General features: G+C 52.9%; 90 protein-coding genes across 90 annotated transcripts in view; 42 read left to right on the forward strand and 48 right to left on the reverse strand.

Annotated features, from left to right (window-relative positions):
• Positions 1 to 135: 135 nt before the first annotated feature.
• A1O5_04523 (uncharacterized protein) lies at positions 136 to 2595 on the reverse strand (the record flags this gene model as incomplete). The annotated part of the gene is made up of 1 exon (XM_007745128.1): positions 136 to 2595. The coding sequence occupies one exon, from the start codon at positions 2593 to 2595 to the stop codon at positions 136 to 138; it is 2460 nt and encodes an 819-aa protein (XP_007743318.1).
• Positions 2596 to 9805: 7210 nt separating this feature from the next.
• On the reverse strand, positions 9806 to 10291 carry A1O5_04524 (uncharacterized protein; the record flags this gene model as incomplete). The annotated part of the gene is made up of 3 exons (XM_007745129.1): positions 9806 to 10028; positions 10080 to 10149; positions 10225 to 10291. The coding sequence occupies 3 exons, from the start codon at positions 10289 to 10291 to the stop codon at positions 9806 to 9808; spliced, it is 360 nt and encodes a 119-aa protein (XP_007743319.1).
• Positions 10292 to 10698: 407 nt separating this feature from the next.
• A1O5_04525 (uncharacterized protein) lies at positions 10699 to 12084 on the reverse strand (the record flags this gene model as incomplete). The annotated part of the gene is made up of 2 exons (XM_007745130.1): positions 10699 to 11648; positions 11697 to 12084. The coding sequence occupies 2 exons, from the start codon at positions 12082 to 12084 to the stop codon at positions 10699 to 10701; spliced, it is 1338 nt and encodes a 445-aa protein (XP_007743320.1).
• Positions 12085 to 14174: 2090 nt separating this feature from the next.
• On the reverse strand, positions 14175 to 14414 carry A1O5_04526 (uncharacterized protein; the record flags this gene model as incomplete). The annotated part of the gene is made up of 1 exon (XM_007745131.1): positions 14175 to 14414. One exon carries the CDS (start codon positions 14412 to 14414, stop codon positions 14175 to 14177), a length of 240 nt encoding a protein of 79 aa, XP_007743321.1.
• A 281-nt stretch (positions 14415 to 14695) lies between these two features.
• Positions 14696 to 15208, reverse strand: A1O5_04527 (uncharacterized protein; the record flags this gene model as incomplete). Its single annotated transcript, XM_007745132.1, has 2 exons — positions 14696 to 15123; positions 15187 to 15208. 2 exons carry the CDS (start codon positions 15206 to 15208, stop codon positions 14696 to 14698), a joined length of 450 nt encoding a protein of 149 aa, XP_007743322.1.
• A 1281-nt stretch (positions 15209 to 16489) lies between these two features.
• On the reverse strand, positions 16490 to 17860 carry A1O5_04528 (uncharacterized protein; the record flags this gene model as incomplete). The annotated part of the gene is made up of 1 exon (XM_007745133.1): positions 16490 to 17860. One exon carries the CDS (start codon positions 17858 to 17860, stop codon positions 16490 to 16492), a length of 1371 nt encoding a protein of 456 aa, XP_007743323.1.
• A 2009-nt stretch (positions 17861 to 19869) lies between these two features.
• Positions 19870 to 20296, forward strand: A1O5_04529 (ubiquitin-like modifier 1; the record flags this gene model as incomplete). Its single annotated transcript, XM_007745134.1, has 3 exons — positions 19870 to 19904; positions 19958 to 20122; positions 20179 to 20296. 3 exons carry the CDS (start codon positions 19870 to 19872, stop codon positions 20294 to 20296), a joined length of 318 nt encoding a protein of 105 aa, XP_007743324.1.
• Positions 20297 to 20445: 149 nt separating this feature from the next.
• Positions 20446 to 22163, reverse strand: A1O5_04530 (elongator complex protein 2; the record flags this gene model as incomplete). The annotated part of the gene is made up of 3 exons (XM_007745135.1): positions 20446 to 20697; positions 20747 to 20923; positions 20973 to 22163. The coding sequence occupies 3 exons, from the start codon at positions 22161 to 22163 to the stop codon at positions 20446 to 20448; spliced, it is 1620 nt and encodes a 539-aa protein (XP_007743325.1).
• Positions 22164 to 22919: 756 nt separating this feature from the next.
• Positions 22920 to 24139, forward strand: A1O5_04531 (mitochondrial import receptor subunit TOM40; the record flags this gene model as incomplete). Its single annotated transcript, XM_007745136.1, has 3 exons — positions 22920 to 23249; positions 23314 to 23961; positions 24032 to 24139. The coding sequence occupies 3 exons, from the start codon at positions 22920 to 22922 to the stop codon at positions 24137 to 24139; spliced, it is 1086 nt and encodes a 361-aa protein (XP_007743326.1).
• Positions 24140 to 29292: 5153 nt separating this feature from the next.
• Positions 29293 to 30807, forward strand: A1O5_04532 (CMGC/GSK protein kinase; the record flags this gene model as incomplete). Its single annotated transcript, XM_007745137.1, has 6 exons — positions 29293 to 29341; positions 29421 to 29593; positions 29655 to 29738; positions 29805 to 30153; positions 30210 to 30611; positions 30674 to 30807. 6 exons carry the CDS (start codon positions 29293 to 29295, stop codon positions 30805 to 30807), a joined length of 1191 nt encoding a protein of 396 aa, XP_007743327.1.
• Positions 30808 to 31673: 866 nt separating this feature from the next.
• A1O5_04533 (uncharacterized protein) lies at positions 31674 to 34464 on the forward strand (the record flags this gene model as incomplete). Its single annotated transcript, XM_007745138.1, has 6 exons — positions 31674 to 31758; positions 31811 to 31905; positions 31959 to 32065; positions 32117 to 32384; positions 32436 to 33328; positions 33375 to 34464. The coding sequence occupies 6 exons, from the start codon at positions 31674 to 31676 to the stop codon at positions 34462 to 34464; spliced, it is 2538 nt and encodes an 845-aa protein (XP_007743328.1).
• A 3216-nt stretch (positions 34465 to 37680) lies between these two features.
• A1O5_04534 (uncharacterized protein) lies at positions 37681 to 38743 on the reverse strand (the record flags this gene model as incomplete). Its single annotated transcript, XM_007745139.1, has 2 exons — positions 37681 to 38292; positions 38348 to 38743. 2 exons carry the CDS (start codon positions 38741 to 38743, stop codon positions 37681 to 37683), a joined length of 1008 nt encoding a protein of 335 aa, XP_007743329.1.
• A 418-nt stretch (positions 38744 to 39161) lies between these two features.
• A1O5_04535 (uncharacterized protein) lies at positions 39162 to 39426 on the forward strand (the record flags this gene model as incomplete). Its single annotated transcript, XM_007745140.1, has 3 exons — positions 39162 to 39264; positions 39314 to 39350; positions 39402 to 39426. Coding segments are annotated over 3 exons (165 nt in total), but the record flags the coding sequence as incomplete, so codon positions are not given.
• A 1991-nt stretch (positions 39427 to 41417) lies between these two features.
• On the forward strand, positions 41418 to 43354 carry A1O5_04536 (glucose repression regulatory protein TUP1; the record flags this gene model as incomplete). Its single annotated transcript, XM_007745141.1, has 2 exons — positions 41418 to 43043; positions 43109 to 43354. 2 exons carry the CDS (start codon positions 41418 to 41420, stop codon positions 43352 to 43354), a joined length of 1872 nt encoding a protein of 623 aa, XP_007743331.1.
• Positions 43355 to 46710: 3356 nt separating this feature from the next.
• On the forward strand, positions 46711 to 47778 carry A1O5_04537 (uncharacterized protein; the record flags this gene model as incomplete). The annotated part of the gene is made up of 1 exon (XM_007745142.1): positions 46711 to 47778. One exon carries the CDS (start codon positions 46711 to 46713, stop codon positions 47776 to 47778), a length of 1068 nt encoding a protein of 355 aa, XP_007743332.1.
• A 5607-nt stretch (positions 47779 to 53385) lies between these two features.
• Positions 53386 to 54422, reverse strand: A1O5_04538 (uncharacterized protein; the record flags this gene model as incomplete). The annotated part of the gene is made up of 2 exons (XM_007745143.1): positions 53386 to 54242; positions 54299 to 54422. 2 exons carry the CDS (start codon positions 54420 to 54422, stop codon positions 53386 to 53388), a joined length of 981 nt encoding a protein of 326 aa, XP_007743333.1.
• An 858-nt stretch (positions 54423 to 55280) lies between these two features.
• Positions 55281 to 56415, forward strand: A1O5_04539 (C-5 sterol desaturase; the record flags this gene model as incomplete). The annotated part of the gene is made up of 2 exons (XM_007745144.1): positions 55281 to 55564; positions 55629 to 56415. 2 exons carry the CDS (start codon positions 55281 to 55283, stop codon positions 56413 to 56415), a joined length of 1071 nt encoding a protein of 356 aa, XP_007743334.1.
• A 752-nt stretch (positions 56416 to 57167) lies between these two features.
• Positions 57168 to 59018, reverse strand: A1O5_04540 (uncharacterized protein; the record flags this gene model as incomplete). Its single annotated transcript, XM_007745145.1, has 5 exons — positions 57168 to 57536; positions 57607 to 57981; positions 58049 to 58415; positions 58469 to 58887; positions 58986 to 59018. The coding sequence occupies 5 exons, from the start codon at positions 59016 to 59018 to the stop codon at positions 57168 to 57170; spliced, it is 1563 nt and encodes a 520-aa protein (XP_007743335.1).
• A 2926-nt stretch (positions 59019 to 61944) lies between these two features.
• On the reverse strand, positions 61945 to 62415 carry A1O5_04541 (uncharacterized protein; the record flags this gene model as incomplete). Its single annotated transcript, XM_007745146.1, has 2 exons — positions 61945 to 62291; positions 62364 to 62415. The coding sequence occupies 2 exons, from the start codon at positions 62413 to 62415 to the stop codon at positions 61945 to 61947; spliced, it is 399 nt and encodes a 132-aa protein (XP_007743336.1).
• A 450-nt stretch (positions 62416 to 62865) lies between these two features.
• A1O5_04542 (ribosomal protein L28e) lies at positions 62866 to 63442 on the forward strand (the record flags this gene model as incomplete). Its single annotated transcript, XM_007745147.1, has 3 exons — positions 62866 to 62914; positions 62972 to 63215; positions 63277 to 63442. The coding sequence occupies 3 exons, from the start codon at positions 62866 to 62868 to the stop codon at positions 63440 to 63442; spliced, it is 459 nt and encodes a 152-aa protein (XP_007743337.1).
• A 1063-nt stretch (positions 63443 to 64505) lies between these two features.
• Positions 64506 to 65762, forward strand: A1O5_04543 (malate dehydrogenase, NAD-dependent; the record flags this gene model as incomplete). The annotated part of the gene is made up of 5 exons (XM_007745148.1): positions 64506 to 64550; positions 64610 to 64720; positions 64780 to 64900; positions 64954 to 65561; positions 65625 to 65762. The coding sequence occupies 5 exons, from the start codon at positions 64506 to 64508 to the stop codon at positions 65760 to 65762; spliced, it is 1023 nt and encodes a 340-aa protein (XP_007743338.1).
• A 514-nt stretch (positions 65763 to 66276) lies between these two features.
• On the reverse strand, positions 66277 to 67289 carry A1O5_04544 (uncharacterized protein; the record flags this gene model as incomplete). The annotated part of the gene is made up of 2 exons (XM_007745149.1): positions 66277 to 66504; positions 66663 to 67289. The coding sequence occupies 2 exons, from the start codon at positions 67287 to 67289 to the stop codon at positions 66277 to 66279; spliced, it is 855 nt and encodes a 284-aa protein (XP_007743339.1).
• Positions 67290 to 68094: 805 nt separating this feature from the next.
• Positions 68095 to 73761, reverse strand: A1O5_04545 (uncharacterized protein; the record flags this gene model as incomplete). Its single annotated transcript, XM_007745150.1, has 1 exon — positions 68095 to 73761. One exon carries the CDS (start codon positions 73759 to 73761, stop codon positions 68095 to 68097), a length of 5667 nt encoding a protein of 1888 aa, XP_007743340.1.
• A 715-nt stretch (positions 73762 to 74476) lies between these two features.
• On the forward strand, positions 74477 to 78184 carry A1O5_04546 (phospholipid-translocating ATPase; the record flags this gene model as incomplete). Its single annotated transcript, XM_007745151.1, has 1 exon — positions 74477 to 78184. One exon carries the CDS (start codon positions 74477 to 74479, stop codon positions 78182 to 78184), a length of 3708 nt encoding a protein of 1235 aa, XP_007743341.1.
• A 366-nt stretch (positions 78185 to 78550) lies between these two features.
• A1O5_04547 (uncharacterized protein) lies at positions 78551 to 79471 on the forward strand (the record flags this gene model as incomplete). The annotated part of the gene is made up of 1 exon (XM_007745152.1): positions 78551 to 79471. The coding sequence occupies one exon, from the start codon at positions 78551 to 78553 to the stop codon at positions 79469 to 79471; it is 921 nt and encodes a 306-aa protein (XP_007743342.1).
• Positions 79472 to 81834: 2363 nt separating this feature from the next.
• Positions 81835 to 82715, forward strand: A1O5_04548 (uncharacterized protein; the record flags this gene model as incomplete). The annotated part of the gene is made up of 3 exons (XM_007745153.1): positions 81835 to 81942; positions 82178 to 82479; positions 82538 to 82715. The coding sequence occupies 3 exons, from the start codon at positions 81835 to 81837 to the stop codon at positions 82713 to 82715; spliced, it is 588 nt and encodes a 195-aa protein (XP_007743343.1).
• An 8843-nt stretch (positions 82716 to 91558) lies between these two features.
• A1O5_04549 (uncharacterized protein) lies at positions 91559 to 92796 on the reverse strand (the record flags this gene model as incomplete). Its single annotated transcript, XM_007745154.1, has 3 exons — positions 91559 to 91780; positions 91832 to 92395; positions 92497 to 92796. The coding sequence occupies 3 exons, from the start codon at positions 92794 to 92796 to the stop codon at positions 91559 to 91561; spliced, it is 1086 nt and encodes a 361-aa protein (XP_007743344.1).
• A 687-nt stretch (positions 92797 to 93483) lies between these two features.
• A1O5_04550 (uncharacterized protein) lies at positions 93484 to 96984 on the reverse strand (the record flags this gene model as incomplete). The annotated part of the gene is made up of 1 exon (XM_007745155.1): positions 93484 to 96984. One exon carries the CDS (start codon positions 96982 to 96984, stop codon positions 93484 to 93486), a length of 3501 nt encoding a protein of 1166 aa, XP_007743345.1.
• Positions 96985 to 98910: 1926 nt separating this feature from the next.
• A1O5_04551 (uncharacterized protein) lies at positions 98911 to 99633 on the forward strand (the record flags this gene model as incomplete). Its single annotated transcript, XM_007745156.1, has 3 exons — positions 98911 to 99097; positions 99152 to 99252; positions 99385 to 99633. 3 exons carry the CDS (start codon positions 98911 to 98913, stop codon positions 99631 to 99633), a joined length of 537 nt encoding a protein of 178 aa, XP_007743346.1.
• An 871-nt stretch (positions 99634 to 100504) lies between these two features.
• On the forward strand, positions 100505 to 101979 carry A1O5_04552 (uncharacterized protein; the record flags this gene model as incomplete). Its single annotated transcript, XM_007745157.1, has 3 exons — positions 100505 to 100847; positions 100990 to 101253; positions 101339 to 101979. The coding sequence occupies 3 exons, from the start codon at positions 100505 to 100507 to the stop codon at positions 101977 to 101979; spliced, it is 1248 nt and encodes a 415-aa protein (XP_007743347.1).
• Positions 101980 to 102091: 112 nt separating this feature from the next.
• On the reverse strand, positions 102092 to 102646 carry A1O5_04553 (uncharacterized protein; the record flags this gene model as incomplete). Its single annotated transcript, XM_007745158.1, has 2 exons — positions 102092 to 102142; positions 102209 to 102646. 2 exons carry the CDS (start codon positions 102644 to 102646, stop codon positions 102092 to 102094), a joined length of 489 nt encoding a protein of 162 aa, XP_007743348.1.
• A 1642-nt stretch (positions 102647 to 104288) lies between these two features.
• On the forward strand, positions 104289 to 106040 carry A1O5_04554 (succinate-semialdehyde dehydrogenase (NADP+); the record flags this gene model as incomplete). Its single annotated transcript, XM_007745159.1, has 4 exons — positions 104289 to 104324; positions 104395 to 104482; positions 104555 to 105295; positions 105394 to 106040. 4 exons carry the CDS (start codon positions 104289 to 104291, stop codon positions 106038 to 106040), a joined length of 1512 nt encoding a protein of 503 aa, XP_007743349.1.
• Positions 106041 to 106337: 297 nt separating this feature from the next.
• On the reverse strand, positions 106338 to 107894 carry A1O5_04555 (uncharacterized protein; the record flags this gene model as incomplete). The annotated part of the gene is made up of 1 exon (XM_007745160.1): positions 106338 to 107894. One exon carries the CDS (start codon positions 107892 to 107894, stop codon positions 106338 to 106340), a length of 1557 nt encoding a protein of 518 aa, XP_007743350.1.
• Positions 107895 to 108408: 514 nt separating this feature from the next.
• Positions 108409 to 109307, forward strand: A1O5_04556 (3-oxoacyl-[acyl-carrier protein] reductase; the record flags this gene model as incomplete). Its single annotated transcript, XM_007745161.1, has 2 exons — positions 108409 to 108969; positions 109038 to 109307. The coding sequence occupies 2 exons, from the start codon at positions 108409 to 108411 to the stop codon at positions 109305 to 109307; spliced, it is 831 nt and encodes a 276-aa protein (XP_007743351.1).
• A 1868-nt stretch (positions 109308 to 111175) lies between these two features.
• Positions 111176 to 112469, forward strand: A1O5_04557 (uncharacterized protein; the record flags this gene model as incomplete). The annotated part of the gene is made up of 2 exons (XM_007745162.1): positions 111176 to 111223; positions 111291 to 112469. The coding sequence occupies 2 exons, from the start codon at positions 111176 to 111178 to the stop codon at positions 112467 to 112469; spliced, it is 1227 nt and encodes a 408-aa protein (XP_007743352.1).
• A 309-nt stretch (positions 112470 to 112778) lies between these two features.
• On the reverse strand, positions 112779 to 113913 carry A1O5_04558 (uncharacterized protein; the record flags this gene model as incomplete). Its single annotated transcript, XM_007745163.1, has 3 exons — positions 112779 to 112879; positions 112953 to 113619; positions 113698 to 113913. The coding sequence occupies 3 exons, from the start codon at positions 113911 to 113913 to the stop codon at positions 112779 to 112781; spliced, it is 984 nt and encodes a 327-aa protein (XP_007743353.1).
• Positions 113914 to 114757: 844 nt separating this feature from the next.
• On the forward strand, positions 114758 to 115671 carry A1O5_04559 (uncharacterized protein; the record flags this gene model as incomplete). Its single annotated transcript, XM_007745164.1, has 2 exons — positions 114758 to 114829; positions 114922 to 115671. The coding sequence occupies 2 exons, from the start codon at positions 114758 to 114760 to the stop codon at positions 115669 to 115671; spliced, it is 822 nt and encodes a 273-aa protein (XP_007743354.1).
• A 278-nt stretch (positions 115672 to 115949) lies between these two features.
• On the forward strand, positions 115950 to 117599 carry A1O5_04560 (uncharacterized protein; the record flags this gene model as incomplete). Its single annotated transcript, XM_007745165.1, has 2 exons — positions 115950 to 116446; positions 116585 to 117599. The coding sequence occupies 2 exons, from the start codon at positions 115950 to 115952 to the stop codon at positions 117597 to 117599; spliced, it is 1512 nt and encodes a 503-aa protein (XP_007743355.1).
• A 1263-nt stretch (positions 117600 to 118862) lies between these two features.
• Positions 118863 to 120408, reverse strand: A1O5_04561 (catalase; the record flags this gene model as incomplete). The annotated part of the gene is made up of 2 exons (XM_007745166.1): positions 118863 to 120122; positions 120184 to 120408. 2 exons carry the CDS (start codon positions 120406 to 120408, stop codon positions 118863 to 118865), a joined length of 1485 nt encoding a protein of 494 aa, XP_007743356.1.
• A 954-nt stretch (positions 120409 to 121362) lies between these two features.
• On the forward strand, positions 121363 to 122574 carry A1O5_04562 (uncharacterized protein; the record flags this gene model as incomplete). The annotated part of the gene is made up of 2 exons (XM_007745167.1): positions 121363 to 121497; positions 121552 to 122574. 2 exons carry the CDS (start codon positions 121363 to 121365, stop codon positions 122572 to 122574), a joined length of 1158 nt encoding a protein of 385 aa, XP_007743357.1.
• Positions 122575 to 122933: 359 nt separating this feature from the next.
• On the forward strand, positions 122934 to 124317 carry A1O5_04563 (uncharacterized protein; the record flags this gene model as incomplete). Its single annotated transcript, XM_007745168.1, has 2 exons — positions 122934 to 123270; positions 123320 to 124317. 2 exons carry the CDS (start codon positions 122934 to 122936, stop codon positions 124315 to 124317), a joined length of 1335 nt encoding a protein of 444 aa, XP_007743358.1.
• A 496-nt stretch (positions 124318 to 124813) lies between these two features.
• Positions 124814 to 125593, reverse strand: A1O5_04564 (uncharacterized protein; the record flags this gene model as incomplete). Its single annotated transcript, XM_007745169.1, has 1 exon — positions 124814 to 125593. One exon carries the CDS (start codon positions 125591 to 125593, stop codon positions 124814 to 124816), a length of 780 nt encoding a protein of 259 aa, XP_007743359.1.
• Positions 125594 to 127400: 1807 nt separating this feature from the next.
• Positions 127401 to 130085, forward strand: A1O5_04565 (uncharacterized protein; the record flags this gene model as incomplete). The annotated part of the gene is made up of 3 exons (XM_007745170.1): positions 127401 to 127569; positions 127623 to 129092; positions 129151 to 130085. The coding sequence occupies 3 exons, from the start codon at positions 127401 to 127403 to the stop codon at positions 130083 to 130085; spliced, it is 2574 nt and encodes an 857-aa protein (XP_007743360.1).
• A 567-nt stretch (positions 130086 to 130652) lies between these two features.
• A1O5_04566 (uncharacterized protein) lies at positions 130653 to 131270 on the reverse strand (the record flags this gene model as incomplete). The annotated part of the gene is made up of 1 exon (XM_007745171.1): positions 130653 to 131270. One exon carries the CDS (start codon positions 131268 to 131270, stop codon positions 130653 to 130655), a length of 618 nt encoding a protein of 205 aa, XP_007743361.1.
• Positions 131271 to 131681: 411 nt separating this feature from the next.
• Positions 131682 to 132126, reverse strand: A1O5_04567 (uncharacterized protein; the record flags this gene model as incomplete). Its single annotated transcript, XM_007745172.1, has 2 exons — positions 131682 to 131857; positions 131910 to 132126. The coding sequence occupies 2 exons, from the start codon at positions 132124 to 132126 to the stop codon at positions 131682 to 131684; spliced, it is 393 nt and encodes a 130-aa protein (XP_007743362.1).
• Positions 132127 to 132712: 586 nt separating this feature from the next.
• Positions 132713 to 134658, forward strand: A1O5_04568 (uncharacterized protein; the record flags this gene model as incomplete). Its single annotated transcript, XM_007745173.1, has 6 exons — positions 132713 to 132869; positions 132946 to 133155; positions 133204 to 133275; positions 133327 to 133649; positions 133756 to 133861; positions 133910 to 134658. The coding sequence occupies 6 exons, from the start codon at positions 132713 to 132715 to the stop codon at positions 134656 to 134658; spliced, it is 1617 nt and encodes a 538-aa protein (XP_007743363.1).
• Positions 134659 to 135392: 734 nt separating this feature from the next.
• Positions 135393 to 136593, reverse strand: A1O5_04569 (uncharacterized protein; the record flags this gene model as incomplete). The annotated part of the gene is made up of 3 exons (XM_007745174.1): positions 135393 to 135545; positions 135666 to 136129; positions 136215 to 136593. 3 exons carry the CDS (start codon positions 136591 to 136593, stop codon positions 135393 to 135395), a joined length of 996 nt encoding a protein of 331 aa, XP_007743364.1.
• A 340-nt stretch (positions 136594 to 136933) lies between these two features.
• Positions 136934 to 137939, forward strand: A1O5_04570 (uncharacterized protein; the record flags this gene model as incomplete). Its single annotated transcript, XM_007745175.1, has 2 exons — positions 136934 to 136995; positions 137063 to 137939. 2 exons carry the CDS (start codon positions 136934 to 136936, stop codon positions 137937 to 137939), a joined length of 939 nt encoding a protein of 312 aa, XP_007743365.1.
• Positions 137940 to 138256: 317 nt separating this feature from the next.
• On the reverse strand, positions 138257 to 140236 carry A1O5_04571 (fused signal recognition particle receptor; the record flags this gene model as incomplete). Its single annotated transcript, XM_007745176.1, has 1 exon — positions 138257 to 140236. The coding sequence occupies one exon, from the start codon at positions 140234 to 140236 to the stop codon at positions 138257 to 138259; it is 1980 nt and encodes a 659-aa protein (XP_007743366.1).
• A 522-nt stretch (positions 140237 to 140758) lies between these two features.
• On the reverse strand, positions 140759 to 141815 carry A1O5_04572 (uncharacterized protein; the record flags this gene model as incomplete). The annotated part of the gene is made up of 3 exons (XM_007745177.1): positions 140759 to 140974; positions 141072 to 141700; positions 141755 to 141815. The coding sequence occupies 3 exons, from the start codon at positions 141813 to 141815 to the stop codon at positions 140759 to 140761; spliced, it is 906 nt and encodes a 301-aa protein (XP_007743367.1).
• A 1711-nt stretch (positions 141816 to 143526) lies between these two features.
• Positions 143527 to 145574, forward strand: A1O5_04573 (uncharacterized protein; the record flags this gene model as incomplete). The annotated part of the gene is made up of 4 exons (XM_007745178.1): positions 143527 to 143611; positions 143664 to 143687; positions 143767 to 144812; positions 144870 to 145574. The coding sequence occupies 4 exons, from the start codon at positions 143527 to 143529 to the stop codon at positions 145572 to 145574; spliced, it is 1860 nt and encodes a 619-aa protein (XP_007743368.1).
• A 2315-nt stretch (positions 145575 to 147889) lies between these two features.
• On the forward strand, positions 147890 to 148685 carry A1O5_04574 (uncharacterized protein; the record flags this gene model as incomplete). Its single annotated transcript, XM_007745179.1, has 2 exons — positions 147890 to 147937; positions 148068 to 148685. The coding sequence occupies 2 exons, from the start codon at positions 147890 to 147892 to the stop codon at positions 148683 to 148685; spliced, it is 666 nt and encodes a 221-aa protein (XP_007743369.1).
• Positions 148686 to 150762: 2077 nt separating this feature from the next.
• On the forward strand, positions 150763 to 152200 carry A1O5_04575 (uncharacterized protein; the record flags this gene model as incomplete). The annotated part of the gene is made up of 2 exons (XM_007745180.1): positions 150763 to 150846; positions 150875 to 152200. 2 exons carry the CDS (start codon positions 150763 to 150765, stop codon positions 152198 to 152200), a joined length of 1410 nt encoding a protein of 469 aa, XP_007743370.1.
• A 1783-nt stretch (positions 152201 to 153983) lies between these two features.
• Positions 153984 to 156003, reverse strand: A1O5_04576 (uncharacterized protein; the record flags this gene model as incomplete). The annotated part of the gene is made up of 2 exons (XM_007745181.1): positions 153984 to 155704; positions 155760 to 156003. The coding sequence occupies 2 exons, from the start codon at positions 156001 to 156003 to the stop codon at positions 153984 to 153986; spliced, it is 1965 nt and encodes a 654-aa protein (XP_007743371.1).
• Positions 156004 to 162859: 6856 nt separating this feature from the next.
• On the reverse strand, positions 162860 to 164400 carry A1O5_04577 (uncharacterized protein; the record flags this gene model as incomplete). Its single annotated transcript, XM_007745182.1, has 3 exons — positions 162860 to 163180; positions 163261 to 164103; positions 164158 to 164400. The coding sequence occupies 3 exons, from the start codon at positions 164398 to 164400 to the stop codon at positions 162860 to 162862; spliced, it is 1407 nt and encodes a 468-aa protein (XP_007743372.1).
• A 512-nt stretch (positions 164401 to 164912) lies between these two features.
• A1O5_04578 (3-hydroxybutyrate dehydrogenase) lies at positions 164913 to 165940 on the forward strand (the record flags this gene model as incomplete). The annotated part of the gene is made up of 2 exons (XM_007745183.1): positions 164913 to 164964; positions 165027 to 165940. The coding sequence occupies 2 exons, from the start codon at positions 164913 to 164915 to the stop codon at positions 165938 to 165940; spliced, it is 966 nt and encodes a 321-aa protein (XP_007743373.1).
• Positions 165941 to 166346: 406 nt separating this feature from the next.
• A1O5_04579 (uncharacterized protein) lies at positions 166347 to 168014 on the forward strand (the record flags this gene model as incomplete). Its single annotated transcript, XM_007745184.1, has 2 exons — positions 166347 to 166399; positions 166460 to 168014. The coding sequence occupies 2 exons, from the start codon at positions 166347 to 166349 to the stop codon at positions 168012 to 168014; spliced, it is 1608 nt and encodes a 535-aa protein (XP_007743374.1).
• A 1274-nt stretch (positions 168015 to 169288) lies between these two features.
• Positions 169289 to 170180, reverse strand: A1O5_04580 (uncharacterized protein; the record flags this gene model as incomplete). The annotated part of the gene is made up of 2 exons (XM_007745185.1): positions 169289 to 169957; positions 170016 to 170180. 2 exons carry the CDS (start codon positions 170178 to 170180, stop codon positions 169289 to 169291), a joined length of 834 nt encoding a protein of 277 aa, XP_007743375.1.
• A 1044-nt stretch (positions 170181 to 171224) lies between these two features.
• Positions 171225 to 172672, reverse strand: A1O5_04582 (saccharopine dehydrogenase [NADP+, L-glutamate-forming]; the record flags this gene model as incomplete). The annotated part of the gene is made up of 2 exons (XM_007745186.1): positions 171225 to 172489; positions 172540 to 172672. 2 exons carry the CDS (start codon positions 172670 to 172672, stop codon positions 171225 to 171227), a joined length of 1398 nt encoding a protein of 465 aa, XP_007743376.1.
• Positions 172673 to 173208: 536 nt separating this feature from the next.
• On the forward strand, positions 173209 to 174072 carry A1O5_04583 (uncharacterized protein; the record flags this gene model as incomplete). The annotated part of the gene is made up of 1 exon (XM_007745187.1): positions 173209 to 174072. The coding sequence occupies one exon, from the start codon at positions 173209 to 173211 to the stop codon at positions 174070 to 174072; it is 864 nt and encodes a 287-aa protein (XP_007743377.1).
• Positions 174073 to 174444: 372 nt separating this feature from the next.
• A1O5_04584 (uncharacterized protein) lies at positions 174445 to 175489 on the reverse strand (the record flags this gene model as incomplete). The annotated part of the gene is made up of 2 exons (XM_007745188.1): positions 174445 to 175363; positions 175428 to 175489. 2 exons carry the CDS (start codon positions 175487 to 175489, stop codon positions 174445 to 174447), a joined length of 981 nt encoding a protein of 326 aa, XP_007743378.1.
• A 730-nt stretch (positions 175490 to 176219) lies between these two features.
• Positions 176220 to 178063, reverse strand: A1O5_04585 (uncharacterized protein; the record flags this gene model as incomplete). The annotated part of the gene is made up of 4 exons (XM_007745189.1): positions 176220 to 176560; positions 176754 to 177758; positions 177807 to 177925; positions 177990 to 178063. 4 exons carry the CDS (start codon positions 178061 to 178063, stop codon positions 176220 to 176222), a joined length of 1539 nt encoding a protein of 512 aa, XP_007743379.1.
• Positions 178064 to 179486: 1423 nt separating this feature from the next.
• A1O5_04586 (alpha-ketoglutarate-dependent 2,4-dichlorophenoxyacetate dioxygenase) lies at positions 179487 to 180657 on the forward strand (the record flags this gene model as incomplete). Its single annotated transcript, XM_007745190.1, has 3 exons — positions 179487 to 179630; positions 179749 to 179958; positions 180013 to 180657. 3 exons carry the CDS (start codon positions 179487 to 179489, stop codon positions 180655 to 180657), a joined length of 999 nt encoding a protein of 332 aa, XP_007743380.1.
• A 969-nt stretch (positions 180658 to 181626) lies between these two features.
• A1O5_04587 (uncharacterized protein) lies at positions 181627 to 182409 on the forward strand (the record flags this gene model as incomplete). The annotated part of the gene is made up of 1 exon (XM_007745191.1): positions 181627 to 182409. One exon carries the CDS (start codon positions 181627 to 181629, stop codon positions 182407 to 182409), a length of 783 nt encoding a protein of 260 aa, XP_007743381.1.
• Positions 182410 to 183312: 903 nt separating this feature from the next.
• On the reverse strand, positions 183313 to 184272 carry A1O5_04588 (uncharacterized protein; the record flags this gene model as incomplete). The annotated part of the gene is made up of 1 exon (XM_007745192.1): positions 183313 to 184272. One exon carries the CDS (start codon positions 184270 to 184272, stop codon positions 183313 to 183315), a length of 960 nt encoding a protein of 319 aa, XP_007743382.1.
• A 3059-nt stretch (positions 184273 to 187331) lies between these two features.
• A1O5_04589 (uncharacterized protein) lies at positions 187332 to 188059 on the reverse strand (the record flags this gene model as incomplete). Its single annotated transcript, XM_007745193.1, has 2 exons — positions 187332 to 187873; positions 187930 to 188059. The coding sequence occupies 2 exons, from the start codon at positions 188057 to 188059 to the stop codon at positions 187332 to 187334; spliced, it is 672 nt and encodes a 223-aa protein (XP_007743383.1).
• Positions 188060 to 196593: 8534 nt separating this feature from the next.
• Positions 196594 to 200155, reverse strand: A1O5_04590 (uncharacterized protein; the record flags this gene model as incomplete). The annotated part of the gene is made up of 3 exons (XM_007745194.1): positions 196594 to 199556; positions 199607 to 199850; positions 199943 to 200155. 3 exons carry the CDS (start codon positions 200153 to 200155, stop codon positions 196594 to 196596), a joined length of 3420 nt encoding a protein of 1139 aa, XP_007743384.1.
• Positions 200156 to 201000: 845 nt separating this feature from the next.
• On the reverse strand, positions 201001 to 202812 carry A1O5_04591 (uncharacterized protein; the record flags this gene model as incomplete). The annotated part of the gene is made up of 1 exon (XM_007745195.1): positions 201001 to 202812. The coding sequence occupies one exon, from the start codon at positions 202810 to 202812 to the stop codon at positions 201001 to 201003; it is 1812 nt and encodes a 603-aa protein (XP_007743385.1).
• Positions 202813 to 205132: 2320 nt separating this feature from the next.
• A1O5_04592 (uncharacterized protein) lies at positions 205133 to 208015 on the reverse strand (the record flags this gene model as incomplete). Its single annotated transcript, XM_007745196.1, has 2 exons — positions 205133 to 207648; positions 207706 to 208015. 2 exons carry the CDS (start codon positions 208013 to 208015, stop codon positions 205133 to 205135), a joined length of 2826 nt encoding a protein of 941 aa, XP_007743386.1.
• A 1860-nt stretch (positions 208016 to 209875) lies between these two features.
• Positions 209876 to 210844, reverse strand: A1O5_04593 (uncharacterized protein; the record flags this gene model as incomplete). The annotated part of the gene is made up of 1 exon (XM_007745197.1): positions 209876 to 210844. One exon carries the CDS (start codon positions 210842 to 210844, stop codon positions 209876 to 209878), a length of 969 nt encoding a protein of 322 aa, XP_007743387.1.
• A 1221-nt stretch (positions 210845 to 212065) lies between these two features.
• On the forward strand, positions 212066 to 213488 carry A1O5_04594 (uncharacterized protein; the record flags this gene model as incomplete). The annotated part of the gene is made up of 4 exons (XM_007745198.1): positions 212066 to 212068; positions 212131 to 212176; positions 212230 to 212754; positions 212854 to 213488. The coding sequence occupies 4 exons, from the start codon at positions 212066 to 212068 to the stop codon at positions 213486 to 213488; spliced, it is 1209 nt and encodes a 402-aa protein (XP_007743388.1).
• Positions 213489 to 214081: 593 nt separating this feature from the next.
• On the forward strand, positions 214082 to 215092 carry A1O5_04595 (glucosamine-phosphate N-acetyltransferase; the record flags this gene model as incomplete). Its single annotated transcript, XM_007745199.1, has 2 exons — positions 214082 to 214553; positions 214668 to 215092. The coding sequence occupies 2 exons, from the start codon at positions 214082 to 214084 to the stop codon at positions 215090 to 215092; spliced, it is 897 nt and encodes a 298-aa protein (XP_007743389.1).
• A 5070-nt stretch (positions 215093 to 220162) lies between these two features.
• Positions 220163 to 222408, forward strand: A1O5_04596 (uncharacterized protein; the record flags this gene model as incomplete). Its single annotated transcript, XM_007745200.1, has 2 exons — positions 220163 to 221804; positions 221957 to 222408. The coding sequence occupies 2 exons, from the start codon at positions 220163 to 220165 to the stop codon at positions 222406 to 222408; spliced, it is 2094 nt and encodes a 697-aa protein (XP_007743390.1).
• A 1772-nt stretch (positions 222409 to 224180) lies between these two features.
• A1O5_04597 (uncharacterized protein) lies at positions 224181 to 225212 on the forward strand (the record flags this gene model as incomplete). The annotated part of the gene is made up of 1 exon (XM_007745201.1): positions 224181 to 225212. The coding sequence occupies one exon, from the start codon at positions 224181 to 224183 to the stop codon at positions 225210 to 225212; it is 1032 nt and encodes a 343-aa protein (XP_007743391.1).
• Positions 225213 to 225569: 357 nt separating this feature from the next.
• A1O5_04598 (uncharacterized protein) lies at positions 225570 to 226222 on the reverse strand (the record flags this gene model as incomplete). The annotated part of the gene is made up of 4 exons (XM_007745202.1): positions 225570 to 225604; positions 225658 to 225975; positions 226030 to 226134; positions 226189 to 226222. 4 exons carry the CDS (start codon positions 226220 to 226222, stop codon positions 225570 to 225572), a joined length of 492 nt encoding a protein of 163 aa, XP_007743392.1.
• Positions 226223 to 226972: 750 nt separating this feature from the next.
• A1O5_04599 (uncharacterized protein) lies at positions 226973 to 228158 on the reverse strand (the record flags this gene model as incomplete). The annotated part of the gene is made up of 3 exons (XM_007745203.1): positions 226973 to 227465; positions 227533 to 227981; positions 228039 to 228158. The coding sequence occupies 3 exons, from the start codon at positions 228156 to 228158 to the stop codon at positions 226973 to 226975; spliced, it is 1062 nt and encodes a 353-aa protein (XP_007743393.1).
• Positions 228159 to 229546: 1388 nt separating this feature from the next.
• Positions 229547 to 232495, reverse strand: A1O5_04600 (uncharacterized protein; the record flags this gene model as incomplete). The annotated part of the gene is made up of 2 exons (XM_007745204.1): positions 229547 to 231427; positions 231485 to 232495. The coding sequence occupies 2 exons, from the start codon at positions 232493 to 232495 to the stop codon at positions 229547 to 229549; spliced, it is 2892 nt and encodes a 963-aa protein (XP_007743394.1).
• Positions 232496 to 240135: 7640 nt separating this feature from the next.
• Positions 240136 to 240805, reverse strand: A1O5_04601 (uncharacterized protein; the record flags this gene model as incomplete). Its single annotated transcript, XM_007745205.1, has 2 exons — positions 240136 to 240732; positions 240788 to 240805. The coding sequence occupies 2 exons, from the start codon at positions 240803 to 240805 to the stop codon at positions 240136 to 240138; spliced, it is 615 nt and encodes a 204-aa protein (XP_007743395.1).
• Positions 240806 to 241262: 457 nt separating this feature from the next.
• A1O5_04602 (uncharacterized protein) lies at positions 241263 to 242360 on the forward strand (the record flags this gene model as incomplete). Its single annotated transcript, XM_007745206.1, has 3 exons — positions 241263 to 241310; positions 241367 to 241439; positions 241489 to 242360. 3 exons carry the CDS (start codon positions 241263 to 241265, stop codon positions 242358 to 242360), a joined length of 993 nt encoding a protein of 330 aa, XP_007743396.1.
• Positions 242361 to 243382: 1022 nt separating this feature from the next.
• A1O5_04603 (uncharacterized protein) lies at positions 243383 to 244996 on the reverse strand (the record flags this gene model as incomplete). Its single annotated transcript, XM_007745207.1, has 4 exons — positions 243383 to 244224; positions 244277 to 244523; positions 244591 to 244603; positions 244680 to 244996. 4 exons carry the CDS (start codon positions 244994 to 244996, stop codon positions 243383 to 243385), a joined length of 1419 nt encoding a protein of 472 aa, XP_007743397.1.
• A 1124-nt stretch (positions 244997 to 246120) lies between these two features.
• On the forward strand, positions 246121 to 248077 carry A1O5_04604 (uncharacterized protein; the record flags this gene model as incomplete). The annotated part of the gene is made up of 2 exons (XM_007745208.1): positions 246121 to 246620; positions 246670 to 248077. 2 exons carry the CDS (start codon positions 246121 to 246123, stop codon positions 248075 to 248077), a joined length of 1908 nt encoding a protein of 635 aa, XP_007743398.1.
• A 1830-nt stretch (positions 248078 to 249907) lies between these two features.
• A1O5_04605 (uncharacterized protein) lies at positions 249908 to 250946 on the forward strand (the record flags this gene model as incomplete). The annotated part of the gene is made up of 3 exons (XM_007745209.1): positions 249908 to 250409; positions 250468 to 250624; positions 250688 to 250946. 3 exons carry the CDS (start codon positions 249908 to 249910, stop codon positions 250944 to 250946), a joined length of 918 nt encoding a protein of 305 aa, XP_007743399.1.
• A 1434-nt stretch (positions 250947 to 252380) lies between these two features.
• Positions 252381 to 253037, forward strand: A1O5_04606 (uncharacterized protein; the record flags this gene model as incomplete). The annotated part of the gene is made up of 1 exon (XM_007745210.1): positions 252381 to 253037. The coding sequence occupies one exon, from the start codon at positions 252381 to 252383 to the stop codon at positions 253035 to 253037; it is 657 nt and encodes a 218-aa protein (XP_007743400.1).
• Positions 253038 to 253976: 939 nt separating this feature from the next.
• On the reverse strand, positions 253977 to 256649 carry A1O5_04607 (uncharacterized protein; the record flags this gene model as incomplete). The annotated part of the gene is made up of 1 exon (XM_007745211.1): positions 253977 to 256649. One exon carries the CDS (start codon positions 256647 to 256649, stop codon positions 253977 to 253979), a length of 2673 nt encoding a protein of 890 aa, XP_007743401.1.
• A 686-nt stretch (positions 256650 to 257335) lies between these two features.
• Positions 257336 to 259050, reverse strand: A1O5_04608 (uncharacterized protein; the record flags this gene model as incomplete). Its single annotated transcript, XM_007745212.1, has 3 exons — positions 257336 to 258674; positions 258726 to 258942; positions 258999 to 259050. 3 exons carry the CDS (start codon positions 259048 to 259050, stop codon positions 257336 to 257338), a joined length of 1608 nt encoding a protein of 535 aa, XP_007743402.1.
• A 756-nt stretch (positions 259051 to 259806) lies between these two features.
• A1O5_04609 (GTP-binding protein rhoC) lies at positions 259807 to 260742 on the forward strand (the record flags this gene model as incomplete). The annotated part of the gene is made up of 3 exons (XM_007745213.1): positions 259807 to 260109; positions 260157 to 260360; positions 260413 to 260742. The coding sequence occupies 3 exons, from the start codon at positions 259807 to 259809 to the stop codon at positions 260740 to 260742; spliced, it is 837 nt and encodes a 278-aa protein (XP_007743403.1).
• Positions 260743 to 261249: 507 nt separating this feature from the next.
• A1O5_04610 (uncharacterized protein) lies at positions 261250 to 261872 on the reverse strand (the record flags this gene model as incomplete). The annotated part of the gene is made up of 3 exons (XM_007745214.1): positions 261250 to 261411; positions 261520 to 261582; positions 261762 to 261872. 3 exons carry the CDS (start codon positions 261870 to 261872, stop codon positions 261250 to 261252), a joined length of 336 nt encoding a protein of 111 aa, XP_007743404.1.
• Positions 261873 to 263738: 1866 nt separating this feature from the next.
• A1O5_04611 (uncharacterized protein) lies at positions 263739 to 263969 on the reverse strand (the record flags this gene model as incomplete). The annotated part of the gene is made up of 1 exon (XM_007745215.1): positions 263739 to 263969. One exon carries the CDS (start codon positions 263967 to 263969, stop codon positions 263739 to 263741), a length of 231 nt encoding a protein of 76 aa, XP_007743405.1.
• Positions 263970 to 265796: 1827 nt separating this feature from the next.
• A1O5_04612 (small nuclear ribonucleoprotein F) lies at positions 265797 to 266297 on the reverse strand (the record flags this gene model as incomplete). The annotated part of the gene is made up of 4 exons (XM_007745216.1): positions 265797 to 265878; positions 265947 to 266102; positions 266203 to 266240; positions 266292 to 266297. The coding sequence occupies 4 exons, from the start codon at positions 266295 to 266297 to the stop codon at positions 265797 to 265799; spliced, it is 282 nt and encodes a 93-aa protein (XP_007743406.1).
• A 294-nt stretch (positions 266298 to 266591) lies between these two features.
• The window catches only part of A1O5_04613 (uncharacterized protein), a gene marked incomplete at both ends in the record, with an annotated part of 825 nt that continues 364 nt past the window's right edge, over positions 266592 to 267052 (reverse strand). The window contains 3 exons of the mRNA XM_007745217.1: positions 266592 to 266735; positions 266782 to 266904; positions 266991 to 267052. The exon at positions 266991 to 267052 is cut by the window's right edge and continues 4 nt beyond it. Of these exons, the coding sequence (XP_007743407.1) occupies positions 266592 to 266735; positions 266782 to 266904; positions 266991 to 267052 (329 nt within the window). The remainder of the gene's footprint in view (positions 266736 to 266781; positions 266905 to 266990) is intronic.

Genomic DNA, 267052 nt, shown 5'->3' on the forward strand with positions numbered 1-267052 from the left:
ACACCCGGATCTCAATCACGCTGTCTTGGAGGGAAGGATGCCCTCTGTTTTCAAAGTCCTCCTTCACCACACATACCAGGGGGCACCAAGGAAATGAACTCTCTGGAGGAGCCCAGTTGAGAATTTCGACTCCCGTCACGTCATTGATTTGTCGATTTCTGCCCAGTTTATCCTCAGTATCCGCACTGTTCCGTCAGCCGAGGCCACTGCTAATTGGCCTTGTTCTTTGTGATCACGTCCGTCATCGTTGGTGGTTGGTCGCCAGGCGAGCCGATTGACGGTCTTCGAGGGACAGAGGTGTCTGGGGACCTCAATAGTCCGCAATATCTTGAGGTCGCTGTTTACGTCGATAGTATGCAGCGAGATGCTGCCGTCGTCCTCGCCCACGGCGAGCACGCCACTCATCTTGCAGGAGGTGGAAGAGACAGCCGTAACCGGGGATTTTCGCGCGATCGAGAATCGCATTGCGAAGGTGTTCTCATTCTCGCTGTTGTCGGGATCCCGTGACCATATCTTGATAAGCTTGTCCCTGCCAGCGGTGGCGAAGCTCGGATTCGCGTTGGTAGTACTCGTGAGCCACGTGGCGTCGAGAATCATCCTCGTGTGCGCCTTTGCATTCAAGGCGACGCGGATCCAGCTCTTGGGACTGTCGCTTGATCTCTTAAACACTGCCCACTGCCGATCTCGTCCTACACTCAGTAGGTATCCCGCATTCTGTGAGGAGAACGCAAGTCTCGTGACGGTCAGAGAATGCGCCGACAGAGGCGGTTTGATCTCGTTCCAGTCCTTGGTGTCGTACAGGCGGATCACCGCGTGGTCGAGGGAACTCGCCTTGCATGCTGTGGCGAGGACACTGCCGTCCGGGGCCGTCGCTACCTCGGAGATTTCCGAACCGTGGCCGTATAGTTTCTCGTGCTCGGGCCATAGAGTGTGGCGCGCTAGCAGGTCCTCCGTCGGTGGTTCTTGGATGTTAAGCAGTGAAAGCCCGAGTCTGGTTGAAATAGGGGTCGAACTAAGGGCCTCATTCGCAGTACCGTCTCCAGTCTCCTCACTATTCTCCATGGCCTTGTTCGACAGGCCCAGCACAGGGATGGCAGCGGTGTCGGGCATGTGCGCTAATTCCGGAGGCGATGGAATCTCGCACAGTCGATGGAGCATGTTCGCGATATCCTTTGGTTCGTTGAACACGCGCAACAGCTTCTCGTCTGCCCCCGAGGAGAACTGATACGGCGTCGTGCTCGCGATGCAATTGAGGTCGTATCCGTGAATCTGAGGCCGCGAGAACTCATGCCAGCTCCGCTGCTGACCTCTTTTCCATTCTGCATGAAGCCTGGTCGTCTGATCGGAACTTGTGGAGAGAAGGTAGCTCCCGTCCGGGGTCCAACAGATGCCGTTGACGGAGTTGGTGTGGCCGCTGATGCCAAATCTCTGTGTCCAAAACTGTGAGGCCTCGTCATACTGCCACAGTCGCCAGCTGCCCGTGCGGCCGAGACAAGTGACGGTCTTGCCGTCAGGACCCCATAATCCTGTCCAGAACCCTCCCGCTGAACCTGTCGCAGTGGTGGCCCCTTTTGCTCCACTGATCTCTCCCAAGCGAGACATACTGATCCATATTCCCGACGACGGGTCCGGTTTCCATATCGAAAGAGAACCGTCGGCTGAGGCGGTGAGGAGTTGTGAGCTAGTGGGACTCCACGCCGCCGAATAGATCCAATCTTCGTGGCCGACAAGGAGTGCCTCGAATGTAATAGAGTATTTGTACTCCCCGGCCGACACGGTCTGGACCTTTGCTGATAGGGTTCGGCTTACGGCAGATACTGCGTCCAGCTCGGCGTGTTGCTGTGTGGGTTTGCTGTCACTCGGTTGAAAGCGCCAGATCCGGACATACTTGTCCTGGCTCGCAGAAGCTAGCAGGGCACCTCCGTCTGGAAATTGTGCAAGTGCCAGAGATCGCACCCATGCTTCGTGTCCAGTGAGAGTGACGCAATGATGGAACACTGGGGCCGATAATAGACCCTCGATGGCGCACACTTGGATATCATTCCGAGTGCCTCCGGCGACCAAGTAAGCATGGTCAGGAGGAGATGGAGATGGAAAGGGGCTGACAGCTAGAGCCAGCGGAATGAATCTGGGTTTGAGGGCGAGTGTAGCCAAGGCTCGGATTTCTGTTTCACAGACTTTCCAAAGTTTCACATTCGCGTCGGCTCCTCCGGTCACCAGGATGTTGCTCTGACTTAAACAGGTGATGGCGTTGACAGCGCCCTCATGGGCCATTGTCTTAACTAGGCATACCCAGTGCAGGTTTGGAGCGTCTTGTCTCCATACCGCGATCTCTCCATTTGCACTGGCCGAGGCCAACAGCTCAGTAGATCCATTCTGGGCTGTGCTCAGAAATTTCACACTTGTCACTTTCCCAGTGTGTCCAGAGAGCAAGGCGGATATGCCGTGTCCCGAGTCATTCCCCGGCGACCATACCCCCACATTTTGATCGGCGCCAAAGGCGAGGATGCCTGACGTTCTTGACCAGTCGGCTGCTGCGCTGTGTCTGTTTCCGCCGACGCTGAGGTACTCGTCTTGAACGAGAGGAGGAGACATTGATCGAGAAGACCGGAGCGGAATGAGGCAGAAATTGAGGTTGATCAATATGGAAAAACGACGCCAAGGGGTTGAAAATTCCCGGCAGGCTCAGCCTTGTTTAGGTAAAAGAGCGACGCCGCCCTACCCAGTATGCCCTTGGGACATGGGCCTCAGACGGCAGAGAGAAACGTGCGACTCATAGGGAACCCATCTGGTTGCCGCGGGACGCGGACATGGCTACGACTATTGAGAGGGAGTTCAAGGCGTAATTAGAAAAATACATGGCATCCCGTGTGCGAAAGGGCATGGACAACAGTAGCTCTATAGACGATCGTCTCGAGGAAATCGTCCTCGCTCAGCCAGGGGGTTTGGTCGTTCAGCGAGACTGCAGAATCCTGGGAGCACAGTACCAAGTATTTGATTAATGCCGGCTAAGTCCTCAAGCTTACCAGCGAGCACTCCAAGGATACCGCACCAGGTCCGTCACACATTGCTCATCTCAGGAGTTGCGTAAAGACCGCAAACTGGACCACTGAAGGCGAGGATCTTGGTTTCGTGTACTCCGCTTTCGAACATAAGAGATTCATCAATGTCGACAATCCTGCCAACACGTTGGACTATATTCCTCTGGGAATATTCGATAGCTTCTTCTTGGCAGGCACGCAAAGACGAGGTAAATCGACACCGAGCTCATGTGGGCGCTGGCCAGCCCGACGCCGCTTTTAAACGCCGCTCACTTCCTGCTCGCCTCGACTCACCCTCCATCACCCTCCTCACCCTTGGCCATCCCTCCCCACCTTTGTTCTCGACGATGGCATTTTCGCTTCTGCGCCAAACCAGGATCCCGCGTGCGCCGGACGGGCTGGGCGATGGCCACAATTCTGTTGGCTTGTTCCCGACCCCGAAAATTCCACTTTGTAGCATCTGCTGCGTACGTGCCTGATTTTGGGCATCCTGGAAGCGGGTCGCCATTCCTCTCCCTTCGACCCCCTCTCCTCATCCCTCTCTGAAGAAAGGTCTTCTCGGTGTATTAGATGGCCCCCCTCCCGGTTCAAGGGCTGCGAAGCCCTCAGGATTGTCCCCTCTTTTCACGGCCCAACGGTACTCTAAATAGCGGCTTACTGGGACTTTCGCCCACGTTCGGGGTTTGGAAAACCAGCTCTCCAAAAACAGATTCCACAAGATTCTTTGTTTCTAGACTGGAGCACCAGTAGGTCCGCACCTTGCCAGATCGCTCTTCCAATATTAGAGAGGAACCACAATGTTAGAAGGGACTTACAATATTGAAGGGGGGGCTAGAATCTTGAAGAGGGGGAGGAGAACGATATCGGATCCCCTCCAATCTTGGGTCAATCACCAGCGGTACGCAATCGCCAGCAGCGTGTAAGACGGGCGATGACATCTTCGAAGAGCTGTCGTAGTAAACCTTGACGTAACTGGCAGCTTCATATTCATGTGGTGTCTGCCTTGGAAAAGCGCCGCAGATTGATGCGGATGTTTTTATCGGACGATCAAGTGAAGTGCGACAGCGCGAAATCTGCTCATACCGAATGCGAAGGATGAAACTGGCTGGAGATAAAGTATGCCACACTTGGTACAGTGATTGATCGCGAGTCTACGACTACAGCAGTACAAAACGCGGATGACGAGACGGTCCAGGGTCGAGCGCGAGCGGCGATAGTTATCCGAGCCTAGGAACTAGTTGGGGCTGTTGATCTTCGACAATTACGATGATCCATAGTTGCCTGGGATACCGTCGTCGACAGGGTACGATATTCGACCATTCTTCCCTCCTTGCTCTCAGAGCCACATTATCATCAACAGTAGGTTCGCGAGGCTGGCTTGCCAAAGGCTGTGGAAAGCATTGAAGAGTGCAGCGACTGTGTGAGGGCGAGACGGCGCGCTGATCTTGTCACAGCGATCAGGCCAATATTTCTCCCAATGTAAAATAGAGAATTTGTAACATATTATTCATTTCTACTAACGAAGTACTGGATGTGATAGGCACCGATCTTGCGAAACACCTGGATAGCTCCCCTTTGGCCTGGCGATGGCAGGCACCTATCTGAGACGGACGGGGCATCACCCGTTACGAAGAGCTCGAGGCATATGAGTCGGCATGGACGGAGCTGGTCGGAGTGGACGCTGAAGAGCTGTCTGAGCATGAAGCATGCACGATGACTTCCACCTGGACGATAACGCTCGAGCAAACAAAAAGACAGGACGCAGACGCCGGGGAGGTGTTGTCATTCTGGGCCTATCTCAGTAACCATGATACACGGTATGAGCTTATCAAATCACGCGCAAATGGGGAGGTGCCATAGATGCGTCGTGTCAAGGAGTGTTAGACTGACTCAATTGTATTGATATTGTGTTCATCGGAACTATTGAGGAAGAGCACAAAAAGGCCGTGTGCCTGTGAGCGTGCCGCAGAAAACCCTACGATTTTATTGGTCAGATCCATTGGCACGTGACTGTCATCTGTCGAAACCTGCCTACCCACAGACGTGGGAAGTGCCTGGCTCCCGCGGGGGTTTTGTGCGGATTCAACGTGCTGCCTCTGCCCGCATTAGCCGGGCTGTTCCGGCCGTGGTTAGGGGCAACCTGAGCCGCACACTTTCTGGGGGGCGGCACCCTGCTCTAGCTGGTGCAGATCTTGTCAGAACAAGCCTCGAGATATTTGATTCTCCATTAGACGCGACTTCTCCTGTCCGAAGTGTTCATGGCATGTGGGAACGCGCCGACCGCCGTGTCTCCTCAGCCATGCGCGCCTGCAGTGGCAACCAGCTCCATGGCCCATTTGTACTCTGCGCTGCGCGCTGCAGTACTTTGGGCTCCTGTCTTCGATGATCTTACCGACTTTCTTCGAGCTCAAAAGCGATAAACCCAGACGCGGAGGGTAGATCGGACGTGGCGTGGTGCCACTTCGAGTGTGAGGTGTCACGAAGATCGCGATGCCTCCGCAGCGTTCCAACCCATTCGGTGTCATTGAAATCGGCTCCCTCGGCTGAAATATGGGTTAAAAGAGTTGGATGATCGAACACAGGATGAAATGATACCCACTGGACCGGTTCTGATTGGAAACGAGAGACATACTATGCGAGATGATGTGCGGTGTTGGTGAGAGGGAGGGGAAAGAGAAATGGAACCCCAAACCCAGGGCGCGGGAAACGTCCTACAACTGGCGTTGGATCTGTTGATTTTGGCATGATCGGAATGGCACTAACAAATGTACTGTACGCTGATCCAGATGCAGGAGAAGGAATTATTGTGCGTGAAGAGAGGTACGGGTAACAGTGATGAGATGCGATCAAGGTGCGAAGGTGTTCACTTGCGGACCGCAGGGAGACTTGGGGACCAGATACCTTCCACCCACTTCGACATCAACCCATCTCAACCCCTACCCCCACTAGACCTCCATTATCGCCATGAGCGAGTATCCTGATTTGGATGAAGTATTTCGTGTTGCAATGGCCATCTCAGCTGCTTCACAAGGTCATTCACAATTGCCAGGTACCGTCACGACCTATGGAGACGGCGACTCACCCTCCCCCCTTCCTGAACCCGTCGTCCCTCGCAGGAGACCGAACGAAACTCCACACGCGCGGAGCCAGCATCCATCTTCACATCCAGAGAAATTGTCATTTTTGGAAGAGAAGGATTAGGACCCACAGAAGACATATGACGAGGACCGTTTCCATTACTTAATCGAGTGGAAGGTGAGATTGAACAACAAGGCGGTCGCTACCCAGTCTGAGCCCGACGTGGCGGTTTCTCTCAGCGGCTACCGGAGGTTGGCCTTGCAAGACCGGCTCAAGCAATTGGTGAACCGAAGGTTCCCTGGAAGCCGACGACTACGGCACGACGACACCAAGGTAGTGGTCTCCGTCATAGAGCGTTCGCAATCAGACTTCACTAGGGGATATGACGGAACTGAGATTGATTGAGTCGCACAGACAAGCAACTGCTCGACCGGAGCCCGTATTTCTAGAAGGGCAAGAGAGTCCAAGTCAAACTCTTCTTCTACTATGTGGAAACTAATTCACAGTCAGCCAGTCAGTCCAAGAGAAGAGTTGGTAAGCGAGGACCGAGATCAGCCAGTAGTTATACGCTGGCGAAACGGGACCGAGAGATCGCCCCCAGAGCAAGAAGAGTCGGGGCGACCGCGCATTTGGTGGCAGGATGTGTACGTACTCATGCGCTGTCCGAACGTCATGAGAGTCGGGTTCGCACTGCTGGATTGACTCCGAGGGGAATCATCACAAGTGGAGAAAGGAATACTTCAAAATCGTTGAAGCACACGTTGCGCAGCACGGAATGCCGACCACGGATAATGACGTGCCCCTCAACCTTCAGCGACAATTGATTGCGGACCGGCAAAAAAAAGTGACCGAAGAGGAAAACAGGCTTCGATCTCTAACCCTGGCATACTCCCCATCAGCATCACTCACGTGTTGCCTAGCCAGTCTCAGGAAATGTCACAGGCCGAAGGTGAGAAACGGTCGCTTGACTCCAGGGCATCATTCGGACGCAGCCAGACTCCAGCCACTGGAATTTCCTGGTCTTCGCGATGATGCTCTGCGAGAATACGCCACCTGGCAGTAGTCGAGGGTCCGGGATCCTTTAGTAAGCCCGCTCCGAAAAAGCTTACGTTGTATCGTTGAAAGAAGGGGGTTTTCCTAGAATCGATCTACGAAGATCCGAATCCCTGGTATATTTACAGATACGTCCGTTTCCTGGCTTTTCAATACTTTTGTTATCTCGACTATAAGTTAGTCCGACCTCGATGCGCTTTCACGTTTCCGCTAGAAGGTGGATTAAGACGCTGTCCGCGAGTCTAGGAAACGTCCCATCCTTCACAGGACCGCGAGCCTCCCAGCTAGACCGATGCTATCGAAGCCGGAGGCTCCTCTGAAAGTCGAGAGGGTGATAACCATGGAGCCGCAAAATTTTGTGACAATATCTAAAAGTGAACATTGCACTCCGCAGTAGCTCGAATCTAGTCCGACACAGGCAGAATAGTCATGAGCACAGAAGCCAGGACATCGAGTAGAACTGGCGCAGATAAATCGAAGGGGAGCGAGCAGGTGGGCAGAGACTTGTGGGGTGCAGGAGTTCACGGGACGTGGTCGGTCAGACTTGCGTAGGTTCGAGTGATTCTTTCCAATGACTGATGAATACCCAGTACACGAGGGTTAGCTTTGTTGAACAGGAAACCGAAGGTGAGAGCGGAAGGGTGACGGCGATAGGATATCTTTGAACATGGACCCAAGTGAAGGCTGCGAGGCGTTTTCGCATCCTGCGCCCAAGGGGACTCGGTAGTATTGCTCGAATAAGCGTAACGAAGGAGCAGCCCCTTACCAATCTAGCGCGAAGCTTCAGTACCTGCGACCCTTCTTCACTTTCGCCATGATGGCATTGATTGATTCTTACAAGGAGATGGGCGAGGCGACGACACTCTTTGGCAGACTTTTTCTTGTTCCCGGCCCTGCATCTCCTTTCTGCATTCTCGACACGGATACCTCGTTTGGGGCCACCTCGAAGCAGACCATGGTTTCGCTGTTGCCCTAACAAGTCTGGACAGTTCCCTTTCCTTTGTACAAGGAAAAGAAAGTTCTCTGGACTTTTGGTCCTTTTATCTTATTGCCTTTGGTCTAATCTGTGCTCTAGCTATCTCGTCCCTTTTCCGTCCCGGCAGTTAAGCTGTCCCTCTCCTTTACTTGGTCAACCTCGTTTTGTACGGGCTGCCCATTAATGTCTGCCCGCGTCCAATACTCTCGCAATCGACCTTGAGCCTGAGGCTGCGAGTTTCGCCATCTTGGCTCGTGCTGCGCTGTCCTCTAGCGCGTCACTCGCTCTTAAGCGCGGTTGCAAGATGCCTCCTTATGGACTCAGACAAATTGGTTGGGCAGATGGCCGAGAGATTGTTATTCGATGAATCAGAGATATTGGAGGCACTGGGCAGAGGTGGGAGATCCTCGATCACTTTGAGAGCCCTGGCAAGAGCTGAGAGAAGGAGTCGGGCGTACAAATACAATGTCGGATGTAGAAAAGGAATACTCTTTGTACAATACTAGGTGTCGTCCCGACATTTTTGTGTCATGCTCAAATGTTTGAGCAAGGGGACGATCTCTGCTGCCGACCGTCACGTCTAACTTCATTCCTATTACGTGGTAGTCCATAAAACCTGCAGGACTTTTAGGAGTAGCACTGACGGTATGTCCATGTCTCGCTCGTTGCAGGACACCAATGGCTCATTTTTGGGCCTCCTATAATGCAGTCAGATTTGCAGTGATACGAACAGCTTGACTGCCGACTAGCTAGATCCCTTAAATCGGAACGAAACGAAAACGTGAAGTCAGCGATGGGGCAGCTACAGCAGCTGGCAGAGCAATAGACACGGATCAGCCCTCATGCCGGCACACTGTCGAATGGCTATCGTCAAGCAAGAGAGGACGGCGATGAGGACGGACCAGGGAAAGCGACCATTGATTCCATGCGTCCGGGCATGATCGCTCCTCCCGTCGTAGGCGGTGTGCGTCCAAGATAGAAAAGCAATGACGAAACATTCTTGGGATTAATCATTACGCCGGTTGATTTGATCGGCACGCAGATTGTCCGATCCACGTCTTCGAAGCTGACGGAAAGTAGCTCAGTTTGGTTTTGGCGTGCCTCAAGCAAGTCAGTGTAGGCGCGTGCTTTCCTAACCCCCATTGCGCTATTCCCATCACGCAAACGAGCCTAGTCGTTCGATCATCGCTCTCGTGAACCGTTTCGAACGATGAAGCCGTGAGTTACGTGCAGGTGTTATAACCGTCCCATGACGAAGTCCGTCCTCCGTAGAAGGGCGTTGGACTGCTGAGCAGCTGTTCACTGAGTGTAGGCATGGCGCAGCTGAGTTTGAATACACATCAGAGTGATGGCCGTGCCGTCCGCGGCCAAGACCTTGCCGTCGTCGGATCCTCTGTCAGGTCGTACGGTAGGGAGTGATCGAACGCTTCAAACTCACCTTAATGGACCAACAGAGGCCCAATAGTATAAAAACAGGGCCAGAGATGGCCGGCAATGAACATCGAGGAAAAAGGCCATGTGGATTGTCTATAGATGTCCTATCTAAGTAGGTTTGAGTAGACAATGATTTTTCCTCGTGGATTTTATTGTTTCAATTTCCCAATGCCGCTCAACTCGACTTGACTGCCCTCCTATTGCGACCGATACCAAACACATTTTAGGGTTTTGTTGCGTCGCCGTGATGGTTCGGGGTGCCGGCGAGATTGCCGTCGTGGTTGCCAGGGTAGTTGGCAACATTCTTGCCGTGGTGGGGAGCGTCGATGCTCGCCTTAGCCTGCATGACGCTGAACATCCTCGTTTGCAATGCCATTAGATGGGATTGTTGCTTCACCATGTAGTCCCAGCTGCGGAACGACATCTCTTCCGGAGTGAGGGCGTGCCTGTCCGACTCTGGTAAAACGTTTGTTCCGCGTCAACATAGTTGCACATACCTCTGCGGTTCAGATCGAGGGGCACTCTCATCATGTGGTGCCGATTTGGGAACGGCGTTCGGATCGTCGACTGTGCAACAGTATCCAGTAGTTAGCATTTCGCCGTCAAGCGGTAGGGATTAACACGGACTCCTTGGGTGCGTACCGCCATGTTGACTCATCGCGTCACCACCAGCGGCTTGTGGAACGTGAGAAACTCCACTGTTGGCCATTTTTCCTTTTTCCGCTCCGATCAATGGAATGAAGGCGAACTTGGGCTTAAATGTTGACGGAATAGATGATATATAGGCAAGAAGAGTGTTGAATAGGAGGAAAGAAGCTCAGTATAGCGAGATGGGTTATTTATAGGGGGGGTTTTCTGTAACGGTCGACGCGCTTCGGCTAGGCTGCCGTCCATCGGGCAACAGGATTTTATGCACCGCCGTCGGCTTTCAACCGACGCTGACGTAATTAAGTCGGGCTACAAATCCTCCTCACTCGAACAATTTCGATCCCGCTAGTGATCTGCTCGACGGAATATAGGATTCTTAACTTGAACATGGCTAGTAGAAACATGATCCCTGAGGGCTCCAGAGAACAGCGGACACCTCATAACTACAGCGGTTTCTTTTTATAATGCCTAATAATTCAACTGAGCTCCTACCCGAAGACCTTCCCCCTGCAAAGCGTTCAGCATCTCCCGGAGCGCGAAGAAACTGCTTCGAGCTGATAGTCGATCCTCCGCTGTCAGGCCGTCGCGCATTTTCTGGCGATTCTGAATTATATTATCCTCACAGTGTTTCAACAAGAACCGTAAGAGCCCCGGCACCTTGTGGAGATCAACTGAATAGTTGTTCTGAAATATGTCGTACGAGATGCTCTCGGCTTGCTCATCTGCCCGGAGCTCCTGATCTGATGGCTCATTTTGCCTCGCTTGGGACGCATTTTGGTAACGATTTGTTGCCGCAGGATAGCCAATACCGTTGTCGGGTGGTGAGGATGGGTAACTGATTGCAACACCATTGCCATGAATCAATCTATGCGTATCATCTGTCGTCCTGGGATTTCGTTCTAAGAGAGTGTTTTGTCCGATTGGCCCGAGTTTGTGGGATTCTCCAGCACTCAACCTTTTAGACTGACTCTGTGTTGAGTTCGGGCCAGGAGACTTATCTTCAACCGTAGGGCGTTTATGGTTTGATCTTGCCTCCTTCCCTGCAGGTAGTGCCAGAAATGCATTTTCCGGTACCAGTCTCTTGTAGCTTGTTGCATGTTGGGTAGTGGCGGTTGGTACAGCAGGAGAAACATCGGCCGACATCTCTTCGAAGCCACGTTTTTGTGGGTTGACGGCCGGAGCTGAGTGGGCTCGAGAAGATTGAGCTTGTACAGTGTCCGGAGCATCGGTACGCTTTGCTAGATAAACAACTCGGACACCTGGCTGGTGGAATGGATTAGATGTTGATGTAGGCTGAGCCGAAGATGATGCTACAGTGGGAGGAGTGGTGTCGGCTTCATTGTCATTCAACTCTCGTCGACCTTCTACGGCTCTTTCCGCCGGATTCACGGTCGATGCTCGATCATCCTCCGGATAGTCTACTATGAGTTAGCTGGAAGTTTTGCATCTGCCATTCATGAGCTCACCACCATCATCATCCTCCCCGGGAGGCTCCTCAGAGTCAACAGTCTGTCGGCGATCTCTCTTCATGCGTACATCTAATTGATTTCGACGCTGGCGTTTCAGGATCTCGAATATTTTTGGCTTGATGTCCTTGTCCTTGTCATCGGGATAGACAGGGCCTCGGCCTCTGACGGACCATAGGTCGCTTCCTTTCTTTTCGAGAAAGTCGTCCGCCAACTTTGCGAGTTGTTCATCAGTGGCATCAGCCAAACGGCCGTGCGGGAAAATTGGCGACCAGAAGTCGAAGAGCACCTTGGGAAGTACTTTCGTGTCGGTGAACCCCAACATCTGTGAGAGATTGGAGATGTTCGGCCCGCGGCCTCGCTCCAGTGTCCGACGCGGTCGAGGCATTTCCAGAACGAAACAACGACGGATGAAATACACTTCACAGTTTCAGATTAGAAACCGTGTTGATGAGAAGAAATGGGTTGAGTGTCGGTAGCTTTTGGAGAGACCGATCAGTATTTGCCAACGGGAATTTGAAAATTGCTTCAGACACCAGCAGGCAACGGCTTCGGAAGTTCTGCGGCAGTTTCGGGGCTGACGAGCAGGGGCAATGCTGTCAACTAAATACCCTGGAACAACGGCGCAACGGGGTCCCACACACACAGGGTTGACACGGGCTTGGCGCCGACTCAGCCTTGGAACGGACAGTCTAAAGTGTGCATGTGACCGCGTCGGTAAGGAATCCATAGTCGGGAATTGCCACCCGACAAAAACCCAACAAACGCCAACTCTCGAGCTCACTTGCTCACTTGCTCTCGCAGAAAGTGTCTAGCGAAATCCAAAAGACCATCTTAGGTGAAGCCAACCCACTGAACGGATGTAAAAGTTTTGGTTCTATCAGCAGAGTAGAACAGGGACAAATCGCACCATCCGTCAATTGCCGACAATACCACGGCGGGAAACTCCGTCACTTCGCGGCGACGGCTGATTGACGGACACTTCACCATTATAATCAAAGGACCGAGCACGGCAGAGTCAAAAGCAAAGAGAGCAACGTGGAAGGACGGGGGCGTCATTGCTATGATCCACCCCGATTCCGCTCACCGTGGACTAATCATGGGTGGCACTGACGTCGTTTTAGTACCACCAATGTTCTAGATTGATCGATCGGAGGCAGTTTTGGACGGATTTTCCCGCAAGGCGATTACTACTTTTGGCGCCCCGGTACCGACCAAGCTGCCGGTCAATTCAGGCTGATGCTGACACGGACGGTGGATATTTCAGAGTTCGACATAAATAAGATCTCTGAAATCTCGGCTGAAAGAGCCTTTGAGATCGTTGGGAAGCATAATTATAATGATTTGTGCAAGAAGGTCTGCTTCTGGAGCCGGTTGACGCATCGTGGACGACTCTCTCCAGTTTCAAACAGAGGCCGGCCCATAGTCAGAGCATCTCGACATCCTCCTGTGCCGACCCAAGGGGATTGCTCCAAGAATTGGCTGGACGGAGACAATCGACCCAAGAGGTAGAGGGTGAGCTCGGTGTTAACTTACCTTGTCTTGGCCGCGGGAATGATGGATTGCCAGGCGCATTCCACGTGATATGCAATCTCACCTTCCACAACGACTGGGAGGTGTTGACTGACGACGAAATATACGGCGACCCCGACGTCTTGATACTCTGTGAGAGCGGGCCGCCATTTACCGTGGCGCAAGTTGAAGGCTGAGGTCCTGATCTGCTAGATTCCTCGTGGGACAAAGTACGAGAGGAGAACAAACAGATCCGATTGACGGTGCTCTCAGATCGTATACCCCAGATTATGGAAACAGACTGGAAATACGACGGCGGCGGCGAGAGATTATTCGGTCTATTTCGAGACCTGAAAGGACAGCTGGGGTGAAAGAAAAGCAGCATTTTGGGCCTCTTCAACCCCATATTTCGCGACCCTATGTCAACATGCAGGGTTCCTCGTGGCATTCATGACAACCATTACTGGCCTTCCGCACCCCATCATGTCGCAAACGGTGTAAATCGACGATATGTTCGGTGTCATTCGAATAAAGGCCGAAAGCCTCGGGGGTTTACCACTGGGGTCTTGCCAGCCTTCTCTAGACCAACATTTACCAGCAACGACACGTCAAACTTGCGATTCATGAGTCGCGATATCTGCTCTCGCGAAGGCTTGATCCTTACACTTGATTTTGGTCGATATTGAGACAGAGCTTCGTGGTAGGCTGCCAAGTTGAAAAAGGACGTCTAATGCCCGCCGGCCATTTTGATGACATTGACTTCTATACGGAGTATTGGCTTATTTTGCAGACGCACATATGAAATAGACTTCTGGGATATAGGGGGTGCCCAAGCTCGGTAGCTTAAGAGAGAAGCTTTCTGATCCGGTTTCTGGCGTCTAGAGCCTCGACAAATTCCGCCAAACTTTCAATGTCGAACGCCGTCGTTGTCTTGCTACCCCTCGAGAACAAAACTCATATATCTATTCAGCACTCGTTCAAGGGAACTGCAAATGCATCAATGTTCCCCGTGGAAAGCACGTTTCCGGGATGGAATATATTCACAACCAACAAGGCGAAGAACATTGGCGCGGCGTCAAAGACAGACACGCACCACTCGTGGTTGTTAATGTATGTGTTCAAGCTACTGCCTGAACCGGAAGCGAACTCGACGATGCGGTACACGATGCAGTACTGTGCGGCAGTCTTAGTCGTCGACTCGAACATGTCAAAGAATCATGATGACACATACAGTGATTTAACAGCAATGAGATCTGCACAGCGTGGATTCGTGTTTTGGCGGCCTTGGAAATCCGGCAACGAGGCATGACCCAGTCAATCTTCTGCGTCGTCTGGACGGTCAAGGCAAAGAAGAAGACAATCAATGCTTGCTGGAATACCACGCCAAATGTCACGATGTGGACCCCTGTCTTGGCCGTGTTCGGTGTGCTGCTCAGAGTCAAGAGACCGCCGCCGATCTAGACGACGAATGATCTGAAGACAAAATGTCAGCCGGGGGCTGTTCTCATTGCCTTTGCAATATGGAGGTTCCCAAACATTATGTCACGGCAGACAAAGATCTTTCCCATGACGTTGCCTCCCAAGCCAAAGACCTTGGTCTTCTGCAGGAAACATCTGACCAGTCGAGAGATAACCATGTAATCAAAGGCGTTGACAAAGATCGGTGCCAGGAGAACCAGCAGGAACGGCGCATCATATGGTTCCTTGTCGGTAGGGATTCTAGCCGACTGGAATCGGAAAGCAAAGGAAGCCGTCTCCATAATCACACCGATGATGACGACCAGACAGAAGAGTTGTCGGTGGCGGAAGGCTTGGTATATGTGTGCGACCGTCGTGGCAAGGAAGAGGGCGGTAAAAATCAGCGCCGCGGCGACAGAGGGGCAGTATGGCCAAAGGTTCGAAGGGTCGTTCAGAGCTAAAGGAGTTTCATTGGTTCAGTCAAGCGTGCAAGATCGGTTGCGCGCTGATCACCACTTACGGAGACATTTGGAGGACACCATCTCGAAAGGGCCTGGTACACTGCAGAGAGTCTGGGAGGCTGGCAGGTGTGGGAGTCAGGTAGGTAGGCGTTTATTGATATGGCTGTTGTTCAGATCAAAGTTCATGATTCCCAGCATCGGTGAGGTTCTCTTATATGGAGGAGCTGGTTTCCATTTCTTCTTCTGAAACACGGCCACGGCCACAACTAGGCCATTGGAAGGAAGCGGCGTCAGCCTCTTGTCTGCCCTATCAACCAATGAACGAGTGGATAAGTGAGTGAGTGAGTGAGTGAGTGAGTGAGTGAGTGACAACCGATAAAGGCTGAGCAACCAAACCTCGACCCCGTCAGAGAATATGCCCACGCGAACGCCCAGGTAGGTCCAGGTCCATCATGCCACAGCAGGCGCACAGCAACAACATAGGTAGGCTGGTAGGCTGTGCGACAACAAAAAGCAGAAAGGGAGGAAGAAGCCAGCCTGTTGAGGAATCCCCCCTGAGATCAGCCTGTCTCGGATTTTGCATGTTTAGACGGTCAAGACAAAGGGGGGTGCGGGTAATAAATGGGGGAAGGAGGAATTGTCGAGTTCGAGTAATGATCATAATAATAATATCCATTCGAGATGCATTCCTCTTTTGGGTAGCTGCTGGCTGGCTGGGTCCGCAAAGGGCCTTTTTTTCCCATCCGGAAGCGGTTCATTTTGCGATAGGGATCCTCATCCGGTTCGGTACGCAAAGGGGTCTGTGGGTGCCCTCCGGTCGTCGTAGCAGTGCTGTATTCCGCATGTACCTTTTTGAGGGCCGTCAATGCCTAGTATGTACCTAGTTCATATCACATCGAAATACTTCTGTAGATCGATAGCGTCTTGGTTCTCTGGCGCGCTCTTGCATCATTCTCAAGGCTCTGAAGCATGAGATCAATTGAAATCTTTCTTTCCTGCGGTAGACGATGATGTCCCCCGGTTCTCTCCGTCGGCGCGTGTTGACACAAGTATCTGGTCCTTGACGGGGCGCTTCTTTGAGAGAAGGAAAGCTCCCACCGTAATGCCTTTCAAAAAAGATGGAGTCGAATTCAAGCAAGCTCACAAAGGTTGAGGAAGGAATTCTGATCAGCTTTTGTTTCCTTCCGGTTTTATGTTATTGTAGGTTTCATTGACCGACGACCATTATTGACCATTATTGACCATTATTGACCATTATTGACCATTATTGGAAGAGGGCTTCAGGAACTACATACCGTGGACGCGCATCTGCGTCTTCGTTCTCCCCCTTCTGGTCTTTTGCCAGGATAGTCGAGAATCCCCCTAAAGAGCTGAGGTTGGCCGCAAAGAGATTGCCTCCTCTGCGATATTTGAACGGGTCGTTTTGTTGGTGATCCAAAGACCGCCTCCATCCGAAGCGGTCCCAAAATGCCAGTGCTTCAGATCACCAGTTTTGACCTCCACAGACCGGGGCCTCTGAGACTCTCTCACAGCCTGCGCCATCCACTCGAAGTTCCCGATCGGCGTGTTGTCTTCGATCCACCTCGCATCGTCTGGACTCGTTCGACCGCTCAATATCCTCAATCTCATTGCCATTCCAAGCCAGAAGAAAAATAGGAAACCCAAGAGAAGGAGGGTCAAGCCAGAGAGCATGATGAGCTCCCATAAAATGTGTGTGCGTTGGGTGATGCACCCTTGTGTATCTTCCGACTGGCTGGTGTCCAGTAGGTAGTTGCCCCCTCCTGCAACCATGGTCATTGAGTTGAGAATTTGTTCCAATATACCTCCAGTACTGTTGGATGCAGGTGTGCCTGTGCCCTCGTATACGGCGCCTTGAAAGACTTCAGCCCAGTTTTGGAGAGTTTCGAGTGAGTGTATTCCCTTTTGCACGGCTTGAAGCTCTCCGTATGTGTCGTTAAGACTGCATTCGTAATTTTCCATGTGCTTCGTCTCGTTTCCAAATGCAGTGGTGTCGACAGAGAATCGCACGTCGAAGACCGTGTCAACATTCTGCCCAGCGGACGTATCGATGATCACGAGATGTGATATGTTGCCGATCGCGGCGGAGATGGCGTACGGAGTGTCATAGAGAACACCATGTTGCTGTAGACTGGCTACTATATCGTCGACTGATACATCCCATGGGTAATCTAGTTCAAGGGGATTTCTGAGACAGTGCCACTCGCCAAGCATGTCAGCAGCATCAGCGCTGAAGTCGATGGCACGGTTTGCCTTTTTGTATACTCCCTTCAAGCCATAGTTGAGCAAACTTGTCGTTTGCGCCTGTGAGACGACCGTGTATGGCGCTCCATTCCAGGGGATCTGTCCATTGAGCGTCGTTGAGACGACCAGACCGGTCCCGAATTTGCAACGGTCATGAACAGGTACCGACTGGAGGAGGGCTGATGTAAAATCCGAGCCTAGGTTCAGGAGATAGGCAAAGATCATAAGCAAGCTGAGCCACCCTCCCGGCAGTGTCTTCACCATCTGCAAAGCGTACAAGGAGTCGAAGCTGGCCAGCCAAGAAGTCATGTACGGCAGTGGAACAGTGTGTCCTTGGACAAGCCTGAGTTTTGCGCGCCCAGCGAGACATTTGGTTCCCAAAAGGTTAATGAGGATGAAAGCAGCAACAAAGAAGATCCGAAAGAATAGTCGAACATCGGAGGCAGAATAATCGAGAAGAATTCTTGCCATCTGAACTGTGAGACCATGCGTAAACAGCCACGGGAAGGCTGATTGAAAAAGATTCAGTCAGGACGAAGGCAGGTGCACGGCATTTTCTAGAGAGTCGGCACGACTTCCAGGAGGCTCTGCGGACATAAATCAGGATGGGGTGGATAAATCTCTCACCATCGTGGAATCTCCAGGATGCACCAAAAGTCCATCCCGTGTCTGGAACCAGTGTGGCTGCCTGAAGTGTTGGTTCTGGCATCTTATTTTAAGCGAGAATCGCCCGATTTGGCGAGTCGCGTGGTGTTCGGTTGAGCTAATTAGTGAATAGTGACTTACCATTAGTACAAATCCGGTCGAAGCTTGCAGGCAATCACCTCTAGTCGCCCACGCCGCATGTCTCACTGTGGAAGGCTTGCGAAAAGCTTGCGTGGACAAGAGGTCCAGATGCGTATCCACAACCAATATTGTTTTGGGCTTTTGTGCTCGCTTGGGACAAAAGTGCCGAGGGGGGGCATAAATGTTGAGGGCCTCCCTCTATCGTGGCTCAGCCTGATCTTAGATGCGATCGTCCTGTTGCCTTGATTTCCTTGCAAACCTAACCATGACTCTTGCTCTCTTGTCGAGTGTTCTTTTGAGCGGGCTCGTGAGATCTGCTGCAGCCGACACGAATGTTTTCCGTGCAAGACAGGAGGCACAGACCACGTCGGATCTCTCCTATTCGGCCTTGTATACATCCTGCACCAACTATGCAGCCACATGCCCTCCCATTCTGAGCTGTAAGCGCCTTCCCGATGTGTTCCTTTTCGAAAACCTCTCTCGGACGCTGACTGTGGGATAGCTTGCGTCGACAATTTCTGTACTTCCTGTGCTTCTTTGGGGGGCAGCCAATTCATCTCGTGTTGCGGCCAAACCACAGCAGCCAATTGCTTTTCATCCTTGTTGCTTGCTACCACGACCACGGATGAGACCACTTCTTCAGGAGCTGGGACCGCGTCAATCACAGGCGCGGCGTCAATGCCCACGGACTCGTACTCGGCCAGTTGTCTCAATGCCTTTTCAATGATCAGCTCGTGTGCTGCCGAAACTTCAGGATTCACCACGCTGGATGATGGCGGTCAAGCCAGTTGCCTGTGTTACTCGGGCGCAACTTATGACCCAGGGCCGTTCGACCAGCTGCAGAGTGCGTGTATTCCTTGGGCATCCACTGCTGATCCAGGCGGTGTTTCAGTGTATCAAGCCGCTGCGGGGCTCTGTACCCGGGTTGGGAATGTGAGGAACGCAACGGCAACAATCAGCATCACGGAGCCGCCAGCCCCAGCCCCAACCACATCAATTCCTGTGGCCACTCATACGCTGCCTTCGGTTACCACAAGTGCTCCATCGACCTCAATCCCGGCTGCAAGCGGTGCTTCCTCTAGACAAAATGTGAGTACTGTTTGGGAGAGACCAACCGTCCGCTAACTGAGCTAACAGGTTCGGACCGGCTGGCTCTTGCTTCAATTACTCTGGTTCTTCTGAAGCCCTTCTAAGCCTGCGGCTGCTTCGACTTAGGTGGATGAACTGATTGTGGGATTGGGTTGGAAGAGTGGGCTGAACCGAATGGTTACACACCCGCGGCAAGCTGATACGCAATCGTGTGACGAATTGAACCCTCACTTGGTGAACGTCCTGCCTAAAGATGTAATATTTCAAAGTAGCCCGTTGGAACAAAACCTGAGATAAACAGAATGGATTGATGACCCATTCTCGTTGATCAGTCAAATGAGCCTCGACCTTTTGACTTTGGAAGAGAGACAAGCGAGTATTAAGAGCGTGGTAAAACCAAAAGTAACACCGATGGCAGCGACACTCACGTGACATCACGTGACATGATGACTAAGATTACCGAAAATATATCTCCCGCGATCTCGAAGTGGAGGCGAGGAGGCCAGAGAGGGGTGAAAACATGGTACGGAGCAAATCTCATCCCCAGCTACTCTGATTAAGACTTGGGGATCTTGAATACCACGGCGTGGGCCAATCTCCGCAACATGTCCGGCAAGATCGATGTCACGGTTGAGTTCACGTGGGTTTGACCCCCTTCGTGCCTACGGATTGCTTTGACTGATGAAACACAAGTGGTGGCTTAGAAATACTCTTTGACAATGTTTCGAAGCACTCATTGTCGCTTGCCAATGACGCCGACGAGGGAAAGCCTCCCACCGTTAGGTACCTGGTCAAGTACCTCTGCAGCCATCTGATGAAAGATTCGAGAAAAGAGTTGTTTGTGCTCGACGGCAATGTGTAAGTAAAGACCGGACGTGTTCGTTCGGCCACAGTACTAACGCTGCGGCTGGAAGTCGACCAGGCATTCTGGTCTTGATCAACGACTCCGATTGGGAGCTCGAGGGCGAAGACAAATACGAACTCGTCAATAAAGATACTATTCTATTCGTGTCTACTCTCCACGGCGGCTGAGCATGGATAGAGCCAGGACCGGATACCACTGCCGACAATGTTGAATCTACATGTGACAGTCGGATAGACACCCTACATTGAATGATATGACCGCGAACCTTTCGAGGCTCCCATGCGACGTTGCCTCATTGCCACACCCGCCGACCATATCACACCACGTCGTGCATCCTCACCGACAGATTCTCAGAGTCTTCTGGGGTCTTGTATCCAGAACCTGGCTCCGGCGTGCTTCTCCCGGTTCTGGGGCTGGCGAGGCCACTACCCAGGCCAGGCACAGGAGTTGCAAATCCGCTGGGCGGAGCGGCCGCCTTGATTCCCTCTGGTGAGGCGGGGATGATCTCTGGAGGGAGGTTTGGAATCTTTATCCGCTTCGCCTCATTGTTGTAACTGGCGGGAATGATCTGGACTGGTGTCAGTGTCGGTTTGCGATTGACGACTTTTGGGAATTACCTCGATTATCTCGTCTCGTGGGAACGATAGGAAGGGTATGTCGGCAGCATTGCAGGCCATTAGGTACCCGTACAGCACACGGAGGACGCTCTCGTGGGCAATGATGAGAAGATCATTCTGTTCCCTTTCCAATTCGAGAATGATGGGCTCCAATCGAACTGCAACATCATGATAGGACTGCCATTGTCAGCGCCAGTAAACAGCATCTAGATGAAATTGTCCTCACCTCTGCTCTGGGGAAGCGGTGGTGGTATGGATCAAGGTCATGCTTCACCACCTCCTCGGGATATTCCTGTCGAATTCTGCGCTCCGATTTCTTTTCACACACGCCGGGATTGAGCTGACTCATCTGAGATCTCTGCCTCACTTTGAAACCTCTGGCTTCTAAGAATGCCGCAGTTTCTACAGTCCTCCGTCTCGTTGATGTCCATACGATGAGTGGTTTCAGCGGAGTGTCAATCCCTCCCTTTTCGATCAGAGCCCGTCTCTCTTCCTCTCGATGCTTGAGCAATGTCTCACTCATCTTCTTTGCATAGTCCTTGCCTTGAGGAGACAGACGTGCATCGGCCTTGAAGGACTCCTCTTCCAAAGTCGTGCCCGCACGAGCAAAATAAGTATGCCGAGATTTGATGTGTAGATTTAACAGATAGAACACAATCCGGTGCGACAGATAACCGAAGCTCGTGTTGTTGACCACTAGTCTCTCTCCTGCATTGATCATCTTGATCCAGTCGAGGTCTGGCTCCTCCATTGTCTCGAAGTGCGGGATTTTGGCAGTTACTCTGTTCAGGTAATGCTTTACTGCATCTGTCTCGGGCCATCCAATGTAGTCGGGCGAGGAGATTTTGACGCTGCGGACATTCTCCTCGATTATCCGCTGATCATCACAACTTGATTCGATAAACAGACACTTGATGTCGTGCTTCGCGAATTCCTTGGCCAGTGACCTTCGACCGGCAGACAGAGGGTTGACTGCATCGTAGATTGCAATTTGGCCGTTCTCATGGTTGAGGAAGTTGTAAATATCCTCTCTGCACTTCTTGAGGATCTTCTGTCGTAGCAGTACCGACGACGCCGAGGCGTTGACGAAGAAATAATCATCAGGGACATCCTTCCCTGGACCTACGATAGCTCTGCGATAGTCACCAAGGTGAAAAATCCTGGTTTTAACCCCGAGCCATCGTAGATACCGAGCCAACGCCACCGAGATGTGGGTCTTGCCGCGAGCAGGTAGTCCTACTGTGGTAATGGCAATCCGACCAGCATGGAACAGTCGTCCTGACTCAGTACTGTAGAGCTGAGCTGGTGCCATCTCGGTTTTCTCCGGGAGGTCATGGATTGCGTCGATAAAGGTGCTCGACTTCCGTCGGTAGCGAGGCGAATTGACCGCCGACTCGGCGGTTAGCAGAGTATCCATGGTGAACGATGAGCTTTGCGAAGGAGGTCTAAGAGAAATGGTAATTGCCAACCAGGCTCAGGCGTATTAATGCTGACCAGACGATTATGGAGTCTCAACTGCTCGTCCGCACGGGCCTACGGAACTCGTTGATTTTGCTCAATGTTCGGTTCCAGCTCGGTCCCGTTTGTTGGCAAGCTGTTAGCGGGAAGCGCGATATCTTTCTTCCTGTATCTATACACCCACAACAGACATTAGCTGGATATCGTCATAAGTATCGAGACTCGATCTAACAAGCTCTTTATGAAGGATGAATGACTGTCGAGGCACCGGGGCAACCGAAGCAAGTCGTGCGGGTCATTTGATAAGGCAAAAAGTATGGACAGCATGAAGACCGCCGAGGTACTGGGTAGTTGCCGCCTGGTCTCGAATTTCCACTCTCTTCCTCCCATTGGCCATGGTCTAGCGTGTGAGTTCAAAGCGGCGATCAATCTGCCAATTGGTCCCATTTGCATGCTTGGCACGGGCTGCCCGCGGACGACTTGCCTTCTACGGAGTTACAGGCTCATTTCTTCATGGATTTCCCTGCGCCTGCAAAAAGTCAAGCTCCAACAGACAGCAAATCATTGCGGTCACGGGAGCATCTTTCAGCTCATCAATTCTCTTCCTTTTCTTCCTTCCCGATTTTGATCGATCCCTCAATCCTTCCACGGCCGAGAGTCCCCTTCTCAGACGGTTGGTAGCACTTGCAGAAGTGCTGCACTCCCAGCCTCAAACATGTCGGTCGCGGTCGAGGAGAAGTCATCATCGACGTCTACATGGTCCTTCTTAACAGACAATGCCATCGCCGCAACCATCGCAGACTCTTACTCTAATCTTTCGGCGAAAAGGAAGCTCTTAGGCCTCGAGAATCCCGGAACGGTCGATAATATCGCGCGCGAAGTTCAGAAGGATGTTCTCCTGTCGAATTTCATGTTCTCCGGCTTGCGCTGCGACTTACAGAAGGTCTTCAGCATAAATCCTCTATTTCGCCTACAACATGGCTTCGCAATGGGTTCCCAAGCTCTACCGCCGTGGCAACTAATGGCCTTGTATGGCACTTCTGATGTACGTGTCCCTTTCTTTCGATTTCGCGATGAGGAGCACCTAATCCGACTGACCGTTATGATAGATTTTCATGCAAGCCGCCTACTCGAGCGACCGATCTTTGACGGCCTGGGGAAACCTCAGATGGACTCCACGATTCGTGACCAAGACGCAGACCTCGATTGACCCACGACAGACCCAGACCATGGTGCAAATCGAGAACGAATACACGGGTGATGATTTTTCGGCATCGATCAAGGCCCTCAGCCCATCTGTCATGGAAGGTGGCCTCACCGGCATCTTCATCGGAAGTTACCTGCAATCAATTACACCAAAGCTGGCATTGGGTCTTGAGGGTGTGTGGCAGCGACCCGCATTGAACAGCAAACCGGAGACTGCGTTGTCGTACTGTGCGAGATACAAGAGTACAGACTGGATTGCCAGTGCACAATGGCTGAGCCAAGGCTCATTGGGAGTTACATACTGGAGACGATTGACCGACAAGGTCGAGGCCGGCGTTGATTGTCAACTGCAATTTGCTCCCGGCATGGGTGCCAGCATGTTTGGAGGCGTTCGACGAGAAGGCACTACAACTGTTGGTCTCAAATACAGCTTTACCAACTCGGTCTACCGTGCGCAAGTCGACAGCACTGGAAAATTTGGCGTTGTGCTAGAGAGGCGGGTTGCACCTCCGGTGACATTGACTTTCGCCGCCGAGATCGATCAGTGGAAGGTAAGTTTTGATTGATCTCTGATCAAATTATTCCCCATGTCATGCCGGACAGTAACTGAGTTCCATGCAGAACACCCACAAGCTTGGCGTCGCTGTCTCACTCGAAGGTGCTCCGGAAGAATTGCAGGAAATCATGGAACGTCCAGAGAATCAGAGCGCCATTCCGCCGCCTATTTAGTGAGCTTTGCGGCATAGCTTCAACACGCTCTTCGAAAATGTTTTACTACCTCTCCTCTTCACTCTCAAGCCAGTACCTTCGACAAGATTTGACGCCTCAGGGGTTTCATACATTGGTGCAGTGAGCAGATCATGAAGACATGGCAAAGACCCACCCTCATTCATGCCAGACCTGTTCACGACTGGCGACTCTGCCAGTTTTGGAATCTTTCCTCCCGTTCAAGGCGACATCAAAGGAGGAGTGTTGAAATAGCTCACTTGTCTCTGTGTATCTGTATGTATGGGCAGAAAGATCATGCCGAAGTTGGGTGAGCGAAACGTGTTTGGTCTGGGATGGCCACCCTCGCAAGATGAGACTCGACCACGAAATCTAACAATACTGCATCATAGAAAAAAGAAGGCCTGTATCAATAAAACCAGCTGCTGGAGTTTTGTGACTGCTTTTGGACAGAACCTCTTCGCCAGTGACCAAACATCTTCTGTTGTGCATGTTGGTACAGACAGTGATTAAGTGAATGCTTTTGCCCGCTGAATTCGATAAGTGTGCTCGTTTGTGAACTCCATGATTTCCCTTAACGATGCATTACGTTTCGGTTTCTACCATAGAAGTGATTTTGAGCCAGATGATTTCTGACAATAGCACAGCCTCTCCTTACGGTCCGTAGTTGGGTCGTGCTTTCGGATGTTCTTGCCAGCGCCGGCTGATTGTGGCCGCTGCAGGGCCACCGTCGCTATTGAGAAGAGAAGAAGAAGCTGAGGCAAGAGGACCTGGGCCATTCTCGATTCAACTGCCACCGATTCGACTTCTCCCTTAGATCGAGCGCAGAGGCACCGGCACCAGTGTCCCTGAGCACGACAGCAGCGGGAAAACAGTGGTGTGAATGATACAGACCACCTTTCTCATCGACGGCAGACACTACAGCCTAGCGACGCAGTCGTCAGTGCGAAGAATGATCGGGGAGCCTGGTAAATCGAATTCCGTCACGTCTTGATGCGGGACATTTTCGTGGCCGAGCTACAAGTACTTGTAAATAGGACACGAAGCCCCGGATGCCTTCCGATCTAGACTCATGCCAATAATACATTCATGGGGATTTGGATTATTTGGATGAGGTGGAAGAACGAGTGGGCCACCCACATAGATGCCTCGAGTCGTCATTCTTTTCCGGAGTTCAACTCCACTGGCTGCTGGTTGGCGTAGCCGGAGCGAAAAGGCGAATGACGGATGCATCAAGTGCAGACGGGGTTGCATGCATGGCTGGCCAGAGGGCAGGGCGACATCTGACACTCATCCACAATTGGGCTCTTGCATAGAGCGCTAAACAGGACAGAATGGTTGCTGGTTCCCACTGGTCTCGAAGACGCCTCCTTGCTTCAGTAGCCCCCTTTTGCCCCCTTCAACAAATTCTGCTGCAGCTTATGTTCGACTTGAATGGATGGGCCGGGCTGTGGGTGATGCATCGTGAAGATTGAGGGTCTTGTGTTCTCTGGCCAGTATAACTATGGTTGGCGGATCTGGATCAAGCGCCGGGAGCAAATACGAGATGTTCCTTGGTGAGTTTTGTATCCTATTGCACGAGATATCAGATCCTGGTTTGCAGGATCATTTGTTCAGCGGACAATTGATGTTCGACAGCCTTGTGGGAAAGACCAAGTACCCTGTCTATTGGCGGTCCAGTCAGGCTGAGAAGGAGTCGAGTCAACTTTGGCTTAGACGGACTGATCCTGCGAAAGTCGAACTGTCGAACCCACACAAGATGTCGATACGACCTCATGTGTGGCCAAAACAAGTTACGAAGAATATGCACGGGTGAAAATGAGGCGAGATGACAGCTGGGGGCATGCACGGCGCATGTGGTGACCGAAACGAACTTAGAATTTGACTCCCCAAAGCTGGCAAGCAGGCGAGCAGGTTACTGGACCCCTGTTCAGCCTTCCCCTTGGAATGTAATTGAAGTCGAAAGCGGAAAGTCTGGCTGATGGTGTAACACAGCATGCGAGTACTCGTAGCTAGCTACGGAGTAGAGGTAAGGTAATTTTGTTCATGCACATCATCTTTGGGTAGGTGGACGCGGGAGGTAAAAGAGTTGGTGCCCTCTACCGACCATGATTAGTCTATCCGGATCCCAGATCGACAAGAGGGATCATGTGTGCAACTCGGTCTTTCCAGTCTCGCAATAGGAAATAGGGGCAATACTGGATGGCAACGCGGCTGTGCACGTAAATGGATAGATTTTCGATGGAAGGCCTTGGTCAGCCTACGAGGTAGTTTGAGCCCAGCCGCTGTACTTGTATTTGGTTCGCATCGAAAGTTTTCTGACCTCGCACTGTCTCGTGCTTTCATCGTTTCGGATGCTGATCTTGCCCTTGATGCCTGTTGGTGTGTTGAAAATTGGCCACTCTCGGACAGGTCATGTTGGTGGTGGCAAGGCTCGGACCTGAGCGTGCTGATATTGTTTAATCTCACCAGACAATTGCTCGCCTGCAGCAACCACGACGTTCCCGTTGGATGGGTCGTGGTGCCTTGAGCTCCAATTTGGCGGCAGTTACTCGAATTCACGTCCGCTAAGGACCGGATTGTTTTGAATTCTAGGAACTAGTACAAAGCATACCTAAAGGGACGTATCCCTCCTCCAGAGTCAGGGATGGTCATGGCTCCTGTCTCCGTACCTTACAAGTACTTGCATACGTGACAGCTATGGTCGAGTCTCGCTTGCGAGCTGAAGCGCAGTTCAGTAGTCAAGGCCCTTTTTTTTTAGAGTTCCGGAATGCTCTAAGCGTATGCTGGATGACGTTTTGGCATGTGTGGGCGCCGCAAATTAGTCCTTGGCCTGGGATCAACCATGCTACCCAGTACTGTACATGGGACAGGTTTGTCGAGCGCGAGCCGTTGCACCCCTGCCCACCGCGAGACTGGTAGATTGCTTGCCCCGTGCGATGCCTGCCACCATTTCGATCATCATGACCAGTGCCACTCAAGCTTCTCTGTGGTGAACTGGAGGTGGTCAATCGGCAGGATCTAGCAGCACAGGGCAACAAGAGCCGTGACCTTGATCGTGTATTTGGACGCAGGGCCTGGTCGCCCCGAACTTGCATGAAGAATATGTCGTGTCACTCTGATGAGAAGAGATTCCGGGAAGCACACAGGCGCCGGCGAGGGCGGGTGGTGAGACCACAAGTCAGAGATCAACAAGCGAGAACGGTGATTCATTGGCCGTCCCGCCGGGGAGTTGATCAGAGACCACACAGCTTGTAGGAGCACGTGGAGGGGGGGCGTCTTTTGTCCAACCTCCCTGTTTGAGGAAGGAGATGGGGAGCCCTTGGCAACAAAATAAATATCACAGTCAAGCACAGTCCAGGGAAGCCTTCAAAAGAAGTGGTATAAGTTGAGATCTGGCTGGTGGATTCTGCCGTGAGGTCTAGGGCCTGGTGGCTTGCTGCAATAATAATACTCGGAGCTTAGCTGGAGGGGCAAGTTGACGGCAAGCCGGGGGGGGAGTCGAGTGGATCTGGATCCTTTGCGGGCGAGCCTAACAGGCGATTTGTGCAAGGTGAATGGGCCCCCAGTTAGCATGCAGAGTTAATGGAGATGGAGCTCCAGCGCAATGGAGACATGATGCAGTATAGCCGGCGGCAGGGCCTTTCACAAGGCATCATCTGACCTGCAACCTCTTCTTTCTTCATGGCTTTATTGAATGTCAATGGCCTTTTCTGGGTTTTGATGCCCGCTCTGGGTCTCGCCTATTCCGTCCCAACCTCAGTGTGTCTTTGCTGCTCTTGATCCCACTGGCCGTGCCATTGTCCAGGGGAGTTTCGAGACCCGTCCAAAGTCGACCCCTTGCCCCGGGTGCCGAACCAGCGGCCAAGGAAAAGGTGGAAAGAGGCGAGGGATCTCGTGGTCAGCATCATCGGACATGTGACGGAAAAAGTTCTTTGCGGACGGTGGTGACATGAATGACATGGAGATTGCTCTTTGGATCTGATTATCTGAAACGAGGTGAAGCAGGCAGGGGCAGGATGACAGTGCTCACATACCAAGGTGATCAACTCTTGACAGCGCAGTCAAAGGCGTGAGTGCATGGGTTGAATGAGTGAGTGCAAGGTGAGTCGTGAGTGAATGGAGGGATGGAGGTGGATGGCAGGATGAATAATTGGCCCCCTCTGTTTCCCTGCTCGCCTGCCCCTCGCCGCCCTCGCCGCCCTTCGCCCTCTGCAGTCTGCAGGCTCTGCTGCTCGTGGTGCTTTTAGGGGTCCTGGGTTCTGGCGCTGCGCCTGCATCTGAACTCACGCGGCACCTACGCCTTAAGTTAGATGCGCTAAGCTCGCCCAAGTAATAATGCAAAGTGCTACGGCAACCTGACCTGTGAACCGCTGGTGAACTTGAACCTAACCAGTTAACAGATTCTTATTATTATTCCTGGTTCTCCTGCGCTGCACTTTCCTCCTCCTCGACCTCATTTCTGGCTGACCCGAACGTGAAGTCGCCGCTGCAAAACTGCAAAAGTTCCCTTTGCCTGGCCTCCATCTCCATCTCAATCTCGACCTCTTCTTCGCCTCTGCTTCCTCTTTCCCCGTCTTCCCCTAGACTCATCCATTTGGCCCTTTCAACCATCCTATTTTCCTCACCAACACGCCCTATTTTCTCATCCTTAACTCGCCTGCTGTACACTCCCACCTCGACACGAGTGTTTCCTCCTTTCTCTCCCTATCCCACGGTACTTGTCCCTCCCTCTTCGTCCACTGATCTACTGGCCTAATCAACGCCTCCAGCAACCCCAGTTTCATCATAGCGGCGCAAGTTTCCACACCTCATTTCGAAAGCCTCACCAACTACGCAAAGTGGGGAAATTAGCGCTTCGTCCGCCAAACCCAGCCCAACCCTCCTCCCTCCTCCTCCTCACCTGCATCGCATACCTATCCCTCGTCTTCGTCCCCTCGACCATCTCTCCTCTCGAGTCTCGATATCGGCTGTCCTCGTGGTCGTTGCCATTTTGACGCCCTTCGAACTCAAGGCGTTGTCCGACGTTCCTTTTGCTCTCATTCTCTTGCATTACACCTCTCCCTCCTCGCGCCTGTCGTGGAACAGTGTTGCTGTCCTCCCCTTCCAACGACACCGTCGCCAAAGTGGATTCCAGATACCCTTAATCCTCGACTATGTCACAAAACAGGCCCGGTGGAGTGTTCTCTGGCTTGCGCATGGGTGGTACGTTTCCTTGTGCTACTTGACACAATCACGAGAGTAGCAGCCTTCGCAGAGCACGTGCGCTGACACATTTTTTCAGAGGTGGTGCGTGAAAAGGTGCAGGATGGCCTCACCGGAGAAACAAGAGAGATGCAATATACCCAGTGCAAGATTGTCGGCAACGGTTCCTTCGGTGTGGTCTTCCAGACAAAGTTGTCGCCCAGCGGAGAGGATGCTGCGATCAAGCGGGTGCTTCAAGACAAGCGGTTCAAGGTAACATCCCTACTCCATTTTGCGGTCCCTTCTCTCCCCAGCAAGCACTGACTGTCGCCAGAATCGCGAGCTGCAGATCATGCGGATTGTCCGACACCCCAACATTGTCGAATTGAAGGCGTTTTACTACTCGAACGGTGAACGGGTATGGGACACTCACAGCCCTCCACTTGGCCCTTGATCGTAATCCTAACCAAAGCTGTGGTAATAGAAAGACGAAGTCTACCTCAACTTAGTCCTCGAGTACGTCCCCGAGACCGTGTATAGAGCCTCTCGATACTTCAACAAGATGAAGACTACGATGCCCATCTTGGAGGTCAAACTCTACATCTACCAGCTATTCCGCTCGCTGGCATACATCCACTCTCAAGGCATATGTCACCGGGACATCAAGCCACAAAACTTGTTACTCGATCCAGCCACCGGAGTGCTGAAGCTGTGCGATTTTGGGAGTGCAAAGATCTTGGTGGAAAACGAGCCAAATGTCTCGTATATTTGCTCTCGATATTACCGCGCCCCCGAGCTGATCTTCGGCGCCACGAATTACACAACCAAGATTGGTATGTACACATTGGCGGTAGCTGTGCCTTTGCATACCTCGCGTACTGATCAGAAGTAGATGTCTGGTCCACCGGTTGCGTCATGGCAGAGTTGATGTTGGGTCAACCCCTCTTTCCTGGCGAGTCGGGCATCGACCAACTTGTTGAGATCATCAAGGTCCTCGGCACGCCCACCAGAGATCAAATCCGCACCATGAATCCAAATTACATGGAGCACAAGTTCCCTCAGATCAAGCCTCATCCCTTCAACAAAGTCTTCCGGAAAGCATCTCCCGATGCGATTGACCTAATTTCGGCGCTTTTGGAATACACGCCAACTCAGCGATTGTCCGCCATCGATGCGATGTGCCAGCCGTTCTTTGACGAATTGAGAGACCCGAACACTCGTCTCCCCGACTCACGCCATGCCGGTGGTGCTTCGCGCGAGCTTCCACCCCTCTTTGATTTCTCTCGACACGGTTCGTACCCGACCAATGTCTTTTCACTTTGCCTGGTTACACGAGACTAACTGACGCAACAGAGTTGTCGATTGCACCTCACCTCAACAGCAAGCTTGTCCCACCGCATGCGCGAACACTTCTAGCATCCCGAGGGATTGACTTGGATAACTTCACCCCAATGACAAAAGAAGAGATGATGGCACGACTTGATTGATTTGAGGCGCTGCCCCCAACTTGTAACGACGTGACGCTGAGGAGGATTTTGTGCGTTGATATGTCCATCATTGCATACATGTTTCGTTTGGCGTCCGCGCCAACATGCGCCGAGAGACTCCTACAGGTAGCATTCCAGTCATCATGTGTCTACATGGATATCTTAGCGTGGGAGCAAAGATATCGGTCACGAAAAGGCAACGGCTTTTTGCATGCAGGTCAGCAAAATGGGCTGGGCTGGCGGTTCGCTGGTTGACGACCCTGAAAAAAGGGATGAGGATGAGCTGAGCGTTTTACAAAAATTGGACCTCTTTGTGGCCTGGCAGGGAAAGTGTGCTCTGGCCATAGGGTCCATCATGTCTGAGCTTATGAAACGAACTGGGCGGGTTGAAACTGAAGGGGCTGGGAGGCTCACACGACTTTGGCAGCTGGCTATTGTGCTCAGAATATGCGTGCAAGCTGTGCCTCTATTGCTACTGCGTCCGCGTACACCACCACAAGGAAGAGGAGGCAATGCCTTCTAGACAATTTGGACCACAGAAACTCGAGGGCTGGGTTTGGTCCTCACCTCAGTCTGTAATTGTTTCCAAAAGATAGAAATTGTGCTCTACCCATTAACTCTATATACCCAATACCCTTTTAACATTTCCCGCTTTTCCCAGCATTCACATGAAAGTTAGACAGCCCATGCGGGTGCGGAGAAGTCGCCAAGCCTTCGATGGTCTAGCTGCGCGACCGAATCCAAGTTTCACATCATCTCCAACGCGTCTCCTATGACTTCTCTGCGGTCCGTCTCCGTGTAATCACAAACATCATCAACCTTGCAATCCCCTTCACGACCTGTTCAGTGTGCAGTCAACGCCCTTCATGGCAGATTATGACCGGCGACGGAGAGGCGGTGGTGGTGGAGGTGGAGGAGGTCATTTCACCAACCGCAAAAGAAGATACAGAGGTAGGTATCCTTTCAGCCCGCTCCACAACCATTCTAGTCTGACGATTCGTAGAGGATGACTACGAAGATCGCCGACCGCAGCGCCGTCGTTATGAGGAGCCGCTGGCCCTGACTCTACGCAAACAAGTTCTCTCCATCGCAGAAAGTGTACGCCGTGGGTGCAGCTGATTTGATCAATTACCGGGCTGACGCAGTGTTAGCCTGTGCGAAGAGCAGAAGATGAAGTCGCAACTATCGCAAAGACTCTGGCCGAGAACTATTTTGACACCGATCTCACCTCGGGATTCCTAGATCTCGTTGTGCAGCTGTAAGAGCGGCTCCAGCCTGTTCTCGTTTACAGTCCATCTAACGAGTACAGCCCCGTCGAACAACCCCTCAAGATCCCCTTTGTTGCGGCTATTCTGCTTCTGGCAAATGTCCAGAAGCCTGAATTTACATCTGAAGTCTTGGTCAAAGTCGGAGAAGCTCTCCAAAAGCAATTGGACGTTGGGGCGTGGCGAGAAGTCAAACTATACTTGCGCCTTCTGGGTTGTCTTCAGGGCATGTTTGAGGGCGATGGGATTTTTCCACTGCTCGAAGAACTCTTCTCGCGCGCGGCTGACTTGCAAATGAAGTCGTCCGAAGACGTAAGTTCCCGTGTGAAGCTCAATCTGAATTCCGCACTAATTCTGCCACAGTCTCTGGGCCTCGAGCTCGTCAAAGTCATCTTGATGACGCTTCCTTACGCTATGGCATCCTCGGCAACCGGCTTTGAGACTCAGGCTATTGCCCTGTTGGACAAGACGGACATCATTGCCTCTACAGCACATCCTCTGGAGTCGTTGGTCGATCCATTTCCGAGCCGCGAAGTCGGCGCATCTACCGGGTCAGAGAGCGCACTTGCACTTCTCCAAAGACACATGCAAGAGGAGTCGAAAAATTCTTGGGAGTTGGCCTGCCTACCTCGCCCATGGAAAGGAAATCGCTCATCTGAAGAAGGGGATCCATTGGATGGGGCACAAAAGCATCAGTTCCCTAAAGTGACCGTTCCGGAGACCGTTAAGACTGGTCCGCGGCCACTGTTCCCCGAGATCTACTTCTCCGTCTATCGCGAACAAGAAATTGAGACGGTCCCTCCGGTCTCGGATCCCGCTGCTTTACTAGTTCGAGATGCCTTGTCTGATACCATCAACGTGCTCGATTTCAATCGAGCGGTAGCCGCCAAATTTCTCATCGACGTCGATTGTTACTTTGCCCCAGGTACTTTTGTGAAGAGAGCCACACCATTTGACAAGTTGCGGGAGGTCGCTGGGGACAAAGCAACCTGGAAACCAGAGGATGTTGTTGTTGATGCGGCATTTTCTCAGCTGCTGCAGTTGCCTGCTCCCGAGCATAAGTTGGTGTACTATCATTCGGTGCTGACTGAAGCGTGCAAGCTAGCTCCTGCAGCTGTTGCGCCTAGCCTGGGCCGAGCAATTCGATTCCTGTACAGGAACGTGGATAAGATGGATTTGGAACTTTCTCAGCGCTTCTTGGACTGGTTTGCCCATCATCTCAGCAATTTTGGATTTACATGGAAGTGGACTGAATGGTACGTCGTTCCTCCTACCACGGCCGGAAATTTCCTAACTCTATAGGGTCGATGATGTCAATCTGCCTGACGTACACCCAAGAAAGGCATTTATTATTGATGCCTTGGACAAAGAGATCCGACTGAGCTTTTCCAAACGGATCAAGGGCACCTTGCCCGAACCCTATCAAGCCCTCATCTCCGAAGCGAAAGAAAAGGAAGTACCAGATTTCAAGTACAATAACGACTCCACGCCGTTTGCCGCCGAAGGAAAAGAAGTTGCCCAGATGGTCCGGCGGAAGGCAACTAGCGAGGAATTTGCTCCCATTTTGGAAAAGATCGAGCAAGAAGTTGCAGCTTCAGGATTGCCCGACCCTTCTCTTGCATCAACAGATGTCTTTGTCACTTCGATGTGCTGGACGGGATCAAAATCGTTGTCTCACGCGTTGGCCTGCATTGAACGGTGCAAGGAACGTCTCTTGGCGATAAGCGCTTCTAGTCCCGCATGCAGAAAACAAATAATCACCTCCGTGGTGGACTACTGGCGTGATCAACGTGGCGTCGGAGTTGTCCTCGTCGACAAGCTACTCAACTACCAAATTCTGACCCCTGACAGCGTTGTTGAATGGGCGCTCATCGATCATGTCTCGCGCGGCACGCTCCTTGCCACGACTTGGTGCTACGAACTCATCAGCAACACAACTCGCAAAGTTGCAGGGCGAGTTCGAAGCATCGTTGGTGCAATTCGCTCGCCTGGTCTCTCGGAAGAACAGAGGCTAGAACTTCAGCAAACATTAAACCGTGAACTGGAAGGAATGAAGTCCCTTTTTGCCATCATTGAAGATGCGGTTGTGAGCATTAGGGACGGGAATCAAGATGAGATGATGGAGAGCTCTGATGCGTTGCGCGCCGAAGAGGAGGAACTATTGAAGTCGTGGGGAGGACGATGGGCAAGAGTATTTCAACGCAGGTACGCAGTTGAAGAGAGCTGGGTGAGGGAGGAGCTGGTGAAGCCATTGCCGGTGGTGGAAGAGAAGGCTGCGGAGGACGAGGTGATGAAGATGGATGACAGCAAGGGCGGAGTGAATGGTAACGGAGCGGTGGGATTGACCGGCGATAATGGAGAAGAAGCCGATGCCATTGACGGGATTGAATAGTTGTGACACAGAAGGTTTCAAGAGATGCATCTCAGCAAGTGGCAAGTCCCAACAGGTCCTTGGGAATGCAGATTTCTTTCGGCATTTCTCGAGGGCGCGGCATTCTCGTCTCGATATTCAGCAACTCAAGGCATCAAAAGTCGATAGCTGTTGCGGCGCGTGGATAAAGCCGGTAAGCTTGGAAGACATATGTACCACAACTACTCCCATCCCTCGTCTCGAATCGCATCAAGACCTCGCTTCATGGACTCTCGGTGAGAGAGAAGGTGTATGTACACTACGGCTCGTTTCTGGTGAAGCTTACAGCTTATTTTATTTTACAATAACAACTTACGGAGAAATACCATATATACATAATCATCATCGTCCACATTATGTGGGCTTCAATGAACCTTTGCCGCCACCATCACCATCACCAACACCACCGTCAGTAGTGGCGGCGGCAGGCTCGCGGTAACAAATGCCTCATGAGTGCCCATCCTGCCCACATTCTCAACCGAAAGAACAGTGGCGGGTATTTTTTGTTTTTGTTTGTTTGGTTTGTTTGTTTTCGGGGCTTGGATGTGCATAACCAACAGTGTCCCGCAGGACGATGTTGATGTGAAAGAACAATGGTCGATGACCCGGCGATGGGGATGAGGATGCTGACGACGTCGGGACTCGACCAGGGTAGAACAGCGGGTGTAGGGGCACAGCTTCCGCTATGCGCTGAACGCTGAACGCGACCATGGACAGACACCTCGACGAAAAAGAAGGCATTGACATTGCTTTCCATGTGCCATCCGGTCAGCCTGTCAGCCTGTCAGCGGGAAAGTCAGTCTTGGTTCTTCTTGCGACCCTTCGTTCCGCATCTCCTTCCCTCTCCGTGCGTTTCCTCTTCCACAACGCCCACTGCTTTCAAATCTAGGTTCCGCTGCTCTGCTCTAGTCTCGTTCGTGCATTTAAGTTCAACCAATTCGGACTCTAGCTCGAGTCTATTGGCGTCCGCCTGGAAAAGCAGCCAGCCCAGATAGGCGATGCGATTGTCTCTGTAGATGATGGTTTGGGTGATGGCTCTGTCCTCTCGAATACTCTTTGGCATCCCGCCTCATCGCGCTATTGGTGCCTCCTGGACACTCGCGGTTTCCAACAACGTCTGCCGGGCCTCCGACGCTTGCATCCGAAAGTCAGAACGGTGACCACTCCACGAGGGGTTTTCTTCTCCCTGTGTCACATCCGCAGCTTGCTCTGAGGCCGCGGTTGCGGTGCTCGACGCCGCGCCTCCATTGTCCTTCATCTTAAGAGGTCTTAGAAAGGTTTTGGCCCGCAGATCCTGGGTGTTGTCGTCCTCAAAGAATATTGTCAATGTAGGTGCGCGTCTTCGACTTCCTCTTCGTCTCCAGTCCCATTCACGAAGTAGATTAAGAGGAATTTCGAGTGGTGAGGTGCCTCTCATCTTCACTAGAAGCCTGCGACAGGCTGTTGCTGAGTTACCATAGGTAAGCATGTAATGGACATTGGCGGAAAGGAATCATAGAATGCACTTGCCTCCACCTGGAGGTGAGGGGATCACAGCTGTTGCAATAGTCGCCATGGTGTTTGATGTTTTTTCTGGTGTTGTGGTAGAGACTCGGGTGCCAGTTGTCCCTATGCTCAAAGTTAGTGGCTCTCTCTATACCACGACCGATCCTGCTAATAGCGGGCACTCACCGTTGTCGGGCGTTTCTGCCCTTGAAGAGTTCAGGGTCACAGGAATTGGGAGGCTGCTCGTGTCTCTCTCTGATGAAGGCAAAGAGGTAGTAGCTGTTGGCATATTGTGTGAATTGGACGTAAAGAGGCGACTTTCACCTGGTCGTTCTCGGTCGTGCGGTTGTGTATCAACATTCTCGTTTTCAGTATCGGTGTCAGAATCTCCTGCAGGCGACACAGGACTCGACATCTTGACAGTCCAAAGGAGACTGGGAGACGGCTGGTCGAAGACGGGAAACACAATGCTTACAAGTCATCCACGGATTCATGGATGTAGGATTGACATGTCGAGGAGAAAAGAAAAAGAAAAGTACCGCCAAACGTCTTGATTGTGTGTTTTATTGTTTGTCCGCTGCCTTGTAAGCGGCGATGTGTCAACGACATCATACACAGTGATTCAAACGTTCCGAAACGTCATGTCGTACCGCCACGTGAAGGAGGTTGATAGACCTTGCAACAAGACCGTCCTGGGGATTCGGTGCTCATTGCCCAGTGCCTGTTAACCGTATAAGCAGACCCAGGGGCAGAAGAATTAGTGATAGAACCCATAAATAATGTTGAAGTAAATTGTCTGTTGTCGCTTCTGCCAACTCAATCTTTCTGTCGCAAGCTGTGTTTCTCATAGACCGGATCCGGATGCTCACATAAACGGTATGAATCGTAATACGGACTTTCATCTGCCACGGGGGAAGTTCTTCGTCTGCGGTAATGCTGATAATTGCCCCGTATTGGTCACGTTGACTTAAATATCCAATATGGGCGTCTCCAAGGGAGACACTCCAGGAAGGCAAGTGCTTGAGTCTGGAGGACATGAAGTTCACCATACTCAACAGATCCTCATTGTCCTTTGACCTGCAACCTCCAACAAAGCATGGCTTCCCAATCTCCGATGTTGCAATCCTCGTTTCCTGTTCCTGATAATACGGTATGCATCCAACATGTTTGGACATAGGCCAACTCTTTGAAAAGCACTGTTGCAACGCAACTGTCAAATCCCCCAAATGGCTGGCTGCTGACTTATGTGCCAGATGTTGATTGCTTTACCGGCACATTCTACTTCTGGTTCTTGCTGGGCAGCACTGGAACTCAAGAGTCCTGCTCCCCGTTCTCCAATGGTATCATCGGATGCATCTCTCTCTGTGTCCGGAGGCTGTGTTGGCCAGGGTCTTCTAGATTGTACGACAGCGTTTGTAATAGATCCGGTCGACCAGGCGCAATGGCGTCATTGACCACGACAACAACAGTTTCAGGTCAGACCCTCGTTGAAAGCACTCAGGCCCCGCCAGGAGGAGATGCCAGACAGAGGTCTAAGAAAAAGGCGAGATTCGAGAATATGAAGAGGGAGCTAGGCAAGAACCAGGAAGATACGTGACCGTGGTTGTGGAAGATATTATCGCATGGCACTGACTACTCAATCGTGTGATAGCCATGATCCTTGGAGGCACTCGCTGCTGATAATTATCATAGCCCTTGGATTTGTTGTCGCTCTCATTTACGGATACCATATCCAGAAAATCCGCCCGGCGGCATAACCGGTGCAGATGGTATGGTACCAGCTTGTGGACCGGCAAAGCCCGGAGGGGGGGCAAACCCAGCAGGCAAGACATTCGGCTGTGGGAAACCTGCAGGTACTTGATTGAACCCTGGTGGCATGAATCCTTGTGGCCCGCCATATCCCGCCTGGCTTGGAGGTGGTCTCGCCGGAAGACCACTTGGTGGAGCCGTGAGTGGCGCACTGGGTGGAGGAGGTGGTCTTGCTTGTACTGGTGGTGGCACAGCCTGATATTGACCGCCTGGTTGTGCAAAGCCAACAGGAGGTACAGGAGTCTGCGGCACGCCTCCAAATACTGGTCCGCCCATCGGAATTGTAGCAGGAGTGGGTTGAACACCATGAGCCTTTGCTTGAGCTGCAAGCATTCTTTCGGCTTGGTCACCATGCCTTTCGCCTTTGCCGTCCTTTTTATAGGCGTATTGGACTGAGACCTCCTTGTTCATGAGGTATTGACCGTTCATGTTGGCAATGGCATCATCCGAGGATTCAAAGTTGGCAAAGGAGACAAACCCGTAGCCTTTTGATAAGTTGTTTTCATCACGAGCAATCTGACTGGTGTTAATAGAGTTCCAAAGGCAAAAAGAAAGAGGAAATAAAACATACCTTTGGAGCAGCCACCAACGTACCAAACCGTCCGAATGTGTCGTAGAGCATTCTTTCGTCGACCATTGGGTCCAGATTACCAATGAACAACTCTGCACCAACTTCGACAGATTTCTGCTTATCAGCACTAGCTTTGTTGACACGGATAGGCTTGCCGTAAAGCCTGACTTGGTTCATGACCCTGGCCGCATATTCGGCATCTTCTTCTGAGTTGAATTCGACGAAGCCATAGCCTTGATGTGATTGAGTGACCCGATCCTTTGGCAGATGGACATTCACGATGCGACCTGCTTGCAGAAACAACTCCCAGACGAGGGCGTCTGTGACACGCTCATCGAGATTACCGATGTAGATCGTGGAGTCCTTGTCTTGCTCCCAATGTCTTGCGCCAGACATGATGCCGAGGAGTGCTCACAGGGCCTTATGGGTTATATTCAATGCTTCAAGCTTGCCAAAGTCGGCTTGGAGAATGTGAGTGACAGATCTGTAGAATGGTTTGTGTCGTTGATGGCAAAATTGGTTGCAAACGTGCAAGGCTGTTGAAAAGGTGCGCCTTCCCTCTTTGAGACTAGTCCAAGAAAAGATCACGTGCTGCTCATGGGCGTCGTCAAATTGTTCCGCAGCTTCATCTCGCATTTTTGTTTGCGTCAAAGCACAAAGTACAGAGTATCTCACCCAAAGACGAATCTCGCACCTCAAATCAAGCACTCATTCTTACATTCTCTTTCACAGAGCACCATTTTCTATCAATCCAACAAGATGATTCAGTTCTCAGAAGAGACCAAGGTCCGTCAACGCATGAAGAAAAGCAAAGATCATCTTTTTGACTTTACTCTCTCAGGAGCGCATTGGGAAGATTCTCGACATCACCCGTGAAGTCGTCCATTATGGATATCTCCCGTTAATATTGTATCTGGGTATGAGCCAACAGATCAGTGCAACTGGAGTGAAGACTAACTGTCACAGGATATACTCGGAGTGAACCCAAACCTGCGTTGATTAGGTGCAGTATTCCTCGCTGACAGCGACTTTGCCATATGTTGATCGGTTCTAGCTTAATCTCTCCTTTCGCAAACTAAGAGTCCTCTGCAACGCCTTTGTACAACAGATGAATGGCCGCTACATGCAGTTACAAAACACCGAAATAGTCCGCTGCTGCGAGGCGATAGGGGTTCCGGGCAATGCCTGGAGCAGTCCAAGTGAAAAGAGAGCACGACCAGGCTGCCTTCGGGGAGTCTCGTGACATGATGATACAAGAGATGGACCAGGCGGATCGATACTCAATTGCGAGCCTCTTGTCTCGCGCAACCTTGTACAACAGTTCTTGTTGGTGTCTTAGTGACATCTGCTACATATCTCGACTCTACAACCACGGCGAATGTGGCAGGGACGGTTTGACAAAAGACTCAAGCCAACCCCCGAGGTCGACATAGCACATTCCCAGCAGATTATGTGACAGGCTCAAATGGAATCTACCGAGTGGTATTCAGTCCGACTTTGCAACTCTTATTTCCCATTCTAGATTCGCCGATCGGTGATCACTCTTGCCATGTTCCACGTAACAGCATCGCGAACAAGTCGGTGTTGATCCCCTGCGAACCCTTGTGAGCCTTCCTGTCCGTTCCAGAGGCCTATCCGATTTATCACATCCGCGCTCGGGGACAAGAGTCTTCCAAATTCTGATCGTGTGAAACTACCTCTATCCTCTGCGTCAACCAGTTGGACAAGACCCACTGCGCCGGAGCAGAGCCCAGAGTACCGAGTGTATTCTGTACCGAGTAACTGTGCCAGCAGAGTATGACTGGCCCGTGCTCCCGGGAAAATCCATTCGGCCCAACAGTGGAGATGGCCGCCTGCTGAAGCGAAAGGCAGACCGTAGCCTAACCCAGGACCTGCTCGTGTGTTACGATGTAGCACAAATTAACCCCTACTGTTCCTCCTCCGGACTTTCGACCCGGGCCTTTGATAGTTGGAGAGTATGATGGCATCGATGGCTGGCCATGGTGGTTGCGCAGTCTGGTTTCAGAGGGATTTGACGTCCACGTACTGGGTACTCCTCGTACGAATCTGCTTGTACTTAAGTATAACAGTGGAATGCCCACCAGCCCCGTCATCTGAGCGCGAGCCTAGCCTAACCTAGCCTATGAGTCGACCGCCAATCGTGTTAGCAGGGTTCCCTAGTGGCCTGTTTTAGCGGCTGCTTCTACAAGTACTTAGGTAGGTGACCCGTGCTTCCCGCTTATTGCCTGCATGCCCATGCCCATGCCCATGCCCATGCCCATGCCCAGGATGCCTAACAAGTACCCAGTACGAAGTACCCAGTGCTTACTTACCGTGTGCCCCATGCCCACGGCCCTCTTTATTTGGCTTCTCCTCGCGGCGCCATCCACATCTGCCATCCGGGGCCTGGTGCATCATGGTTCGGGCGGCGGCGGATACGAGGTGCCTTGCCCGTACGGAGTACTTGGTCGGTAGACGCTCCAGCCATCCACCCATCAGACATCAGCCATCAGCCATCAGCCCGCAACCCGCAGCCCGCAGCCCGCAGCCCGCAGCCCGCAGCAGAGCTCGCCCCCCATCCTTCTAGTTCGTCGCGCATCGGCCCCATTCTTCTCGTGTCTTGCTTCCCGCAACCGCTGCTCCTCCTGTGTTTGCCCTGCGCACCCTCCACCGCCAACACAACACATTTCTCTCCTTTCCTCTACCCTTCGCGTCCAACACCTCTCGGCCCCCTCCTTTCCCCCTTCACCCTCTTCACTTGCGCACCGACTCTCTCCTTTGCCAAGCTCCATCAGTCGATCGCATCGATATCCAGCACGAACCTGTGCTCCGCCCCTGCCTCGATTGTGCCTTGGGCGGTTGCCCGAGGCTTCTGTGTGAGCTTATCCGCAATTTTTCTACCCTTACCACTAGCGCCTTTTGCGCTTCACCTTCGCCAAATAACAGGTACCTGCGCCCGTGGCAACCCTCATCTCTCTTCTTTCCTCCCTTTACTCACTTCCTGTGCAGTCAACCATCGTCAAATTTCCATTGTTGCACGCCGTCGACAGTATTTGACTGTACATCCATCATGTTCAACGCTACCCAACACCGCGGCAACCCCAACCTGGGGCCTGCTCCTCCCGGCCAGCCCAATCACCGGCTGAACGAGATTATGGATCAACTGCGAGCCGAGTTCGATAACCAGTCCAGGTCGTCAGAGCAATTCGAAAGCCAGGTCGCGCAACAGATTCAAGAGATGGAGTTGATCCGTAACAAGGTCTATCAGCTCGAACAGAATCAACTCAAGATGAAGCAAGACTACGAGGCGGAGATTCGTATGCTGCGACATGAACTGGAGATGCGTGGAGGTCCCCAAGTGCAATCCCATCTGGGTGGCCCTCCTCAACATGCCGGTCCAGCGCAGGCACCTCCGGCTCTTGGACATGGCCAGGGTGGGTTGTTCAGCGGAATTATGGCCAACCAAGGTCAAGGGGGCCCAGGACTGGCTCCTCCGCCTGAGCAACCTCCTCCTCAGCAACACCCTCTGCAGCCTCCTCCCCCAGCCGCACAGCCCCAAGGGCCGCCACAACCACCCAACTCCTTTCCAGGCTATCAGCAGGGCCCTACGTTGAACGGTTATGGACCGCAACCACAGCCTCAGACGAATTCTCCAGGTCTTGGAAAGAATCGGTCCATGACGACCAGAGGTGCGCCCGGACCTGGACCTGCGACTCCCCAGCAACATCCCAACCAACCACAGGCAATGCCCTATCAGAATGATCCGAGAGCATCACCCCAAATCCCTCGGCCGACGCCTCCAGGCACCGACATGCAGCTTGGTCCTCGTCATCAAATGCCGGGCCAAAGCCAGTATCCCAATGTCGGCAATGTTCTTGCGGACCTCAACCCGGACGATCTACCAGATCATCTCAAACGAACTAGCGCCGACGGCGAGTGGCATGCTGTCTTTAATCCAAATGTTCCTCGTGTGCTTGATATTACTCTCTTGCACAATCTTCAGCATACTTCGGTCGTGTGCTGTGTGCGCTTCTCGAGCGATGGCAAGTATGTCGCAACAGGGTGCAACCGCAGTGCTCAGATCTTTGACGCGCGGGATGGCCAAAAGGTGTGTGAACTGCTGGACGAAAATGTCCAGGACAAGGATGGTGACTTGTACATCCGATCCGTCTGCTTCTCTCCCGACGGCAAATTGTTAGCCACAGGCGCCGAAGACAAGAGAATCCGCGTGTGGGACATCGCAAGCAAGCGCATCCGCACCACATTCGACGGACATGAGCAAGACATTTATTCCTTGGACTTCTCGCGGACCGGGCGACTCATCGCTTCAGGCTCGGGCGACAAGACCGTGCGCCTGTGGGATATTGAGTCGAATCAACAAGTCATGGTTCTCTCTATCGAAGACGGAGTGACTACTGTGGCCATGTCTCCCGATGGACGATTTGTTGCGGCGGGTTCGTTGGACAAGAGTGTTCGAGTTTGGGACTGCTCGAGTGGGTATCTGATCGAGCGGTTGGAAGGGCCACAAGGTCATAAAGACAGTGTCTACTCGGTCGCTTTCTCTCCTAGTGGGCGGGAACTTGTCAGCGGTAGTTTGGACAAGACGATCAAGATGTGGGAACTCACACCACAACGAGGACTTATTCCCGCTGCAGCAAAGGACGGCAAATGCATCCGCACCTTTGAGGGACACAAGGTGGGTTTAATTTTCCTCCTTTCTTTGATCTTATTCCATGAGAGACACTAACGTGGTGTGCGCAGGACTATGTGCTCTCAGTCTGCCTCACACCTGGAGGCGAATGGGTCATGTCTGGGTCGAAAGACCGGGGAGTTCAATTCTGGGACCCCAACACCGGTAATGCGCAGATGATGCTTCAAGGTCACAAGAACTCTGTAATCTCTGTGGCACCATGTCCGACAGGCCACCTCTTCGCTACGGGATCAGGAGATATGAAGGCTCGCATTTGGCAGTATACCACGTGGCGGGGAGCCCACCAAGGGCTCTGAGCCCGATGGAACGCGCCAATTGTTCTAGAAGCATAAAGACGGCGACATGGATGGGGTGAGACCAGGACAGGGAAGGTTGGCGGATTACGCAGTTACATGTGTGTTTTTCTGGCTTTGGAGATTTCTGCGCTCCCAAACCCGTTGCTTGCAGTGATTTTGAACAGACAGGCACTCGAAGGGTATCCGGCAATAACGGCAAAGGCATGAGGACTCGAATGCAGGAGCCAGGACATGTGGCTATGGGGCTTTTTCTCCTAGCTTGACGGTCGGCGGGCTCTGGGAATGGCTGGGCTTCTTACGGGCGTGGGAGGCTCGCATTAGTGGATGTTTGGGGGGTGTGTCTGGCGGGTGGTTTGTGTTTGACCTCAATCAGGCGGATCAGGCGAGTTGGGAGTGAGGTTGGTTGGAGCGACCGTCAGCAGTCAATCCTTTTGCTTTTCTTTGGGCTATACTTTTGAACCAAAAATTGCTCACGTTGCGTATTGCTTTGAGGATGTTGGCACCCAAGAATGAAATGGCGGCGCAGGGAAGAAGTGGTTGGAAAGGAGGCATGGTCGTTGCCTTCGCCGTCGTCGTCGAGTTGAGCACTGGGAACACCTCGCCATCGTCTTTCCTCCATCTTTCTTTCCTGGGACCTGGCCGAGCAAGCCAGTCAAAGGCGTGAATCCATTGATGATCAACCAAGAATAGTTTTTTAAGTCAGGGATACAGGGCAGGGTCCAGTCAATGCCATTTGAGAGTTTGCCGTCGTCCAAGTCCGCAGGCGTGGTGGGCAATGGACATGGATTTCTGTGTCGCCGTCCCTGACGTAACATGCAGGGCGAGATTTACAGGTGTCACCGCAGCCATCAAAGTCGCAGTTGCGGTCATGGACAATATGCTTTTTTTTTTTCCCCCCTGACCCGTCACTGTTTCCTGTTAGCTCAGGGCTTCATTAGCTTCTCCGGCAGCAGAGAGCTCGGACGATACCAAGCATCAAGTCCCCAGGTATGCAGTACAGTACCCAGCATCCAGTACCCAGCGAGCCAGCACCTAGTCCCCCAGTCAAAGTGCCTCAGCAGTGAGCACCTTCTCTCACTTCACTTTCACTTTCGGAGGCGGCCGACTGTATCCAGAGCGGGCGTACCCGTTTTCCCCTTTCCTCCTCCTCCATCGTCAATCATTCCCAGACCGACGGGATCAATGTTATCTCTGATCATCACCATCGATCGCTGGCAGCACTGGCGCCGCTGAGACCCGGCTCATTCGTCGCTCCAAGCGTCTGCTACCCTCCGAAACAAGAAGCCACCCTTGCTCACTCCCTACCCATCCATGTGACTGGCTCCCCGTCTCCCTCTCAAAACAGCTTAACCCTCAGTGACTAAATCCAGGATCTGTCTTGATCGGGTCAAGAGGGGGGGAGGTTTTCTTCACTGAAGCATTTGCGTAAAAGACGATTCTGGGGCCAGACGCAGCAGTCTGGTCCACTGGACAGCCAATTTGAGGGGAAGCCGCGTGGGATGGACGGTACAATCCACCACTACGAAGCCCTATGTCTCTTGCTTCTTCTCCTGATCATGTGCCAAAAAACCACGAAACTGCTTGGCCAGGTCCATTGTCCTCGACTGCAGGCCTCCCGCAGGACTCCAATTCCAACTCAGAGAAACGCCCTGCAGCTTGGGGGGGAAAATTTTTTTCATGCTCAGCCCAAGATAACTTGGATGCATGCCAAACAAGAGAGAAAAATCCCGATAGGAAAATCCTCAGTTGCTGCAAGACACCACCAAGGTACCCAGTACTGGGCGCGGGAAAGGTAGCTAACAGTAGCCGAATCTTGTTCCTGGCTCGTCCTTCTTCCCAAACTGGCCCAAGAGCCCATCTAAGCCTCACCGCACCCACCTCCCCAGCAAAGGTCAGGGCTGGTTTGACCTCCAAAGATTCCATGGAAGACGCCGGGAGGAACGAACGCGCAGCATGCAGGACCCAGGGTAAACCGACCACACACAGCACACATCAGCCTGGGCGTTCGCTTATTCGCAGCTTAACGCCACGAGTGTCTAATGCGTGGAGTCTCCTGTACCGGTATAGCCCTCGAGATCCTGGTCGGGCCAGCAGCCCAAATCCCTCCTCCGACTCCACCCAGCAGCTTTTTCCATCCGAACTTTTTCACGGTCTGCGACTGTACCAGCGCCGACCTGGTCACTACGGAAGAACTACTCGACTTAGCGACTTGATGCCCCCAAACTCCTCCTCCTCATGCAGGATCCCGTTCTTTGCTTCTTGCGTCTCTAGTGAGGGCCCCCAAATCGCACGATCGCTGCGGGCTATCGGTCCTGCCCTGCCCTGGTCGTCATTCTCTTCCACCTCCCCCTCCGGCCCACCCTAGGGTAACGACGACATCACCTCAGGCTCGAACTCTCCGCCCCGGCCTGAGTAAGTTTCCTCCCTTGCAGCCCTAATCGCTCTCCTTATGCATCCCCATGTCCACTCGCATCTGCGCTGTCCGAAATCATCTAGAGCCCTCTGACTGGCCTGAGGCCTTTCCTCTCCCTCTACCGGCCACTGAGGTGATCCCGGATCTCGAAAAATTTTTCACCTTGTGTGTCATCTGGCTCGCCCAAAGTGGAAAGCAGAGGCGCCAGAAGGCTTTGTCGCACCCACGCTGGAATTGGCTGAGAGGCAAGGCTGCACCCTTTCGATGCCTTGGCCTCGACGACACCAGATACGTCCGATGGGGACTCCAATCTCTTCCGCTTGCCGCATAATCCCTGACGGCTCATGCTAGCAAGCTTGTCCCATTTGGCAATGCCCACGCCCGATGACTGGTTGTACCAGCACACCATGGAGTTTGGTCGAGGGAAAAGGTATAATACCCAGTTTGATCTCGTCACCCGAACTATACACTGTCTACCCATCCGTAGACCACATTAGACCGGCTTACGTCTCCAAGCTCTAGGCCTGTTCCTTTCTCAAAAGTTGCTTTCTCGAGTGTCCATTGTCTATTCATCCTGGCCATCCTCGAGACCGCCCCGACCGTCTTCCAGCCACTGGTGAATCAACCCCCCACACCTCGCTCTCCCGTACCCGTCCTCGGCGTCTCTTGTTTGAGCAGCTGCCAATCCAGTCTGTGGACCAGTATCCGAGTGCGATGTAGGCGTCTCGTTGGCTCTTCCTTGCTTAAAGTGTTGCTCTATAGCCACGATCCATTTCGAGCGTCGCACCGGAGCCAAACCTTCACGCTGTCCAGAGAACCTTCGGTCGTATTCTTGAACTCTTCCTGATTTACTCCAAAGTAAGATTGCTCCGAGAGGGGATATCTATTGGTGTGCTATACTTTATACTTGACGTTGGCGACGGAATCCTCCCCAATGTGCGACATGGCCTTCAATCCCACCGCCGACCAGATTGAGTGGCATATGCATCAATTGAGGCAGTGGATGGTGCCCACGTCGGTGCCGGCTTCCTCCAAGCCTCCTACGACGACGCAACCGCGAACATTTCCCCAGGAATTCTATTTGCAGAACGTCCCTTCGAATGACATGTACGACTATGACGCCCTCGGTGCCAGTACCCCGGGCTCTGCGCCGCCGACAGCCCTTCCTCGTGCTCATACCTTTGCCAGCTTGTCCGAATATGATTTCTCTCCCATGGACTACTTCACTCCGGGCCAGGGCCCGGCGACGCCAGGGAGTTGGGCAGGAGAAGAGCGGGGCAATTTCGACGATGGACTCTCCATCTACTCGGAGGCGCCGTCGAGCTATCTGTCCTCTGATCTCTCAGAACAGAACCGGCTTGAATCCCTCATCTCGTCGAGCCGCACTACTCCTCCTCTCCTTGCACAATCGTCTGCCCTAGATACTACCTCGGAAGTCGACTCGCTCATGAAGACCTTGCAACCTCCCCAGCCCCATCTACCGGCGAGCAGTTCCAGTGGCAAGCCCAAGAAGCACCTGTGCCCCTACCCAGACTGTTTCAAGTCCTTCTCTCAGCCAACACACCTCAAGATCCACCTTCGTTCCCATACTGGAGAGAAACCTTACACTTGCTCGGTTCCAACGTGCAGGCAGACGTTTTCGCAATTGGGCAACCTTCGAACTCACGAACGACGACACGTTGGCCAACGACCGAACCGAAAGAGATCCTCGTCCGATCCCGGTGCCCGGGCTCGGAAATACGAATGTAAACTTGACGGTTGCAGGGGCGTGGACAGCAACCATGGAGGCAAAGTCTTCACTCAACTGGGAAATCTCAAAGCACACATGAATAAGTTCCACAAAGAGACTTTGGCAAAACTCTCCGAAGAGTTTGCACACAATGAGGCAGACCCTGCAAAGGCTGAGCTTCGTGCCTATTTCCAGGATCTCTACAAGCATAGCAACAAGGGCATAAAAGGAAGGGGCAAAGGCCGGAAAGTCGAGGTCATCGTTACGCCTGATGAACCTTGAAGAGATTTCACCTCTCCACCAAAGGAAAAGCAAACGCCCATTAGGCAAATCCAGCGTGGATATCAACCGCATGTCCGCAAGCTTGAGCCAGCGGACGAGAATGTTCCGCAATTCACCCCGAACTTCGAACAGCTCGAAACGTCGCGAATTGATCTCAAGAGTGAATTTCCCCCCAAACAGTCACTACCGGACGAGGGAGCCCAATCCTGCATTGAACGAGCCCGAAGGAGATCGCAGCTCGCGCGAAAACGAAGAGCAATGGTCGAGCGAGAACTTTTTCGTTCGGCATTGATGGCTTCATTGACCATCACCCACCCAACCAGTCATTTCCGCTTGTTACTTCAATTTCTCAACCTAAGGGGGTATTTTTTTTTTTTAGTGGGGGATGCAAAACAACGAAATTTTGTAAGAGTATCTGGGCGTGCTGGGGAAGCAAACGAGGGCAGGAAAGCGGCTCAGGGTTCATTTCACGCAGAAAAGGTGACGGTAGGATGTTTATTCGTATGTATCGTCTGCTATCTGTCATGGTTTGGTGCCTTTTTGGGGGGGGTTCGCTTTTACCCATTTACATAGCATGCCAAAGCCACGTTGAAAGTTTTCATTCTTAAGGAGGGCCTGTCACTACCGAGATACACCATCTATCAGATACGATTACGACTCAAATGAACGATGATATGACGAACGGAGACGAAGCTTATTAGGGTCAAGATACCGATACCAAAACTCCATATATTATCCCTCTTTTACATTTGTTCTCCCTTTTTCAACTCCTGCTTTGCAAAGTTTCCCAGTTTGGTGCGAGGTTCAGAGACAGACACTTTTCTTTTGGCCTTCGAGAAGGCAATGGGACCACGACGAGGCTGACTTTCCCGACGATCGAGGGGTGGCTTGTGGTATCATGATGCTACCCTGGCGACGTCAACCTGTGGATTTGGGGCTCTTGTGCTTCTGGAAGTTTGCCTTTCCTCCAGCAGCGGATTGAGTTTGGCAATATTGGTCCACACTCTTGAGTCTTGACTTGTTTACCGCCCTCTACTCATCCCCTTTTTCGACACACGCTGTGCCGCCGCTGCTCGCCTTACAGGGAAAGAGGCACGGACCCAAGGAAAAGGAGACGACCATGCACGAGAGATTAGACGCTTCGGACCTGTGGGGTCGCAGAGAGCGGCAAGACATATTACATACTGGAGCCTGGAGGCTTGCTTGGAGGCCTAGAGTGAGAGGAGCGTTACAGCCAGCGAGACGGGCAGGACAGGACAGGAACGCTCGATCCGCTTCGAATCGTACCGTGGCAGGCGACTGAGGAAGGGCGGCCCGACCAGCGTTTCGTCTGTCCTTCTATCCAGAAGAGGAGAAGGAGCCTGGCCTAAAGGGATCAACGATCAATCTCGTCACAACCTGCAAAAAGGCGCCCAAAGCATCCCTTCCCCCAGGAGGCGATTCCCGTTGCATGTGGGCCATGGGGGAAGCGCACCACATACCGCCCTGGCCCTCGGAGTGGCGAGGGAGAGGGGGGACTGAATTGCTTTTGGCGCACGCAGAGAGATGCTCGGTCTGGGCTGGTTGGCAAAAATGCCTATAGGGGCCGCCACTCTATGTGTGTGAGTGTGTGTGTGTGTGTGTGTGCGGGACGGGGGCGCGTGACAGGGCGATCTTTGCGTTCCTTGCTGCTTGCCTTGCCTTGCCTTGCCATGCCTTGCCTTGCCTTGCTATTTTTCGATGTGTCTTCAATCAATCAATCGAACAAAGTGGGAGAAACTTTACGTCAAAAGCACAATTCCATTTGGACCTTGGCCGGTGTCGAAAGCGATCAGCGCTCTCTCACTCACTCACACACTCACTGGTTCGTTCATTCAGTCAAAATTTGGGTTACGATCTCCAAGCCGAGAGTGGTGGATTGTTGGTTTCATTTCCGTCATCCCTTTCCTTTTTTTTCTTCTTTCCTTTCTATCTCTTTTTGGGCTTTCTTTTTTGTGTGTGTGTGTGTCTTTTCTTGTCGCCTGCGAGGGAGGGGGGGCAGGGGGTTGCACGAGGCTGAATGAACTCCGCCCAAGGCTGGCTGTCCCCCTGGCTTTGGCTTTGACTCTAGCTCTGACTTGGTGTACGGAGGAAATATGTCTACAGGCCGCTGCGGTTCAACTATTTTCCTCTCTTTCACTCGCCCGTGCTATGCAAGGCTGATAGATGTCCAGGACATGGTGGTAGGTAAGCAGGCCGACGGACAGGCAGACAGCTAGGCAGGCAGGCGGGTTACGGAGGGGTCTTCAGACTTGATGCAAGTCACTCAATGTCGCACAGCAGACAGGTGCTGCAGGACTATGCAAGGCAAGGCCGGACAAGGCGAGACAAGGTCATGGATGACAGGGTTTTCTAGGAGGTCCTTTTGACGAACGTCCTCTGACGCAGTGGTTTTCTCGAAGAGATTTCGGTCAGCAAAAGAAGGGGCGGGGTCTCGGAGCCTGATCAGGGTAAAACCACGACCATGTCTTCTGTGAGATCCCGGAAGGCCTCGTATCTAGGATACGGCATGGCATTGCTAAAAGAGACACAGATGGTATTGCATTGCACTTCACGAGGCACGACTATGACCGGTGGGATGGATCCGCGTTCTCCATAGAGAGGACGTAGGACAAGCTGCGCTTTCTGGCGAGAATGGAAGCGGAGTTATTAAAAAAAAAAAAGCCCGTGAATCATGAATGATCTCAGTCTGTCTAGAACCCACGGAACGACTTTCTCAACGGTGACGAGGCAGACTCACATCTCCTTCGAGAAGGTAATTCTCACAGAAGCTCGGTAACCGGCCAGTCTTCTCTGCCCTCTGTTGGGTGGCCCTTGTGTGCGTGCCTCGTAGCACAAGCGGCCTAGAAAGCCGAGACCGTTAGGAAGGCCTGAAAGGAGATAGAGAAGAGGGAAACCCCCTGGAGCAAGCCTTTGCATCATTCGTGTTACCTACCGACCTTCCCCCCTTCTCTCCTAGGGACTGGACAAGTTGAGAACTGGACTAATAGTTCAACAAGGTTCTTTGCTCCAACATCCGGCGAGGCTGCCACCTTTTGAAGTGGACTAAGCAATTAGTCATTGCGTGGTTGGGGCCGAGTAGTAGCGCTGACGATCGTTTCTTTCTCCTTGGTAAGGATGAGTAACAAGTGCTAGAGACTGGCATCCATTTGGGTCGACCGCGGGGGATGATGTGTTTGAGTCAAGATCAGGTCGAAATCGGGCGGTCACAATACATACCCGCATCGTCGGTCAACATTCAGCCTTCCTGCCGTGTAACCAACGCTCGCTGCTTGGTCCCGTCGACCAGGTTATCATCGCCGTAACGATGATTTGGAATGTAGTAGACCTTGGCCAGGGCGGACTGCACCTGTGCTAGAGGGATGGGGTTGTTTGCATGCCCCCCCCCCAGGAGACGCAGGGAGTAGAATGTCCCTCATTTCCCAATGCTGAGAGATGCAGTCACGCTAGATCGATTGCAGTACGTACCTACCTGTCTCATGTAACCTTGCGTTGATATTATCCCTGGGTTAGCTAGCGTAAGCCACGAAAATATCTCTGGCGCCTTCTTCTTGTTCTTCTTGTTCTACTTCTTCTTCTTTCCCAGTCCGTCTCCGCCATGAGAATGGCACAGTTATGCAACGCGGAGCAGACGGGGTTTGACCGGCACGGTTTTCCGGGTCGGCCTTTTCCATTCTGAAGGAGCCATGCAAATAAGCAAGATAGGATCAACTAGTGCCCATCGGTGCAGCATCAAGACAGTGAGCACCTGCCAACAGAGATGTGGCGACACGATTCATGTCTTAGTCAATAGGGGTGTGGCGACAAGCGGCACGCAGGAAGAAGAAGAAAGATGACAATAATGATGATGAAGGCTGGCTGATTGACGCTCCATGGAAGATTGCACGTCGTCGATGGACTTGGGAGGGGCCTTCGGGCTGGACAGCCGCAGGCAATGACAAGCGGAATGGGCTAGACTACCGAGCGATTGACAAGATGAGTTCGCTCAAGGTCTAAGATAGGACGAGACCCGATATCAAATGCGAGCAAAGGATTTTGGAAACCACGCAGGCCGTATTCAGTAGTGGCCCCCCAATTACGGGATTCCAAGTGATTAGTATCCGAGGCCACTCTCTTCGATCTAAGAGTGGAGGCCCATGTCGTGGACGTGGGATTGCGTTTATTCCAGGAATCGACAGCGAGGGGAAGCAAGAGAAGACAGAGCGAGCGAATTCCATGTCGGCTCGGGCGGTTTGCTCAGAGTTGCAAGGCTCCACCCAGGCCCCACTTTCTCCCAGCCACCTTCAGCCACCACTGGGTATGGCCTAGCGTATACCGTACTTGGTAGGATGGAGATAGCCGCTAGCGCCACTAATGCCACCAGAGGCCCGCTAGAAGAGCGCTAGAAGCGCGCTAGAAATAGCTTCTAGAATATCGGTAGAAGGTGTTATTGGCACTAGCAAAGTCAAGTCCGACCGCCACCGACAAGGATCTAATACACCAATCACAATGCCCGATCGGAGCAGGCGTTCAACTGCTACTTGCTCAGTAGCGAGTTCGCTGAGAGCAACGGCATATCATCGAATCCTCCCCCCGCTAAGAAAACCTCTCTTTTCGGCCCATGCGTTGGCCGTGTCCCGTGTAGGAACTGGTAGCTGCAGCATCCCAGGTACCAAGTAAGCTTTACACTTTCCCAAACGAGACGGCTGATTTCATCGCGGCCACGATCAGGTCATGTCCATAACCATGGCATGACAGGCTGGGAAGTTTCTTTTTCTGCTCGGCCCACCAAGGCTCGAGAGACTCTCGCAACTCGTGCTTCGATGGTCTGGTGGTTTGATGCACTGACGCAGGAACACACATGAGATCCGTCTCGCACCCGCACTTTCGCAATGGATATCGGACCGCTCCAACGCGAACCCGCCACACTTGCCCCCTTCCGCCCAAGGTTACGCTCGGCAATCTTGTCCCTGTCCCCAGGACAGACCTCTTTCGTCTCGCGGGCTTGTCGTTGGACCTAGAATGGATGCGGTTAAAGGCGGCTGTCTGCTCCAATGCAATGCAGGTACAGGGTTGTCGGCATGCACATCCACTTAGTCTTGCAAATCCAGTGGGAAGACCTAACAAGTAGTATTCAAGAGCGGGAATATGCAAATGCTGCCTAGCTGATCTGCTGACAACCCTGATGATTGGTTTCTCCCATCAGAGTTGCGCTCCGTATTCGCCTCCTTGATGTCTCTTCTCGCACTGTGACGTTCCAGGAAGCGAATGATTGACCCTTATTCATTCCATCCCGCCTCAGAGGCCGCCGCCACCGACCTCGACTACTCATTTCAGTTTCGTAAGACCCGCAAAATCTTTTGTGATTGACCAAATCGTGGGCCCCAGCCGGCAATGTGTCGTAAGTCCCCCGGGGGGGAGGAGAGACTCTTACCATGACAGTAATCTTGAGACATCACCTGTCGCCTGCTTCCAAGGCCACATGACCGCTGATCATGGATCCCTGGTGGCGTGGGATGCTGCAGGAGCCAATCTTATGCAGGAAAGCCCGGCGTTTGATGAGATGAGCCAAAGCCCCCTTCCCAAACGATCTGACCGCATCTTTCCTCCTTACAAGGGCCTCTCCCCTTTCCGCGCCACCCCCGTTCCCAGAGCAGGGTCTTCCTCCACATTCCCAAATATCCTTGGCAAAGCCCATCGAGTGTTCTCATACACCAGGAAAGTGACACACGTGCTAGGGACAACGCGCAGGAGGTTGGGAAAAAGACCTTTGTAATAGCCCACGAAGCCTTCGTGGCGCCAAATCTGGTTGATCAAGGCAACGACACCTGGGCCCGGCACATGGGTGGTGGCACTCGGATTGTATGTCTGCAGCCGAGCCCGCACCAGTTGATGGGGATATGTCACGGTCCCGGCGAAGACCTTTGACAATGAGGAAGCCATGATGGTATCTAGATTCGAGAGTGGCCTGTCTCTCTTGGACATTTTACGCCGTAATTTGAGCTTTTCGTACGCCACAAAATACAGCGAGCCATGACTGACGCCGACTAGCGTTGGGGTCAGACCATGGAAGAAACCACGGACTCCTTCTGTTTTGTATATTGCGCGCAACCCGTATATCAGGCCCGGATATGCACCCCTTTGGGAGGCGGAGGTTGAAAGCATCCGCGTCTTGACCACCCAGATTGGATTCGTGAGGACCGCAGCGAGAAGGCCGGAAGCAGAAGAGGCCGTCAGGTAATCGACCGCTGTGAGCTGTTGACCAGGAGAATAGCCTCGAAGGTTTCGGATGACCTCTTGAGCTTCACGGTACCACAAGAAGTACAAAGCCCAGCCAGCAGAATTACCCACCAGATTGGGACTTAGGCCGCGATACAGTGCGGCCAGCCGGCTGGGGCCTTCATTTCGCAAAATGTCTCGAAGAACGGCTCGAGAGGAATTCAGGAGCGGGTGGGCAGAAGTGTCGACTAAAGAAAAATCATCGTCAGACGGTCTCTTGACGTGTCGGAGCAGCAACCCTAACCTTGCAACCTCGTTTTGATGATATCCAAAGGGTGGACGATCACGGTGGAGATGAGGCCGGCAGACAAGCCTGCAATGGTCTCAATGGAAGCCGGGGAGAGACCATGGCTGCGCTGAGACGTCATGAGCCCAAGAGGCGGGAAAGGAGCGAATTACTCCAAGGTTTAGAGGGTCGAGGAACCGAGGAACCGACTGTAGGTAGTTGCACCGAGCTGGAACATCATGTCCAGGTAAGGCGAGATGAGGCAATGGAGAGAGAGAGGCTAGAGCGGCATGACTGCGGTTGCAGCGGTTGCAGCGGTTGCAGCGGCAGGCGAAGGAGGAGCAAGAGAAGGCGAGAAGGCGAGAAGGCGAGAAGGCTGTTGGACAATGACTACAAGTCTGTGTTCATCGCCGTACCTGGTCGAGATGGAATTCGAGGGTCTCACAAATTCTCGGAGCATGACGCAGGAAGCGACCGAACGAGCCGGGGAGCGAGTCGGTCTGGGAAAGTCACCTGACCAATCACGTGATAAAACAGGCGATTCCGGTGAAGCACACCACTTCTCAAATGTTGTGTGTTTCTCTCTGCGTGTTGTGGGTGTCTCCCTCCACTTGACGCTCCCATTCTTCAATGCCCTTTTAAACGACCTCCACAAGCTGCGCAGGCGACTCGGAAAAAGGGTCTTGAGCCAGTCCCCGCCCATCCCAGAGCCAATTGTCACGCCGCATCGAAGCATATGCTCTCCACCTTTTTGAATAAATAATTTCAAACTGCTGCAGCTCTCGGGACTTCGGATCATTCAGATGCCATTTCACGCCACTTCTTGTCCTCCTTATGTAGTGAACTGTTGACGGTCCTGACAACTCTTCGAACCCAGATCCCATCCGAGCCTCAACCACCTTCCTTTCGAATTACTTTTCCGCGTCGTCGATTGGCGTCTTCCGGTGCCTGAGCGAACAGCAGCGCAGCATTCCGGCCCAGGGGCGACACGACCCTCAGCATGGATATCATCCTAGAAATCGTCGACACCCTGTTACTCGACCGCATCTACGCGACGTTGTTACCTGCCAGTCCATCGTCCTACCTCCAACAGAAGTTCAATCATGCCACAACCTCCACATTCTCTAGTATGCAGGAAACCGCGACCCCTGCGCCGCAATATACATACATCTATGAGCCCGCTTCGCGGCTTGTCAGTTTGGACCCGACGGAATGGACCTACAGAAGCTCATGGCCTCGCGACAACATTTTCAGACAGGGCATTAGTCTGTTTGCAATAGTTTGGTGGGTTTGAATCAACCAGCTTGCCGTTTGGCACCGAGGCGACTGCTAACCATCGCTGTTCCAGGTTCTTCGGACTCATTCTTTACTTCCTCTGCGCCTCGCTCTCCTACGTCTTTATCTTCGACAAAACCACTTTTCAACATCCCAAGTTCCTAAAGAACCAAATCCGCATGGAGATCAGCCAAGCCGTCCGCGCGATGCCTCTCATGTCCGTCTTGACCGCACTCTGCATGCTCGCCGAAGTGCGTGGCTACTCTAAACTCTACGACCTTCCTAGTGAAGCCCCTTTCGAATGGTACAGCGTCGTGCAATTCCCTTTCTTCGTTCTCTTCACCGATCTCTGCATCTACTGGATCCACCGCGGCCTACACCAGCCGCTGGTCTACAAAACCCTCCACAAGCCGCACCACAAATGGATTGTGCCAACGCCCTACGCATCGCATGCTTTTCACCCTCTCGACGGCTTTGCGCAATCCACACCCTACCATATCTTCCCTTTCCTGTTCCCGTTGCAAAAGTTCGCCTATATTGCTCTCTTCGTCTTCATCAACGTCTGGACCATCTTCATCCACGACGGGGAATACTATGCCAATTCACCCTGGATCAATGGCGCTGCTTGCCATACTCTTCACCATCTGATGTTTAACTTCAACTACGGCCAGTTCACCACGTTGTGGGATCGGTTGGGTGGAAGTTATCGGAAGCCGAATGAAGAGTTGTTTAGGAGGGAGACCAAAATGGCGAAGGAGGAGTGGGAGAAACAGAGTCGAGAAATGGAAAAGTTTCTGAAGGAGGTCGAGGGGGAGGACGATAGGGGATACTTGAACGCGGACACGAAAAAGGAACAGTGAATCAGGAGACATTGGTCGACCACGCAAGACTGATCATGATGAAATTTGGTGCACAATCCTGAGGAAGCAAGATTGTCTCTGGCCACCGCTCTGCGAGTGATGAGAGCAATCTGTCATTTCAGATGTGACATTTCACCACAGGCCGAAATGGAGCCTTTGCCAAAGCAAGCGACAGCGAACAGAGTCATTCGTTGGTGAAGCTTTGTATATAGACTTGTGTCCCATGAGTGGATAAAGCTAATATCTGAATTTTCGAGGACCGCTCTAATCAAAATGGCGGCCACCTCGTCAGATTCCATACTTTTCTTTCGGAAAGGACAGCGTGCTTTTCACTATCAGACTGCCTCAATTTTCTTTTCGTCAGAGACAGGGAGCTTTTTGGAATATTATGTTTTGGCTGCCATTCAGGGGGTCAGTCCCTTCACCTGACTGCTCAGTGCTCAAATGAATCCATGCTCTAAGTCTGCTGAGGCCCGACTTTGGATTGCTTGCCGTGGAGCCATGTACTTTTCAAGGATCTGGTCGAGACGCCATCATGAACGTCCTCGATGATAAGGGATTCCAACTCACATGGGAATGGAGCCCACAGGGGCTATTACTTGCCGCCATGGGGCTTTGCAGGGTTTGCGTGCACAGTACCAGCGAGCAGGTCCTCTTAGACCGTAGAGTATTTGCATCCCACGGGTGCAGGCTCGTACAGCAAAGTCCGTCTCCCGGACAATGTGCACCAGTTTGGGTGAATTTCGCAGGCGTCAATCAAAAATCGCACTGTGAGACCAAGTTCCATCATGAAGCCAGTACTCCGTCATGGCGCCGCCGACGCCATACACCAGAAGCTGGTTGGCTTGGCCATTCTCATCAATCCATCCAATACACGCAATGGCACCTCCGACGTCGTCAGCGCGAGCCCAAGCCCCTGACACGGCGTCCGCGCTGGCTTCCGTAGCCCAATCTTGTCCCGAAGCTTCTTTCCAAGCTTCAGCCACGGAGCCGTCTTCCACGATCTGCTTGGCCGTCAAGTAGGATTTGGACAGGTCCGGACTCGGATACAAGCACGTGGCGAGGTTGTAGAGCGCAGGTTTGTATGCGGTGTTCGTAAACCAGACATCCGTAACGATCGGCTGGTCAGACTCAGTGCTCCCCTAACAGATCCCAAAACACATGGTACATACGAGCGAAAGCGTAGCCAACGTTGCGCCTCAAAGCCTTGAAATTGCCATTCGGGTCGGTATAGAACAATCGCTCAAGAGTGTCGGTGTTGTTGTCTGCTATGGCAGCAAGGCCACTGTCTTGGCCAATGGTCTGTCCCGGCGCGAATGGATCTTGCCAGCCACCGTCGTAGTCCAATTCTTGCAGATAGTGATCCTGGTCGACATAGAAGAGATGAAGCTGGATCCCGGCTGCGCTGGTAGTGTTGCCCCATTGCGAAATAGTCAGGCCGGTGGTGTTGGAGGCGCCATCACGGACGAGACTTTTCTCTCCATTCCAATCACACTCGATCTCATTTTGGCATCGGGCGGCGAGTTCTACTAGCTCAGCATTCGCGTCAAGGTAATAGAGGCGAAGCTGCGCGGCCCCCAGCGTCAGTGTAGTTCTGATGCCAGGCGAAGGTTCAAGTTCGGTTCAAACTTACCTGGTCATAATCGCCATCTGTCCAGGATGCCGCAGCCAAAGAGGAGCCTTTGAAGGGAGGAATGGTCAAAGAAACCCGGCCCCACGCTCGCCACCCAGAAGAATTAGATCCCTTAATATGGAGGGTAACGCTGTGGTTGGAACTGTGAAGCGTAAACAGAAACAGCTTGGTGAGTCGTGGCAATCCAGAGCCCGTGATGGCGATGCTGGGAAATTTGAAATCTGCCTTCTCGGCTGTCCCTGGAGCGTTTGTGGGAGAAGACGTCGGCAAGCTCGAGCCCGTCGAAACAGAGGGGACTGAGCTGACTGATGGGCGAGTCGCCGAAGGTGTCAATGTCGCGGAAGTACTAGTACTCGCGGTGAGGCCACTGTTCACGTACAGGCGATATTGGGTCCGCTTTCACTGAAGAACAGCACTCACCTTGCTTGCGCGCTGTCTGGATCGTGCGATGCTCGACTTCCCAACACGCCTCCCAACCCTGCACCGACAATGACCAAAATAAGAATAATGAAGCTGATGAGAAGGGACCGCCGTCGAAGCCCCAGAATCCTGGGTCTCCGGTTGCCTGTAGCCGCGGCACCATGGTCATGCTGTGTATGGTCAGGGTTATAAATAATGTAGTGTTCCTTCTCCTGCTCTGGCTTAACCTCTTTGCCAGTCTCGTGGTAGACCTCAGGTGCGTCTCTCCCACCGTCACCGTCACCGTCACCGTCACCGTCACCGTCACCGCCACCGTCGTCGATGACGGGCTGGACGGGCTGCAGCCATCCGTCTTCCGTGTGTGGCACGGGCGGATCTCGTGGTCCTGGAGCTCGAGGATGAGGATGGGGGTTCTGATCCTGATTGTTTGTACCTCGTAAGAATCCAGACTCCTTTCCGACATGGGAAGTGGGGGGTATGGGGGTAATTATGTCGCTCAACGAGACTGGTCACTGACCATATTGCGTTTCGGGCCTAGACTTCCGGCCATCAGCCGTTGTAGTGTCTGTAACCTAGCCCAAAAACGCTGTGTGTATTCCACGTCTGACGGTTGTAGTCTCTCATACTCGAAGAGACAACATCATTGCGCTTCGCTCTGACCTCCTGTCTCAATATATGACGAGCACAATTGCGGAACAGATGTCCAAACAGATTACAGCATAAATCTATGAAGATATCGAGCAGACTATATAGCATAGCGCCAACAGCGAGGTATGGCACTAGCTACCTCAATAGTCCTGTGCGAGTCGCACGAGGAGTACTATCACACTTGTTGAAGTGTAGTGTGCTGTTCGTCGTGTCGGTAGTGTTCGAAGTCCCGCACGGGACGGCGCCGCATACCCTCCTACGGCTCTAGCAATTGAGGCGGGAGGCCTCGTATTTTAACGATCTACTTGTTATTGCAGCTACCGGGTCATTTACCTCGTACCCAAGACCCTTGTTAATTCTGGCGCCGACGAGACCCTTTCAATCGACCCCGTTGAATAAGAATCACCTTCATCCGCCAAGCACCAGCATGTTCAACTCAGGGGAACCCCGGCTAGACCTTGCTCAACTTCACATGTCGAGCCACGGCATTTCTGAGATTGAGCTCCTGACAGTCCTGTTTCATCTCTCTCTTGTTCCTTTGCCAGACTCCAAGGGAACACACAAACTTCTGTGTCTGATGCACGTCTGGTGGGAGCTATATAAATGGTCATACTACGTCCTCTGGCGCTTGGCACAATGACTACGAAGAGTGTCAATCAGAAAACACGGCTTGGGTTACATTGCACCGTGTTGATGAAGAAGCAGCTCCAAATGGACAAAGCCATGGCAAGTTCGCTCGTCCAGGCGCGAGAGCGTGGGTGCTTGTTGTATAAGTGGCTTCACCCCAACATCACTTTCGCGTCAACTCAACACCCATCATCTGATATTCACTCTCCCCCGTGTTTCTGCAGCACATGCGGCATGTTGAGGTAAAAGAGCACCCATTTCCCCAGCGCGTTCCAGGATCATGGGTTCTCGATTTCCACCCTCTTCAAAGTCTATTCTACACCCGCAAATGCTAAGTATATGACTAAAATGTCAGGAGCCTTTCAGTCCACTCAACCCGCTCCCGAACAGAGTATAACGGGCACCAGCGGCCTTGTATCCACGACACCACCGACTGGGAGTAGGTCCGTGACGCAACAGGACGTACGTGCCGGAAAGGAAGAAAAAGTCGAGCACGGGGATGCCATCGTCAATGTCGACACAAACGCCAACCCCGATTCTGAAAACCAGGTCGAGATCCTCTGAAGGCAAAAGAGAAATAGAGCCTTCCTCTGCAAATCTCCCGTCTGCTACCGACTTTGTGAACAAGGCCTTCTACTTCGTGTCACAAGCAAGCAGCTCAAAAACAGGGAGTAGAATGTTTGGGGAAAAGTGGTGAAACACTGGAAGCGGAGCTGAAAGAAAGTCTACGACAACGCCTATAACCGAAGAGATGGTGGGATACACCCTGGCGCATGCCGCTGTGCTTGTCGTCTTCCTCGGGACTATGAACACTGAAACATGATATTGTGATTACGACGGAGCTGTGGGCACCTGGTAGAGCCTTTTGCAGATGGACCTGGCACACAATCCTTCGCTCAGGGGGGTTTGGCAGTTCCTATTCCCCAGGGCTATTTGCTGGGTTTATGATGTATAAGCAACATATGATTGCACTAAGCTCTTGCCTTTTGTGAGGCCTTTGTGATCTCTCTCTATCGATGTACCCAAGGACACCGAGAATACAGCAAAAAGGGACAGAGGAAAGGAACAGGGCCTTGCAGATATCTTCCTCCCCATTGGGGGGAGAAGGATAGAGACCTACCCTCATTTTCAGGCAGAGGCAGAGGCAGAGGCAGAGGCAGAGACAGAAACAGACGCGAACCTTGCACTTGAAGGAAGGCCACATACAGGAGCCGCCGCCCACGAACCATGACCCCAGAACAAGCCAAAATTGGAAATTCCAATCTCATTCCCGAGCTATTCTACCGGATAGAGGACATCCAGAATGAGAGTGTCGTATTTGTGGGTGACTTGAGAATAAGACGGGCACACGCATGCACGACACAGCCGGTTCAGCATCCGAGGACACTCAATACCTGCCTAGGACGTAGCAATAAACGGGTCCACTGAGCTGACAGGAATGACTTGCACAACGGGGAGATGGAATGGCACTGGATTTCAAGACAAAAGGTAACTTCCGCTGCAAGAGAAGCGCTCCATGTGCGTAGGATATAGTAACGAATATGCGGACTACCTCTCAAGTCACAACCGTGGGGAAACAAAATAGCCTTGTCGGACTCTATGCCGTACGTAGTTGTCCCCCCATCCTGGGCGAGGGGGAGTGGGAGTGGGAGAGCTGATCCTAGTCTGTGACCCAACGAGGTATGAGCCGTTCCCTGGACATGCTGCGAGGGAAGAAATGGACTCGATGCATGCTCCTGTGGCTGATATCGCTTTTTGTCGTTTCGAAAGTGTGGTCGGATACGAGGCCTCTCAATACCAAGAGCCGGCTTCATCCATCGACACAGAGTCGGGCCTCCGAAGCTGAAAGGTCGATCAAAGCCAACTCCTGGCTCCCATCGGGGCTCGAACCTTTCTTATCCTGGGAAGGGGTCATGTTTCTTGAGTCCCAAGTGACGAGATAGAATAGACAGCAGAGGCGACAGAAGGTTGTAACATAGAACGGGTCCCATGGGAAGGTGATCTCGCATAGGGAGCTTGCGTCCCAAAACATACCTGGAGACAAGGCTCTAGACAAACCTGCAAGGGAAAAAAAAACATTAATTTTGAACCTCTGTAACACATCCGATACATTAGGCACCTGCGCTCAGTTGTCCCCGTCAAGCCCAAGCCTTCTCACGCAACGCCGACCCAAAGCAAAAGCCCTTGTCGTTCAATTTGCATTACGAGAACGACACGAACTTGGGATCTTTCGGGATTCCATCCTCTCCAATCCCATGCTTTTTGAACCGTTGTTCCATGTACACCCGTCTGGCTTCATCAAAATTGATGCCTCTGATCTTCATCAACCTCTGAATCTCTCGTTTCGCCTTCTGGTCCAGTCCGCCTCGGCTGTCGCCTTCCATGATGTTGGAGCTGAGATCGAAGTCCGCGGAGGTGAAGCCCGATTCGACATCGCCCATGAATGAAGTCGGAACGCGGCTATACGTGGATGGATTTAGCCGGGAGAGGAGGTCTTGCACAGTGGTGGGAAGGTATGGTGTCCAGCGGCTGCGGGTGAAGTACAGGACTAGACGGCAAGGGATCGATCAGTCAGGCTTGTCGAACGGGAGGATTTGCAGGGTCAGGGAGGTTAGCATACCTGTTGAGATCGCGATGGAGAAGAAGAGAACCGAGTAGAGGATATATGCCATGATGGCGCTGCTATTCTCTATCTCCAAGATCGACCTGGACAGATGTTATGCGGGGTCCTGAATGATTTGAATTAGATCTCAGATAAATGTCAGGTGTCGTATGGCAATGATCATAGCCTGGTGCCCATTTTGAGGCTTACGCAATGTCGCTGCTTGCGGCAAGTTCAGCGTGAAGCTTTGTGGTCAAGTTGAGGCATTTGGGGTTGGCCTGTTTCTGGGGGCCTCTGGGCTCGTTGTCGTCAGCCTGCGGCGGCGGCGTCGGACGTGTTCGGGACTCTCGCCAGTACTCAATACTTCACCGTACAAGAACGCCAAGCCAGAGGAGGCCTCGACCAATGGCGTGCCTGCGCACAGAAAGCCATTGCCCATCAGATACAAATCAACCAAAAAGTTCGAGCAAGTTCAATCTGCCGAAGCTCGACAACTGCGACCAGTTCTCTCCCCATCACCATGTCTGAACGCTCAAACGTCTCCGGAGACCTCATCTGGGAGGTTGTCCGTAAGTTCAACTACGCGAACCAATCCGTGTCCGAGGGCCTATACTGATCGACCGCAGGAAACAACAATGCGTTCCTGGTTAAGAGGAAATCCGCTGGTGGTGTCCAATTCTCCCGAGATCCCTTCAACCTCGCCAGCAAGCACTCGAGAAAACATGCCGGCTTCGTGAACGACAAGGCTGTGTCCGTCCAGCCCAACGAGAAGGGCGGAGTCACGTTGGTGACCAAGAAGTCCGGGTCCGCAAACAAGCCTGCGTCGCACTACAACACCCACGCGTATGGCAAGACCACCTCCAGCCGGAAGTGAGTTTCTCGCACACATGTACAGGGACACCAAGAAGGATGACAGCTGACCCGACTACAGGATTTACAAGAATGTGGCGGATGCAGTTGGCAAGAGATCATATCGTAGCGACTTGAACAAAGACGCTGTTGCCCGTGCCAGTGCCATCAGAGACTCCCAGCGACCGAAGAAGGATCTTCCGGCGAAGAAGCCTCGTGGGCTCAAGGCGAGAAAGACAGAGGCATAAAGATGCGCAGGGCGGTTGACAATTTCTTCTGAACGTTCTGGCTTGCGGGAAAGGGCTTCATCAGCTAGAGGGCAGGATCCGACCAAGCTGGGTAGATGGACACCCGAGAGATTTCTTCGGGATGCGGCATCTGGGACGGAGGAGCAATCTGTGTCCTGGCAGTGCAGGACGGGGGTTATTCCCTCAAAGGAAAACCTAGGCTAGGGACTGCAAATGCACCCGATGGAGGATAAGATCATTGATGAGGAGAGTAATGATTGCACACACATCAGTACTCCGTAGAAGCCAACGACCGAGCCTGGCCGAACCAAAACAGAAGGTCTCAGCCTGATCCGAGCAATTCTCGTTGAGACGAAAAAGCAGGATTCAACCCTAAGTGACGGTCTGACAAGAGTAAGAGTGTATCACTGTTGGGTCGAAGATGGCCTTCATTCGCCATAAGTAGGTTTGCTTAGCTTTAGGAATAGTGGCCCTCTGCCATCCATCCATCCTATACTGTCAATTATATTCGATGTAGCGGCCACTTCGACGTTGCTGAGCATTCTTGAGGGACATATATCTCGAGTCAGACTGTGCCACCTATTTTTGAATCCAGCTTACAGCCTTGCCCCCTCCCCCTCCCCCTCTCCCCCCCCTTTCATTGATGGAGACTTCCATGCCAGACAGGCATTGGGCACCACCGGAGGGCAAAAAAGCCCGCAGACGCGAAAATGTCGGAGCTGCGGATTGACGCGGGGCATTCAGGGCACTTCAAGCCAGTCCGTTGCCGCTGGATCGATATTTGGGCTTGGCGGCCAGTAGGTGCTTCCCCTCGCTTGTTCTCGCCATGTGTCCCGCGTCACTCTCGCTGCCCATGAAAGTCTGACCGCCCCAACTTTTTCTTGAACTCTTCCAGTCCTCAATCTTCTTGCAACGTCGTCTCCTTAACCTCGAAACACCTTGACGCATCCTTCTCAGTGAGTTCCCCAAGTGTCTTCCAGGCAAATACGACGCTCTAGTCTCTACAAAGCAGGAATCCTAACCTGTCGTCACAGTTCAATCTTCCCCCCACCCAACACTCAACATGGTCAAAGCTGTCGTTCTCGGTGCCTCTGGCGGCATTGGTCAGGTATGGATCTCTCCTTCACGTGGGTACGGCAGATTGAGTCCAGTCTAACTTGTTGCCAGCCATTGTCTCTCCTCTGCAAGATCTCTCCTGTCATCGACGAGCTCGCCCTGTTCGATGTGGTCAACACTCCCGGTGTCGCAGCCGATCTGTCGCACATTTCCTCTGTCGCTGTACGTCTGCTGAAATCCTTCTGACCAATCTCAGAATGCCACGAGTCTAACATGCACAGTCCATTGCTGGCTATGTCGCAGCTCCAGGTGACTTCAAGGGAGAGAAACCCGAGACAGAAGAGGCAAAAAAGGCGGCTTTGACTGGTGCAGACATTGTCATCATCCCCGCTGGTGTTCCTCGTATGTATTTCGTTCACCGCCAGCCGCTTGGTGCGACTGATAATCGTTCTCAGGCAAACCTGGCATGACTCGGGACGACCTCTTCAAGATCAATGCAGGAATTGTCAAAGGCCTCATTGAAGCCTGCGCCAAATACTGCCCCAAGGCATACATCTGTGTCATCTCGAATCCCGTCAACTCCACCGTCCCAATCGCCGCCGAGGTCCTGAAGGCAGCGGGCGTCTTTGACCCGAGGAGACTCTTTGGTGTCACCACTCTGGATGTCGTCCGTGCTCAGACCTTTGTGGGAGAGATCATTGGTGAGAAGGACCCAAGAAAGTTGACGATTCCTGTTATTGGTGGCCATTCTGGCAACACCATTGTGCCACTGTTCAGCCAAGCCAAGCCTCCCGTCAACATCCCATCAGACAAGCTCGATGCTTTAGTGAATCGTGTCCAGTTCGGTGGCGACGAGGTTGTCAAGGCCAAGGACGGTGCCGGTTCCGCAACTCTTTCTATGGCATATGCCGGTTTTAGATTCGCCGAAGCCCTCATTAAGGCTGCAAAGGGCGAAAAAGGGGTCATTGAGCCAACCTTTGTCTATCTTCCTGGTGTCCCTGGTGGTGATGCTATTGCAAAGGCAACCGGCTGTGATTATTTCTCCGTTCCTGTAGAGCTCGGGGTAAGTCTCTTCATCTAATCGATCCCCTTCCTCTCCCTTGTTTTATGTTGACACTGGTAATAGCCCGACGGCGCAGAAAAGGCTATCGACATCCTGGGTAGCGCCAATGACTACGAGAAGAAGCACCTCGAAGAAGCTATCAAAGGTCTCAAGACCAACATCGAGACTGGTATCAGCTTCGTGAAGAACCCACCCAAGTAGGTTTGATCTTCTCTTTCTTTGTAACATTACCTGACTGTTTTGTAGGTAGGATGTGAGCGACTTCTAATCCCCCAGAACGAGCCTGCCTGCCACGCAGTAGTTCGATATTTGGAAAGTGTTGAAAGCGCAAATATGTGAGCCGGCCACGGAGACTGACATGGAGTCATCGGAGCAGGTTGTGAAAGCATGTCTTGACGGAAAACAAAGACTCCCCTTCCTTAGGGCGAAGATGATTGTCATCGCTATGACATAGCTTTTCAGGCTGTATGTGTTTTTGCAGCTTGGAGATCGCGTAGACAAAATTCACTTGTCCTACTCCTTCCGCTTGTTGTAACCACCTCTCTGCGCCTTTTAGATCTTAAACTTCGACTCTCGACTCTCCCAACCACGTTTGAGGGCCTCACGGATGGATCGTAGAGGGCGTTCATGCCTGAACCGAGAAATAGACTTCATCATATGAGCTGAGAGTCCTTCCTCATATCATACCAAGTCATTCATTGCTCATCATCTCAAGTCATGGCTTTACTTGAGGCAGCACCGTCGTGATCTGAAAAATAGCACTGGGCAAGTCTATCGTCTCAGCCTGTACGGTGGCTTTGATCCCCAAGCTGCTCAAGACACCGCGAATGATACCGCAGGGGAAGAAAAGGTGAGGTCGAGCTCGCTGTAGGGCTTCAGCGTGGTTGGCCATGGACATGCGGGTGAGTGGGCGGAATTTGTTGTCTGTAAGGACGAAGACGCCCTAATATGCAACATTGTCAGCAGACTGCTCCTCGGCCTTTTTTTATGTCCGCGGCCTTCAAAAAAAAAAGGAAGACCTAGAAACCGCCAGGATTGTATATATGTAGCCCTTTTCGACTCCGACTCTTGTGAAAGGGAGGTGTGGGAGGGGAAACGTACCCGATGATTCGTCTTCAAGTTGTCGACCTGCTTCCTCCACACCACGCCCCAGATATCCTTGCAGACGAACTTGATCACGTCCAGGTGATGATCATTCACGTTTCCCACATTGCCCCCGTTGATCCCAGCCGGGTTGAAGCGCGGCCTGTCGCGCGAGATCCGTTCGCTGAGACCTTCTCCGACGCGGAAACCAAGGCGTTCGAGACGGATGTAGACAGAATCGGCAAAGATCGTGGTCGTGGGTAGGCCGTCTGCGGCGAGCAGGGCGGTGTGTGAGGGCTGCGAAGATGCGGCGGTTGTGTTCGCTCCCGTGACCGTTATGCTTGGTGCCGAGATCGAAGAAGGTGTGGTGGTGGTGGTGGTGGTGGTGGTGGTCGTCGTCGTCTTCGCAGTCGTGCTTGTGCTGATGGCATTATTGGGCCCCGTCGCAGGGGGGCCCTTTGATGTCCTTTTCGTAGCTGTCGAGCTCGTAGAAGAGGGTGTGGGACGGTCGAGAGACGCCTCGTAGGCTCGGGCCATACGCTCGGCCAGCGGGACGAGCTCAATCAACAGAAGATCGAAACAGGAGATATTGACGAGTCGGGAGTCGGCGTCGACAGACGAGTCGTTGAGAGGTGGTGCGGCCATCTCCTCCGCATGCCTCAAGAGTATCAGTATTTGCGAGCGGTCACCACGCAGGAGGCCCACTAAGTCGGAGTACTTGCGGAGTCTGGGGGAGTTTGTTGTGTTCGACGGACTCTCATAGTTTGACGTGTCGGTCTATTGGGTGACTTTCGACAGGAAACACGTTACCAAGAAGGAGGAGCGGGTGTTATCATCCTCGATGTTTGTTTCATGGCTGTGGAATGGTGATTGAGCAAGACAAGAGATTCGCAGAAGTTCATCAGGAGATTTAGGTCGGAGATGGTCACGTGGTATCAGAGTCGCAAGGCTGAGAAGCACACTGGACGCCGACTGACGCCTGCCCGTCACTGAACACACCACGCGCAACACGGCTAAAGAGCATTCGACGGCGAAGCAGCCGGACCCTCAGATGCAGCTAACCTTGCTGGCAAAGATCCTGGTACCACTGGTTTTATAGGCAACCTTAACCTCTACTGTAGGCGAAGCGATACGTCCTTATTCAACGCTCTTTAAGACCAGGCGAAAGGAATCATTTATCATCGTGGAGCCCGGAAAAAAAGTACAAGTCACAATATTAAGCTATAAGTGGTATATCACCGGAGCCATAGCTGACTCTTGTATCCATATCGCCAATGATGGCGTGCAGTCATAACTGCATCCGCTCGAATTTTCAAACCCACATATACACATCAACAGACCAAAGAATTATTGTACAATCGGGTTCAACCATATCATCTCTTTCATGGGTGCTCGGCCACTTGGGCCCGGAGCCTCCACTCACATTTCACACATTTCAAACGGTGGAAATCTATTGCGCCATAACATCCACATATCGGCCGGACTTGGCTCCTTTTTTACCGGGCTTCGCAGACTTTCGTCCCGTTGCTGGACCGATCAGATCATCAATGCTGCTAGCATTGCTCATTGCTGTAGCAGGACGTGGTGGTGGAGCAAGACCAGAAGTTGTAGGATGGCCGAGGGGGGGCGTACTTGTGGCGCTGGGAGGACCAGAAACACCAATTTGTGGTGACGGTCTTGCTGACACTCCAGCTCCATCAGCGGGGGTAGCGGCGCGACTTGATGGTGCTGACGGCGGGCCTATACCTAGGCCTGGTATACTTGGGTGCGAGGTAGGAGGTGCAGATCCCATCGGTGGCCTCGGAGGCCCTCCAGAGCTCATAGGTGGTGCAGGGGTACCACCCATTCGTGGAGGTGGAGGCGTTGCTGTCTTCTTTGCGGCATCCGGATTGTCGGGATTCACCCATTTTCCAAGTTCCTTATCAAAATACAGTTTCATCTTCGATTCGCCCAGGTTGGCTCTGTAGACTTTATGTTCGCCGCCTTTGGTTGGACCCGCATCCAAGCTATCAGTCTTCTTTCCTCCCAACCATCCACCAAACCACGACGAAGATCTCTTTGATTCTTTTTTCTCCTTCTCGCGAGCAGCATCTGCTTCTGCTGCAGCACGGAAGGCGGCATCCGCTGCAGCGTCATTGGCCCGTTTACGTGCAGTCTCATCATCGTCCACTGAAGCCTTCGGTCCAGAATCCTGCGGCTGGTGCGATATCCGAGGAAAATCGTCATCATCGTCGTCCATGAATGATTTCTTCTTGGGTTTTGCTTCATTGGTCTCTTCCTCTGGTGAATCTGGCTCTGGAACATATGGGACATAACCGGCGCCAGTGGGAGGCACGTAGCCATAAGACTGTGTCGGGGCATCAAAGCCCATGCCGGCACCTTCATCCTGTTGAGGTGTGTCCAAGTCACCGGGTTTGGGTGGCTCATAGCCACCATACGATATTGTTTCTTCGGGGATGTGGGATCCTGCAGCCTGCTCGGGAGTGGATCCATATGATTGTCGGATGAGGTCTTCAGCCGGCGGGGTTGGCGCATAGGTGTTGGGGCGCATGGGAGACGAGTTTGATGGCGCTGACTGAGCAATATTGTTCGGCATGTACGAAGTCCTCGGAGGGCTCTGCGGGAAAGAAGTTGGAGGCGAAGCTGTGGCAAAAGTTTGATAAGGATTCGCTGCAGGCAGTCCTTGTGTATGCTGAAACATGTTCATCGGTTCGTATTGATGATTGTGCTGGGAGTGAGAAGTCGATGGAGGCGATCTTTGAGAATCCAAAGATGGTCGACCACGGGTAATTTCCGCAGAAGATCGTGCAGATTGCATGCCGTTGGGTGCGTATCTGGATCCGGCAACTGTTGTGGGAACAGATTGTGGGTATGGCCCATGCATGTCCGACTGAGATGCGGTTCTGCTGATCGATGGCGTGCCGGCAATGTTCGCAAATGGACCAGCTTCGACCGCGTCCTTTCCCGAGCCTTTGGATTCCGCATCACTGTCCTCACCTGCAACAAAACTGCTGAACTTGTTCCACATGGAGCCTCCGACCTTTTCTAAGCTGGGCTTTGCAATCCAGGATGACGAGCCTTGAATCGGCGTTTGTTTGAGCCGATTCGACAGATCATCGAGCTCGGATAGGAATAATGAATGATAATATGTTGACATCTTGGTGCTCGATTTGAATGTGGACGCAATTGCATCACAATAAGATTGCGCCTCCGCTCGCAGTCCGGCTTCCGCCATGGTTGTTGCTCGCTGCAGCTTGAAAACCGAGAGATGTGGCATGAATGACAAGGATGCCCCTGATGCTAGAATGCTCGTCGCAAACTCATAGATTTCAGTGAGCAATATAGCATCTTGATCGCGGCCAAAGTCGAACGGGTGAGCTTTGTGGTTCGCACCGAGCAAGACGATAGCCGCATGCTCTTCATCGAGACCTCCAAACAGAGCCGGCCTCTGAGGGTTTCTAGAGAAGAGATAGCAAACATGAGCCGCCTCGATGCGATTGTAGTCCTCCAGTAACCCCCCAAGGACTGCTAAGGCTTGATGATCGCCTTGGCATCGATTATTCAGCACGAGGCTTAGAGTTTCCTTCCACCGGTTCAGACCGTCGAGCGCATTCTTTGCTGGTTCTCCAGTGTCGACTTTACTCACCATTTGGAGCCCAGCTCGAGCAGATGGCGGAACCAGCTCGTCTATGCTTTCCTCAAGGTTACCCCCGAAGATTTCATATAGAGCAGAGAGCGATTCAGTGTTCACTCCAGTAGTCTTCACCTCCTGACGAACGAACTCTCTTACCACTTGACTCCATACTGAACGGTCCATCGTTGAGGCAATGATGAGAGCATGAGACCACAAGCGACTATCCATGGCATGAAACACAGCCGCCTGGCGGTCACCGCCAAGCAAGCGTTTTCGTAAAGTCTCGACTGCCATGGGATCCACTGAGTCTGGACGGACATTCACACCAGGAGGTCGGTAGATGCCCGAAGACGGCTCACCCTCGCGATATTGGATTGGACTTGACAGGTCCACGTTGTGGACCTCCGGGGAAAGGAGGAGATTAATTGCCTTCAACGCTGGCCCGTCAAGAGATCCGTCGTGTTCGACCAGAGTACGGATAATCTTCCAGAGTAACACCTTTTCATGATGACGTCTAGCCGGATCATCATGAGATTGAGTGTGGAGGAAATTTGGCGCGTTCATCTCCATACCATTTATGTAAGTTGTCATCCAAGACAATACATCTTTCTTCTTCGACTTGGAACGCAGCGGACCAGGAAACTGACTCCAAAATTCCGCCAGCGGAAACATGTCTTTTGCATTATGAATGGCAACTGCTCCAGCAGTCGGCTTGATCTGAGGTCGTGGCGCACCCGTTGCATATCTGGGGACAAGTTTTGGAAACGTGCTGATGACAGTGCCGCCAAACCCAAACCTGAACAAGGGAGCACCCTTCCACCGCTCTAAAGGGTCGAATTGCGTGTCATCTTGAGGCCGTACAAATTCCAATTCCGGGACCAATCCTCGAGCTTGGACACTAGGCCTTGCGGGTGGAACAGCCTCGAGCGGGGCTACGGTTTTGCTTGGTGGCGGCTGCCCATACGCAGAAGCCGGGCGGTTAATGAAGTCGGTTGGGTAAGAAGGGAATGCCCCTTGGGAGCGTTGTTTGGATGGAGATTGAGTTTGCGATCGGCGCGGAGGGGGTAATTGTTCAACATTGGGACGTTTGGTAGCTGATATCAGATTAGAGTCTACCAAACCACCCCGGTCAGGAGACGTCATTGAATACGGAGCTGAGGTGCCAGGAGGTGAAAGCTGATTTACAAGTGCATGGGTCCCTGGAGACTGCATAATTGAGGCCGGCACGCCGTTGACACTTTCATCAACCGAACTTTTGTGATATGCAAGTGGACTTGACGTCCGGGGTTGAAAGGGCAGGATTGTGGGCCCAGGATGTGGATGTTGTGATGTGGTTTGGGTTGGCACTGCTGTCATGCTATGAGTCGTGCTATGAGATGGAGCCGGGGGGGTCGGTTGCGCTGCGTATCTCGCAGCATTTGCAGCTGCAGTTTGTGTTGGAGGTGCTGGAGAATATCGAGGAGAAGGCCCGGGTCGAGGGCCTAGGTTTGATGTGACAGGCGCAGGTGAATACCTGGTAGTTGTAGCCGGGGGTACAGGAGGAGGCTGTAGCGGGACATTTGCATAAGGATCCATGCGTTCAGGAGGTCGCAATTGATACTGAGTATAGGGATCGGAGGGACCAGGAGGTGAAAGCTGCTGTTGTGGAGGTGGAGGAGCAACGGGCGGGCTCTGTGCTGACAACGGTGGGGGAGGAGTGACCATGGTATGCTGTGGAGTGTGGCGGCCAGTATGTCGTGGCCTCGAGGCCAGCGGTAATTCTTCAAAGAAGCTTGAAGATGACCCAGATGTTGATGGTTCGGTCTTGCTCGGCGCAAAGGCAGAGACACTTCGTGGCGGCATAGCAGGGGATGGTGCTGGGGGTGGCATAACAGTAGGTCCTACCGTTGTAGACACGTTCGGATGGAAAGGTGATTGCAAGGGCTTTTCGGACAAACTGCTGCTCCTCGGGGGCGGCGCCACAGACCTTGCTATCTGGACGGGGTGAGGGACATGGGCTCTCTTCCTCGACTTGCTGAGTTCCAGAGGCAGATCATATGGCGACTTGTAACCGTCTTTTGCCTGATCCACAAAGCTCTTTACGCTTTGAGGATGCGGCTCCTGTTGTAAATGGGCTTGGAAGGAACCCATCGGAGCCAGTTCGGGTCGCGATAGACCCACATTGTTGTGTGTGGTACGGGCTGTGGGAGACAGCTGGAGCATATCAGAAGTAGATGGTTGATGGGGCGTGTAGGGGTTGATCGAGCTCTGTATTTGAGGCTGTACCTGTTGCTGGGACAGTGTGCTGGGTTTCGGTTGTTTGCCCGTTCCATCGGGTACGGCTGATGATTCCTGCAGAGATGCAATGAAAGAGGATGGCGAGCCGGGTTCTGAATCAGGAAGCAGATCGTCAGCATCTTCTACCAGGAACTCCTCATCGCCAAGTGCTGCTGCCCACATAGCGTCAACATCTTCGGTCTCTGGGATGACGGGGATCTTATTGTCCGCATCAGACGCTGTGCCTGCAGCCAACTCGTCGAAGAAAGAGGTCTCGGCGGGTGCTGAGACCGGCGGAGACTCTGGTATGTCCCGATCCGACAGATTTAGCGCGTCCAGAACTTGAGTAGTGGACTTTCTGTCAAGCGCAGGGCTTTGGGAAGCCGGAGCCGGAGTCCCGTTGATGTTCGAAAAGAAGGTGGATTCTTCGTCACCTTGTGCCGCTTTGAAAGGATTTTGTCGTAGCCCTTGATTCCAAGCTTCATGATCAGTTGGAGTTGGCTCCCCCGCCTGAATAAGCGGTACACCTTCTTCAAAGCGCAGAGCCTCCTCATCCATGGGCTCTCCTTGCGCTGGAATTGTCCACGACCGCGTATCACGCGTCCCCTCATGATCATCATCCATCCAAGAGACACTTTGGGGTCCGAGGTCACCGTTTTCTTGTCGTGCCATCTCACCAGCTTCTGTAGTGCCGTTGACGGTCTCGGATTCCAGTTCGTTCTTTTCATTCTTCGCCGAGTCGACCTCGGGTTGGGGATTCGTGGTTTCGGGCGAATGAAACTCAGGAAACGTTGTGGAGCGGTGAACTTGGTCAAGAATATGGGTGCTGTCTAGGCGCTTGATCCCCCAGGCAGGATCAAGTCTTTCATTATCGTCGTCCGACGGGAGTTCGTCACTCCCATGAATTCCGCCTGAAGGTTGAGAAGACCATGTAGTATGTGTTCCCGGCCCGTGAGCCAGGGCAGCGCCCGTTGCGGGTTTATCTTGAATGTGCGGCTGTGCAAACGTGTCTTCCGTCGACAAGCCGACATCTCCGTTGTGTTGGGAAATAGGAGTTGGAGGAATCACAGTCATCGACGTATCGCCATTTGGATTCGAATCGACGGGTTTCGGATCGGCATAGAATTCATCGATGGTGTCTGGGCGCAGGGCTGGGAGCCAGTGACCTGACTGCATAGCTTCTGGCGGCTCTCGAGAGCCCTCTTCGCCGTGGATGGCTGTCGCCATTGCGACTCCCAAAGGAAAAGACGATACTAGGTCTAGTCAGCAAGGAAGAGCAGGGGGTTAGTTGACGTTATCCCTGATACACACATATACAACTGATTAGCAACGCCTCCGATACATGTCGATAAGAGACAATCTATTCATGGGCGGAATGATATTTCGACACCGTGAAAGAATCTGTCGAGGGTTCGATGGGTGGTGAGTGATGGGCGAGATGTAAAGCGAAGGCCAGATTGTTTCTTCAGACACGAATCGAGATGCGGATGCGAGGTGCGGATACGGATGAGGACCAGGAGGACCTAGTGATACCACTGGTACCACCGAGGCCGTCGCTGGCTGGTGACTTGATGGCCTGCGCTAACCCAGAGAGCAGCTAAAAGCGGCGACCCTGGGGCCAGGGCACCCAGGGCACCAAGGGCACCAAGGGGCGAGGGGGACTTGGACTCTTGGGGGTGTCCCTTGGGGGTCCTTTCGGCCCTCAGCAAGAACGCGGCTCGGCACGCGTCTTCATCACCTGCTTGGGTCAGAATGTCATGTCTTGCCTCGACAAGGCATCCGTATTATTTCTCCTCTCCGGCCAGGACTGGTCTACGTTGATCGAAGTCCGCTCCGTCTGATAAGTGCGCAGAAGTATGCACCAAAGTTAAATATCGCGCAGCCAACATTCCGAGTCCCTCCTGTCACTGAACGATACTGCTGATGATGACCGGCGAAGAGCATGCCTCCTCCCAACCCCATGCAAACGACCGGAGATGCAGACTCTGCCTCCGATGATGATCTCGATCTCGACGAACTAGATCCCATTGTCAACTCTCCCCGTCGCTCGAAAGCCAACGCCTCATCTGAATCGGGTGCTCGCCGCCCAGCAAATGCCTCCACAAATATTCCGCTGCACAGACTGCAGAAGTACGGCAGCAGTCGCTTATGGCCATCAACAGGCAAGCGCAGCAGAATAGACGGCGGCACAGAAGACACGGATGGGCTGTTAGGCGGCTGGTCCGGAGACACAAATGGCAATGGGCATGTAAGACTGTGGTCGGAAGACCAAATAGGCTGGAATGTCAGACCGCAAAGATACCAGAGGGTGAATGGACAAGAGAGCATCTCTCAGGGTCGGGACGCTCCCTCACGCCGCTCCAGTGTTCGTCAGAGTATGCAAATATCGGACTTTGTCAGACAAGAGTTGGCAGATATGCGCGAAAACGAGGACCGATTCAGCAGCCAGGAATCCCGCGAGGTCAGCGTCGGCCATGCTCAGAAGAAGAGATTCCCCACGAACGTCGTGTCCAACGCCAAATATACGGCCTGGTCCTTCTTACCACGAACGCTGTACAACGAATTTTCCTTCTTCCTAAACGTCTATTTCCTCCTGGTCGCTTTGTCTCAAATTATACCCTTTTTGCGAATCGGTTACATGTCGACATATATTGTGCCTTTGGCGGTGGTTCTGACGATTTCAATCGGGAAGGAAGCGGTGGATGACATCGTGCGGCGACGACGAGACGCAGAAGCAAATGCCGAACTATTTACTGTGTTGTCATTCCCCGATACAGCTCGGAACGGCGCGGTCGAAGTCCAGAAGCGGTCGCGAGATATCAAAGTTGGTGACATTCTGAAGCTTGAGAAGAACCACAGAGTCCCCGCAGATCTTGTTATCCTTCAGAGTCATCTGACAGAACTCACACTAGATGCAAAGGGTGATTCCACGGCAGCTCCTTCGGCCCAGGCCGCTGGTGAGACCTTTATTAGGACAGACCAGCTGGACGGGGAGACTGACTGGAAACTGCGACTCCCAAGCCCGTTGAGTCAGAATCTCAACTTAAAAGATCTACAACGTCTCAAGGTCACGGCTGGTGCTCCCGACAAGAGAGTCAATGAATTCGTTGGGACCTTGGAGCTTCAACCAAGTCTGGCGCCCGCTTATGATCCCCATGTGCTCAAAGACGATCCGGCAGAAGACGGACCAAGCTCGAGTGACCTCGATCGGTCTGCGGTCAATAGACAAACCTCGGCGCCTCTGACCATTGATAACACGGCTTGGGCCAATACCGTGTTAGCCTCCAGCACCATAACTTATGGTGTGGTCATCTACACCGGCAGGCAAACTCGATCCGCTCTGTCCACATCACCATCAAGGTCAAAAACTGGCCTTTTAGAATTGGAAATCAACAACTTGACCAAAATCCTTTGCATCATGACCCTCACCCTTTCTATCATTCTCGTTGCACTCGAAGGATTCGAACCATCCAACAAGAAGCCATGGTATGTGGCGATCACGATCTACCTAATTCTATTTTCTACAATCATTCCAATCAGCCTCCGTGTGAATCTTGACATGGCCAAAACGGTCTATGCTTATTTCATCCACCAGGACAAAGGGATTCCAGGCACAGTTGTCCGCACTAGCACTATCCCTGAAGACCTAGGGCGAATTGAATACCTACTGTCCGACAAAACTGGAACACTCACCCAGAATGAGATGCAACTTCGAAAGATCCACGTGGGTACGGTTGCATATGCAGGAGAGGCAATGGAAGAAGTTGCCGCTTACATTGACCAAGCATTTGCAGCTGATGGAAATGAGGACATGGGCGTCTCAGAACTGGGTACGACGACAAAGACTCGCCGAGAGATAGGCGTCCGTGTCCGCGATCTCGTACTCGCCCTTGCGCTGTGCCACAATGTCACGCCTACTGCGGACGAAGTTGATGGGGAAAGAGTAGTATCTTATCAGGCATCGTCGCCTGATGAGATTGCCATCGTCGAGTTTACCGAAAGTGTTGGGCTACGTGTCCTTCAGCGAGACAGGGAGAACATTGTCCTGCAATGCGTCTCTACGAAGCAGGTGGTCATCCGAGCCGAGATCAAAGACATCTTCCCTTTCACCTCTGAAAGCAAGCGCATGGGCATCATCGTACACCTCACCTCAGAACTACCCGGCCTGACACATATAGACGAGTTGTGGTTCTTCCAAAAGGGTGCGGACACAGTAATGAGCTCCATTGTGGCAGCGAATGATTGGCTTGATGAGGAAACGGCCAACATGGCCCGTGAAGGGCTTCGCACGCTCGTCGTTGGCCGCAAAAAGCTCTCACTAGAGCAATACGAAGACTTCTCTTCCGAATATGCAGATGCGTCGTTGGCATTACATGAGCGAGATGCAGGGATGGCTGCTGTTGTGAAGAAGCACCTTGAGCATGACCTAGAGCTTTTAGGCGTTACGGGAGTGGAAGACCGTCTGCAAAAGGATGTCAAGCCATCTCTCGAACTCCTCCGCAATGCCGGCGTCAAAATATGGATGTTGACAGGTGACAAGATCGAGACGGCACGTTGTGTGGCAGTTTCAGCTCGCTTGGTTGCACGCGGCCAGCATATCCAGACTATGGCCAAGCTGAAAACCAAGGCGCAGGGCAAGGATGCGTTAGATGTGATGCGCAATCAGACTGAATCATGCCTACTGATTGATGGCGAGTCACTGGCACTCATGCTCAGCCAATTCCGGCATGAATTCATCACGGTAGCAGTTCAGCTACCCGCAGTGATTGCCTGTCGCTGTTCGCCAACACAAAAAGCCGACGTGGCGCACTTGATTCGCAAACATACCAAGAAGCGTGTCTGCTGCATTGGGGATGGCGGCAACGACGTCAGCATGATCCAAGCTGCGGACGTGGGCATTGGTATTGTCGGCAAAGAAGGACGGCAGGCCTCGCTGGCAGCCGATTTCAGCATTGAGCAGTTCTGCTATCTCACGAAATTGCTCGTCTGGCACGGCCGCAACAGCTACAAGCGGTCCGCGAAGTTGGCGCAATTCATCATACACCGTGGGTTGATCATCAGCGTATGTCAAACGATGTATAATATCGCTGGACATTTCGACCCCAAGGGCCTTTTCAAGGATTGGTTGATGGTGGGCTACGCCACGGTTTACACCATGGCACCCGTTTTCTCCCTGGTGCTCGATCGAGATGTGGACGAGCATCTAGCCAATCTCTACCCCGAACTATACAAGGAACTCAAATCAGGCAAGAGCCTGAGCTATCAGACCTTCTTTACCTGGGTTTTGGTGTCGGTATATCAAGGGGTCATTATCCAAGGTCTGTCGCAACTCTTGGTCGGGGAGGTCGACGGGCCTCGCATGCTCAGTGTCAGTTTCACCGTCCTCATCCTGAACGAGCTCATCATGGTGGCTGTGTCGGTTACGACCTGGCACCCCATCATGATTGTCTGCATTGTCGGGACTGCGGTATTTTATGCGGCCAGCGTGCCCTTTCTCGGGGACTATTTCAACTTGGCATACGTGGCGAGCTGGAGTTGGGCCTGGAGAGTGGTTGCCGTGGGAGCGATCAGTCTTGTGCCCGTCTGGGGCGGGAAGGTCATCAGAAGGACGTGGAAACCGCCCAATTATCGTAAAGTGCAAGGCATATAGCGCAATGAGAGACGACTTTTGGATGTTATTCATATGATCATGAATCGGGCCTCGGATCAGAGATTGGGAGCATTTGGAACAATGTGCGAAGGACTCCATAGAGGTTGCTTCAACCAGGAGATACCTAGGTCGGGACGTCGAAGCCTGACAAGGCTGTAATTACCTCGCTCGCTCGCTCATACGTTTTAAACAGAGTTTCGCAAGGTTCTCGGCCGAGTTTCCGAAAGTGGGGGAGGGAGGGCAAGGCAGTAACCACAGACACAGCGTGCCGAGTGATCAACTCACAATCCCAACACTGTGAGTGCGCTCACAACCAGCTGCCGCAGGCTTGACACCCCCTGCTTGAAGCCTAGATCTCGTCAAACCATGGCGTCCTATTTCTCCTACCTCACCTCCAACTCGGCGTCAACTGCACGACCATCGTCACAGGGTGCAGGCACCCCCGGCGCCACTTCGACGTGGTCGAGCACCCTTTCCTCACGGTTTGCGACGCTGCGGAAGGCTCTGACAACCAGAGACTCGGAAGAAGACGATCCGGACAACGAAGATTGCTCACACATTTCGAACGTCTTGCGCGCATATTACACAGAAAAAGGACGCCCCTTTCCCGAGTGGCTGCCACCTGATCCCAAAAAGCCCGTAGCCGCACCTCCTCTTCAGCCGCAGGGCTCCTATGGGCAGTATGCCAATGCATATGGCTCGCAGTACGATAACCCGCAAACACACTCAAGAGGGCCGTCTGGGGGCCGCGGCGGAGGACTTTCGGATCTGTGGGATCCTGCTCCTGCGCCTGTTGCTCCTCCGGCTCAGAGTCTTCGAGCTGGTCGACCAACGCCACACTCTTTGCGTTCGAATGATTCTGCGCGATCGCCGTCAACCAGCAGTGGCGGAACGACGCCTTTGACACAACCCGGCCCCAGTGCCCGGCCTCTCCCAAGCCAGAGGGCTGGAAGCTACCAAACCAACCCCGCTACAAATGCCGGGGCCCTAGGGTCCCGTGATCGACTCCGCGCTCGGTTGCAGGGCGGCGGCAGTGGACGAAACAGTCCATCGGGTGGTTTGAGCAGTGGGGGAAGTGGCAGCCAGGCGTCTTATGGTCCGTCGGGCGGAAATCTAACCCATCATCCGCCTCCTCGTACCGGGTCTTCTCAGCCCTATATTTCAGCCTCAGAGCCTTGGGCGACGGGCGGAGATGATCCTTATGCGTACAACTACAGTAGCGGTGGAGGAGGTTCGAACCCGTATGGCACCCAGGACTACCGCCAGCGCCCCGGAGGCCCCAGGTGAAGCAACCATAGTTTGGCCAACTTGGTCCCAGGATGCACACCACACCACACCACTGCCGGTCGATGCTACCGACATAGCCCGGAACGAGCAAGCCCCAAATTGATTTACCAAGGATTCGTCTGAACAACGTTGGCAAGCCACAAGGAAAAGTCCAAGCCCTTGGACGGGCACTTTCGCAAGCCTCACGGTCTCGTTTTCCGCAGAGGGTAATCTTCGGAGAGCTTGGCTCAAGATGCAACTACAGTCACGTCGTTGTTGACGTGAAGTCAGATCTTGATCGGGCCGTGCCAAGTTCGATTAACGAATCGGTCTCCCCTTGGCGATGTGAAGGTCGGCAATCTGATCTTCCTGTATACGAGGCCTAAAAGCAGGGAGATGGGTGGCTGATCTGAGTGTCAGCCTCTTGGCCAGTGGCTAGTGGGCACGACCCAGGCACTGAGACAGGGGACTATTTGGAGGGGGCCAGATATAGGGCTACGAGAGAGCGGGAATAGGGCAGAATGGGGATCCACGCACTGGCCCAGATGCCAAATGGGGCGACGGATAGCGAGGATTCAGGAAAAGTAGATCCACCGAAGCTCAGCAGCACAGCCGCAACGATGAAGAGGCTGAGGAAATGATTACTCCGTACCAGGCTAGGCTCGGCATGATCGGTGTGTGCCACTGTGGTGAAGCTGCCCTTAGTCAGCTCGCTGGTGGCTTCTGCTAACAGGTTACGATGCCAATGGAATGGACTTTTGGATATGATCAGAAACCGAAGTCGGTGGTGTTTTGCGGTTGACTAGCATTCTGTTTGGACCCAACTGCCCCGACGTACTAGGTACATACCTCGACTATCTGAAGGCGAGGGAAAGAGTTACGGTTACCTTCGTTCTCACCACCGCCCTGCCCTGCCCTGCCCTGCCCTGCCCTGCCCTGCCCTGCCCTACTGTCTTGTCACCTCACCTCCACCTTGACTAACGTCTTCTTTGCTCTGTTACAACTTACCAGGTACCACGTACCACGTACCACTTACCACTTACCACTACCATCGTAGCGCCCTGGTGGCCCCTCTTCCGCCGTCCCGCGCTTAGTGACGTCCGCGTTCTTCCCTTCCTTTCTTTCTTTCTTCTTTCTTTCTGCTAGCTGTTTGGAGCTCACCTCAACCCGCCCTCTCTCCTTGCGAACTCACTGCGACTCCGGCCTTCACACCAAATGACGGCCGATGCTCTCTCTAGGTAGTCCGTACAATCTGGCCCCCATTGCCTCCTCCCGTTACGTCCATCCCATCCCCCATCCCAACCATCCCTCTGCTCTCCAATGCCTGTCCTCGTCTTCCTCCTCCTCCTCCTCCTCCTCCTCCTCCTCCCCCCCCCTTCCTCCCTCGCTCCCTCCTTAACCGGCCCATCGTCAGATCTCGGCGCCCGGCACGTGGTCAAATCCAATGACTCTTGCAACCTTGCCCCGATGACGCCAAAAAGTCTCCCACCCTCTTAACCCCCAGACACTGAACGCCTGAGGCTGAGGGTACGGAGCGAGGAGCAATCGTGCCTTCCCTTCCCATCACGTTAGATTTGGATGGGAGCTGTAGCAGCTGTCGTTCGGGTGATGACCGTACCGTACCTTGGTGTGTGGCGGCGAGCAGCGACAATACAGCCGCAAGCAATTCCAAGTGGTCATCATTCCTATACCGACTGATTGTCGATGGAGAAGATTACCGGACTTTGCTAACTCTTTTGCTCGGCACATCACGCATCACGCTTCTGCCAGAAAGTCATAATACCTCTGCGGGCACTCGCACTCGCACTCGCACTCCATGTGTCTCCATGTGTCAGCCTCTCTCCCTGTCGTGGTCTGTCCCATTCGCTTTGAGTCCAAGTGAGCAGCTACACTGCGCACCGCTTCCTCCTACGGTCTCTCCTCATCATCGTCCAATGCTGCGTTCTGACTAAGTTTGCGTCGCCCACACACATTCACCTTATACATACTCACATACACACCACCACTCCCCTTTCCTGCCCGAACGAGTCGTGTTGCACCCCCCTTGGGTTATATCATCAACGATTACTCAAGGCCGCCAAAACTCTTCTGCCGGGTTCAGAGCCATTGTTTACTGCATCTTGCTATCTATGGACAATTACTCCGGAGAGGCCTCGAGGAGCGACCGGAATACAAATACGTCCAGGAGACCTCAACCTCGTCAGCAAGGAGAGTCTTCCACGTCAGGACGCATTGCTTTGCCCTCTCATCCTGCTGGACGGAGCTCCCAGAGTCCCTCGTACCTCTCTCCGGGACGGCAACCCACGACGCTTGATTCATTCTCAGAGCAGTCACCATCCCGACCCGCATCATATCAGTCTCCCGCTTCTCCCTTCGAAGACGCCATGTCTCGTTCCGCAGGTCCTGGACCGACCACGGTCTCGACGACTCGACCGCAGCAGTATCAGCTTGTTTCTCCTGGCACACCAGCTGATCCTCGGTCAATGAGCCAAGTCAGTCCAGGCTTTATTTTTGTAATATTTCCTATGTTTGCGAGTTCTTGTTTGTTGATTTCCTGATATCTTTCCTTTTTGCCCTTATGTCTCTCTCTCTCTCTCTCTCTCTCTCTCTCTTTTCTCTTTTCCTTTCCCCCTTATCTCTCTTTTTCCAGCATATTTCTTCAAATATCCTGGTTCTTTTCGCGCACTCCAACCTTGCCAGAATCTGAGAGCTGACTGAGAAATGTAGAACAACAAGGATCAATTGGTCCAGTCTCTTCGAACTCATCGAGTCAACACCATCACCGAGCTACGTCGTATCGAAAAGATCTTTGCGTTTCTGGATTCTGCCGAAGTAACTGAGCCAATGACCACGGCATGGGCTCATTATGTGAACTCGAACAACCTGCTGAATGAACTTCGGGGCTTGACTAGGACCTACCCATTCAGTTCCGAGTGTCTTGATGAAGCAAAGGCGATGGTGGTACGCGACCCGAGCAGCACTCGGAGCTGGAACTACTGCTGGTTAGTGCTGGTGAAGATGGAAAAGGAGTAAGCAATTAATTCTCGTTTCGGGGCCCGTGCTGTAGAAGCTGACTTTGCCCCTCAGAAATCTCATTATGAAACACGCTCGTGCGCTGGCCTCCAAGGCAAGCACCTGGGGAGGTCGTCGGCCTACAAAAGAAGAGTTCGACCGCCTTGTCAATGCCTGTGTGGCGGAATGGACTCGAGCCCTCCGGCAAATGCTCAAGCACTGGGACAAGCCCCCGAGCACGACTGGAAATTAAACGTGGGATGAGTGGGCTGTCGGCATGGACCGAGAGGCAAAAAAAAAAAAGAGAGTTCAGGGTTCTCATTCTTGCCACCCCCTCCAAGTGCCTATGCAAGTCAATAGTCTTTGTCTTTTCTCTTTTCCTTACCTTTAATTCCAGATTTTACCGGGGACTATGGTATGGACATGCAGCAGGGCCTACAAGACCTCTTTCGAATCGGGACATTTTGGGGAGACGTCGGAATGCGGCAGAGCGGAGACTGGCTCTCGGCTGTTGTACACCACGGACAAATTTTGGTCACACGGAACAGTTGAAATCCTTTTATTTTTTTTTTTTTTTCGTCCTTCCTTTTTTCGAGGGTGCATTGCTACTGGAGGATCAGCAACGCTTTTCACTGTTTTTTGGGCCAGGATCATGTTGGGACTAGATAGCGGCCTGCGGGCAGAGACATAACGGATCTCAGAGTGTACCATCATCTGGATGAAACTGTACGAAGCTCTGTACGAGATTTCTGAATGCTACTACATGTGTTTTCGCCGGATTGTGCTCTATATGTGCATCTTCTACTTTTACGTTTGCCGAGAGAGTCCTCCAGCCTCTCCAATAATCCGTAGTCGAAGCTCCGCAACAAGGGTATTCTGTTTGTCCTTTCGATGATTATCAACGGCGCACAGCTATGGGAATACGATATCCGGAAAGTGCTCGGGGGCCAAGGAACGGTGCGGCTCCGCGGGCAGTGGCATTATCCTGCACACAAGCCACGAATTGCCTAGAATACTCAAGTCAAGAGGGAGAGAGAAAAAAAAGAGTCTGAGAGACCGTGAAAGAGGATATACGAAAAGCCGGCTTTGACCGAGGAAAAATGGTGGTTTACCAGGGAGGAGATTGTTATCTTCCTATTCCGGTGTGCGCATCCACCCACCACCCCGGCCGGTGGATGCGAATTGAAGTGCATTCCGGGCTCGATGCCAAGGGTCTTGAGGCCATGGACGGGCCTTTCATTGCAAATCCCAGCTCGCCAGATCAGACCGGGGGTAGCAGGGGGGGGGGAGCCCGTCCATCCTGGACAGGTGAGCAGGGATGACAGAACAAGGATAGGCAAGGAGGATCATGACATCACCTTGTCTTGTTGCAGTCCTGGGTAAAATATCTTGTGCCCTTTTTTTGGAGTTGGGACATGTTCGTGTAATTCGTAGCCCAAGGGCCGATCGCGAGGGTCATGGAGCCAAACAAAGAGCGCGCGATGGTCGCTTCTCTTCTGCACACGTCTGACAAATGGTTTCTGAGGGGAACTGGATGCCTCTAGGTTTTCTCCGTCGGTAAACTCTAAACCCTCGGGGCTTCCATTCTCCCTTCTGATGAATGCGCAATTCGGCGAGGTCATCACAGAAGGAAAGAAAGAACAAACAAACAAACAACTCGTGGGATGGACACACGAAGACGGGAGGGAAGAGGTGTCGACGAAAACTAAAACCGGCGAAACGGCGTCGGTGGGTTGGTTTGGGTGGGTATCGGTAGAGCACAGACATGGACATGGGCGTGGGCATGATCAAGCGACGACTCGGCCAAGTGCCTCAGACCTCCTCACCTCAATCGACTACATCTACTTCAGGATGAACATTTGATATGTCAGGCTCTGCAGAGTCATTCACAAAGACACGACGATCGCCCAGGGTGGTGGCCGAATAGATCGAAAGTGCTTCCAAAGTTGGCAACCTGCCACACGCTTCAACCCGCGCGCCGCATAGCGCTGACGGTACCTGCTTTGAAGGCCACCATCGAGAACCTGTTGAAACAGGGTCGTACGATGGATGATGCACTCGTTGGGACCAGACAGCATTCCTGGTTCGAGCTTCGGCTAGGTTCCTGGATGACGAGAGAAAGTCGAGCCGGTTCTTTTGGGGGGGGGGGGGGAGGGGGGAGTGGGATTTTTTTGGACTGCAGGCCAAAAGAGGCACCGGTAGGATGGGTTGCAGGCCCTTGGAAACCCTTGGGAAAATAGGCGAGGGCTTGCCAACCCAACGATCGACTGGCTCTGTGTGGTCTTCTCACCTCACCTCACAGCGGAACGATTATGTAACCAAATTCTACTGGTCAGATCCGATCTGTGGGAGCCGGATAGAGCGCAGGATAGGAGTATACGAGTATAATCAATTGTCGCGCTCAGCGTACTTGGAGAAGAAGATGACGTCGACCCATGGCAGGGACAAGGCAGAGAGTTGTTTTGCTTGCATGCTTTCCTTGCTGGCTCCTTGCTGGCTCCTTGCTGGCTTCTTGCTGGCTTGGTGGCTCACTGACTAACTGAGTGAATGATGGGCCGATCTCGGTTGGTCTTCCTGATTGCGGAGGGGATGTGTGCCTGAAACCACGGCAAGAACTCAAAGGAACAAGTCATGAAACAGCAAACAGTAAGTGCTCGGCTGGGCAAATGTGAGGGGCCCAAGAAAGACGCTGGTGGTGATGGGCTCGGGGTATTCACTGTTGGTGGTGCTGGCGCTGATTAATGATATGCTGGTTAAGGGAACAAGGCTATGGCTCTGATTGGCTTCCGGCACCCCTACCTTTTGCCCGAAATAGCAAATAGGGTTCCACTCTTGGCACCTTGGCACCCCTGCACATCCACATCCACATCCACATCCACATCCACATCCACCTGCGCCTCAGGCTTTGGCTTCTTCTCGTCTTCCTCGTCCTTCCTCTCGTCTTCCCCCATTTCTTCTCTACTTACGCACTGGTGGCACTACACTTTACCCTATACCCCACCTCACCCACCTCTTGGATCCAACCTGGTCTGGTCGACTGATGCATTCGTATGCTATTACCGAGTACTCAATTCCTCAAACCGTCCATGCCTGTCCGTTTCCAATCTCCATCACTCTGCTTCTTCTAGAAGATCTTCCCCAGTCCAAACATCCGCTGCTATCCAATCTCGTATTCGGAACGAGCTGAAAGACGCACACTCACAGACAAAAGCGTCCTCTGCCATGGACGCCACAGGAGAAAATCCTCGGAATCGTGCCACCGCTACCTGTTCAAACAACAACCTTGATACCAGGGCTTGCCAGAATCAGGAAGTGGTCCAATGTAACTTGATTCATCATACGATTGTTATCCACATATGGCTTGCAGCTTGGAGGAACAGGACAATGCTTACAGGGGAAGAGATAGGTGGAAGGACAGCCCACGAGGTAACAATAGGACAGCCAGCCTTGTGACACTGCAGAATTGACCATGCCCCACGTGACGACCAACCCCCATAAACCACCAATCTGGCACGGCCACTTGCAAAGCTTCGGTATTATGCCTCGACGCAACCTTCAGTCTCACCTGTTACTTCCCCTCCCCGAAAGTGTTGCAAAAGTCCGTTCCAGAAAAGGGGGCCAAAAATAAGATCGACCACACTTCGGGCTTAGAGCAGCTCTCGCTGCAGACCATACTACTCCTTACCATCGATGCTGATCCACCGTCTCCCACCGTCTTGAACACTTCCAGCAGGCTGCATTCAGGCCGACATACTTTACCGAGCTGCTCATAGGTGTTGTTGTATCGGTCAACAGGGATGAATCCGGCATTGAGCTGCGTCGCCCTGAAATCTTAAATGGCCACGTTGCGCTGTTCGGCCCAATTGCGGCCGACAATCTCTGTGGGAACCACTTTGCACTACGGAGTACATATTCAATTTCACTTTCATCAAGTTTTATCCCACTGCAGTCATCATCGCCAAACCAAAACAAGGAGGTGCTTTGAGGTGCATCATCAAATGAAGGATTCTCCGTATGGTCGCTGTGGAGAGCTAGATGTCGTCGATCTGGGCCTGATCTATGACAAGTCCTCTTGCATCAGACGTGATGGCCCCCCCTTCCCCCCCACTAACATCACCCCTATGAGCCTGGTCACCCTCCTATTCTTACACCACGGAGCTCTCCAGCGGCATCCACGCTCGGGGCCCTACCAGGCTTCTGGTTCTGACAACAATTCACCAATCATGGTTTATGGATCCGCCTGACTTCGGCATGGTTATTCGAGACTGCATGGTCATCGCTTCGCCAAACTGCGCAACTTAGATCCTTCGATCCAGTCCGCAAGGAGAGGATACGCATTCACTCATAATCAAAAGCAAACAGATCGGCGATGGATCCGTCCTCGCATCATTCCGATTCTCGTCTCTCGCCGAATCCGCGTCATGCGGGCGTATTCCACGAGTAGAGGCTAGCCGCGAACTTTTGGTTCTTACCGGCTTTCCGCCCTTCACCAGCCTGTTGAGACACAGTCCTCCCTCACAACGCCCCAAAACTTCACTGCTCCTCGGCCTGGAACAGGTCGTTCACTACCTAGGTGGGCGAAGTCTTCTGAGCATCATTGACAGCAATGTTCACACCGCTCGGCTCGAGAGGGGGTAAGGTTGGAAGGATGGCGGACAGCTGCTCCGTGTCGGGCACGAGCTTGATACGTTCCTTGGAAACTTGCATTAAACCTCACGCGCCATCTGCAGGATCCTAGTCTTCATAGGTAAAATCGCAGCACGGTGGCCCCATGCCGAAGAAATTCCCTGCTTACATATGCAGGAAAACTTTTCGAGGGATTGCTGAGCTAACAGACCCCACCTAAGCCTCGGACAGGGATCCTTCGAAGGTCAAGATGATTGTTGGCCGGTAGATTGTTTTCAGAGCTCGCGGAGGCATTATTCCACAGACCCTTCCCGCGGCTTTAGATTCCGATCTAGCGCTGGAAGAACTGCCCAAGCGGACGGGCCCAAGTCCATCTTTTCACCGTGTTTGGGCTGGATTATGTGGTGGTCGCGTCGAGGGCGCAGAATTCTTTCGAGAACTCTGCATTCTGCGATCTAGACCGAGGGATGAAAACAACATGCCCCCTCTCTATAGGCAGGTTTATGACAAACGCCACATTGAGGTGAGCAACAGTAAGTCATAATGCATTGATTTGTTGGTTAAGATCATCAACAGGTGCTCTCTGGTCAAGTTACTGGCCAGGACGTCTGTCCTATTTGTCAGTTCTTGGGCAGCTGTGACTAGCTTTCCCGAGCAACTCGGGGGACGAGGGCTCTCCCAGTTCTAAGCCTGGGTTTACACATCACTAGGGAGGACCTCGAGACCTTTGCCCTTACCCTGGCTGGCCCCACGAGTCCGGTACCTTGATTACGGTGCGACTGCCGAAGGCTTATCACGGCCGTCTGAATGATCTGACAAATGTTCCTGGAGCCGTCTATCCGCATAAATCCTGGGACCCAACACATGCGCAAAGGACAAGAACGCTCCTCTAGCTTTTTTCGATTTCACCCTTGAGTATCAGCCACATTGCTCCTTCCCGCAGATCGTCCCGTGAGTTTGAGCAAGATTTTCGTGATCGCTTACCAGAAATCTAACATTCTCTGGTGTGAAGGCTGGCCCAGAGGATGCTCCGGGGAGCATAAACGGCCTTGATCCGGCCCGCGAAGGGGTCAAAATTCTGTCAAAATTCTCTCTCGCGCTGAGCCTTTCCAAGTTAGGGCTACTTGAACTTCACCTGATAGCACCAGTCGATCAAGTCTTTTGTCATCGAATCGCTTCCTATCAGCCAGTCGGTCTATCTATTATTGGTGCCCGTGAGCCATCAAGTTTTTCTCACCAAACTGGCGTGTGGTTCGCTCTCGACATCCCTGCTGCTCTCTTCGGAGTGACTGGCTTAGTTCGCCTCGCCGGGACACTGACACCTAACGGAATCACGTCACGCTCTCTTCATGGCTCTTGGAGCAGTGGTGAATTTTTGAGACGGCCCCAAAAAATCACACAACGATTCTCGAGATCCCAACGAGCTTTGACGGCATTCATGATTCAGCAGCCCTCGCTATTGGTGGTCTCCATATCCGGGCCTGGTACCGTAAACATACAAGGTCCGTGTTTTGCGTTAGAGTGTCGAAAAGCTTGGTTTTGTTTGTGGCGATAAGTCTCGTCCTCGGCTGTCAACAGCTGTGAGTCAGGGCAAACTTCCGGCTATTTTTGACGGCAAGGAGTGAGCATGCTTTGTCGGTGAGCAGATTTGACACGTGAATTCTGGCTAAAGACCTGCGTCAAACAACGCTCGCCATGTTAAAAAGGGGATCGTCAAGCCTCGTGGATCTTCGCTGTCATAGGCCCTGCTTTGGGCATTTCCCTGGAGCCTACAGTATGTATCAAACACGGAGAAATACGGGCTGACTGTTCCACAAGCACAGGTGCATTTGTTGGGTCTCAGCGAAGCGAGAGGGCCAGGATCTCATGGGTGCCGACCGTATTCGGCAAGCTTATCAGCGATGGTCCCCCTGACGTCTTGGGAGGATGATTTGGTGAAGAACTCGCCAGCGAGTTTCATGTACCCTTGCTCGACACCCCTCGATCAGAATGGATACATGGTCGTCATCTCTTTGTGACTGATTGACGTTGCGATCGTTGGATCCGATGTACGGCGTCGTAGAATACGTATCGGGTGCCGGGCTTTCATACTTCCATACTGGACTTGAGTTCTCAATATCCGCCACTCCTGGACGATCCTTGACCTCATCGTGGACGGGAGAAAGCAGGAAGATCAGAGCCTCAAGTGGTACACGTACCCTTTGCAAGGGCGACGCGACCGGTCTGTCGGGGTATACAGTATTTCTCGCCATGATTTGCCTTGACCGAGAAAGTCCTCTTCTCGTATTTTGGTTGAATATTTATCCTCAGCCGCCTGAAATCACAGCCTCGCGCAACCCGGCCGACTCGCCCGCTTGGTCTCGGGAACCTAAAACGGGGACGAATTGTTTTCTCCCTTTTCCTCTCTCTTCCTTTGTGACTGGAGGTTGCGTATTCCCCTTCCACCGGACAAGGAGGTGGGTAGGTAAGTCGTTACCCCCTTTAGTTTACTTGACGTTACTTCCCAACCAAGAAAAGTCGTTCGTTGTTTGCGTGTAAGCACACATCTCGACGACTCAACACTCTATTAATTTGAAATCGCAGACGGAGACGGACCGATCCAACCAGAGCGAGAGCCAGCCAAAGCATGAATGACTCTCTACTCCTGTAGGTGTGTAAGGGAACTAACTAGAACCCTCGGCCCTGGTTCCGCCTCGAGACCGCACTTGGAATCAAAAGCCTTCCTTCGCTCCAGCGTTACCTGCTGCAGGAGTCGGTCTGCGTACCTACCGAGCACCCGTCAAGCAAGCTGGCTCCCTAAAATCCTCAGCCTCGCCAAGCAACAGGGTCGTGCATGGGCTCCGTGTAGAGTCCTCAGACTCGGCACTACTATTACTACCTTGGCAGCCTGCATGGTAGAATGGTAGGGAGTATATACAAATCCACTGTGCAAGTAGACTCATACTAACTAGTATACATTCATTCCCAACTCTCCATGAGCCTAGAACGTGGAGGATCCGTTTTTACCTACTGATACGGAGGAACCTAGTGTTTAGGAGATTAGGATCGATCACACCAGCACCTTTACTTGGATTGCATGGCGCGCTCTCTCCTTGAAGACTTACTCCCATTCACTGACGCACACACCGACACAACACACATCTCTCTTCAAATGGTCTTGATTATCTACACAGCGCTCTTATTCTACACAACTCTATGTGATGATCATAATTCGAAATGTGCTCGTTCCCAAACCGTCAGAAAGCGAGATCTCTCATGACCCATCCCTCGCACTGACTCGCTGATGGGCCATCAGATTCACCATCCAGGACAGTTCTGGGCCGAAGCATCCGTAGGGACTCGCAGCGCGACGTATAGATATCGGTGACTCAGCCAAACAAGGATGTGTGTGGAGTGCGGTGTCGTTAATCCGCCGCCTTGCCCAGGCATTTTGACCATGGACAATGCAAAATTGCTTCACCGCGTCTAGGTCGGTTCTGAAGATGTCCCGCTCTGAAGTTGGCATTATGCCTCGTTGAAAATGTCGGGTCAGGCGGGGAGGTGGAGCAGGAAGATGGAAGACGTTGAGAGAGGACGAGGACCAGAGGGAGGAGGAAGGGAGGGCGGAGATGTTGGGTTGAGGCCTGTTGTGAAAGTGACACTAGTGATATTGCGTTCCGAAGGAGAGCCCGAGGGGACTGTGTCTGCCATACAGAACTCCGCCTCGAAGAAGACGCGTTCATACGGGCTTTTGCGAAATCGATATTTTTGAACCACCGAAGAGTCGAAAACAGAAGGGGTATCGTCAGATCGAGTCTTGTCATTTTCAATCCGCTCAGACTCTTCGCGACGTTACAGATCGGCTATAAGAACCCCACGGCAGTTATTGCGACCTGCTTCACCGGGCAGGCCAAGCAATGGCCCATCTTGTGCATGTGATGTCAGCGTCCTGTAGTCTGAGACTTCTCGAAACTCGAGAAGGACCGGTTAAGGCGTTGGGAAACAGTCATCTGGCACAGCGCTTCAGGAATGCAGGTGGTACAACCGTCTTTAGGGCGACCCTCGAACCTCATCGACTGCACTATTGTCCGGACTTGTTGACTTTCGGCATTGCCGTTCTTTAGTCATTGAATACAGGCGTCTGTGAGAAAGCAGCGACCTGACCTTGGTGCTAACATCCAGCCTGTCGAAGAGGCCTTTGTCGTCAACACCACCTCCACAGCTTACTCAAACAATGGGTAGGACGATCAATGTCGGTCAACAACTCGGTGGAGAGCATTAGAGGCTTGGAAGGACGCCCATGATTCAATGCCACCTGCCATCACACACTTGCTGTACTTTTCTGCCCCTGTACAATAATGTCGGTTGGTGGACTCTATCGTTGGGTGACTTTTGGGGTGGTAGCTATCTTGGTGATGTTGAGATAGCCTGAGGATATGGTCTGCCAACGCATAGTGGTAACAGTCCGATAAATGTCTTCATAGCACATGTCTATGCTCTCGGCCCAGCAAGTCTACTGGCAACCGTTTTGACGGCTGCCTCTTCGCGGCTCAAGATCCACATAAACAACATTTGAACCACGAATGCATACAGTGCCAGGAAATATGTGCGACGATTCTTTTGTGCGCGTGCCACCGTGTATGAGCTTCCGCCTCGCATGGCTGTCGGATCTCCGGAAGCATCTGGCAGGAGGACGTATTTCAGGGACCGTAGCTAAAGGACGTTAGACGGCTGATGACATGGGACACCACGATCAACACCTACCAGAAAGAATGCATTCGCATACCAGGTGTACAAGAACAGAGTCCAGCCCACCCAGTTATTCGTACCACTCCCGCCAGTCAATAGCTCGCTGAGAAAGAGTGTGACAATCACTCCCACAAATTTGTACCCAGAATAAGCTACCAAGTCAAGGAGCTGAGAATCGTTGCTGATGCTTAGCATATACATGGCAATCTTCAGAACGATGATTTCAAAGATGATAACGAAAATCGCCGTGCTGGTGATGCTGCCTAGTATTTCGGGGTGGAACGACCCTCTGATTCCTGCAAGCACAGTCGACAGGAGGATATAGGTGATCAACGCCATTATTGGTATGTACATATCTGGTGAATTGAGGTCGTCGCGGGGCGGAAGGTAGTTGAAGGAATAAGATTGTTGGGTCATTGTGCCGTCAGCAGTCGTGGAGGAGGTGGTCATTCGAGCCTGCTGCCGCGTCCAAGGTTTGTGCCGCCAGGGAAATAGAACAAGCAGCAGTTTCCGTACCACATACGAATTGGAGACATTGAAATAGTGTTTCAGTGCGGATACAGAGATATAGCGGTTCAGCTGGCAACAAAGAAGTCAGCATAAGCCATTTCCGCTCAGATGGACCGCTACCCCCAAATCCTAGCCACAGTATGTGTCCTAGGAGTGAGTCACTCACGTACATTCTGTTCCATGTACTCTTGCCCAGCCTTCATTGCGTGCTGCCCGACTTGAAACCCCATCTGGGCCGTTGGGTCGTTCATGAAGTTGAAATTGGGTCCGAACCCTCCCCCTCCACCACTTCCCCCTTCCCCAGGCGGCGACTGATAGGGGTTGCCATAGCTATTAACAGGCGGCTGTGACGAGTTCTGTGAGGCAGGTGGAGGAGGGGATCGCATCATGGGAACCTGCGATATGTGCTGAGGGCGAGGGTGGAATAATTCGGGGGATTTTTGAGGCGGAGAGAAGGGTTGGCGCTGCATTCTGGGTGAGAAGAGAAGGGAAATGTCTTGTGATACGTATCTAATGCCTTGCAGAGTGTTGAGTTGTCTAAATGGTTCAATGGATGGAGTGACAGGCTGTCGTAAACACTTCTTGAAGTGTTTCGCAGTGCGCGCCGTTCTAGAAATCTGTCCCCGACGCAGTTTCTTGCCGCTTTACCAGCCTTCTCCGCACTTTGTTGCTGATGGGACTCGCCAGACAACGCCGCTTTTAAACATCGCTCACCTCCCATTCAGCCTTGCCACCCACTGACCTACGATAGGAACGACGAACTGAAGTACTCTCAATGTGCTCGCCAGATGGAGAATCGGAAGGACGATGTCGGCTTAAATCTTTAAAAGGCAGAGCAGAAGGCTCCCAACCTATTCAGTCTTTGACAATTTCTGCCCTGGCACCACTGTCAGAGATCAAGAATTGAATTTGTGGATTGTCCATCTACACAGGACGAGGTAGCCTCCAATTACAAGGTACCCCGGACGAGAACCCATCTTGAGAGGGATTAGATCGTCACGGACCCAGACTGAAAGCGTCCCAAGACTGCTTCTCGCCGGCCTCAGCACAGACCAAACGGCCATCTTCTTCAAGACTACCATTCTTCGCGGTTCTGCACAACGTCTGCATTCTGGTTGAAGTGGAATCCATTCCTTCCGACCCTTTTCTTTTCTTTCCTAAGCACCGCCAAAGACCAAGAGGCATTGAATATTGATTCCGCCAAACCCACGCTGGCGCAACAGTTCCCGGCCACGGTGAAGCGGGAACTCTGCCACCGCCATGACACTGATATCCTCGGCGCCGAGGCCTGCTTCATGTAACAGCTGTATTACCGCACAAAGCGTCTCACCAGTAGAAAGCACATCGTCCACCACCACCACTGTCTCGCCCCTGGAGACCACATCCCGGCCCATCTCGATCCGCTTCTGTTTCGAATCGTTCGATGCCGACAGCGCGATATGCGACGGGAACTTGATGGCGGAAATGGTGGGTGGGGGGAGCTTACCGGCTTCACGAATCAGCACCAAGGGCACATCAACTTGCGAGGCCAACGCTGACGCGTAGACAAAACCGCCGGCCTCGCAACACACCACCCTGTCGACATTAGCCCAGTCACCGATGAAGTGGGTTTGCAACAGAGACGTGCACAGCGCCAGCCCACCGAGCTGCTGGGAGATGCCTAGCACGTCACGGAACTCGATGCCCGGGCGTGGGAAGTCGGGTACCAGGCGCACCATATTGGCCAGCCGCTGCAGATCCTGGTGGACGAAGGGAAGCAGGTAATGCTCGGCAAACCTCTTTGCCGCCTCCTTTCCTATCGTATCATTGTTGAAGATGAGACTGGGCCGGTAGTCCAACGCCGTTATATCCGACCTAGTATTGTTGCTGTCGCTATTGTTCTTCTTGTTGTCAGTATCATCATCATTGACGTGACACCCCCGGCGAACCAGCCGCTTCTGTTCGCTAGCTTGGACTCGAACCTCGACCAACCTGCTGTCTGGCACCAAATGCGACAAGGCTGCGACCGGCGCCTCGTCTCTCATTCCGGTGATTAGCAGCACGTCCAAATCTGCAGCGCCCTGCACCACATCCAGAAAATGTTTCTCTGGCAGCCGAGGGTGTTGCCGCGCCTGTTCCTGGAAAAATGTCGTTAATCCTGGCCGGTGTTGCTCCTTGTAGGCACGGTCCCAAAGCAGGCGGCTCAGGTCGGCACCGGTAGCCGCTGCGTATTCTCGCTTGATGGTATCGCTAATGCTGACTGCACGCGCCGTGAGGCTTTTGTGGGCGCATGTCATAAACACAGAAACCCAGATGTCGGCACAGTAGTCCTTGCCGGCGCAGCTTTCGCCCGTGACAAGAATGATGAGCTTCTGGTCCATTGGCGCTTTTGGGAGCGGACAGGCGTACGCCAGCACATTATGCGGGTCCAAGCTCTGTTTGAGACGGGCTAGGCGCGACCGATTTGGTCCAAAAGCCTTCGCGGCCAGCGCGGAGTCTCTGGGGTCTGGCCCAAGGTCGGCGCCATAAGTTCCACTACTCAAGGGCAACAAGTTGGCGGCGACGTTGTAAACCCAACGCACGGCAGATTGTGCGGCTTCGGTGCCGTCTTGGTCGCGGGTCCAGACACCGGTTATCACGCAGGCAAAGTCCCAGTCTCGACAGCCGAAAGCAGTAGCATCGGCTGCAACGTCGTTGACCGCTCCACCGCCCTGAAGTAGATGCAGATAGCAGAGTGGCGAAGGACGAGTCTTGACGGCGGCCACCAAGTGGTCGGCGACGCTCTCTGCTCCGATGCATTTTAAGAATAAACATCGCTTGAACGAGGAGGTCTTGCCGCCGCTGTGCCCACCATGCATCCTAGACATATACATCTCGGTCTCGAACAAACCGATGCCGTCCACGGCTTTGAAATCGTCTTCCGGCCCCCAAATAGTTTCTACGGGTGCAGGCGTGCGTGTTGCAGAAGTGAGCGGAGTCGCGGAAGCTTCGAACATAGTCACGCCAAGATGCAGCTGGCCAGCGTCCCAGTAGAGATATGCATCTGCCGAACAGTACCGGGGGAGGTTATGAGCGATGAGTTTATCAAAATCGCTGAGCTTGCGCCGCGCGTCGAGGTTGTCGCTTAGCTGGACAAACCAGTTTCGAGTTATGTAGGTGGGAGCCTCGTACGTCTTGAAAGTCACGCTGACCACGATGCCAACGTTGGTCCCAGCACCTTTTATCGCCCATAACAGATCGGCTTCATTTTCCGGGCAAGCGGCACCAGCTGGCTGGTGTTGGCTTGGTACACGGCCAACGCAGAGAACTTGGCTAGATTCGACGCTGACCACAACGGCACCGACAATGGCGTCACACGCGAGCCCGTGCAACCTAGCCAGATGCCCGATGCCACCTTGTAGCCACAGCCCTGCGCCTACGCTTGGTCGGGCCCCTAGGGGCACTGTCACGCCTGCCGCCATGCTCTTGCGGATGATATCCCCCGTCTTGCAGCCAGCTTCGGCCACGACCAAGCAGCTGGAACCGGAACCAGAATCCCTTCCATTCTCTCCTGATGGGAGAATATGTACTTTGTCAAAGGCGCCCATGTCGACCGAGACAACGGTGGGCCAGCGACAGTGGCTGCTGTGACCTCCGCCGATAACGGTCAGACCGACACCGTGCTTGAGAGCCCATCGAACACACTCCTGGAGGTGTTGGACCTCTGCCGGCCTAACGATCGAGGCGGGGCGGTGGAGGCGAGCCTCCCAATTTTTGACTATTTTGCCCCCCTTCACCGATGGCACCTGCGCTGTCAGCTCCGGCAAGGCGGTCGCATGTTGGGTAAAGGCCACCATGAGGTCGGGTGAGCCGAACAAGAGATGGTCTGGGTGGGCTTCCTCGCGGCGGCCCAAGACGCGGCACACCTCTCGCCACCCAGCTCGGATAGCCTTGTCCACATTCGCATCCTGTATGTCAAACCCGGCGATGAAAGAAGCAAAACAGTCCAATACCTCGTTGTCATCCGCCACGCGTACGACTCCCATAGGGAAAGAAGCCATCCGATAGCACACCAAGCCATTGAGGTCCAAGGCCCCGTCGCGATGGAACACCACCACCATTCCGCCTTGTGGCCGCTCAACCAGCATTTCAAGCGCCCGTTTGATGAACTTGTGTTTAGGCCTCATGCCATACATGCTGTGGCAGAATAGGATGAGGTCGTATTTTTGACCGTCGTCACTTGTACCCGTACCGGTACCACTCGCTATGTCATTCTCGAGAGCGAATGGGATTCGGCGAATGTCGGGCGCGCTCTCCAGACAGGGCAACGGGGACTCCATCTCTGACATAGACCAAAGCCATTCTTCCACACTTGTAGCAAACACGCCGTTAGGCTCGAATGCAGTGTACCTCCTGACCTTCTGTCTCAGACTGCGGGGCAGATATCCTAACACGCTCTTCGGGCCGGGGCCGATCTCTAACACCGATATCTGGGCAGGTGAGTTGAAGAGAGGGGCCAGCAGCTGGGACAGTTGAGGGACGATAAAGTCTCGGTATGTCCTCCACCCCAAGCCCTGCATCAAGATATCGAAGCCAGCGCTGTACTGTGTGTCGGACAACGGTTGCTTCGGGTACGACGCCGTAGCAATAGCCCTGGCTTTCTGCCTCAGGGCCAACTTGAGGGAGTCGAGGGTGGCCATCTCGGTTTGGTATGAGGATGAGTTGAGCTCGAAGCGAACAAGGCTCGGTCAGATATGAATAATAAAGGCAGATTAGTGGGCCTTTTTTTTATCATGTGCTCTTGTGTGACCTGAGTGCGATCGCGGGAACACATACGCGTAGACCACGGCTGAAAATTTCCGGAACGACTTAGGAACGCGGCAGTTTTCCCAAAATCGAGTGGTTCTGCTTCTACCACAGCTCAGCTCGACGAAGAGAAGATCCGGCAACATACGGTACTGGATGCGGTGAATGTCGATGCAGCCGCGCAGCAAACATTCACTCACCGCGACCAGGCAGAAGCAAGTTTGACAAGCCCGTGAACCCAGACAACATACCTTTAGGTAAACACTGAGTAAGACACGAATCTGGGTGCCAACCATCATCTCTCTTAAAGCTCTGCACGGACAAAGGCGAAGTCCTTGTTGTAGAATGGATGTTATCTCCTCGAACCAGAGGCATATACAGAGTAGATAGGGCTTCTGTCAGTTGACATTTGCTCATTTCAGTGTGAAATGAGACGTTTAAACCTATGTGGCATGGGAAGCTGCTTTTCCTATACTCGGCCATAATTACCAGTGTCTTGGCATATTTCACTCTAGGCACCGAAGCTGTTCTGGCTTCTTGGCATTCATGATCACGTGTATTCAACTCTATATCATCTGCAAACGGAGAACGGATGCTACAGTTCACCGACAACCTCGTCTGAGATCTCCTCGGTACCTATTATCTACAAGGACTTGTCGGTAACAACAGCGGACTCTTTCAAGGGTTTGGATGATGATCACATGTTGCAAATTGCCCTGCGGAGAATAGGCGAAACACTTCCGAACCTTTCGCTTGCCCAGGCCTAGCCAGGCACTAACGGATGATCTGCAGGGCTTTGTAGCTGGGACGGCACAAGCAGAAGCTAACAGCCAGAGTTACGAGTACGGGCAACACGGGGTCGAAACCTTGTAGCCCCTGAAAAAGGGGTTCCAACTTTCATGGTGAGCACTGAGCGGCGATACGCATTCGTTCTATCAAAGACAGATGTTTTGACTTCGGTGCAAAATGCTTCCCGCCAGATCCCCTGAGGTCAACTCCGCTGAAGCAAATTCAACCTCGTCGACAAAATCATCACCACCATTCGGTACTGGGTACTCCGCTGCCGCCACCGACCGCCTCATGCCACGAAGCAAAGCGGGTTCACTAGGCTCAAAAGTGAGGTCCGAGCCCCCTAAAATCGTTCGGAGTGGTGCCGCGCCACGGTGGTTTCAACTTTGCTCTTCATCCGGGATGCCAGTAAATCATTCCCTTTTAGCAAACTTTCTTTCTCGTATTCAGCGCCCGCAATTTGCAGCGCGTGTCGAGCAAGATGAGTCAACCGCGGAAAAGCTCGAGAGGAAGCTGGCCCCAAACACGGGTTGCAAGCCACCTTGGCCCCATCCCGCACCTTCTCATGTTGCTATCCTTGCTTCTACGCCTTGTATGCCTTTCTGCTCGCTTAAGAGGACTCGGCTCGTGCATCGCACGAGGCTGGGCACCGGGTATGAAGAGATTTGCAGACGACCTACACCCCTCTTTGTGCGGATTGTGGCCAACGAAGCAGCCTGTCGCTATTGCACCCCTAAACACGTTTCCTGGCTCACCGGGACACCAGAGCATTTCCGGTTTGACTTGTGATTAAGGAGAGCATATTGACCATGCAGAAATGGTTTAGGTCCATCAGCGACTCTCCTACCAAGCATTGAGCATGGCTCAAGGGCGGCGGCCTTCCGATGCCAAAAGTTCATATACCGCAGCATCTTGATCACGACTCCGTGTTCTACGTTGTTCTCTCCCCCCAGCATCAGTCTTCGTCCATTCTTTTACCTCAACTGACCCAAGTCATTCTTTCACAACAGAATCACCACACCCCCCAGACAATGGCTTCAAATGGAACCGCACCCGCCCCTGCCCAGGCCGGCGTGATTGACCAAAATGATGTGAATGACTGGGTGAAGCGCTTCAATGAGGCCCTGGCCGATTCGACGACCGTCACCGCGCCAGCAGCACAAGATGCCCGCCCGTGGCATTCATCCTTCTTTGGCTGCTTCGCACCTATTGATACTTGTACGTATGGTCTCTGCAAACCAAAGCGTACAGGGGCTGACATGCTTTCTCCAGGTTTCATCACCTGCTGCGTACCGTGCGTCACCTTTGGCAAAACCCATCATCGCAGCCGCAAGCATGGAAACATGGAGGGATACAACTTTATCAACGCTTCTGTGGGTCTTGCCCTATCTCTCCTCCCGCTTGTGTCGGCCCAGCTGCCGTTCACACCTGTCCTTTTCGGTGGCGGAGCAAGCTTGCCTGAACATTGAAGAAAATGTCGTTTGAGATTACTGATATCTAACCAGTGCCTCATGTTCACCGGTTTCTCCTGCTTTGGTCTCCACTTTATCCCCATGATGTTCCAGCGTGCCGACATCCGCAAGAAATACAACCTCCAGGGCGACTGCGTTGGGGATCTGCTCACGTCGTGCTGCTGCGGCTGCTGCTCGCTCATCCAGCAGGACAAAGAGGCCGAGTTCCGTGAGAAAGAGCTGGCGGAGAAGGTCAACGGCGCCGGGTACACCAAGCCGCAAGACATGGCGTATCCGGCTTAAACAGAGAAGACGGGCCCCCGGGCCCATGGAGTTATTGATGGTCTGATGCGAGCGAGGCTGCCCAATGACCCTGGAGCTCAGCTTGATGTGACATTTCTGTACTTTTATATAGGGTGGGCATTCCCCCCCCTTGCGTGTAATGCCCATTTTGGAAGACGATCTCACAACACTCTATCCGTTCATGCCCTCTGCCTCTTGTTAAACGCCCAGTAGCCGTGTTCTATGCTCTGTATTGTCTGTCGAATCCTCGTCATATTCCGCCTCGTTCCGACCCAAGAGCACATAAGGGTCAAGGAGAGATCCATGCATATGCAAGCTGTTATCCAAGTGACAAAGATTTTGACTTGGAACTCACCCTGGGGATTCCATACGAGCGGATCCATCGTTGTTGTGCCTGACCCCACCCAGCCTGGTCATTCATCGTAAGGCTGACGACCCCTTTTTCCATCGCCGCCGCCCCAACCTTTCCATTTCCAGCTATCAAGTCTCACCAACCTGGGGGAGCATCTACGAGCAGAACTTGACTCTTGCAACTCCACCTATTATTCCGGACCCTGTCAGGGCTCGCAGTCTTGATGAGGGGAATGTTGATTGATTCTCTTTAAAGGCTGACCTAATATCAGAATGCGGGGGTGCGAAGCAAGGACGAGTACCCCAGTTGTCATCATCATCATCATCATCATCAGCATCATCGTCCGGTAAGCGGCCGCCCGTTGTTCGCGTTCCGTCCCAAAGTGCATAAAAAAACAAATGCCGACCTTGCTTCTATAACAACAGATATCATTGCTAGACAGCCTGCCACACTCGGACGTTTCATCCCTCGCTGCATGGCAGTTAGTTTCTCTACTCTCCTTGACCACTGTTCCCAACAATGGTCTCGTCCGCAAGTTCAACCATCATCTTCCCGCCCTCGCAGACGCCCGTGCGGGTGCGCATGGTCGACACCACGGCTCTCATGACCGTGCGGGCCGAGTCGTTCGTCAAGCCCGTCCAGAAGCCGGGCCATGAACTTCTCAACCTGACCTGCGTCGCGTTCCTGATCGAGCACACCCCCTCTGGGAGGAGAGTCATGTTCGATCTCGGCGTGCGCAAGGATTTCTGGAACTACGCCGCCGTGCTGCAGAAGCGGATCGGCTCCGTCATCCCCAGTCTCCGCGTCGATCGCGATGTCCCGGAGATTCTGGCGGAGAAGGGCATCGCGCTGGATTCTATATGTAAGTTGATATGCCACGCGGGGAGACGGGATTGGCATCAGGGCCTGAGGGAGAGCGCGAGAAGGCGACAGTATTTATGTGCCTCTCGCTCCCTGCTCTAGAACTACTCTCGTTTTCTGACAGACCTTCGTGGAAACTCCAGCATCTGTCATATGGTCACACTACCATTGGGACCACATCGGCGACATGTCTCTCTTCCCACCCTCAACTGAGCTGGTGGTCGGACCTGGCTTCAAGGCCGCACCACTGTTGCTCCCTGGTTTTCCCGAAAAGCTGGACTCGCCCGTGCGCACGTCTGACTTTAAAGGTCGCGAGCTGAGGGAGATTGACTTCAAGAGCTCAAGCCTCCGGATTGGCGGTTATGGGGTGCACGATTTCTTTGGCGATGGCTCCTTTTATTTACTCGGTAGGTTTTCCGTCACCTGTATCTCGCTGTGGTTGGCAAGGAGCAGCTGTTCGTGCTATGTTGCTCAGGGCCTAACGAGTCGCAGATACACCCGGCCACTGTATAGGCCACATGTGCGGACTTGCGCGGACGACAGCTGGCAATGACAGTACGTTCTTGTTGCTTGGCGGAGACATATGTCACTTTGTGGGAGATATCAGACCAAATCCGAGATATCCAATTCCAGACCCAGTACCGGCCGACGTGCTCGATCGCGACTCAGGCTATTTTCCGACTCCATGCCCGTGCAGTCTTTTCACGGACCACCATCCAGCCATCTCTCATGGGATCCAATCTGGCGCCCCAAAACAGACGCCGTTTTACAAAGTATCGACGCTCGGTTCGTCCGCTTACGTCGATCCGCCCACGGCTCAAGAGTCAGTGGATGAGTTGATCAACTTCGAACAATCCCCTGCCGTGATGGTCTGCATCGCACATGACGAGGCGCTGCTGAAGTTCTTGCCCACGCTAAACAGAGATCCGGGATCAGATCTGAACAACTGGAAGAGCGCAGGATGGAAGGAGAAATGTCGCTGGGACTGGCTAAACGAGTTACCAAGGAACGGCAAACCAGGCAGGAAACCAATCGTGGAGGGGTTCTGGCGAGATGGCAAGCCGTGGGATAGGTCAAAGATGGGGGAGGACGGAGAAAGGGAGGCTGAAGAGGCTAAGAAAGGCAGATCGTAAGGTCTTGCATGGGTGGATTCTGAACACTATGTGCACTGCCGGCTCTTTTCGATGCGACGATTGTCAAAGTTAGCAGAGGTTCACTTCATGTTCTGAGAACACCAAGAGGCATTCAAGAACCAATCTTGCGCCACTTGAATTCTCCCCGTGCTTGTCGGCCATCCTGCGAGGGCTCATTATTAGCAGCGGTCCTCTTGAATGCTCGCCGTTGGTCGACTGAGTAACAAACCTTTAGAGTGTACCACTTGACAGGATTGAGTGTCATATACGCAACACCATTCTCCTCTCTGAAGCGGGCTACCCTCGTCTGCGGCTTCCCGATCCAGTTTGGATTGCAACCAATCTCAACCTTTGTATGCCACAGAAACGACCCATCGTCCTGTTCCAAAAGGGTCATGAAGCCGCCATATGTTGTCAGACTGCGGCCGATGCGCAGCAATTCTGCGTCTGTGGGGTCGGAAGACGCCAGTGGTTCCAACCCCTCAGGCTTAACCAGCGTTCCAGATAGATAGCCCGAGGCAGAAATGACCACTTTGCCTTGAGGGTCGTCGCCGAACGGCTTGTCAAGCAACTTTCTGTCTGGCTCTTCGGAATCATACATCTCGGCAGATATGAGCGTCCACACTCCGACCAATTTGTCTTTGTGCTTGTCGAAGACGTTTGTCATCTTGTTGATTCTCAGATGATGAGTGGTTCGGACCAGGATTGAGCTGGAACGAGGCCTGCCGATACGGGGAGAGAATGTGGTGAGACTTGTCGAACGGAACAGATGATCGATGCTTCTATCTATCAACGATCGTGTCAAAAGACCGGTGAGATCAAGACCATATTCCGGATTTCAGCAAGCTACTCAAAACCCTTGCAAGCTGGGGGTTATCCGAGGTTCTCTCGATGTCCCAATGAGAGATGTCCAGGATTTGGAGAAGCATAAGCAGCCATCATCTTACGATGGGCGGCAAGGGTAAATGGCAATACTTTCCTATCTGAAAAGGTGTTCTTTCTTCATCACAGCGATGTGGGCTTCCTGATAAGGGTAGAGGAGCAAGGGTAAGAGCGGGGGGCAGATTGAGTCGGAGACCGTGATGATGCCTACAGGTTTGGCACCATCTCCTTCGTTTATCAGACCAGGAAAGCAGCGGTTGGCCTCTAGAAAAGCACACAATGATGATACTCAGCATGAAAGGAGGAGCTCCCAATACTGAAGCGGTATCTCTGCAATAGGGCAGAGCCTCATCTCTTCCCGCAAGCCCCCTGTTGACCAATATCGACTTCCTGGGCTCTCTCCATTTGACTATCCTTTGCGCCATCAGGCACAAGCGAGTGTAGCCATCTATATACGTTCCGAGGACACCTGCTGTACCGCGGCCACCAATACACCACACATACCCGCCAATCGAAGGCGAGTATGGCCAACCATACGAGTTCATCCTTCTCTGCAGAAACAGGCGTTAGCAGCGAAGAAACATCCACACAGCTGCAAATGACTGCCTCTAAGGGAACTCTTCAGAGTCTCGGCTGTATCGCCAGACCCGCTTCATCTACTCCAGATTCTGCAGTCATGCTTGAACGTACGCAAGAGTTGCTTAAAAAAAGCAAACACGAGAGCAGGCAAAACTTGAAGATGAAGACGAAATGTTTGTCCCAGCTTCACGTCCTGCGAAGCCAAAGGTTATTGACCTCACCGATGACTGATGCGTATAGCTCCAACTCAACGATGAAAATAGGGATATATGCTTGGTATCCCTCGATACCACATGTTCAAGGGGCATATTTGCCGCTGGAGAGAAGACTGTGACCCGATTTGAACCTTTTGCAGAGCTCATGAAAATCGACAGGGGAGATAACTGATCTATACAAGCAGCGCAGCAAAACGAAGGGTCCCAATGCCGGCTATTTGTTTTCAGAGGCACGAAACTAACGAGTGAGGTGGGGGACAAGGCTGAATGTTCCGCATGAGATGGTCCTCCATGACCTTATTGGCACCGACCAAGCCGAGATCGGACTGAAATCGAGCAGGATTGTGCTCTCCGCAGCAGTTGGAGTACGTAGGACCTTGGTAAGACTTACGACCTACAACCAAGAATGCGGAGGTCAGTCTTCCTTCATCCTCCAGCATGTGCCATGGATTCTCCTCCCGGCCATTGTCCGGCCATTGGTGTTGTGTAGACGGTCGATCAATGCTTCCCCGCTCATGTATGTATCAATATCATGGCACGGCAAGCACGGCTCGATGCCCGCACAGGCATTCAACAACCAGATCCCTTGCTTGCAGAATCTAGAGTGCGTCTTGATCAAGACTGTCGTTAGCCATGGCTGAGATACTTTGCAAGAAGATCCCCTATACGGTAGGTGTGGCTCTCTGATATACCGGGAAGATCTGTACTGAGGCGAGCTGCTGGCGGGGGCCCGAATTAGTTCCAAGATCCGACACTTTTGGATACGCGGTCCTTCATAGGAGGCAAATGGGTCGACGCTCTCAATGGAGACAAATTCGCTGTTCTTGGTAAGGGGACCTCAGAGAGGTGGACGGGGTGTTGAAGCTCTTGTCGGCTCACTCTTATGTGAAATCCCCCAGACCCGACCGACAATGAGAAGGTATGCGACGTCGCAGACCTGGGCCGCGAAGAGACCCGACAGGCCATCGAGGCGGCGCAGACGGCGTTCAAGACGTACAAGAAGACGACGGCGCGCGAGCGGCGCTTCCTGATGCGGCGGTGGGCGGACCTGATCAAGCAGGCGAAGGACGATCTGGCGGCCATCTGCACGCTGGAGCTGGGCAAGCCGTACACCGAGTCGCACGTCACGGTGAAATATGGGACCGACTTCATCGACTGGTTCGAGGGCGCGATCGAGCGGCAGTACGGCGAGACCATCCCAGCCGCGAGGGGCGAGAACCGCATCTTCACGATCCGCCAGCCCCAGGGCGTCGTCGCCGCCATCACGCCCTGGAACTCGCCCATCGCCATGGTGACGCGAAAAGTCGGCGCCGCCATTGCCGCGGGCAACACCGTCGTCTGCAAGCCCGCGCCCGAGACGCCCCTGTGCGCCATCGCCGTGGCAAAGCTGTTCGAGCGCGCCGGTGGGCCCCCCGGCGTCTTCAACATCGTTACATCGAGCGCGACCAAGTCGGCCCTCGTCGGCGAGGAGTTCACTCAGAACCCTGCCGTGCGCCATCTCAGCTTCACGGGTTCTACGGCCGTCGGGCGCTACTTGCACGCCGAATGTGCAAAGACGTTCAAGAAGACCAGCATGGAGCTGGGCGGGAATGCGCCCTTTATCATCTTCGAGGATGCGAAGCTTGACAAGGCTGCCGATGGTACGTTCTCTCTTTCTCCCCCCATTCTCCCTTAAACGGCCGTGGAACAGCAGAGTATGAAGAGAAGAAGAAGAACAAATATTGATTTAGTGCCACAGGCCTCATCTCGTCCAAATTCCGCTCCTCAGGCCAGACTTGCGTGTGCGCGAACCGGATCTTCGTGCAGCGCTCGGTGATGGACAAGTTCGCCACAGTGCTCGCGGAGAAGCTGGCAAAGACGTTCCGCTACGGCTCCGTGTGGGACAGGCAGGTCAACTTTGGCCCGTTGTACTCGCCCAAGGCGTTTGAGAAGATCGAGGCGCAGATCAAGGACGCGCTGGCCAAGGGGGGCAGGATCTACGCCACGGGCGGTGCTCCTGAGAAGAACCAGGACAACGCCGGGTTCGGACCAAACTTCTACCCGCCCACCATCGTCACGGACGCGACCAAGGAGATGCTCTTCATGAAGCAGGAGACGTTTGGGCCGTTGGCGTTTTTGGTCCCCTTCGACACGGAGGACGAGGCTGTGGAGATGGCCAACGACACCAGCGCCGGGCTCGCGTCCTACTTCTACACCGAGGACATCTCGCGGCTGTGGCGGGTCGGCGAGGCGCTCGAGTCCGGCATGGTCGGCGTCCGCGTCGGATTGATCAGCGCGTGCGAGCAGCCGTTTGGCGGCATCAAGGAGAGCGGCGTCGGCAGGGAGGGCGGCAGGGATGCCCTTGATGAGTACACCGAGATCAAGAGTATTACTGTTGGGCTTTGATCTGGCGAAGCTGGGCTGAGCTGGTATACGTACCTGGTACCGAGTACAGGAAGCTGGGACCTTGGGCTCTGAGAGCGCTATATATACACAAGGACATTCTCATCAACAAATTTCTCTCCCTCTCCGCCTCACTCTCTGCCCCCCTCCACTGACAGTCGGTAACACTCTCATCTAGCGGGGTCAAGCTCGTGTATTTTCTCAATCTTTGACTGATAATATTACTTTTCGAGTATATTACATACATACATAGGCATGTATTGAGTGTATGTGATGTTCTTCTGTCCCCACCTTGCTCCCTCAACTTGGAGCCACCGCCTTCGCAGCAGCCGCGCCTGCTCTCCGCCCAAACACGGCACCAGAGGTCAAGCCACTGCCGCCGGGGTAGTTTTCGTAGAACAGACCACCCATCATCTCTCCGACAGCATACAGCCCGGGGATTTCCTTACCCGTCATCGAGCTGACAACCTGCGCGGTCTCGGGGTTGACTTTCAACCCGCCGAACGTGAAGGTGATGCCGCAGGTTACGGCGACGGCCAGGAAGGGCGCCTTGTCCACGGGGAGGGCCCAGTTCGTCTTCCCAAGCGCGAGCCGCTTCGTCCTGGACTGCGTTGACATGCCGTCCCGGACGGCGGGATCCCACTTCTTGTCCGGGTTCTCCTGTTGAAAAGCATAGACGGCTTCGTTGTATTCCTCCACGTTGCGGACGAAGGCGTCGCGGTTCTCCAGGCCCAGCGGCGTTAGTTTGTCGGCGAGCTCCTCGATCGAGTCAGCCGTGATCCTCTCGACTCTTTCCGGCCGATACTCTTCAGACCGCAGCCACGAGACCGTGCGCGAGTCCCAGATCTGGAAGGCGACGTGGCTCGGCTGTGCGAGGATTGCGCGTCCGAACTTGGCGTACGTGTAATTACGCAGGTCGATGCCTTCGTCGACGAACCGCTCTCCTAGTGTATTGAACATTAAGCCTAGCGGGTATCCGGACTTTGTGAACTCGTTAGAGGCCTCCCGATCGCCCGTATCGCTAGGCGCGTTCGCGTCCCAGGCCACGGAATGACATCCTGACCAATTTCCAGTCTGAGCGGCCGAGACGTCGCGGATGGCTGTCTCGAGGCAATCGCCAGTGTTGTGGGGGGTGCCTCTCACTTTCGCGAGATCCCAACCGGGACCCAAATACTGTGATCGCAGGCGAGGATTGCTCTCGAAGCCTCCAGCTGCCAAGATGACTGCGCCAGTCCGAATAACGGCATCCTCACCATTGGACTGCACCGCGACCGCGGTGACGGCGCCAGTCTTGGGGTCCGTTATCAGGCGTTTCAACGGGGTAGAGTAGAGCACTTCCACGCCGTGCTTCCTAGCCGCGGTCTTGTGGTCTTCGATCAAGCCCTTTCCTCCGTCCTGCGTCTTCAACGACAACCCGCCCCAGAACTTCAGGCGCCCGTCGACTTCGTACGCTTGGCGGTTGAACGACAGCTGGAACCGAATGCCGTTGCTTTTCAGCCATTTGACCGTTGCATTTGAATCCTCAATAAGAATCTTGGCCAGCCGCGGCTCAGATCGGCCGCTGCATATCCTTTTCATGTCGTTCGAGAAATTGTCAACCGTGTACGGCTCCAAGTCGATCCTCTTCGCCGTCTCCGCGTCCACGTTGTTGACCAATTGCAGCAGATCCGCCGTCCCGCCATGGACAGTCCGGTACGCGCCGGCCGTGAAATACGAGTTGCCTCCTGCCCATTCTTCCGGGCACTTGTCGATGAGAAGAACATGCTTTGCCCCAGCCTCTTTCGCCGCCACAGCAGTTGCAAAGCCCGCGTTGCCGCTCCCTGCAACGAGGACATCACAACGGGATGGGGGAGCCATTTTATCCGTGTGCATGCACTTGTGAGAGGCAGACTCACATTGATTCAAACGAGAACGAGCGACCAGATCTGGATGGCTTGTTGACAAGTCTGGCCTTTTGCGCTCACGAAGACATGCCTTTCGGATGTAAATTGTACAAGGCGTCTTTCGGCTTTTGGATTTCAATCGGCAATTTGATATCCAGAATGTCAGGAGATCTCTCGGTTGAAGATGAATTCATGTCCGCTATCGGCGCATGGGCATTGTGCAAGCACCCAATGCTGAAGCCCATAAGCTTCCCCCAATTTACAGGGGAGGAATTGGAGAAGGAGGTCGGCAGGCCCTTTGAACACTGGCTGCTGCCGGCATCTCACAGGCAATGGCACCACCGACGGGCGTTTAGCCAGCGAATGTTGCTGGCTATGATGCACCCCTCGGCATCCCCCATCGGCAAGCCGTCGGGGCATCTCCGCACACTGTGTCCCGCTCCCCTCATTCTCCCTCCCTCTCGCCCTCAGCCTTGTCAGCGAAAAGCATGTCGAACAGCACTTCACGAGGAAATCAACCTTCCAAAATTCACTTCAGCAAAGTGGATATGGCACGTCTAAGCGGCAAAGTTGCTCTTGTCACTGGAGCGGGCAGCGGGTTCGGCGAGGCTATTGCACATGCATATGCTGCAGAAGGGGCGAAGGTTCTGATAGCCGACATTGCTGTGGCCAATGGACAGAGAGTGGCTTCTGATATTGCAGCCAGAGGTTACACAGGAGACGCCGTATTCGTCGAGTTGAACGTGACCCAACGCAGCGACTGGGAGAAGGGTCTGCAGTTGGCCAAGGACAAGTATGGAAAGCTGGACATTGTGGTCAACAATGCTGGCACCACCTACAAGAAACAGCCTAGCATGGGCGTTTCGGAGGCAGATTTCGACAGAGTCGTGGCCGTCAACATCAAGAGCATATATCTGAGTGTTTCGGTCTTGATGCCGTATTTCGTCGAGAGGAAAAGTGGTGTTTTCCTGAGCACCTCGTCGATTTCTGGCATGAGAACTCGGCCAGGGCAGGTCTTTTACGGCGGTACCAAGGGATTTGTCAACACGGTACTCTGAGAAATCCTCCTTCGCAGAGTTCCATGCTTTGAAGCCGTTTGCTAACAATGGTGTATTAGATCACCCAGGGGCTTGCTGCCGAGTATGGGCCAGACGGGATCCGCGTGAACTCGATCTGTCCGCTCAGAGGCGCCACGGGCCTGCTAGAACTATTTAGCGGCGTCCCAGATACTCCTGAAGAAAGAGAGAGGTTTGCCCAAACTGTTCCATTGCGCCGCATGTCGGAGCCAAATGATATCGCCATGGCAGCGGTCTACCTTGCGAGTGACGAGGCGGCATTTGTCACCGGAGTCAATCTGCCGGTGGATGGAGGGCGACTCGCTCTGTGACCGGGCGAACAACCTTTGGGGAGCATGCTTCCACTCAGGGAAGGAGCACCATAGCTGCATTCGAGCAATTTTTCTTGAGATTGGCGAGCCAGGCATACATTTCAAACCCACACGACGCCACCGAGGGCATCCTCTAGTCAGTTAGACTGCAAACGCATCACAAAGACCACTTACCTGCCTCGCATTTAACAATCCACTGATGCTCGAGTTGAGGTCGGCAGCGACAACATTGGCTTGGCTAACCTCGATATGTGAGCGGAAGCGGTCACGTAAAACCTCTGCAAGGCAAGGAGAGCACACCCTAAGATGAGATGACTCGAGTCACATGAAAGGGGCTGACCACCCAGTCAAAGAAATGGCCAAAAATCCTTCGTTGCCCAAGATCAAGTGGAAAAGAGCCGTCCAGATTCCTTTACAAGTAGAGGCTCAGGACTTCGTCCACGGCCTTGCCCCGGCGAAGGACTTACCCAATGACTCTCTTTTCCAGATATGATGGCCACGTTGAGGGGTGTGTATTTATTTATTTTTTCTTTTCCTCCCTTCTTTTTCCTTCGTTTTTCGGTCTAAAAATAATCCTGGTTTTTTTTTTCTTTTTTTTTCTGGGGGAGGCAAAAACGGGTTGGGTGTGTCGTGGCCACAGAGCACAGCCTCCTTCGTAAAACCCTCGTGAACTTTGACTCTTTGGGATGGCAGACTTTTCGTCTTCTCGGGTCTGGGTGCTTCCGCGCGAGATACAGTACATGTCTAAAAGGGTTTTGGTTGGCGAACTGTGTAATCGGGCAGCTTTGTTTCCACGATTTTGGGGCGTAAGAGGAGGGCGCTGCTATGATCTGCGCTCGCCAAAGGGTAGGCTGGCTGCATGAATGACCTGCCTGCAGGGTTTCTATTCGCGGGTGTCTGACTGGCGCTTTCGCCCAAGGGAGGGCCTAAGCTGCGAAGGGCTGTTGTTGTTGGCTTTCCCCAGTACTGTCCTTTTCACATGGTCAGAAGGATGGGACTTGTGGGCTTACTCGGTACCTTGATCTCATCGCCATTCCATCATATGTACGTGGTACCCTGGAACACGGCTGCTCAATCATACAAATGGCACAGAAGCAGAGTGGGTGGAGTATGGTGGCTTTGAGTGGAACAGAGGGCACAGAAGTGGCGCAACAGGAGTCGTTTCATCACTGTGCTAAGAAGCCTCGCGTGGTAATGTCAGAGAATCGACGCCCGGGTGTGTCTGACATCATTGGCCCAACCGTCCCAACAGCCTATTTTTGAAACAGCTGGAATGCTTCATGCTTCTTGCTTCACGCTTCATGCTCCACGCTTCATGATTCCACTCTTCCACTCTTCCACTTCCCCCCCCTTTCCGCTTTCCCTTTTCCTCTTTCCTCGTCCCTCTCCACTCGGCTCTGACATTTCCAACGCAGTTCCACCCCTCAGCCTTCTTCCTTTTGCTGCACGGATCGCGCGTAAACTACGCCCTCTCTGGAAACCGCCCGCTTGAACCACAGCGCCCAGGGCCGCGTAACGGCCATCGAGGCTGGAGCGTGTCCGGGTTCCCTGACGCGGCTAGTTGACAGTCGGTCTGGGAAAATGGACAAGATCAAGAGATCCGTGAAACGCATGGGCGATGGGACCGATGCAGGCAGTGATGCCAGTCATGAGGCCAACGTAGAGGATACCGATGGTACAAAGTAAGCTCCATGTCCACCTCTTCACACTTGGTCACTGCTCCATACTGCCATCACCTTCAATTTTGATACCCCCATCGAGTTGGTCCTTGTCACTGTTCTTCGCCTTCCCACATTACCGAGTACTTGTATTGAAAAGCCGTCATCGATAAAAAGAATAAATCTACCCCCACATATCGTCTAACCATCATGGTCGCCAGGCTAGGCAACCTCAGTGCCCTCAAAGACTTTATATCGGTAAGTGGCGACCCGTCATGTCTGGTTCACTGGACCCGCCTCACTCACATGGTACAAACACAAACAGTTCCTTGCCACGGTCAGCGGTGATATCTCTCACATTACCGCTCCACCCTTCATCCTAGCACCATCTTCTCTCACAGAGTTCCCTGCGTACTGGGCAGAACGACCAACATTGTTTACCGCCCCAGCCCATGAACGTTTAGCGGAAAGACGCATGCTCTTGGTTTTGAAACTGTACCTGGCTTCCCTCCAAAGGCAGTATTATGTCGGCCGCACCGTCAAGGAAGGATTAAAGAAGCCCCTCAATCCTTTCCTCGGCGAATTGTTCTTTTGCGAATTCAGCGACCACGACTTGACCCAAGAGAAGGCCCCCACATCGACGGTCAGGGTGATCAGCGAACAGGTATCGCATCACCCGCCCACCACGGCGGCATATATTTCAGCCGACGACCATGGCGTCCACGCCCAGGCATATTCAACTCAGCACACCACCCTATCCGGAACATCGGTCATGATCCGTCAATCTGGCCACGCCGTCTTGAAAGTCGATAGATATAACGAGATCTACCTTCTGCCTCTGCCGGATGTCTGTGCGCGAAGCGTTCTCACCGGCGTGCCCTGGCCCGAACTCAACGACACTTATAGCATCATCAGCTCCAGCGGTTACACAGCCGAGATGCGATTCATTGGAAAGAGGATGTGGGGGGGCCAGCGAAACTGCTTCGAAGCTTCGATATACCGCACGGTCGATTCTCAGAAGAAGGCCATCTTTACGGCATCCGGAAGCTGGAGTTCCAAATTTTCCATATTCAATTCGGAAGGGAAGGAGATTGACGTATTTGACCTGGCAGATCCGCAAAACCAACCTGCGCCCATGGCAGTCAAGCCGTTGGAAGAGCAATCGCCTTGGGAATCGAGACGGGCATGGGGTTCAACTTTCGAAGCCATAAAACGCACGGATCATAACGCAGTTGTGACGGAGAAGTCGAAGCTGGAGAATGCCCAGCGCCAGCTGAGGAAGCTCGAGCAGAAGGAGGGAAAGAAATGGGAAACCATGTTCTTCACCCGCTGTGATAGTGCGCCCGACGAGGAAGGAGTGGTCCAGAGTCTCTTCGACCAACTTGACGATGACGAGGCTGATCGGTTACGAGGAATAAACGGTTGTTGGAGATTTGACAAGGAGAAGGAGCAGAGGTGGCGAAATGATCAAGGCGGTTGGAGGCCGGAGACGCCATTTGGCTGAATGCCGCTGGTTCGGAAGATAATTCCAAAGCACCATCATCCAAATCCGGCAGGTCTTCGTTGCCTCGGAGGAGGCGTACCTCGAGAACAGTACGCGAATATATGGTTTGGGAATCCACTCATTTTCTCGGGGGGGCTCACCGGATGTAACAGAGCATGCGAGACAAGATATCCCGTCTCTCTCGCAGCAGGCTCTGCGTCAGGGCCCTTCCAACGACATCTATGGCTTTCGGTTTCACACTCAATCGGCTCCTGCCTTGCAGATATACCTTCACCTTCGATATACTGAGCAGCAGTCGCGCGTCAACTGTTAGCTTCGTTGGATCCTTTCAGTCACGTAGACGGTATCTCCAGTGCGCAAGACGGCACCAGAGGGGCCAGCGAAGGCATATTGACCGAACACAGGCTTGTCTGTCTCGAAGGTCAGAAACGCCACCCAACTGCAAAAGAACCACAGATAGAAACGAAATACACATGTGCTTACGAGGAAACTTGTCATTGACTCTCCTGTCACTGGCCAATAGTCCATAGAGCTGCCGATCGCGATGGATCATCTCCCCCGTATCGGGATCAGCGTTTAAGCTGAGGCATCGGACTGTCCGGAAGATGCATTTGATTGTGACTTCCTGTGCCTCGTCCGATTGCGATCGAACCAACAGCGAAGACCAATTGTCCTCGTCATAGGGAGGGAGTTGACCCTTGACATCAACATGAATGTTAGGTCGGAATCGGAGTATCACATCCTCGTATTGATACTCTGGAGGCAGTCGAGAGCGGGCATCTTGCTCGGACGCGGTCGAGGTAATCAGCAAGGGAGCAGCATCAGCAAATCGGATGCGCTGCGGCTGCAGGCCTTCTTGGAGAGCTAGAGACAAGGCACTGCGTTGGCTCGGGATGTATGCTGCCCCAGGAATGTCACGGCGGCCGGTCCCTCCTATAGAAAGGAGCCGAACGTCCTGGTCCAGGTGCTTGGAAAAGAAGGCGGCCGGCTCATCCCCTAGGTCGATACCTATTGCGGTTGTGCCAAAGATGCTGACTTCAAAGGTCTTGTTCGCCAGAAGAGATAGTGGCGACGGAGTTAGTGGCACCGTGACTGAAGACAGAGGAGTGGCTCGAGTGTGATGGATCGTCAGTTTCGTCCAGCTATCATCCTGCAAGGAGCAGAGGGTTAAAATTAGCGCGGGTGTGTCCTGTACGCCGGCATGCAAGGCGCAAGGCGCAAGGCTTACTATGGTGGGCTTAAAGAGTGCGAGCTTGAACTGCTTCTTGATGGTGAGGAATTTCGCCAGCCGTGAGCCGTCCTTCGGAGGGTTAACCAACACAAAACATCGATCGAAGCGTAACCCCTCGTTGGTGAGCTCCACCGATGACACTTGGACGGGCGGAAGAGACTTGACGGGATAGATGAACAGCTGCTGTATCGTCAACGGGGGACCCAAGGGCATGGTGGATGGAGTCGCTGGTGAGGCGACGGAAGCTCTCACTGACCCTTTGCACCGTGATGGACGACATTGGTGACATTGCCAGTTAGAGGGGGACGAAAGGCCCCGGAATTAGCCTTATCGGGGATACATGGGCGAACAAGCAGAAGAACGAACAGAAGGAGGAAAAAACCAGAAGAGGGAGGTGAGGGCGAGTCGAGGGCGAGTCAGGCCACTTTTATTTGTTTGGAGCCTGCGAAGCCTGTTGGGTGCCCCTCTTTTACCCAAGATATAATCGTAATGGTATTCAGGACGGCACGGAAGACGGGTGACGGCTTGTTAGGTCGCGAGGTTGATACCAGGTACGTTCATGGCGGTCACGTGTGAGCGACGGAAGGCGACTCAACGCTTAGCCGGGCCCGTCTGCCGCTAGACCAAATCAAGCAATAGGCAGCGAGCTATTGTCACGTGACGGCCAATTAAGTGCCTCTGAGACACCATGAATCAGCCCTTGGCGGGCAGCGGAGTGTCTTTCCGTTCTCGGGCTCCCGGTGTTCTGCCGCTGGCCTTCCATCTCGCCAACTCTTTCTCTTCGACAATCTTGGACAATCCCCCTCCAATCCCCCAGCTCCTACGGCTGAGTATTGATCCTCAACTCATCGCTCCCCCGATCCTCAATTCGAGGGGTTTCGCCCGACCTGTTTGCTTGGTGTCGTAGGATTTGTTCTGGAGTCGCTGCCGGTGTGGACCCCCCGACCCATACCCTTCCGCGCCACCTAATTCCAACCTCATCCGAAGAAGAAAAAAAAAAAATCAATCTCAGGCAATCTGACAGCGAGCGCGCTCACAGAAGGGCCCCTTTCTCTGCATGGCAAACGTCACTCCAGGTGTCGAGTACGCCGATCGGGCCTGTAATTCCTGCAGACAGCGCCGGGTTAAGGTAAGTAGTTCCTTGGGCGAACCATTCTGTTGCATCGACTACGTCCCCCTCTTGTTGCTTTCCGTCCGTTCGCTTGCTCACAAAGCGAATAGTGTGACAAGAGACTCCCTGCCTGCTTGCGGTGTGAGAAGCTCGGCAGACCGTGCACCGGCTATGATCTGGAACGCAAATTCCTGGACGAAGGCATCAAGGTTCGAAGGAAGTATGATGGACAATTTCAATCCCCAGACTTCTCCAGGGCGGTAGTCTCGACTCCTCCCAAAGTCCCAGTAGCGCCAGTGCCTGACCAACGTATCAATCTTCCGCCGATACACAACATCCCGAGCATTCCCCAAATCATTTCACCACCCATCTCTTCCACTCCGAACCTTCCAAGCATACAAGGAGGTTCCGATCGGACCCCGCTCGGAAACATACAATTTCCCGCGTTTGGAATACTCAACCAGCAAAGCCCCGACTTCAATCTATTTCCCAATACTCCTCCGCCGCCACCACCGGCGATCAGCGCACCACCTCCGTCGGCTCCTCCGTCCAATTTCCAATTCGCAGGGGCGTCTCCGCAGCTGGCCGAATATGGCCAGTATACTCACCAGGAGCACCCCACAGCCAAATTACTACATGGCAGGCCCCAGTATGCGCCCTCAGATTTGGATTCTTCAGTTAGCGAGGACTATTTCGATCTTGACATTGAAACCTACTATGCGAAGGGCAATAATGCCTGTGGCTTTATTCCCGGCCTACCCGTAATTCTGACCGACAACAACGTTCCTGAGTCTGACGATGATTTTTTGACGAGTGATTTCGCCTCAATCAGCGGCCGATCATCAGTCTATGATGGGTAAGCTACCTTCTCTCCCTTGCGCTCTACCCAGAACAGCGTGGCTGCACCTAGCATCTCTTTTCCTTGCATTCAGCCAAGTCGAACAGCCACGCTGACAGATGTACGCTCATAGCTCGGATGGCAATCGCACCAGTCGCCCAGAGTACAGTCAAAAGTACCTCCACGAAAAGACAACCGAATTGGCCTGTCTGACGCGACATTTTGTGCAATCAGTTTCACCATCGTGAGTTTCAGTGGCGTTATGATGATTCCTCCGTCGGACTTCTAACGGATAGCAGCATGGATCTTTTCGACCTCGACACGTACTTCAGTAGAATAGTCCCTTTGAAAGCCGTCCAGAATGTAATGCTAAGGTCCGCGATGGCCGCAGTTGCCGCGAATCAAATCGGACAGATGATGGCCAATCACTCGCCTTTGGAAGATCTGCAGCATCTCTTGCCATTTGTTGGAGAAGATGGTGTGTTGCAGCACACCGATTGGTTTTACAAGGCGGCCAACTACTACGACCGTGGCATATCATACCTGAGGATTTTCCTGCAGCGTTGGTTGAGCGATACAAATAACGAGGGGTTTACCGCACATGCCTCGAGGTACAATGATCCGAGAAGTCTGTCTGAACCGAACAACAGCGCCACGCTGAGCGTTTCTCCCCGCAAGCGACGACGCATAAGCAGAACACAATCATCGGATGGAGCAGACATGGAAGCTTTGGTGGCTGCAATATCTGTGTTCTCGCTTTATGAATCGCTCGACAATTTTGCCGAAGACTGGTCACAGTAAGTGCTTTTCTATTCGTCTCCGGAAACCACACCTTCTCTCTCCGGCGTCCAAGTCTCCCGCCTTTCTGAAATATTACACGGTCTCCCTTTGAATTCACTTAGGAAGTTAGTTATTCCTACTAACCGGGTTTCTAGGCATCTCGATGGCTTCAAAGCACTCCTGGAGAGCAAGATCCTTCCACAAGCCGCTCTTTCTGTCCCTCGCCCCCGTGCAAACCCTTTCATATCAATGAAGGCCGGCCGAGCAGCTTTCTGGAACTTCGCTCGAGCAGATTATCTTGCGGCTTACGTCAACCACTCAAAAACCCGATTAGACCCCGACAATTTGACCATGTGGAAAGCAGCAGGGTTGCCCGTTATGGACGATGGAACACTAAACTATTATAATGATCCATCGACTCCAATCAATGCCGTCGTTTCATATCAACCCGGCGATAGAGAAGACTTGGTTTCCTGTACGTTAATCTGGATTGTCTTGAGGACCATGAATTTTATTGCACCGCAAGAAGACGGCACAGGAAGTACGGCAGGTACTCCACGAGTGTTCGACAGCCCCGCAACGCAAATCAAAACCGGGTCCGATCCGGGTACTCCAGGCGCTGTGCAAACTCGCATTGTCCGGTGGAAACATCTGCGTCGACAACTCGAAGACTGGTACGACAATCTTCCGTTCACTTTTCAACCATATGCGATTGCAGCCGCAGGGGCACAACAACCCTCCGACCTTTTGCCCGATGGCAGACCGCGCTTCGCAAGACTGTTCTTCAGTGTCCCGATGTGTGCTGCCGCGCTTCAACTATATCACTTTGCCCAAATTCTTCTGCTCTTGAACCAGCCTGTCGATGAACAGGACGCGAGACATCCAGCAAACAGGCTTCGAATGTTTCGACAGGTTGCCGAAGAGTCAGAGCATCACAGCCGCCAGATTTGCGGCATCGCGTTGGGGAAACCACCGCCGGCAGTCAGCAGGCAAATGGTGCACTCGCTCTATCTGGCGGGATCGTGCTTTGAGGAGAAAGAGGACCGAACAGTTGTTTTGGAATTGCTTGACAACATTGCTAAGGAGACAGGTTGTCCGACTGCGCACCGGATTAGAGATTTGAAAGAGCAATGGCGCTGGGAGGATGATGCAGTCAGAGAGATTGCATAATGAGCGAGATGAAGCAGGGAAATGTGCTGCTGACAAGTCTTCTGACGCGGGGCTGAGCAGTTCTGGGATGTGAGAAAACGGAGGGTCTGGGAAAATGTATTCCAACACAAAAATGAGCCTGTGTGATGGCTGATGACCAGTGATTAAGGGTTTGGAGTTCTGAAGGTTAGCGGGCTATTTGTTGAATACTCATGTCATATGCAAGCGGCATTATTTGGATGGGACGCGGTGATTCACCTCGCCAGACCTAAAATTGAGAGTATATGGAATATCTAATGTCGATGCTGAATTTCCCTCAGTCTTACGCCTGCATGTATGTGCCTTCGTTTAACCTGGAACAGCCAAGGGGGGGAGGGTCCGGGATCACTCTGATTCTGGACTCGACAGACCGGAGGGCTCACCCGTCGGAGATCTCATCTGCCACCAACTTGTTCTTGTCTTGTCTTTTTCTATTAGCCGTCCCTCGACGCGGTGCTTACCACATCCAAATAGCTGTGTGCATCCACCAGTGGTTCAGTCACTAGCCGGGGCACGCCGCGCTGTGTGTGTGCTGTGGTGTGGGGAAGAAGTTGCGTCATTGCGCCGAATCTGCGCCGAGAACGCCGGGTAGCCGCCTTGGACATATACAGCGGGACCTCTCTGTATGATACTCGATGGGGGGGAGCTAATGGATACAAGTCCTAGTAAGGTGAGGAGAGCAAGGGTGAGGTAGCTGTCCGTCTAACTGGTTCGGGAGACCGAGGGCGAGGTGCGCGGCCGCGAACTATACCTATCTATCTACCTACTAGCCTGCTGCCTGTCTGACCTTAGACTCGCAATGGCATACCGTACCTGTCTATAGCTAGTATGGTTGGGGCTGTTGGGGGGAACTATGTAGGTAGGCGCACCAGTATGATATGTGAATGGGGTGTATGTGTATTTACAGTCCGGAGTACCTGCAGTAAGGAGCACGACTGGCTCCCTGCGTCAGGCTGGGGGACAGGGGGATCTGAAATATATTACTACAGAGACATTTCAAAAGTATTTCTACTACTTTTAGGCCATTTAGCTTGACCGCCGCCTTGCCTTGGGTTGTCTTGCGTTGCCTTTCTTCTACCTCGGGTCCTCCTCGTGTGGAGTAAGGAGTCTTATGGAAAGAGCAAGATGTATTGTGCTTATTAGACACCTATCTAGTATTACAAACTTGGCTCACGGAGAAGCCGAGATCCTTTTCAACTTTGGTGCAACGAAACGCGGCAACTTATTTCACACATTGACTCCATTCTACTCGGCCGCATTGAGCCCCTTCTCCGCCCTCACAGCCTCCGTCTCCCCCTTCACCCTGCTCCCTAGCTCCTTGTTCACTCGTTCGAACATCCCATACGTCCTCTCCCTGACCTCCTTGACCGCGGCAAAGAGATGCACCGAAATGTTATGAACCAGATGTTCCTGTTGGTCCTTTGTGCGACCCAAGACTTCCCAAAGCATGTTTGCCTGCACAAAGTCTTCGTCCGTTACGGGCTGGAGGTTATGCACGGCTCGACCCACCCAGGTCTCGTGGGCGCCGTCGATCGGCTTGTCCACGGGGAGGTAGGTGTTTGGCTTCAACGGGGAAGGGTAGTTGGGACTGCCGCCGTAGTTACCTGTGATGGCCATAAAGCCGTCGCGCTGGAACGGCGCATACGCGTGGAGAGGGCGGTTGACGGGGATTTGTTGGTAGTTCACGCCAAGTCGGTGTCTTTGACTGTCCGCGTACGAGAACAAGCGGCCTTGAAGCATCGGGTCTGCGGAAGGCTCGATGCCGGGGACAAGATGGGCAGGGGAGAAAGCGATTTGTTCAATCTCTGCGAAGTAGTTTTCAGGGTTGCGGTTGAGCGTCATCTTGCCCACAGGCCGCAGGGGCACTTCGGAGTGAGGCCACACCTTTGTGACGTCGAGGATGTTCCAGCGAAACGTCTCGGCGTCTTTCGGGTCCAGGACCTGCACGTACAAAGTCCAAGAGGGATACTCGCCGCGTTCAATCGCATTGAAGAGATCCTCGGTAGCATGGTCCGGATTGCTCGCCGTCAGAGCCGTGGCTTCCTCGTTCGTCATGTCCCAGTGTCCCTGGTCCGTCTTGAAGTGAAACTTCACGTACTTGAACGTGCCGTCGTTCTTGGTAAACTTGAACGTATGCCCTGAGAATGTATCGCAATGGCGATAGGAGCCGGGCGTGCCCCGGTCGCTGAACAACTGGATCACTTGGTGCACGGATTCCTGGTTGCTCGAGAGAAAATCCCAGAACATGGTAGCATCCTTGAGGTTTGTGCGAGGATTTCGCTTTTGCGTATGGATGAACGTGGGAAATTTGATCGCATCTCGAATGAAAAAGATTGGTGTGTGATTGCCGACCATGTCCCAGTTTCCTTCTTCCGTGTAGAATTTAATGGAGAAGCCTCGTGGGTCGCGGGCTGCATCGGCCGAGCCCTTTTCACCACCCACGGTGGAAAAGCGCACGGCGACTTTCGTCTTCTTTCCAATCTCGCTGAACAGGTCGGCAGACGTCTGGAGGATCGGTTAGCTGAGTCTTGCTTTACTACCAGTTTGGAAAACGAAAATGCCATACCACATCAGTTATGTCGTGAGCCACAATGAATTCTCCCAAAGCCCCTGCGCCCTTGGCATGGACAACACGCTCAGGGATGCGTTCTCGGTCGAAGTGGGCAAGCAGGTCGATGAGATGGAAGTCCTGTAGAAGGATGGGCCCGTGGTTGCCCACAGTTTGAGAAGCAGTGGCAAAGGTGATGGGACGACCATTGGAGGTCGTGTAGATTGGGCCTGCACCAGCCATGGTACTCTGAATCAAATTCTGATAGAACTTGGATCTTTCTCGGTCTTCGACTTCGTGGTCGAGTTCTCTTTGGCTTCAATCTGGTCGAGATAGTCACGCGGTCCATATTGGTAGATATATATCCTCGCAAGTTCCTTCAGATAAAGCACAATAACGTGCTCATAGCAGTGATTATCGCATTCTGACAAGTATTGATGTCTTCCGCAAGGCTGTATTCCACTGTCCCATGGACATGATTAGTGAGGCTGTCGTGCTTGGTAAGGAAATAAAGTGCGACATCGCTGCTTATTTCCTTTCATGGCTAATTCGACCGAGGTGCCGCCTTTCGAAAGGCACCTTTGCTGCTCTAACTGCGGACTTTGGGATCTCGTTCTCGCTTGCCGGATGGGGCATTTTCCTGCCTACTGTATTTGACTCATTTCAGCGAAGTCAATTTTGGAGTCTCGATTCTCGCCGGACGGAGACAAGACCTGCAAGACTGATACGCGCCAGAAACATCAGCCGCCGCTCACCAAGTCTTTTGGCCCTGAGCGTCCCGCACATCAATTTGGCATTGTCCCCGAGAAATTCCAATTATTTTTCTCACTTTGCAGATGAGGATGGGGTTGGATGTGACTTCACCAGGGATGAGCACGTTGGCTTGGGCGTGAGGCGGGTGAATTAATATAAAGTGAGGCGTCAAGCACGGTAAGTTTGGGGCTTGGGCATCAAGGCGCCTTTAACCCCCTTTTCACTTGAAACAAACCTGTTTTTCGAGACCCCCAGCGAGCCAAAGCACCAAGATTCATCAACAGTGCCAGTCTTCTCTCTGCACGCATTCAAAACCTAGAATAAACAACGGGTACCAACAACATTTGCTGAATTTAACGATTTCGGGGGAACATGTCGACACCAACGATAAAAGTTTTGGGCGTATCCGCAGCAGCGGAGCCAGGAATGAGTTTGGATGATAAAATGAATGCTCGATCACGGCTAAGGCTTCACGGTCGTATCAGCGTCTTCAACCAGGATGGCTCTTTCGATACTGTTCGTATCCAGTTGCAAGGTGCCATCCGTACCAAGATTGGGTCACAGGCTGCAGTTGAAAAGGTTGGATCCATGTCACCAATATCTAAGGACATGCGCTGACTTTGATCGATCAAGATCCCTTCCACATCCATTGTCAAAACCAACTTGGACTTCAAGCCGGTCTACTCTCCATCTCAACAGCGATCTGAAGAACAATATCTTGATTTCGTCTGTCCAATTCCGTCCCCCAGGAACGCCCCCTTCGGCGAATTCGTACCATCGATGACGCTGTCTGGTACCACATATCTCACCCGGGTGACTGCTCTGACGAACAGGGAGCTTTTGGAGGGCTCTTGTGAGGTAGCTTACTCGCTCGAGGCCGAGTTCTTGCGATCGCAAACGGGTCAGGTGGTACGGAGGATCAGTTGTCCAGTCAATGTCTCATCAGGTCTAACTCCTCTGGATGTGGAGGTCACCTCTCCAAGCCACTCAGACCAAGTTGAGCAGGTTGCAAAGCCTCAACTGCGGTTGAACAGATTGCTTGGGCCTCAGTCACAGCCTGAAGTATCCGTGCACTTGCCAAAGATGCTTGGCTGCGCTACCAACGACTTCTCCACAGCTTCCACTGGTTGCCGACGACTCACGGTTCCAGTCTCGGTCAAGGTCGGCTTACCATCGCACATTCGCCGACAAGCACAATCACTTCTTGAGACAGACTTGCTCAACTGTTCGGTAACGGCCCGGTGGTTTGCCAAAAGGACGTTCACAACTGGCTCTTCTGCTGTGGAGTCCACTGTTCACAGCGACCGAGCGTCGACACAGAAGTTTGCCCTGACATTACCGCCTCTCTACAAGACCAACACTGAGACTTCGAAATACACCACGTCAATGGAGCTGGAGCTTCTCGTACCGGAATCGATCTCGACACCATCGATTTCTACAGATCTATTGAAAGTCAGTTACACGCTTGACCTGTCAATGAAGTTCGAAGTGAGCGGGAACGATCGGCTTAAGGGCCCGCACACGGCAACTTTCAGTCTCCCAGTGGCGCTTTGGGCTGCTCAACCACAGTCGTTGATCAGCCGTCGCACTCTTGATCCACTCCTAGGACTTGTTGAGGAGCAATCAATCTATGCTCCGCCCCCATATGTATACTAGGCTTGCGGAAACGAGTTGTTTTGTACGATCTAGACCCATAATCTATCATGATCTAACGAGCACCGCGGGGAGGTAGTTCTTGATGCAATTAGACGTATCCAATAGACAATTGTAACAGTATAGCTGAATGGAGGCACCCGGAATAGATTGATTGTTTCGAACTTGGTCAAAATCACACTCCTCCCTGTACTGCGTAGACATCGGATTTCGTATCGGAGAAACTATACCCCGGCACATCAGTACCCCCAACGTCCCCATCTCACGCTTTGACGAGTAGGTTTCTAACCATTCTATTCTCATGTCAGCCGAGTGACTTCGACGTCTCTGTACCGGCCGCTGTGGCCGTGGACAGGTTCAAGATGTTGAGTGGCATCCTCCTTTTCAACCAGAAAGGCGAGAACCTCATCTTCAGAGCGTTTCGTCCTGACTGCCGCCCACGACTGGCAGACATCTTCCGCATCCAAGTCATCTCCAATGCTCAAGTTCGATCGCCCATTCTTACGCTAGGCTCAACTACTTTCAGCCATGTCAAGCACGAAAACATCTATCTCGTGGCGGTCACAAAGAGCAATGCCAACGCAGCCGTGGTGTTCGAATTCGTCTACAAATTCATTGCGCTGGGAAAGCAATACTTTGGCAAATTCGACGAAGAAGCGGTCAAGAATAATTTTGTCCTCATATACGAGCTTCTTGATGGTATGACCAGCCCTGGCACTCTTAAAAGACGCAGCTGACATTCTGTTAGAAATTCTCGACTTTGGCTACCCTCAAAACACTGATATAGATGTCCTCAAAATGTACATCACCCCGGACAACATTTCATCTGCCATTCGATCCGTCTCCGCACCTCCGAGCGACACTTCCAAGATCACAATGCAAGCCACGGGCGCTCAGTCATGGAGGAGAGGAGACATCAAGTATCGGAAGAACGAGGCATTTGTGGATGTCATAGAGGACGTGAACCTGCTCATGAGCGCCACCGGAACCGTCCTTCGTGCAGATGTCACAGGGCAGATTGTCATGAGAGCATACCTGAGTGGAACACCGGAGTGCAAATTTGGTCTCAACGATCAGTTGGTAGTGGGCCAGATTGCGCACGGTGTAGACGGTCCCATCGGAAATCAAGATGGGAGACGCAAGGCCACAAGGGCAGCCGCCGGCTCTGTCACGTTGGAAGATTGTCAATTCCACCAGTGTGTCCAGCTCGGCAAGTTTGAGACAGACAGGACGATATCCTTTGTTCCGCCCGACGGAGAGTTCGAATTGATGCGCTACCGAGCTGTCGAGAACGTTAACCTGCCATTCAAGGTCCACGCCATTGTCCGTGAAGTTGGCACCACAAAGGTGGAATACAGCATTGCGGTCAAGGCCAATTATGGTAGCAAACTGTTCGCGACCAACGTGGTAGTAAGGATTCCCACCCCACTGAACACTGCCAACATCACAGAACGGACCACTCAAGGGAAAGCCAAGTACGAACCTGAAAACAACTGCATCGTATGGAAGATAGCACGATTCGTTGGCGGCAGCGAATTTGTGCTCAGCGCCGAAGCCCATCTCACAAGCATGACGAACCAAAAGGCTTGGTCGCGACCTCCGCTAAGCATGACTTTCTCTTTACTCATGTTCACGAGTTCCGGACTGCTGGTGCGGTACTTGAAGGTTTTTGAAAAGAATAACTACAGCAGCGTCAAATGGGTCCGCTACATGACCAAAGCCGGGAGCTATGAGATTCGATTTTGAAGTGTCTCGGTCATGTTTCGATACGTCCTTAGCGATTGTAACAACACTTCCATGGCTACCATTCCTAATGTAGCTTGAACTGAAGGCCAGGACGCGGTGAACAGACATTCAGCCATTGAAGCGCTCTCTAGTCAAGTCAACCGAAACTTGTTCAATGTCACCGAGGGGATTGCGGACGAGGCTGAAAGCATTGCCAACTGTCCCGATCGACATGTCAAAGGTCTGCTCGAATCGTGCCACCATCAACAGCTTCGACACCCTGCTTTTGAAGCCAGAAACTACACGATCACCCAAAGTGCCTTGCGGAAGCTTTGGAACGACATGAAAGATGCCAGGTATGGAAAAATGAGGGAGACGCAATCGAGGCGTCCGTCTGAGCCAATGGTATTTCAAGCATATACCTACTAGAGCCAGCTCGCTGGAGCTGGAAAATTATATTCATACATGCAGGAAGCGTGTGGGACCGTTCCATGCCAATCATTGTCAGCAAGAACCATCACCAACTCGAAATGTCCAAATTTGTTCTTGAGACTCTCCCACCTCTTCTCAAGCCAACATTACCTTCTCCCACTAGCAAGCTCCACCTTCTTCCAAGGCTGTCTCTATCCTTGCCCAGTTTCCTTGCGCAGTCATTCCAATCGCGTTTTGACAGTTTCAGCTTCTCGAGCACTGTTTCTACCAACAGTCGGTCATCGTCTTCGGTCCATTCTGCGTCTTCCACTGGTGGAGATGATCCGTATGCCGAATCCTGGTCTGAGGGCATGAGGGCATGAGGACTGATCATGGGCATGTCGAGCTTCACCTCCTCTTCCACAGGTGTGTCAAGTGCGCGGAAATCATCTGCCGAGAGACCCAATGGCATGGACAGAGGGACCTTCCGCCGTCTTTTTGGAGTGCGAATTTGCTGAGGTGTGCGCTGACAATCTCCCATGAGCACATCTCCAGATGATTGCGGAATCATGTCCTGTTCGAAATCACTGCGCCGTCGCTTATTCGCGCGTCTGGGTGGTGTTTGCGTTTCTCCGGAAGGAGTGGGTTCTTCTGAGGGCGCAAAGGGATTGCCTAATTCGAGAGGCTGATCTGATCGTGTGTGCTGGATTGCACCAGGGGCTCCTAGAATGGCCTGCAGTGCGCGACAACTCGAGGATAGAGGACTCGGGCGCGCTTTTGTAGAGTACCGAGGATCGTATGCGCCGAAGGACGGGAGCTTAGGTCTGTGAGGTCTTGACTGAGGCTGGAAGGCGCCATCGCACGAGAATGCGGATGGGAGCAGCATGGTCAATGCGCGCAGAGGTGAGGTGAGGTGCAGTGCGCAAAGCGTTCGAGAGATGCGCCAGGAATTGTACCGACGCGCAGGGAGGCAACCAGGACAGCAAAGGCGGGCGCATGTATTCGTAGGTGTGTTCTGAAGCTCAAGGGAACGCTGTCTGAGGATCGAGAATGCTGGGAACAAGCTCTTTTGCTGATGATGGATGTGAGACGGAGACCGAAGGGCTGCAGGTAGAGCAGACCGCAAGTGTTGGAAATTGTGACGAGAGGGATTCAAAGAGGAGCAGGATCTGCGCAAGGCGCCGGGAAGGAAAAGGCCCGATGCAGGACGCAGGACGCTCCATGTGCAGGCGGCAGCGCCCCCAGCGAGCCACCCTCCATCAACGCCTAATTAAGCAACCATACTACCTAGCCAGCTAGCTTGGTACTTAGGGTGCTGGCTAAGACACCGAAGACACCGCCCATTGACAGTGAGGACAGCACTTGGACAGCAACACAGCGGGAACACGCACTGCACACCCTGCGCCGCCCCTCCGCCATCTGACTCCATGAAATCAAATCCGTCTCTGCTTCTGGTAGCCGATATGCTAGCTACAGTAGAACGCGTCATTTCGTCTACTTCTACTCGGTGCTCGACAACTAGTCACACGGACTCCATGTTACAAGTCATGGCAGCTGTGGGTGAGAAGTCCTGCCTATCGTTTCTCCTGCCTGGGATCTCACAGCCGAACCACAGCCGAATCACGGCCGCTTCCCTTGGTCTTGCGATGGGCCGCTGTTCTCTCGATCGTTGACCACCTTTTGGACCAGTTCGGATCCAACGGTCGTGCAGTAGCTGGACCTTTGGTCTGTTGCAACTGCTCCGAACACTGACCGACAAAGCTACTAGATAAGTATCGATTGGCGTCGGAGAATTTGTTATCCAAAACCTGGTCAAAGTCTGGCCAGTGCAGTGTTCGCGATGAATCAAGCTTCCTGCTACGAGCACGAGCTTGCGTCAATTCAAGCCCAAGCAAGCCCCAATTTCAGGGATGTGCTTTCAGGGAAATTGGCTGATGTACCCAGTACCTTGTACCGAGCAGGCTGGCCAGCTCGGCCGTCTCAGGACTCAGGCGCGTGGGATGGAACCGGACGCGTTCGCGACACGCTAGACAAAAAGCAGAAAAGCGTCGCCTTGTGACACCACGTGACTGAGCCTTTGGCTCGCCCCTTGCTCGCCTCAAGCCCACACCGCGAGGCTGCACATTCCTCGACTTCATCTGGACTCCCAACCCCTTCCATGGCCAACATATCAATGCGCTACAATCTCTTCTCCCTTCTGTTTTCATCAAGTTCATCAAGCGCGAATTATACACCTCTCAGTGCTATGTCATTTTCCCCACAAGCTTACGCAGACCAATGCCGACGCAGTGGACTCACTTGATGCACAATGCCTGTCTCACGGTCCAGATCTCGCCTACCAAACAAAGCCTTTCGCGGGCCTCATTGTCCTTTCTGCAGTTTTCAAACCACGTGCGTAAGGCTGCTGGTGAATTCTCTCCCTCGTGCCTTTGTTTTTGTCCTCCACACCATCTGCATGCAACCTCGGGACCCTCCCAGAGGTTATCGAAATGAATACCTCATTCTCATCTGCCAATGGGCGCATCAGCTTGCCTATTGCGGCGAAAGATACATCCCAAAGCAGCCAGAAAGCTTCTTTGCTTCTTTGCTCATGAATTGCGAGGACAAAACTACACTCCCCTCGTCCGCTGTGTCGTTCTCTTCTTCCAGACTGGCCCCCCGTCACTACGTAAGGTCTGTCGTACGTGATCAAGATGAGGAACATCCAAGCCGCCATTCTGGCTATCGTGCTCAGCTGGTCCTTCGGCCATGCCGATGCTTTCTGGCGTATGGTTTGCGGAACCATCCAGGTAGGCAGAGTCGACCCCATCGTCAATCCCGGTGGGATTTCCGGTCACTGTCATACCATTGCAGGGCCAAACAGTAAGTATTGGCTTGGCAGATCTTGAGGGACCCACGTCACTGACTGCGAGTAGATATCAACACGACATCGACGTTTGACAGCCTCCAAGCTTCTTATTGTACTTCCTGCAGCATCCAAAAAGACAAGAGCGCTTACTGGACCCCGAATCTGTACTATAGACATCGCAATGGATCCTTTGAGGAAGTGCCACATGATGGAACAGTCGTGTACTATTTGGATCGTGGTGTGGACGTAGCCAACATGGTTCCTTTCCCCCCTGGCTTCCGTATGCTTTCTGGCGACGCCGCCGCTCGGTCATTCGACCCGAACACCATGACCTACGGCAACAAGACTTACGGCGGTACTCCCGTTTCCAACCGTGCCAGTTTCGCTTGTTTGGACAGCAGTGGACCCCAGCCAGAAACTCCAGGCTTCAAGTCCACCAAGTGCGATTCAGGCCTTCGTGCCCAGATACACTTCCAAAGCTGCTGGGATGGTGTCAATCTGTACAAGACTGACCAAAGCCACGTGGCGTACCTATCTGGAATGGACAATGGCATCTGTCCGCCCACTCACCCCAAGCTTCTTCCTCACTTGTTCTTCGAAATCATCTATTCCGTCAACAGCGTTGATCAATCTGACGGTGGCATGTTTGTCTTTTCCCAGGGTGACACAACAGGCTATGGCTTCCACGGCGATTTCTTGAACGGCTGGGACGTCGACGTCCTGGATGCAGCGATTGACCAGTGCATGGGTCCCAATGCCTCCAACAATGGTCAGATCGGTCTGTGCCCACCTCTTCAAGCCTCGGTTGACCCTTATTTCAACCAGAACTGCCCGGAACAGGCTCCTCTCGTCAACGAGACGGTCCACGGTCTGCTTAAGGTGCTTCCAGGTTGCAATCCTCCAACAGGCGGGCCATTACGCGCCACCCAAAACATCTGTCCTGTCCAACCGACGCTCAATTACATCCCCAATCAAGATTGGAAGAACCGGTCCGTCGCCGTTCCCGGTCAAAAGGTGGGCAGCTGGCAGTATATGGGCTGTGCGCTCGACTCGAGCACCCCTCGCCCGCTGGCCGGTTTGAGCTACACCAGTCAAACCAACATGTCTATCGAGAGCTGTACAGCTTTCTGCCAGCAAAACGGCTACTTTATGGCTGGAATGGAGTACTCGACTCAGTGCTACTGCGCTAGCTCGCTGACGCAGCCCCTGCAGTCCCCACTCAACTGTTCACAGCAAAATTACATGATTTGCAGCGGCAATCAATTCGAGTATTGCGGTGGACAGAGCCTCATGCAGATATGGAATGACACCACTTACTCGGGGCCGCCAATCAAGGGTACACCTATAGCCGGTTCGACGGTGATGACTGTCCCGGGCGGTGGAAATGCGACCTACCAAGGCTGTTACGTAGAAGGTGTGGGAGGCCGAGCCTTGTCGGGTACATCCTTCTCCAACAGTACAGGTATGACCCTGGAGCTCTGTGCTGCGTTCTGCTCGAAAACCAACTCTGCGTTCTTCGGCACCGAGTATAGTCAAGGTGAGCCTCGTTTCCATCCACTTCGTAGTCCGATTTGACTGATTTGAACTCCTTCTAGAATGCTATTGCGGTAGCAGCATCAGCACCGCTACAGCTCCCCAGTCGGACTGTTCTGCCTTCTGCTCCGGTGACAAGACCGAGTTCTGCGGCGGCGGCTCTCGCCTTTCTGTCTGGGCGTTAGGAAACTACCGGCCGCCTACTGGAAGCCAGACCGGCACCGGTGGGAATACTGCACCATCCTCGACCGCCAGCGCTGTCCCCGCCGCCACAGGAATCAGCTCAATGGGTTGCTATAGCGAGACTACCCCAACACGAGCCCTGACCGCACTTTTCACCTCCGGCAGCTCGATGACCATCGACCTCTGCGCGCAGAATGCTCAACAGATGAATCTGCAGTACTTTGGTGTGGAATATGCCTCGCAATGTCTTGCAGGCAGCATCCTGAACCCATCTTCCACCGCGTTAGCATCTTCAAGATGCAGCATGAAATGCGCGGGCAACACCACTCAAATATGCGGAGGTTCCAATGCCATCTCTCTGTACAAGAATACATTGTACATCAAGCCGTTCAACCCGAACCCGGCCAACGTGCCGAACCAGCCCGGTTCTCAGTACGGGTACGTAGGATGCTACAATGAAGGCAACGGCGCCCGAGCGCTGGGCAGCACCGACAAATTCGGCTCTGCGGCCACCACCTCGGCGGCGCTGACGGTTGAGGCCTGCGCCGCGTTCTGCTTCTCAAAAGGGTACAACTGGATGGGCGTGGAGAACGGGGACCAGTGCTTCTGCAATGCCGCGGGCGTTATCAACGGCGCCACCGTCTCCTCCGGCGGCGACGCCGACTGTAACGTCACGTGCGCTGGCAACGCGACCGAGAACTGTGGCGCCAGCGCAAAGTTGAACGTATACCAATTGACCAGTGGGAGCGGGAGTGCGCGGTTCGCCACGACGGGCAAGACGAGTAAGAGGGCCATGAGGTTTCGAACATGGTGAGTGAGTGAGTGAGTGAGTGAGTGAGTGAGTGAGTGAGTATGTTCTATATGATCGCAACAAGGACAACAGCCTCAAAAAGGGCTAAAAAAAAGAGGAAAACGAAGGGAAGGCAAGAGCGTTGTTTTCTACGCAAAGTCATTGTTGATACATGCATCCATGCCGTCTATCTTTGGTGTGTGACTACGGTAGATAAAAGGAGACCGGGGCCACGAAGATTGGGTCAAAAAGACATGCAGAAAATTCTCCCATTATAGTGTGTATTGCTGAATGATGATCTTTCTACCAGCACTCTCTCTCCCCCTTCCCTCTGTTAGTGCGTATGTATTGGATTTGGAGCCCATTGGCGCAGACACAAGGGTGGTATGTACATTGTACAAAGGTCGCGACGGGTTGAAGAGCTAGTAAAGACTTTGCATTATTTGTGTATCGGAAAATGCCCAAGAACTCCCTGGATCTTAAGACGTGGGTCTCAAATTCTCATGAGAGACTCTACCGTACAATGCAAAACACGATGTTGCTGAATCGAAGGAGAAGTGTCTGTCACATGACCTCAGCAACAAGACCGGATCAAAAGGTGGCTGATCTACTCCTGAGTCTCAGACTTCTTCTGCCTCTCTCGAACAATCTCTCCTCACGGATCCGCCTCAATGTCTGTCTGTCCAAATCCCAGTTTTCTGCAGGATGAGCGAGGCCCCAGTGCAGAATGTTGAGGGAATAGTCCTTGGTGAGCATGGCGCATGCCGTACTGCGGGGATATATGACATTGGCTGTGGCAAGAACAAGTTGAGTGTTGCGTTTAAAGAAGCGGCCAAGGCAAGGGTCCGGTTTTGGCGTCCATCGCATGGCGATATTCAGGCTTCCGTACAGCACGGTGGATCCCTCACTCCATATTCTTTTGCAGACGCTGAGAAACTGTGCTGAAAGACCGAGGCTGTCGACGTAATACCGGGAATCGTATAGTTGAGACCACTCCAAGTCTTCCGTACTTGAAACTTGAGGTCTATCAACCGCCTGTTTCAGGCCAATTGTGGAGAGGGCTGGGTCCGGAGAACAGAGGAAGCAGAGGACCTGACTGTCGTCGATGAAGAGCTCGTCGTAGATCATATTCATGATTTCCGGAGGGTAGTTTAAGAAACCCATTGGACCAGTTGTATCGCGAGGCTTGATGATAGGGAGGTCGTCCATTTCGAGCCCTGTGGGGTTTAGTTGATTGAGTATGCGCTGCTGGATGCCAGTTTACGGGCAGAATAGTGAGATGAAAACGAAAGTACCTCGGGCCTGGCGATGCTGAAAGATAGATAGTAAGATTCTGTTCCTAACGATGGATCTGCAGCCTGACAGTATGCGGCTGGAGGTAAATGTGTATCATGGACTGACGAGGGGAGAAAGCGAGTAGCGAGCTGGTAAGTAGACATTCTCGTGGGTTTGGTTCCGTGTTTGTTGACCGGCAGGAGCAGAAGTCCTGAGAAGGGCAAGCACATAGCAGCTCAACGGGAGGCACAAGGCGTGTCGAAGGTACAGGCAGCAGCAGCCTCCCCAGTGAGTAGAAGCGCGGGCTCACTATCCTCCACAAGGTACCCGTTTGGCCCGTCCTCTTCATCGCTTGGCCTTGTTCCTTGCTATTTTCTTCTTCCGGGCGATTTCTGATGCGAAAACGACCGAGTTCTTGGAGTTCCTCTTGGAGACTTTGCGCACTTTGTGATTGACCCGGCTGCTAGCCGTGGAAGACTTGACCGGCTTCATGCTCGGCCCTTGTGCATCGACATCCATTACTGCGTGATCAAATCAGTGGTGGCTCGATTGTGGGAAGATGAGCGCAGGTACCTTCGGAGCTGCTCCTGTGAGGCTGGCCTCCTGCAGCTGACCCAGCTTTGTCGTCCACGTCCATGACCTTCTCCGTCTCTGGTTTTGGTTTCGCTGCCAGCTCTTGGAGTTTTGCAGACAGTCTGGCTGTGCGGGCATCCGAGGCGGGACCATACACCTTGGCGCGCAGGTTGCGATGGTTCTTCTTGACCACGGAGGCCCGAGCAGATTTGGCCATGGCTGCTGAGGTCAATGGTGCGGGTTTGGCAGAGGAATGCAGGGAGTTGGAAAAGTTGAACGCTGTGAAGGCTGGCATGCGGTGGGCAATGAGGGCGAGGGATGGATTTTCTGGCAGCCAAAGTTGCCGGGGTTTCGCCGATTCGCGATATAATGAGCCCAACCCAAGTGACCACTGACCACTGACCACTGACCAGTGACTGCGGCTCTTGACAACTCGGCGGAGGGCAGCAACCTCGCATCCATCACCGTCCTCATCTCTTCACATCCTCACATCCTCACACCCACCTCACCTTGCAAAAGTTCTGACGGCGAGGGGGGAAATGTAGCCACCCTCTACTTTGTGTTCCTCTTCCTCTTGCTCACACGTTTCTCCGTCACCTTCTGCTGTGCTGTCCGCCGGCGGAGATAGAGAGCGTCCACAGAGGTAGTGACTGCGCGCAAGTTCGCTCCCGCTCCCGCTCTCTTCTCCAACCATGTTTCGACATCGTCGCCACCGATAGTCCCAGCCCGATTCCCATCCTTCCTCTGTTGGATTGCCTTGTAAAGAGAACCAGAAGCACAATTACAACACCATGGCAGGCACCATGGCCGCATACATGCCTGCCCAGGCACAAGACAATGTACAAGCATTGATTGCCGAAGTGAAAACCCTGACTGTCGAGAAATTGAAGAATGTACTACGCAGCGAAGGCCTGGCATTGTCTGGAGTCAAAAGTGAACTACAAATCAGAACAATTGCCCGTACGACAACTTTCCCCTCCGAACTGCCCCTCCCACCTCTCTCCCTCTGCCTTGTCCTGACTTCGCGTCTCTACAGATATCGAGAAACTACGCAATGCCTCAGACATAGCAGCGCTGAATCGGATCCGGGGGACGCTTAGAGGGCTCCCTTCTCCATACCACAACAGCAACTCTTACCATCCGCATTATTCGAACCTCACGCCCACGTCTTCGGCCTCTCCCCAGTTTTCCTCACCGAGCGCCCACAACTCCTACAGCATGCCCTTCAACCAGACTTCTGGTGCAAGTATGGGACATCGTATCGAGAAATGGAAGAGGCGCTGACCAAGAGTAGGTCGATTAACTTTCAAGGGCTCACCTTTCTACACCATCGCCAGGCAGCTCACTCAGGTCTACGAATGCAAGGGTAATTTCGATATCTCCGCTTGGAACCATGGCGTCGCTTACTAGAATCTAGCTCGAGAGTCAGCCAGAGACACTGCGCGGCTCGTAGTTTGCCTGCCCCAAGATATCATTGACAAACTGAGCAAGGATCCATCATACCGTGTCATGGTCTTTTGCGCCTCGGAGAATTCCGGAGCTTTCATGAGAGAACCATCTGACATTGCATTTCCTCACAATGTGGAACTGAAGTGCAACGCGAGCGAGGTCAAGGCGAATCTGAAAGGGCTGAAGAACCGACCCGGGTCTACTAGGCCTGCCGATATTACGAGTCTGATCAAGAAAAAACCCGCCAATTATCCCAATTCAGTCGAGATGATCTATGCTCTTACCACAAAGGTGCGCCAGATGATTCGTCCCCCCCCCCCCTCCCCCAATTTTTTCATTTGTGTCCGATCTCACATCAAGAACTCTCAATGCTAAATAGGACAAATCTGCCGCACAGAAGTTCTTTCTTGTAGTCAATCTAGTCCTGCAAAAGCCCATTGACAAAATGGTCGCCGATATCAGGCGAGGCCGCATGATTAGCAAAGATCAAGTCCTTCGGGAGAGTGAGTTCACCTTGCCCTCATTTTGGATTGAGTACTTATATGAATCAGTGCGCCGAAAGGCTGAAGACCCGGATGAAATCGTAGCCACATCTATGGTTCTTTCGTTAAAGGATCCCGTCGGTTATACACGCATAAACACGCCCTGTCGTGGTATCGGTTGTAACCACCTACAATGCTTTGATGCAGCCCTATATCTACAACTTCAGGAGCAAGCGCCTACGTGGACATGTCCAATCTGCAACAGAGCTGCGCCGTGGGAACAGCTGGCTCTGGATCAGTATGTTAACGACATTCTGAACCTGACGCCAAAGAGTGTCGAGGCGGTGACCGTCGAAGTCGACGGGAGATGGCACATCCAGAGCGAAACCGATACTACTGGTCGCAGGTCTAACCCCACGCCATCTGATGATGACGATGATGACGACGGCGATGGCGATGACGACGGCGATCTAGTGGAGATCAGCAATGGACCCAGTTTCCGGCCCTCGAATCTGGAATCATTGACGCCGTTCAGTGTCAAGACACCGCCATTGTCCTCTAGAGAAGTATCCATTGCTCCTTCAGGGTCGAAACCGTCGTCACACAACAAGAAGAGACCTCGCGAAGTCATTGATTTGACCCTGAGCGATGATGAGGACGCCAGACCAGCTCCAAAGGCCCCAAGGATGTCCAACTCTTATGTCTCTGTGGATGCTTCCGCCGCGCGACATCCACCACCAGATCGGGTCTTCTTTCAGCTACAACCTCCGCCTCAACCTACGCCTTTTAACTTTGACAGATTTAATCCATCGCTTTAGCGTTCCGCATGGGGCTTACAGACTTTCGTTTCGATTCGCATGGCGCTAGGGGCAAAGGCTGGGATCAATGGCGACAAAATGAACATTTTGGTGGACGAAGGTCAGGGTCGGAAAGCGCTCACGGGAATTTTCAAAGCAACACGTGGAGGGAGGTTGAATGCATGGGGATTTTATCGCTAGGAGGACCAACCCTCTCGGAAGTGAGAGAGAGCTGTGCACCACGACAGGGGAATGGAATCACGATTCATGAATTCTACTCATACAAACTGGGATGAACTGCAGCAAAGGTATATTTCAGGGAACGATGATCAACACTGGACAGAGGAGGGGGTGAATGCAGGATTAGCACATGCAACGCATGAATGAACAGTTGCCGAGGGTAAATGCATGCCCGCATATAATACACCAACAGCGTCCTCTATCGTTATGCTTCAACATCGGTCGACATGGCTCTGCATACGAACAAGGTCGAATTCCATCTTCTCAGCTGTGGCCTTTTACAAAGAATACAATGTCTAGAGAGATCTACGTTTCAGGGGCCATATTTCATTATTTTTGCATGCAGCACCCAGCAAAAGTGTATTTCATCTTTACAGTGCTCCTAATGTGCACCAACGTCTCGTAGGGGGGTATTCGCTCTACACCGCTCCGGGTAGAAGACATTCTCGCTCGGCGTGACATATTCATCCATGGCCATGTACAATATGACAGAGCCCTCAATACCGGCTCTGTTTTCATCTTCGTACAAGCACGGCGACAACACACCACCTCTGGGCCTGGTCTTTATTCTCCCCGGTCCGGACGGGCCCCCAGGGCCTGCGAAGGCCGTTCACATCGATCTCGAAGATCTCTGCGGCGCGAAGATGGCCCGTGACGTCTTCTGCTGCCTCGAGTTCTTGGTCCTCGTCTGTTGCTCTGCGCTTGTCTTTGTCGCCTTCTTCTGTCTCGAAGGGCGGCGGCGGCGGCGGCGGCGGCGGCGGTGGGAGCCTATATTCTCCTGTGGCCACCTCGAAGAAATGCCGCACGGTCTCGCGGCCGGTGTGGAAGCCGGCAACCACCAACGCACAACTCTCGGTAGGACTTGCGGGGTGCTGCGAGCGGTCTTCTCGGCGGAGATAGTGCAGGATGGTCCTGACGAGGTTGACGTGCTGAGAGCGCATCCAGAGACAGTCTGCTATGACGATACGGTCAAAATCTATGGGCTGTTGCTCGGCCCGTTTACCGTATCGCGATGGCATGTACATGGTCGTCGTGCCCCACGTGTAGCCGAATATATCGACCGGTCCTGACTTCGACGGCGAAGTCGATGAAGACTTGGTGTCTGCTTCACCCGATTCCGATCGTTCGGTGATGTTTGTCCGAACATTCTGTGCGATGGCGCCGGTGGTCAAAGCGGGCGAAGACGGGTGGTCTGTGATGGTTGCCGAGAGCGCGCCAGAGCGGGCAGAGATGATGGATGGCAAGGCCGTGCCTGGCTCGCCCGTGAGCGAACATTCCATTTTGCATGGCTCTCCAGTGTCTGTCTGACCTACGTCGAGTTGAATATTCTCACGTACCAGCGCCCAGTTCAAGAATTCGCTTCCCTCTGACATCCCAGTATCTCTTCTCCCATTCTAGGGCCTCCTGTGCCCCATGTCCGTCGCTGTGCGATCCGAGCCCTTCATCGGAACTCGCCGTCTCCAACCCATCCGCCGCGATCACGGCCGCGTTCCACAAGTAATGCGCGAAAAGCCTCCTCCCCTCCTCGACATGCGGGTACTGCGGGATCCTCAGGTCGATTTTTCCGAACCGCGGCGAGTGATAGATCAGATGGCCGCCGGGGACGCCGTGGTTATTTTGCACGACGTCGGTGAACAGGCTCGAGAGGGCCGACGAGAAGATGTCTTCGGACTGCGGATCGGACGGGAGGGGCGTCGTGATGCGCGAGGGAAACATGGCGGCGAGGCTACGCTGGTGATTGTACCGAGTACGCACAAAGAGAGGAAAGGTCCAATCGCCTGTTAGGGGAAGGTAGAAGTAACATGCATCGCGAGTATCTTTGGGGGTTGTCGAAAAGCGTGCAATGTGCGCGACTCGCCGTTGGAATAGAGGAGTGGGGGAGTCTTGGGGAGTATGACCGAGCTCGTACTTTCTGCTGGGTGTTGCCCTGCAAGGCTGAGCCACACGGGATGTCGCCCTTGGTGAGTCCAGATTTGCCTCAAGGCTCGAACAAAAACCATTTCCGTAGCTTCTCGACGACTTGACACCCACGTCCCAACCATATCCCATTGCAAACATGTCTCTAGAGCAATCCCACCCAGTCCACCTCGAACCCAGCGAGCTGGGCACCAAAGAGTAGTGAGTGCGTCCCTACGGATCCCCGGCCTCGCGGCGCCCTCGCTGATAGACATACCAACAACAAAAGCTGGGACGAATACTACCAGAACGATCTAGAAAACGGGGCTGTCCACTCCGATGACGAGGGTGACGCGGACGTCGAAGGCGACGGCGATGAGAAAACCGGGAGTCAGCAACAGCCTCCCGATCCCTCAGAACTGGACTCGTGGTTCGACGACGTCGGCGCCCCAGCAAAGACGCTGGCATTCCTGACCTCGACCACGTTTCCTCTCTCACCGAACTACGTCTCCCTGTCGGGACATACGAGGCAGGCGCCTTCAGTGCTAGACTTGGGCACCGGCAACGGCGGCGCCTTGTTCGCACTGCGTCTCCACGGCCATTACACCGGCCGCATGGTCGGCGTGGACTACTCGAGCAAGAGCGTCGAACTGGCGCGGACGCTGTGCGCGCAGTATGCTTCGTCGGCCTCTTCCGCCACAGACTCGGGCTCGAGCGTGGACAACATCGCGTTCGAGGTCTTCGACATCATCCACGACTCTCCCCATGGGCAGCCGTGGTGGGACGCCTCTCTCGGCCCGGGCGGTTTCGACCTCGTCCTTGACAAGGGCACGTTCGACGCTATTTCTCTCTCCTCGGCCACCGTCGCCGACCCGGCGTCCTCCAACCGCCACCAGAGACGAATCTGCGAACTCTACCCCGCCAAGGTCCTGCAGATGGTGAAACCCGGCGGCTACCTGCTGGTCACGAGCTGTAATTGGACCGAGGCCGAAGTTGTCGCTTGGTTCACGACGCGTCCACCAGGTGGCAGTGAGAACGAGGTATTTGAGGTGTACGATGCGATCAAGTACCCCGTCTTCGAGTTCGGAGGGCAGAAGGGACAAGGCGTTGCCAGTGTTTGTTTCCGAAAACCGCAGAGAACCGAGACAGATCAAGGACGAATGTGATTCCGGGAACGGACGCTACTAAAAGGTTTTTGTTTGATTTTGCCTCATCCTCAGGTTCAGCAACAAAGTTACGCTACCTCCTGCCCCGTTTCCCATGCGAATGGCAGCTTTGAAAATGTCCCCCGAGCACCCGATTCGATCGTCAAGCCTTACCTCAAATCCAAGGTAGGACCGGCCCCTAAATCGCTCTGGCATCTCTCATATGGTCATCAGCATCTGCAAGCAGGGCAACACTCGCTATCCCATCTGAACACGTGGCATATTTCGTTCGACCAGCTGGGGGCCCCTTTGGTCATCAATCATCTTTTCAATCATCCTCAACCCTGGTTCATCAACATATTCACTGCCCAAGGAACCGACAACTGGCGCAGATCCCCGTAATGCTGGCCGACACCGATAAACTGCACTGGCACCGAAGTGGCATGCACGAGACTGATCATTGTCCCAATCCCAGATCCAACAGTGTCAACCTTGGACACAATGAACCCATCGAGCTTTCGATTCTTCCCGAGCGCTTTGGTGAAATTCTGCGCTTGGCCCACCGAATCATTCCCTACCAGCGCCTCGGCAACTTGGAGGATCAAGTCTGGTTTTGCCAAGTCAACAAGTTTCTCCAGCGCGGCCATGAGTTGCGTGTTAGTATGGGCTCGTCCGGCGGTGTCAATGAGGACGACCTGATAGTCGTTCTCTTTGGCAAAGGTCACTGCATCCCTAGCCACGTTGGCTGCATCCTTGCCGTAACCTCGTTCGTAGATACTGACCGCGCCGAGCCCTTCGCGAGCTGTGAGCTCCCTCAAGTTGCGCACATGGACGTTCAATTGTTCCACGGCACCCGATCTAAACGTATCGCCCGCCGCAATCAAGACGCGATAGTTGTTTTGCAAGAGAAAATAGCAGAGTTTTGACAGGTTGGTGGATTTTCCGACGCCATTTACACCCAAGATGGTGATGACAAACGGACGGGGTTGCGCTTTTGCTCCCGTTGGCTTTGCGATGGTTTCGATCTGCTGAAGGAGGTCCAGTGACGATCTTGGCGTGAGAATCTTTCTGAGTGAATTTTCCAGCGCTGGGCGCAATGCGGCGTCGATTGATTCGAATGCCCCTGTCTTCTTACCAACCATTTCAGCCTCCACCCCTTGACACAGTCGAATAGCGGCATCACGAGCGACGTTCTTGTTGATCAGGTGTTCCTCCATGGACTTCAGAGGCTTCTCCAGGTCTTCCTTCGTCAATGTCTTCCCACCCACAATGTTCCTGAAGTATCCTGAAATTGCACCGAAGGTCGTCTTTCCAGTTCCGTTGATTTCGCCTTTATTGGCGTCTGCCGACCTGAGAATGTTGTTGACCTCGTCGCCCAGGTCTTTAAGGACAAATTGGCCTTGTTTGTTCTTCGTGCCCCAACTTTCTTGGGAGATGCTTTCCGGTGACGGAGACCCTTTCGCCGTTTCTCCATTGGCGCCAGTATCACCAGCCGAATAGTCGAGTTTTACATCATCCTCGACGTCTGCAATTCCATCGGGACCCCAAACTCGACCCTTCTTCGTGCTGGTTCTGGCAGGCTTGTGTTTTCTAGCCTCGTCTCCGCTTGAGACATTGGCAGAAGCTGCAGCGTGGGCAGCCTTCCTTGCTCTGCGAGAGCCCCGACTTTGCGGCCTTCCATTCTCCGTCAACAAGTGTGGCGCGATGCCCGGAAGAGGAGTCGTCGGACGGGATGTATCAGGCGAGTGGACAGGAGTGTTCTGGAGAGAACCTTCACTGATGACCGGCGCAGCCAGAGGCTGTGCCATCGCAGGCTGTGGTGTTTCCGGCGGCGGCGGGCCTCCATTGTCCCCGTCTTCGGCGCTTGTTTTCTTTTCTTCCTGCGGCAGTTCAACGTGACTTGCCTCCCTGGTGATTGCTCCGCCTGTGCTTTCATCCAGTCGGCGCATCTCCTCATCGAAATACGGATCGAAAGGATATTTCAGAGCAGCGTAGTCGAGTTCCTCCAGCTGGCCTCTGTAGACTTCGACAAAGATGGTCCGGATGTCATCGAGCAGCTTGTCAACCCAGGTAAGGTGAAGAAGAGACTGATAGACTGCCACGAAGATCAGGCCCAGGTCCTTGACCAGTGTATATTTCAACGTGTATTTGTCGTGGCGGTACGTGGGATTGTTCGAGCTGGTCGCTGTCGGGCGGACTTTCTCCTCGATGAAGACATCGTTGATCAAACTGTTGACTGCGGCTGCGCCGACCTGGGAAGAGGATCTCGACCACAAGACGACGCCAGAGGTCGTCAAGATTTCGAAGGCGTCTAACATTTTGCAGGAGAGAGCTGGCTCCCTCTGGAGACAGAGGCCGCTGGCAAACAAGGAGATGGGACAAGAGGGCGAAAGCAAGACCGACCGAAAGCGACTGGATGGTTGAGCGAAGCCACCAAGGCGAACTTGTAAAATGACGTTGAAGTCACGGTCACGTGCTGATACGGTTTTTGTGGTCCTCCGTCGTCGCCAGGACCCTGTTCGGCGAAGCATTTTGGTCATTTCACGTGGAGATAACAACGGAGGAGTATATCGCCTTTCACGCAGTTCAAGCATCTTCATTCATCCACCTTGGTCCCTTGACGGCATTGTCTCTCATCCACTACAAGTACATCATCTAGAAGCGGCTGTCAATGTTTGTGGTTCTCATTGCTTCCTCCCTATGTATCACTCACTGTCTCAAGATGCGAGCATCAGCATGGGACGGCAAAGCACCAAATGAGCGACGGGCTATGGGAGAAAGATTCAGCATATTTCTGGAGATGACGGCTTTACTGATCGGCAACTAGATCCTGGTTGCGGTCAAGCGCTTGTGCTCCGCGCAGCTACCCAGTCACCGAACTCGTCCTGGTTTCTGGTCTGGATGTAGATCCTGCCAGGTCCCGTAAATCTGCACACAAGACCTTCGCCGGTCGTCATGCTGTGGACACCACCTTTCCCTGCCTTCTCGATCGCATATCGACAATTCCACGCGACAAGGTGGCCGTTATCAACGATGTGCTGTTCATTGGCTTGGAGCTATGCACCTGTTAGAAGTGCGTCTTGGCTGGGAGGACAACCGGTGAGACGAGACCGGTGTAGTCCGGCGAGAGATCAAGAACACGGATCCACTTACATCTCGGGTGACTATGGCACCGAATGACGTGACCCAGAGTGTTCCCTGGCCAGAGATGCGGTAGATGAACAAGTCTTCGCCGCTGAAGAAAGCTTTCCCAAGCCCCTGACTCTTTGTCTCCTTGACAACTCCGCCCGTACAGGCCAAAAAAGCATCCTTTCCGAGGTTCCAGCCCTCATCACCGCGAATGGGAATGGCGGATATGTCACCAAACAACGTAGGTGCCAGCGACACCTCTCCAGGCCCAGTGTACACAGATTCAGCCATCTCTCCTCCGGTGAACATTTTCTTCATGCTGAACTTTACCTTCCCCTGGAGGGTGATGGTTGGAGACATTTGGATCATGGCCCCAGGTTTGGACTTGATCACGACACCTTGAGGTAGCCGCACATTCAACATGGCATTCGTGTCACGGTTAGTGATGGAGTATGAGATACCATCCACCGTCGAATGCCAGCTTTGATCAAACGATGTCGATGTCGATGTCGATGCCGATGCCGATGGTACCGCCGGAGGAGCATGATGCTGCGGTTGTTGTTGCTGTTGCTGTTGCGGTGGGTACTGCTGTTGCTGTTGGTGATATTGATTCTGATATTGATTTTGGTATTGACCCTGGTCTTGGTATGGAACTGACACCGTTAGCTGTGTAGACTGAAAGCAACCAAACCGGATTCTCTAGTTACCATTAGAGCCATATTGTTGTGGAGGGTAATATTGGCCCCCCGGATTCTGGTTGTACGCCATTCTCTCTGGATATGTTGAACGTGCACACAGACAAAAACAATCAAACGTCCAGTTTCCTGGGCGTTGAACTCGGGTCAATCGAATGAGAAGCACCTGACAAAGAGACGACGAGCCTTGAAAGCCAAATACCGTGGATTTATGCTTACAGCAAGTATCCTACAATGGAAGAAGAACGCCTCCAGAGCTGAAGCGTAAGATGTCTGACTTGGTCAATTCCGCTTTGACCCTCGACCCATCGTTTTCGACTTCAGCTGATACGGTTCTTGTCTCGGCCCCCAACGATTGCTGTGCTGTCATTCGATGAGAGGCGCTTGGCCTTACGAAAAGCGAATCCTCCAGGAAGCCCGACTTGCCTGGCCAAGGCTCTTCTCGTGTTTGATCCGTGGGCTACATTAATAGCTCTTTGCGCCTAAGGATCCTTAATTCCACCGCCCCAGAAGTGTGGCGTGCCTACGAAATTTGCTTGGGACGATTGAGTCCGCAACTAGTCCAAGTCAGGCTGGTACATTGCCCGGATCCGTCCGCAATGTCGTTCTTATGGGAAGGGCTTCACCTACCAGGTACAGTAGGTACCTCGTACCTTTGGCGGTTGATTCAGCATATCGGATCCACACTCTGTGTCGGGGCACGCGTCGCCGGGAAATATACATATAGATGCGGTGGAATCTCGGTTATTCAGCTTTTTAAAACGGGTGACTGAGCGTTAGCGCTCAGCACGTCACAGATAAACCTCAGATCCAGCAGACTTCAGACTTGCAGACAGGCAAACATACAAACGCCATCCGCCACAGGGAAACTAAGTTTGTTCGCTGTTGCGGGTACGAGTGTCTGGAGTCTCACAGACCAACCGGCATCCTGAAGCAAAGCGAACATCCTAGGGCCAAGCACGTCGGTGCTTATGTTTGTAAGAGACATGCAGAATCCCGCCTGATCTAACACGATTCTCCCATGTGCCACGTTGCATACATACATACATAATGCCTCTCGCGGAGAATCTACGAGACGACGGAATGCAGGAGCCCCTTTCACTATTTCACGTGTCCATTTGGACCGCTTGCGGTGAAGGTGGACCTCAGCGCACGGTGGCGGGTGGTGAAGTAGTTGTAATCGGCGCAGCCGTTGTGCGAAGGGTTCCGACGGCATGTCCTTTCTGAGCACACGGATTGTTTTCCTTAATGGTTCAGACCAGTTGAGTATTTGCAGCCTTCCGTATCGGTTCGTGGCTACAGCAGGTCTCAGGACACGCCCTCGTCTGTCGTTACCAATCAAGCTGCGGCAAAGGGCTCGATGGCTTTGTTTCAATTCGACGACTGAACCACGTTGGCTGTCATTCTATCTCTCTTTCCTTTCAAATACAGTGCGAAGGGCCAAAGGATTAAGGCTGTCGACCTGGTCAGCATCGAAAGACCGTCCAGCTTTCGACATGGCCTACTCTAGGAAAGGGGGAAATCGCAGCCCTTTCAGCGACAGGAGTTCGATTTTACATTGGCAGGATTCATTGGGCTTTCGAACTGGGCCCTGGAGGCTGTGAGTGAGGTTCCCGAACAGTACGGACTGTATAAGGACCGCCTTGCGGCGCAGAGATTGTATTATTCTGGCACAGTGGCTCCGCAGTCTGGACCTCATAATGTTTTGTTCAATTACTTTCGGCGCCCTGTGCGTGCTTGCTCTCACAGTTGCAGCGAAGCCTCAGTCTGGCACATCAACCGCCATGTCAACCGGCACACCAACCGCCCAGGAGCCATGTGCCCAAGTGGGTGTATACCAGCGCCAATATCAGGCCGCAAATCCTGGAGGTAAGCGGCGCTCCTCAGTGTCGTGCATTGAATCTGTTAACAAGATCGAAAGCGACTAGCTTTACTCTGCCTGCAGGTGCGTTGCTTCAACTCGGCCATTCCTGTTCACATCTCACAGCTTCAAATAGATGTGGCATATGCTTGTCAACAATGAGTTCCTTTGGTGAAAGAAGATACACTTGCTGTGCTCACTGGACTTCAGGCTCGGGTACAGTGGCAAAGTACCCTGCACTGGGTGAAGGACCCGCCAGCACATTGGCCACTGCCTCCTGTCGACATCATCAGGGAAATTGACTTCGAATGGAAATTGGTGGATCTGTTGAATTCTGTTCACGATGGGCACTTCACCTTTCTGCCAGACGCCTATTTCGTCTTCACCTTCCTCAATCTACAGCCCATAATTTCTCTTTCGACTGATGGTAAACAGCTGCCAGAAATCTACCTCTATAACGACCTGGAGCCCGTAGCCCAAGGAGAAGGATGGGAGCCTTCTCCAATCGTCAAGATCAACGGGACGGAAGCTGTTTCCTGGCTAAGTGAGAGAGCTTTCAACGGGACCATGACTTTTCTGGATTTGGACGCATTGTACAATGGTCTATTCCACTCGATCAGCGCTTACTCGATCAGCGCGCCTCTTAACCAAACAGTTGGTTATTTCGCTCTCCCAGGCTTCAGTCGGTTCTGGGGATCATCGATCAACCTCGAATTCAAGAACGGGAGCAAGTCATCTATTCCAATAGAAGCATTGACGGCCCAGGATTTTTCAAACGTGATTGATGGCGAGAGCTTCTATCAAACTTTCTGTAATACCACGGTGAAGACCATGGCAGCGGCGAATGGGTCTTCGGCATCTACCTCCCAGCAGACTTCCACGACGACCCCCGACGCCACCACCCAGATCCCGCAATATCCTTCAGCCATCGCCATCAGTGACGATGGGTCGCTGGCCAGCTACTTTCTGGAAGATGAACCAAGTGTCGCTGTCTTGGCGGTCCTCGGAATGTCCGAGACTGCGCAACTCTCGACGCAGCAAACGCTGTCCTGGTTTCTGCAACGATGCCGGGAAACGAACAAGACGCGTCTCATTGTGGATGTCAGTCAGAACGGCGGCGGCACGATTGCGGTGGCATACGATATCTTCAAGCAACTGTTCCCGACTCTTGAGCCATATCTGGGGGCCCAATTACGGGCACATGAACAGGTAGGCAAATGAACTTTTCCAGGGACAGAGCGTTCGTTCTAATTTAAGTACCGGCAGGCCAACATTCTCGTGAATTACTTTACTCGCATAGCCCAGCAGGTCGAAAAGCAGCAACCCGGCAACGTCACCGCCCTTAAAGATGCCGCTGGATACCAAAGCTTTGATGTCTCGGTACTTTACAACGATGGTGGGGTGCTTTTTCAATCCTGGGAACAACCTTTCGGTCCGGTCCAGGTGCATGGTGGCAATTTCACGAACCAGTACCAACTCGACCTTTCAAATGCAGACTACGATGAAGCCACTGGCGGCATCGTTGTCACTGGCTATGCCAACAATTCAAACGTTGCGCCTCAGCCCTTCCTTCCCGAGAACATTATGGCTTTCAGTGATGGATTCTGTGGGTCGGCCTGCACAATCTTCATGCATCTACTGAAGTATCAGGGCAAGGTAAAGTCAATTGTTGCCGGCGGTCGACCCCAAACCGGGCCGCAGCAGGCTATCGGAGGCGTCAAAGGGAGTCAAGTTGAAGGTTTAAGCACCATTCTGGGACTTGTTCAATATTTTTACCAGACTGCTTCACCGGAAGAAATCAAAAAAGCGAACCAGACAGCACTGAAAGACCTGGCAGACTACGGCAATACGCTACTGCTCCGGGACACTCAGGGACTCGTTCAGGTCAACTTTCAGAATGCCATTGCTCAGTATGATCAGTCCCAGACGCCGCTCCAATTTGTCTACGAGGCTGCGGACTGCAGGCTGTAGTATCAGGTAGCTCACGCGTGGAATATTACAGCACTGTGGCAGACGGTAGCAGAGCAAGCATTCGGCCTGAACGGTCAAGAGAGATTCTCATTGTGCGTTCCCGGGAGCACGAATCATCCCAGCGGCTTGAGTGACAACCAGACATTGTACCAAGGGGGACAGATTGCCAATGTCACTGGGTATAACCCCGGAGAAGAAGACCTCCAGAGCAACTCACAGCAGAATGGTTCTGCGTCGATGATGACTGCCGTCAATCCGTCGAACATGGTCTTGGGGATGCTTTTGGCTGTCATGTCCCTGTCGTGATGATTTAGCTGGCGGGTTCCTTAGTCAATGGCGTCTTTAGACTTTTGGCGTCGTTGCTCTCTGCAGATGTCTTTTATTTTGTAGGATTTCGCGATGAAGTAGACGCAATTGACGATAACCATCCTCCAAGCCAGAGACTACGGTCCTAAAACCCGCACAGGGACATTCAACCCTAGTCTAGCTCCGGGTACGCGACGGTCGGTTTGTAAGGCCCAAGGTCCGCGCCATCGGGTCTTCGTGCATTTCCCAGCACGAAGGCGAGGCGTGCCCATATCAATCAACCTGGACCTCTCTTCAGGGCCGGAAATACAATCGAGGGATGGATGCAGGGGCTGACGACCCTCGTCAAACTAGTCTCCCCATCAAGGCCATGGTTCAAATATGGATTAGTTTCTCTCCTTCCATCGAGCTATTATCTTTGTCCTCTTGCTCCTCCTCTGGCCAGGATGGTCTTTTCGAAGTTATAAAAGCTCGGTCGCCTGGATTCGCAGCCATCATCTCGATATCGTCTCCTTCACAAAACGAGAGATGCGTAGCTTCGGCCGTTGCATGTGGATATCCATGCACTCAGCATCGTTTTACCACCGAAATACATTTTACTTGCTTTGGGGGGGGGGGGGGGGTTCGGATAAACACTTCCATCAACGCCTCTCATTCATATTTCTCTCAGAATCTCTCTCTCTCTCCGTTGTGCCGTCGATCGATCGATCGAAGATTGCTGCCCTGAATCTCGGCCGGACTTGGCTTTCAACACGCCCCATGCCCAGCTTAGCGAGGATGTGGACATTCATACTCGGTACAAGTTTCTGCGTTCTGTGGTAAGTACTATGCCTTGATGCGGTCACGGCTTTGTCAGCCTCTCAGGCCACGTCTTGGTTTTGGTTCCTTCGCTTGTTCGCACGAGACAATGCGCAAGCCTCGCGCGAGAACAATTTTTGGCTCTTCCCAGGCAAACACGAACAGGACCCAGGACCCAGGACCCAGGAACTCAGGTGCTGCCGTTGTTCCCACACAACGGGGGTCGTTCCCCTCCCTGGACCCAGGCATAACCTTGTACTCATTTTCAACAGTCATCATCATCATCATCTCATCATCATCATGCGAGCAATAGTCGATCCCGCAGGACCGGAGGCGCCCGCGGGGTTTAACAGCTCGACTATGCCCTGCTATGCCGCTATACCTCCATCAACACATAAGCCATTCTCCCACCTCAACACCTGCTCCCCGAAGCCTTCGTCTGTAATCTAGCCGAGAGCCAGGGCAGGTGAGGAGATTGCGGCACAATACCACTAGTAACGACAGCGGCGATCCTCCTCGCGCTGTGTGGGCGAACCCTTGAACGAATACCAGGTACATACTCCAGGCCTGAGCCACCAGAGCTTCTTGTGGAGGCGGGCTCACGTGTTGGGATGCGCTTTATAATCTGGATACAGATATATACATTTACCCTGCGGCAATACATATGTATCGAGTCAAAAACACACCAGCCTTCAACTCGACGTCGACTACTTCTGCTTGTTGGAGATTTCTATCGTCAGTGTCCTCGACCGTCCCAAAAAATCCCTCCACGTCTGACAACCCCGAAAAGCTGTCATGGCATCGCCGTCTACCGACACCACGAAGCGCACTAGCTTGGCTTGCAACCACTGTCGTCTCAAAAGACAGAAGGTACGGACATGAGTTTCCGTGGCGCTTCTCATCTCTCCCCCCCTTCTCTTTCTCTCTCTCTGTCTTGTCTATGCTGAAACTAACTTGTGAGGATCACCAGTGTGACGGCAACAAGTAAGTACACTGCAAGAACAGGCGGCGGGAGACTTGCTTGTTTGCCTTCATCTATGCGAGCTAGGGAGCCTTGGGGCGTTGCATTACTTGCGCAGCTGACGCTTCCGGGTTGATTGACTTGCTCTTCCAACAATTTCGTGGATATTTCGAAGTCTTGGAAACTGAGAGAGCGTTTGGTTGGGGAAAGTCACTAAACTCGAGGAAATTTGCAGGTCCGGATGTTCGCAATGCGCTGCCCTCAGGGTCTTTTGCACCTTCCCAGACGCGAAGAAAAGGTAAGCGGTGTTTCAATCGTCTCCATGACGACCACGGCGTACTCACGAAACAAAAAAATTGTTGTTTCAGCCTGGTCGATCTCACCTCCCAAAATGCTGACAACAACATCCCTGAAGGGGTCCGGTAAAGGGATACATCGACATCCTCGAAGGCCGCCTATATGAGCTCGAGTCGGCACTGCTCCAGGTCCTCCCGCTGGTCTCGAACGAACAACTCAACGAGATCACAGCGTCGATACCGCCCATCCCCAGTCGTCCGCATTTCAGAGCCCGGTTCAGCAGGGCAAGCGACGGGTCATCGCCACCGCAGGACCTTGCGGTGCCCAGCACTGCGCCATCGCCTTCAGAGATCGTATTCCACCAAGTCCCACAACAACACCAAGAGAACAATCGACCGCAGCAGCAGCAATCTCAGATGATCGCCACGGCAAATGATGAATTACCTCCGTGTTCGCTCCAGCGTGATCAGCAGTACCTGAAGCAGATGATGTCTGGTTCCTGGCTGCAGCACCGGCAGCAGCACCGGCAGCGCCACCACCACCACCAACATCTGCCTCTAGAACTAGGCCCCTTCGCCGACTCGTGGCCGCTCGCGGGGGGGGCGGTCGCGCGACAGGACCAGTGTCTCGTCTCTCCGGCAAGACACAGCTTTGTTAGCGGAGGACCTGGTTCCGAGTTCGACTTTATGCCTGACTATGACCGGAATGGCGCGAGGGAGACGGTCATGGTCTCGTCCCGGGGCTTCTAACGAAGTGGCAATGTTCAATAGCAATACTATCAATAACAAAGCACTTCCTTTTGTTGGTGGATTGATTTCGTCGATCTGGACATGGTGCCAGCACGCCCACGAGTCTTATTACTGTGGCCGTGCGCCCTGGAGTATATCACCTTAATGGCGGGACCTTCTTGACGAAAAATGCCGCGGACGGGATTATTGGCCAAGGCAAGCAATGCCTTTTCGTTCAATTCGGTTTGGTCGGGTCGCTTTGCTTTGCTTTGGCGCGTTATACTCAAGCGGACAAGTGGGCACCGAAGCACACATCATGATTGTGACAATAAATCCACACATCAGACTTAGAGAAAGAGAGGGGAAACAGAGAGATGTGTGGCTCATATCCACTCCATCTATTCCTTTGGAGTCTCCGGAATGGCTCTGCTTTTGCTGGTCTCGCGAGGTCCAATATACTGTCCTAGGTGCGAAGCGAGAGGCGCAAGAACCAGAGGCAGGAGAAGTAAAGAACAAGGAAGGAGGAATACGACCTGAAGAGTTAGAGCCTGTTCCGGATATCCATCTCCCGCTTCGCTCTCGTCTGCTCGAATAACCAGTAGCGCAGGAAAAACAACTGGGTAGGCCCGAGCAAGGAGCGGAAGACGACACTCGATGATTGACCGATGATGGATGGACGTGTTCCCTTTTGGGCTATACAAAGACCATATCTAGCCGAGTTTCTCCTGGCTTTCTTGGCCCATTGACTGATTGATCGATCGATTGACCGGGGTTATAAATTTCTCACATAAGGAAAACGGACGCGCGCCCCCCACGCCATGTGAAGCTTTCATTAGCTTTTCAGCCTTAGCGAGGCTGTTCTCAGTCAGATCTTCTTCGGCTCTGCTCTGCTTCCTGTTGTTCTTGATAACATAAAACTTCACCAGTCTCCGGGGTCATAGAGTCCGGAGGAACGAAACTCTGCCTCGTTTATTGCGTTCGCTCGTCCGCTCGTTCGTTTGTGGAATAGCAGCAGCACATAGGTCCCGTTCTGTCTTGCGAATTTCAGGTATGTTGTCGACCAGGATGACCGCTGAACCTGAGTTGCACAACAGCGAAAAGGCCGTCTTGGGAAGAGCTTTTGTTGACGTTGTTGGCGATTCCATCTTGGTGAACGTCAGTCTATCCCATATTACTACTATGTTGTTCAAGTTTTCGTCGCGACCCTCCCCTGGCAATGATGGCTTCGAAAATCGGACATATCAGTTCGCCCATCGTGTCCTTCTAGCCTTACCGCAGCCTGGAATTGGTGAGATCACAGCATTTGAGATCAAATCGCTCTTGCCAATTACTGACGGACGCAGCCTTCTATCGCCGAAGTGATCAGGCTGTGGGAACAGGAGTCTCTCCTCAATTTGCAATCATGTCATTCTGTCGAGCCGAAGAAGGCTGTCTGCTGATCTCCTGCCCGACACTCTCTGAACCGAGAACAAGCTGGATCTCGGGTACCACACCTCAGCCTTTGTTTCGGGCGTCAGCATGGGCCCCATCCTGTTCCGCATGAGGGCCGAGGGAGGGACGCTGCCGAATAATATGACGAATACCCAGAACCAATTTGGGCACTCCTTGACACCGAGATCGAACATATTGGGCGTCTGAAACACCTCAATAGTAACATCTGTTTCGTCTACACTCACCAATGAGCCGCAGCAGATCGAAACAGAAGCACGAATTTCTCGAGAAAAGACGCCGACGCTAAGTAAACATTCAGGGCCAATGGCGGTGTTGAAAAGATCAGTTCTTACTCAGCAGTCGGGGACCAAAATAAGCCACTTTGAGGGAGAAAGACCAATCCGCTTCCTGCCCAGATTTGGGGCATCTTTTTGAGCGGAGATGACGAACCTGATCATGCGCTTCCTGCATACCGCGATCTCTGCGAGAGGATACCCAGCATTGTACAGTGCGCAACTTGAGGAGTGTCAATGACATCTGCTGGAAGCGGAATGACAGGCGAGAAAAAGGTGCTTGGGCCGGATTTTCTGTGGGTAGGCTCGAGCGGTCGCACCAGCGACGCAACCGGCCATGTTTACGAAAAGGCGGTACGAAGCCATGTCCAGCGATGGTCGAAGACACGTCCAGTCTCGACAAGGCTGCGTGGGAGGGGTTTGATGGACAGAAAACGGAAAGTCGTCGCAAAGACTCGGTCCGCTGTTCCTTTGTCACCAAAGCAGGTAGACGAAATCGAGGGTTGTCCATCAAGTGCACCTCGAGCCACTCATTTTACTACAACGCCAGTGGCGCCAATATCTGGTCAAGAGACTCCAACCGAATCAGAAGGTCTGGATGCAATGCAGATGAGCAGCAGGGGCACGATTGAAGTTGATCCTTCGGCCATGAAGTGGCCTCAGCATCACCCTTCGTTCCGGTGTGATGAGATCGCCCACACCAGAGAGGTCCTCCCCGAAGCTGAGGGCGCCATTGTTCCAGCCACATCGGGAGATGATCCACAACGGCGGGACACTGTTCAGTTCCGCATACAGCAGACTGTGCGACTCTGGCAGTCCATCGCACCCACTCTGTCCGCGACCCTCGACTCAGACAGGCTCGAGAAAATGGTCCGCTGCCACCACATAACTTTCTCCACAGTCTGCTCAGTGAAAAAAGCCGCCACCACTCGAGAGTCGCAGGAAGAAGCACTAAGATTCGAACAGCTGATGAGGAAAGGTTGCAAAGCTTTGCAAGCGAACAAAGTCAAGGAGGCTTTCAAGCTGTTTGACGAGGCCTTCTCATACCTGAAGCCAATTTTGATCTTACAAAATATTCGAGGGCAGCCCATGTTGTGCCGCCTTATTGCCGAGTTCTCTGGACCACTCTTTGTGCCCCTGTGGCACCGGGTCTACCAGCATATCATTGGGCTTGCAGAAGTGTTGGTCAGTCCAGACAACCCCTTCGGACAAAGTGCGGATTTGTTTATCCGATCGCCACTCCCGTTGGCTGACGCGTCAGAAATGGTCCTTCGGTGTATCCTCGACGTGGTGCAGACACAACTCGGAGCACTGCATCCAGATGCCATGGATTGCCTGGAGTGCCTGGCTTGGTCTCTGTTTGAAAGGGGTCGTGAACAGGAAGCCCTGACCCGCTTCACAGAGCTGCTACAGAAGCTGGAAGCCGCCAGGGGCCCCATGTCTCCCGAGGCATGCGATGCCCTTCGCGGACTTGCTGAGACCCATGTGCGACTGGGTGACCTCGACGCCGCTGAGGACATGTTTGACGAGGTCCTTGGTTGGCGAAGCTTGGGGGGAGACAGGAAGAACCTACAGGTGACGGCAGTCAGGGTCAAGTGCTTACTTTCGCTGTCTCTGCTTGCCGAGCGAAGGCAGAATTCGTTTCGTGCTCGCTGGCTGTTGCATCAAGCAGCTCAAACAACATCCTTGGCATTCGGAAAAGACGGTCAGATGGCTGCAGAAGCTGGGGTCGACGCGAAGCCTCTGGGACCGGATCTACGAGAAGAAGTCAGGAGGTTGCTGGCCGCTGTGGAGTCGTGGTCGCTGGATTGATGAATGAAGAAGATGATTTGGAGACAAATGCAGAAGCTTAATGTTTCGTCCCCGCCAACGAGGACCATGAGGTTTGTACAGAGGTGGCCGTTTCTTTCCGCCCTTCTCTTTCCTGGCTCCATTCACCGTCCCTGTGGTACAAATTTGCTTGGTGTCATTTGCTGGACCCGAGTTGCGGGAAGTACAGCGAAGGGACAAGGCAAAGGATCGGAAACATCTCAAACCGACAACTCCACGTGTTATGATCGGGTCTCCAGTGCAGACAGGGATGGCTCAGGGTCCCTTGTGGGATGGGCCAGGGCTGTATGAAACTGTTGGGGGACGCAGCAGAATGTCAGTCTGCATGGTCACTGCAGCATGGTTGAGAGGCAAGCTGGCCACCTGGGCCATCACAAGAGGTAGGGAATGCAGGGCAGGGCAGGGCAGGGCAGGGCAGTGCAAGGTGCTGAATGCAGGTCGAGAGCTGTAGGTGCAGGTTATTACGAGTTCGTGTTGTTGGCGACACAACTCGACGGACAGGGAGAAAGGGGGCACAACGGGACACTGGGCACGGACGCAGGCGCGGGTACGGGCGCAGGCACAGAGGGGCACCACTAGACTGAGGGGATTGAAGACTGCATTGCGTCATGGGCAGCAGCGACATGGGACCTCAGCTCTGTTCACTCACTCCCATCACCTCACTACCCAGTACTTGTGCCCAGTACTTGTACCCAGCACTCATACCCAGCACTTGTACTTTTACATGTACCCAAGAACCTACCACCGCAACCACCCGCAACCACCCGCAACAACCGCAACAGATTTCTTTGCTCGCGTATCTTTTCCTAGCACAATTGTCTCGCTCTCGCTCTGGGTTGTTGAAGGAGTGCAGGATGATGACCGGGGGGAGGGGGACCGTGGCTAATGCTCCTCTCCCTCTCTCCCCCTCCTCTTTTCTTTTTCCGTGACTAATCACTAACACCAGCAACAAAAAGCATCTCGAGCTCACTCTGTAAACGACGACCCCCCAATCCCATTTTGCATCCCACGTCGCTTTTCCCCCACGCAGGTCAAGACCTGAGGATAAGCAAGAAAGAGGACAAAAAGGAAACCGCCTGAAAAGAGACTTGAGAGCCAGTTGTTCGACGATCAAGGAGCACATGTCTCAACACTCTTTTCACGTACTCGACGTCTATACGGCGTACACGATGGAGTGGCCTCGAAGAAGATACCAAGCTAGTTTAGCTTTGTGCAAGGTACATGTACAGAGCAGGCTAGAGAGCTGTTCAGCTATCTTCGTGCAGGATGCATAAGCGCTCCTTGCAAGGATTTTTGAATCCTTCCGCTTGTGCCCAAGAGTCCGATCAAGGTACACATTCACCGCCAATTTTCATGACTTTTGTGGCTCTCCCCACCCTTCTATTTCAACCCTTGAAACGCTGAAAGATCAGAAGAAATTTTGTTCCAGTCGAAATTTTGTTCACTCCAGAAATCTTTTTTGGGACCAGTGGGCCGTACGACCGACCGGGTCTGTTTCGCTCACGCCATTTCCGCCTTTTTTTTGTAGCCTTAGCCCCGATTCCCAACCATGTCCACCGTCGAATTGACATCCCGCAAAAGTAAATTCGTTCCTTTCGGAAATATTCATCTTGAATCATAATCGTTCATGGTGTTTGGTCAAGACACCCAATCATTAGTTCGTAATAAAAGTCTCGCAGAAATGAAAGCATGATAATTTCAATGTGACCTTGGCCGATCCAGCAATTTTTTCAAGTATACATGGCTGGTGGTCGACAAGCAGCCGTCAGTTGGCTGCATTGGTGGGGAATAGAGAATAGGAAACCCGGGTGTTGCGTCGAGGTCGGGAAGTTGCTGTATTGGCGCGTTTGCGGCCCGCTTGAGCCCTCGAGAGTTCGACACCAGGCATTGAGGACTTCCGCTCAGGCACGGGAACCTGAGACGCAGAAGCACCTCGGTCATGTCTGATTGTCGGAGACGGAGCAAAAGGTCCGAAGGATTCGATAAGGTGAGAATCCGCCGTGTTGCTGCAGTGCGAATCTTCTCGTATCGTATCCTGGCTCCCTTCTCGAAAGTGCTTGTCTGGGCCGGAACTAAAATCTTGAAGATCGAGCTTGAGGCTTTCCATCGAGTTCCCAAAGCTAGCCAGATGGGCGAGGTCGGACAGAGTAGTGCTCGAATTTGATGATCGGTGTGTGCCGAAAATCGAGGCGATGATGCTTTCCTGTGAGCTAGACTTGCTCATCGTGGAGACAGGGCTTCGCATGACCCGAGCACGAAAGGCGTCTGTCGAAGCAAGATTGTTCTCCGGCTGGTGGGAATCACTGACTGCCGCTTCATCCAAAGAGACGGTTGGGATTGGCTTCAGAGACTCAATTCCGAGCCCAAGCAGCGGGGATGACGGTTCCTGCTCGAGCGGCTGAGAAGGACCACTCTCATCTCGAGAAAGATTGCTGGGCATCTGCATCGTCAACGGAGTTGAAGCCGAGGAAGATGCTTCGTCGATAGACTGCTGCTCTACCACCAAATAATTCTCTCGAGGAATGCTCAGAGTACTTGGTCGACTAAGGATTGCAGCTGAGGCATTTGTGCCATTGTCATCTTCGAGGTCTGCGGCATGTTCCCACGAATAATCAATGGCATCCTCCCAGTCTCCAATATCGATAGGTTTCACACCAACGGAGAACCGATTCTTAGATTTTGGACTCGCTTCTCCTCCTGTGCGCTCCACAGCGGTTGTTTCTGTGGTTGACATCCTACACGGCGAAGTATGGGAAACAACATCGAAATGAATTTCGCCGGACGACTGGCTTCGCCGCTTGTGTTGTTTGGCAGAAGGCGAAGCGGAAGCGTGCGGAATCAATGGTTGGACAGAGGCATGAACTGTTTGTGGTGTTGCATTCTCATCTACACTCTCCTCTTCAACGACCTCCATCACTGCCCTTGGAGGCGATGGCAGCGGAGCGGTACGGAGAGGAAGTGCAATGTCGTCCCTGGTTGAAACAGCGTGGACAACTTGATCATCTGGCAAGTGTGGGAGCGGCTTAGCTAGGGCTCTAGCCTGACTGATAGGGCTCATCGCCGACAATCTCTTAGATATGTCGGAGGAAGGGGAGATATCCACAGCAGTCACGGATAGTCTCGTTGGGCGAGAGAAATTCTCCATCGAGCGAGATAATCGAAATTCGGGACTGTATGGCGGCATGAAAGTATCCTTCGGCGGCGGGCTCGGGCGTGTTGGGGTTGTTGGTAGGTAAGGAATGGCACTGGTGGTTGGCGAAGTTGGCTCGTCAAATCCAACGTGGATCTTGGATTCGTCACCGTTCACCGGAAGGTCTGTGACGGGTATCCCACGAATCTGGTCAACTGGTTGCTGATCGGCATGAACAGCATTGAATTCTGAAGTGAGGTCTGTCTTGCTAACTGAATCCAAACTCTGGAACTGGGCTTGATCGCCGTGAGTCAAATGTTGGAAGGCAAAGGGCCCTGATATACTCCGCTTTAACCCTGTATCTTGTTAGAGATGGGCAGCAGTGGACAGGCCAGGCAGAGGGGTCCTTACGCCTTGAGATCAGAGTGGGCTGGCGTTGGAGACTCTTTACTGGAGCCATCTCGCCAACCCTTGCTTCCGGGAGGACATTGGACCTGTCTTCTAGCTGCGAAGGCAGAAGATTGAGCTTGCTCCCTTGCCGTTTCAACATGCGAGTGCCCTTGGTCAGCAAGGTCTTCGCAGCGCTTTCCTGGCGTTCGGGCAGCGGTAGGCCGCCGTCGACAAAACTCTGGCGAGAAGAAGGCCTGGAGGCCATGTCGGTCGAAGTATCCGACAAAGAGCGAGTATAGGCAGAAAAAGAGGAAGTGACAGTGTTCGTCCGCGACCTCACTCGCGAATTGGGCGATATGTCAGGGTTTCCTAGCTCGGGACTCGAGTACTCTTTCATCAAATCGGGAAGTGCTTGTCTTGACGGCTCAGCGTTGTCCTTTGAAAACCAGTCACTGGGAACAGCATGCAGCTTGTCACTGCCTGGCTTGGAGTGCGCTTGGCCCCATGGGAAGCGGCCCATTTAGGCCTCGCCAAGTTCGATGCTTGACAGTTACTAAGAGACCAAGGACACAAATCTATAGTGTCTCATCCAAAGGTGGGCAGGAGCAGACTTGTGCCACCCTGATGTCGTGTCTGTGCTGGGAGGTCGTCGTGCTGAGTTCGTCGGAAAGATTGTTGGTAATCTAGGAGAAAGGAGGAACGCTTGGCAGGTGGCAGGGTCTATATGGCACAAGATCTGCCTCGGACTGATGTTTCATTCAGTCAGTCGGTATTGCCATCACGTGAAGTGTCCCAAATGACTCCTCAGGATCTTCGATCTTACCAACAATCAACATTTGAAGGCGGCGGGGTTTCAAGATACAGCCCCCACCACCAACGCGCACGTTCAAATATCCAAGATCACCCCCGATCAACTCGGAGAGCTCACAAACGCCTCAGGGAGTCTCCCTGTTGAGATGTCGGCCTTGTTTCTGTGCTGTAGTGGCAGAACGAAAAGCTGATGTGTGAGATGGGGAAACGCGTGAAGCCAGTGACTAGGGAGACGGTAATTTTATCAAAACAAATTTTAATGGCTCAAAGCTGTAGTGACCAAGCACGCAACGTGGAATAGCAGGAACACAAGCTGAGTGATAGACAGAGCTGAGAATGGAAGACAGACTTGATGAACAATGAGCGGGAGAAGAGATATTTGGGCCTGATCTTACCAATTGGCAGAGCCCCGATCAGAAAGAGAGGTGGAGTGAGCACCACGACCCTCGTCGTTCATGGGTCAAAGTCGTCAGTCATGCAGAAAGTAGCACCCGGAAGCAGGGGCAGCGAGTGGTCCAAACTGCCGGCGAGGCTTGATGGCTGGATAACGGGGTGAAAAGAGAATCTAAACCGCGGAAGGGATGGCTCGAGAACGTAATGCTTTCGACAAACGCGACTGAGACTGCCGGCTTGAAAAGCATCCCCATCTTCGCAAAGCACGAAGCAGGGGAATTGGGGAAAACGTTGCGTTATAGTGGAGGTGCGAAGGAGCAGGCGAGGAGATTTGATGGGGCCATGTTCTCGTCAGGAACAGGTGGACTCTGTCGTAACTTTTCAGCGGGTCGGATTCATTGCGTGGGCGGAAGCCACAACCCGGGACCTTCTGCTCGGAACCAGGGGGTTTTGTATTGAACCAGGGTGCTGGTAGTGCGCGCTGCTTGCGCATCGGCGTCATCCTCCGGCGCCGAGATGGGCTAGACCACTATCGTGTCATTTGTGGGACGCTATTTTTTCCCTGGCACCCCCTGGCTTTTCAAATGCCCGTTACCCGCAGCGCGCGTCCGGTGGCAGTTACCGCGGTCGAGGAGGAAGAGGAGGGACACGGAGTGTAACGGCCATGGTCCAGGAAGCAGACAGGAGTCTCCAACATGTCGAATCTCGTATTCAGGATGTGGATGGCGACATGTGGAAAATAAGATCCGAGAGTCCCCTGGACGCGTTCCCACCCAGCTACGAGCAGAGAAAGCCGAGTTGACGGGACACTGAAGAATTGAAGGGACCACCTCTGAGAGGCCTGACGAGAAGCTCCGGCGGTTCTCGGCGTGGTGACCTTGGTATGTTTGATCGACATTCGACCGAGTCAGACAGGGCGATTTCTGCAGCAGTCAGCAGTGGGCTTGACAACAATAGCTGCGTGCTGGGCTGGAGGCTTCCTGAAACGGGTCTTGGTCACGCTAAGCGACGAGGCAGACTGGGCAGAAAATCTCCTTTCCGAGAGGGCAGGAAAACGACACCAAGGGGGAGGCTTCGGCGAGAATGTGGGTAGAAGATTCTGTGCGAAGAGAAGAAAAACTTAGCGAGCCAAATCATGTCGGGGGTCACGGAACTCATCTGCACAGAAATAGTGGGAAGAAGATCCATCACAGACTGGGATAGAGCAAGAGAGATCTACTAGACGGCCTGTACCTCTTTGGGTTAGCTAGTGCACTAACACCAGATGGTCTGCCACTAGTGACGTTAGTGCAACTGGGGCTGCATCTTGTTTTCATGCATCACAGACGCCAAACCCAATTAGGAAGACACTTCAACATGTCCACGATCCTCCTCCGTGACGGCGTCTACAAGCCGGTCTCCTCCTGGGACTGCAACGTTGTTGTCGATATTGAGCACCAGCACCAGCACCAGCACCAGCACCAGCATCACCAAGTCAATGTCCAAAGCAATCGTGCTCGACCTAAGTCACCCTTTACCTCTGCCTTGGTGACACTAGACAATCGAATCTCCAAGTTTCTCATATGAGAACACAGATTTCCTCTTCCTGTGGTAACCAAGGGAGCCCCGTGAGACACGCGTACTGGGTATGCGTGATGGACGTCGAAAGCGCCGAATATCAATATCACGCTGTTGCACGAGAAGTCCCAAATCTCAGGACTGACCTCCTTGCGTTGATCGGAAATGTTTCTGCTGCAGTTCGGAAGATTGACGTTTCATCCGTACTGATTTTGATGAAAGCGCCGACTATGCTCTTACTTATGGCACATACGACTACTATGGAGTACACAGTCCTCCGTGTCCCCTAAGGGCACGGTCCTTGACGGAAGAAGGTTTTGCCCATCAATATACTTTTGGCCTGACCGATCGAGCAGAGGTGAAACTCCAATCTAGCAAGAGCCATGCTGTTCGTGGTCCTTTCGGTGTCGACATCTACAGAGACCATGCCGGAGATGGCACCTCGGAAGTCGATCATCCCTTTTTCGAAGGATTTGAATGGAGAACGAAAGGCCAATATTGAAAGAAGAGCAGTAGACGAGAACAGGGGCGAGATCCCCGTTCTTGCCTTGTGGGTGACCAACCCCCTGCTGTGAACAGCACGGTACTCGGTACATTTCTAGGTCACTTGGGCCTTGAGTGTGCTTCTCTCGATATGATTCCCTACCTACATAGGTACATAGATATGACTAGCGCGTACCTCGTAGATGAGCTGGTGGCTGAGAGCGCGGTCTCACTCAATATCAACACAAGCTGTTAAGCAAGAAGTGCATGAGTGCCTTTGTTCCCTCCAGAGAGTCGAACTTTGGATCGTCTATGCATGTGCTTCTCAAAATGAATGCAAACAGCCACCAGCAGCCCAGGGTATCACGACTTCAGGGCCCGAGGAGCTCTGTACTCCATCCAATGCTCCTCACGCATTCTATGGCTGGAGAGCATCAATCAATCGACCCAGCAATCAATCTACTTGACTCGTTATCTCCAAATCGAAGCGAGGGAAAGGATGGCGCAAGGCCAGATTGATGTCCTTGGCATGAATGGCGGCTGTGATGGCTTTGTGCGTTTCTTTTCTTTGGTGGAAGTGCAGCCACCGGGCGCTTGCAGCTTATCAGACACAGCCCATCATGATCATGGCGCTGGGCACTGGACGTGGCGGCGTACCGCTACTGGCGTGAGTAAAGTTCTTGTCAGCACATTTCCGGACCGTTTTAGACGGACGTCGACGTCGCACTTGCACTTCCACTCGCAATCGCACTCACACTTTGTCGGTTTCTAGGTTGTCGTCTCAGGAGACTAATTGTCAGCTTGGAAACACCGTCTGTCCTTTCAGCCAACCACAGAAATATCGCGTCTTTGTCCCCTGTTTGGAGTGGCTGCAATCGCACCGTTGGAAAAGGAAAAAACAACCGGCTCGCCTTGACTGCCCCTGTGGCCCCTCACTCCCTCCGGCCTCGCTTATCTCTCTCGCTTCCTCTGGCAAACAACAGCTTTTGCCACTCCGATCAGCTTGCTTGACGAGACTTGAAGAGGGAGCAGGTAGGGGGTGGGAACCGAAGAGGAGGAAACAGTCACCAGCTACTAATAGCATGGCATAGCTACATACATTTACTATCAACAGACAGGGCCGTGAGCATCGGTGAAGGTTGGGCTGAATCGATACTGCACAAGAATCCCACGCTCCTACCGCTCTGGAACCTTCCCGGCCCATTGGTGGCGTTAAGCAAAAGCATGGAGCCGACTCTCTACTCTGGCAACAAGGATGCTTACTAGGAAGACGAGCCCGTGGGGGACTTGTTACCTCGTTCAATAATAGCACGATCGTGCTTTTAGGCTGTATGAGGGCCTCTACGTGGGATATCACCATGAGGTGCTCGCATCCGCCAGCCTAAATCAGAGATCAAACTCACGATTGTCGCGTCCCGGCACGCACATGTGCGAGATGATACGCTCTTCTTCTGCTTCACGGGATGACACCACTCATTCATCATATCGAGTAAGTCAATCTAGGATGACTTCGAACTGGGTCTGGGCGGAATCTCTACATGGCCAATACCTGGGGTTTAGCACCTCAGCTCGAGGCTGAAGTTGAGCAGACATGGCAGAGCACGCTCTGGAATTGGCTTCAACGAATTGCGAATCCAGCGTAGTCAAAGGATCTGGACAGGAAGAGCACACGACTTCTCCTTCTCCATTGGCATCTGGGAGCGAGCCAACAAGAACCTTTCTCACTACGGCAGCAGCTCCACGAGGCGGAAGACTTGTTAGCTCCCTTCTGTACCTCTTAGGGCAATCCGCATATTGTAGCGCAAGAAGCTGCAGTTTTCCACATGGCAGCACCGCAGTACGGAGTGTTCTCAAACCTTGTCAGGCTGATGCACCGAGGACTAGCTAGACGGGGTCGTTGACTGCTGCAGGAATGGCGCAGGTTCCCCTGACAGATGCTTCAGGCACCCAGGCACTTTCGCATTTTAGCCTACCAATATCCAACCCGTTTGCCGCGAGTTCTCCACGCTCGAAGTCCGGACAGACCAGGATAGTACAGTAGTAGTTTGGGACCCTGGACGCTGGTTTACCTGCCTCCAGCTGGGTGCTTTATCAGGCGGTGAGTACAGAGCATTCATACACAGGCTTCTACCTTTTTGTTTCTCGTACAATTAGAAGTCAGATCTTTTGTCACATTTGCACAAGAAGAATCGTCGGGTCCCCTTAACAATGGATGTACGATGTTGAATATTTTGGTGGCTTCAATAATCCGTTCAGACTTCAGCCACATCTGCATTTATGCTACAGGCGAGACCCAACAACCTTGCAAACACGCAAACCCACTCACGGGCTTCGTCGACGAGCAGAGAACTTGCAACATGCAGGGCGTTCGAGGCTGGACACGAAAAGCAGGTGCCCTGCTCATCACTACAGGGTACAACACGCGACGTGGCTATTTCTCCTGGTAAGCCTATCCCCTCTACTCGGTACTCCAGGCGTAATGCTGATTGCCGTGGCTCTACATGCCGTGCGTGCTCAATGGTTCGCAATCGCTTTCAACAGCTCTGACTGTTAAGTACACTGGAGACACGCGTGAATACAAGGGTCAGGAACTCTTCCACGACGTACCTTGCGTCGAGATTTCCACATAATGCCCACAGTTTCTGTTTCTGATCTTCGCCTAGAGGGTTTCAGCTGTTCCCGCACACTATCGGTTTTTCCGTTACTGCATGTGCTGTTCATGGAATGCCGTCAGCCCTATGTCGTCCGTTACGGCTGAGGGGAAAGCCCCCATCGGGAATTTTTGCTTGAGAATTTTGCAATCCTTCCGTGCGTTGATCTTCTTTACCGAGACTTCAGCGGGCATCCACACTCGTCGAGCATCTGCCGTCAAGCGTCAAGCACCAAGCGGACAGCTCCACCCGTGGAGAAGACATTATTGGTGTTCCTGATTCTCTTGTCCAGCCAGGAACATGCCCCTCGGCATCATCAGCCATGCCTCGGACTCATTGAATAATTTTGACCACGGGTTCGCGGGCACCCAAAGGGGTTGTTTAGGTGCTTACTGTTTCACAGAATCTATAGGGAAGTGTATACCGGTAGGCTTCCTTGCATCCGTACAGCTTTACTGCTGTACTTCTAACAGTTTTCGACTTTGCGGGCGTGTACTCTACTCCTGTTCCTATTACAATTACAATTGACGTCCGACCTGGCATGCAGGCCCACGCACGCCCGTTTTGCCGTCAACGCACGGTTTGTTGCCCTGCTGCGTATCCAATCAAGGCCGAGAAATACATACATATGACAGCTGTCAAAATTCCCGTCTGCGTCCTCATTGCTGCAGTTTCACCCTGAAGACTGGGGCCGTTCTCATCGCGGTTGGCCAACCGGGGATATGGCTGTAAAAACGGGACCCATACTAACATCCCTTTCCCTCTTCTGCTGATCCCTACTGCATGATGATGTCTGCCTGTCCACAGTTACTTTTTTCTTTGCACCATTTGAAGGACCTCTCCAGCATCGGGGACCTTGCGAGAGCCCGATAATGCAGGCCTCCAGGTCGCCTTACCAGCTGTCTCACTCCCATGTAACTCTATTTGGATTAAGACATCGGACGGAAGGAAATCTCTGCGACAAAGTTGTTGGTCATTCAATGTCAGTTGAATGGCCAATAACTTGTTAGCGGAGCTTACAGCTCGTCTTGCCCCCAGGGAACAGGTATCCACGGAACAGATTGTCCAGTAGCAACTGCTGATCGGGGGCCAAAGAACTGGATCCATATTCAACATGTCTATCTCAAGGAAATCAGCATACAGCCGTGAAAGGAGATGATAACACAGTTCGCTTTTCCGAAGAGAAGGACAATGGCCCCTAAAATCGATGCTTTTTATGCAGGACAATTAACTAAACAGTGCCCTATTGCCAGCCTCAATGACCTTCCGCTCTCCTTCACTCATGCCTGGATTGACATCCCACATCTTCTTGCCCAGTCCCATGGCACGCTTCCCTGCATCTCTGATTTGGTCCCAAGCCACGGCTCCAGAAAAGCCAATCTCACCATCACCACCAGCACCTGGGAAGTCCGGAGGGGGGCTATATCCCAACGCACTCATCCGTTGTCTCTTTAAGAAATCGATGTTTGGTCTGGTGATTGCACACGCAGGAATGTACATCACGCTGCTATCGCCCTTTCCGTGATGCTCTCTGTCCACGGCGTGGATCTGGGGATTTTTCTCAGCCTCTCACGACAATGGCTTCGCCCCAAAAAAAAGGGGGTCTTTCAATTAGGACGGAAACTCACCAGGTCACAGTGCCAAGCGACATAATCTCCTGGTTCAACTTTGGGCATGCTCACCATGGTAGTCTCGAGCTTGAGGCCTGGGTGAGACAGCGGGTCGTATTCCTGACATGCGGCTGGCACAGAGTTTGGGAAAGTGGCATCCAGGTTCAGCTTTCCAGTCTGAAGGTTGATAAAAGGTCTCAATATCAGGTAAGATGTTGCATGTCGGATCAAGGGGCAGACTCTCAGGGTGCCTTCCCCTGGCCCCGTTGACGACATGGACAGCCAACCCTGGAACAGGCGAAACATGCTGCAAGCTCCTGCCCCATTGTAGAGGTCCATCTTGGCTTCGATGCGATGGCGTGCGTCAAAAGGGTCGTACTCTTCCCACTTGCCCTTTAGAATAGTCTGGTATACACGAGCATACTCGGGATCTTCCCAGCGCTCGAGACTTCCTCCATCTGTGTGGGGGCCCAGCGAGAACTTTGCGTCGCCCGGTTGTCGGATGCGAAAACGGTCTGCGTATGTCAAAGGGTAGGTTGTTGATATCTCTGAAGACGGGTCAGAGGAGTGCCAGAAGGACGCAAGGAAAGATTGCGCTTTCAGCATGTTTGGATGAGCGCGTGCTTGGACCTGGGAGGGAGTCCAGTACAGCTCGTATACGGCTGGGTCATCGGCTGGAAAGGCCCTGACCTTGGGCCGATTTGCAGCGATATATCCTTTGGCTTGTCGTTTGAGATCCAGCGCCTGGTCCCGGGGGAGGACGTTGCGTACCACTGCTGTCCCTCGATGGCGGATCGCGTCAAGCTTTGACTGAGGGACAGTACCGGCAACTATATCTCGGAATTCAACGCTGGGTATAACCTATGTCCAAACAGTCAGCCACTGGCAAATCACGAGAGTCCAACAGCAACATACGTTACTGCCTTCTGATCTGATCTCCCCAATCTCCCGCTCCAGACTCTTCAGCAGTCGTTGCCAGGACGCTGTTACAGCGTCTTCGTTACCTTTGATCAATGACTTTTTCAATGCGCTGAACCGTGGTGGCAGAGGATCAGGCTTCTTGCCAGACAGTGAGGGAAAGATGGAGCTGATGTCACCAGCCTCTTTGGTCAAGGTGGATGCGGCTCGGCGCAACGCTGTGGTGAGGTGGTTCTTCATGTTCGTCCTGAGTCGCTGCACCTTCACCTTGGGAGAATATCAGATGTCTGAAGGATTCAAATTCGCATTCACTTGTATTCAGTTCTATTGTCTGAATTTATCCTTCATCATACCGCGAGAGCAACCGGATACGCTTCCAGACCAGGACTAGCGTCAAAGAAGACGAGGGTTTTGTGGACGCCACCAGAGGCTGTATTGTGTTGTATCTCTCGGAGACAAAAGTCGCCGTTTGCGCTTGACCTGAAGATCATAACCTCGGGCAAACTGCTCCCGAGAGGGCACATCCCTCGTGCTTCCGTGAGGAGGGGGGCACTCGTGTGGGATAAGGCCACTCCAAATACGAGAACACAGTTCACTTTGGAGGGTCTGCTTTGCAAATGGCAACTGGCAATACAAATTGCAAGCCTGGACATACCGAGGCAGAAGACCGTGTCTGAGTGTATAAGGTTGGCGATTCTCCCTATACGTTTCTTTGCCTTTTTTCGCCTCGTGCTTTTGAAGACATCTCCAAAATGGCTCAGCAGATCCAAGGAAAGACAGCGATCGTCACCGGCGCGGGTTCTGGTAGCTACCATCCCAATGCAACTTACCCGCAGAGCAGGGCTAACCGGGGCGAACCTCAACAGGCATCAATCTCGAGTTTGCCCGTCTTCTTCTGCAACATGGCGCCAACGTGGTGTTTGCCGACCTTGGTCTCCGGCCAGAAGCCGAGGAACTGGTTCAGAAGTATCAATCAACCCCCAGCAAGGCCGTCTTCCAAAGAACAGACGTGACGTCGTGGCCAGACCTTGATGCCATGTTTGCAGTCGCCCAACAGCACTTTGGATCTATCGACATTGTGTGCCCCGGAGCAGGCGTCTTTGAACCTCACTGGAGCAATTTCTGGTATCCGCCGGGGACGGCCAAATCCAAGGATGACCCCGCAGGAGGGAGGTACCAGCTGTTGGACATCAATTTGACACATCCCGTCCGCGTCACGCAGTTGGCCATTTCTCACTTTCTGGCCGCAAAGCCGCCATGCAGTGCTGAAAATCCCAAATCGATTGTTCATATTGCGAGCATTGCAGGCGAGAGCGCGAGTCTGCCGTTCCCCCTGTATTACGTGAGCAAGCATGGTGTTCAAGCGTTGGTACGCAGCTTGGCGGACCTGGAACATCTGCATGGAATACGTGTCACTGGCGTGATGCCTGGAGTGGTCAAGACACCGCTGTGGACCGACCACCCGGAGAAGCTGAAGATTGTGAAGCAAGAAGGTGAAGGGGCAGATATATGGGTGACGCCAGAGGAAGTGGCCCAGGTGATGCTCGCCTTGGTCAAGGACCGCGAAGTCTCTAGCAGAACCGATGGGGAGCAGAAGGACATGATCCAAATCAAAGGAGGTACCTGTTTGGAAGTGCTGGCGAACGCCGTGAGGGATGTGCCTCTGTTTAACAACATCGGGCCATACGCCACGGCTGCGAAAGGGGCGACTGTGAGTGACGCCGAGAAGATATACAACGAGGTTCTGGGGGAGTTGAAGCCCGGGTGGGGGACATACTGAATGTTGAGCGAGTTTGGCTAGAATATGCATACGTATAGATGGATGTATAGTCGATAGATGTCACGATGTCTGAGTGTGAGTGTGGACGGAAGAATGGAAGAATGCAAAGCTCCGATGATTCTCCGGCTGCGACTGGAAGCGGAATATTTGACGCCATCCGCGGCCGTGATTGTCATATCTCGCTCTCCGCTCTGCGCTCTCCGGATTCATGTCCTGCCCAACGTTTCAATCCATTCACTTCCTCGTCTTTTCTCACCGCTCGCTTTGGTGATCCTGCCATTTACTGCTCCATCATCTGTTCGTATCTACTGTCATTGTCAAGTGCTCTCACGAGAGGGGAAGAGATATGAGCGCTTCCGATCCCACTGCCTAGACTGCGCCGCCCTTGACCTCCTCGCCATACATCATGTCTCTGCCCGTGCCTGCTTCCTCGAGCAGGTCGCAGTCTCGATTCCGACGGTAAGTTGCCCGCCCGGCAGCGATGGCAATGTGATTGTTCATATCCTGACCGACCCTTAGGCGGCCTGCCACCCCGACCCTGACCAAACGTGATCTCACAGGAACAGCCGGTCAAGCATCATGGATAAGCAGCGTCGTCAATCTCCTCAACACCATCGTTGGCGCCGGGGTCCTCGCCATGCCTCTCGCTATGTCACATATGGGGGTCGTGTTGGGAACAATCGTGATACTATGGGCTGGGGCCACCTCCGGGTTCGGCCTCTACCTGCAAACTCGCTGCGCCGCATACCTGGAAAGAGGATCCTCGAGTTTTTTTGCTCTGTCTCAGATCACATACCCAAATGCGGCGGTCATCTTTGACGCCGCTATTGCGATAAAATGCTTTGGAGTGGGAGTCAGTTATCTAATAATCATTGGCGACCTGATGCCGAGTGTCGTTCGAGGCTTTGCTCGTGAAGAGGACCTGGGCCAGTTCATGTTTGACCGTCATTTCTGGGTGACGGCGTTCATGCTGGTCGTCATTCCATTCTCTTTCCTCCGCCGGCTCGACTCGTTGAAATACACTTCTGTGATCGCATTGATCTCAATCGGTTACCTGGTCATCCTGGTCGTCTACCACTTTGCAGCACACGACACCTTACCCGATGGACGCTACCAGACTCAGCTACGAATATTCAAATGGGCAGGCCCCATCCCGGCGCTTTCTTCCTTCCCCGTCATCGTGTTCGCCTATACTTGTCATCAAAACATGTTCAGCATCCTCAACGAGATCAGCGACAATTCCCATTTTCGCACCAGCGCTGTGGTATTCGCATCCAACGGCACCGCTGCGTCCATTTACATTCTTGTTGCGATTACCGGCTATCTGTCATTTGGAAATGAGATTGGAGGAAATATTGTGGCGCAATATGCGCCCTCGGTGTCTACAACGATCGGTCAAGCCATGATCGTGGTCCTCGTCATGTTCTCCTACCCTCTTCAAGTTCACCCCTGCCGAGCTAGTGTTGACGCAGTTCTCAAATGGCGTCCTTCCGACAAATTGAAAGCGAAACTCCGCTCCACGCCCGCTACACCCAGCTCGCTCGACTCCAGCCCTCCACGCGACGTCCCTCTCTTACAACCTGGCAAAAAGCGGAACACGGAGATGAGCGAGGTTCGATTCGCTGCTATTACCACCGTGATCATCATCCTCAGCTATATTGTCGCCATGACCGTGTCCAGCCTCGAAGCTGTGCTGGCATATGTCGGTTCAACGGGAAGCACATCCATCTCTTTTATCCTTCCGGGCTTGTTCTACTATAAAATATCCTCGCCCAATTCGCCTTTGCATCAAAAACTCGTGAAAGAGGAAGACGACTACGACTGGCAAGGAGGCGATGATGAAAGCGACAAGTCTGATGATGACGCCGTTAATGATGAACAACAAAACCACGAAGGGCAAAATTTGCTGAGCAATTCGGGGATTTTGAGCATCAGCGGTATGAGCTTGTTGAAACGAACGAGGCATTTCCGCCGAAAGATGCTTCGCAAGCTGAGTCTCGCGTTGGCGATATACGGTATATGCGTCATGGTGGTTTGTTTGATCACGAACACCTTTTTCATTGTTGCGCACTGAGGAGTCTCAAAGAGGAGGCGACGGAGTGGGCGTTTGAGAGATTAGATTTGAAAAAGTGCTGTGTCCCGAGCGTCGCGACCAATACGAGGCGGATTGTTTGGCGCATCTCGACCGTACCTGCCCTGACGTACCGTTCGATATGACCTGCTCATTGACTAGGAAGAAACCTGGAGAGCGAGTGGCCGTCCACTATCACTGTCAGCTAACAATGGTCTCTCAAGTCTCTGCCCTTTGGGACAATTTCCAGGCTGCAGGTACTACTCCGACCTATAGTCGATTCCTCTATGAATGGGCGAGGGCAAGATGAGAACCAACGACGGAACAGACGGACATCCATCAGTTCTTCTCCGGGATGACCGGGGCTAGGGTCGCTCGATCAGCAGGAGGGATACGTGGGCGACTTGACTCATCTGAATCCAACCTGGAACACTCGAGGGCCCGTCAGGAAGTTTCAAGCAGCAAAGGGAGCTTGCTCGTATAACGATAAAACCAAAACCAAAAACCCATCGACACAGCTCTGCAACAACGACGTCCATGCAAGGGGAAAACTAATGACTTGTTGATCATGTCTTGATCTTGGCTAGAGAAACAGCTGCTTTTTGCGCGTCGGATGGATGAGTGAGAGCGACGGCGTCCAGGCAGTCGGGTGGATGTTTTTCATGTTTATATACATATATCCCATATACCTACCCATACAGTTATTATTTACTTGCAGACGACAAGGCCTCACCAACCTCAGAGGAATGAGCATATGCTTTAGACTTATACCGATACCTATGCTTCTGCTTCTGCTTATCCTCATTCCCATTCTCATCCCATTGCGTCTTCACCATTGAATGTTCATTACTTTGTCCAGCGCCTGAGACCCATACCATTGAATGTCGATCTAATTAAGTAAACGAAGCCCCATGATAGACCCGCATGCCCCCCATCTTACGTACGATATGAGGACCCAAGTCCAAGGGGCCGTGTTCATTCTCCACGGCTTGAAGGCCATACTCCGTACAACACGATCAATAGAAAAGGGACCTGGGTGGTCCCAGCACCCAGTAGGATACGCTAGCGACGTTCCTCCCGGTTAATTCGAAAAGCACCTGCTTTAACCCCCCCCCCCCCCCCAAAAACCCCACCCGGTTGTAACACCCGGCTGCACAACTCGACGACGCTCATTCACATTCGCAGATCGAATTGTGACCAGAACTTCCCCAATCCAGCGCATCCTGTACAGTGACAAGGACACGCGCGAGCTGCTCCATGCATCTTTTCACTAGAACTTAGTTATTGTTCTGAGTCGCGTTCAAGATCCTCAAAATCGAGAGGAACAAGTTGAGGATGTCGAGGTACAGGCTGATGGAAGCCGCGATCTCCTCCTCCACGTGATAGTGTCTCATGACCAACTGAGTGTCCACGAGGATGTAGCCACTAAAGACCAAGGCCGCAATCACGCCATAGACCAATTCCACCGTGGACCCGTGCGGGAAAAAGGCAGCCATGAAGCCGAAAATGATCAAGATCCACAAGGCGCCAAAGAGGTAGGGCATCCAGCTGGTGAAGTCGTACTTGCTCTGGCACGCAAAGAGGGTCAAGAAGACAAAGATGCCCAGCGTGAGGACGAGGGCTTCGAGCACGATGCGGCTTTCAAAGTAGGATGTGATGACACTGATACTGTATGCCTCGAGCGCGGTGAAGCCGGCCAGAAAGACCATGTTTGTCGGGTAGGACTTGCGTTTCCAAAATGTGAGGAGCATGAATCCAATGGCGCCGATCATGGACACCCACATCATCCACGAGTTGGACTGGATCCAGTTCCTGTAGCCGGTAGAGAAAAACGAAAGCAGGGACAGGGCGGCTGTGAGGAGGAGCTGGGTGGTCAGGATGGTATAGACTTTGCGGATAAAGGACATTCGGATGTCAATGGTAGCTTCGATGATGACGCCGCCGAACTGTTCAACGCGGTTAGCTTGCGCAACCACGTCTGGGGTGGAGAGGATGTGAGCGTACCTTGAAGTCGTCGGGGACATTGTCGTCCTCTGACCTAGGGGCCCCGAAGATGCCCTCCTCGTGGCTGGGTCCTGTAGCCTGGTAGTTAGGAGGCGCTTGAGTGTAGTTTTGCTCGTCGACCGAGTCGCGCTGAGGAGCGGGTTGGTATCTAGTCGAGGATGCCATCTTGCACGTTCGATGGGAGGTTACCGATAGACCTGGGAGAGGATATCTGGCGTACGCAGGAGGGAAAAAGAAGGAGAGGAAAGAAGTCGTCAAATAGTGGCGTGTTGTGTTAATGTCCGCAGTGGCTTCGCATCAGTCAGTTGAGATGCCTGCGGCCCCGGCGAATGTTCCAGTCACAGGAGCCAATGATGCATGCAGGGAATTAAGCCGGATACCAGCACGTGGGGAGTTCAGGAGTCCAAGAGTCCCACCCCAATGCCATCGAAATGCGGGTACACCAGAAGTGGGAGTGCCACTGCCGAATAGAGTAGCCGCACGTTGTTCTCAACAGATTCGAATGGAATTATCGCAATGGCGGTATTATGCTTGTAGTAGGAAACCAAAAAAAAAAAATGTGATCGTTTAAGAAAAGGCACCTGAAAAAAAAAAAAATAAACAACAACGAAGAAAACCCCCCAAGGAGACACAAAACACATTAGCCAAAAACTAAAAACATAACATGCGTGAACCGCGACTCGAACGCGGGCCTCGAGCATGGGAAGCTCGAATTCTACCCTTAAACTATTCACGCGAAATCTGGACAGTATCATACGAAAATTCGAGATTAAATCTATATATAATCCAACTAAGACCGTGCCTAAGTTGCCCCGATCCGGGTGCCAACTGGCCAACGAAGCTGGCTCGGGAGCTGCCTAGGAATGTGCCCCACGTAGCTGGGGTTTTGGCGACAGTTCTCCTCTGTTCCATCGTCTCTCGTTGCCTGAAGCTGTGAGATCAGAAATGGACTCCATTGTACGGTCTTCAGCTTGTGATGATTTTACTGTGCTTGTTGCCAGGCCAGGCAAGTCCGGACCCTTTACCAATACTAGCCCGTCCTTTTGGGGCCTCGGTCATTGAGCGTACTTGTCGACGCACTGATGGAACGCGACGTGTCAAGGCCCCAAGGCTGATCTACTTTTCCTATTGTTCTGTGCAAACCTGTCTATGTGCTTGATTCTTTGTTCAAACCGTCTGTGAGGCTTCAAAGCAAGGATTCTGGGGCCCTTATTCTTCCGTCTTCTCTGTCAAAAAGATCCCATACTTCTCCTTCAACTCCTTGAGCAAAGGTCCCGCCAGCTCCCACTTCAGCGGTGCCAGGATGCCCTTCTCTTTGATACTTCCATCCAACACCATCAAACAGGCCACCCCACAGGGTACACCCACGAGTTTCGCCATGGAACTGTACCCGTTGGGGTCCCCGTAATCACAAAGAGTGCTCGTCCTGGTCTCGAGGGTTCCATCTTTATGCTCAATCTCGAATTTATGCTGTAACATGACCATATCTCTCTCGCCCTTTTCGTACTGCATCTTTTCCTCGAGTGTGGCACAGAGTGTGTCAAGCGGATTTCCTCGGGGTGTGATGGGCTTATCTGAAAACAGGCCTAGCCATTTCATTCCGGATATGATGCGTTGTTTCTCGGGCGTGTCTTTGAAGGTGGTCTTGGAGCTGACCGCCCACGAAAGATCCGATTCCTTGCTGCTCGTCGCTCCGATGATCTTCTGCGTTGCTTCGGCCCAGGTTAGAGGCTTGTTGTCAGCGGATGGTTTGAGGAAAGATTGCTCTTCTTCTGAAAGGAAGCCAATGTCGACCAGAACCTTGACGAATTCGGGGAAACCTTGGTACCGCAGCGTACCGCGGATCACTGTCTGAGCTTCGGGGATATTGTATTTTTCTCGGTAGGGCGTGGAGTCTCGGTTCGGATATGCGACGAACGCAAATCCAGGGTAGATAAAGTACGGCTTCGCACTGCTCATGAGGTCGGGCCCAGCAATCTCTTTGATGGAGCCATCTTCGTAGAACTTGGCCGAGTTGCGGAGAGCTAGCAGGACCCCTCGACTCGACCAGGAGAATTTGTACCCCAAAGGATTACCACTGGCTTCTGGGGCCGGTAAGCCGCCACAATATGAGAGAAAAGACTTGATCTTGCCACCAGCTTTGTGGACCTCTTCAATGGTTTTGACGGCGTAGAGATGGTCTATGCCCGGATCTAGACCAATCTCGTTCATGACCGTAATGCCCGCTTCCTTGACCTTGTCTTCCAGTTCCAACATAGCAGGGGAGACGTAGCTGGTGGTCACGACGTTCTTCTTGTTTCGGATTGCGGATTTGATAATGGTTGCATGGAAGGTGTACGGGATCAGACTGATTGCAAGGTCGGTCTTGGCCATCTCACTGTCAAGTGCCTCTTCACTGGTGACATCGAGGGAGATGGGCCGTGTATTCTTGATGCCTTCGCATAGATTCTTTGCATGTTCAAGGGTGCGACAGGCTACAATACGTTAGTCAAGATTGGTCGGCCATGGATCCGCAACCACTGACCGACAGTGACCTCAACGCCAGCGTCGGCGAGAATCTGAACTGTGGGCTTTGTAACAAATCCAGCGCCGAGGAGGAGAGCCTTCTGGGAGGAATAGCCCAACTTGGACTGGATCGTGGTAATAAAGGAGGTCATATTGAGATGTCAGGGTGTGTTGAACCGGGGCTTGACAGTGTGTCGTGTGCGTGTGCGTGTGTGGTCCTGATGAAGGATTGAGTCAAACAACGCCCAAAGAGATTTCTCCAATTGAACCCAGAAAACTGCATCAACCCGCTCGCCGTGACGCCGATTGCGGAGTTGAGCGAAAGCCTACCCAGTACTGGGTAGTGACCCACCCACCCCCTCCATTATCTCCACGTGAAGATATCGCCTGCGCCCTGTCCAGCAGCTAGCCTCGCTTGCCTCGCTTCCATTTTGCCCGGGCCTCGATTCGTCCAAGCTGTTTCTTTGGCAACTCCAACTCCAATGTTCGTACCTAGGTAAACCGAGCTGGGATGCGAAGACGGTACGAATATAAAAGGGTCTATAATTACTCCGCTTCCTCCTTTCATGATTCTCCCCTTTCGCAAGGATACCTTCTCTTACACCTGGCAGAGACAGGCACACATTTCTCTGTTCCACCCTCCTAGTATCAATTGCTCTTTCACAGTTCTCCTATTCGTACCCAAAACATGGCTGTGCCTTTGCTTGTGAGGTTGCAGTCATATCTAGATCCTCTGCTCCTTCTGAGCATCTCCATTGCCTACTTTCCCCTAACCCTTCTCTCTCATCCGCTGCTGTTCGTCACATCGCCTTCAACCTTCCGCTCAAAATGGTTCGAAAATTTCTGGCGGATCATTGGCCCCAAGATGGCTGCTTCGGAGGCCCAAGTCAATCACATCGAAGAACTTCTCTCGCGCGCAAACAGGAAGGTCCTCGAACTAGGTCCAGGAGCAGGCGACCAAATGTATCACTACAAGCCTGCTCAGATTGAGGTGCTGTATTGCGCGGAACCAAACGCGTTCTTGCATGGAAAGCTCATTGAAAATGCGGAGAAACATGGGCTCGGCAAAAAAGCCGTCGCCCTCGAAGCCGGGGCTCAGCCAGGAAGCCTTCTACCTGCGCTGAAGAAGGCCGGTTTGATCCCCAGCACGACGTCCAGTCTCCCTGAAAACGGTGTATTTGACACCATTGTTGCCGTCAAGAGCCTCTGCTCAGCGCCACAGAAGCAACTCGCTGCCACAGTAGCTATCGTGCAGGCATTGCTCAAACCCGGCGGCGAATTCCTCTTCTTCGAGCACGTTGAGAACAATGGAGATTCAATCACAATGTCCTACGCCTGGTTGGTAGATTGGATCTGGCCTGTGTTTATGGGCGGATGTCGTTTGGACGGGAAGATTGATAGGGTCGTCTTGGGGATGGGTGGTTGGGATGAACGGAAGGTTACCACAACGGATGAATTCCAGGGTCACGAGGTACGAAAGCATTCGAGTACAATCCGAGCTTTTCCCTGTCGTCAACAATCATGGGGAAACTCAGTCAATACTGATATTTGAGCATTCTTAGGTCTTCCGATATGTCAAGGGAATCTGTCGCAAAGCTTGACGAGGTCGGCTCCTTACTAGCAGTGATTTAGGTATGCAAGAATACAGCAGCAAGGCACGTCTTGACCGAATCCAACCTCACAAGGAGGTAAGCCAGGTTAACGTGGTACGAATAATGAACTGAGGCCGTGGAGACATGGTTCTCGTGGGATGAAGCTGTGGCTGAAAATTGTGTTCATGACTGTAATCTAAAACCCATTCCTGTACGTCGCATATCTAGACTCGCCTCTTGTCTTTCAAGAGAAGGCTCCCACTCAGCCTCGAGCCTCAAAGTCACAGGACGTATCATGGTGAAAGGACCACCCACCTTCCACAAAGTAAATCCTAGGCCAATATTGTCTCTTTCAATGGCGGCTCGGCCTCATACTCAATCTCCACACGACCACGAGGCTTCTTCTGTGGCTTTGGTGGTTGCCTTGTATGTCGTTTCCGCTTCTTGCCCAATGCATCTTCGCCATCTTCGTCCTCGTCGCTGTCGTCGCTCTCATCCTCGTCCTCTCCAGACTCCTCACTGAAGTCTTCATCCTCTTCATCAGGACTCTCTCCGTCAAGCCAGTCGTCAAAGTCCTCCATCTCCTGCTCTATTTCATTTTCGCTCTCCTCCAGATCGGAAATGTACTCTACCTCTGCCTCCAGTTCTTCCTCATTCTCCTCCTCCTCCAGTTCTTCATCCAGCAGCTCCTCGCCCTTTTCCCTCCTCTCGAGTCCTCTCAGCACCTTTCTCCACAAACCCTCTTCGATGTTGAGCGGCCGATCACCGTACGCTCCACTCGTCAGCCGCTCCATAAGTTCCCGTTCAATCTCCCTCTCCACTTTCGCCGCACTCTCTGCTTTCCGCTCTCTCGTCTCCTCCCTCCGCCTCACCTTTGGCGCCAATCTAGGGACATTCTTCTCACCAATTCTCACTTCCTCCTTCGCGATATTCCTTTCGCGAATCCTCACTTGCGTCAACCTCGTAAGCCTCTGTTTGCATTTATGGATGTAGAATTTGGGCCAGTATTCCAATTTCTCGTCGAGGGCTAAAAGCGCCTTTTCGTAGTTGTTGGGGAGACGTATCTTTTCCCACCACTTTGAAGGCAAATGAGTGCGTTCTGGAGTTTTGATGAAGAGGCATAGAGCACCAGTCTGGGGATCTGGCCGGACGGTGGCATAGCGGGAATTAGCGAGCGGGCAGGACTGGCGGTTGCAGAAACCTGTGAGGTTGTACTCGTTGCGACAAAAAGTTTGATCTTTGCTGCTTAGTCTGTGGTTGTCCTCATTAGAAACGATGGCGCTTGAGTTTGGATATACGAGTAGTGTCGACCTACTTCAACTTGAACGAGCAGAATTGCTGGTTGATTACCTGCCACACGATCTCGTCTGACGACATGTTTGCGGATTCAGAGTGAGAGTATGGCGAAAAAGAGCGGCGGTGGGTGGCTGGTCTTTAGGGTCTTCAAGCACCAAAAGATTGAATCCCAAAATTTTCCAGTTCGACGCAAGGCAAACCTGCCAAGGGTTCCCTTATCACTTATCGGAGTTTGGCGTGTTTGTTGGATTTGGAGCATTTCGGATTTTGTATGTAGCATACCCAGTATAGGACAAACATTCAGAGGCCAGAATATCATCCTCTTATAGACATTACTAATCTATCATACGCGTTCCAGGCACGCCCTGGCAAGATGTCTAAACACGCCGGTTCGATTGATCCATTGAAAATGGAGCAACGGAGGGCATTGCTATCAAGGTCACTCGGCGACTCTCCAAACACCAGCCGGAGTCTCGAGGCAAACCGTACACTTTTGCATTCGAGTGAGCGCCTCGAGCCGAAGGCATTGCAAAATACCCATTCTGTTATATCCTCTCACAGATCGAGGGCGTTCACCTTGTCGTCGCTCTGCTGCATGGCATCTTGCGGAGACTATGGCTTTCCTTGTTGACATGTTTACTAGGTAGCAATAAAAGCCGGATCACGGTAAGGCTAAGTCAGCTCGAAATCAGAGGACTCCAAGACGCATGATATTGGGCAAACCCTTTTTAGAGGGATGTGGTAAGAATCAGCAGCAGTGGGCAGAACAGTGCGAGAGAGTCAGGCTGACGTTAGCAGCAGGGACATAGTTCTAGTCCTCAATCTCGGATTCTCGTTCCTCAAACCTCAGAAATGTGCTGTTTGCAGCGACCTCTGGCCCCAAGATAACCTGCCAAGCCTCATTGACCGCATGCAGTATACCGTCGTCAAAAGCAACGTCTTGAGGCTTGGGTGGAAATAGAATGACCTGTGAGTGTTTTCGTGGTGGAGGATAATCCGAAGTTGAAAATATGCCGGGCCCTACGGCTCGATAGGACAGCGACCAGAGGAGTGAATCTTTTGCACTGACAGTGTCAAGAAACCCTCTCACAGCAGCTTGAAGCCGATCTTTGGAGGACCCATCTTCAGAAACGACCGAAGCATAGATGAGACCTAGCCAGGCACAAGTCAGTAAAATCGCCTTCGTACCAAATGTTCGCAGCAGACATAGTTGGGAGGGTATCCAGATCAGGTTGTCAGAGGATAGTTATCAGCAAAGCACATAGTGCTCAGGCAATGTAGATAAGTATTCGATGTTGGATCATCATGGAAGAGAAATCAAAAGACCGCAAAGGGAAATACATACATTGACCCGCCGGACATTCCCCTGTATCCTCTGAGTGAATCTGTAGATAAATGGGATTCTGGTCGTTATGAGGGGTGCCATCGTCGACGAGAACTATTGCCACTGCAGGGATAGGTCCATTGTCTGATGTCGGAGGAAACATTGACCGTAATGGATCCGCAATGACATTGACGGACCTCCAAGTAGTGCAGAACGAGACCACTTCTTCCGTGGCACCTTTGACGGCTGGAATATCATCGCGGTTGCCGACGACATATCGAGCTCGGATTCGAGTGCCGTTGGAAAGTGTGCACTCGATGAGGGAGATATCCCCGCCATCTGTGCCTTGGGGAGCAGGCGTGTTACTAGTAGCATCGAGATCTTGTAAGCCATGCCCTAGGAGGTACACACCTCCACCCACAGCACCAGCACGACACGCCACCTGTGCGATTTCTGCGGTGCCGCCATATTTCGCAACGACGGCGCCAAATCCTTGACCAAAATGGCCCATAGACCTCATATGTCTCCTGATCCTGGCAAGAGCTTTGTCGAAGGGGAGCAAGTCGGCAGCTATAGGGGACAGTGCAAGTACCACCAGCGGAGCCTGCAGGGAGTCCGGGATTTTGAACTTTGTCGACAATGCGACCTTCAGTGATATGCTAGTGTTGCCTTTTTCCGAGCCCGTGGTCGATTCCTCCTCCTCTTGCATCACGTATCTCAAGAACTTCATCAACCCACGCTTGTCCTTCATTGAAAGTGACTCATCATTAAACACATCTTCACGAGTGCTCGGTATCTTGTGCAGTTGTCCGTCACCCAGTACCCACAAAGACCCAACGGCAAGAAATTCCAGTTGAGTATGTATCTGTGACGAGACCAGGCTAGGGAGAAACTCGGATTTGGCGTAGATGATTTGAGGGCTTAAGCTCAAGGTATACGACCGAGATGGTCCAAGTGATATGGGCGGCCCAGAACCGTCCTCGGCAAATCTCGAGATGGAAGCGTCTTTAAACACTCTGCTTGTGGCTGCGAGATCATCAGTGATGGAAAAATCTCAAGGCACAATTTGCACACATTGCCGCAAGTCTTCGACCCAAGCTTGGGCGTCTGCGAGACTCAAGCCGGCATCGTCACCTCCATAATAAGAATGTCGATCCACATGCAAAATCTTCTTGTCGGAGCGAGATAGAGCCCTAATGAGGAACGCTTTGTCAGTCAGTTAAAGGCTTGGCTGAGCAAAAGGAGAAGGAGACGTACAACGCAAGAAGTGACTGGGGAATGCTGGTTCCAGTTATGACAACATCCCAAACATCGTCGCTTAAGCTCTCCATTTTCACCACCGAGGAGTTGTAGGAAGAGATTGGGGCACGAAGGGCAAAAGAATTTCGCTTGATGAGATATTGACAAGTTTTGGAGGCAACCATCTGCAGGGCAACTTTGCCGAGGCCCAACGCGCCTGACGCGAAAACGCGCTCAAAACCACGCAAACAAAAAAGACCTGGGTAGCAAAGAGCAGAACAAGCAAACATCTGCTCGGTATGGAGCACAAAGATGCGGTCTGGTCCCAGGTAAGCCCCCAAAGGTCCTCCATATTACCCTGCATGTCAGGATCTATGTGGCTTTTCCGAGGGGTAGTCTGCGCCGTCGACTTCCCAGCATGGATGACTTTGTGGACGACCAACTCGACAAGATCATGACAATTCCGACAGTACACCACGTCGCCAGAGATGAAGTGCTTTACTCGACGTTTGCCGGTAGGTCGTTTCCACGCAAACTGCCCAGAGCCCAGATAAAATGCCTCGAGCGGATCTCAGACTTCGTCGTCGGGGCCGACGAGCACTGCTCGATACCGACTGTGCAGCGTGAGTGCATCCCACACTTCCTCCTCCTTAGGACCGGTGTGGAGATCATACATCCAACAAGGCCAAGACACCAAGGGCATGCAGTGTTGGACGATCGGATATGTCGGCACCAATTTCCCTTGCGACCAGGGCACCGAGAGACGAGTTCTCAGAAGCAGGGCAGGGAGATGACAGTCCGGCTTCGCCATAGAGAGCCAAGCCCATTGACAGCAAAGAAGACCGAGCGCACAGCGCTCCTTGTCATATATGCGACACGTGTTGAGAAGCCACCATCTTATCCTTCAAAATAACGCCAGATGCCAAACTAGGCCAGCACTTCCTCTCCACCTCACCCTTCGCATTTCAACCCGGGGGTCTCCAGACTCCCACACAGAGATCTCCCATCCTACTACGCTTATTGCCGACGCAGGCGTGGTGGGCGTGTTCAAGCAGCCCCGCCAGTAGTAACGGCTAGGGCGGGCTCGCTGCCACAGAGACCAGGTTGAAATAACTAGTGGACATCTGCCCATAGGCTGTCATTTGCGGTCATTAGTGGTCTCCCTAATCTAAAGCCCGGTCCTGCTGGCTCTGCCATTTCTTACTTACCGAGTTGAAACTCTATTGATGTGTCTTACTCTCCAGGAAGCGCCTCCTCCACATTGTGCCCCACGACTTGAGGAGCCCCATATTTTACCTAAGCACAAAAGGCGGTTTCTGTTCGTCTTCACGGTAAGACGATTCTTGATTCCAACGAAGAAACAGGTGTCTCTGCAAGTCGAAATATCCCAGTGAATCATACCTTGATCACTACGACAAGATCAACCGTCAAGCGGAACAAGCAACTGATTGTTGTCAAGTCGATCACTGCCGTTGCTCAAAAGCCTTTCAATCAAGCATCAACATCGAAGCCAACATGGGCAGCTACGCTGAGGAGCCAGAATTCAAAACAATCAGCGTCCAGAAACTTCACCCTACATTCGCAGCTGAGGTTGAGGGCGTCAATTTTCAAAATTTATCCGATGAACAATTCAACGAGATCCTCGCCGCAATGGCGAAGGTACCAATCCCCCTCTTTTCTTCAAGCCTTGTGACCCCCTCCCTAATCAGCATTTTGCCTGATTGAAGCGGCAGTGCTCTGCAAGTTAGGCGCTGACATGATCCCTTCATTGCCTTAGTATGGTGTTTGCATCTTCCGCAACACTGGGCTGGACGATGCCAGTCATATTGAATTCTCCAGACGTATAGGTGATCTGGACACTATGAAACGTTATATGGTCGATGGTCGCAGGCCAAGATACGGTTTCTACGAATTGTTCGACGCTGGAAATATCGATGATCAAGGTGGTGTCCTCGATCCTAACAGCCCAAGAGCGCACTATGGCAAGGTAAGCTCACCTGAAATTTCTTCTTGCCTGCTCACGGCTTATCGTATGTCCTAGGGAAACGCTCTCTTTCATGTCGACTCCTCTTTCAACCCCAGGCGAGCAAGTTTTTCTCTACTACGTGCGGTGGAAATTCCTCCTGCGGGCAATGGCGGTAACACTGACTTCGCCGACTCACGCACCGCTTGGGACGAGCTTGATCCAGAATTTCAAAAGGAACTCCTGGAGAAAGACTATATTGTTCATCACTCAATCGCCCAGTCTCGCAAACTAGGATCTCCAGAATTCTTTAAAGACCTCGATCCAACCAACAGCGGCGTTATGGCTCGGCATCGTCTCATTCAGGTCCACGAGCCCAGCGGTCGCAGAAATATCTACATTGCGGCACACTCCCATCACATAGAAGGCATTCCCAAGGAAGAATCCGACACGCTGATAAAGAAGCTTCTCGACCACGTCACCCAGAAGAAGTACACCATCAGCGTTGAGTGGAAGAATCCGTCAGATATGATTATCTGGGACAACAGGTGCACCCTCCACAGAGCCAACGGAGGAGCCTTTGAAGGCAAGTACAAGCGAGACCTGAGAAGGACGACGGTGCACGACGACAGCAGCACAGCCTGGGGATTGAACGAGGTAGCAGACACGGACAACTGGGTTGTCAATCACGAAGCCACTAGAGCAGCTGGACAAACAAAATAAATTCGCGCCGAAGTCTGAATAGTGCAGCAGAACCAAGGTGTGGACTTGAAAACAAAAGATTTAGAACCTTTGCTCTCATTAGTTGTTTGTGTGTATGGAAAGTGAAGAATAGCAATCACGTAGTCATATTTAGTCTGAGGGCATCTCTCGGTGCAGAGATACCTCTCTATACGGCTCATTAACATCATTCTTACACCCCTACCTACCGCGCTATTCAAGTTTTGATCATTCTGTTTGTCCCTGTTCATTCACGTCAGACTGGTAAGTCTGTTCAGCAGGGTTGTCCTTGTACAATGTGCCGTTCCTCATACAATAAGTCTACGCAATATTTAATGAAGAAACGGTTATTCTCAGACCGGAAGCTCCACCTCCTGTGATTCCAGATTCAGACTGCAAGATTCAGGTCACTGGCGGGACAAATGTATCCGACGACAATACGGAGAAAAGGGGTGAAAGCCTCGCGGACCCCTGTCACCGACTTGTCACCCTTAGCAGCTCCAGGGGACGCGCCTAGTGAAACGTTCCCCACGGTGGCAGTCTGATGCTTGTCACACCATTACTTAAATCGTCACTTTTCGTCACTATGGTTCTACCTCGTAAACGCAGAATATCTGCATGACACCTCTCTCTCTCTCTCTCTCTCTCTTTCTTTCTTTCTATATATATATATATACGAACCGCCAATAACCGATCCGATCCATTACTCCCATTTGAGTCATGGTGCAAACGGAACCGGTATTCTCTACTATATATATGTCATGCGCTGAGCTCACGTTGCTTCATGACAGCGATCAAGCCCATGTCATCAGCAATGAGAGCTTGAGCTCGCGCAGACAATCAGACAGGAACCTCCAAGCCAGCTAGCCCATCACGAAAGGGGAGAAGAGGAACATCTTCTCGACAGATCTCTAGATTCTCTCGACACATATACCTGCAGCAACAGGTCAAGTTCCTCGAACAAGTGTCACGATGGCAAGCAAGACAACCATCTTTGATCTGCATGTGGAGATACTCGACATCGTCCTCACCCATCTGGACTACGAGTCCATCGCTGCCTTCCGACAAACTTGTCCTCTGGCAGTGGCAATGGTGCCGCTGACCAAGATAATGCGACTCCGCCAGCAAATTAGAGCCTCGCTCCTCGAACAAGAACATGCTGACCACCAGCGCCGTCAAGAGGCATTTACGAACCAACGTCGCTGGGCAGTCGTTTTCCCGCAGTCCGTTCAGGGCACTGCAGCAAACACCACCAACGAATTCAACAACATTCACCGCAACCGAATCACCAGGGCAGAGCGGTTGAACTGTTACGCGTGCCTGAAGCATCTGCCGCGGGAGTGCTTCGTGAAGGGCCAAGTCACGGGGAGTCGGAGCCTGGGCCACAGAGACGGCCATAGACGGTTTTGCAAGGCGTGTGGAGTGAAGAAAGGGATCTGGGAGAAGGGGGCGATCATCAAAGATGGGGGATGTGCCTTGGTTGTATGCAAGGTGTGCAATTTGCTGGGGAGGGTGGATGCGGAAGGCAAGAAGATTGGGATCTGTTCGGTGTGTCTGGCTGCGTCCCAAGAGACTCCACTTGACGCGGAGAGACAGGTTACCTCCCACCCCAGTCCATCCCAGCCAGGCAGTCGAGCGACCCGATGTCTGCGATGCTGGGCTATTGATCACACTGCGGTGCCTGCTGGGTCGACGGAGTCTCGCGTCTGCCTGTCCTGTGAAGCTGCCTGTCGGGTTGGCAAAAACGGCACTTGACAAGGAGGGCGTGGGAGAGTGACGACAACAGACACATGAAGGGACATGTGTGTTCAGGGGCACGGCCGGATATCGGAACTGTTTTCGTCCTTGGATTCAGAGTTGTGTGACCTTCTAGGTGAGATTTTTCGGTGTGAGCCTCAAACAGCGCGAGATAGTGTCGGCAGTGTCTGATTGAAAAGAGGCAGCAACCATTCTGTGGTCTTGACTTTGCACTCTAGTCTCTAGTTTCCCTTTCTTTGGCCAGTGTTGTATCCCTACGGCATCGCAGTCTTCCAGGACCCTCCAGGACGTCCTGAAGGCTTTTCCTACTTTGGCCACATTGAAAGTCCTCATAGGCAAGTGTGATAATGTTGGCAAAGCCAAGTTGAATAAGAGACGACACAAGAGACCAAAGCGGAGGAAAACAGACTGCTGGTGCTGTTGCAAGGGAGCAGGGGACGGGGGGGAAGAAGACATATGTAGATTACCAGAGGAATTCATTCGCAGGCACTAGCTCATTTGTTGTACTACCTAGGTATGATAGCCACACGTCTAGTCCTGAGAACCTTCCTTCGCACTCCTCATCCTATCACAATCTAACCTGGTCTTGTTCCAGCATTTTGATGTGTGGATCACTCAATACCCGGTGATCAACCCGGTGCCATCAAGAGGATGACAAGCTCGTCTACGATATTTTTGGAAGGTCAAACTCGAGAAAATAAGATTGGAATCGCTCTTGGCTCGAAACGGAAATTGTAACTGAGGATAAGTTGTTGAAAATGTGGATGACAGAGAGTTGTATCTGCAAGCCTCGGAAAGACTTACTTGTGTTGCGCTAGGTTCTGCAACGAGAAGATGTGGGTTGCATGTGCACCCCCAGGCATCTTCATTGTGCGCCGTCCGCTCAGTCAGGAGAGTATCTCACGGCTCGGTGATTGCTTCAAGCTCGCACGGTCGAAGCCTAATTGAACGGTGAAGTCTGACTGCCTTGAGCGACAGCTGGCCAAAGGCGATCTGCGAGTAATTGGGAAGGGGTCGATAATTTGGGTTGTTCAGCGCTGTAACGAAATCAGCAGGCACGGGGCATTCAGGCAACCCTTCCCATGACAATGCTTTTAGGTATTCCCCGCTCTCATAGCTCTCCATTTTGGCAAGGCACTCCTGCAAGAAACTCTTGTATCTAAACCAATGCTGATTGACCTTCGCAAAACACTGTTGGCAGAAACCCGAGAAGCGAAGTTTGAAAGGCAGTTCGGCCGGAGCGCGTTTGATGAGGTGGCATCTGTGGCACTGAATGATCGACACCACTTTATCCCGGAGGCCAAGGTTGTGATATCTGTAAGGTTGGTCCGCAGCCGCACAATCGCCACACACCATAGATTCCAGTACGTCTTTGTAAACTTGCTGAGGTGCGCCAGAATATAGGTACGTACCGAACGGGTATGTGCGGCGGAGACCGTCGGTCGGAAATTCGGCCCACGGCTTCACAACACGACACTTGGAACAAGCAAAGTGGTGGCGACTGGGACATACAAGCCATTGGACCAACGTCTTGGAGAAGCCGCATACCGTGGCGTGTTCCTCCACCTCTTGTTTGAGGGTCATGCGGTTGTGTTGCGAATCTACCAGGCACAACCCCATATCCACATAGTAGCGGTTTTGGAATTCAGCTTCGATTTCAACCCAAGCCCTCGACATCTCGTCAATCAGCAGAGTCGCAGGGTCAGCGAAGCAACGCGACATCGCCCGCGATGTCGCACGAACACTGTTGAGGTCACAGTAGTCGAGATACCTACTGATCTCGAGCTGAAGCTCCGGAAGAAGAGATGACAGACGCTCCTGCTTTTGTGCATCATGCGCTGGATCTGGAAGATGCGCCATGTTGGGAATGACTTTGGCTAAACGCCGTTGATGGGTCAAACTCAGGAGAAAGGAGAGCAGAACTGTTTCAAGTGTTGAAGGTGAGCCAGAAATTGATGGGTAACTTTCTTACCTGAACGTATTCGGTCAACAGAAGAACTGTGTCTGGCACAGAAACCAAGGCAATGTAGACCGGTTCGTTGGAGCAGTTCAAATAGACGTGCCATGGTGCTAAAGCATTGCAACCGCTGCCTCTGCCGAAAGAACTGGGTGACAGGGATGAAAGGATAGGCTAAGGCAGTGGACATAAGAACCAACGAATGTGAATATCCCTTTGTCACCGTGGCTCAGACGCCTTTATGTGACCTATTTCCTCTGTGGCCAGTTGGATTTCAACTACCGTAGTATCCTTTTCTTCCCGTTGACCTTTTGTCTGTTTTTCATTGTTGACTCTTGCTCCCCTCAATCAGGCTTGTTAGACAATGAAGAGCAATCCTTCAATCATGGATGGCACGACTACGGCCATAGCCCAGGTACACTGAGCGTACGGTTCTTGCTCCCTCAGACTCATTGTGTCGTATCCACTGGCTCAAACGTCGTCCAAAGCAACACCCTCGCGAAGCATCCAATAGCTGTTCGGTCTTCAGGTTGATGGTGGATGGCGGGTTTTTTGAAGCTCTCGATAGGTGCAGAGGAAGCTAGTTATTGACAGCCTTAGTAGATTAATACGAGTTATGGAGTACGGGGTGCGAAGCACATGAAGGAACCAAGTGATGAATGGTGTGGCACTAGTGGGCGAATGTTGATGAGGCGAGAAGCAAAAGAGGCAAGACTTTGACACGTGACTATATCACGTGACTATTAGATCTCTTCGTTTACATAGCTGCAAGCTTACTGGATACTGCAAGCCACAAGCCGCAAGCCGAATCGGGCCTCTACTGACCAGGATCCAGACTTGACACGATCGATTGGCTTCACAATTCGTTCGCCAAAGTGTTCACCCTCTCTGACCGGGATTTCGATTCGGTTTGCGCCCTCTTCGCAGAGCACTTGATCCTCCCTTCATCTTCGGAGTGGCACACAAACGTCGACTGGCCGTGAACGTCCTGTGTAACCACGAACACCCTGTGCCCTACCGTGTACAATCTATTCATTCTGCCACTGCAGAGAAACTCGTTTCTCCGAGGCTGGTTCATTTATCCGGTGTTCTCCAGCGACGAGACGGATCCATATACTCCTACATGCAAGTTTCCTAGCCATCCCTCAGATGAACGATGGAGGTCGGAGATCCTACCAAACTGGTATTGCGAGCGGCTGTCGGATTCGGCTTGTAAAGAGGCTCGCGAAAGGGAGTCGCTGTCCAGACCTTCAGGTGGATTTCGCCCTTGCCCACGACATTCTTGCGTACAGCGACAGCCGCTTTTCGACGTGTTGAGCGTGTGATGGCTGATGATTTGACCCACCATCCTTCACGAACTGCATTCCAGAGATTGGCGGCGGTTCCACGCAGCCTTCTAGGTTGCCGATTTGTGGTTTTCCATCGTTCAGGCTATAGCGTCGGAAGATGGTAGCTTGGAAGACGGAAGCCATACTTCAGAACGGCCCTAGCGCAGCTGATGCATATTGAAAACCCATAAGGCCCCGCCTGGTGCCAAAACTGCTTGGTCGGATGGAGGTCGAAGTAGACTGGACATACTCCAGCTACCCGTGAGGCATCTGGTGCTAACAATCACTTCAGTATTCCTCGTTGGTGTTTGTCAAATTCTCGAAGAGTGTTCAGGTCGAACGACTCGGCGGGAGGCTTGTGGATGAAATCTCGAATAACGTGGAAAGGAGGCCAACAAGGTTTGACACGTCGTGGAGGCTCGCAGCAAAGATTTTGAGTCCTCATAGCTGGAGATTTTGGGATCGAGGTTGCGTCAGAACAGAGATCGATCTCAGAGCGACGGTGTCGAAAGCAATAGAGGATTTCAACGCCAGATGCGATTCGCTGCGGTTAACAAGCCGGCACCTTTTGGTCAGTCTGGCCTTTGACAATGCGAACCCAACTCATTCTGTCCGCAGCCTTCGACGAACATGCTTTGCGTGGTGCGCCAAGAACCAACGGTACATTCTCCCACTACTCCACTAACTACTGCGCTCCCCATCTCTGGTCCGCTCATGCGATATAACCAATCGACTCTGTACAGCCAAAGCCGATTCGTTGCAAATGAGGTCAGGGCAGAAGCCCAACGCAACTTGTGGCAGCAATCATTCCCATTCGGCTCTCTGCTCGACGGGGCACAACCCTCCATTACCGACACGGCCCATGCCTTCAGCTCACACTGATATGCACATCTAGACTACACTTCCACTCGCATCTTCTCAAGAACGACCGATGTGGGTGGGTTTGCTAGAGCTCAGGCACGTTTTGGTGTGGCCGATCGGTTTGAGAGAACTCATGGTAACTAAACGAAAGGCGGTTGTGAGTGATGAACTTAGTCAGCTTCAGCCGGGCTTATGCTGACTCTCTCGTGGATCATGGTTCTGCGACGGTAGTATATGAGTTTGCTCTTCCTCTTGTCGCATGTTTGCCAACCCCGGATGAGGTTGGTACCAGCCCTGAGAATAGGGGCTCTCGACAGATCCAGGCATTTGCTGCACTGGACCAGAGTTCCCAGCAGTCCATTGCCCATCGACCTGCATGGTTTGATATGAAGTGCGTTCTCGGAAATTTGGATGCGTTGAAGTGTGCTGACTTTCTATGCCCACTGGCACAAGGCCCGAACGGGTCGGAGGTAGTTGCTGTATCTGGCCTGTCATCCCCCTTTCAAAAGACGGGTACGTATTTGTTCGGTAGGGAGTCGGGAAGCCAGATGACAGTTCGTCAGTTTGGTCAGATGACATTGATCTCGTGGGATGATGTGCCCAGTTATAGGCGCCATTTGAAGCCGACGTCTGGTACGGATAGGTTTGTTCTTGGGACATCGTTGTCATCGCGGAAGGTAGCGAACCCGGCGTAAACGCAGACGAATATGGTGTGGGTACCGAGTGTCCAAAGAGATGTTGCTGCTGCTGATAGAACTGAGGATTCATCGAATTTACGTCGTAGTTCCGTGGTGAGTATGGAGACGGAACGAATATTTGTTGTTGTTGTTGTTGTTGTTGTTGTTGTTGTTGTTGTTGTTGTTGTTGTTGTTGTTGTTGTTGACGCCGGTGTTGATTAGGATCGTAACCATGCGCGAAGTCGAAGCCTGGATGAAATCAGCACTTGAAGACACAGCCAAAATCTTGCTCCTACCATGGACAGACACAGATCTGGATCCTGGGTGGAAACCAGGGAACCCGGGACTTTCGTTGGACAACGGAGGAGTGTCCAAAGGATCCTTCGCAAAGTTTATTTGTTCCATGGAGCTGCTCCTAAGAATGCCACCTGGAGAGGACGAAGAGACCGAAGCCTCTGCCTCGTTGACTAGGCCGTCCGCTGCTTTCACCCCCGAGCGTGGCCTTTTCGCGGTCGGAGGATTCTGTGGGTCAATCGGTGTGAAAACGCAGTCCTTTTTCATGCGAATGCAATTTTGGCATCGACCTGCTGGATCATTGAGCTCAGTGATGCAGCGGATCTTGCGCCGTCGACAATGGACTAGTACTTGGTCAGAAACTTGCACGCAGGGGGTTCGATCGAACACAGAGACTGACCACATGCGACTGCAGTGCGATGATATCCCAATTTGTTTCTCTTTTTATCGGCAGGCGACGAAGGAGGTCCTTCCGCCACCATGTCGCGAACATTGGGCGAGGAGTTACCACTCTGGATCAAACCAGGCATGCTGAACTGCTCAGCCTCAGATCCAATCTGGTCTTGCGCAGAACCACTTTCTGGGAAATCCCCAAAATTATATCCTCCCTCTTGCATCTCTTGCGCCGACAGATGAGCACTACCCGCGCAGAACCAAGACTAGGCAGTGATTCCTTCTGGTCTCTTGTCGTCCACCACAGTACTCGTCGGGCTGTTGAGCGGAGCAGTCAACCAACATCACTGGTACCGTGGGACATGAATCGACATCACAACAGAGTTGATTTGTCGCAAATCGATTGGTGGTTTCAGCGTGGATTTTGGCGACGGCTTGATCAGCCCTGCCAATGGAAGCCTCTAATGCAAGTCACCCGGATCCAAGTCTCGCGGATCCAAGGTCAGTCGCGTTGTACAAGTTTCGCCGCGGTACTATCTCCCAGTTCTCGAAGAATAGAGGTGTGGAAATGGTTTCCCGGCGTCGCTCTGAATGCTGAGGCTGACTGGATATTGCTTGGGGAGGTGATTTGGAGGTGGTCCTCAAGTTGTCGTTTTGGGGATCAGCGAAAAGCAATCATATCGAGAGTCGAAGACTCAAGACCACTCGTTTGATCGTGCAGGGAGTGGAGAGGGCTGTAAGCCGTTCCGTCGTCCAGATCAGAAGATGAAGAGAAGTTAAAAGGACTGTCAGATCCAACAAAGAGCGCTTGATGGGGAAAGACCGGGACTTCACACTAGACACCGACTACAGCAGACCGACCAGTGGTAGGGTATCGAACTGAGGTTCGCAAGGACTGGGTTCCCTCCTCATGGATCATCCGTAAAATATTGTCAGAAGAAAAAGCGTGAAACCGCAGAAAGACTCGGATATCTGCAACACACGAATCAACGAGAGAAACAAGCGCCTTCAACATGCATGACAGGATGGTATATGACTCTCATAAGTGTGCGGAAAAGGTATGGTTCACAATCTCGTATGGGCGGTTGGACCCCAGCTCGTCTCTCGGTCCCAACAGGCGATTAATGCCACGAGAGCCAAATAGTCCTCGGCGGAAGAAAAATACCGGTCCAGTCCCTTGCGCCATTGGCGTTGACGAAGTTGCTCGCAGAGGGTGCAGCTGGCTGATCATGGTGAGCAGCACGAGGTTCCTCCCGGGGCTGGCCCCGGCAAGATGCAAGAGAGAAAAAAACCCCCAAATTCTTACGCCAGAGCTTGGGTCCCTCTGGAGACTATGGGTTACTCAATGGTCAAGGTACTATCAGTCAGATCCACTCCGGAGAAAAGCCACATTTCGATTATCTACGTTCCAAAAGTCCAGAACGCCCGTAAAACGAGGCATTGGAGATCTGGAGATTTGACTGAGACCCCGGTGGTGCGGCTGACCATGTCCTAAGTTTGCCGGGCTCAAAGGTAAAGAGCGGTACCTGGTCAAAGCCGGTCAACGATGATGCCCCATCATTTAGCCTGCAAAGACGGTAGGGTACCTCTGCCTGCTGTGCCGAGACAAGGTGCTAGGAGGTTCGCTTTTGAGGAACGATCTACATCGACGATTCCACCAATGAAAAGGTTCCCGGGCAGGAGATCCTTGGAAAACGACAAATACGAATCGCTGCGCCCCTAGGGCACTCAATTGAACGACCAAGCCTGGAAGGTGCGCTATTGTCGACCACAGGCCCCAACGGTCCGACTTCTGGCCAGATCTTTGCTGCTAGCCACGAGTACTGCGTTATCGGTCGGAAGTGGAAAGCTAAACTATGTTTTCCCTTACGGAAAGGACCACGACAAAGCCCTGCGTGCACTCGACGCGGGATATTTCAGAAGCTTGACTCAGGCATTTTCACAGCAAGCTAGCCGGCTCAGACGGATGACTTCATGCAATGATCTTCAATGTCGCTTCGGCGTCGAGCGAACGCGCCTTGGAAAACTCTCCACTGAGCTGCGGTCACCAGTACCTAGCCCCGACAAACACTTGGCTGATCCTCGAGGCTAACGCCACTGGAAGCTGGTCGTGTGGCTTTCATGGGGGACCAAGGTGGTACGGATGACTCGGTTGAGAGGCCAGCATCCTCCACTCAAGTCATGATTTGAAGAGCGGCTATCAATGTGTGATGGCAAATGTGGAGGTTGAAGCAGTGTTGAACAAACTCTGTTCCACTCTACCCACTCTAACTCGATCCAAAGAACGCCCCCAGTGGGCGCGTGGCAGGTGGGACCCCTACTTGACGAGTTGATGCCCAAAACGACATTTCGTGTCTGCCTCGTCAGTCTAACTGAGACGAGACGGTTGCAGTTGCCCCAATGTCTCTATAGCGAGAATATACAGCGAACTCGAGCAGTGCTTGGGGGCGGGCGGCTAAAGATGCAGACAAAAGACCGGACAAGAAATGCCACGTTTGCATGAACCTGGGTGGTGTACCTAGGCGCATCAACAATATCCGCCCGAGGGCCGCAATTGATTAGCCACCCACGTCACCATCCAGACGGTACGTCCACTTTGTCAGCAAATTCTTAACCGAGAAAGTGGCGTGTGTGCGACTGCATGGACTCTGGAGCCATGGTTGTTGAACCTGGGTCTCGGATCCACTGGATGCATCAACTCGGTCAAAGCCTTGTGCTGGCCGAAATAGACGCATCCAGGCTAGTGAGAAAACTATGCAAGCGTCTAAAGGAGCCCTGTAAGTGGTTTCGATGCAGAAGGAGAAGGCAAGTCTGACAAGTCTCTTCCTTCACTGACCTCTTCGCTTAGCATGGCGATTATCACTGCCCACAGCGGCTTAAATCTTCCTTTTAGCCTGGACACCATCTGAATGCGGAGGTGTACGGAACAAAAGGCCAACCATTGCTCGTATCCGAGGGGCGAACGCCTTTGAGGTTACGACTACCATCAAGCAGTCAACAGCAGAAGGAGGGAAGCGAATCCAGACTTATGGATTCTGATGCAGCTCCCCATTGCCCGGGAAATGGTCTTCCAAGGACTTTCAGGGATTCTAGGCTGTGCGGAAATGCACTCCGATCTCCTGCCTATTGATGGAATGGTTGGAAGTGCCGACTACTGCCGCCTGGAGACCCCTTTGACCCCCTTCAGCCCCTTGTACCTTTTTGCATCCAAAAGGTTAGCGTCGCCTTTTTCCACGTGAACCGAGCACATTGTGGCGCTTAGCCCCAAGGCGAGTAACGTTCAAGGGCGGCAATGAGAGCATCGCCCACTCCGTGGCAGCTGCAGGTGTGATTATTCCCCAGACGCGAGGAGAGTGAACTCGGTCGCTAAAACAACGCGCTCGCTCAAAGGACGCCGAGTGCATCAAGGCGAGTAGTCGATCAATCGATTACCTTCACCTTGTTCCTCAGAGGATCATGCCTGTCGTGAGAGTTTGGACTACGTAGTGGGAAGTTTGAGAGCCGGATGCCTGAGAAATACATGCAAACTCTCTGCCAGTTTGATATGGTTTCTGTCGTCACTGTCTTCAAGAGGACACAGTCGGATTCTTCGGGCCCATGCTGATTCCAAAGGAAAACGCAGCAACTGAGAAACTCCAAACGCGTCTCTCCCAGTGCGGATGAGACACAGGCAGAGACCACCGGGGAATGGTCAGCAATTCTTTTTTCTCCCCTCCAAGAACTCCTGACAACCATGGCGCTGGCATCCTACCAAATGTTTTTTTAATCTACTAGGGCGCCAAAACCAGCACCGAATCGCACTACAATGGGCAATGCTGTTCTCCCATTGACTCGATTTTGCGAAAGCGGTCGATTTCGCATGGCCAAATCATGGCAAATGGTCGCTTCCAAATGCGCAAGACTCCAATTCTGGGAGGGGCATCAATGGCAGCTTTCCGAGATTGCTGGTCCCTTTCGGCAGCATTTCAACAGGGTTTTCGGCCGATGACCAACTACTCGTACGCAGGGAGAATGTCTCCCACATACCACTACCACCAGTACTACTAGATAACTCTGACTGCTTACTCGGTACATGCTTCGGAGTTCGGCAAAGTGACATGGCAGGGGTTGCAAGTTGGAGTGCAGTTTCGTTGTCGATCTTTGCATTCAGTACTGCCTCATTTTGCGAGAAACTAACCCCGGTGCAGTGATAACTTCAGCTTGGAAATCTGCAACAAAAGCGTCTTCTGGCACTCATCCATGCCCGAGTAGCGGCTCAAATTTAAGCTGAGAGAGATCATCCACTCATGCTGTCGGCAGAGGGCAAGGTGCTTCTCCGACGACTCTCTGTCTCTCTCCATTTCTCTCGCACTCTCTTTCTGACTGCTCGCTTAGGAAACTCCACGGACGCAAAGCGGAAGTCTGTTCGAGAAGCAATGTTATTTGACCATTCCTCTACCAGCATCAGACTTCTTGGTGCTCATGACCAGTTATTGCTATTATGTGTTTGTCTACTTTATCTATTGCCTGGTGGGCCATGCCTCCAGAATCTTCATCATCTATTTTTAAAAAGAGAGTTTAGTGGGCTGGTGGTGGCAGATTCACGCATCAGACCACCATTCCTACATACTAAGATTTCAGATGGCCTCCGCCTGTCCAAAACGGGGGAGAAGCGAGAGACTCGTTGATGCCCGACGTTCGGCTGCAGCAAGCCCTGGCACAAGGCACTGGAACCGTCGAACTCTACTTTGCTTTTCCGCCCCAACATCAACTCAGCCCGCAGATGGGCTTTGAAGAGGGCACAGCGACCCGGTGTTGTGCACTATCTGCCGCCGAACAATGCCTGCAGTCCCAACATGGTGTTTCAACAAGCGATCGACATGAAGGGATGCACGACGTTTGTCGCAGGTCAACAGGCCAGGTTATTCAAACATCGTTTTATTCGTACTTGCACACAGAGTACCGGGCTTGGCGCATGATCTCCTTGCTCTCTCCCGTCAAAAGTTTCGTTTTGTTTTGACCATTTTGGTGGTAATAGCTGAAAACACGTCGGAAACAGTTTTCAGGGCGGTTTGTCGCCGGGGGACTATGCCCGAGCAGGACGGGCGAACCGGTGAGCCGTTTCTGTTTTTAACAGTCGCCTCGACGCCGAAGTCCAAGTATTTCAAATCCTCCTCACAGCAGCTCAGCCCAAAGAGGCTTGGCCACTGAGAAGACAGCTCAGCGGAATGACCCCTAGGATGAATGTCTCTCCTCAACGACTGGCAATACCTAGATACGTGCCTCAGTGTATCGGAGGACGGCATGAGCAACCCCTCCTTAAAGCCGGCGCCATCATGTGCACCTCGTCGATCACCACCAACTTACGGTTCCAGTTTACGCCGATTGCTGTCTGATCTCTCACAAGGGAAGTGGCTAGTGTGGCTTGCAGGCATGGCAAGCAATAAAGGAACATCCAATAAGCCGTTGGCCATCCGCCAGTCGAGTTCACGTAGCAGAGAAAAAAACCCCACCATCGAATGTCAGAGCGGGTTCCCAGGAGTACTCACCAGGTGGCCACGACTCTGATTGGGACCAGATCTGGATATTATCATGCAGCAGTTTCTTACTGGGTTTGTCGATCCTGGTTCCAGCATCTGGGGGCCCATTTTGAAACAGCATGGTCAATTGGTGCCTATCTTGAGCAGTTGTGGCGAGAATCCAAGGGGCTCATGGAGGCTCATGCTCTCTGTTCTTTTCTGCTTGGGACCACGGAACCAGAGGACAATCTCGTACGGTGCTAACCCTTGAGGGCATAATCTCGCTGTTTCCAAAAAAGGGAACACGACCAAGACAAATGCGAAGATCTGGGAGCGAGGGAGCGAGGGCGCGCGCTTGTACGAGCCGCAGAGGAAAAATCGGGGACGGTTCCATTCCCGAAGCGTTTTGACTAAGTCCTAATCTCGATTCTCGACCGACCAGCCCGCCACAGGCAACTCGGAACTTCCGTCGCTGGGGACTGGTAACTATTATTTCTTTCCTTGCCCCCTCCTCTTCGGCGCAATCATGGCCTTCGACAGCTTGCCCTGCAGTCGCCAGATGTCTCCTTCTTGCTGGGGACTCCTCGAGCACGACGCTGAGGCCAGTGGGTGACTCTGAAGCTTATAACCAGAGTTCTAGGCCAGATCTTTTCTTTTCTCCTCCCCAGATCTAGCCCATGGAGGCAGTCAGAAAAGCTAAGCCCGTTACTCTCTACCTACGAGTAGGTCTCCGTCCTCGGTACGCTGCCCCCGCTCCCACGAATCCACTCAACTCTCCCTGTCTCTGGCAATCGTGGCGAACGGCCGTTGAACTCACCAGACCGGGACTGGTTGACGGTGTCACTACAAGGACAAGTACACCTCCGAATCTCCCTGGTCCCTGTCTGGGCCCCAGTCTATAACTGCATCAGGGTATTCGCGCGATCGCGAAGTTGGATGATCTCCCTGGTCTAGAACATCATCATGCAGCTCGTACCCTTCTCTACCTCCTACAGCACTGGGCAATTAGACCCAACCGCCTTGGATATTTCCAACGAGTTCCTCCTTACACCTGCTCACCTCGCAGGATTCGCTGAGGCAGATATTTCCGCTAGCCCCTTCCAAACGTGAAACACCCAAAAGTGGGAGCTGTACAAAACAACTCACGGGACCGTTTCTCGTCGTACAATACCATAATCCGGGACCTGGAAACCCCTCGAGAACTTACTTAGGGTACCAAAAAGGCCCAAAGAAATGGCCACTCCGTTTCGGAGGAGCGTTCAATGACCCAAAATTGCACGTTACCTAGCGTTGCCCATGCGTTCAAGTGAAATCAAAACCCTCGCCTGTTCGGAACTGTTTTGCGGCGCAGAGTCTAGACTCTTGTTTACGTTCACGAGACGTGTTGGGTCAAAGGTTGCACACTGGGCCAAAGGCCACAAGCCACACGCCACACGGACTTGGACTTCTAGATTTACGGCGCCCCCGTGAACCCGAGAACACAGGATGGGGACAATCTTCATCATTCGACAAGACGGTTCATTGTTCTGACGATCTGGTATTTTAGGTTCCAGGTGCCAGGAAGCTGGGTTTCCGGCCTTGGGATCTTCAAACCATCAGTCTCTCTAACTTCGTCCACTCTGTCGCACTTGCTCACTTTCAAGCTGGGTCCGTGCATGCTCTCTCGTCATGCCTTCGACGGGCATTGTCCTGTCGTTGCCCACCTTTTTCTGTCGGCAGGTGGTCGCTTACGTCAACATCTACCACGGACTGTTCTCGAACACCTCTTGTTCGGTAGAAGATGGGCGTGGCAAGACAACGGTTGGCAGATTAGAAAACCAAAAACATCATCGTCGATGAGGTTGCTGGCCGTTTCCAGTGCGATCTGCTTCTTCTTGCGAGATCACGCAGTGTCGTCTAGAGCACATGCCACGAGCCTCAGACTTTGGACGCCGATCTCCACCAATTCAGAGACCTTTCACGCACTATTGTGCATGAAGGCAACTCGCACCTTGACCACTGAGCTCATCCTCTCTCGATCTCTATTGTGTGTGCTGATGAAGCGTGCAGTATTGTGCTCTACATGCAAACTGCACTCCTGATCCTCACGGTGGTCAACATACAGCAGGGGTCTTTTTTCAAACCCATTGTACCCCTTGCACGCCTATTGCCGTCAGGAAGCGCGAAGCTCGTTGATTGCCCTTCTGGATGGAGGGGTGATGCGTTTGCCCAGTTAACGTCCTCAAACGGCCTTCGAATGCTATTCCTATTGAGTGGTAGGTGCCCAAATGTTTCATTTTTGTTCTCTTGCGATGTCCCTCGTGCCGAATAAGCCTGTCTCCCAGCTGCCACTGGCGGACAGCAGCGCTGACCACTGACTCACTTGGAGGCTTATAAGAATATAGCTACAGAAGAGCGCATCCTAGACATCGACTGGACTAGCACTACGTCTCCTTCCTTCCTTCAACTCTGCCTCGACCTCTCTCTCGACCTCGACTGTGAGAGCAAACGAGCAGGTCGACGTCTACATATCCAACGAGCATGACAGGACAGGACAGGACGGGCTACATACACTGGGTGGATATACGCTCGAGACTTCTCGCCTACCGAGATGGGTATGGAGTAATAGTTGTGCCGATAACTACGTAGAGTACAGTAGCTACATACACAACGACACGATATTTCCAACACAAAAGAGAGAAAAGATTTCGATCTGCCGACCGAGCGGGAGGAAGGAAGTAAATAAAGAGTCCAGAACTTCGCTCTCTGTACAGAGTAGGTAGTATAGTAATGCTTCTTGTTCTCCTTGTTCTCATGTCCTGGCTGGTCCATCTCGTCTCATCACATCTCGTCTCATGTAATTCATCAAAAGCTGCGTGTCATTATCGACCGGCCCACGCATATATCCCCATGTATATCGCCGTATATCTTCCCTTCTTTTGGATTGCTTTGCCTTGCCTTGCCGGTGCGTATCCAATCATTGCGAGTTGACCAGCGGCGGCAGAGTGACGACATCATACCATGTGTCTGAGGAGCACGTCGAAAAAAAAAAAAACCCCTTTTAAGTCACCAGCTAGTCCGCTTCCCCTTTCGCCATTTCCTCGCTTTCCTCAATCAAAACCCCATCCCTTTATCCATCCACTCACCCAGCCCACATCCGCTGATAGAAATGAGACAGACAGACAGAATCCATTTCATTCCTTGATCCCGACCCTGATAATGACGGCAATCTCCAGCGCCTTGGCCTCGCGGATCGCGCAGGACAGACACGTGCGCCCGACTCTCGCGACGATGGCGTTGCGGCCCTTTTCGGCGCACCACGCCCGGACGAGGACGTCCTTTTTCCAGAGTTGCGGGTCGCTGCTGCCGTGGAGATAGTGCTGCAGGAATAAGTCAGGTTGGGCGTTGGCGGTGGGAGATGTGACTGTGATGGTGCCGGCTGCAGCTGATGGTGCTGCTGATGGTGTTGAAGGAGTTGTAGTAGGCGTTTCGGCGGCGCACAGATTGCTCTGGGAACTGTGCGCAGAATTACTACCGTGGCTCCGTGCATCAATGACCCACACCCCATCGTCGCCCATCTTCGTCGGGTTCGGGGGATTCAGCCCCGGATTCTGCACAATCTCCGCGAGTGTCTTCGTCACGTAGGGATATGTCTTGTGCAGTGGATGGGCTGGGATGTGTTCTGCCACGCCCTGTATGTGTTTTGGGTGTTGTTGTTCATAGTGTGCATCCGCTGAGCCCGGTTTGAAAGTGGCGTGGCCGTGTGGGAGGCGGCACGGGTGTGAGGTCACAAAATACACGGCGCGATCAAGGCCGTAGCGGATCTGGAGCTGCGCCGTCCCGGAAGCGGACGTGTCTGCGGACGATGGATGAGAAGGAGAGATCGGCGGCGTTGTAAGCATGATATCGAACTGGGCCCATGCTGACAAGGGGTGTTCTGAAGACGCCTGTGTGACATCAGAGCTGGACAAGTGGACCTTGATATCTTTGACTGTCACTTCCGGTGCGCTTCCGTCATCCAATATGTGATCCGTCACCATACTAAACTCGGTCCCCATTATCCCTCCTTTGCCTTTGCCTAGCGGAGTTGAATCTTCGGCCAGTCTGTCGCCATCGAATATCCTAGGCCGATCGCGATCCGTGATTACAGGGAAACATTTGACCTTCACCCAGCGGTTGCTGAACGGCGTTCCAGTGTTCTCATACAAGGGGACGAAATCGGGCGTGAAGATCCAGCCCATGGACTCCCTCGCGCCCCGCATGGGTGCCATGACCCGTCCCACGATGCAGGATTTCGACCACCATGAGGATCCGTCGAGGATGAACCCGGATCCTCGAAGCGGTAGACGGGCTGAGCCCAGATCCCGCAGAGTCTGCGGGTTGGGGTCATTCTCGAGGAGCGTGGACATCAGTATATCGCAGATCGAGGTACCCGGAAGAATCATGCCAGAGAGCCAGCTGTGTGAGAGCCAGCCGCCGACGGTGGTGGGTGTAGCAGCATGTAGATCAACGTTGAAACTTTGAAGCGAAGGTGTCAAGTTGCCAGGATTGGTCGCGGAGGTGTTGTCGTCGGGACAGACGATTGCATCCATGAGCATCTTCTCCCTCTCTTCTGCGGAAGCCGTGCATAGTTTGTGCTTGAGGGATTCATGAAGCTGTTGGCTTCGTGGCCATCCAATGTTCGTGGCGAAGCGGAAGAGGCCGTCCACCATTACGGCCGGTTGTCGAGACATGATCGCCACGTCACAGACATCGAGCACTGTGTGTGGTTCGTAGTCTGTTCCGCCCAAGCCTATCTTGTGTCTGAGTTCGCCAAACAGTGAATGGTGCTCGGCCGAGGACTTCTGCTTGAGATGCGCCGGCCGATGTTCATGATGCTGCTGACGTTCGGCTGACGACTTCTGTCTGAGAGTCTGAGGTCGCTCCAAAGTATGGACCGGTGATACTAGAGCTGAATCCCTCCTTTCGATCCTCTTGACATAGGAGAGAAACAGAAACCGTCTGGCCGCCACCAGATCCCAATCGACTTTGAGATTGCGTAATTTGTTGAAATGGTGAATTTCCTCGCTGCTAATCTCAAAGTTTTCAGCATGGAGTGCCACGCCCAATCTCAATGCCGCGTCAAGTCGAATGACCAATTCGACGGCCAACAGAAGCTGGATGAGCAGCCACTTGCGCTCTGGGTCGATAATGAACCTGCCCGTTTCATGGTCGTATCGCGTCGTCCGGCTGTGTAGGATTTTTCCGAACCGCAATCTGGACTCGGGGACGCTCAAATCGAGCCAGGCACCAGGCGTGGTGAGGACCTTGACCAGTGCTTCGATTTGGATCTTCAGAGAGGTCTTGCCGTGTTTTGCCTCTGGGGGCACTCGATGAGGTGGAAATAGCAGTTCATTGAAGAGATGGGCATAAAGATCCGCCGCGTCCATGTGATTTAGGACCGTGACTCGCCAGCCCGCATCAAGGACATGATCGCGCAGCTCGCCGATTTTCTCCATCCTCTCCGCCAGGACCACCATGCTAATGTCCCTGACACCAACCGCTTTCCACGCGTGAGGACCTTCTCTGATCAGTCTGACTCTCTCCTGGGCCGGAGCATGCTTGCCGATTTTCGCATTCAGCTCCTCATTATCTTTGCCCAGGGCGAGCATCTTGAAGGCCTCCATGGCGGGCGCATTTGCAATGGCTAGGTCAATCTCCACATCCTTACCGTGCTCCTTGATCTTTTCGTCCGTCATGCCATCAGCGACCGGTCTTTCCAGGAAATAGCGCATTCCTACGGTGCCTGGCTCCCGACCTTCGATGCCCAGCATGTTCGGTCGTTCAAAGATCCCTAATTCGAACATGGGTCGTTTCCCCAATTCGAGACCTTCCTGCTTAAAGGGGGCCGCCATTCCTGGTTTCCAGTTTACTTCATCGGGGATGGGCAAGTGGGCGTGTAACGTCGCAAGCGCGAAGCTTTCATGCTTGATATATCTCCGGTCCTGGAGATCAGATATCTCTAGATCATTGTTCCATGGAAAAAACGCCTGGGGGAAGTAGCGGCCTCTCCGGCCCTTCTCGAGGACAAATTGAGGCGCGCCGGAGAAGAGATGCTCAACGTCTTCTTTTGTCAAGCCTCTAGAGCGGCGGACGCTTTTGGCATGATCGTCTGCGCCTTTGAGGGTCAGACTCATGTTCGCCTAGCCAAAGACGCGTGGGCCTCACCTGATTCGACATGTGATTGCAAACCCCCAGAATTGCTCCTGGGAAGCGCGGCAACTTTCTTCTCCGTGGCTGGATCCATGGGATGGGGCGTCTCGCGCTTCTCTGCATGAGGCGACGTGTTTAATCTCGTTGAATGCTTCTTCTTGGTGTCGGCGTGGCCGAGCTCTGGCAGGACTTCGGCGACCTTTGATGAAGGGATTTTGACACCCACATCTTCAGCCACTGCCTTTCGCTCATGGCGCGCCTGTACCCTTCATGTCAGCCTCATCGTAGATTGACGACGAAATACGCTGCTAGGTCGAGACAAGTCATGGCAACATATCATGTCAAACTCACCTCAATCGGCTGTGGGATTGGTGCCTCATTCTGACTATGACCCTCCCTCTCCCTCGATCGACTGGTTTTCCTGCTCAGCCGGCGGAAGAGTGAGGGTTTGGTGTCTTCCTGAATGCGCTCCGCCGCACCAGCATCCTGACCCGTGGGACCTCTGCCCCTGTTCTCCTTCTCCGAGAGCGACTTGCTCGAAGTCTTACGTGTGAGGAGATTCATGATGGATGATTAATAATGGCCCTCCGTGGCCGGAGTGGGCCGGCGTAGCTTTATTCGTCCTAGGACTGGAAAGGGAGGGGAAGCGTCTCTCTGATTGTCGCTGGAAAGGTGATAGGAAAGGCCTCTGGTAGATTTTTGATACAAAGAGATTGGGACGGTGGAAAAATTTGGCAACCGAGGGCACGCATTCATTGATTGCCTGTGCCAGTCCGTCAAAGCTTCTCAGTTGCGCAAAGCGGCAACGGGTCGCATGGGTGAGTACTGAAATCTGGGGGCTTTTTGGGGGTATGCAGGTTTTGCTAATGGAGTCTGAATGGGGCATTTGCTCAGATAATGTGTCGACGGCGGGTGACTGTGGTGACTGGATATATGAAGAGCCTAAGCGGGAATGGCATGCGGCATGCCAGCTATGTATTATGTCTGCTATGTCAGCGGGCTGCATGCGATTTATCAATACCTGCCACGTGATTGACTGAGCGATATCTGAAGACGTCGAGGCGTCACAAGCGTCTCAACCTCAGCCGCAGAAGAAACAGAGGTGACAGCCCTCAGCAATCCTGATGTCATCCGCTTCACTATCAAGAAACGCACTTGTCGCACTCGGTCGGGAATGTGCGGAAACCAAGGCTAGAGGAAGGCAACTGAGGCGCTTTGGGGATCCCGAGATATTTCCCGGCCACGCGCTCAGAAAGCCGCAGATCTTCTAGAAGACGAGAAAAAAGAAGAAAAGGAATGCTCTAGCAGGGCCTGATACTTGTGTAGTTCAATAACGATACATTCAATATGACGTATGCGCATGCACCAAGAGATTGACTTCTTTTCGACCTGGCAACGTCGTCGGTAAATCATCCTCCAAACCCTCGTGGGACGCTCGACCACTGAGGAGCCACCACATCAAATCCCACATCCATGCCAGGGCCCATGGTCCAGTACTGCGGTACCAGATCAGGATCTCCTAGCCAGGCCTCAACCTCAGCAGCATGCGGCACGTGTGTCACTGGTACATTTGTTGTCGTTACCGGGGGATGCCCGCCGATATGATGAGGAGTAGGCGCGTGGGCAGGTGCGGGCATCGTCTCCATATGTGACTCGTCGCCTTCCTGCTTTGGCATGGTCCCAGCAGGCGCTTGCTGAAGCATCCGCCGAGGCGGTTGTCCCGCGCTCATCCCTGATTGCATGGGTATTGACCCGACGGGAATCAGGGGTCGGTCCAAAGACGCTTCATAGACCGGTATCGCACCGATCAGTTCGCTGGCATTGGCAAAGAAATCCTTTCTCATCGTCCACGAGCGGAGGTCTCCCTCCCGTCGTTTGAATTCCGGCATGATCGAGTATAGCTGGGTGAGGGGATCCCTCGCGTAAACATCCGAGACATTGTAGGGCCATAAGAATTTGAGTGATTGCCGGAACGAATCCGAGAACTTGTTGTTGATATACCTCGGAGCATTCTTGCACAGGCAGGCCCGCATGCCCGGCCAAATAAAGTGCTCGATGACGGGCGTCCTCTCCAACACCTCGGGATCTTCCGCCGGGCCTCTCTGGAAGAATGGTGGTAACGGGGCTAGGAACTGCGGGTTCATGTTGCTCTGATGGAGCAGCTTCAGCCGCATCATGTGGAGGATTGCCATTCTCTCCACAACGCCGCATTCGCGGAAGATGGATTGATCGATGCTCCTGAGGGCTTGCCAGCCTCTGTCAAGAAGATACTGGTCCTGGACATCGCGCCACCCATGCAATACCGCGCGGACGATAATGTCTTCGTCAAGCGGTTGGTTGGCGAAGGACTGGTGACCCCCGGCCAGGACCCGATTGACCTCGCGTTCTGAAAGGAAGAACAATTCACCTTCGATCCTCTTCTTGGGGATGTCGAGCGGCTCCGAAGTTGGTGGTTCCAGGATTGCAACAGGAGGAATCAACCTGCCAAGGCTGTCGAATCGATCTTGGTGGTGCGAAGGGCTGGCTCCCAGACCGCCCAGCGCAGATGCCTCGGCAGACCTCGGTTGGTCCAACGGCTGGTAAGCAAGCTCGATCACAGGGGACGATGAATCCGAACTGTGAGAGTAAACGGAGGCGGTGTTCTCGAGGTGATCGTGGATCGCGCTTTGAAAAGGGGTCGCCATCTGTGCAGGTTGCTGAATGTTGTAACCGTCGGGACCCGTAAGTCGCCTCGTTGCGGAATCCTCAACAGGATTCAGAGCGCCAGCCACAAGCCTCTGTACCCCCGTCACCATCTCTCTCAATCTTCTAACCTCGTCCTCGCTCTGCCTCAGCTGAGACAAGAGCGCTCTAACTCTTTCTTGCCCTTCCTCGGTGGCGACCTGTCCTTGGAGATCCTGACCGCCCTCGCCGAGATCTACGGAGGAGCCTCCATTTTCCATGATCCTGACCAAGTTCTCGAGATGGGCAATATAATTCTTGGTTTTCAGACGGATGCTTCGTTGCGCCTCGCGATCGATAGCTCTTTTCCTCTCACGTTGAGAAGCGGTGAGCTTGAGTGCCCGCTTGGGCCTTTTTGGTGCCGGCTCATCTACCGGAGGTGTCGTCTCGGTTGCTGCTGGTGGTAGTGGTGAAACGTGGGCATTTTCGAAAGGCTTCTGAGTCTGGCCCGAAGTCCTCCGGGAACTCGTGTTAGACGCTGTGATTGTTGAGGTAGGCATGTTGGAGAAGTGAGGGTTAGAGCGATGTAATTGAGGTGTTGAACCAGCCAAGGGTAACCGATTAGATGGCGAAGATCGAGTTGACTGTTTGGGCATAATCCTCGAAGACAGTCCTTCTGCAGTACGGACGAAATTTGCAACGGGGAACCAGCTCACCACGACATGAGTTTGTGGACAGGTTCGCAAGGAGGAATGAAACTGGCATTAAATGCGCATCCCACGGCGACGCATGATTGACTTCGGGTCGTGCACGCTGATTCGCCTCGTGAGACACGAGTAAAATGGAGTAACTGCTAGAGTCGACAAGAGAAAGACGTCCAATTGACCAAGCAGGTAGACAATCACTGATCGGCTTCGAAGGACGCCCGATACAGGGGTGCGAGGACGGACCCCTTGCAGAATCCGGGGCGGTCTTGGGTAGAAAACGGGGGATTTGATGAAATGCGGCAGAGCAGGGTACATAGGTTTCAAGGGAGGTGGTATGAGCAGCGTTCCAGTGGTTGTCGTAAGCAGGCTGAGAAAGAGGAGGAGCAAGGCGCAGAAATCATGCCTGGCGTCTTCGAGAAGAAACCAAGTTTCGGATCTCGTCTCGAAGCAATTTCTGGATGCCGGCTCGGCAGATGATAACGCCCTCTTGTCTGGACTCTGGAGAGAGGATGGATCCAACGTTGATCTCGACTACCGGGCTAGTGAGACGAAAAGGGACAATGCTGAGGTTGAGCAGGAGGTGAAGGTAACATCGATGAATGGAGAAAATGGAACGAGCACCAGAGGGATGGGATGATGGATGATGATGATGCTCGTTCCAAAGATTCCATCGGTGAAGAGCGGTCGGTCCGCCAGCAAGATTAGTTAGGTGCTGACCAGACGAGTACATACCTAGGTACATAATAGTTGTAACAGTAGACCAGCTGATGTTCCGGGGTGTCCCACCGGTGGCTTGGGCATCCTTTTGGGCAAGACGGGAGGGGATGGCACGGCAGAGGAGGAAGGGAGACGCCCAAAGGACCCCCATTACTTAAGCCTAGCGGTAAGCATAGCCTATGGTTGGTGGGTGTCCAGGGTGCCTAGGGTGCCATGGCGCCTGGAGCCTACCACTACCAGGCTACGCCAGCCCGCTTCGGCGGCACTGCTCCTGGGGGGCCTTTGCTCATCCACCGTCTACTTGTTAGTACCCAGTCCCAGTGGAAAGGGTCGCGCCTTGGGCCGCTGCCTGCCAGCTGATACAACTGGTCCAGCCTGGTGCCCGGATGCTGGTGCCAGTACCCTGATTCACTGCTCATCAGGCTCAGGCTCAGGCTCAGGCTCCCCGCCCCCAGTGCCTTCCGGTGATCCGGGGTTCCGTTTTCCCAAACCTTGAAGAAACAAAGGTCGCCATCCCAAACCTGGGAAATTGCGCTACTTCCCGTCTATCAACGCAGGGGCGCCAGAAGGTTGTCTCAAGTGTCGCATCGCAATGGATCAGGCTGGAATTCCTCGCCATTTCGTCTTAATGCCTCAATTGACGGACGATCACCCCCCTTTTCGGAAAGGCGCTGCATGCGATGTGGAAGCGAGCAATCAACTAGTTAGTGACTGCCCAACCTATACATATATGGTAGAGCACATCTCTCTCCAAGGGGCTAGGGATCCGGATCTGGAGAATGCCCATTTCAGGAAAGCGACATGTCTCCATCTCGGATGGTCAATCCCTTTTTCTCCCTGGCCAAGGCGAGCGCTACCGTGGCCTGGGAGGGATCGAGCGTAACGCGGCACTCGGGACATAGCCCAGGTTCAAGGGCGGAGCCCAGCCCTGAACCGTTCCAATCCAAGTTTCAAGTCAAGGGAAATGGCAAATGCGCGCAGACAGCGTGAATTGGCTTTTGGGTTTTCAGGAGGCTATCCTTTGCAATACGAGACTCCAGCTCTCGTCGGTTGCAAAGAACCGACGCATCCACCACAGGCGTTCAAGGTGACCAGACCCCATCACCAGAGCCTTTGAACACTCGCAAAAAGAACTGTTGATCACCACCGAGTTCAAGCGAATTCTGTTAAATTGCTCTCTATCTCCGTAGAAGCGATCTGCTAATGAATTGCCACAAACCTGTTCGAGCGCCGTTCGCTGTGCTAAAAAGAAATCCTGACCCTGGATAATGCCTCGCCATTTCGCCGTGGTCATACCTGATGCCTCTATGATGGTTCCGATGCATGATGCCGAAGTTGTGTGTCTATGCGTAGCTCTTAGAATAGGGTTCTGTGCAATATATCGTAATCATAGCTCGTCACCGGAGTCATTTGACACGGTCAAAAGCTCAATGATTAATTATGTCCATAAATGTCGTCAAAGTTTCGTGGCTTCGTGCGCAGTCTCTCTGCTTCCGCTCATCTCTTGGTGGATGGTGTCTGCATCGTTCTCCTTTTCTTCGTCCACGGTCGTGTTTTTCCGCATCGAGCCCAGTGGCGTTGACACACTGCGTCGGTGTCCCCGTCGATGGGCTAGAACATCTGGGGCAGTGGGGGGATCATTCAGCTCCCCAATGGGTGTGCCAGCTCGAGATGCTCCACGCAGACTGGCTGCCCGGTGCCTGCTGGGAACGTCGCGGATGCTCTCTATACTCATCCGTGTATAGATTGGATTGGGGCCTTGCTCAAGATCCATGTCTTGGAAGTCTCTCGTGCTCCAGCTGACACGATGAGCCCTCGCTCCATAGGGCAAGTTCGATACGCTAGTCCGAGACCGCATGGAATGTGATCGAGACACGCTCACCTGATGGCTTCCCTCTATCTCTGGATCCATACAAGTAGAGGCCCGCGGTGACATGTAAAACTCGGCCACCTGATTGTCAGGGTCCTCGTCTTCAATCTTGGGTTGCCGCCGGACACTCGACACCATAAAGTAAGGCTCTTTCGGACGTTCAGGCTCTGGCGGTGGTGGCGGCGGAGGTGGTTTCGGTTGGTCGGTTGCCTTGCGATCGACATGAGCGAAATATCGTGTCCGGGGCTTCAGCCATGATTTAGGTTTGATAGTTTCGCGGTAACGCGTGACAGACATGTAGCTAGAGATCGCCCCGAGAGCGATGGCGATCATCAGACAAATGGTCAGAATTCCTTGAATGACAATGATAACCACTCCAATCACTGTCGTCATAATTCGATCCAGTCCGAATCGAGCATCAAAGGCTGACGACAATGCGACCGTCGCCACTTTGCTGAAGCCTAGGAGGTATACCATGATCAGGTTGAGGCGGTTGCTCTGGAAGGGCCTCAGCAGTACAATTGCTACCAGAGCAATGATTTCCCAAGCCAGCAGACCAAAGACCTGGGTCAAGGCATGGCCTGCAGCGCCGCCATAAAATGCGGCCCTCACTATTTCATAGATTAGCCAGACGAAGAAGAACCACCACCTGCTCCGGCGAAATCTTGATGCCAGCCAGCCGTATCTGATGATGTAGTTTTCATCATCGTGGACATGAACTCGAGTGGGATTAAGTCGTGGGAGATACCTCTGAAACCATGTCTTCGGCTGGGAAGTCTGGCTTTCTGTGGCTTGGTTCTCAGGTACTTTCTTAAAGCTGATCTTGTACCAAGCGGACTTGCCGGGCTTTTCGGTGCCACGGGATTCATGGCTTGCCTGCTCTTGTAGCTCCGGCAACGCCTCAGACTTAGTCCTGTACCAAAGGGCATAAGCCGAAATGCCGAGGTTTCCGACCAGAAAACCTGTGAGTACCACCGCGGCGATGGCCTTGACGCCGTTGGCTCCCCCCAGAGTGAATTGGAACATGGTCAAGAACATCATCATAAAAAAGGCAATGTAGCATGTCCGCAAAACAGCCACGGCCATGAACCATAGCCAATGTCTCCGGAAGTACCCAAGTCGAGTTGTCCTGATCAGTCGAACGGCGATCAAACCCTCGATGCTCCATTTGAGCAAGAATACAGCCCCCAAAAGGCAAGCGATCAAAATAAGGAACCATAGAAGCCCGGTTAAAAATGCGTTGGACGCCGGTATGTTGAGCTCGGCCAAGGTTCCGGCAAAGCCAGAATAATTCCCTGGTAACGGCAACCCGGGCAGCACTGGTCTCCCGTACCAGGAGAATTGAGAAGTCCCGTTTGTGATATTCGCAGCTTGTCTTTTCAGCAGGTGATCCACGTCGCAGGGAGTCTCCTGGGGTAACGCAAACGGCGTGGGCGCTGCTCGCTTGTATATCTGTGAAATTTCATAGCCACCTCCGAGTCCAGCAGCATTCTCGCCATTGGGAGCGGCGCCGACCATGCTGATATTGCCGCGGTTGCTACCGATGAATTGATTGATCGAATTCTGCATCTTCTGGCTATAGATGATCCCGGCCGACCAGGCATAGTTACTCCAGAACGAGACGAGAACACTTGGCCAATTCATAGACAACCCTCCAGTAAAGAAGATGTGCTGATAGACGGAGATCACCACAAAAATGGAGACCGAATGGGCATAATGCTTCCGCGCCTCGAGAATGTTTGGTCCATATATGGCCATGGCCGTTGAAGATACCAAGGCAATGACGGCGAAAGCACCGAGGACAGAGGCCACTGCTGAGGGGTGTGAAAATGAGGCCCCATTGGTCACCACTGCAGAGAAGCAAGCTATCTGGGATTCAGTCGAGTTTGCAAAGATGCGAAGAATTGCCTGTCCCTCGAAGTCCGGAATGGTCAAGGCAATTGACGGGATATTGGCCACGTCCGACGGTGCCACGGGGATAATTCCATTCGCGTTGATGGGTACGGACGAGTTGAGAGGGCAGAGACTGTGAATATTGGCATTGCATGGATTGAACGTCAGATTAAAACGGGACTCTCCGTACGCGAAAACGCCGATGTATACTGATGTGCTGATCAGCTCGATGTCAGCACTTTATTTTGGACGAGTATATAACTCACGCATCAGACTCTCATTTGTCAAGGCTGAATTACCCTCCAGGTGGAAGAGAACGGTCATGTTGTCCTTGTAATATGCCGCATCGAAACGGGAGACGTTGATGAGTGAATCGCCCTGGCAATCTCCAAAATTCTGAGTGTACAAGGAAGGGCGTCGGTCGTCGTTGAGCCAAACGGTGCCGTCATTGCCGGTGTATTCTATCCACCTGGTATTGTCTGCTGCAGCCCTCTGCACATTCAACGCCAGAAGTGACACCAGGATCGACCATGCCGTCAACCATGAATACATGGCGCGCCCAAGCACGGACGCCATGGCTGCCTGAGGCTTACGCCCGGCTTCCTGGACCGACAAGGGGTTCGGCAAGGTCTCGCCAACGAGGGTTCGAGCGACTGGTAGCGACCTGGGAAGACTGACACATAACCAGACGGAGCTTCGTGGCTCAGTTATGGACAGGTCGAGCGGTCAAGTTCTTGGAGTATGTGAGGATTCTGGATCCCGTGCAGGTGGATATTCTTTATTCAATTTGACACCTCATTCTATGAGAGGTTCAGGGCGCAGGAGAGCTCTGAGCACAGGTACGGAAAGGTCGCTGCGAGAAGGCATCCGGTCCAAGGATTTTGGGACTCGAGGATTCCGGATAGTTTGCGGGTTGGCTCGGGAAGGGTAGGCAGTGTTGGAGAGGGTGGTATGTGCAAAATTAAGAGTATTGGACAGGTGTTAACGACGGGTACGATGTTGACGAAGGGGTGTGAGTAAAGGCCGGGTACTTCCAGAGCGACAAACGAAGGACGAAGGACGAAGGACGAAGGGTGGGAAAAGGTAAAAGCGCGGTAGTTCTTTAGTATGGTGGAAAAGTGGAAGGTGGGAATGGAAATTGTAACTTTCGGTACGAGGTACCTCGTACGTGCTGCTTCAATGCTGGGCCGATGGTAGCTATACCTACCCACCAGCGATCCAGCGAACCAGTCCACCAGTCCACCAGCCCACCAGCACACCAGCTATACATACTAGGTACAGATGTCATGTCACCCACCAACGACCTAATCACCACTATCACCACTATGGTGCTAGTGGCCATCGGTGCGTCTAGATGCCGAGACAATGGGCGTGGAGAAATAACCGAGTCGTCAGGGCAGCTGTGAAGCTGAAGCTGGGAAGCTCGCGCAGCTCCCAAACGGCATTCAGAGAGGCTAAAGTCGCGAGCAGCGTCACGAACTCTGCTTAGTGCCATCCATCCAAAGCAGGTTTTGCTTTAGTTTCCAGCTTGCCGGGCTCGACGGATCACTGCGGTGACTACGGAAGTCGGTGCTCATGATGCCTTTACCTACACACCCAAACGTCTTTACACTTTTTGGCTACTTCCACTCGATGACGCGTAGCATCGGCGAAGATCCGGGGAGCCAGTGAAGTAACAGTGACGTGTTGAATGATGAAGAATGCTTCATTCAACGCTGCCTTCTGCCATCGCGCTCCCCGCCAGCATTGAACAGCTTGTGAAGGACCGAGTATTCTGCAGTTCATTATTGTCTATCTGCCTGGCGAGCTGGGTAGGTACCCAGTAGCCAAGTTCACCGATCCCTATAACCCCGGCAAAGTGCAACGTGGGGGCACTCGTATTTGTCTCTGCATGTCGCGGTCATCCCGCTTGTGCTTGTGAAACCTTCGACCTGCTGTTTTACAGAGATCGATCTGCTTGACATGTCATCTGGCCTCTAGGACAGACATTGTACCCGTCATTGGATCTTCCCTCTACTGAACTACGACATTGCGCTTTCTCTCGGCCATCGCTTGTTTTCCGCAGCTTGTCTTCGGTGAGCCAACAGCTGCGCCAGTGGAGTTCATACTAAGCGAGTTTGCGGTGCTGATCGATGCCCCCATGAAAGAGTGATGATTTTGGGAGGGCAACGGAGGGGCAGATCTCCCCTACTAAGGACATTGTTATCGATATCGTGTACTTTTGCAAGCCAACTTGCCCAGAAAATGGTATCCAGACGATCCGCCGCTGACGAGGTGGCTTGCACAACGTGGAGCTCCGTCGGGGCGCACGGCCTTGGACATGCAGGGCGAGCTGACATGAACAAGGCTGCGGAAGCTTGCAATTGAGAATGAAGACTTCCCCAGAAGAATCTCAGATGGTTTCTATTTTATCTAGTATACCGCCCACCCGCGCTTTCAGAGCGTCTTCTCAACCTCATCCACGGGCAACATCAACTCGACAATCTTCTTCTTGACCGCCTCGCTGGGCTCTTCATACGGTCGTCGGGGTCGCAGCATGGCCTCGAGGTCACCCTGAATTCCGGCTTTCTTCGCACTGAACTGACTCACAGCATATTTGGTGGTGGCAATCCCGGCTTTTGTGGGGTTCTCGGCATGAGCAGACAGTCTCTGCAGCGCCAATGCCTGATCATGCTTACCCATTTTCCATAGATCGAAGACTTTGACGACTGTCTTGGGGAAGATATTGGCAAATGCAGCAATACAACCCACCGAACCGGCCGCCAACCCACCGACCAAGAAGTCCGACTGCCCGCCAAAGACGGCAAACCGTTCTGGTTGAAAGGTGGCTGACAGTCGTGTGATCTTTCCGACTGAACCGCAGGTCAATTTCACTCCTACAATGTTCGGAAACTCGTGTGCCAGAGCTGCAACAGCATCCGAGTCCAGGTCGAGGCCATTGCAGACGGCAGGGAAGTTGTAGATGAGAATGGGAAGAGGAGAAGCTTTCGCCACGGCAGCATAGAAGTTGTGAACGACGGTGGGCGTGGTCTGCTTGCCGAAGTATGCACAAGGGAGCACGAGGACAAAGTTCGCCCCGGCAGCATGGGCGTCAGCAATGTACTCAAGTACCTGTGCTGTTGAATGGCCTCCGACCCCGGCAATGATAGGATAGTTCTCTGGGACTGACTTGCGTGCTAATCGCAAGAGGGTAGCTCGTTCGTCGCGGGTGAGCAAAAAGGTCTCAGCATTTGTCCCCAGGATGACCAGCCCTCTCAGCCCGGAATTCGCAAGGTAGGAATAATATTGACCTTGTTCACTGGGGAGCAAGGTATCGGTCGCAGGGTCGAAAAAGGTGACTGCAGGACAATACACTCCAGGCGGTGGGACGGGATACGTGTGAGGGGTTGGATTTGTAGAGCCCATGTTGCTTGAATCTTTGGATTTTTTTCTTTTTCTTTTGGGATGTCAATCGTCAAGTATAGACAGGAGCCGGACAAACTGCGCCCCAGAACAAAATCTCGTCGTTGAATGATCCATCTTTTATCATCCTCAACAACACCTCCGACAGCGGCACACAATCAATCGGTCACTGCGCCGTCGCCATCCTTGCCCGTGTTTTCCCCTCAGGTTCATGATTTCTCTCATGCGGGGGGCCACTCGAACGGGCTCGCAGCCGTTTCGATTGGCGATGAAATCCTGGCCTTCGGCGTCTGATGTACCGGACTCCCAGACTCGCGGAGTCGATCGACCGGCAAAGGAGAGAGTTGCCCTAGCCACAGGCCATACATTTCTGAGGCACTTGACACCACCATTGTTGAGCCCAATCCCTTTGACCGTGGGAGAATGTATGCGTGCATGAAGAGCCTGACGAGATACACGGGGCGAGGAGCCGGTGAAGATAGAGACGGTGAGAATGGCCACAAAATGCTCCTGAGCAAAAGAAAATGGAGAATTAAAAGCCCGCCAGACATCGTGCACTTGTTGTCGGTACCTTTTCCAAATCCTTGTGTTGGGCTCTTTCTTGTCCTACCCCCGTTGCACCTCCGAGTTTGCATAACGCGCATCTCGAGGCGTCTGGACGACATTGTTCTTACATTAATCAGAGCATTTTAACAGTTACATTATGCAGCGCCAGAGATTCGTCCTGCGCTATCCAAAGTATTAGACAGTGAAGCCTGTGACTTTCACTCGACCAAAAACCGGGGGTAATTCATTCACCAATTGTCAAAATCGACAATCAGCGAACCTCTGGAACCCTACATCTCCGACATAACATCTTCTCGCCTGATGTATTGGTTAAAAGATCGACCCGCCGGAAGAGTAAATCTGCTTCCCATGCCTTCTACGACCTCCAAACCCAGGCGAGAGCTGGTCTCTCCGTGGCTCCTCCAGCGAAAGTCGTCCTTGTTTATACTCATCTTATTTGTAGCTCCCTTCACCCTTCATTCACTGCGACAGGTACGGAACGACACGTGTTCGACTTCTCCGTTTCTGCTCCGGGCAGGCCTGTGTAGCACGATTTTTCACGCTGTGTGGAACCTGTTCTATCACCTGGGGGGAAACGGTCCCTGGATTCGCAAAATACATGGTGTTAACTATTACGATGCGCCTTTACCCAAAAAGTGCTCGATTGATCAGGTCCATATGGTAAGGAACATCACTTGGATAACAGACGGTAGGCCATTTATTCTTTGTGCTAACTGGTGTAGTTATCACGGCATGCTGAACGATACCCGACAAAGACAGCTGGCTCCCGTGAGTTTCTCTGGTGATCTAAACCCTCTCAAAGCACTAACAACCTTCACCAGGCCACGTCGATCTCCTCAGCCGACTTCAGAGTCCGGAGGTAAATCTCACGGGATCGCTATCATTTATCAACGACTGGACCTATTTTACGGATCTCTCCAATCCTTCGTTCGAGAATCTAACTGCCACTGGTCCATATGCTGGGACACGACAGGCATATAATACGGGCAGGGTTTTACGGCAACGCTACAACCACCTTGTATCCAACGGCCGCAGGGCAAACTTCTGGTCTTGCAGCTCTCCGCGGAATGTTGAGACCGCAGAACATTTCGCCAATGGATTCTTTGGCGCGGAATGGAAGACTGATGGTTCCGCTGAGCTGGTGATCATTCCTGAGGATGAAGATCGAGGCGCTAATACGCTTACCCCCGGAGATACTTGTCTCAGCTACCGCGCCGACAAAGAGTATGGTCACGACCATGGATACGTGAAGCTGGCGGAGTGGCAGGGCATATTTTCCCCAGCCATCGCCGAGAGACTTGCCCATGACGCCGTCGGAATAATGTTCAGTCCTCTTGACATCTATGGTATGTTCCCCCTATCTCCGCGAGATGGTTTCGGCACTTGGAGAACCTTCTGTTATTTGCCCGTGTCAAAATCGGAGTGAGACTGACGGATGTCTGAAGGCATGATGGAAATGTGCGGATTCGAGATTCTCGCGAGGGGAAACAGCCCTTGGTGCGATATCTTCAAACGTCAGGAGTGGCTCGAATTCGAATATGCGCGAGACTTGCTACATTACTATCGAGCTGGTCCAGGCAATAAGTTTGGTGCAGCAATGGGTTGGTTGTGGCTCAATGCGACTCAGCAGCTCATGTCAAACCACTCGTCGAAAGATGTCTACTTCAGCTTCGTCCACGACGGCGACATTGTCCCTGCATTGGCCACCTTGGGAATCTTCAATGAACCTTTGGGTCTGCATGAACTGCCTACTGACCGACTAGTGACCGAGCGGAACTGGAAGACAAGTGACGTGGTACCAATGGGGGGACGGTTGATATTCGAACGTATAACTTGTCAGACGAATGGAGGGACAACAGCAACGGGGCCGGAGCATGCCGTACGCCTCTTTATCAATGATGGTCTTACCGACTTGACTAAGTTGACCAACATGGTTCCGTTCACCCCCGTAGAAGGTGCTGTCTTGTTGGAGAGTTTCCAAAACACCTTGTCCATGAAAGGGACACAGCTGGGGGATTTCCGAGAAATCTGCTCTTTGCCAGACGACGCACCTCACCGCATCGAGTTTTTGCATCAATAGAAAGGATACAAGGGCTATACGGGGCAGACGGCGAAATGTATACAGATAGAGAACAAGGAGTGGGATTGCTAAAGGCTGGGTGTATTTATAGCTCCTGTAACAAAGTCCCCCTGGGTGGTGCTGGGAGTATTTGGGATCCGGCCGAGGCTGAACCAAATCTCAATGTTTCAGCGCCTGCACTGCGATCTGACACTGCGGCTGACACTGCACAGGGGCTGAAACCTACATATCATTGAAGACAGCTCCCTTCACCCCTCCTTTCTCAAAAGCTCTTCAGCTGCTCTTGCATTTCTAACAACAACTGTTCCCAGTTGCTTTTGACAGTGTCCCATCTCTTGAAGCAACAAAAGTCTACTCCAACCCCTTGTCCCCTCTCTCCAGCGACGAGAATAAACAAACACCACAAGCACATTATCCGAAGTAACCAACTCGAAGAAACCTTTCGCTCGTTTCACGTCCTTTATACGAGCCAGAAGGCTCCTACTGTCCTTGATTTCCTTGTTCCGCGCTGTGTCCGCGCGGCCGGTTGCCTTTTGATCAGCGTCTCCGGACTTATCAATCTTTTGATTCAAGAGAAAGCGGAAAGAGAAGATATGGCCGATCTACAAACCCCTACCGAAGCGACACTGCTCTCGACGTCGAACTCGGCCACCGAGTACGCTACTCCAACCTCAAAAGAAGCTGGCACACAAGTCTCCCTCATTGAGACCGCGGTCCCAGCTGCAAACGCACCTACAGAGACAGAGCCGGCACCTGTCCCTCCGGTGACGACGACGAAAGCGGCTATGAATGGGGTTACAAATGCAAGCACAAACACTGCTACACTTACCAATGGCACCACATACACACCCGCAGCATCATCAGCTATAGCCGCCCCCCTTCCCGCAACCACCTCTGCACCTGCCACTGTGGCAGATGGACCGGCCAAAAATGGTAAACTAGCCAACCTGAGTGATTACGATGATCCGCCGTTGTTTTCCCCGTCACTCATTTCCGAAGAAGTGGTGTCACGGCTGCCCGAGGGCTACACGATTCGCCCTCTCCGACGAAGTGATTACTACGGAGGTACGTTTACATCTTAGTTGTCTTTGGATACGTAGATTCTGTTCCCATTCCTCCCGAGAAATTTGAACCTCTCCGCCCACGACAAAGATCTGATCTCTAATCTTTGGATTACAGGCTTTCTTCCCACCCTCCGCGTCCTCACCACGGTCGGCGAACCCACTCTGACTGAATTCAATGCCCGCTACGACTTCATCTCCTCGCGCAACGACACTTACTATATCCTGGTAATCTGTGATGAGACTTCGACCGTCGTGGGAACCGGGGCCGTGATCGTGGAGCGAAAATTCATCCACAACATGGGCCTTGTAGGCCACATCGAGGACATTGCAGTCGCGAAGAATCAGCAAGGCAAGAAATTGGGTTTGAGAATCATTCAGGCGCTGGATGCGGTGGCCGAGAGGGTGGGCTGCTACAAGAGTATCTTGGATTGCAGTGAGGCGAACGAAGGATTCTATGTGAAATGCGGGTTTAAGAGGGCAGGGTTGGAGATGGCGCATTATTATGAGCAAGGCCCGAAGACGAGTTATGAGAGGTCGTGAGAGGGCGGAAGGGTTTACGGGTTAAAGTCACGAAGTTGCTGCGCCGATGGGGTTATTGATTCGGGAAAGAAGACTGTGGAGGCGAGTTCGATTTGCAAGGCGTCCTCATGATAGAATGGGTCTGGAAATTGAAGCTGTGCCGGTCCTGCGGAGGGATACGAAACGGTGCGCGCCGCGAGGCCGAGGACGAAGATTTGATTGCTTTGACGTATACTGCCATGGATGATGGATAGGCTCTGGAAGAGTCCACGTGGGAAACCAGCGAGCGAGCGAGTTCATGTCCGCAATATATAGAAGGCGATAATGCGGGATAGACAAAAAATCCTTTATATATCTCAACAAGGCTGTCTGAATGGGGGATGAGAGGAAGTGCCTCGCGGATAATATGCACATGCACACAGATGTACCAAGTGCGCATGGGGAGAGAAAGGGAAGAGAGAGGGAAGGAAGCTATTGGTCGATGCTTGAGTAGTGGGTAGCTAGGTAGGCCTGGAACTGACTGTGATCAAATAAGGAGTTTGCTCTGTCTCAAAATATATTTGGGTATCTATCACCTTGTCCTTTGCCTTTCCCTTCCGCCGATGAAAGGTTTCTTTTCTCTTTGGGAACGTCTTCCTTTCTCTCGTCTTTTCATTTCTCTTTCTGTAGCCGTACACCACAGGCGAAGGAAGGGTTCGTTTGATTCGCGGTGGCTACCTGGATAAGCTACCGTATGAGCATGGGGTACACATGGCCTTGACATGGCGCAGCCTCCCGGCGTGCGGTGAAGGCTTTTCGACTCAGTCTCTGGTTGAAGGTCAACATGCGACATTTGGATCTTGATCTTGATATCGGGGACAGGTTCCGGCCCAGAGACGGGAAGCTGATCTTGAGCTTCAGAACCAAGGAACAGAGTACCTCGCTCCATGGGACAAACTGAAACATGCATCCATAGCCTTGGGCCACCAAAGCCCTGTTTTCCTCCTTCTGTGAGGATGGCGGCCACTTTATGCGTTCCCTTCCAAGAACAACCTCCGTCGGCATCTTTGATTCCCGATAAAGTAGACAGTACTTCAACCGTGGACCAGGTCTTCAACGGTGTCACATCTCCGGCTAATTGAGGGCCAAGGTTCGGTATTTGTTCGAAGCATTTCGTCAGATGCACCTTCGCACCTTTTGCCCTCTATCTAGCAAGTCCTTGCGTGCCAGTCCGGTCACAAATGTCTCCTCAGCCTTCTTTGCCCAAAGGCACAGCTTCTTACTCACCGCAAGGCATTCGCCTAGGCGCCGAGATGCGCGTTTTGCACTTTCCTTGCGAGGCGGAATCGAGAACTCTCGCCTACAGCCACAAATAGGCGCCAGGAGCAGGCAGATGAGCCGGTAGTGGAATGTCGCTTGTTTTTGCCAGTGGCCCAGAGGCAAGAAGGATCTCCATGGTCACTTCTCTGGACGCATGACTCAAACCATCCTCGGTTGGCCCCAAGGCCCTATCATGATACACGTGACCTGGACATGTTAGGCAGCACTCAAAAACTTCTGCCACAAACTTGCAGATCATGTGCCTTGGATTTTACAACCGGCTTTGATGTGCATCGGACACGCAGGAAAACTCTCACCCCCCACGTTAGGAGATGGCGAGGCGAGTTTGATCGCAGGGAGGACGGTTGCAGCAATCAAGATATTGCTCACCCTCGGGCAGAAACAATGGTCGGTCTGTCCGTGAGGCTTGAAATTGCTGGAAATTGAATGATGATCAACACAAACACTGACCTTGACGTCTTGGATTTTCCATATCCTGCTGAGAATCAAGTCTTCCCTTGAGGCCGCCGGTGGAGTATTACCCACCAGCACTCCGCGTCAGCTTCCAGAAGATCTGTGGACGTGACTCTCTGACGGAAGGATCGAAAGCCCGTATTCGGATGCGTTGAAGGATGCTACAAAAGCGGATCTCTTGAACTCGGTTTCGCATCTGATGACATTATGTTTCCGTTTAGGCAACAGGCAGCCTGTGCCGTCGAAATCAAAGTGTCAACAACAGGTTCCCTGCAACAACGAAGACTGGGTCTGAGTTGGCGCCATCTCACGGGATTCTAATACATCCGGTCGCCGGAGTGGTTCCCATCGAGCCAGGCCGCGGGGCGACAAGGTCAGTTTGGCTGTTGTCGAGCTCTGATGTCGCATTCCGCATCAACGACGGGATGCTGTGATATGAAGGCCATGTGATGACAAATGCAGACCTGGCCATTGGAGCTTTGCGTCGTCGCCCACAAGCGAGCCGAATTTGTGCAAACTGCACAACTCTGGCAGGGTCCCAGGCCAGATGGGCTCCTTGGCCAAGCGACAACGAGCCCGTGCGACGGGTGCGAGATTTCGTACCAGTGTCTCGACCGTCTCGATGACTTGCTTTTTCGAGTAGCATTCAAACGGCCGGTAGGAGTGCTTCTGCCTGTTGTGGTGGCCAAAGTCGGCAGCACTCTTGTCCCATCTCGGAAAATTGAGGAAAGTCTGATCTGCGATCTGGGCGCCCGCCAAGGAGGAGCTATAGGATGCCCCAAACAGGCAAGGATGACATTGACAAATGGGTTCGCGCTGCTTCTATTCCCACCCGCCTCAGCCACTCGCAAAGGCAAGGCAGCCTCCAGTAGATCCAAACCCAGCCCCCAAACGTGCCCATGTATAGGAGACATTTTGGGATAGTTAACTTGAGGCTGAGTATTCTGGGGGTTGCCTTGACTCTGAAACATTAGTCCTCTACCTCGTAGTTTGTCTGTTGAAAGGACAAAGGAATCCGTCGAGTCTCGAAGCTCGGAACCTGGATGGAAGAGTGAGAGCGCGGAACTGGGCCTAAAGGAGGAAAGGTGGCGTTTTGCCGCCCAACTGAATCAAGTTTGAGTCACGCTCTTTCCGCAGTTTGGGCCTTCTCAGTTGGACCCTCGTCCCTCCGGTCAGAGTGCCGCCCACCCACCACCTGGTCACGGCAACATTGCCCTTCACCAGGGGGCGAATCAGGCTGTCGATGATTCACTACCACGCGGGGTGCTGGCTGGCCCGATTGGAGTGTTGTAGCGTTGTCAGACACTGATTAGTTGTGCTTAGCCTGGCTTGCTTTCTTTCCTCCGTGTTGACGTATTAGGAGGTGCGCACCTGTTGGCGGCGTTACACATGCAACCAGCATCCTGTTGGCCAGGCGGGCGTCGGACATGTTCTCCAAGGTGAAGGAGAAGGGTCAATAGAGGTCTGGGAGTAGATGAAGGTCGACCCTGAGAGCCGTGAAGGTGCCGCAGTGAATGAAATTCCCGCCGGCGAACCAGAATGATATGTAAAGCAATCTATTAGCGGAGATAACTAACAGAATCTGATATAATCTTCGTTCTGGCAGAAATACCAGAAAGGTTCATTGGTCATTGTTGGTGTGCCTGGGTTCTTGGGTGCACAGAATGGGCGGGCGAGCGCTTGTAGGTTTCTTGACCAAATACTCCGTCCTCCGTGCTCGGGCTGGAGAAGCACATCATCGACGCCTTGCTTGCGGGTGAGGCCCTGACTGAGTGTCGCTGGCCTTTCCATCGTTGCCAGTCGTTTGAGGAGGGATCAATGGAGCAGGGAGTGGCCAGCAAAGCCCGAGACTCGCGAGGCGTGCAACGGCAGTTTGTAGGAGATGCCCTCGTAGGCCCCGGTGTATGCCATAGGATGGAGTAAACGCGAGCAAACTTCTAGAGTTCTGTAATGCCTGGCCTGGACGGTGGGTGTGTGTGCGGTCTGGGGAGTGGGTGTCACTAAGGGGGGGGGTGGTCAAGGGGTCTCAGGTTCAGGTTGGAATTTGAGTCATCGGCTGATGATCTGAGGTGCGAGGCGCGAAGTGTCTGTTCAGCGGCGAGCGGCGGGCGACGGGCGAGGCAAGAGCCACAGTGGTGAGTCGTGACTGCGTGCAAAGCCCAAGTGGCGAGGGTGCCACCCCATTACCCAGCCCTTATATCCTCCAAACCATCGCCAACGCCCCCCCCCCCCGGCATGCGGTCCTTCTCTACCAAAGAACAAGATGAAGCAACCCATGGATCGCAGCACTGGCTGCTTGTTATACTTTGACCACATCTGAATCCCTCTAAGCACACATTCTGGTATAAGGACGCAGGTTATCGCCAACCCGCCGAACTCGATTCCCTCAGTAAGCCCTTCCAGCACTCCTTGCTGCAAAAGCGTCTCGCATTTCGCCACGAAGCACAAAGACTCACAATCGAGCACTGAAAAACCAATTCAGAGCATCCGACTGACTCACTGCACAATGTCTGCCTATAGACACTGTATATTTAGGACCATTTCATATTTGCCACGACCGTTGAAAACACAGATCCCCAGAGACAAAGGCTGAAGCCCGTCCGCAGCTTCCCCTGCTCTCACCACCGCTACAAGTCCCATTGCGATCCGAGCCTCGCATTCACTCCCTCCAATTCACCCTTCCCCTTCAATCGCCAACGCTTCGTCAATCGGATTCATAGGATCCGTTGACAGCCACCTTTCTCTCACTGCAATCTGATCCAAACCCCTCCGACCGCCTTGGGTTCAGAAAAGTCGTCCGCCGACACGCCCTAGGACACCTCTCACCACTCTCCACTCCCATCAGAGTCATCAAAAACATTGGTCATTAGCCATGATTTCTTGGTCGGTGTCATATATCCAAGAAGAACCATCTGCACGCCGAAGCCCACCGCCAGAGTCACGAATTGTTTTGGTAAAGCCACACCAAGATTGGTTTGAGACAGACGAGCATTTGTACCTCGAGACCTCCCTCACTGAGTTGGCCTATGCTTAACTCTCGAAGGGGCATCGATCTCGTGCTTGTCCTGATCAAGCCATCTTGCCAAACAAAACAGTCCTTTGTGCTCTGACTTGCGGTGGGTTCGCCCCCCAATCCTTTGGTAAGGACGAACGCACCTCAAAACAAGAATAGCATTCTCATACTCCTGCAATAGGTTCTCCTAATTGGTTCTTCTGTCAATTTGAATTCCCGTAATTGAAACGCGCTGCCACCAACTCGGAACGGTGGCTCAATTCTTCGAAATCGGAGGATTAGCTGGGCCTCTCCGTCCCTAGAAGATGGGTTTTAAGGAGGTTGCAGCCTTCTCCAATTCCCACCCCCCTCAAAATATACAAGATTCAGTCGAGAGATGGCTCTCTCCAGTGTCGAGGGAAGAGCCAGGCCGATTCTACAACTTCAGCAGACATTCGCAGGAACGATGGGCATTAAACACCTACAACTTCAAGCCGGACGCCGATCAAACCAGCGTCGCTTCCGTTGACGATGATGTCAGCGTGAGCGATTCAGCCCATGAGTCTTATTCCTCCGAGTCATCTTCTCAAACGTCCTGGACGTCAACAACTGATCCGGGCGACATCTTCCTGGACGAGGACGGTAGGGAGCCGCTTCCGCCGCTCAAGAAGGTGCTCTCTCACTCGGCACTCGAACCTCAAGAGCAGTTGTTGAAGGGACTACAGAACAAAGATCACACTGCTTCCGACAGCAGTTGCCCCCTTGGGTATGCCTATCGTAGCCTCAAGGCCCGAGTCTCAACTCATCTTCATCAACCCAGCCAAACCTGCTTACGACTCCGTGGGGGTGACGCCAGCTTTGACCCAGATACGCAGCATTGGAGTGCTCGGAGGACTGCCTGTTCCTTCCGAAGACAATGCCCACCTAGGTTAAAGAGGGATACCGACGTGACAGAGCAATTTGTGTCCCTTCTCATCGTCTTTGCAAAGAGACTCATCACCGCCATATGGCCCCTCTCGGACCGACCCCCAATGATGTCGGATTGTTTCAATGGAGCTGGTGTATTACGCCTCGATACCTTCATTAAAGAAACTCTCCGACGCTCCAAGACAAGCTATTCGACTCTGCAAGTTGCTCTGTACTATCTGATCCTCCTAAAATCTAGGATGTGCCAAGGACCGTCCAAGACCAGCTGTAGAGGCGAGTCGTTTGAGAGATCACAATGCCGAGCCATGCAATGTGGGCGCCGCATGTTTTTGTCGGCTCTCATGCTGGCTTCGAAATATTTGCAGGATCGGAACTACTCGGCTCGTGCTTGGAGCAAGATCTCTGGCCTCCGGAGCAATGAAATCAACGAGAACGAAAGAGAATACCTCGCACAGATCAACTACGACCTCCATGTTCCGAAAGAGGCGTTTGACAATTGGAGCAAGGTTGTTCTGATTTTGAGCAAATTGTCAAGCGAGAGACCAGCGTGTCGGCCAAGCACTTTCAACGAGAACTTCGGTTCCCCTGGTGGTCGCCCGGGCGCCTCATTGGCGGCCATGATATCGCAAGTGGGTCTCGAAGAGAATATGAACGAGTATGTGTTCTCAGATTCGTGGTGGACTGCCTTGCTCCGGAAACTCGAGCCTAGCATTATCAAGGACACGGCGCACGTAGATGAGTTCTTGCGAACTAACCTACCAAGCGACAAGATGGAAATCATTGCGTCATTGGCGCAGCTAAGCAAGCAAGTGAACAGGCGGCCGGAGAGCTCAACCCCTGGCACGGATGCTGTTACTCATGGTTATGATCTGAACTTCAGCGAGGCCTTGAAGACACGCATTCCGGAGTCGACCAAGACTCAGCCGGTACAGGCTTTTCAAACTCCCGCTCAGATGAGTCCGGCCAAGGGCCTTGCGTTACCGACTCGGCCTCACCTTGGAAATCTTCCAACTCCACAAACCACTCCTCGTCCGGATCACTGTGCGTGGGAGCGAACCTGTGGCCGATCTTCTCTTCGTTGCTCTGCATCGATGGATGCGTTGCGAAGCATGCGGAAGCAGTGTTTGATGAACGCGAATTTGGAACGGTGTCCTCCACCCCGACCTCAAAGCCTTGTCTTACCACCTGTGAAGTGCCTTTTGCGTCCTGCAGAGACAATCCAGGAACTTCCCAGTCGGTCAACGACTCCAGTCACTTCATCACCGGCGTCGATCTCGTCGGACTCGACGACCTTGACATCCCGATCTCGATCATCATCTATTTCGTCCAATTCTTCCTGGTCCTCCTGGGCACCAAGCATCCCTCCGCTGCGCAGAAGAGTGTGGAACGGCGTCAGCTCTCCTCTGTCTCGAGTATCTTCATTGTCGGACAGACACTGCAAGCCCGCCTCGACAGATTGTCAGAGATCGGAGACCCCCTTTCGCAGAGAAAGCTGTCCCGAGGAATCTCGGGTCCAAGAACCAAAGAACATCCCTACCAGTTCCGAAGTCGCTGCCATCCACGGATTGATGTCGTTGTCAGCGTTGACAGAATCACCAAGCCAGAGTGTCACGCCAACCCCTCAGCGACTTGCCGAGAAAGGTGACGGCGGGGTACAGCCAAGGGATAGTCACCCGAGGGGCCAAAAGAGAACTCTTTCCAAGGTCGATTCCGACCTTCACGCCCAAGTGAGAAGTCTGCTCTCGCAAAGTCAGACGCATATGGAAGTCGTCGAAGATTCTCTCCCACTTTACTCATGCTTAACACCCACGCAATTGCAACAGCCCAGCAAGCTTCTGATGGAACCAAGGAGAGCAGTCTCCAACGCCACAGGCACGAAACGTCATTGCTCCATGCACCACTCTTCTTCCACACCCGACATGTCATTGCGCTTTCTCACAGAAGCCGTCGCGGCGTCTTGAAGTTTGCGTGATGTGGATGGTTGCAGTCTTGAGGAAGGCCTTGTGACAGATTTAGGGTCAAGTACGACGGCCATCTTGGGCCTCTGTGGCTCTGGAGTCTCCTCGATTGCATCTCTTACTATGGCTGCCTTTGCTGTCTTGATCGTATGCACGATTGCAGACACAGCGCCGCGCCGATAGAAGGGTGCTGTCGAGATGGTGACGATGATACCAGCGTCCTGCGTCTATCCTGCACCACAAGACTCCTCCACAGGACAGCGGTGTTTGGCATCTGAGCTCCTAATAAGTCTGCCAAACGCGACTGCGACAAGCATCTGCGCCATATCAAAGTACAAGAGGGAGCGCAGCCAACGCGAAGGCACTAAAAGCAACTGGTTTTCTGTCCAAGTAGCAGAGAACAGGAACAACAACCCGACCTCTTTTGATATCAAATCTACCGCCAGGACAAACGAGGGTCCAAAGCGGTTCGGAGGAATCCTCGAGCAGCCATATTAGCGCTATCATTGTCATTGTATAGCTCATGGAATTGAATTTTCTTTGTCTTTGTATCAAATGCTCTGTTCTTGTTTTTCATCTGGCCTACGCTCTCGGAATTTGACTCGAGTTGGTACCTTGCCATGTCTTGCCCGGGTCCCGACGTTCCCGCTTTCCCCTCTGACAGATCCTGAAGTACGATTCCACATTTCCACATACCACCGCCCATCCCCGTCCATTTCATGGCCAACCCAAGGCGGACAAGAGTCTCTGGGAATGATAAGGTCCTACATATGGGATCGTACAGTAAGCCGATATCGGGCACTCTGGCGGTGTCGCATGAGGAGATCAGATAAGATCATCACGCCACCATAGTCACCAGAGCTCCATACTCGGTACGAGGTACTGTATGTACAAGTACATACTATCCCCTTCGCTGTGTGTCCTGCAGCTTGGCTTGGCTTGGGATTCGGGCTCGTCCCCCTCGGCTCGACCTTGTTGAGCACAAACTGCATCCGTGCATATCTGTCTGTGGTTGTGTCCTTGTCTGTGTCTGTGTGCGTGTTTACCGCCTACATACATACATACATACATACATACGTCCATACAAACACGGAAACACACACCCTTCGAAACCAATCGATCGGCGTGCCCGTTCGTCCCGCACCCGATCCGGGGCCTCCCTCTCGATTTTAACGCTCTTGGTGGAGGGAGGAAAGGAAAGGAAAGAAGGACTCAAGGAAAACCGGAAGAGAAAGAAAATAACAGGTGAAACGAAGCATTCACGGCAGTTTATTAGCGGAGGGGGGCCGGAAGCAGACGAGAGGCCACTATACTGCAACGGATCTACGCAGCACTACACCGTATACGACGACGTGCGGCTGAACGAACACTCAGCCGGCCGGCCAGCCAGCGAGACACAGAGACAGGGAGAGAGCCAACCAGATAGCCAGGCAGGCAGGCGGACGGACAACGACACAGCATGAGGATCCAGTCGCCCTGGACGCTGGCGGCGGTGCAGGTTCTCGGCCTGCTGGGGCCGCGAGCCGCTTTCTGCGCACCGTCCGTGGTGGTGGCCGAACGCGACCACGAGCAGCACGGCCAGAGGAACATGAACATGGACACGATGGTTGCGTCCGCAGCCCTGGATCGGCTCGTCACAGAGACCCGCGACGATTCTGCCTCTGGCTTGGGCATCGACTCTCTCTTCTCGTTTTCCCCGTACAAGATTCCGTTTCCTCCTCTCTTTGCCGAGTCGACCGTCCACTCGTCATCACCCTCTTCGGCTGGCTCCCGCGGCGACGGCGAAAACGAAAATGAAAACGAAAACGAAGATGATAACGGCACGAGTCAAGACCAACACCAAGAACAAGACGACCCCACCATCTCGCTCCCCTCACGTTACTACTCGACCCTTCTGGGCCGACGGCTCCTGGCGCTCTCGTCGCACGGGGTTCTCACGAGCATCTTCCCCGCGAACCTCTCGTCGGCATCGTCCTCCGCGCGGACCGCGGGCATCCCGGCTTCGGTCGCAGACACGCCCATCGGCCTGCCCGAGTACATTGCGTCGTGCGAGGAACCGAGCGGCAACCCGACGATCCTGTCGCTCAAGGTGTCGACGGCGACGCGCAACGCCGCCGGCGGCTCCAACGTCTCGCTCGCCCTCAGCTGGTGGGACGAGTACATTCACCTGACCGGGCAGCGGCCCTGGGCCTTGGCAAACCTCCCTCGCCTCAGTTTGACCGGCTACCTTGAAGAGATCCCTGCCCACGAGGTCAGTCAAAGGGCCATAGAAAGCTGCTTCTTGCGCAAGCACAGGGATAGTGTCATGTGGTTGCCCGGCCGCAAGTGGGCCGCGCATCAGGGCTTCTGGACCCGTCTCGTGGTGACTCAGGCGTATTGGATTGGCGGCTTCGGCGATAAGAATTATATTGGATGGTTTGACCCTGACGAGTGGAGGGCCGTAAGGAAAGAGGATTGGGAGGGTGTAAGGTTACCGGGAGAAAAAGAATGAAGGATCTGCTTGAGGACGAAGCACCAAGCGGGCAAGGCAGGCGGTGCGTGAACCGGAGTGGGAAACGGGAAGCAAAACGAAATTAACACCAAACCAGTTTGGTGCGGAAAGAATACTAATTCATTGTCTGTAGAACTACAACAATCATGACCGGATTGCTCCTACCAGGTCAGCTTTGTCGTTAATAGAGACCGCCTCCGGTCTTTGGATGAAAAGATCGGCGGCGACCATGAGTGATACGCGAGGATAAGGTATGCCAGCCGTACAAAGGGCTCGAGTCTCCAGTGTCCTGCAACGACTCCCCGGTCCAGCCTCCACGATCAGTGCCTCAATCCTGCGCAAGGGTAACCTTGCCATCTATTTCTTCTCGCCGGAAATGCTGCTAGCAAGATCTGATAGCAATGTCAGCTTGAGCATGGAGGGAAGGGGTGGAAGAGACGCATACCCGACGCGGCTTTGCTGGCACTGTTCAGAGCACTGGCGGCCATGTCCTGAGCCTGTTGCAGAACACTCTTGCCTGACTCTTGTGCGGCGGCAGCATTGGAACTGGCCGTCTGGCCAACCGAGGAAGCAGTGTCTTGCGCCTGTTGCACATATTCCTTGCCTGACTGCTGTGCGGCACCGGCGGTGGAGCTCGCCTGCTGGCCCAAAGAGGAGGCAGTGTCTTGAGCACTCTTCGTGGCACCGGATAAAGTGTCTTGAATCGAGGTGGTCTTGGCCGAGGTCTCATCAGAGAGCTTCTGGGTGGTGGACTTGCTGTCTCCTATTTGACTGTGTCAGTCGGGGGTGTCGAGAAGGAGTCGAGATTGCCCAGTACCGGGCTGGACCATTCCTGCAATGTTGTCGGCAGTGCCAGTGGCAGACTCTTTGGTCTTGTCGAGGGTGGACTTCTGAGAGTCGGGCGTGATCTTCTCTTGCGCCTCTGGGGATCAAGTTAGCTGATTGACGGCTTGAGAAAGGGTCGGGATGCACGGACGGTCAATCAAGGGCTTGCGGCCAGTGTCAGACATGACGGACGATTGTTGGTTCGAAGGAGAATCTGGTGGATGGAGGTGATGGATTGAGGTAAAGTGATGTGATCGAAGCGAGGGAGAATCAACTGGTGGAATGGGATAACAGTGAGAATGTGTGCGCTGGTAGAAGGGAGGAAAAGTTGAGATGAAGTCGGAAGAGGACGAGTGAAAGCCTTTTAGCTTTTGGTCACAAGGCAACGCAGGAGCAATGGGCAAGTGCAAGAGACAGCAGGCGCAAGTGCTGGAGAAGGAGGAGGAGGAGGCCAAGAAGGCAAGAGCGATGTATAACCTTTGACGTCATCAGAAGAACGAATGCACGTGAGACGGATGGAATGCACATGCCGCACATGCCGCACATGTCAAAGCGACGCAGGGCGATGCCACCAGTATCAACAAGACCTCGCCACCATCGCTTCTATTCGGTGTCTATGTGCCTCAACACCGATGATGTCAATCATTGGTCAGTGGTGCAAGCTGTCAGGTCGGATCGGTAAGCTCGTCGCATTGTCCCTGCCTGCACAGCCCAAAACACCCAACAGAAAAGGGGTATCCGCTCGCTGAATCTATTCAACACCAAAACGAACGCCCACCGGGTAGCAGGCACTGTGTCGGCCCCTCCTCCTCCTCCTCCTCCTCCTCATCACTTGAGGGTCATGCTCCTGCCACGCGATTTTGATGCAGCACTTGCCCTTCTCTTCGGACATTTGTCCTCTCATCGTCTCGCCCGGATTCAGCTCCTCGCCCGGCTTACTGCGCCGCAGCCGCAGCCGGAGTCTCAGTCGCAGCCTCATCCTCGAGAGTGGGCTGTCTCCCGGCAGCACTGAGATCTTCTCCTTTCCCACCGTATTCTTTCGGCAGCATCTCTCCCAACCCTGTCACCTTGCTGCTCGTCGCCATCTCCCGGGCCAGGTTGGCGCCGTTGCTCATCGGGTGGAACTTCTTGATCGTCTTTGCGGCCACAAACAATTTCATGAACGTGTAGATGAAGCCCATGAATGCAGGAACATTCACAAAGAACTTTTCCTTGAGCAACTCCGGGTAGTTCTGCGCGAAGATCTTGATCGTCTCGGTGCTGGCCGCCTTCACAACGGGAGACTGGCGAAGGAAACTGATCGACTTGTAATCGTGCACCTGAAGGATCTTGTACGGGTCGTAGGTCGCGGTAATCGGCTTGGTCGCCTTGTCGATTCCCAGCACTTGCAGGGCATCTTCCATCAGGGCCACTCGCCATTCAATGAAGCTGCCAAGACAACGGGTTAGCTTATGGCACCGGATCCACGTCAATCGTCCTTGGTCCTTGATCTTACTCGGCCAGATTTCCAAACGTCTCGTCCAGATTCTTGACACTCCCGTAGATGTTCCAAGTAAACACCTCTCTGGCCTCCGGGTCGGCCGCCGCGTCGGCATCACCGTAGACCGTTGTGTATCCCAACCCAGCGAACTTATTGCGGTTGAACTTCTTCTTGACCAACTCCATTGGTTTCATTTTGGCCCGCCAGTCCAGCGTCTTGGTCAGCGTCTCTTTGGATTTGGCGAGATCCCCGTCGTAGGCATTCAGATACTTTTGCAGGATGACCTGGGTCGGGACATGGGTAGCCGGGTCTGCGAGTGTGACCCCCCAGATCTCGGGGTGCTCGTGCGCCTTTGCGAGCGCCCAAAGCTCTTCGATCGGGGTGGACTTCTTCTCCACCGGTACATCGACACCCGCAGCTGCCTCGACGACAACTGGAGTTTCGGCAGTGGCCGGCGTGGCCTCCTAGCCTGTAGTCAGCGATTGTGCTCGATGATCATTTTACAGGTCGGGGACTCGTACGGTTGGCGCAGCAGGCTCAGCAGCGGGCTTCGTCTCCCCGTTGTCTGGAACAACACTAGAAACCTCGTCCTGCACAGCTGTGCTGTTGGGAGCAGCAGTTGTTGCTTCGGGAGTGGCCATTGAGCAGATCAACAGCTTGCGTGATTCGATGGAGGGCGGGACGGTCCCCAAGCGATGGACGAACCGCTGCGGATGCGTTGTGCAACTTAGCTCTGACAGGATATACCAACTGGTCTAGATGGGCAACTTGGGACCCCGAGTCGGATTGTCTGTGCGGACTCGAGGGTTTGTTTACCAACGACCGGTGTTCGCAAAGGGGACTCTTCGAGGGCAATATGCAAATCACAATCGTCCACAGTCGTGGTATTAAGAGGACAAGCCAAGGCCTCGGATAGATAGTCCCGGTCTATTGAGAACAGAGCAGATCTACTGTGCCGAGAGATGAAGTCGATGAACGGTGTCCAATGTTGGTGGAAGGCAGCATCCTATCGAGAATTTGGATGCCTAATCTAATCTGATAGCCGACTGGCCAAGACATCGTCTCCGCCTCTAAATCCGGCAAACGCCGAGGATCACGAGCTCGTACGGATGAGGTCGAAGAAGGGACATCTTTGGGACATCAACGTACCGATGTCGCTGTATTAATTGCGACAAAACCTCGGGAGCGACCCAGGGCAGTCAAAGGTACAGAGTGTGTATGAAGAGTGTATAGGGGATCATGGGCCCGGAGCTATGTTTCTACCGATGAGTATTCGGCCGGTTGTATCTCTCAAGTTGTGTCCAAGTCGTTTCCATCAACAGCTCTCCTGGCACATCGAAATTCGTGCCAGCCATCCCTCAACAACCGGGTAGAGAGGACATACACTGCCATGGCCTCAATGTCCTTCCCCAACATACGCAAATCTCGCGTGGTATGTTCCATTTCGAAACAGATTGTCGAGGGCCCTCGTCCAAACCCATCTATTCATTAGTCCTCTTAACGACTCAAGGCGTTCAAAAACTGGTTCCCTTTTCCCAAACACAAAAATCAAGTGCGCACTTCTGCTCGAGGCTCTGTATCTCCAAGCATCTCGAGGCAGACGCGGTGATATCACTGTTGTAAAATCGACAAAATCACAATTTGCACTTGGACGGCAAATCCCCCATCATTACATCCCTGCTCATCAAAAGACACCCATAGATCGACCCAAAGAATAGCTTTGACCACCCGCGAGAAATCCTGTCGTGCAAGCTCTGGCTGCTTGCTCTCCATGGCTCTCCCGACAATGAACAGGGGCCTAGAGCGTATAACAATAGAAAAGTCGGAGATTCGTTTATTCGCATGGTCGTCAAATCGTGCAGCTGGAGTAGGACTTTGGTAGGTTGTATGAGCAAGACAGGGCAAAACGGTTCTATGTGCAACACAAATCAACGAAAGGAAAACTGGACGCTGGGCTTTTCCGCAATTGGGTCCGTTTCCCGCGCAACAGTCGCCTGGACGTGACACGCGGAGAGTGGGTTGGGTTTCATCACAAACTCATCGTCAGCCATTCCCATTCCTGGCTGTTCCCATGCGGACCATTGGCCAGGTTCTGGACGCCTGAATTGAGCAGCCCGCCCTGCATCACCGAGGCCATTGTGGTGGCCCCCGCCGTCGAAGACATGCTGGCTGCCTTGGCCCGAGTAACAGGAGCTTGAGTGACCTTGGGTGTCGACTGGCTAGCGTCGTGCATTTCCGCCTCATTTGTCGAGCCGCCGTTTCCGGCTAGAATGGGCAATGTGTTGGTGGACGCCCGTGACTGACGTCGCTGACGTTTCGGTGTTACCTGGACCGGCCGGGCCATGTTGGGACCCGGCTGGACAGGTGGTTTAGGTGGCGCCGCAGCGATTGGTACCACCCCAGGTTTCCCTCCTGTCGTGCCAGGTGGATAGCTCGTGGGGGTTGTGACAGCAGATCCCGAATGTGCCGAGCCCTGCACCGAAGATGGGGACGCTGAATTTTGCTCGCTTGCGCCGTTGCCAGACGTTGGCGTTGTGGCCGGTGTCTGCTGAACCGAATTCTTTCGGGAGGCCTTTTTGGACGCTCTGGTGGCTGCTGAACCCATAGGAACCGTATTTCCACTCCCACGATTACGTTTCTTGATGACATCAGTCTTCAGCGACAAGGGACGCACGACACCATGCAGCTTGAGGAATAACCCGCATGCGTTGCACAGTGGGTGGCCTTCAGGGTTTCGTCGCCAGAGGGGCGTGGTCTGGGTAAAACAGTTGGTGCATGTGGTTGGGACACCATTTTGATCCGGGTTCTTTGGTCCAGGGCTGCTGGGCCTCGACGGTTGTCGACTGCTAAAGCCGGACTCGCCGGGCGAGCTACCAGTAGACTGCATATGCTGGTTAGATAAGGCAGGTGTCGAGGTCGTCCGAGGAATTTTCTGTCTTCTTGGGTCCTGATCGCGGTTCCGAATGTCGCTGATCGATGCTGCTGAGCCGTGCGTGCGACCTAGCATCGAGGAAGCCCAATCTGGAGGCGAATTGACCATTTCCGCGCCCCCTATTCTCACCTGTTTCCCGGGACCGCTGCCGAATCGCTGCATGTTGCCATAATCAGCGACGTTTGGGTCCCATTGTAGACCCGAATTCAAGTCCAATGTTGGGTCACTAATCTGGCCATATTCGGATTGGATCATTGCAAAATTTGTATCATCGTCTTCCGCATCCGAATCGGCACCAAACTGGAACAAATTATCATTCCCGGCCACAGAGACTCCGGGCGAGACCCGTCGTCCATATTCCGGAACAAGTACTCGGGAAGGATCGACGTGTTGCTGTAGAGAAAACCCGTTTGTCGTTTGTGCGGAAGGTACCCCATTCATGAGAGAATAGACTTGCTCATTGTTGGGCCCATACGCAAACTGCGGGGCCGCGGGGGTCATCAAATGGGTCCCTCGGTGAGATGGATAGAAAGGCATGGTTCGCGTGTGACCATTCTGGTCAAAGTAAAATCCTTGACCGTCTACTTCATGCCCCGGCTGGGGCGTCGAAACGGCAGAAGGGTAGCCGGATTGAGGAGGGGAATAAAAATCCGCAGAATTCAAAGACGAAGCCATCGAAGATTGAGTATACACGTTCGAGAACGGCCCGTTGGTGACCATGGGCGATGCTGCGGGAGAAAAGGCGAAGTTCTGTTGGAACGGCCCAGCCGATGTGAGGATTGGATCGTCACCGAGGTGGAAAGAATCCAGGTGGAGAGACATTGGGCCTTGGAAGCTAGGTTGACCCGGGAATTGGGAGGCTGTTGATTGATCAAGCGTGTAGTCGGGTACACCAGCGTCCATTTCCACACCATTTGTAGCATGGGGAGCAGGTAAAGGAGGCACTTGAGGGGAAAATTCCGCCGGACGCTTACGGTTCTAACATAGAAGTGTCAGGGCCAATTTTCAGCAAACGTGGCACAATGGTTAACTTACACCTCTCCTCTCGTCAATGCTCGTCTTGCGAACTCTCTTCTTGACATACTCGAATTCTGATGTTCGATGCGTTGGGATAGATGTCTGGGGCATTGACGACGGGGGGAGATTCTTGGGAATCTGAACTTGTGGCTTGCTACGGGCGGTAATGATAGGGATAGGAGGTACTTGTGTTGTCTTTGGCCGCCCCGGGGTCTCCGACGGCGCGGGAGACGTCATCCCCGCAGGGGAGGCGACTGAACTCGGCACGATGAATTCGTCGAGGTTCATGGGATCTGAAGGTTGCTCGATTTCAGCAGACTTGTCCACCGACCTGCGGAGCTGCTGGGCTATCCCGCTAGGGGCGGATGAGGGGGGAGTGGGATTCTTGAGCTGTGCTTGCTTTGCTCTGGAAAGATAATCAGTATTAGCACTGGGGCGGTCGCTGCCCTGAGGGCCCTGTTTCCCGTACGCTGCTTGCTGTTGCTCTCGACGGCGTAGATTCATAGCCATCATCCTCCAAGTCAGGTTTTCCATGCGCTCCTGGTTGGGGAGGCGAGATTTGGTCCGGCTATACAATTTCCATATCTGAGTGCCTAGAGGGTCCTTCTTTTGCATCTCTTCTGGACTGTCGAGGACGGAGGATTGGGCATCGTCCTTCCACTCGGGGAAGACGGCGTCCCGTAGCAGCGACTCATTTCGAGCAAGGACGTCTGGGGTGGAGAGATCCAGGTTGTTGGGACTGAGGCTGGGGTTTGCGGGTTTTGTAGATTGAAGGAAAGTGGCACTGGTATTGGATCTGTCGGTCGAGAAAAAATGGGCAGGCGACTGGCTGGTGGAAATAGTATTTACGGTATGAGAGCCCAAGCTGCTGGACCAGGTCGAGAAGTCTGTGTCGTCAAGAGTAGAAGAGGGTTGTGATGTAGAGGCCGCAGAATGATGGGAGTGGTCGGCAGGGGAGTGGACGGCGGAGCTTGGGCGCGAAGTTGCAGCTGCAGTGCCCCCACGTTCACCATCATCCGCACTCGACATTACCGGGGCGGATTGGAGCGAGTCGCGTGTGCAGCAGGCGGGCTACCTAGGGATGGGATAGCGAACAGGACGGTGTGCTCGTTTGGTGTTGGGATGGTGGCAGCATTCCCAGCGTCGAGGCCAGGATATGATGTATGTAGGTGTAAGTGGTCGGGCGGACGAGCAAAAAAATAATTGGCAGCAAAGTCTGCGCAGTGTCATCACCACAACACGAGACAAGAGGAAAAGGTCGGCAAGAAGAGAGGGCGAGGAAAGGCACCTTTTCGTCGCTCTGGCTCTGGGCTGCAGAAGTGGGAGTGGGAGGGTGCCAGGATCCCAGAGGCACGCAACCTATGGAGACGGAGGAGGCGCTGGAGAAATGGTCAGGGCGCCAACCCGGCGGACCAGGGTATGTGCGTAAAGATGGGCCAGGGATCAGAGATGATGGTGGCTTCTGGCGCGCCCGCCTAGTCTAGGGCGATGGAGCAGATGGAGCGAATGGAGCCGGCTGGAGGGGCAATAGAGAGGTACCGGTAGGACATGATACCGTGATCGAGCACTCGGGATTGGCGACGAGTCGGAACGAGGGTTTCGAAGGAGTGTGGATGAGCGGGATGGGGGATGCAAGAAACGGCCCTAGGGTTTTTGGGGTGGTTTGGGTCTGCTGGTAGGCAAAACGAAGCTGGCTCGATGGTGGTTGAGAGTGGACAAATGGCTTTTTAGAGTTGCAAACAACAGATGAGGGTACCAAGGGAGGCTGATCGAGAGGCGCGAGCACTGTTCGTGTGAGAGAGGGTCAAAAGACGCGAGGGTCCATTGCTCCGGGACAGGCTGGTGATGAGCGAAATCCCGAGAGGGAACAGATGAACAGAATTGACGACGATCTGGTGATAGAAGGAGGACGAGGTACCGGTAGAGGTCGCCCTCGTTCATCTTGCATTCTTGACGTCGAGCTGCCTCCAGTGTGGTTTATTTTGAGCTGCACCAGTGGTGTTCTCATCTCACTTCCCCCTCATGTGTCTCCTCGCTCTCCTCCTCATCGTCGAGTTCCATCTCACATGGAGCATGCCGCTCGTGGGAACCATCATCATTCGCAAGTAATTGGGGATCTGTGGGCAAAGGGGGGAGAGACATCGGCATAGCGCCGGTCCATGCCTGAACCATACGTTAGCCGAAGACCAGAAACGGCACAAGGACAGCGAGTTCGGTGGGTGGGAGAGTGGGAGGCTTTCTCGAGAAGTGGGACATGGCCAGCTTCATCCTCTCTCTGACCGTTGATTTGCAACTGGAGCTTGATCCTCGATTGGCCTGACTCAGTCGGCCTGAGCAATCCTCCCTGATCATCTTGCGCGGACGACATCAGCGACAACACAAAGGGACATCGATGAAGGCAGGGCCGTGAAGACAAGTTGGTCCCAAAGATACCATACGTAATGGGTGGTGGAGGAAATATCCATATGCCGCGCTGGTCTCGAGGCCTTACCCCTACGGAGTACCTACCTACCTCCCTACCTCTGGCTCTACCTAGGGTACATAAGGAGGTAGCTACACAGGCCTCGCAGCCCTAGGCCCTGGGGCTCTGAGCTTGGGGGGGGGTTGGCTCTTGCATCTGCATATCTGCAACCGCATCTGCGCCTACGCTTTTGCATGCGCCGAGCGGCAAGAGCAAAAAGGAAGGGGTGTGCCCCCCTCGCCTTCCCACACATCTCGCACCTCGATACCTACAAGCAGTTAACCTTTCGGCGGGGCCTGGCTTAGCTGCTAGCTGCTTGCTGCTTCTTGCAGTCGCCAACACGGACGCCCAGCCCACCATGAGCTTCTGGGATTTCAAGCATCATGCACGCCAGGGGACCGAGCAGCGCCACGCCCAGGACTCAGGGTCGACATCAGCGGGTTTTTTGCGGCCGCTCACTAACGCCCGCTCACGAGCCCGTTTTTGGGCTGGTGCTTTTGATAGCGTGGGTGGTCATGAACAAGTGGGCAGTAGCAGGGAATCTTGGTACGCTGTTGCTCGTGCAGCTTGCCGGTGTAATAGAGCCTGTCATTGCCGTGGGCTGCATGCAGCATGGCAGGATCCAAATAGCATGGTGCCGCCCTCTTTGCTCCTGCGTACCTCGCTGTGGTCATCGGCTATGGAAACCGGATGGTAATGAAAACAATAATGAAATATCACCTCCCAATGCATCTCTCCTAATGGCTTCTGGACTAAGAATGCAAGTAATATAATATGCTGCATTGCCGGAACTTGGGTATATGAGCGAGGTGGCATTGCCGCTCGGGACAAGCACGGAAACCGTGCTCGACCGGGAGAACTAGTTAGTAGAGTGAGGGAAATAGTTATTTGCGAAAGCTGGGGGCAAACCAGAAGTGGTAGTGGTACATGGCGGGAGTAGAGTAGTAGTAGTAGTGGGATGTACCAATGCACAAACGTCAACTACCATAATGGGATTCTCGAACCATGAGGCCTCTGGGCTTTTCGAGAAATAGTAGCTGGGCCTGGAGCTGGAGCACGAGGCCTGGGAACAATGGATTCTGTGCATGAACTCGAGAAGATGAAGTGGTCCAGAAGCAATCCACCAGGGTGTCCATTTCCCAACCCTGCAGCCCCGAAGATTCCCACTGCGCTCCACTTGATGAGGGCTTGGGAGGTTATAGGCTTGACGGCGAGAGTACCCGAATCCGGTGCCTCGTGTTGCGTCGCACGTACTCCGGATACGGATCTTGGTCTGTCTCCGAAATGCTTGCCTGAGAGATGGGTTTTGGCCTGGTGATGGTTACGAAGGAAAAAAAAAAAACCATAAAAAAATTTTCTGGCAGAGATTTTTCAGCTGTCTATCACCAGATGGTTGTCGTGACTCTCGAAGCGAGAGGCGCAGTGCTCATGCGAGCAGCAGCAGCAGCAATGCAAGCTGATCAAATTGGGGCGATGGAATTGCTTCTTGCGACATGGCGGGGGTACCTCGCCCCCCATATATTTCGCCACGGCTCAGCTTGTACCCCAGTACGAGGTTCTCCGTAGGTAGGTGGTCGTTGTAAAATTTCCAGTTATTCACGACGATCCTTTATGTAGTGGTTCCGCCTCTTAGAGTTTCGTTCTGCATGGTTGGATTGAATGGTGACGAGGAATGTCCCACCACACTGGGTGCAGCAGACAACGTTGCGTTGGTGTCAGTTCCGAGGGGAATCAAGGGTCCATGCGAGGACGTTCACCAGCCTGATGGTTACCCGGGTACCCAGTACTTGATGGCTAAATTGCTGAGCGCAGACTGCAAAAGTCGAAAGCAGATGTGTCGGAAGTGGGGATGAGAGAAGACCGCAGGCTCGGGAAAGATCATGGCGAGCAGCAAAGCACCAGGCAAGAAGCAACAAGCACCAGGCCTTGGCCACTCGCAGCATCCTAAACCTTTAGCCCGCCAGCCTGGCATCCCACTCTCCTGCGCTCTCTCAACCTCTGGCCTGGTGGCCCATGTCCTCGTAATACTCGCAGGGATCTGACATGTGTCGAGTACTGGGTACAGGGTACAGATCTACTCAGTACATCCAGCTTCTTCTCAGGCCTCTGATTTTCTTTTTGTATTTTTCTCTTCCTTTTCTTCTGATTTCATACATGCAAAGATCTGTGCCACCACATTACCTGTGAACCGTCTTCTCGCATTCACCATTCAAAGAGTGGGGTCCATCCACTGTCCATGGGAAATTCTGCCAAACTCTCGCGCGTAAGCATCCGTAAAGTCAAGACTCGAGGGAATCTTGGAAAGCATGTGCTCTCGCGCGTCCTGGTGCTCCCGACTTTTTGCCTTCGGCCCTTCTCCGTTTCTCGGCCACGATTTCTCGTGTAGGCTCACGCACATGGCAGCAATGGGCGCGCTATTTTCCTTCTGGACGAATGATGCCTCTCGAATAGCATTCACTGTTCGAGCGCGCTCCAATGTTTTCGATGCCGGTTCGACCGCAGACAACCATCTCTCCACTGGCCAGCAGCAAATATCTGGTTCCCCCCTTCGTTTCCTTAGCGCGGGGGACCTCGAACAGCTTCGCGGGTTCATGCCCCTGACTGTCATACCACGGCTCCGTTGTCTGACCAGCCCACAAACTCACGGATGCTAGTCCCTTTTCCAAGACACTCCTGGATTTCTGGTCTTGTACGTACTGGTATAGGCCCTGGATATTTGTTCCAGAAGCTGATTGTAGGAGTTATGTGGCTTGAACGTGAGCAGTGGTGAGACGCATCGAATTGTCATCTCGGTTCTTGCTAGAGCAGCGACAAAAGTGACGGACGGTTGGCCGCTGCTAGGTACTGTTTGCCAGGACAAGAACTTGCGATGTACTTTTAGAGACATCGACTGTGACCAATGATCGATTTTCTTGAGTGCGTGGAGGCACCAGAGGCTTGAAGATCGTCATTTTCTGTGCCAATGCATCGAGCCAGGCTAATTTGCTGGTGCGAGGACTCCAGGGTCTGATCAGCCTCGAAGCCCGCGGGACCAAGACCGAACTGCCGAGCAGCATACATCATGGTTTGCGTGTCGTTTGAGGTCATCGAGCTTCTAAACAAGCTTCATTGGGTCGAACAACCCATCGAGCCCTCCAAGTACCTCTCAGGCTGGGAAAGTCTGAAATCCGACAGAAAACACCACTTTTTCGATCGCTGGCTGAATTCTTCGATGCCCAGGCACGACCGTCTGAACACAGAGTTCCTATATTCAGATTCCCTCGAACCATTTTAGGCTTTGTGCTACAGATGGCGCTAACATCCTGCCTCGTCCGACTGGACCGGCTTCGACAATGCAGATGAAGCAGCCAGGCGCACCCTTGTCCATGCCTGGAACGTCGTGGGTGGTGGCCCTGGGAATTAAAACGGGCAAAACCCTCTGGCGTGGGCGTCAAGAGGGGGCCTGGGTTTGACCCATCTACCCGAGACGACCAGGCTGCTGAAACCAAAGATACAGGAACTTGATTTCTTTTACTTGTATAGATGTGATAATTGGAATGCAGGAACTGGCTGGCCCACATTATATCTGGTAGCAGCAGAATGTGGATTGCGGCTAGAAAAAAGAAGACGGTCTAGATAATCCGTGAACTATCTAGGCTTGTCAATTTCGGCTTCTCGGTCACTGCTGGGAGCCAATTGTCTTTGAGCTTCCAAAGTCGACAACCAGGGTTCATTCCGAAAGATCTGGACATTGACTCCGCAAAAAGCTGCGTGCAAAAGTAGTCTGAAGTATTCAGGCCGGAGCGGGCACCCGTCTTCGCCCGCCAACAACGATCGCCATCGATGGGGCCGCGACGGTGGACAACGATGAGGGCAAGGCGAGCAGGTAGGGTTTGTGGAGCATCATCGCCGCGAACAACGGACTAAACAATCGAGTACCAAGTACCCATGCATGACATGACATTCGTTGTTTCAACCCGGCGACGCCTCGTTCTGCTTGATTCCATGATTGGTGATTGCCCCAGCCCACTTCCTGCGCTGTCCAGATGCAACCAGTATTCGGGGGACCCTTTCAGACAACGTCCTGATGCCCCATTTGAATGCATACAAGTACACACTGTTCTGCCACAGCCGAGCCGGTTCGGACGGAGACAGGAGAGCAGTGACTGCTGCACTGGACAGAGATGCTCACCACGCTCACAAGTCGGTGGACTCGCCAGTCTCACGTGACGGGCCTCGAGATCTGAGGTAGGCTTGGGCAGGCCCACACTCCCCTCTCTAGCACGCGACCATTGACGCGCGACAAGCTCGATCGGTCGGGGCCAGAGAAAAAGGAATGATCAGGCTGCTGACAGCTGGTCCCTACCACCAAAAGGATTCAGATCTGGGGAAAAAGGAGAAGGTGCTCCCATTCCTGATCAGGGAACTTGTTGGAGAGCAATAAGCGGTACTCGTCCTGTGTCAGGACGGCGGGGGAACCGGCCGCTGTGCCGTTCAGTCGTCGCTACCTGCGACCAAGCAGGTGAGTTGAATTGGCGAGCCTGAGTGAGCTGCATTCAGCAGTTTCGCTGTTCAGTCTTTGCCTGTGTCGGTCCTTGCCGAAACGGTAGCCCAGAAAAAGGACGCGGGATGCTGGATTGGAGTCAAGGCTCCAGGATGAGCCTTAGCGATTAGTGTGCATCGTTAGTCCCTTCTTCCCGGTAGAACTGAAATGGCTGTCTTGGGCGAAATCCGGCACCTCGACCACCCCCATCCACCCTTGGCCCGCCCTTCCTCACCCATCCACCCCTCCAAGAATCTTCGGACCATGCCCCTCTTCGGTCTTTGGACCATCAACAATCCCGACGAATGACGGGTGGGCCTAAATCTTCTCGGTTCGAAAGGGTGCTCAGCCTGGTGCGTCTCGGGTATGGAGAATCGTCGATGTGTCGGATCTCTGAGCGCGGCACACTCATATAGCAAAAGGGGTTGCTGATCTGTTGCAAGATTAATCATACTTGCGAGTGTAGCGTCCGTTGCTAGGTCAGAGCTTGGGTGAGGCAAAGATGGCGCTCAACACTCAGTGCTCCGTTGTCCCAGCGAGAGTCCCCGACAAAGTCCAGGATGAGAGGCATTGCACCCCCACGCTAGCGCACGTCTTTGCATGGTCGTCGTCCAGCAGGTCTCAGCATTGCTTACCTACCTCCCGATCTGGTGGGCAGTCCGGAAATATGATTGTGCGTGCATACGAGGCATGCTTTGAAATACCAGCTCGCCAAACACCCCGGTGATCTGCCTGCCCGCGTGAATAATGCATTCTTGTCAGAGACTCCCAACTTGTCTTGTGTCGGCTAATTTGTTTGACGTTGCGTCGGGGTGGGCGATGTTCTGTCAACTTGACGTTTCAAATATGGACTCCATAACCAAGCGGGCATCATTGGTGAGGTCGACGGTGGGCACGAGGGTTCGGTTTTGTCGACGACGGGCACCATTCGGCGCTCCACCAGCTCCGAGAGTGTCTGCGACAGACTTCTTGAGACTGCATTGGTCTCAATTAGAGTGGTGCCGGATACGTGTAGTATGCCAAGCGTGGTGTTTATTGCTAGGTGAGCTCCGTTGCACAGAAATAGGGTCCCGACTCGTTATTGGCGTTTTGCGTAGCCTGTTGGATGTAGCAAGGCTTCGAAGGACTAGCAAGGCTCAGAGATCGAATCTCTGGGGCCGGTGGCCGGTTGACTCTTTAAGTACGGTGTGCTCAGAGCTGCAACCGGTCAAATGATAAGGTCAAGGAGATGAGCGACAACGGATGCTCTTCGAAACAGCCAAATATTGGAACGAGTGATAACAAACACGTCGTATTCAGCGGCCACGATAGGCTGCGAGCACCGCCTAAGGGGGAATCTGTTCAATGGGTTTCTGATAAGTGCGATAACCCCGCGATAACAGAGCGGCCCTCTCTTGGGCAGGCAGATAAAGAATCTGGGGCAGAGCTGCTCAATTCAGCAGGTCATTGCGACCTTGATCAGCCTATCCTTCGACAGTCATCCACTCAGATCCTCCAAATTCCCATGTTGATATCTCTGTTTCAGCGTTGTGTTGCATCTGATTCCCCAGCCGTCACCGTCACCCCTATGCTTATCATTGGATGTGTCCGGATTCTCAGAGTATTTTGCCCGTCGGTCCTGAGCGTTATCAACACATCGCAGAGGAGATACTCTCAAGCGGTCAGCCAGAAGTCGACACCGGCTTGCTATCTTCTGTCATGGCCGGTTGTAGTTTTGCCCATCCTTTGGACAACACAGCAGATGTAGTTGGGATCTGGGAAAATGATGATCTCTTGGTGTTTTGTGCGCAGCCTTAGCAATTGGACTTCATCCTCAGCAATACCATTTTCTGCATCTTCCTCGGAGTTTCGCTCTTTCTTCTGAGCAGCCTTGGACTCGCCATAAGCGGCCCCGGTGTACGTCCCGTCTGGACGGGCCACATTTCGGGACGCTACACCGAGCGTCGCACTCATAGCGTTGGCATTGTTCACAAATTGAAATATGGACGAAGCCAACCGTTCCACGGGTTTCTCAATGTGCTGGATATCTGAAGGCTCTTCTGATTCATCGGTAGCAGGGGGGGGGCCATTGTCCGAACGGTCTGCGACCGCTTTAGACCCTTCGGCATGCGGCCATTGGTATGCTGTTGCGGCAGCTGAAGATCTTCTCTCCCCAGGGGAGGCAATGCCTGTAACTCTTATGATAGAACCATCTTTTCGAGAAAGGATTAATGTCGACTGTACGTTTGGCCTCTCGGTCAGACCTCGCAGCATCGCATCGATGGAAGGGCCGTTTAGAGTCTCCTGAAGGCACCAGTCAGTGAAGGCCCAGCGTAACCAGAGAGCGGGAGAGAGAAACCTTTTCCGTCTGAGCCATTGTGCTCATGCGTCATCAAGACCTTGCTTCACTTTTGCTGTCGGCGGATGTCATCTCATGCTGGCGCAGCCCTCGCCGGAAGCTGTGAATTTGCAGATGCACACAGACGCGTTAGACGCGCCTCTCCCCTGGTGGATAGATGGACTCGATAAGCGTAGTGAAGCAAGCTATTCTTGAACCGCGAGGACTCGGTAAGCCGTGTGTAACCGGAGGTACGGAGCACGAACAACGGGGAGAGTTTCTATTACCAACGTGAATCCATCTCCGCAAAAGTTTGAAAAATCACTCGCAGATCGACTGACTTGGGGATCGTCACCATCGACGGTTCGGTCCGCCGAAGCTCAAAGCTTATTCTTCCTGCAGCCCTTTTGCCCTCGCCGCTTCTGAGGAAGAAAAACCCTTTCCCAAATATAACATCACAAGTGAACCTTCTGCTCGAAGAGATCCAACCAAGGAAATGGGCTCCAGTGCACGAAAGAAGAGAGAGAAAACGAAAGACTTTCAAGTTCGTTGCTCGTTTTCCGTCTAGGCTGATTGCAAACAAGCTAATCAACTGGCCAGAAACAAAAATTGAAAGTGGGCAAGGCGAAACCTAGGGCTGAGAACCATACCAACACGAGTTTCAGGTCTCAAGGTACGGTGTTTCTCACTTATATTCTGCATTGTGCTCACAAGATCCGAAGTTATTGTTCTGAACCAACAGCTGGATATCAATGCGCCTTCACAGTCAGCAGTATTTCTTCACCAAATCTCTCTTCTCAATTCACGATCCGACTCTCAAAGGAGAGATGCCCTTGCCTCCTTGACTACTTACGTCGCTTCAAGCCTACCGGCAAGCGGTTTACCAGTTCCCACCAGTTCCCTTCTCAGCAGCATTTGTCCTCTCATGCTCGACGGCTCGGCAGGCGTTAGAAACCAGTTGCTTAAGCTCTTCCGGGCGCTACCCTGCGAGGATGTCCGAGACCATGTGAACAAAGCTTTGCCCTACTTACGTGCGGCTATGACACATTTATCACGGGACATACGACTCTCGTCGCTTGACTTTGTATCCTTCATGATCAAAGCCGCGGGGCTCGAATTGATATCGTGCCCTGGCGGTTGGCACCAGACCCTCGAGTGCTTTACAACGGTCCTAGGGTGGAGGTCAACCGACGCCAGCAGATGGTCCGCCAGTAAAGCATCGTTTGCAGGAGATCCCAAATCCACTGCTCGAGTAATGCAAGTTCTCGCTGAATTCTTGCATGCAGGTCTAGTTACAGATGAGCAATCTTCTTCTGGAACTAGCGCAGTACTTGCAGGATTTCCCCTATGGGAAGTTGAAACAGTCCTTGTACCCGGCAAATCTAATGCGTACGCCCATCTAAATCTCTTCGGTCCACAACCAGAGGATGAAAACCAAATACTTGACGACCAACAGGATAGATTGCAGGACTTTGCACGAAATTTTCAGGCGCCTATCTGGGCCGGCATTGATGCTGCAAGGAAGGAAGGCGGAGAGCTGGGCCGTGCCTCAGGCCTACTACTCAAAATACTGGAGCGCGCACAGAGTTCTTGAGCCATACACAAACACATCAACGTCATGCGAGTCGAGCCAAGATTTCCGCCTGAGAGCCATGGATATCCTATCTTACCTGGATACACATTGTATTCCCTTCGGACCACTTCAATCAAAGCTTCCTGTTATTGGCGCCTTCGCCACCAGGACATAATACAGAGCTCGACGTCCCCATCGAGCAGGATACATGGCGGATCAGAAGTTCTGATCTAATCAACTGGGCTGCTTTGTTGGCGGGCTTTGCGTTCATGGATTCTCAGAAGTCAGAGGCCCGAGGCTGTCGCTAAATTTTGAGTCCAGAAGGTACAGCACGCAGTGGATTTTGTGGAGAGAGAGGTATATCGTACTGTACCCCGATTCAAGAGGATGTTCTCTAGCGGATCTTGATTCCAATGTGCACCCAACAATAAACAGGAAGTGTGGTTCACCTCCATTTTGTTGAGGAAAGAGGTCCAGTGCAACAACACAGATGACGACGTTGCATTCCACTTTACCTCCACGTCTCCGAGACCTGCGGCTCTTGTCTTGATATCGCACTTTTCACTGGACGACCTCGAACATTTGCAACTCCAACATCTCAGAAGCACTAGATTATTACAGCATGGACGTACATCGTCCAGGCCACTTCATTCCATGGAAGTATACCGTGGAGATATATGATTTCTCGTGCTCTTGGCCCTTGCATATGTGAGAGAAGCAAATGCCCGAATGGACAATCCATATTTTCCAGATATGTGACGCTTGCTGGATGACAGGGTGTAATGGCCTCAGCGGGAAGACATCATACCGATAAGGCAGCAGAATCAGCGAGGCAAGAGGGCCAGGGTATTCAGCACCGCCAGACAGCAGGAATGCCATGACCCTGCTGAAATGTGTTCGGGTTTGCAGGAAACAAAAGAGTGCCGCCTTAGGCAGTTCATCTGTTGCAATGAGTGGCGTTTTGCCTCATCTTCAGCGGCCTTCTTTGAGATACAGCACACAACTAGAACCAGGATCAAGACCACTCTGTTCGTCCATGGGATCTACAGCTTTGCGATCTGCTGGTCCCCAGCCTTCAGCTCAGCCATTGCCTGCATCGCGCCACTTTCTCCGCTCCTGATAGCCCCTTCCATATATCCTCTCCAGACGGTGCTCAACTCTGTCCCTACGAAATGGATATTTCCGAATGGCGCGCACAACGCTTTCCAGCCGTCAGCGAGAACTCCTGGTGGCATGGCTGGGCATGGACAGCCCCAGCCTGAGAACTCTTCATCCATCCATGGCGACTCATAAGCTTCCATAAAGAGAGGACTGATATCCCGCCCGTCTGCGAACATATCGCCTATCTGCTTCAGCACTGATGCCTTCTTCCTCTCAGCATCTTGCACTGCCCATTTCCTCCCGAATCTTCCGCCGATAAAGCACGTCATGCAAGCATCATCGCCGAGACTTGTGTCCCGGAAGACCGACACTGGACCGATGAATGATTGCCCAAGCCCACACAAGCCCCTGTCCGTCCAGAAAGTCTTGCTGAATCTCACAATATACTTGGTATAGAATCCATAGCGGGTGTGGTTGGCAACTCCACTTTTTGCGGCAGGCAGAGAGGGCGAGAATTTAATAGTTCTGTATACTGGTGTTGGAATCGAGAGGATCACCTTGCGAGCACGATACACTTGTGGCGAGCGTCCCCTTGTCGAGATCGAGACGGTCCCGTCCTGCTGCTCTATCTTCCCGACAGGGCTGTCCAGCTTGATCGACCCCGGCTTCAGTCTTTGTGCCATACCTTCCGCAAACGCCGCAGTTCCTTCTTGAATGCGAAGATATTGGCCTCCATCCTTACAGTCTGAGCGCATGGTCATCAGCCCTCCGCCGGCGGCACAATCTTCAACATACTCTGTCAGCCTCGGGTTGATTTGCAGCATCACAAAACTCACATTCGAGGAAGTACAAAGCAGAAACCTCGGCAGGGTCAACGCCCAGCATAGCGTGAGTCCAGACCTGTGCGGTCGCGAACGCCTTTTCTGTGACCTTTGCCTGTCGCAGAAATGTCTCGAAAGAAATCGAGTCAAGCTGCTCTCGATGAGGTCCTGCTGCGAAGATTGACGGCATCTGCGTAGTGGAGATATCTTCAACCAAATCTCGGATTGATATGCACGACTCTGTGTCGTCCTGCGAGGGGTACTGTCCAGAGATTCAGCATCAACCATTTACAACAACCGCTGGAGTACGGCGGCATGGGGTATCAGACCTTTGGTACGTCCCTGGGGACTTCGATCAGCTTTGTGCCAATGACTTCGCTAGAAACAAAATCAATTCATCGGGAGAAGGGGAGCTTACCCGTACGGAAACTTTACCAGCTTTCCGTCAAAATCCTGCACAACGACGTCGCCCTGGGTGTTCTGAACGTATGTGTGCAACCCTAGGTCTTTCGCAAGTTCCCACATACGACTTTGGTTGCTGTCATTGATCCAGGCAGCCCCCAAGTCGGACTTCACGACCCCTTCGCTGGAGCGTAGAGTCAACGTCTTCCCGCCCACGCGATCTCGTGCCTCGAGAACCAAGTAACTGAGGCGCTCGTGGTGGACAGTAAGAGCGGCTTGCAGGCCAGAAAGACCGGCACCGACTATCACCACGTCGTATGTCTGTTGATACATCCTGTCCTCGGCTCCTTTACCTTTCAGCCAGACTTCAATGCGCCAACATCGGCACAATGAAGGTTCTATACACATATATATATATTTTCATGTGGACACGAGCTTTGGCCGTCGGCAGAGAACCAGGGTGGAGACAGCGCCCTTCTCCGTCTTGATTTGTTTTCTTGCCATTGAGGCTTCTGCATTTTGCAGCTATCACGCGTCTCGACTACACGACTCCGCTCTGCAATCAGTCGCGGATTCCGTCAATGCTAGTGTGCAGGCATATTCGAGACCAGATACACCGCCGGTATTTCTCCCGCAAGGCGCATGAGGCGCGTTGTATGCAACGGGCAACTTTTGTCTCTGTGTTCATGGCGTTGGATATTTGCCGATATCGTGCTCATATCTTTCGACATTGGAAAGCGATGGCGCCAGAGGCCACAACCTTAGGTATGACCTTGAGGGAGCCCTCCAGTGATTCGAGCCATGCCGCAGCTGGCGGTCAATATGGGCCTGGGTCCGGGCTGTTTCCTGGCAAGGCATCATGGTCTGAGCCACGCTGTTTGCTGCTGCAGGCCGGCTGTTTGTCAGGGACAGAGGCTTCAAGTGACAATAATAGGCCTCTGATGAACAGCAAAGTGTTTCAATAAAGCTTATTGAGGCCATTAAATGTCGGAAAATTCACCTCTAAAGAGGACATATTGCTGCTTGAAGGAAGAAGCTCTCAGTAAGGTCAAAGGGTATCGGTAGGTCAGCCTTGCGCCTGAATGTCTGTTTTGGCATCCATTGTCTCTCGGGCTCAATCCAACATTCACTGCTCGGAAACGATAGGAAATTTTTCTGCCGGTACAAGTGAAGTGTGTCAGTGACAGATCAAGCACGCAGAGTGAATACAGCTCTCGCACATTTTCACTCCCTCCAGCACCTCGACAGACTTTTCACCTTCTCCCCATTCCCCAGGTTCTGAAGCTCTTGCTTGAATGCGGTTCGAAAGACTTGAAGCAGCAATTCCCTCGTCGAGAGATTATCCACTGTACCAGCGACGACTGCTGTTGTCCTCTGCTCTTCGCTCTGCTCTTTCAGCCACTTGTTCTCTCCGCTGTCCCTCTCCTGGTCAGACATCGAACCACAACGCCGCAAACATGAAGATCGCAAGAACGCTCGTCCATCCCATCCGGTCTTTGACTGCCGTTCCATTCAGTGGAGTGAGACCTAGTCTGCGCAGGCAGATCAGGGATTTCAATCGCAGTCACTGCCACTTTTCACGCATCAAGCCGATTGAACAATCCCCCAACAGTGGGTTCGTTTCTTCGTCTCGACTTCCACGAAAGCGCAGGCATTTAACACCTGAACGCTTCGAGAAGCAATACGAGAGGCTCGACCATCTCGTGCCCCTGGACAACAACCACTCGAAGTTCCTGAGCGACTTGGCCCAGCCTAGTTTGGCTCTAGAGAAGGACTTCGATGCCATACAGGAGGCCGAAGAAGCTCACCGTCCTTTCCACGAAGGCGGTGATCAGCCTCAACTGGCCCTCGACGACACCATGGACATCGATGACAATGACATCATCATGGCCGACGATGAGGAGCTGGAGGACACAGAGATGACTGACGCGTTGCAATTGCCACGTCTAGTCTATTGGTGAGTATCCTTGCCGACGTGTCGTTCTTCGATGCTAACGAGAAGCTAGGCAAGGCGAATGCCCACCACCAGAGTTTTTCTTTCCCTTTATCTCCCCCCAGGCTGGAGCCGACATCCTCCAGCAAGAGAACAATCTCGACGACGACGTTTCGACCACGGCTTGCAGTCAGGGTATTCCCCAGCCATCCACGACACCATCTGCGGCCATCTCAGAGCCAGTGACAAAGGATAAGTTGGTCGACTATTTTGAGAACCTGGACTGCAACATCGCGAATGGCATACTGCCACCAAATATTGCGGAGGCAGTAGACTCTGCGCCTGCTCCAGCGGCAACGGTGAGGGATGAACAAGTCAGCGTTGAGCACGCCCAATCTGGGAACGACGTGGTCCCAGAGGAAGACGAACCAGAGCCAGAGCCTGAACCGTTGCGTAGAAGCGTCGACCCGGCCTCTTTTGCCAGCAGCAAGTTGCTCCAGAAGCCTGACAGCACGAACCAAGTCTTGCCCCTATACAAAGTGGAGCCAGCGGCCTCCACAAAGCCGAAATCGGCGGAGCCGCAACTCAAGAGGAAGGTGGTGTCGCTGAAATACGTCCCCAAAAGATACCACAGCTTCCTAGAAGAGGCAATGGACTTCTCGACCCAGCAAGAGAAACCGCCCCCCGAATGGTGGAAGACCATCGCGCTCACCGACAGCGAAAAGGAAAAAGGCTATGAGACGTACGTAGTTCGAAGCTTCGAGCAGTATGCTGCCTGGCCTCCCCACCTTCAGATACAGCCACAATTTCATTGCCCTGATCCGCGAAACCCAAAAGGAGAGTCCAACACTGCGGCAAGCTGCCAATTGGGTCAGAAACGCAATAAAGAGGAACGTAAGCGCTTCTCAGAGATCCGAAAGAACCATCCTAATGTTTGGGAGGCAATTATTGGCACGATGTTGCAAGAGGGCGTGGGGATTGACAACATGCTCCTTTGCCACGAAGGGCAAGATGAGGATGGCAACACCATTGATCTCCGGCCACAAGTGCTCGACAACCAAAAATGGTGCGTGGATAACTGGCGGCTTGACAACCTGAGCTGGCACATAATGCAGGACTCTCCACTGCCTCCTGACTGCTCTCGCCAGTTCCACAAGGCCCCAAAAGGCGACGAGCGATTGTTTCATGAGACAATCGGATATCTGAAAAGTCACCCTGAGATCTGCTACGTGTTCCGCATCCTCGTCTCGGAGTGGCTCAAGGCGGAGGCGAACCAAGCGACCTTCCGTAGGATTGCGCGCAAGGCGGGCTGGTGTCCATATGCCGAGCACCAGCTCCAACGCGAATTCATCGAGTGGGTGTTTGCAGACGCCGATGCAACACCAGATGAGATTTTTGACCTCGTCGAGAGGCACTTCCCCACGCGGTACCCGCGATTCTTTGCTGCAACCATTGAAGAGGAGGGGATTGACTATCTTTGAAGGGGAAGAACAATCTCGGAGGGCAAAGTGACTTGGACATGAGTTGTCGGGAGAAGGACAAGGTTGCTAACCTTCAAGGATATCGGCAGTACACTAGAGACTGCCGCAAGAGAAGATCGGAAAGACAACTGCACAACGGCAGGGTGGTGGAATAAGTTTGATATGTACCATGGACATTGGGGGTGGAGCCTGCAATCGATAACCATGATTGTGATAAGTGGGAAAGGATTTTGTGAGTGGATAACACAGAGCAGTTGGAAAAGGTCGAGACTGAGGGTGATTACCCATGACCAATGTCGGGCCACGTCGACCAGGGCCTCTTTGTGACAGTGCGAGGATGCAAACGTGCATTGGTCCGAGACATAGCTTGACTGGCACAAGCAGTGGGCAATCAATTAGATGCCGACATGATTCGAATACCACTTCGCAAGCCGGGTGTTTATGGTGAGTACCCCGTAACTGGCAAGGCTGTGTGCTGAGCTGCCAACGGAGGTGCCTCACTAAGCCCGAGGCTGCGGCGGCCAGTAGGGCAGACAGGGTGATCAGTACCTGGCGACCCAGCTCGCCAGGTAACCATCCTCAACTAAAGGGGCGCCATAGGGGAAGGGGGAACCTGTGTAACTCGGGCTGATGGGCTTCTCGCCGCCTACGACGAGGTCCCTAACTAAGGGGGTTATTCCCCCTGATACCTATTACGAGGTCCTTGTACGCGGCTCACCAGGCTCTCGACTAACTGGCTTTAGAAGCTGTGAACTGACTCGTGCTGCCTATCTCCACCTCTACCATCTTCACTATGAACGCGCTTCCGCTTTGCGGTTCTAGTCCCTTCCTACTCGTTACCAAAAGACTTTGCTATCCCGGTCTGATTGCTCCTCGTCTGGATCAGATCATCAACATCTCTGGTCCTCGTCCGGCGTGCGGAATGTCTTTCCCTCTTCGTCCTACGCTCGCAATCTGCTCAAGCTGAAGGAGAAGCCGGGCGCAGTCGGTCCACGACCGCATGAACATGGGTTGACCAGCTCACGACAAACGACCGCATTGGCGCCATGTAGGTCAGTCTAACTAGACACGCCATCCAAGCCATCCCAGCCATCCCAGCTCCCTTGCCAGGTGCACTATTCTTCCACTTATGCAGCCTTTCCAAAACGTCCTGGTTTCACTTAGCCTCGGCCTCTCTGCACGAAAGAATGGCTGTCGTCCTCATACCCGATTTGCCAACTGCGGTCGAGAAGCACAGAAATACAATCACCATCTGCTGAGCGCGAGCGGTACCGATCGCACACTCCGTTGCCTTGTGCCTGGAGCACCATTCCCCCTCCCTCAGCTTCCTTCCTCCTATCGCCGTCGAGCATATCCCTCCAGACAATTTCTTCATCTTCCTTCGTCCCCCAAAGCGGTCCCGCAACCTGCCGGCCAGCACATCAGACCAGAGTGTTACGCTGAGGATACCTCCTTTTCAATATGGATCCCAATGTTGCAAACTCAAAGCATCCATCCTCGTAACCGCTCATGCGGGGTTAAACGAGATGTCACCAATGCGAGCTGTGAATCAATGTGCAGATTTTGTTTAGGCGATTGGAAACGTCCGCCCTCTTTTCCTTCTGACCGTGATGGTCACCTTCTCCAGGAGGATAGCGGCAATTGAGCCCGAGTTTGGGAGTTTCAAGGATCTCTAGTTCTTCGCCTACTCGGCACATCTTCTCCTCCTAGGGATCCGGCATAAAGATAGATTTGTCGTCCACCTCCCTCCGTACTTCGAGTGATCTTGTGCAACACTACAATTTTGACATGTGGTTATAGGATCCTGACTGCTGAGCACCTATTCTCGAAATGGGCAGAGAAAACGTCGAATTCAAGACTTCGGATCGGGTCACCTTGAGAGGATGGTTCTACACCAGCGACTCGGCTTCCGGGAAAGCACCATGCCTTGTCATGTCCCACGGCTTCACGGCCCTCAAGGAAATGGACCTTGATGCCTTCGCCGAATACTTCGTGTCCAACTTGCCCATCACCTGCCTGGTCTACGACAATCGCGGCTTTGGTGATAGCGATGCTGCAGAGGGGGAACCGAGGAGTGAGATCATCCCAATGACTCAATGCAGCGACATCTCGGATGCCATCACCTACGCGTCGACGAGGCCTGAAGTCAACCCGGACAAGATTGGAATCTGGGGTTCGTCATACAGTGGCGGCCACGTGCTATACGTCGGGGCTGTTGATCGAAGGGTCAAAGCCGTCCTCAGTCAGGTCCCTTGCGTCAGCGGATGGGACAACTTCAATCGCCTCGTGCGTCCGGATTTCGCGGTCGGATTCAATGCGACCTTTGCTGCAGGTCTGACACCCCTTTCGGCAATATACACCGTTCGATGTCCATTCTGACGATCTTGCAGATAGGATTGCTCGAGCAGAAGGGAAGGAGCCTGGATTCGTTCCCGTGGTGGATGCCGACCCTTTAAAGCCGTCCGCGTTGCCCACGCCAGACAGCTACGAATTCTTCACCGCCTGGGAGAAGAAGTGTCAGTGGAAGAACACTTGCACAGTCAAGACGTGAGTGAAATGAATGCCACCTGCTCTTGCTCGCCGAGTTCTGATTCTTGCTCTGGGTTCTAGCGTCGAGCTCTTCCGCGCCTATGAGCCGCAGCAACTCATTGAGAAGATCTCGCCGACACCGCTCCTTATGACAATCGCGAGAGGAGACGTGCTCACCCCCTCGGACCTTGCTCTCGGGGCTTACGCACGGGCAAAGGAGCCGAAGCAACTGCAACTTTTGCCTTGCGGTCATTTCGAGGCGTACTCTGGCCCGTATTTCGAAAGGAACGCTGGGACTCAGACCGAATTCCTCAAGAAATGGCTGGTCGAAGGTGGATGAAGGAAGCTGCGTGTGTCTCGAGGGAGCAGTTTGGTGGCTTCCGATTCGCCATCTGGAATACTGTGTTCTGCCGTTCTGCCCGACCATTTTGGACTCTCACTTATCAATTCAGTTGGATAGATGACGAATCTCTCATATTGTTGGATGAACGAGACAATGACACCAAGCGGAGCTCTTCCAATCTCCTTGTATTCTTCGACTAAATTCTCCGTCTGACGAAAACACATTAAGCTAATTAGCCCGATATAAGTGGATAGTTGACGGTCAGACCGACCAATTTCCTTGCCAATAATCTCCGATTCACCTCACCTCACCTCAACCTTGCTCACCTTACCTCACCTCGTACTTCGTCTCACCGATTGACTTCATTCAAAGCTCTGAGCGTTGTCCATTCACTCCTCGCTCCTCAGCCAGACGTTCTCTCTGTATTTGTTCGCTATTCATCAAGTCCCTGGCTCCCTTAGATTGCACTGATTTGCAAAGACACTGATCAGTCACCTTTTTGGAAACAGCTCTGAAAACTCTTGTCCGATAGGTATTCGTTTGTCTCCCCCATTTCACCCGGACTCTAATCTATTGGGAATTTTGTCCAGGGATTCAATATTCTCTGAGCAGCGGTTAGAGGCAGTGCAGTGTTCCATGGACCGCGCATCCAAGACGGTAAAACAGGCTCATTTACCTCCTGCGGGTGCGAGACCGGGAATTTCTGAGTACAACTCCTGACAGTCCTCTGGAAAAGAAAAAAAAAAAATCCCCAGAGACGCAGCAGACAGATAGGTACACAGCACATGAAGGACGGAAAATTCTGTTGTTTTCGACAAGGCCATTGTTCGTCTCGATCTTTTCCCCCAGACCTGGACGCCGCATCTGCCGTTTGATCCGCCAGGGCTCTCTCAGACGTCCTAGGGAAGGGACGGGAGCTCCAAAAAACCACGCATGTTGCGACCCGTCTCCTCCCTCACCAAGAGGTTGGATCCGAGGCAGGCCGCATTTTCAAAGGCCCGGTATACATGGTCAGGGCAGGACTCAACAGCCTCTCAAAAACGCCTTCTCCTCTTCGACATTGCAAGCAACCAATCGCCCTTTTCCATCCACAGAGTCCACTCGTCCAATTCCTTCCTGCGCAACCAGTACTCCTTCTCTCCCAACACGATCCGTTCGCGCCTGGCGTTGCATTATAAAGGACTCCCGTACACGGACTCCTGGATTTCGTATCCGGACATCGAACCGCTCTGGCGGGAACTGAAGATTCCGCCGTTAAAAGATGTCTTGGCGTCGCCACGTTGTACATTGCCCATCCTTCTTCTCCACGCTGAAGACTTTCGTCAAGATGCTTTGAATCAGTTACATGACGCAAGGGTCCCGGGGGTCCACGAAACGGTGCAGACGAGCTACGGCATATTCACCCCCGTAGTCTCGACACTAGGCATCGCCATGGCCCTCGAGGTCCTCTTCCGAGACCCCGAAAGATATCCTCCCTTATTCCCCGATCGGCAATCCCTGGAACAAACGCAACAGGTCCAATCCATCATCACCCGTCTCCTGCCCGCCACGCGCAGACTAATCATCCCTTCTGTCCCCAACATCCTCGATGACAGAGGAAGAGAGTACTTCATCCGCACACGCAGGGAATGGTTCAACGTCTCTTCCCTCGACGCGCTCCGCCCCAAGACCCAAGAAGAGACGGACCGTCTGTGGGCAGATATTGAAACCCAACTCCAACCAATTCTGCGCACGTTACACGACTGTCCACTCGTGAGAGGTCCCGAGCTGAAAGACGCACTGGACTGGGACGATGTGGGAGGCCAGAACGGCGACCACCACTTTCCCGGTGGTGGACGCGTGCGCTACCTCTCCGGCGGCACTTGCCCAACCTATGCGGACTTCATCCTCATGGCGTTCCTGGCGTGGATGGCCCGCGTCGACATGGATGCGTGGGCGCGATTGACGCAGCAGGTCGGCGGCGGTGTCGGCGTCCTCGAGGATCTGTGGATGGGCTGTCTGCCCTATCTTCGGAGTGCCAGCTACGTTGGGACTCTGGAGTGGTTCAGGCCCCAGGGAAGGCCTGGCACGGTCGGTTCAGAAGTTTAACTGAGAAGTTTGACCGAGACCTGATCAGCTTCGTATGCCGTCAGAGGTGATGGCACGCCGAACCCTGGCTCTGGTTCTGGAAAGGAGAAAAAGGAGGCGGTCAGTATGTACGTACCAGTCGTCGTCCAGACCCTGGGATAATGGGAAATGAGCGTTCCTGTCCCTTTCCCTACCTACCGACCTCACGCCATGTCATGTCATGTCCTGCCCTCATCAAACTATACCGTGCATGCCATGTGCCATGCCGTGTCATTGCTTATTCTCTCGCCGTCATCTCCCCTGCATACCGGATTGGGCCTCGCTCGATGTCAATGTCGATGTCAAAGACTTGCGACGACTCATATATTCCATCCCCGGATATCCTGTTCCCACACCAAGGATGGTCGCACGCGATCACACACACACACACACACACACACACACACACACGGCCACCCCCCGCAAACACATACAAACATGTACAGGGGGAAGTCCCCCTCCCAACACTATACCCCATGCAGGTGCAAAGGCCGTCCCGTCGCCATCTGCGGAGGTGTGTTATGTTGAAAGCAGAGACGACGCTGTCGCTCGTCAGCTCGTCAGGACTTCATGATCATTACATTACGCATGCGGCGGCCACCGTCTTCATTGAGGACGGCGCCAAAGAGACAAGATAAGGCGTGAACGCCTGAGGCAAAGACTAGGTTAATGTACAATATCATTATCATTGGAGTCCTGTCTTTCCCTCCCTTCTTCTCCCTTATCCTACAAGGAGAGAGCTCAATGGCTCCCAAAAGTCCGCCAACGCCAAACCAAACCCAAGCACAAATAAGCCCCGATCCTCGTCGCGAGGGGGCACCCAGGGGTATCGTTGTCATCAGCTCATGAATGTCATTGACTCGTGAAAGAAAACAAACAAACAAACAAACAAACAAAGCAGAAAAAAAAAAACAGAATGATTTACAAACTGCTTTTTAAGAGCGCCCCGTTGACAAGCTCTGCCACGATCCTCCTCCTCTGCAAGGGGATCATGTCGGGGCTGTACGACATGGGCGTAAGCCCCAACATGATCTGCCTCGCAGAGGTGACCGTGAACACCCCACAATCGTTCATGTTGCTTTGTTGTGGGCTCTGCCCTGTCTCAATAAACGTCCACTCGGATTCCTTGTATGCAGATCCCAATTCTGCAGAAACCCATGTCTTCACAATGTTAATGTACCGTTTTCCACTCCCTCTCATGCTGTTGTAGTGTGCGATGGTGCGGTTCTTGCCTGACACCACACAAAGGGTCCAATGACTGCCGCTGTTGACAGGAATATACACTGCTTCCGTCTCAAGGAGGTTTTTGCCGCCGATCTTTGCTCGAGAAGCCCATCGTTTGACACTATCATATCCGCGGGTTTCGAGGTTGTTGAAGAAGAAGGATACGAAGGCGTGGTGTGTGGGAACTTGGGTGGGACGATCGTTCTGCCTGCCATGGGCGACGACCAGGTTGAGGTACCCATTAATAACTTCGTCATTGAGCCATTGGTCTGTGCCGAAGCTGGACTGGGCATTGAGGGGCACAACACGGGTAAAATCTCTGGCTTTGAAAGTACCATGGCCGTGACGAAGGGCGGTCTGGATTCTCTCTTCCCATTCTTCTGTGAGTGGGGCAATCTCGTAGTGAGTCTTCTCTTCGAGGATGGCGAGTCTCTTGGACTCTGCTCGGGTAACTCTCTGGGTCTTTTCGGATGAGTGGGGTGTCGCTTTCGGGGTCGGGTGGTCGGGTGTATATACATCATCTAGCCTGAGTTCGGCGAGCTGCTTTTCTGGGGTCTGAAGGGAGGATGTAGCCGATGAGCTGGATTCGCTGGTATCCTTGTCATCAGTCAGGTCAATCGGAGTTGTGACACTTGGTTTTTGTGGTTTGACTGGCTCGGGTGTTTCGGGTGATTCTTTCTTGGAAGTTTCGGGTTCCTGCATTGCGATGCCTTGCTCCACTCCTTTTGTGACATTGCTTGGTTCTGGAATGTGTTTTTGGTTGGCCAGGCCGAGATCATTTTCCGTCATCTCGCTTGTCGCTTCTCCTGTGGTAGAGTTAAGGTGCTTGTTCGCTTCGCTTCCGCTCTCAGTCACGGCTGCTTCGTTGCCGTTCGTGGTTGCACTAGAAGTTTGTTCTGGTGCAGCGTCGGTGTTGGATACTGATGTTTCTCCGAGACTCTCGCTCTTAGCGAGGGCACTGGATGCGGGTATTGGGGATCCGCCTTCTGCCATGATCATTCTGAACACATGAGCATCCTGTTCAGGGTTTGGAGGTGGGGTTCCATCGAAGAAGGAAGAAATCTCGCTCTTAACGGGAGATCTTGGTGCGTCGATGTGATCATTTCCCGGAGAGCAGTCGCATCTGGATGAGATTTCCGATTGCGGTGTCTGCGGGCTCTTGAGGGCGAACAGTTTCTTTTGGAGGGATTGTGGAGTATTGAATCGTCGTAGTTTCAGACGTGGAGGTGACAACAAAGTCGTGTCTGTAGGAGTCGGGGCTTTGGGACTGACTGACAAGGGTGCATCTTGCACAACAATGACAGGTGTCGGAGTCTGTGGCGAATCCACGCTCGGACTTTTGGTCTGGACTCTCTTTGTGGAGGTAGGAGTTTCGTCGCTCTCGCTTGTTCGGGAGCCTTGTGTATGAATCCGTCTCTTTCTGGATTGCTGGATTGATGAGATAACACTGTTCGACTCTGTGTCGCTTTCGGTGACTGCGTGGAGGCCTTGTTGTAGCTGTGCACTGGGTGTGGTAGAATCGATGGATGTGATGGTTGTCGCAGGCGACGGAGGTGTGGCAGGAAATGGTTTCAACTGCGGGTAGGGAGGTTCTAGTTTTGCGCATTCTAGCAACGGCACACCAAGCTTTTCGTCTGGTGTTGGAAGATAAAGTGGTTTGGGTTCTTGAGGAGGTGTAAATCGAGGCATTCCCGGAAACACTCGATCGACGCGTGTGCGCCGGTTTTGGGCTCGTGGAGTAGCATTTTTGCTGCGTCGGTTCAAGACGTGAGCTGGTCTAAACTCTGGGACTTCGTACAAGGCGTTCTCTGTGGAAGGGAGCTGTTCCTTTGCAGGTGAAATGACTTCGACTTGCAGCTTGCCCGGGACTGGAGGTGTTTGTGGAGGAGTAGATGGTGTATGTTGAACCGTGGCGAGCTCTCTTGCAACGGCTCGATTCCAGGGTGATTCTGAAAGTGGTGGTGGAGGAGGAGGAGGAGGAGGAGGAGGAGGACTTTGAGCACCTAGTCGTCTTTGTGGCCGAGGTCTCTGTTCACGACGGCGCTGCTGGAACTGTCGGACAATATAGACAGTGGGGACACTGACAACAGTTGTCGTGGCGTCAATAGTACATCTTCCGATTTGCGCAGCTGCATGAAAGCCGAGTCCAGCCAACCCGCTGAGGCCTGCGCATATTCTCTTTGCGACAGGGATAACGTGGTCAAGAGGAGACGGTCTGCGAGGAGGCATGAAAACGCCAGTGGTAGGAGGGGGTCGTGTAGGGGGATCGACAGGCCAACCACCGGGCATGTATCTTTCATCTTGGTACGGGTTGTGCGCTGGAGGAGGCGTCTGAGGATGCCAGTCCATGAAAGATGAGGTGTCAGCCATGGCTGCTGAGGTTGAGAACGAGACTGAAGCGTGAGAAAGCAACGCTGCAGGATGCAGACAGTCAAAGGACCGTCGTGATGGATGAGGTTCAAGATGGAGATGAAGCCGAGCAAGAGAGGTACGAAGAGCAAGAGCGTAAGAGGCTTGGTGGACGGCATAGGAGTGTGAAGAGGTGTGAGTCTGAGTCGCGGGAGATTGTAGAGTCAAGACCAGGTACAAAGAAGTGAGTGGAGGGATGAGATCAGTGTGTTGTTTTGATTGTAAAGAGGAATCAGTATGGGCGATTGATCAAAAACGCAGGACGAATTCAATCATCGCAGAGAGACGCGACCCTCCAACATGTCCAAATGCGGCACTGCGATGATTGGTCACGTTTAATTTTCTGCCGGGACCCCACCAAGCTACCAAAAGAACAATGGAAACCATATCCGACACCGCCTTGCCAAGCTGGGCATATAACAAGACAATATAAATAACACGCCGATTACTGTGGACTCCCAGACGGGGACAATAGTGGCTCGGTGGAATATAAACAAATACCCAGCTATGTATTGCCACTCGGATCGTTGTACGAGGTGTGATCCCGGAACCGCTTCGACGCATGATTCCGTGCATGCATTCAAACTCCACCACGGTGATCGAGCTGGCACTCTTCCATATACCTGATCGAATGTTCCCACACCTCCTCAGCTTACACTCAATCCGAGGTGTTTAAAGAGAACCGGGACGCCCTCGACTGCCAACCAACCAATCCCCGAATACACAATGAGCTTGGTCACCACCTCCACATCATATCTGACTCGAGGCTGCTGAATGCTCAAGAATATCTGCTGTTCCTGTAACTCATCCATTGCTTGAGCTTCCTCTGGAGTGCGCGATTTTCCGTCTGCGGGCGAGGCCGCAGGAACCGGTGACAATGTTTCCATTCCTGTACCCATCTGTGCTCGGAACATCTCGAGGCTGCTAGATCGCTTTCTGCCCGCAACCGCGTCTTTGTTCTGAAAGTAGCTGTGATCCGGTGAGGGTGAGGGCGAAGGCGAGCCTTCCATTGCTGGAGTCAGGGCATCAAGCGCATTTTTGCTGTCCCTTCTTTTCTTGTCACGGTAGGCCAATGTTTCGTACGCGTCGGCCTCGGATTGGGGCCCAACCGAGATGGCCCTTCTGCGTCGGAACGATGACAACAGGTGCGGAATGTCCCGCGCCGGCGGGATGACATTGTCGTCGTTGGGTTGCCGTGGAATGGTTTCGTACTCCGAAGCCGGTTTGAAGAATCGTCGTGGTAAGGTGAGTCCAAATTGTTCGATGACACGGAATATCGGTGGAAGTATCTTAAGCAAGGTCGGCTTCATGATGCCCCTCCATGCAAAGATCACCAGTACTCCGAGTACAATGCGCGCCAAAGTCATGGCCCAACCCAATTTTTCGAGATCGAAGGGGATGGTCCCTTGCGCCGGAGTTGGCCAGGCATAGGAGGAGCGGGCAAAGTGCCAAACGGCGTATTCGCAGCCGATGAAGACTCCAGCGAAAGAGACGCTGTCGTCGAAACAAGGGCAGTCATCTGCCGGCTCAGGGTGAATGCGAACCAGGACCAAGATGACTAGTACCACAAGCACGACTCGTTTCAAGTCGCCCGCATGGAGCCAGTCGTCAAACGCCTCGCCGTAGAAGCATTGAACAAGAGCTATCAGGGCGCCGAGAATGCTTCCCCAAAGGACGTCAAAAAACCCGTGCATACCGCAGTACAGCCGGCCCAGGACAATCGAAAGGGCGTAGAAGTAGGCTAGAATCTGCAGACCAAAGTTGAGGCTCGGGTTGAAGTTGTTGGTTTCTTGCCGGAGGAGGTAAAGTGAGTAAAGCGCGACCGACACGGCATTGGTCGAATGCGTGGAGGGAAAGCCATACTCTAGAGCGGCAGACCCAGACATGGTGATTCGGGTCAGCGGCGGAGAGAGTGGTCGGGGGAGGCAGAGGAGATCCTTTAGAAACCCGCTAAAGAAAACCCCGGACGCCAGGACATGGACCATCCTACTGCACGTCAGCATGAATGGCTGGAGATGGACATTGACAGTCGCATACCCTCTTCCCAGATTAGTATTTCCACACCAAAAGAGAATAGGCAGCATGACCATGAAGAATGTGTGTGTGCCCAGATTGGCCGATGTGGCAAAATACGTATCAAAGGCTGGCGTTCGTAGGGTATCTTGAAGCCACGCGACGTAGGGAGTCTCCCATCGCACGACGGGGAGGAGTTGTTCTCTGAACAGGTAGCGCCATCGTGGCAGTCTGAGCTTGTCTGAGGCAGAGTCAGAACCATCCTAGGGAGTATTCAGCAGTTCTCTTCCCACATACAGTGATTGAGCGATCTCAACCCGGCGTCTAGTCTATCTTTCTCCTTGTCCATTTCTGCAGGGGGCTATATTGAGCAAGGCTCCCTTCCATCGAGACCGAGTCTGGTGCAGGAAAGAAGCGATCTCCTTACGGTGACGCCTTAACATCGACCGCGGAAGGCAGTGGAAGGCATCGAGCTTGTCAGCGGAGGATCCGGGGAGGGGCGGTGCTGGCGAAATGTGTGAACAGGTCGAGAGCAAGATTGCAGTAGTCGGGGTCGTAGTCGTAGTCGTAGTCGCGGCTGTGCGGCGGTGCAGATGCAGGGACATGGAATTTGGAGATTGTGGGCTCATCTATCCCATCCGTCCACTCAGCTCGTTGCGGTAAATAGCCCAGCCCGAGAGCTCAATTCGGCTCAACAAGTTGGTGTAGAAGGGATTAAACAAGCTCATCGTGTTCGACATGGATCCCGCATGCACAAGAAGCATGTCGATAAGCGACCATGTCGCAATTGCCGCAAGCCTGCAGCCGAAAAGGACGGTCGATTCTGCACGAAACCTGCGTTTCACGTTTCACGTCGAGGTTGGCAGTGGTTACTTGGGCAACCGCGCCGGACAACAAAGGAGCCCGCCCAAGTCATCCCACGATCAGACAGGCGGCTATTATTGACTCGGAAATCCCAGCAGAAACCTGTTTGAACAACATGAGCAGATCCCCCAGTCATTACCATCGCATATAATACTGCCGCTCCCGTCAAGGCAGGTCAGGCTCTTCACGTCAACTTGTTGCTACTTGACAGCAGAGAGCCCGCCCTGCGCCTTCACCCACCATGGCAGACACCGATCACTATCCTTCACGAACATCCACCGTCATCTCAGAAAAGAGCCCGTCTTCCTACATTACTCCTGCCTCACCGAAGCGAAGACCTGTTCGAGCGCCTAGCACGAGAACAAGCAACGGCACCGTCGGCACCGTCGGCACAAACATGAGTTATGGCAGTGCGGGACGATTGTCAGAAGCCACAAATATCACGCAGCCACCGGCGTACTCCAAAAAATTCGTGGTCGTCGGTGATGGAGGTTGCGGAAAGACCTGTCTCCTCATCAGCTACGCACAGGGTTATTTTCCAGAGGTATGCAGCACAGGGACTGGAAGATGAGCATAGCTGACGGGCGATAGAAATACGTGCCGACCGTGTTTGAAAATTACATCACGCAGACCATTCACAAGCCCTCAGGCAAGTCAGTCGAACTCGCACTATGGGATACAGCGGGGCAAGAAGAGTACGACCGGCTTCGCCCATTGTCATACCCGGAAACAGATCTGCTCTTCGTCTGCTTTGCCATTGACTGCCCCAATTCGCTAGAAAATGTCATGGATAAGGTAGGGCATCCTCAAAAGGTGGGCCATAACTTCGACTGACATGTCAATCAAGTGGTATCCCGAAGTCCTACACTTCTGTCCTACGACGCCCCTGATCCTCGTTGGTCTCAAATCCGACCTCCGTAGCAAACGAACATGCATTGAACTCCTGCGCACTCAGGGCCTCACCCCAGTCACACCAGAACAAGGCGCGGCGGTGGCTCAACGAATGGGGGCCAGGTATATTGAATGCAGCGCAAAGGAAAACAAGGGCATTCAGGAGGTGTTTGATTTGGCCATCAACACCGCCATTCAGGTCGAGGAGGAGAGCTTCGAGGCAAAGCCAAACAACAAGGGCGTAAAGGTGAAGAAGGCAAAGAAGAGGAAATGCGTCTTCCTGTGATCCTGAAACAGATTGTCGCAGGAGACCAGAATTTTCTATTCTCGGGGTACAAAACTGGGATCTTGTATGATTGACCCTTTGGGCTCGGAAATTCGCCCGCTGATGTGTGATGGTACGCATATGGGACGGCGTTGGATGCAATTGGATTGCATAACGAGGCGTTGTAATGAGACTCTGCTGGGTTCAGAACGGGTGCCGCTGCGCGAGTGAGTCCAGGCTCAGTCTCGATGCTGTGCCGCGCTTGACGTGATTGCTGTATGAGTAGCGCATGGCATAGCTGCCCCAAGAATGAATACATGTCCCGTCGAACATGCTTCTCTTCTGGAGTGCTCCAAGAGTGACTCTGCCCGAGGTCATTGTAACCTTTCATCTCCGCGCCTTCTTCTAAAGTGGTCGATGACCAGAGTGGACGGCCTGCTAGAACAGCCGTTGTCCTCGGCAGCAGCACACAGATCATGGCCCAAACCACAGCCAACACTAGATGTGGTGGCCAGTCAAGGACGATTCTCACTTCCCATGCCTGCCTTCTCCACTCCCAGCAGCCGTGTCCACAGATTCAATTGCGTTGTTGTTGTTGCTTGTGTCGTTCTCGTCGCCCGCCGGCGATCTGCCCATGACTGTCTCGAATTGGCTCCATAGCGCCTCGACGCTGGAGAATTCGTTTCCGATCTACGTGTCTCCATGTCAGTTGCAGCGGGGAGATTGCAACATTGGATCCCGGAAAAGGGAGGGAGGGGAAACATAAACAGAACGCGGAGTGGGCCCAGGGTAACATACTTCGATGATGCCTTCGAGGCTGCGATTCAGCGCGTTCATCTGTGTGAGGACTTGTTCCAAGGACTAAACTTCCACAGACAAGGGGAAGCAGCGGGAGTCAGCAATCGTTCAATATATACATACATACACCAGTTCAGAAAGAAGCCGAGAATCTAATCGTGTGCCAACAGAACATGATCGCCATCCACTCCATTCTGATGGTTTCTTGGGGGGGGAGAAAATCAAGGGAGTCAATAACTCACCTCTCCAATCTCGCCAATCAGAGCAGCACGTCGGAGTTCGAATTCACTTGGTTGATGAGACTGGGACTGGGCCTCATCCGTTGACGGGCGCAAGTTATTCGAGGCCGCCATCGCGCACGTTGTTGTTTTCTGCTATAAGAAAGTCAGGCGCATGTAGGGATGAGCGACCGGCGTCCGTTGTTCCCTCAAGCCTGGAGCGACATAGAGCCTTCGGATTGATTCGAGAGAAGGGATGGATATATGCAATGAAAACTGTGTTTGACGGCCCTTGTCTACAGCGTCCTTTGCACGCCGCCCCGAAGACCGAAAAGCATTGAGAAGTGAAGATCTGGAGGTATTATTTTGCTTGATTCCGAGCCGCGTCCCGGGTATTTTTCACATGCTGCTCCTACGCGCCTTCCCCATTTGTCTCCAGCTTTCCTACAGTACCATCAAAGATGAGCCTGGCAAGCTACAGCTCAAAAAAAGAAAAGCATTGCAAATTGCTCCCCCCCCCCCCCCCCCCCCCAACAACCTGGCCTACTCATCTAATCATCTATCCTCTAGAGAGACCAAAAAATGAACCCAAAAAAAAACACATCGATGAGAGGAGTGGGATTCGAACCCACGAGGTTTCCCACTGCGGTTCGGGGACAAGTAAGACCTAAACACAGCGCCTTAAACCACTGTTGAGGAGGGCCATTGTTATTAGTTTCTCGGTCGCTGAAGAGACGAAAAGAAAGATGGGACAGAGGGGAATATTTACCTCGGCCATCCTCCCGGCATAAATTAAAACAATTTTGGGGTCGTATATTATATGAGCCTGTAAATTCTGGCGCCTGGGCATGGCCGTTATTTCATGGTGGCTCGGGGCTTGGGAGATGCTGGGACGGGGCCATTCTTTAGCATCCATGGGCGGTGGCGATCGAGTGGTCTTGGACATGCAACTAGGGCTCATTAGGTATTACGAGGCATTACTAGCCTTGCTTCTTTAACGAAAGGCACATACCAAGTACGAGGTACTTAGGAGAAAACCAACCCCCCTCCAACAAAGAAGTCCGTCCCAGAGGCGACTCCGACTCCTTCGCAAAAGAGAACAACTCTCGTAAACAAAACAAAGCTCAAAGTCATATTTGCAGGTTCGCAGCAGATACGATTGTATTCGTTTTGTCTATTGTATATGCCTGTTAAGCGGTGAAGAAGAATCTACTTGTAGGCGTCCAGCATGCTTCCCATGATCTTTCCGCCTCAAAATAAAGCGACATGCTAGATGGTGATGTAACATGGTCGAACAATATGATGGTCTGAGCGCTGTTGTTCGAGCCCAATCTTCAGGCTAGCATCTTCCATCTCGCCTAAGATGGCATGAAATCTTCGTTCTGCGAGAACTGTCTCGGCTCCGTCGTCCCGTCCATTCACAGCAAGTAGCAATCTCGATCTTCAAAACGGTCTGTCACACCATTGATGCCATTCTCTGAGAATTGCCACCTGAACGTCTCCGAAGAAGGTAGTCGGCTGGCGAACTCTCTTTTGCGTCTGAGATCATAAATGCAGGGCCGTGCTGATCTCCCCGTGCTGTGGTGAGCTAGTTTCACATCATAGTCGAGTCCGTAGGGTCTAGAAGTGTCTGGCGCAGGAACGGCACATCGCGTCAACTTGCAGAAGTTCATGCATACGCTCCCTCGCTTCCACAAGGCAGAATTTTGTCGCTCATCTCCTTTCCGTTGCTGGGATGAGTTGGTATTGATCGGGAAAGCTGTGAAAACGCGGCGCCGACAAGGACAACCTTTTCGCCTTGCTGTTCTAAAGGAAATTTTCGCTGTTCTGTCGCCTTGAGATGCAAAGACTGCGCGAACAAATGAATTTTGGTGTGGTCGTCAAGGGTATTTCGTCGTTATTGTTGCTATGCGGTGCCGTTGGTCCGGTGAGGTCATGATAGTTTGGTTGGTCGTGCGTTGTCCATTGCATAGAAACAGTCATGTTTAAGGGTGGATAGGGTCATCGCTTGCCGCCTGACAGCAACCGTGACAGCCTCTTTCTCCTAGGCTTCTCGTCGATTTGGTCGCCTTCAGCACATGACGAACTGGGACTTGTTGAACTGGCCTCGGAAGGAGTCCGACCTCGACTTGACATGTCGGCAGCACCTATAATATCCTCCAAGCGGACATCGTCCTGAGGAGATGTTGTGTGATATTGGGGATCAAGGATTTCCGTGAATTTGGAAGGCATGGTAGCGAGTGTAGAGTATGGCAAGCTTGAGTGAGGAAGTTGTCACCCAAGTTTTGGTGAGGTTTACCTTGCTCTCTGCGTTTCTCTGTGTGCAGGAAATGGATGTTTTCAGTAAACGAGGGGATCAGACAGACGCCGTGAGCAGCGAGGCGGTGATGATATAGGAGAAGAGGGAAAACTCGGGTCGGCAGTGCTCGTGGTGCCTCTTGTTGTTCCTTGTCCCTTTTCGTCCACGGCACACGATCAAGTCCCGCCAGTTCAAAATTTGCGCTCGCGTCGGGTTCCCCCTGTTTGAGGGTCTGGAAATCCAATAAAGGCGCGGGTGGCTACGACGCCGCCTCGTCATTCCCCTCCTTCTTGTGAGTCTTCCCCCAGATGGAAATGGATCGCACGCCGTCTAGACCCTGTCAGGAGCTAGAGCCGAGGCGCAATATGTCCATCCCCGTGGAACCCACCCACCCGTCTTCAGGGACCAGCTTTCAGGGTCTCGTCTGTGGCTGAAGGGATTCCCGAAGCCTGAGAGGCCAGAGATCGACCACATGGTGCCAGACATTGCAGGGGATCTTCAAGGAAGAGCACTGTGGCCACGGCCAAAGCCGCTGTGTAACACGTCCAGGCGTACGAGGACAGTGTTCAAGCCACGTAGGACAGGATGAAGATCGCTGGAGTCGCAACGTTGGATTCGCTTGCGAAGTGCCGAATGGTTTCCGTAGCCTCCTAATGCCACTTGCACTTGGATCAATGGACGGATGGATGGACTGTTGGTTGGTTGGCTCGTGGCCTAACCAGCGCTGGGCTGTGCGCAGCACAGACAATATTTTGGTTGACGTTCTCAGTTGGCAGAGAGTTGCAGAGGGGGGAGGGGCGGCTTGCCGGTTTGGGCTCAAGTTTGGCTGCCGGCTGAACTTACTCTTCCTGCGAACGCCTCCGCCTTTGCGAGCCTTCGTCCTAATTATTGTTAAGTAAGTACAGTCCCTGTACCGAGGAGGTATTGACCGTTCGGATTACCGAACCAGTCTTTTCTAAACCTAGAATGGTCACTTGGTGTGGCACGCCTCGTGACTATTGCTTTCCAAGCGGCACGGAAGCGCAGGAGCAAGGGGCGAAAACTACGGAGAATCTAGGTACTGAGTGCCGATTACAAGGGCAATTCCTCTGGTTGCTCGCATCAAACTTGGCTGAGGTCTTCCATCACTGGTGACAAAAGCATGGTCTGCTAAGAGCGACATTGAACATGTTTCTACTACATTGAACATGTCACCCAGGTCGCTAATGCACATGACAAGAACTCTGATAATCCGTGGTTCGCATCCTGCCGCCCCAGTGACGCCTCGGGTGCCTATTTGTGGCGCGAGGGAAGCAAATCAAGCCTCCTCATCCAAAATTGGCCAGCACGATGTATGGTTAATTCCCGGTGTAGGCTCTCGACTTGCAGCTCAACGTAACCGGTGGTCCTGGAGAATGACTGCAGCCACGCTTTCGGCGCCAGCTGGGAACCCCCATGGTGCTCTTCGCCTCCTGTGTGATCTCTTGCTGCCCAACATAGACCACCCCAGTGTGGTTGATATTGCTCAGTCGGCTGCAATACCGGCGGCTGGTTGGAGGATTGCATCAGTTTCCCATCTTGCCAGCGTCTTGTCGATGTCCAGCTTCGCTTGACAGGAACGCATTCCAGCGCATGCCTCCTGCGCATTCATCCAGCGAAGAGTGGTTGTTTGAGCACGTGTACCCAAACAGAAACACTGCACCTGTAGTCTCTTCATGACCAAATCTGGCGGCATCTTGAATCCACGTCATGCTTCTCTGTTTTTGCGGCATGTCGCCAACCTAGTCCTCCATCTTCGTGTCGGGTCCTTCGCCATTCATTTCGACTCCTTTCGCTGCAGATATCCACAGAACATTGTTGCATCTAATGCGCCCAGTAGTCAGTCTCTCTTTCGCATAACCAGCGATTGCAAAGCAATCTGTTAGCCATACCTGATAAGCACCTGTCCCAAAGTACCGGTGTGCTTCCTATCAATGTACTCTTCGGTGTTTGAGAGCTGGATGTTCATGTATGAGTCGACACTAATGAGCCGGCCTTTGTATTCTGTTTGACCCCATTTTAAACGGATGATCACTTCGTCGTTGATCCTGCGAAGTAGTCTGTCAACGGACGTATTTCAACAGATCAAATGGTGATTTGATAGGGGTAAGTGCTCGCGCACTCTAACGGAAAGGCACAAGGACGTACAAGCTCTGAAGCAGAGGTCGCGGGTTTATGGGAGTGAACTGCGAAATGTTAGATGAGAGGTCGCAAAAGCTGTCGACTTTTCAACCTACATTCATTTTTTTGCTCGATGCAGAGAAGAAGAGGTCTATAGGGCTCAAACGAGAGACTTTGAACGATGAGTTCTGTTGGAAGAGTTGACTGCGGGTTGTGTTATGATTTGATTACCCAGCACTTGGACTGCAGTCGGCAATGCTCAAGAATGCTTCGATTTTACACTGAAAATGTCCTGCCAAGGGATTTTCGGCCCGTGCGCAGCCTTGCGCCAAACAAGGCTGAATCCCAGCCTTTCTGCCTCCGTTACTCCATATGGCATTTGGATGATTGGCCATACTGCCGTGTCAAACTGATACTCAAGCTCGCCGTATCTCCCATCTTATGTCTTTAATGCTTACTTCCTCGCCAGCTTTCTCATCGTAATCAAACCACTCTCCTTCCGACAAATCGATCCCCGTGAATTTCGTCCCTGACTCGATTCCAGTGGCCTCCCATTCTCCCTAAGCAGTGTCAGAATGCAGGTCCTGTTAGAGAGCCTCAACATACATCTGGTTTGAAATCCGTGAATTCCAGACCCCGACAATCGATGTCTATGATATTCTTTGGTTTCGCAGGAGAATTTTGCTCATACTTTGCTGGAGCTGCTTTGATGGAGGCGCTTGACTCTCGCTGGTTGAAAAATGCGCCGTATTAGCACTGCCAAAATCATCGGGATTCTCGGATTCTCAATCAGGCAAGTGGTCGCTTCTACGCACCTTGCAGTTCTTGCATTTCCAGACAAAGTTTGCTTCTCCTCGACTTCCGGATTGTTCGTTCA

Source organism: Cladophialophora psammophila (genome assembly GCF_000585535.1).
Source record: "Cladophialophora psammophila CBS 110553 chromosome Unknown aczJe-supercont1.6, whole genome shotgun sequence".
Lineage (NCBI taxonomy): Eukaryota > Fungi > Ascomycota > Eurotiomycetes > Chaetothyriales > Herpotrichiellaceae > Cladophialophora > Cladophialophora psammophila.